We start from the raw sequence: 283267 nt of genomic DNA, 5'->3' as shown, positions 1-283267 counted from the left end.
GAAACAGTCCAGCTACCTGAAGAAATTGCTGTCATACATTGCCCAGGCCATACCAAGGGCACTACAGAAATTAATAAAGGAATGTCATTTTATGCACTCAATAAGAAATCACTTACACTGTGCAGACCATCATGACTGCTTCAGATACGTGGACAGAAAGACATCGGAAATACACAATGGTGCACTTTTGGTAAGATTCTAAGTGTTGGTTTTGAAATGTGAGAATAATGCAAGAAAGGAAATGAAAGGATGAAATTATAATAATTATATATATTATATATAGAGAGAGGACACAGAGAAAAAGAAACTGGATAACTAGAAATAGGATTGTTTGGGAAACGTGAAATGGCTTGAGGTGAGATTTATGGCCAATGAATGACAGGACATCTGGTTGCTCCCAGAAGACAGGCCTGGAATAAGTGTTTATGTGCCTGAAAGGCAGTCTACTTTTCTTTCTAGCAAGATCAATTGATCTAATAAAAGGTACTGCCTTTCCTGCCAGCCAGAACAAAGGCAATTCACCCAGGTGTTCTGTGAAAAGTCGTCTTGTGCTGGCCCTGCAGGGATGGATGTGGGAGTCTCCTTCTGGCTCCCTACTTCCCCCTCCGTTTGCAGACCGAGGAGGGTTTGCCTTGCTGGGCTTTCCAGCATCACGGAAGGCCTCCTCGACAGAAGGCGGTGGCCCCAGGGACGCCAGGGCCTGGGCTGCCGGGCTGCACCCGAGCGGGGCGGCTGGGTGGCGGTGCCTGCCCCGCAGAGGCCGAGGCGGGCACCTCCCCACAAGATGGCGGCAGGCCCGCGCGGACGGGCACAGGTACGGGCTCTGCCTTGTAGCGGGCAATGTGTTCCAGCCCCTTTGCCGTGGCCTGAAATCATAGCCTTTACAGGAATTTCATGCTTAATTGGATTTACTGATTATTGCTTAGAGATGCAGTTTTAGTTTCTTCTGATACTAAAACAATTACGTAGTCCTGAATACAAACCACATCCTTTGTAATCACTTAATGCTAATTAATAAGTGACTTAACTCTGCCTGTTTTGAAATAAGTAGCATAAGTGGGAATTTGTGCATAGTACTTTTCCCATCAATATTTATTATATGTATTTGACTTGCCAGTTTCTTTCTTCAGTTAATAAAATTAAGGTAGAATCAATGAGGTGGAATTCATTAATTTTACCTTAATTCTACTTCAATTCTTCTGTGCCATTTTATATAAGAATGTCACAGAGAGTTTTATTTATGGATGTTATGACGGTGCAATCCTGAGATGTGCTGTACAACCCCAAATTTTACTGAAATATGTGGTAATGAAAGCTATTTGGGGTCTTTGAAAGCACGAACTCTCCGACCTCTCAGGACAGTCCTGCTTGATGATCTATGACTATGATTATTTTCTGCTTTTGTTCAAATCACAGAGTCAGCTTTCAAGTGAGAGGCATTTTATATAGTGTTTGTACTTAAAACTAAGAAAGAATGTACTTGCATTGAGCTAACAAAGCAGTTAGGTGCACTACCTTGCAAGATCAAACCCTGTGTCATTGTATATTACATTCTTTCTGCCTGCCCCATGCAGTGAGAACTGAAGAAAGCCTAGATATGACTCCTGGCTTTTCCTTTTTTTCCCCAGGGAGTATGGGGCAGAAGTGTGGCAGCGCTACTGTCCTTTCCATATAATCAACTTGAATAAGTAATATCTGGCAGGCAGCTGTTAACAGTGTCCCTTTGTTTGGTAACTGGCTGCTACTGTGCTTGACGTAAAGGCATTTGTAACAGAGCACTGCTGTGTCCTTGAATACCTACTGACATCCAAACAAAATGAAGTGTAATGTCACTGGTAGCAGGTAAGTATGAAAGTTCTTATGCAGGCAGATTTCAAATATTAAAAATTTCTAACACTTTTAGCAGCTAATGCATAAGTGTGCTATTTGTTGGGAAAATAATCTCTTCTCTCAGTCCCTCGTTCTTATGAAAACACTTTACAGCTTTACTTCTCTTATCAGTAAGCATGTCCTTTCCTTGGTGTCCTTTACAGCATGGGTCAAAGTCACCACTTTCCATCCATTTGAGCCCAGACCAAAATTACATATGTTCCCAGAAGCATTGAGCTAGACATTTGGGATAGGCGCTGTTAGCTATGTCACTCAGCACAAACATTTGCTTTGATGTCTTGAGATGGAGTCTGCATGCACAAGTGATGCAACTAGACTGGAAAATACATCTTTCATTTAATGATGAAGGGAAGCTTGCCAAGAGATAGAATGGCAAAAATGTTATTTTGTGAACTCCAAGGATTATATGATTTTTACATCACCAGAGTCTGACAGTGTTGTTTGTCCCTTTACAGCTCTGCACTTTTTTTTTTCCAGTATGAGGCAGCTGCATCATGATGTGCTGGATGAATAAGTTGGCAGTGAGGGAGAAGGTAAGATGATAATCATTTACATACAGAAATGGGAGCTGAAAAGGAACAGTGGTAATAAAATCTAGGGGACAGTTTCTGTGTAGGAGCCTGGGAGACCTGAGGGCCCATTGCATTTCTGTTACTGGCATCTTGGGTGATGTTATGGCAAGTCATCCATATAACTGAAGTAATGACAGAGACATACTTTGTGTAGTGTTTTAGCTCTTCCAATGTGAGGTGTTTGATAACAACTAGGTAGTAGTATTCTCCTCCTATCTGTGCCACTGACTTTGGGGATGGCATTTAACATTTAGATCTCAGTTTTCCACTTATGCAAAATATGACTAATGATCTTGTAGTGGCTAGGCTTGTACATAGGACATGCACAGATAGTCTACTGAGGAAAGGCAGGAAAGATCTTAACCTTTGAGGAAGCAGCTTTGAGAGGAAACTGAAGAGTGCATTTCCTGACCCCAAGACTGTGCACTTTGGAGAGGGAGGAAGTGTTCAACTAGTCTAAGCAAGAGGAGAACAGTAACTGTCTCTGTACTGTTTTCTTTGTCGGCGACATGGACAGTGGGATAGAGTGCACCCTCAGCAAGTTCGCCGACGACACCAAGTTGTGTGGTGCCATCGACGCGCTGGAAGGGAGGGATGCCATCCAGAGGGACCTTGACAGGCTGGAGAGGTGGGCCCATGCCAACCTCATGAAGTTCAACCAGGCCAAGTGCAAGGTCCTGCACCTGGGTCATGGCAATCCCAGGCACATATACAGGCTGAGCGGGGAATGGATTGAGAGCAGCCCTGAGGAGAAGGACTTGGGGGTGCTGGTGGATGAGAAGCTTAACATGAGCAGGCAATGCGCCCTTGCGGCCCAGAAGGCCAACCGCATCCTGGGCTGCATCAAGAGAAGCGTGGCCAGCAGGTTGAGGGAGGTGATTCTCCCCCTCTACTCTGCCCTGGTGAGACCCCACCTGGAGTACTGTGTCCAGTTCTGGAGCCCCCAACACAAGAAGGACATGGACCAGTTGGAGAAGGTCCAGAGGAGGGCCACGAAGATGATAAAAGGGCTGGAGCACCTCTCTTATGAGGACAGGCTGAGAGAGTTGGGGCTGTTCAGCCTGGAGAAGAGGAGGCTCCGGGGAGACCTGATAGCAGTCTTCCAGTACCTCAAGGGGGCTTACAAGAAAGATGGGGAAAGGCTGTTTAGTAGGGCCTGTTGCGATAGAACGAGAGGTAATGGTTTTAAAATAGAGGGGGGTAGATTTAGATTGGAAATTAGGAAAAAATTTTTTACAATGCGAGTTATAGAACACTGGAGCAGGTTGCCCAGAAAGGTGGTGGAGGCCCCATCTCTGGAAACGTTCAAGGCCAGGCTGGATGAGGCTCTGAGCAACCTGACCTAGTCAGGGATGTCCCTGCTCCTTGCAGGGGGGTTGGACTAGATGGCCTTTGGGGGTCCCTTCCAACCCTAACCATTCTATGATTCTATGATTCTATGATTCTAATAATAAATGAAATCAGTCTTTAGCTGAGGGGGGTTCATGCTGCTGAGGCCTCAGGTATAGCACCAAAATTGTATTGCATTTGATATCAAACCTGTTCATCATGAAAGCTTGGACTATGCTATAGTATTTGCTTTTGCTAAATGCTGTCCTAATCAATCTTTCTGTAGATTTGAAATATTCCAAGCGCTGACATATAAATTCACCTTCTATAGTCTGTTTGGCAGTTTGTCTTTCTGCATCAGAAAACATGATACAGCACTGGCTGAGTGAACTGCATTGGGCTGGTTGGACTGGTCTGCACAAATAGAGAATTTATTCTGAGCTGCCCAGTACTCCAGCTGAATCACCAGCCTTTACAGCTCTGCTCAACTTGAGTTATTGTGGCAGATAGGGGAGACCACACACACAATTAATTAGTCTGTTCAGGTGAGATTTCCAGCCCCCTTCTGAAAAGTCAAATTTCTGTTTGCAGCTACAACTTCACAGCTAATTTCTTTGACCTAGTGTGATTTGTCATGAAAAGTTCAGAATTTTCAGGGTTGTTTTCAGATGTTCTGGGGATTTTCTGTTCTAATTCTCTCAAAAATTTGGGATTTGTCACTTACTATTCTGAATGACATCCCTTTGGATCTCTTTTTTTTTTTTTTTTGCATTGTAATAAATAACAGGAGCTGATCCATCATTGAAATGTCATCCCAGTAGTTTGTTTCCATAGCTGCCAGCAAGGCTGCCTTCTGCCAGTGGCAGAATTTATGGGAGATATCCTTCACTATGCCCAGTCATCTTCCCTTAGCTAGCTCTGTCTAGAAAACTTTATTTTTCTTTCTCTGCCCTCTGAAGTCTACAGTGGATTCTGTCTCTCTCTGAAAATACTGTAAAACTTCTCTCCCAGATCCCTTAGTTGTTAGGATTTTTTCTTGCAAGATAGGAATAAATTTATTCATTTTTAAATGTGCCAGTATCTTACACTTCATCTATATATGCCTCGGGACACTCTGTAGAGTTCATTTACACAATGGTCAGGTTTAGTAAGTACATCTTATCTTAAAGACAGTGGAAGTCACAATCTTTTGCATTTTTATGTCTTGTCCTAGTGTAGGAAATATGAGAAGCAAATCCCTTCCTCATTTCTGAAAGAAAAGATTTTTGAATAGTTTGAGAAACCTACCCAGAAAAGCACATTGCTTTGACTTCCTAGTAAGAAGTCTCCCAATGGCTTTAAAATATAAGAATATTTAGGTGTTGCAGCCTTTAAGAGTACTTTTCCATTTTCATTCCTGTTATACCTCACTTGATGTTTTTAAAATTAGTAGCAAAAAAGTTAGAGTGATACTTTTCCAATAACTTCTGGCCAAGGGACGTAAGGATGGGTGGTAGTTCCACAGTCTGTCTTTTGTCTTGGGTGATTCTCAGTATTTGGAGCCTGGACACTGCATGTTCTCTCTGTGGTCAATGGTAAGAGAAGTACCTCCAGAAGGCAATTCAGTCATCTGGCTAAAGTCTAATATTTTAGTTCCCCTTTTAAGGCAACTGTCACTCTGAGTATTGATTCTATGGAGAGTCCACAGAGCCTAGATGTCTAATGTAAGCATCTAATTTACCTACTTAATGCAAACCATCTGAACGGAGCTCTAACCTGTGAAAACAGGATTACAGGATGAAACAAAGAACTGAGGGTGGCATCAGCTTGTGATAGTGCTGGCCAACAGTGGGGTAGCTGAATTCTGAGTAGTTGGGAATGAAAGGGAGGCTGGGCTGGCAGCCTGCTTTTTTGTCCTTTTCTGCACTCTAATCACTGTACTCCAGTTCATGAATGCATTCTATCTCATTCTGAGCATGCCTGCCCCTATAGCTTCAAATCTCTCTTGTCTGTATAGCTTAAAAAAAAAAATCTCTATCAAGGATCTAACTTTCGGTGAAGGGCTTCGTTTGTTTCTGTATTTTTTAAATTTTAAAAAATATTTTTAAGAATTGAAGTTATTAGAAACAGAAGAACAGAAGCTGAAGACTAGTTTTGGGGGTAGCACAGCATCTCTTCAGCAAATGGAAGTCTAGCGCATTGGACTTAGAAACATAAGCTCTCAGGGTTAGATGTACATTGCGCCCACTGGAACTGAGTCAAATTTTACCTCAGTCCCTGCACTGAATCCTGTATTGAGTGACGTGGCTTTCAAAGGTACCTAGCCTGCAGGAAACGATAAACTTAGGGACATGGATGAAATATTTGTCATCTGAATATAGCCTACAGGCTCTCTACATCAAAGTAAGTTATGGATAATAAGACCACCTTGCTTTGCAGGAGAATTATGGAGGCAATTATTTTAGCTTGTTAGAAGCTTGGATATTCTGTCCTGGGAGATGTATGAGTACTGTAGACAAACAGAGGGAGTGAAAAAGCGTCTCTGTATTTTTCTGTAAAACATTTCTGAGACTGGCAGTCTGCACCCTTCCAGCAGTGTTTAAATTCAGTGTGTTGAAAAGAAGAGCATCTCGCTCTCTGTGGTACTGTTTGCTGTTCCTCAGTTTGAAATCAACTAGTGGAACCCCAGAGGGTTTCTCAAACAGCTGACCATTAAACACAGTCAGGAACAAAGATCAATTGAAAACACATTTAGATTTAAGCTTCCTGGCCTGCTTTTAATTTCTTCAAATCAGCATTGGGAGTTATTACTGTGATCAGTCTGGCCCTTTATTTGTTCTTTGGCTTATTCACGTCAACAGTCAACGTCAGGGATGCCCAACTGCTTTCTGGAGTTTTTAAATTTCTTTTTTTGTTGTTTAATGTCTTCCAAATATTCTCAAAGTTATCAAAGGATTCTGGTTTTAAATGCAGAAAACATGTTACATAGAAACACGTTATTGGAAACAGAACTATGTTTATAAGTATAAAGGAAGTTTGCAAGAAATTCACTTTGCAAGCAGAATTTGGGTCATGGCACCTTAAAGCTTCAGTAGCTTTCTTGAGTCTGGGATCTGGATTTGTGCAGTCTGGATTATTATTTCTGTTCAGGTGGAGCTATACAGGCATAAAAGGATATATAGCTCCAAAGCATTTGCAGTCTAAATAGAAATCAGGAAGAGCCAGTGGTTTGGCTGAGCTTACTTATGGCTTTAGGGGACAGAAGGGGAATCCTAAATGTAGTTTGTAGAAGCCTCTGGGCACTGAAATGAAGCATGTGCAGTTTTGTCCATGGCTGTTCTGAGCCTTGCACTTTTTCTCTTGCGTAAGGTGCCATGCTACTGTATTGCCACCAGAAGTGTGATGCCAAACACATCATTTTGTTGCACGTCTTGCAATAATTGCTAGTTTTGGCTTTTACGTTTTGTTGTTTCTTTTTTTTTTTTTAAAGACAAGCTACTGTAGTCCGAAAGCAAATGATAATAACAGCTTTTAGAGTTTTGTATTATGTTTTTAATTCTCAATGTTACAAAAGAAAATTACTACTATAGGAATACTTTATCAAGCAAATATTGGTTTTCTGTCACCCACTTCTTCAGATTTTAAAACCTCTTTCACAATTTTGAGGATTGTTACATAGGATATTTGAGTGTTAAGGGAATAGCACTAGTGATAGCTTTGATATACAACAGGGTATTCATTATGAGTAATGTTAGCCTAGAACCAGTTAATTATATTTGCAGGGTGATTTCCCTAAAAAGCAGATGTTGGACAGATGGTAGTCAAATCATCAGTCATGCTACCATCTACAGCAAGTCTGAGGGTTGTAGGGAAACAGGTAGTGTGTGAGATATACTTCTCATTTCTGTGGGAGCCTTGTACTTTTTGACAGGTATACAAAGGCTCACAGAAATATATAAGTTGTTGGTTAAGAACTGCAGAGCTGCTGATGGCTGGCTACAGCAAGTTAGCAGATCTTCATTTTGATGTGCTTATTACCATTGGGTGACTGTGAATCCTATAACAGAACTCTCCAAAGGTGATGAGATTGCATGCTAGCCAGAGCTTTGCAGAAGCCTTTTTAAGTCTGGAAGACTTGTTGCTTCTCTTTGTATTGTTTTTCCTTGAAATCTTTTATTTTTGTGTGCTTTTTTTTTTCAGTCTGTTTTCTCATGGAAGCTCTCTATGCTGTTATGTTTCATGTCAATAGCAATGGAAGAGTATCCCCTTCAGCTGAAAACTGTAGTTCAGTATTCTGTTGCAACTGAAGTACTCAAAGCAAATACAACTGCCTGTGTAGATAGTGATTTGTAGCATAGGCAGGTATTTAACAGGGCTTACATAATGTAGTGTTCAGTCTTTATCATCTTTGTTCAGCATGGGGATTAGAATTGTGTTTCCTGTGTAAGAGCACTAGAATTGTGTTTCCTGTGTAAGAGCAAGCCTTTCCTAAGACGGAATTCTGACCATGGATTCATAACACTTCTGATTTTAGTGTATCTTAATTGCTGCTAAATGCATTTGTTTTGTCACCTGAAGTCAAATTACAGGACACATGCTATGCAAATAGAACATGGTACTTAATTGTTTTAAGTGGTATGTCCAATTTGTGTCATCACAGGATAAGTTCTTCTGGGTTTTGGGTAGAACTTTTGCAAAGGCTCAAGACTGCTCCATTAAAATGAAATCTTCAGTTTCCATTGCCCTTTAATCAAATGCAAACCAGAGCTTCCAGGGATTGTGAAGGATTGTAATAATGTCTCAAGTTGAATTTGGCTCTTTTGCAGCCCATCAAAAGAAGTTGTCCTTGACAAAAACAATATTTTAAATATCTGCTTACAAGCACTGGAGCCAAAAGGTTGCTATTTCATTTGGCAAAATACCTTCCCAAGAACAAGACTGAGACCTGAAGCTCAGCCAAAATAAGCTCTAACAGATGCTTAGCCTAGAAAGAACTAGACTGAATGGCTAAAATTGTTGAAAGAGTATACAGGAAAAGGGAAGGGCAGCTAGCTAGTTCTGCTTCTGACTTGCTGCGTGGGCAAGCTGCATCCCTTCTGTCCTAGCACTCTGCCAACTAGAGGACCTATCTTGTCTGCCACCACACTTCAGCTTTTGGGGCTTAATCCATTTCTTGCTGTGCGTACTTCTGTAGTTAAGAACAGACCTTATTCTGTCCATAATAGTTGGGGAGTCTAACTCCATCCTTTCCTAGTGGACTCTGTTTAGCTTGAATAGCAAAAACTCTTTGGATCAAGAGGCTCTGCTGTGACCTTCCATTCACACTTTCCATACCGCATCTAACACTTGAGCTTGCAAAAAAACCATTTCAGATGCTAGAGACATTTGAGAATTCCAAAAGCCATGCTCCTATGATGACTGAGGTTGATCTAATTTGCCACACAGTCCTCTCCTTCCCATTTGCTGGTCCTGGCCTTTATCGGTTCTTATGTCTTTGATCTCAGATCTGGTGAGAAAGTTAATAACTTTCTTGGTGTCTTTTCAGTTAATGCAAAGAAGGAGTGTGGGACTCTGAGTCATGGCAGAGCATGGCCAGCAGTTGGATTGGTTCAGGTTCTTGTAACAGTACAACCTGATGATGCTGTTCTGTGACAGTTTCTGTGAAAGTGCAGCTTAAGTACTTGGCATTCTCCAGGTCCTGGCAGCGAGAGGAGGTGAGGACAAACAAGCTAAACAGCTTTCCTGGGGTACTGAGGTGCCTGATCCATAACCAGAACTGAAGTCCTGAGTTCTTAAGTCAGACTAATCACAGATATCACCAGGATATAAGCAGCTAATTGCTGGTCTTCTGTAAACAGTCAGTCAGTCCAGATAGCTTTGTTCAAGTTAAGAAATACCAAGCATCGGTGCTCAAGTGAAAAGCTAAATAAATGCTGACTGTGCTTTGTGCTGCAGTAGAGATTGGGACACATTCTTATCTCATCGACTGATGCATGCCTGGAGTAGGCCTTCTGTCTGGTGTTACTGATACCAGGGTGTCTTGTGAAATTAAAATTTTCTGGAGCTTGAGGCAGAGAGGAGAGCAAATAGCAAGGATACCAATTCTGTTCATAAATCTCTAAATTCAAAGGACCAGGTGTTTGTTTTATTTAGATTGTCTTTGTTTATTTAGATTGGCTTTGACACGGAGTTTCTTCCCTAGGCACAGTTCAGAAGGAGCTTTGCCTTAACTGCTGCTGTGAGGCCTGTGCCCATGGAAATAACACAATATGACTGATGCTCCTTTGCTTACACTCCAGCATGGCTAAATGCAAGGAACAGGTAATGTCATTCCATGACTGTAACTCCTACCATCTGAAATCCAGGATCACAGTGGAGAATAGCGGGTGGGAGAAAGACAGATTTTTTTTTTTTTTTTAAAAAGCAAAGAAGAGTCATTTGTACTTAAAAACAGCCTGCATATGCTTTCTCAGAAGCATGCTGTGCTGTGATATATAGCAAATTAACTCAACATTGGTGGCCAAAAAGTACTTGTAATGAACAGGAAATACCCTTTGGAAGGTGTTGCCTCACATTGATTTCAGTAGATATATTGGAGAAAGGGGGTTCCAAAAGCACTGTCTTGGGCTTGTCACAATGCTGGTAAATTATTATCCTGATATTACTCTAATGAGGTGGTATAGGCATGCTGATAGCAGGGAAAGCTCTTGGGAAATTAGGACCTAGGGGAATCCATTGAAAATCTCAACTTGACTAAGAGCATCTGTCTCTCTGCAGAAGTCTGACTTTGTACTAAATATGTGGCAGCACTGTGTTACCAAGAGTGCATCTTGGGAAAGAGCACTACCAGAAGAATCTCTTTCCCAGTATTTCCTAGGAGTCAGTTTGGCCACGTCTTGAATAAGATCGCTGCATTGCAAACTGGTTTGTATGGCTTGTCTAGAGCTGCTTTTGGGGGACATTTGAGCTTACTGGTACAGACTCTGTGAGGTCTGGTAGAAGAGGCTTTCTCCATCCTATATTTAAAGAAGCCTTAGTAGGTTGCTTTAAAGAGCTGAAGTATTGGCTTCAGCTTAATGAAACCATAGCAACATGCTGTGGGATGCAGCAGTTGACAGGCTATATATCAAGAATTGCTTAGTCTCAGTGAAAGTGGGAATAAATCTCCAGTACCTGATTTTAAAGAACTCCTACAAGTTTGGCTAAGACTCTGCATTTAACAGTGAGAGGTCTAGGACATAAATGAGCCATTCAGGTTCCATCTAGCAGAAGCTAGATGTGCTTGCTTTAATGTAACTATAAGGAACGGTATCTTCACAGAGGGACTAAGCATAATCGGAAACCAGCTATCTTTCTGTAAGCAGAGACGAAGTCACAAGAGAGGCATGCTGATCATTGGCTAGAAAATGCCATGAAAAAAAATTGGTGGCTCAGGAAGCAGGCATCTTATTCTCTGTAATGGGAGGAATTTTTTTTTTTTTTTCAATCTAGTATGACCTCAGATTGTATTGTTCGCTCTGTTATCAGAATTGGTGATCTGTAAGCCCTGGACACCATCTTTTAAGTTTTGCCTGTATCTTTTGTCACAGTTTTTCTCTCCAGCTCATCTTTGATATTGTGAAATACTTCAATTCAACAAAACCTAAATTGCTGAGGGTCACTTCTTTGGTGTGTTTGTGGCATTTTTGAGTGCTACCCTTAAGAAGCTGTTTGCAACACCCAAAACGCTTACTGACGCTCTGCAAAACCAAATTACAGGCAATGTTTATTCTTGAGCATGATTAATGTGTCGTATTTCTGGATCATAGGAAATCTTAGCTTGAGTTTATTCCTACTCAAAATAAAAACACTCCTTGCAGTACTCTGCAAATCAGAAATTTTTACATACCCCCTTGGAAATGGCAGTTGCTGATTGAAATCACCTGTTTGCTTATTACACAATGAAGTGTTGAGCAAGGCAGAACAGCTGATGAGAATCTGGAAGCTTTGAGGTTTTGAGCCCAGGGTTTCTGCTTTGGGAGAAGGAGTATTGGAAGCCCAGAAAGTCTGTGCTTTGCCTTGAGTTCTTTAGGTTCTAGGTTACCTTAGAAAAGAAGCCTAAAAGCTTGTACTGGTTAGTGCACTAGATTACTAGACTAGTCAGACTAGAACTCAGAGTAGATAGGGCTTGAATGAATTTGATTTCTTTTTAATTTTTGACCAAATCTACCAGTGAAGTTCTACGTCCTGTGTGGTCTTCTAACAACTGATGAAACAGAAGTATTGTCTGTATGTAGAACTGTAACAGGATGTGTTGTGCTATCCAAAAAGGTAACAAAAATCTGCTGTGGTTGTTTTTTTTTTCTTTTTTTTTTTTTTGCTTTCCTGCCAAATCCAGAAATTTCAGCCATTTGAGGCTCCTTTTTAAAATCAGATCTGTATTTGAGCTCTACTGGTGCTTTCTATGTCCTGTATGTGTTTTTACTTGAAGAGGTGCTTGGGTTTTTCAGTCCTGAGGTTGGGTTGAAATTTAGCACAGACAAGGGCACTGTCAACTTGAGAAGAATTAAATACAGCAATGCCCCTGACTTGGGATGCATGCTGGTATCGGGGACTTGTGATCCTGTTCCACACTCTGTTTTTGGTGTGTGGGTTTGGGGTGAGGACACTGATGCATAAACAAATTTATGAGTTGCTTTGCTATTGCAGCTCATAGCAAGGCAGGGTGTGCTTACAAAGTCCTAGTATGACAAAAATTAGATGAGTTTGTTTCTCAGTTAAAGAGAAGCTAATAACAAGCACTTTTTTTTGTGTGTTTATCTTCATGCAATTTATGGCTGTAAGGGAAAGATATTTACATAAGGTTAGCTATTGCGTTGTGAATAGGACAATGTGTTTTAAGGTAGTGAAGTCCTTAGTGCACTACCAGCTCATCTTGGTCCAACCAATAACAGAGTTTCAACTGCTTTTTGTTGATCTAGGACTTACCCCTTGTAAGAAAACTAGTTGTGCTTGGAAATCTCCAAAACCTTACTCCTGAAGTATCCTATTCCAATATAAGGATTTTTGAAGGCCTCGGCTTACTCATCTGAATCTTATAAAGCATTCGTCAGGCTTTTCAACATGTTCCTTCAGTACTAACTTAGTTAAAAGTGTACAAGTGTTCTTTATGTAAAATTGCAAGTGTGTTTCCATGAAAAGCTATCATACCTCCACATGGCTGTGTGAATACAACATTGGGGTAAGTCAGCTGGTGGCATTGCATTGAATAAAAATGCTGTTTCTTACTTAGGAGGAACTTAAATTGAGATTTTTGTCAGTGTTTGTTTTTTTTTTTTTTTTAAATGGCAGTGTTTGTGTTGCGTGCTCTGTTTTAGCTGACATTTCCTGTTTTCAGTTCTGCTGATGGACTTCAGTAGTATTTCTGTCCTACAGAGGTCAGTTAAGGAATTCAGCTTCCTTTACGTTGTAACTAAATAGCATTATGTGGTGGGACTCTAAGTCACTTTTAGTTGTAGCAGGAAAATAATGAGGGTTTATATATCAGCTCTCTAGCTGTTTGTCCATATCGCTGAATTAGACAAAAGTTGATGACTTTGTATTATAGTTATTTGGGTAAGTGACCTTCTTTGTGGCATTCCTTGCATCTGACAACTGTACGCAGAGCAAGCAAGTGAACAGGAACTACCATGTTTGATTGGTTTAGGTTTATGGGCCAGCACTCTTGTCTCCATGAATACATACTTACAATACCTTCTTGGCCACTGCAAGGGATGGGAAAGATGCTCTGTGCCATGAAGTTGTCTTCCCAAAGGAATAAAAAAAAAAAGTTATGTAAAGCACCAAATCTTATAGGAAGTAACAAGTTCCTCTCTCTGTCATTTGATGCCTTTTCAAGCTGAGGGATGCAGCTTGAGAACTGCCTCCATGAACATCTGAATAACTGACAGATCCACCCTCAATCCAAACATCTCTGGGTGGTTCTCCTTTGCTCAGAGGGAGGGAACCAATTCCAGGAGCACACTCCCCAATCTGTTATGCAACCCAAGCATGCAGGCATTCAAAGCATTTCCCATAGGTGATCTTGATGTTTTCAACTCCCTAAAGAGACCAACCTTTTTGCCTCCACTTTGATGAACTCTGGCTGCCTTCTCTGCATGTCAGGGAGGGCAATGGGAGTGGCTTCTAATATCTTCTGCAAAGCACTGTGGAACACCATAGTGTGTGGCACTGTTGAGGTCCCACAAGAAGGGATTCTTGCAGCAGACAGTGGCAAGGCAGAGCTGGCAGATGTAATAGTGAGCCAGAGGCACTTAGATGTTTCATCTTTAGCATATGAAGAACCTTATAAGTTGTGCTTTATGTGGGTAAGGCTAAGTTGTTTATCCACATTTTGTGGGGCTTGTTTTTAGCTATGGCAGGCACTGTTGGAAATATTTAGACAGATCTTCAAAGCATCATGAGATGTCTGAGACCAACAGTCAGCTCAGTGGGCCTCAGTTTTGTTGGGACAGTATTTGATGCTAATAAAAATCAATATATGAGGGCATTTACAGCAGAGAACACAGCTATGACAGTAGAAAGGCACGGTGTTGCAGTCTGTCAACTTTGTAAGTACAATGCCATTGATTTGAAGATATATACTCTAATTTTGCTTCCTAGTAGGCCATTTATCTTCTTAGGATGAAGAAGGGACAAAAGCGTTTCCTGGAAAGCTGGGGGTTAGGGGCAAGCCAGGAACTGGAGAAAATGTGTCCAGTCTAATGGATAACTGATGTAGTAGTGATGGTGCTAGTGTTAAGATATCAAAATGAAGCATTCTGGACATTTGTCTGTGAAAGGTCTGAATATATCTGATGAGAAAGCTGTCTTTGTTTCAGTGCAGAGCCAGGTGCTGACGAAGAAGCAAAAGAGTAAAAGAGATGAAAGAACTTGTAACCAAGATTGCTTGTGTTGAATTCTGGATGAACAGCAAGATCCAGTTGCCATTGCTGTTGGGAATCTTTTAACAGCAAGAAGATGAATCTGTGAAGAAGGAAACATACAAAGCCACAAGATGGAGGTACGAAAGAATCCTTGACATAGCTAAGAAATGTGAAATTGGTCTTAGTGTATCTATTTGCTAAATCCTCTGTTAGAATTCTTGCTGCTCCTCAGAAAATTCTGCCTCTGTCAAACCATTTCTGTATGCAGGAAAACATTGTGTTTACAGCTCTGTGAAGAATTATCTTGGGTTTCCTGCAGATTTTAAGCCAGCTGTTTATTTGCTTCAGTCTTAATGTTATGCTTGTAAGAGAAAGTGTTTGGAAGCTTGAAGTTATGCTGAATTGTCCTCAAGTTCCTTCCCAGCTGGTTCTGATGCTTATTACTAGTTAACCATGGTATCCTAACTGCTGAGTTTGTCTTGTCTGTATAGATGGGCTGCTCTGTTACCAGGTACTGTTAGACTGAAGAAGGGAAGAGTCTGGCAAAATAATTTCAACAATTATCATAAAATCATAGAATCATTACAGATCTAATGTCATCAAGTCCAACTGTCAACCCAACAGCACCATGCCTACTAAACCATGTCCTGAAGTGCCATGTCTACACTTTTTTTTTAAAACCTCCAGGGATCGTGACTCCACCACTTCCCTGGGCAGCCTGTTTCAGTGCTTGACCACTCTTTCAGTAAAGAAATTTTTCCTAATATCCAATCTAAACCTCCTCTTGTGCAACTTGAGGCCATTTCCTTTTGCCCTATTGCTAGTTACTCAGGAGAAGAGACCAACACCCACCTCGCTACAGTCTCCTTTCAGGTAGTTGTAGAAAGTGATAAAGTCTCGCCTCAGCCTCCTCTTCTCCAGGCTAAACAATCACAGTTCCCTCAGCTGCTCCTCGTAAGACTTGCTCTCCAGACCCTTCACCAGCTTTGTTGCCCTTCTCTGGACGTGCTCCAGCAACTCAATGTCCTTCTTGTACTGAGGGACCCCAAACTGAAGCCAGTATTTGCGGTGTGGCCTCACCAATGCTGAGTACAAGGGCACGATCACTTCCCTACTCCTGCTGGCCACACTGTTCCTGATACAAGTCAGGATGCTGTTGGCCTTCTTGGCCACCTGGGCACACTGCTGGCTCATGTTCAGCCTGCTGTCAACCAGCACGCCCAGGTCCTTTTCTGCCGGGCAGTTTTCCAGCCACTCGTCCCCAAGCCTGTAGCGTTTCATGGGGTGTTTGTGGTCAAAGTGCAGGACCTGGCACTTGGCCTTGTTGAACCTCATACAATTGACCTCGGCCCATCGATTCAGCCTGTCCAGATCTGACATTCCCGCAAACTTACTGAAGGAGCACTCAATCCCCTCATCCAGATCACTGATTGAATTGTGTTGGTTTCAATATTTAGATCTAACACCAACTTCTTGGGATTATGTTGTAACCATGTGGTTTTATTTCCTATCTATAAAATGTGACAAATATTTTCTTCCTCCCATCATATGTAAAATTATAAAGTCTTTAGGTTAGTGACTTTTTGGTTGGTAAGGCTCAGAACACCCCTTGTGACCCTTAAGCACACGAATGCTGTCACCAATAAAATGATCTTAAGTCTTTGGTCACTGGCTTGTTATCCAAGCCAAGCAGCGTGGTCAGAGTTGACACTTGCAGGGGCCATATCCTAAATGAGCTCTTGGTGTAAAGCAAAGCATTATTTCATGCCATTCTTGACATCAGCTAAATATTATTATGTTGTTTTGGGGTTGCTTTTTTTTACAGCCAATATTATTTTGAAAGGTGGAAAGAAGAATCTTTTCTCTATTGTGTCCTTCTTTGTTGAGTACTTTCTTGCATTAGCAAGTTAAAAAAATAGAACCTGTCTGATCTCACTCAAGTGTGCTGTTCTGGAAATGCAATTTCTAGTAGCAAGAATTAACACGCTTCCAAAAAATAACTGAGCATTACATGGAACATATAGTGTTTTGACACTGCATATATCTAGCATTATATATTTATCTAAAAGATAACTCATGGAATTAAAGTAGCTCAATACCATCTCCAGCTGAAAAAACACAGCTTTTATACAGCATAGCCCTTGGGAAGCTTGGATTTGTGTCTTTTCGATCAAATTACTTTTCAAAGTTGGAGACTACTTTGGAATTTTGGATCCTCTTTGAGTTTAACATATAATCAAAAGGGCAAATTTGGCATCTAGGTTTCCTGTGTCTACTACTTCAGAATTTATTGGTAGGAGTTCTTCTAAGAATCAGTTCAGTATAATTTTTGGAAAATAATCTGATGTTAATAGAATATTATATAATGAGAATATACATGGGTGACTCTGTACTAGACTCCTGTACTAGACTCCCCAGAGATGAGTGTCCAGGCAATTGTCTGTGTGCTAAAGGAATTGCCTGGAGAGGAAATTGGGTAAGTATTTTCTGCCATGATACCTGTCTGAAGGAAGTCTGAGTCAGTACTGGTGGGATGTGGAATGTATTCAGCATAAATGCAAAGCTGGTTGGGCATGCTGACAGGAACTGCACAGTTAGATGTGTACTGCTGAGCACAAAATTATTCAGAAAATCAAAGCAACAGCCATAGAATGGAAAAATACTAAATAAGTGCACTGTAAAAGACACAAGGGTATAAACTTAATATCTAGCCCTTCCTCTTATTCCTCATTTAATCTTCCTTCAGGGTGACTACCAGTAAAGTTCAGTTTAAGTCAAAACTACTCGAATATTTGATAAGTAAATATAGGTCCCCTGAAGATAGAGAAGATGGTTTGTGGTGGGCAAGGGAGAGATTATATTGTGTAATACTGTAGTGCAGTTTGTCATATTTGAGGTTGACCTTTCTCTTTTGGCAGTGCAGAATATTTTCCAAAATTGGAGCAAGCCACCAAGTTCCAACTCAAGAGCACTCTGGGCTGTGAATCCATTCCTAGCAAGGGTTCAGATTCAAAGAATCCAGCTTTAAGTTGTCTTGAAATGTAATTCTCTTGTACTGAATTAAAATGACCTGGAAAGGATGCTTTAAAAAATATTTTAAATTTTTAGAGGTCTGAAGTCTATTGTGAAGTTGATAAATTTTTTCTCATTCCTTCCCAATTGCCATCTTGTTCCCACCCCCCAGATGTTCAGGTTTTATTTTCATAGAATCGTTTAGGTGGGAAAAGACCTTTAAGATCATCAAGTCCAACCATTAACCTAGCACCACCAAGGCCACCACTAAACCATGTCCCTAATCTACATGTCTTTTAAATACCTCCAGGGGTGGTAACTCCACCACCTCCCTGGACAGCCTGTTGCAATGCTTGACAACCCTTTTGGTGAAGAAATTTTTCCTAATATCCAATCTAAACCTCCCCTGGTGCAACTTGAGGCCATTTCCTCTTGTCCTGTCACTTGTTACTTAGGAGAAGAGAACAATACCCACCTCACTAAAGCCTCCTTTCAGGTAGTTGTAGAAAGCAATAAGATCTCCCCTCAGCCTCCTTACTAAAGTTTAGGTGGACAACAGCCTTTCCCTCATTCACTAAGCGGGTCACCTTGTCATAGAAGAAGATCAGGTTAGTCAGGCAGGACCTGCCTTTCAGAAACGCATGCTGACTGAGCCTGATCACCCGATTGTCCTGTATGTGCCACGCGATGGCACTCAAGATGATCACCTCCCTAACCTTACCAGGCACCGAGGTCAGACTGATGGGCCTATAGTTCCCCAGATCTCCTTCCAGCCCTTCTTTTAGATGAGCATCACGTTTACTAACCTCCAGTCAACTGGGAGTCAATTTCAATCATAATTTGCCTAGAACCTCTCTAGCTGTGACCCTGGAAATACTAAATATAGCTGATAACTTTACACTGACAAACTCTGTAATTATTCTTTCTCCCTTCCCACTTAAGATTAAAACGTGCAACACAGTGGCGATGGGCAACATCTTGCATGTTTGAGAATTACAGAATGGCGTTTTGCTACACTGGCTTACAGTAGAACCAGAAGTTAACTTTGTTGGAACAACTGACAACCAGTGGGGCCAGAGATCCACTTGGTGGCAGTTTTTCTGTTTCTGATGAAGGTTATAAGGTTTTGCAAGCTGCATTTGCAGAAAAGGTAATGATGTCCTCATATAATCAGTAGTTTGATGCTTCCTACCATGTAGAAGACCTGTGCACAGACTACTTCCATGAGATAACATGCAAGCAGAAGGAAGATGGCTTTCATTTTTTATTCACCTTTTAAAAGCATGCACAGCCTTTTAGCTCAAGGGAGTTGTACATGATGATTTTCAGAAGACAAGGAAAGTTTTGTTGTCAGTAAAAGAAATTGGAGGACAGCCGAAAAGAGAACTCTGCCCTGTTAGCCAAGTTCAGTCTATTTCTGACTGTTCCCTGCACATGTTCAGTCCTTGTCCCTGTCTTTTTTTGCCCCACAGTTGCAGAGAACAGCATGACACAAATACCAATCTAAGTACATAGTTCACATCCTAATATTCTTGTAAATCTGGTGTCGATTAACCACTGCATAATGGGAGTTTTGATCCAGGGCTAGAGACTATGGCTGATTAAAAAAAAAAAAATCCTTCCTCTTGATGGCTGGTAGGTTAGTATTAAGTGATGGCAAGGGTAGTCACCTGCTTGTCAAAAAAAAAAAAATCATCTGTGCTGTGGACTCCTACCAGATGTAAATGCAAATGTCTAGTTTAGCTTGTATGACCTGTGTTTGCTGCATAAACTCTGAAGACTGCTTATTGTTAAAGAATTGAAGGGTACAGCAATTACGCTCAAACAGGCTCTGTTAATTGAACAATGGAGTTTTCTTCCAAAAAGGCACTTAATGAGCAAATAAAAATGAGTAAGTCTGAAGTTACAGGACCTCTTTACCATTTACAGCAAATATTTCTTAGTAGCAGAAGGAAGCTTCTGCAGCAGTATCAAATTTTGTTGCTGGTGTCAGGAATGATGTAAGCAAACTGGTTGTAACAAGCAAAACCTCAGTAGGCAACATGCTCTGTGAGCTTGTGTTTGTGTCAGTATCACTCTGTCGTTCACATTATGCAATGGACAGTGTACAAAACTGCCCAGGGTCGGCAGAACCTCAAAACTTGGGTTCCTCGTCTGGCCCCATCGCTACTATTTGCTTCTCTGTGTTGCTAACTAGTTTGTTCTGGTAGCACAGTGCATTACAAGGCACAAAACAAGACTGTCCTCTGCTGTTTCCTGGAAACCTGATAGCCTATACTATTAACTTTCTAGTGTTTGATTTCTTCTTTTCTACTCAGACTTTTCTAAACCGTTAGTTCGTTTGTATTCTGCCAGAAAAAGACATGTTCCTCCAGGCAGTTGATAGAAAAATCTATAAGTATTCTGGTTTTGGCTAGTGTACCAGGAATGCTGGCTCAGGCCAGGCTGCTCAGATTGGCATTGCTGGGACTGCAGGGCAGTTCCAAGGGCATATTAAGAGCAGTTGTTACAACAAAAGGCAAAGGGCAGTAGCTAGAAATGTCTCCCCTCCCTGGATTTTGGAGGTAGTGCCTATGTAGAGAATAAGAGACTAGTTTTTTGAGCTAGTTTTTGTGTTGGAGGAAGTAGTGTGTGTGAGTGTGTGTGTTGGAGGGAGCTTTCTTTATGGAAATGGTTGGAGAAAGGCTTTTACAGAAGGCTTCAGGATGCATCACAGCAAACCCAGAGCAGCACATCATATTTTTTTAAGGTCTTCCTGGAAGACTATTTCAGTGATCGGCATGTACTGCCTGAAAGGAGCTGGAAACCAGTCTGACAGCAGTACATATCTGCACTGCCCTTCTGCAGGCCCAATATGAAGAAGGTGGTTATCTAGGGTAGTTGATAGTGGCATCAGTTAAAAAAGATCTTGAGTTACCCAAAGTCACAATGTGAGTGAAAGACATACTACAGAAGTAGCTTAAGTGGTAATTTGTTCTCGTTTCTCCTTCTGATTTCTTTTACCTTTAAGCTTCTCCTCGTCAACCTTATCAAGAGGGCAGCTGGAAAGGAATGAGAAGGAAATGTAGAAATAAGAGCTAGGTGTTGAATAGCCTTGCCTTACTGATATCTGTGCTTGTTTAGCATAGTCTGAAATTCAGGAGGGTGCTCTGTTCTTTGTAGTTTGGTTTTGGTTTTTTTTTAGTCACTATTTACATAACATTGTACATAATACATAACATTATTAATGTACTGCAGTTTAAGGAAATTCTGGTAGAGTGATGACTCTGCTTACAAGCTACAGGGATCCTGCAAGTTTGGATTTTTCCTATTTAACACTTTCCAGAAATCTGTTGAATTCTATTAGAAAAACTCATACCACTTGTGGATTTTTCATACACCCCCTGCCCCCCTTCCCCTTTTCAGAGGGGAAAAAGTAGCTGAGACTATCGAGAACACTTACTTCACCTAGATAGTGATACTCAAAATCTCCTCCCATTCTCAGAAATGATACTTCCAAACTTGTCATGCAGCATTCCAACTTGCTGGTAAGCATAATATTGCCTGGTTTCCCTATATCAGAGAAGACCACATCATTAGTGATTTCTACTGCTTCTAGGCTCTCAAGTATTTTTCACAGGTTGAGGTGAGACTACAGAGCCCTAAACTGCCTGTTTACTTTTTCATTCATACTTGTCTTCAACAAGGAAATTGAGGGGAAGAGGAAGGGAATATCTGCTGAAAATATTCATTGTGAATTAAATGTCAAATATTATACTAAGACTAAGTAATCTACTGTCCATTTTAAGTTATCGATGCTGTTATTTTTCTATTGCAATTGAGCAGATGGTGAAGCACTGTCTTGCTAAATTTGCTGCCAACAGTGGAATAATACCACAGTATAAAAGCACAAATTGGTGGTTGGCACAACAAAATTGATCTGCAAATTGTATAGCTGTGTTGAAAAGCTATATGGGGAATCCTCCCTCCCCATCCCCACTAGTTCTACAGAGCATTTTTTCCATTTCTGCAGTGTGATTTAAGTTCTTAGGTTTTGGTATTTAAAGGACTGATGCTTCGTGCAAAAATCTGAGCACAGAAATGTTGCTTTTGGAAGGATATTGTAGTTGAAATTGGAGAGGAGCTGAACGAAAAGGGCTATGGCAGACTAGGAAGGAACAAATGTACTGAACCTTGGATTTGTTAATGTAGTTTCCACTCCATGAAAATAGAGCTGTCCCGGAAACTTAACTACTGTTCTGAACAGACTTCACAATGGATCCCCACAGCTTTAAGCTGGCCTGCATGAAAAGCCCTGTATTTTAAGGGATATCTCTTATTCATATGCTAAATGAACAAGTTAGCTGTTCAGTAGCCTGAACTGTACAGAAAAACACTAGGAAATATAGTTACTGAACTCTCTCTTCTTAGTGTGGATTTCTGCCTGAAAAAGCCTTATGTTTGATCTTAACAAAACTAACTATACTGGGTTCAAGTATTCCTCTTATGTTATTTGAAGACTAAACTTAAAATAGTAGAAATTGCGTGGGGATAATAAATAATGGATATATTTGAGACTTTGCCATTGAAATTACAGGTCAGGGTAATATCATGTTTTGTACTTGTGACCCAGACAAAGGAATGGCATACTGTGTACAAACTTCTGAAAAGGCTCTTTAATGAGTATGTAAACAGCAGGTAAACACTGATATGTCTCAAACCTTTCAGCTGATAGTATGTCCCAGATAGCACTTGTTGGAGGCGTGGTTTTGCAATAACTCATCTGACTGGGCTAGAGTTTCTAGGTAGAGGCCTTCTGGAAATCCTTGTCTGTGTCCAGAAGCTATCACAGAGGAAAACTTCAAGAGGTAATACCAATAAGTATTGGTACGATGCCGATAATAAGTGGCCTGAGGAAAAGGTTCAGGCTTAAGTGACAGAACTGCAAAATGAAATTGCTTCTTCCAAAATTGAGCTGATCTGAGAGTCAGACTTTGAGGACATTCAGAGAAGCAGGCTATATAGAAGTTTTGGGAAGATAGAAGTACTGAATGCTTAATATTCCAAATAACTTCTGAATGATGGAGCCTCTCTAAAGGCACTTGACTGTGATTTCAAATTACACTTCATTTTGCAGGCTTTGAATATCTGAAAATGATGTGTGTGTGTTGTCTTCATCCTCCTGTTTCCCCCACACCCATGGGGATGTCTTAAACTCTGTAGCCGAAGGGATTTTGAGTGTTTTCCGCTAGTTAGAAACATTTTTGTACATTGTATAAGGACTCTCTATTTGCAGCTAAGCTCTTTAAGGATTACTAAAATCATAGGCAAACTATAATTATGCTACAAGTGCTAATTATTGGAAAAATGGGACAAGTTCTAATTTTAAGACTGCTAAATATTCAAAACTGCTAAATATTGTTTTTTCAAGACTGAGCTTCAAATTAACTTCACGTTTAATTTAAGCAGTTTTATGAAATTGATTACAATATTTTGGAATATTATAACTGGTGAGGTTTAGTATTTTAAAATAATTCATAGCTGAAAGCCAGTAAAGACATTTGGATGGGGAGAAATAACCATCATTCCTTAAAAGGAGTACACTTGCTATAGAATATCCCTTAAAATAGATGCGGCACCTTTTATTTTTAAAGAAACATGCTTGTACAGCAGGACAACTGCTAGTGAGTGACCTTGATCTGGAGTCAGGCCTCGGTGAGCTCTGTGTGTCCTTTGCTGTTCCATTCTCTGTCAAGTGCCACTGTAACCTGTGGCATTGCTAGCACTTAGCAGGTTGTTATGGGGTGCAGACAAGTCCTGCCCACTGATGCCTATGCAAGGAGAAATGAGTGGGGAGAAAGTGACAACAGGGACCCTCAAGGCACTCAATATCACAAATACTAAACCTGTTTGCTTCTTTTAAGTTGTACATTAATGCATTACTGAAGTTCTGTTTAAAATATTTGGGGTTTCATCTTTGTAATTAAAAGCAGCAGTTTGTGAAAGTACAAAAAACATGTAATCCCTGCAACCCAGCAAATGGCACTTTATGTCCCCAAACAAGGAATCAATTAGATGTAAATTGATAGCTTATGAGGTTTGTCAAATGTGATCTGTAGCATGAATTGTAATATAAACCACGTGGATTAACAGTTCAGTTGCCATAGAAACTTTTTCTGAAATTGCAGCTGAAACTTGCTGAAGAACACAGCCCATGACATTTTGTTAGCTCTAAGCTTTTATATGTAATATTAGCTGTAACAATAGCTATGTGACATTATTTCTTTTTTTTTTTTTTTTTTTTTTTTCCCCTCCTAACTTCCATTAACACTGGAAATGGGTTATTTATGATTAACTCTGCATTTGCTCTAGTTGTTCTAGCTGCTAGGGATCACTCCATACAAGTGATCACTTCAAGTCCTGATGTTGCTGGTATTATGTAGGGAATAATAGGCTGCAATTATGTATTTAGTATTTGCATCCAAATGGCTTTAGCAGTTACAGGCCAACTTCAAGAATATCCTTGCACCTAGCAGTTATACTCCTATATATACTGTTCACTCTTTACAAGCTATATAAAGCTAAATTCACCAGCTTTCACAACTTGGCTCCTAAACTGGATCTAGAGTGACCCTCTGTGCAGTAACAATTAGCTGATTCAAATGGTGGATGGCAGCATCTGCACTTCTAGGACAGTATTTTAAATCTTGGTGTTTTCTCATTGCTCAGAGAGACATGTTGCTAAAGTCCACATTTATATCAAGTTCACATTTATATCCAGCAGCTGGATCATGGTTAGGGGGATGAAAGGCTGCTCTGCTGCTCTCCTGTGGTGTGTGCGCTGTCTGTAGCCAAGTCTTTTGTCTTCAGAGCTGTTAGTCCAATACTTCTTGTGCTACAGTCACTTGAGCTGCTAGGATATAAAACTAAAATAACTTTGAAGTGACTTACTGAAACAGAGACTGTGAACAGAAACTGTGAAATCTTTGTTCAACTGAAAGTGAAGGGATATAAAACAGGAGTTTTGATCAGTGGGCTTGAAGTCAAGCAACAAACATCCTTAGCCATAACTTTGTTCAAAGTTGCTATTTTCACCAGTCCTGGAGAAATCTGAGACTTGGCAAGAAAAGAGACAGCAAAATCTTTAAATGATGACCAGCCAGCCAGGCTTGGCTAATCCAGATAGCTTTAAAGCCATTATTAGATTAATAGAAAAGCCTACATTGTTGACCTATTGGTTTGTTTATACTTTAAGCCTTTGGATACCTAGACATGTGGATGAGGCATCCAGGGATTAATGAGGTATCTGTGTAGTATTAGCTAACTGAATCCCTCTTTAACCTTTAGCCTGCTGTTTAACACATATTTAAAGGTGCTCAGTGCTTGACCAACATCTAATACATAGCTGAACTTGCTGTTAATCAATGCAGAAGCATATTTGAAACTGTACTGTCTTGTGCACCCTTATTTTTTGGTGAAACTAAGTTGGATTTCTCCATTTTCAGCATTTTTCCAAGTTGTAAGATCTAGCCTCTTGCTGCCATTTTCAATCTGTTGTTCTTTTGGGATTGTAGTTTAGATTTTAACTATTTATAAGAGCCCTGTAATGTGCATGTTGGCTACTCTTACCTCTTATGGAAACTGAGACTGGAGTATTACAAAAACATAACTGGTGCATGGAGTCTTGGGCTGTGTGCCAAAATAAAGGGACTTAGGGGCAGGAGGAGGTAGAAATAAGTGGCATGAAAAAGGTCAAGTTCTCAGAATAAGAGACTGCAGCTTGGCATAAGTTTGGAAATTACATCTCTTTATGCTAGTGATGAATTTGGCATAACGTAGTTGCCATTATCTTCAATCGAGAATTTAGTTATGTAGCGCTTCTGAATACCATGTGGAATTCTCATCTTGACCTCGTGAGTCTTGTTTCCTTTATTTCTCTAAAGTTGATGGATTAATAAGGTTGGCTGGCCAGGTCAGAAGATTTGGAAAATTATTTGTGCATTTATAGGAGCTGAAATCCTAAAGACGCCTAAAGTGAATGCAGTTAGAATCATAGAAGCATAGAATGGTTAGGGTTGGAAGGGACTTTCAAAGGTCATCTAGTCCAACCCCCCTGCAAGGAGCAGGGACATCCCCCACTAGATCAGGTTGCTCAGAGCCTCGTCCAACCTGGCCTTGAACGTTTCCAGGGATGGGGCCCAGTTATAGGAAGAGCCTTTAATAAAGACTTTGTAAAATAATAATAATTTTTAAAAATCATTAAAGTGGTAGTTAATGGATATGGTAGACAGAGATATCAGTCTCTTTTGAGGCCATAGTTCCACCTAAGATGTGAATGTAGAAAAAAAAAAAAAAATGGGCTCTGCTATATAAACAATTGATGCGGTTGAGTCTTTGATTCTTTATGGAGCCTTGCAGAAGGCGTGCATTTTGCAAGAGTGGGACATTGACTTCTGAGTGTATGAAACTGTTGTGGTAAATATCCTTTTAGCATATCACATCTTACTATTTTCATGGCTCTGATAATCTGCATAGCAATAACAGTGAGCACTTACGCTACTGGAGTTAGCAAGTCTGGACTAATTTCTGTTGTTGTGCAATAGTGCTACTGTATGAATGAAAAGGAGGAGATTCTAAAACCTTTCTTTGTCTGCAGTTGACTTCCTCTTTTTTTTTTTTCTTTTTAACCCATTCAATTGACAGCCCAGCTAGTTACCATGCAGTAGAACAGAATATAATTCCTTTAGTGCCTAAAAGCTAGAGAATTGTTTCTAGAGTTTCCAGAGTTTGATTATACTTGAGTCTTTAGCAGAAGTTGAGTCAGGGGTGAGGGAGGGTGTGGGGAATTATATAACTGTAAAAACAAATATAATTGGAGTGACATTTCATAAAATTATGAACTAGACCAATGGAAAAGTACAGATAAATAATGACAGGAAATGTACACAAAACCCGATTCTGTGGGAATCACTTTCCACAGCACTCCCCTTTTGACAGCATGTAAAGGGCCGGCTCCTCAGTTGGTGTTAGTTACCCCTCAGTTGGTGTTAGTTACCCCTCAGTTGAGTTAAAAGAGCTGCAGTGATTACCAGCTTAGGCTCTGACATAGCCCGGCTGACTTCCATTTACACTCGTGCATCTGATAATACTTTCATTGGTGTAGGATATAAACATGTGCATGGCAGAAATAGGAAAATGTCACAACTTTTTTTTCTTCTGCTAGAATAAAGACTGCCAAACACCTGCACATCGCCCCCGCCACAACCAACCAACCAACCCCCCAGACAACCCTTAAATCGTACTTTACTTGTTTTCTATTAGTATTTATCCATGCCAGCTTCTGCTTACAAGAACATCCCTAGAAAGAGAAGACTAAAATACTTGCAAAAAGTGCTTGTGTGAGTACTTGTGCATGATTTTGTGTAGTCGCTGTGATTTGAGTCATGCCGTGAGCCACAAATTGATATCATCTAGGACAGGGGAATGAACGTGGATGGTAAGTGATTGATGTGAAATGGTCTTGAGGTGGCTGGCATAAAACTGTCAATTTACTCATGCTATTGGACGTTCATACAATGAATAAGTAGCATACTTCCAAATTCAAAGTCTGGTCAAATGGTTTTCTACAAAAAATATAGCAAATATTTGTTGAAAATTTCCATTGTCATGAGCAATTATTTACATCAGTTTTCATGCATGTTTTGCAAAACTTATTAGAACTATGACTTTGTAGAAGAGCACACTTAAATACTAATCAAACCAACTTTTCCAAATAGATTTATACTCTATTATTGTTCCCAATGCAATTGACCACTTTTCCAGAACAGTTCCACTTAATTCAACGGGATGACTTATTGAATAATAAAAATATAGTCTAATGCTGAGACTTCAGTAAGAAAATGTCTCAAATGCTATAGTTAAACACAGGTGTGCAACATCAGGTTGAGACAAGTGTTGTAGACATAGGGACTGTGGATCTGCTGTGATCATTGCATCCTCTATACTTAATGTAATTTATTAATTGTTTTTCACATAAAACACCTTGTAACAGTAACATTACAGACTTGCTGCTGCTTTATCATAGGATGTTGCTTCCCAACTTTAAGAATTGACCTTGCATTCTCTAAAGCTGAGTCTGAAAGACGTTTACCTGGTCATAAAATATCTGTGCCCAAGAGTGATGCAAAAGTTCTGGGGAAAAATCTTTCTTACCTGTTTCATTGAGATTCCCTGAATCTCATTTGCTAGCACATTTTGCAGCTATGAATAGGAAGCCTAAAAAGAGGGTCATGTAGTACTTGACTGCAGAGGCAAAAATGATTTCACAAGAGATGACTTGTGAAAAATCAGTCCTCCTTGTACAGGTAGGTGTAAATTTATGAGGATAAAGGATGTGGGAAACTAAAAAGTACATAGGCTTCTGTCGTAGTTTAGCCCCGATTGATGGTCTCAGAAGGTGGGGGGGAGTGAGAGAGAGACTGTGTAGTCTGGTCCCGATCAGGGCTGAACTACAACAGCTTCCTATAGTACTACCAAATGCACACGAACTGGTAGTCACATAACACTTTTACAGTCATGTTACTGCATTGCTTCAGTGTCTTCAAAGTGTCTGCATCCAGCTCTGCCTACAGTTATACAATGTGTTCCTCCTTTGAGTGATCTTGCACGAGTATGGCCAACTGCATAAGATGATATGAATGTTGCCTAGTAACATTGACGCACAAAATAATTATCAGAATAGTCTCTACAGAGATTACGTGCTTAAGGTTTACTAGACTCAGGGAACACTTAAAATGCATATTTAAAAAATGCATGACTGCATTCATATGCTTACTCATTCCTTAGCTTCCAATGTAAGGTAACACTGAGATGCTGATATCATTGAGATTGGCCTCATTATCTACAATATGCCACTCAGACTGGCTCAGGGCTAATAGTCACTATATCTTTTATCTGTGATAAGGGTAAAATGATGGCCATTTTTAATTTTACCTTTTATTTGCATAAGATTTTCAGTCAGTGTTATTGATATGAATGTTCCACTGCTATCTTATAGAATTTGCACAATGCTATAGATAAAAACTTTTTTCCTGTCTTTTCTAATGTTTCAAGTGACAATTCATTTGCCTGTTAAATGTGTTTCCGAGTACTTGAAACATTAAAAAAATGATTCAAGAGTGAAATTCTAAATACAAAACACCTTAGATCATCAGGTTCCTTTTGTCTAGTAAGCCAGGATAGTTGCCATTTACCCCAGGATTATCTCTCAAGAAGAAAACTGACTTAAAGATTTTGCCTTCACTGAGTTATTAAGACCTGGCAAGTCATGTGTAGTTGTGTTAAACTACACTTTGGGTAAAGCTTCTAAGCTGACCATGGTGGCTAGTTTAAGTTTTTAAAAAGTGCAAACCAACTGAAAGCCTCTTACTGGTCTGATGAAGACACAACTGAGGAACCAAAAGCTTAGGGAGAAAGTTTGAAAGCCAAGCAATGACTAGACAAGGTCACTGTATTTAACAAAAAAAAAAAGAAAAAGAAAAAAAAGAAAAACAAAAAGAAAAACAAGCAAGCACAACTATAGCACTACTCTATATGGAGATATGCAGTCAGTATTGTTTTCTAATCTAATGCTGTTATCAGGCACTGAATTTGTCCTGTTTGTAGCCATTCCCTACCTTACAGGGGGAATTATGGAGGTGGAGTCTCCAAAATAAGCCAAACTTGGTTTCTGTCTCACTCATGCACCTGAATTTACAACCGATAAAAAAAAAAAACCAACCAACCCAGTTGCTCTTCAGCTATCTGAAGGGTTCCTAGTAGCTGCTATTTAAAGAAATGTAAGGAACTGGATATGGCTTTCCCAGTAAGGCTCTGAAGTTCTCTGCATTAGGTACAAATCTGATGCAATCTGTGTAATGAAAGATGCTTGGGGTTCGTGGTTTTAGCTGAAGCTGGCAGAGTGAAATATCTCATAAAGGAAAAGCAATATAGGTAGCTCAGACTAAAGCACAGATAGATAGTTGTGGTAAGTGGAAGTCAGTCAATTTAAGCTAGAAATTATAGGTAAATTGTTAATACTGTGGATAAATGAACAATTGCAAACTGTGCCTAGAATGCAATGGACTTTACGTAGTTTGACATCCTTGTATCAAGACTCATTCTTGTTCCAAAGTTTTCAAATAGTTGAGTTATTGTCTTCCTCCTCCTTAACAGGGAGTGCATAGTATTCTTGTGTTGCAGTTACTGAACACTGACTCCCTGGAAAACAGTGTCACTATCAGCATTAAGGGGGTGGGGGAAGGTGAATCCCTGAAAGATTAAATATTGGATCATGGTATACCAAAGCAGTGTTGTGGCTTAGCTCTGGTAATTTTTGTTTGCCTAAGCTGATGCTAGCCATGGGAAACTGTGCAGTAGTCTTCTCATTCAGCTTTGTGGTTTATCCCTAGCTACCTAGCCTGTGGCCTCCATCGCATCCATAGATGTTCTGCAGTTTGAACTACAGGGACTTAGCACACCTTTTGGAGACTGCTTAGTGTTTTTGTGTGACCTATATGCACACCGTGAGTCTTACCTGCCAGCTGGCAATAGTGATTTGTAAGCAAAACACAGGCCAGAGGGGTCAGAGTCCTAAAATCAGGAATGTTGTGGCCTGATGTGAGTCCTCGCACAGGGAGGGAAAGTCTATGCAAGGGAAACTCAGTGCCTACCTCAGGCTGCACTGCAGTTGGGTTTAGATACGTGTTATGGAGAGGATGCGGTATGTGACAGTGATAGGCTTTCTTTTTCTGGCTCCAGCGGGGAGCAGGCTGAACCCTCTGATAAGGATGCTGAGCTGACTTTTAGCCCTCTCAGGCAATGGATTCTGACTCTTACCCTTACTCAGACCCTTTGGACAAGTTCAGCCTGTAAGAACAGATTACGTTTAAGCTACTGGAAATAAGGACTTTGCCTGCTGTCAGTATGTTTTGCCCACAATGAATAGCAGTCCTCCACAGAGCATTTCTGTCTTGCCTTCTCTGAAACAGGATTACATTTATTTTACCCTAGAGTGAAGAATGTGGCCCTTTTTAAATACCTAACGGTAACACAGACTGTTTTCTTTGCCAGTACTTTCAGCATCTTTAGCATTGTGTGCCATTTTCCAGATGCCATGCACATGGATTTATTAATGTACCAAAGATGATAAATTTACTTGGGGAACTATTTTCAGCCTGGATCACAGTGCTGCTTTTATTTGCATCTGGGCCTCTGTATTTCTCTGCCAACATTCCTGCATATTTCTGGTTCTTATTTATTTATTTTTCTGATGCTAGTTTCCTCTCATTAATCACTCTAAACCTATACAAAAGTGATTTTCTCATATTACAAGAAATCTCTTACAGGGCATGGACCTTATGTGACTTCCTGAATATATTCTAATACCTTAATTAAGCTACATATTAAATAGCAAAACACTTGATTAGATCACTTACTATTTCTGTCTATGGCAAACTAGCATCTGCAAGCTTAGTCCTAGAGACTGATTCTGGGTAATGATGTAGCTCATAAATCATGAGTGGCCTCAATGTAAGCAGCTTTGTAATACCTCAGTCACTCAGCCCTGATAGGACTCTTCCCTAGAGGACAATTCAATATCTGGTTATTAAGTATGAAAATACAGAAGTATGTAAGGTAGATAGATTGTCTCCCTCTTACTGAGCCTAAAATGAGCTGACTAGCTCGGATTTTTCAGAACCTGGTCTAGGACTAAAACAAGAATGGGCCTTTTTAGCATTACGTGTCTGATATACATAAAGCAATCCCTGCAGCAGAAATGTGTCAGTTATAATTAAGCATCATCTATAGGTGTGGGAGAGAAGAGGACTGAAATGGGTGATTTAAGAGCAAGTTCCTCCCACGCTGCATCACCTAGTGAGAATGGGGGTGAGCCTTGCTGCACTGCAGTATTTTTTTACATCTCTTCGGTTTCTGAGGACCCAAAAAGTGGTCAGGAAACAAGTGAGCACCTAAAAGGAGGGGGATTACAGGGAAAGAATCTAAGGCGTACTTATCCCACTCAGTAAATCTGTGTCAGTCTGTAAGGTTTGGGACAACTGTGTGTTGGGAGGATGATCACTGGAATTTCAGGAACCAGTCCTTGTTGAAGAAGAAAGTGATTTCTTATGCCAAATTGCATTTTCTGGTTATTACTCATTCATCCTTGTTTGAGGGTCATGCAAGCAATTTTGGAGAGTGAAACTACATTGCTTTAAAAATGCATCTTCTTTAACTGGAAGAGCAGGTGTTTTGGAAGGGGGAAAGAGGAATTTTGAGGGAAGGATCAATCTCATTCCCCGAACAAAGCCTTCAGCACTGCTTTGAGTTGTACCTGCTGAGCTCTGAGCACAGCTATTGCTCAGAAACAGAGAATAAAAACTTCCAGCAAATTTACTCAGGAGGAGCCTGTCTGCCAATTGGAGCCACCTCCCTCCTTGGTTGTGTTTATGAAAACATTGTTTAAATGGGCAAAACAAGAGAAGAGCAAACAGATTCCTCGACCCACTCAGCACTTCTCTCTGCAGCACAGCCACTCCTGCTGTGTGGGATCCATCACATGATGCGGAGATGCATCTGGGAGCTGTTATTTTAAAATATTGGCAGCACATCATCGGGTGGGACTGCTCTATCTCCTATCTTTTTACATTCTCCTAGTAGCTACTTTTCCTGTTTTATACATCTTGCTGTGGCCGTATCAGCTATAACAATGTAATTCTTGTTCGTCCTCTGTGTGACTTTTTTCATATGCTTAGAACGAGGGTTGTTCTGTGGATTATATGCCAAAGACCAGTCACAAAATCTGACATTTGTGAGTCTCTGGAACCCCAGTGAGGAAACAGTTGATAATCTCCAAATGGCATGTATGGCTTTTGACACTGTTTTAATCCACCTGCATGGGCCCGAGTCTGTCTGTGCCCAGATCCATAAAGAGGCAGTGTTATTCCAAACACAGATCATCTGTGCAAGGCATGATAAATGTCATTGTGTGTCCTTGCTCCCTGGTACAGTTGTGTAGCCAGCACTTCAGTGTGACTGCAGGTTCCTGCTGCACATATTACAGCAGCTTGCACGTAACTCTGAGCCTGGTTCCAGGAGGTCCTGCCTTACGATATCCTGTTCCATTCGCTAGTCAGCAACCTCCTTCCCTTTTATTGTTTCGGACAGTGGTTGTGCATAGGGAGAGGGAATGGCAGAAAAGTGATAAAGCATATGTAAGCCCTTGCATTGTGTTTTTTTTCTTCACTGTCTTGCTGTTTTGAATAGTAGCTAATGATATTTGCAAAGCTCCTTGCTGTTACACAGGGTTGTTCCATTCCAGTAAAGGAGACCCTCTGCTTCTTGCTGGGTGTTCGGAAAAAATGGACCAGTCCCAAAATGGTTTTGCTTTAGCAGTTGTTTCTGTTGGCTGGCCTGTTCCTGATAACATCTCCTCCTGCTGTGTACAAAGAGTGCTTGAGCTAAGGGCTTCAATGTCTTGCATGGTCAAGATTTTGTTTTAAAGGGTGTAGTAGTTTATTTTTGGAAGGAACTGAGGAGCGGCCACATAGCATTGAACTCTCCTATCCTGTTTATCACCTCCAAGCCCAGCCCTTCTCCCAAAATGGGTTTTCAAGATGCGGCACTGTTCTTAACTATAAGATAAGATTTGGCAGTCAGTTTTCTGCTTTTGGCAGAGTATTATTTGGCACAGGATTATGAAAATGGAAATTGCTTGGGGATAAACTACTTAGGCTAATTCACACCTAGAATAATATCAGACACTAGTGGAGTTCCTTTACAAGTGAATTTGTTCTCTTTTCCCCATGTATTGTCTTAAAGCTGCTGGAGTGTGACTGCCATAGCCACCATGGAAAGGCTGATTAAGTCAAAGAAGGGCTAATCCACACCCTACCTGAACAACAATTTTTTAAAAAGTCAAATGCTTGAATTTTCTTGTCTTATGTATCTTGTCTTGTCTAGTGTTTTGCTTGTGCTCTTGGCAGAATCCTGCACAGAGCTTTTTCTGCATTGCAGGCAATGTAAGAGAAGAAAGCAGAGGGGAAAATTACTACTTAAGAGAGCTGTCTAAGCTAGATGGATGGATACTAGCAACCCTCATTTGCAGAGTCTGGGAGTTCTGAATAATCTAATTTAACTGTCTGAGAAGTATAATTTTGCGAGCCTTCCAGTTGTGTGCTCCAGAAGCATAACTAGAATGCTGCACCAGGAACTCTGGTGTGCCTAGATGTGTAGTTGAATGCTGATAAGCAAAGCTCAGCAGCCCAGGTGTTTAGATCTGTTGACTGTAATGAGGCTTGAGCACTTGAGAAGGGGCTTTTCTTGAATTGGTGTCTTGACTACTCCAGTACTTTCTAAGCAGTTGGATTGAAGTCAACAAAGCTCAAATTGAGCAGAGCTCTACAACCTGCCTCATTTAAGGGCGAGTGTTGAATATTCATTTTGGAGTGATGGGTAGGAGATAAGGAGTACAGAAGACTGTAGTGTGTTCCCTGTTGCTGTAAATGCATCTTTAAAAACATTACCAAAATCCCCTGCCTATCACTTTGATTAATAGAAATTTTGTTCTGAGTGTCATCCAGCATCATAAGGTAACAGAGCTTCTCTTTGTACAGGCATATCTACAAATACTTATCTACAGGGTTTGAAATGCATCTTCCGATTTTAGAAAAAAAATTCATACGAGTTTTGATCATGTTCTGCTTCCCTTCTGCAGAAGATCTTGGCATATGCATTTGGAATGGTAGTTGAGGACAGAGCACTGTGCCAGCCACTGTAACAGTGAACAGATGTTATCTAGCGAGGTCCTGAATTAATTGGAAACACCAGCTCCCTGAAGGACTGGCATCCTACAGGACTGTTTTCTCAAATGTAATTAAGTGCTGAACGCAGGTGGAAATAGGGTCGGGTACAAGGTTAGGAGTGCAGAGAACACAGTGGTTTCTCAGTTTTGTAGCAAACTGTCCTACACTTGCCACAGCAAAATTTGTTAGTTTATACCTTGCTCTGAAAGATACGACTGGTTGCTGATCCATTATTCCAGAAGCTGGAAGCAGAGGAATTGTTGCTGTCCAGGCCTTTTTGATCTTCCCAGCTGCATTTCCTGTACCAGAAGCTGAGGAAAGAACAGCTGCAATTGTCTTATGCTACAAAAGGATTCCCTCTCACAGGAGAAATCCCCTGCTGAGTGGATTCACAAGGTTTTAAGCCTGCTTAGTGCAGAGTGTCAGACATACGGCAGCTGTAACAGCTACAGAATTGGGTCTTTCAAAGATAGTGCTAGATATAGAACAGCTGATTTCTGAGAAGTGGTGTTGGAATACCTTTTCTGATGTTCCTCTCATGGATTTCAGTGCATAGTTCTTGTCTGTCGTGTTAGGGACTATGTATGTGGCTTGCAGTTCTCTCTAGTTAGCACAGTTAATCCATAACGACGAGGTTTCTAGGCCTTGTAAATAGTACCATCTCTGACAGCAATGGTCTACTGTCCCCCAGAAAGGATTTATCCTCCTGAGTACTGAATACTGTATGAAAATAAACCTCTTCCTGACACTGGTCATCTAACTGTAAATAGTCTCTTTGAATAACTTAATGTATTGCCTTTGCCTTCTCTAGATCCTGTGTGACCATCTTACTCCTAACAGTGACGTATATGAGTAGCTATCCACATGGACTACATAGGTATTTCACCTTAGTCTCTCCTTCTATCAATCCTAGTGATCTCTTCTTTATTAAAAATAAATAATATTTGATTGGGTCTGTTTCACAAAGAATTAGAGAGACTAGTGGCACAAACTAAATGCAGAAGCAGTTGCTGTTTCTTCAAGAGGTTGGTTTGGCTTGTTAGAAGTGAAAGGCCTGTAGCAGTACCCCTACATCCGTGGTCTTTGGGTACAGATCTTTGGGCTTAGAAATATTTAGCAGTGCCTTGATACTAGGGTAACAGCAACTGTAATGAAAATAGAATATTTATGCATATTGGAAAATGTTTTTAACAAGTCTACAGATTCTAGAAGACTGATCAGAGCAACTGAAATGGGTTGTGTTAAGTCTTGCAATTTTATTGTGTGTTTTGAACAACTAACACTGTAATGAGTGTTTAAATAGAGATAATGGGGATAAAAACTGACACCAAATTTCCATTCCTTTTAATAAAATAAAATACTGTGGCATCTCTCCCAGCCAATATTGCAGTAGTTCTTTCTTCTGCTGGAGGTTGTCTTGTTTCTTGAACAATATTTACTTAAGCACATAAAATTCTTTCACATTTCCTGATAATTTGCTTGGAAAGCAGTAGTAAAATCTAAGTGCAAGCCACATAATTATTATGGTAGTAAATTACAATATGATGCCCACACGTTTTCTGGTATTTAATTCCTATAAGCTTTTGTTATGAAACATTTCGTAATCCAGATCAACACGTACTAGATCAGAGGTTTCCAGACAGACTTTTGCTGTGACAGCACACGTAGCTACAGGAAGTGCAAAGGGGATGAAGTCCTGATGACAGCACTAGTAGTTAGTTAAAGCTGTGTTGGCCTTTTGTAATGTTTCTGGTGGCTTCATTTGAGAGATGCTGTGCCAGGCCTGGTCCAACTTGATGGTCTTTAGGGCAGTAATTTTCATGCCATCTTTTGTCCTGTGAACTCTGGAAGAGAAAACGAGCATGGGGCAAAGGGCTTGCAAGCCAGTGACAACTGGGAAATACAATACATGATGGTGTGAGGACTGCAGTGAATCACCTGTCCTGCTAGCTTATCTGTAAGATCCTTCATGACTGGGAGGGAGCAGATGGGATTACTGCAAAAACACTGACTGCCCCATTACCCAAACCAGACATATGAAACAGAATGAGGCAATGTTTGGCTGACACTGCTGCAGAACCACATAGGCAAGCTCCCAGCACGCCCATTTGAAAGAAAGGCAGGTATTGTTGCTGAAGGCTTTATTTGGGCTGTATATGTGCTAGCAAAATAGAAAGCCATGTTTCTCTCTTAAAATAGCCCAGCCAGGACTCCAGGTGTTCTTATCCACTATAGTAGCTAACATTATTTTGGTATCAGTGCTGCTAAAGGCAACACAGGAAAGATTGCCCCTGGCTTGAACTCTTACCATTGTTGAGCAGATGCAGGGTCATCTTTGCTGGGGAAAGCCATTCTCCACAGCCTCCTGGGACGTGCTGCAATAGGAAGTGATTTGATTTCTGGAATTCCTGTAAAAGAGACTTGGCTGACGTATCTTTGTCAATGTTAGCAGTCTCATACAGCAGTGATTTACTACTTAAAGTCTCAGATGATTTCTAAGCTAAGTTTGAATATGCTTATTGGCAAAATTATATGAACTGTAGTGGCAAAGTTCACGCCATCAATACTATGACTTTCATTACTGCTGAAGTTGCTTACGTGTGGACAGATTCCTAGAGGATCTATAAATAGCACAGCTTGCAATGGGATAGAGCTGATTTACACCTCTTAAGGATTTGGTTCTTTTTGTCTGGAAGACACTGGACTACGATGTTTCTGTCAGAGAGGAGGTCTCTGTGGCAGCTGCGCTGGCTGGAGCACTAGAAGGTAAGCAGTCACCTAAGAGGCCCTGAAGTAGCTGCAAGAAGCATACACTAAGAGTAAAACCCTGAATTTGCCAGACCAGTACTGTCCACTTAGATGCACTCTGACCGCCACTGTGCAGGCTCCCCTCCAGAACTGATGCTGCAGCATCAGCATCACACCAGTGATGCATTCACTTGGGAGACAAGTTTCTTTCCTCAGCTGGTTCTGAAACAGATTGCTAGAGTTCATTCAAGTACTGCTGCTCTCATTCAGGTTGTGAAATTCACAGAAACTTGAAACAAATGCAAGTTTGCAAAGTACATTTTTTTTCATTTATTTTTTTTCTTTCCCTCTAACCAGCAGTTGGAGAACAAGTTTTCTTGTTGGGTACTGTACTAGGTGTGGATCTGCACAAAGCACACAGATTGGTACTTGATCTGCTCTTTGTTGCAATTACTTTTAAAGGAAGTTTGTGCTTGTTGTGAGAAGCCATTTGTGAGATATGATAGCTAAAAACAATTACTCTTTTCATCTGTACAGTCCAGTGTTTAGATGGTGTTTGGAATATAATAGCAAATGCATAACAACACCCTGCCCCTGAAACAAGACTTCATTTTAGATTTTTATCTTTCCCACTCTGTTTGAGAGTATTTGAGAGACTTAGAGTCTTTATGTAGCAATTATCTGAGTGAAAACAATGTGTGCATCTGGGAGAATGGGGTCTGTGGTAATAGGTTACTGGACGAATTTGCCTTTGATGTAAACTTTAAAATTAATTTTAAATGTGAGTAGATGAAAATAGGTTAGCGCTGGAGCTTTCTAGTTTCTTCTCAGCACTTGCTGTAAGTCAAGAGATAGTTTTGTGAGACATACACTCTGCTTTGTGATTAAATGGCATTTCTGGGGAAAATTCAATGTTCTCCTTATGCTACAGCTTTGTGTGATGTGACCTGAAGGTTGTGACAAGGACACCCTGCACTGTGGCACCACCAGCCAGGGCTTTTGATGCTGCCTTCAGTAAAAATGCTAACAGAAATCATTTCCTGAAGTACGTTTTAGCAGCCTCCTTGAAACAGAAGAATCTGTGAATGGAATACTGTTGGAGATCTAGCTCTATCCATAGAGGGGTGAAGGGAAGGAAAAAAAAATATGTCTACTCAAGCGCTACAAAGGAGGAATAAGTCTTAACCAGTGCTATGCAGAGGCAGAAGCTAAGTCAGGGAAGGGCCTTTTCCATTGTCACCCAAAAGGCAGTGGCAGATCAGCTTCATTTCCCCATTCCGTGTTAGCTGTGCTGAACCCATCCTTGGTCTATTTAGTTACATAATCAGGGAGACCAAAATGTTGTTGAGCTCCAACTAAGTAGTTCCTCTTCCTCAGAGAAACTAAATAAATAAATGAGATAAAGTGTTGAAGATTACTCCACTGATGTTAGGGTTGAGAGAAAAAAAAACGTCAACATTTGAATCAGTCCTCACCCCTGATATATTTAAATTGAAATCCATATAACTTATAAGCTGTTTTCAAAAATGCTGTGTATTGCAGACACTCAGCACTTGTGAGGAGAAAAGTACAGGCCTAGGAAAATTCAAATTGGGTACTTGTAATCAGTGCAAGTGCAATAAAACAATTTTTATTTTATTTGCTGCTATTCTCCCTAGTCTTAATGCTTTTCCTTACATAGTATAGCTCTGTTCTTAACTTCCATGCTACTGCATTCCTAATGCCATGTAAATAATGCTACAGGACATGTTTCTACCTCACCACATCTTATTTACTTGACAGTTATGTCACTGAGATACTTGATTTGTGCATTCAGAGCATTTGCTTTAAATAAACATGTCTCATTTTAATACTTCGTGGAAAGCTGAGAGTGTTATAAAAAAACCTTGCTCACCAACACTGATTTTTGGAAACTATAGCCATTGAATTATCCTGATGCGCAGTTGTTGAAAAAGAGAGCCCACTATGTGTAATGCTTTTTTGCAAAATAAAACTATAATCACAATTTGTTAAGAGTTTACGCTCTGTCTGCACATACTGACCTGCAGCTCAGACTAACCAGAGCCTGCATGTATTTGATGTTCATGGTCAGAGGTCAGGAGATACTTGTTGCAGCTCTGCTGCTCACTGACTGGCTTTGAACAAGTTTCACCTGTCTCTTTAACAGCTTCCTCATTTGTCAACAACAATGTGATTGTCTGTGTTTACAAGAAAACATTTGAATGTTGACATGCTGTAGAGGCTCTAAGTTTCGAGGTGCAGAACTAAGCAGCCCTGCATTTGTGTGGTATCTACGGTATTAGCAACTTCTGAAAGAGATCTGATAACAGAACATAAAAAGAAGCTTACACGTGATAGATCACTCACTTCTTGTGCGCTTGACTCTGCACTGTGTGAAACTTATTACCCTCTCCCTCTGAAGCAAAAAAACCCTCTCTATTGATGTAAAAAAGAAAAACTTCTTGGCAAGTCCATCCCTCTGTACTGAGTGCTTCACAGATGCCTTGATGCAATTGCAAGAGTACATAGAAATGTTTGTCAGAAATGTGAATGCAACTATATTGCATAGATCTCATTTTTACAGAAATTATAATCACATGGAGCAGAGAGCAAGACTTTTCCATTTAGGAGAGTTTGGAGGTAGATACAAAATTGTTTCTGTCAGAATAAAGGAAGTGCTCTTATGTAGAGAAGCACAATGAAAAAGCCAATCTAAGGAGACCAGGCAGTGGAGGAAAGGAAACATGTCTTTTGGTACAGAAGGAACCAGGAAAAAAGAAAGATGAAAGAAAAGAGTCAGAACATGTCATTTGTATAAAAGCAATTTAGACGCTACTCATTATCTGGAAATTATATGGCTGTTTCTACTGTAGGGAGGAAAAAGCAAGCACTCACCGTTTGAACTTTTCTCTTGGGATTCTTGAGGTCATTATGACTTAGGTTCATGAGAACTATCAGTACTGAGAAACAGGCAAGGAAGATAGGTGGACTTATAGTTTCAGGCCCCAGGGACCTACAGGAGGGAACAAATAGTTTATGCGCCTCCAGGCTCCAAAAATCTTTAGGTTATTCTGATTGCTACGTAAGTGCTGGCTCCACAGGATCCCAACAGAACTTCAATATTTCCTTGTTGCCACCCCAATAAAGTCAATGTTTGCCTTGTAGCAGCAGATCAAGTAGTAAGGAAAAAAAGGTAATGTGACATGGGAAAACAAGACATTCTTCAAATAGAAATGGCAACAGCTTCTCTTAAACAAGTAAACCAAGCTTGCCGCAATCTGATCACTCTGTGGTATAAAAACCAAAGCAAACCCCACAGCATGTGGCAGACAGAGCAGAGGGACATTGAAGACTAGGAAAGAGCTTGCAGAGCTTTGAAGGAAAACCTCTATTCCACCTGGATTCTAGTCTCTTAAAGATTTTCCTTAACAGTGCTGCAGTGCTACACTAGACGTGGTTATTTCTATTCTGGGCTGCTTGTGAAGTTTGGTAGAAGAGGAGGCCGAGGCACATGTTTCAGACTTTGATAAGAAAATGCTGATGCTGGGAGACTGTAGTTATGCCATGACATGTTCACAAACTGCTAAATAGCATAGCATTCAGCTAACAGCACTTTTGGGGACATTAAACTTAATGAGTTGACAAAAAGGAGAATACACACCAGAACTCCAATCAATGTTGTCAAAGTTGACCAAAGTTGACAGTTAAGCATTAACTGTCCCAGCATCTTTGCACACTTCAGCAAGATAATTTTCATGTCTTTACAGAAATACCATAATTCATGGAAAAGAGTAGACTCAATAATTTTGATTTGCTTTCAGGCCACTGATTTATCATTTGAGATACTAATTTGGATGCAGAGAAAGACAAACTTACTTAGACAGAAGGTAGAGTACCTTTAGCATTCAAATGAGCTACAAATTATATTCATAGACAATTATTTTGTTGGTGGACAATTCAATTTATTTACATTTTCATTGAATAATAACTAGTCTATAAATATAGTGATGTACAGAGAATTTGGGTTAAAAATAGGCAGTTTAGGAAATAAAGCAACAATACTTTCAAAATGAATCATAGTTTTCTGATTTACAGATAAGCATTAACAGAACAGGAGAGAGCAGAAATATGAATTATTAGTGTAGTCTAATCAGTTGTTAGAAACATTAAATAGGACGTAAATGATACTGTCATGCTGCATAATGCTCTCCACTAAATGTAGTTCTGCTAGTGACAGCCCCACCTTTTCATGGCCTAGCAGCTTGGGCTGAACACATGCTCATACCTTTTCATGAAGTAACAGAACTGGTGTGCCAAGACTCCTCATGCTGGTTTAGATGGCTTTAGTTTCCTCTCATCTGTCAGGGATAGACCAAGAAAGTGGCATTTGAATTTTGTAGGCTTTCAGCAAGATTTGGATCAGGATTTTGTAGACCTTATGAAATGTGACTTTAGCTGCTTTTTGGTCCCAGTATGAGAAACTTGCCCTCAAATGATTCCTGGACTTTGTAGTCTACAGTTGGAAAAAGGATTAGCTACGTCCAAACTCCTATCTGACACAAACTCAAAATAGCTGAGGGATGGGAAATAGTAGCTAATGTTTAGATTTACTCCATGGATTGACTTGTTCCAGTTGCATATGAACCTTGCACAGCATTTGTGAAGTGCTTAGCATCAGTTTGGACACACCAAATGGAACAAGGGCCTCCTGCATTCCCCTGCCTTCCTACTGTGTCCCTTGAATATGTGAGAGGAGCCTGTGGTTTGGCACCGTGCCTCCAGGGAGCTCCTGCTTCCTCCCACTTGCAACAGACCAGTAAAATGATCTGTAACTCATCTCCCACGTTAAAAGATCTGAAGTTAGAGTTGGTCATTAAGAACACCAGATACCTGCTAGTGGAAGAGTCTGTCTTATCAAATCACTAATGGGTAGGCACTCTTTATCTTCTTTGAATTTGCTGTTTGTGTTGGGGTTTTTTTTTTAGATAACAGTGTACAGGGTATGTATTTCAAGCACAGTGAGCTTGTTTGAAGTTTCTCTTTGAATAGTAACACTCCACTTGGACTCAAAGCAGTCACTTTCTGAAGTCAGATACATGCACAGAACCAGAATCTTTGTCTTGCAAAGAAGGAGCTGGTTCTGTAGATTAGTGTAATACTGACAAGTCAATGAGCCAGTCAGTGGCTCCTAAAACTGCAATGTTTTATGCTTGGGTACTTGGCCTCAATACATGGCACTAAGGATTTTGCCTTCCTAGAAATCTAAGGAAATCAATTAATAGTTTATGTTGGTTCCCCCCCCTCCTTCTTCTTTCTCCACTGATATACAGAGAAATTGAGTAATAGTTTGCTAGATCTTCAATACTAATTGAATGGTCTTTGCAAGTGCTCCCTCCTCTTGATCCCTCCTAGATGCAAATGGAATGAATGGTCTCTGTCAGGACCTAAATAGGCTGGGATTCAGGCTTGCAAATCTGTTCTAGAATGATGCTTATTGGAACATCGTATCTAGGCTCCTCAGGCAGTAGGTCCTTGGGAGCAAACTTTTTCAGTGAACAGATCCTGGTGAGAACGAATTTGATACAGAAGTAAAGTAAGTAGTTGGAACATATCCATGTCTCAGCCAAGACTGTATTACTCTCTATAGTTACGTTACTAGTAAGTTAAATGGCATATTCAAAGGTTTATGTCAGAAGGTCAGAGAAGGTAAATCCACAGGGATGATGGAGTGTTTCTGTGAAAGACTTAGGAAGCAGACATCACCGGAACCTTGTCTGTTTTTTCTCAACTGTATCAGCTAATTTAGGAAGATATATTACCTTTGCCTACAGAACTTGCCCTAAAGGATTTTACTAGTAACATAACTGCTAGCTAGGATTCAGTAAGAACTACCCAAAGATGATATTAGTGAAATATACTATCAGTTCAAGCAGGGATACAAAGTATTAAATACTGTTGTATCAGATTGATTTCCTGTGCACTTTGTTTATTAACAATATACTGACATACTTGGCCTTTCACTGCTCTTCCAGTGAACATTCTTATTATTTTCAGAACATGGGTATTCATTATTTCTCCAAGTGGAAAAAAACCCAACAATCTTGTTAAGGTAGTATAAGCTGGAGACTTCAAACCAAAGCAAAAATCATGTTTCATTATAAAAAATACTAGTTTTTGGTACCTATAACAGAGCCAGAGCAGCAGTTTCTTTTTCATAGCTCAGACTTCATGCACTATTTAATGCAATACCTGATTTCCTGTGCCTCTGCTTTATTCCACCAACATTTATCTCCTTATTTGTCTGCATTTTTCCACTCAAGCACCTTCTCTTGCAAATATGAGGAACTCCTCTGCCAAACTTCAACTAGCCCCTAACTGTCCTCCAAAAGCCTCTTCAAGGCCTCTCTTTGCTGCACTGCCCACAAATCACTGTCACCGCGCAGTCTTGAAGCTGGAGGCCATCTGTGACCATGGTGATTGCTGATTTATGTGAGCACACACATCTTCATTGTTATTCATGCCACCTTCTTTCACACATTTTCCCCTTAGTCACTCAATTTCTTGTCTTGGGAGCATGGAGTCCAAAGAGTTTGGTGTGGGAACTGCCTAAAATAATGAATATAAGGTGCAAAATAGATGTAGAGCTTTGTGAAAAATATGTTGAGAAATAATATGTCTGAGTGCATATTTGTCAAAACAAGATTATATCAAATATAATTACAGAAGAGAACATATCTACAGAAAGACTGATCCAGCCAAAGACTGGAAACACTTTGGTGACTTAAATCACTTACAAACTTCAAGCCTCCATCTAACTCAGGGTAACCTTGAAGCTTTACTGCATTTTCTTGTCTTTCACAGCTCTCAGGGTGCACCAGAGCTTTGACATTTTTGGAACTCTTTGATATGGCTAAACTCCCAGCACTGGTGGTTGAGAATGGGGCATGGTGTGACAAAAATTTTTCTGGTAGATCTGTCCCATATGGGACTCGTCTGTCCCAGAGACTTCTCAAGGGACACATTAGGAAAACCTTATGGCTGGATGTGTCTCTGGAAAGGGATCAGACATTTACCCTGTTATAAAACTCTAGTAGGATAAGATAGGAAAATATGTAAATGGGAAACACAAATCTGTGTAAAGAAAACTTGTTACATAAATCAGAAAACATGCTGTTTTGGAAAACCTCTGTTTAGTAAGCATAAAATTAATTTAGTAGTAGTTCAAACGTTTTAGAGGAACATGCTGTATTCAACAACAGGGGCCCAATCCTGCCATTGCTGAAGCAATAGTGGTGCTGATGTAGTTAGCACAGAATTCCCAAGATGTTATGTGAAGATTATTTCTTTTTCATAGCCATAGATGACACGTAATCTCCACATTGCCCCTATCCTGCCTTTCTACGTTTTCACATGCCATACCAGTAATCTGAGATGACTTTGGAGAAAACTGGCTTATCTATGCACAGAGCTGTGCTGCAGAATCAGCCTAGCCTTTTTGATTTATTTTTCAAAGCTCTTCTGCATGGTTTCTGTCTTGATTTTCTTGTCAACATGATTTAGTGCAAATCTCTGGGGATGCCTTGTGCATTATATGAAACCGGTATTACTGTTGTTGGAGCAGACTCAAGCAAAGAGCTTCTGTTTGTGGAACTGTTTTATGTTACATGCATTAATAACGTCAAACTTCTGAAGGAAAATCTCCTGGAACAATCTAAAGCTGACTTTGCAGAGCAATCTATTCACTCTTCCCTGTAGTCTTAATTTTTCTCCATTCCTTGCTTCCCTTGATGAACTGTTTTTGGTTTGAGACTTGGCTGATTAATAGCTTCATGTCAGTGCTCTAATTTGAGCCTGATTTGCTAGCAGAGTGCTGAGCACATTCAGTGAGTCAGTAGGAGTGGCTGGTATTCAGCACTTTTGCAAACCAGGACGCTTACTTCAATGCCTCAGTATGGGTTCAGAGCCTGATTTAGGCTCCTATTTTTATAAAGCAGAGTAATGATATCCAAATGTATTAACTGATGTGTTCTTTGAATAATTACAGCTAGTATTTTTAAAAAATATGAAGTCACTTTGCCAATTTTTAATGGGATTTGGGTGTCCAGAGCCCTAAGCTTCTCTGAAAATCCTCTCCTGTCTCTTTTGTTCAACATAACTCTGGGCCAGGAGGAATTTAGTTCTTCTATGTATCAGCTTTGCTGAATATGTATTTGGTTCTTCTGCTTGCTTGGAACTGCCATGCCAGTGTAACTGGGACATGGTAAACATCTTAAAACGTGGGGACAGTCAAGATGCATAGATTACTGTAACTCTAATTTCAGTACAAGAGTATACTGAATGTGTTTGGGGCTATAAAGGGCAAACTAGGAGGTAACAAGAGTCTTCATGTTAAGCATTTCTCCAGAAGGTCTTGTGACTCTTTGGTCCTACTGAATCTCTGTTGTTGCATAAATTGACCCAAAGAACATTCCAGATCCTGAAACTTAGCAAGCTTTTGCAGGTGCTGTCTGAAGTGAGCTGCAAAACAAGATAGCCTTTGATAGGTGTATGAATTTGTATAAGTGTATAAGGAATTGCTCACGTAAATCCTTGTGCTGCCACGGTGATTTATTACATGTGCAAACCTCAGAACATCAAAATGGAACTGTAGCTGTGCTGGCTAACAGCTGGACCTGGAACAAATTAATACAATATCATAATTCACCAAAGGAGCTCTGCTCATGTCACAGAACCAGAGAGCAGTGTATGAGTGTTTTATCACCCTAGCAGTGACCTGAGAGTATATAAACAAGCATGTAGTATATACTGCTGTTCTATCCATTGTCCTATGCATTAAGACATTATTTCTGCGGCATCATACTCAGATTTAAGTAATAAATGCAATTCAGGTAGTACTTGGGTAAGAGATATCTAGTAGTACTAATTCATGTTTTAACAGAATAATTCTTTCAAAAATAGTTTATATGAGTTTTTTTTACATTACTCCTCCAGAGCTCTGCACAATGGACAAGTCAGTAAGTAAATACAACTATTTTCACTGCGCTTCAGCTTCTGACAGTGCTTTTTGCCTTGTCACCCAGAGCGTCCCACTTTAATTCTCTGTCACTCAGACCACTCCCTTGTCAAATTAGACCAAACCTGCACTGTGCCCCAGAAGCCAATGTGCACCTGTTCCACTGATAACTGGGGAGACTGATGGGTCTCAGCCTGGGGTGTCTCTTTTCTAAGAATACCCTGTTCCACATTTATATCTAGGCACTGCCCTTCTGAGTCATTTCAGTCAGTGTGAAAGCGATGTTGCCACACAGAGAAGGAGACAGTACTCAAACTAATGAAAATATGACCCCCATGCAGCACTGTTCTCCATTAGTTACAATTTCAGAGTCGTCTTTCACTAGAGTGTATTTTACTAGAGTGATTGCGTCTATGCTGGCTGAGAGGTGATGAGTAATGTCTAACTGGAAAAGGAACAGCTTTTGCCTCTTACCTCAAAAACTGGCAAATGAAATACCATTGCCTACTACAACTGTTTGAATATGCTGGAGGAGCCAAAGAGCTAAAAACATACAGGTAATTACAAATGTTAGTAGAAAAAAGATTAGAAAGTAGATATTACTTCTGCCACTTCCTTTGACTGTGTTTTTTGTTGTTTTTTTTTTTTTTTTATAATGTCCTATCATCTACCCTATCTGATTTGACTCATGCACATGGCCAGATGAATCAAAGCCTCTTTCTTAGCTAAGCATTAGGAAAGCTGCACAAGGTGGATGAAATACATTCAAACTCTGGAACTGAATGCCTGAAACTCTGGGACTGGATAGCCTTATCCTTCTTATCTCAGCCACTAGCAGAGACAGCAAAGTGGGGTGGGCTGTGATGTATTGAGAAGCTTACCCGTAAGACCCATCTGTACGCTGGACAAGAAGAGTGACTGAATGGTGCCTTGTGCCCCATCCCAGAGAAAATAATGGAATTAACAGGAAATTACCCAATGTTTTATACTTGGTCCGATCAGACATAAGAATGGAGAGATTTCAAGAACATTTCCTTCTGTTTTGAGGGAGCCCAGAGACTGGTCAGCAGCACTTAATGCTCTTTGGAGTAAAGGCCGTAGGACCGATATTGCTTTCCAGTTCCCATATTTTTTCTGCAGACTGAGGCGGCTGGCTGGGATGGCAGTGCCATAGGGCTGGGCTGCACTGCACTGCTACTGGCATGGCAAGCAGACTCAGCAGACTTGAAAACTCATATTTTCCCCCATCCATACACACAGATAAACAGAAGACTTGCCAATAAATGGAAAAGGGGCATGGCAGGAGCAAAAAATCCATGCTCAAGACAACTTGGACACTCCTGATTCCCAGCCTTTTGGCCTAGGCTAATGTATTCTTTTGTCATAAGGCTGCCGGCATCTTGAGCAACTTCAGAGCCCTCTAATATAACCCTGGAGAAAGGGCCAGTTCTCAAGTATTAACAGAAAAGTAATCCTGAATCCTACTTATCTTGTCAGCTATGACATTCATATCACAGTGCATATTTCTGTTCACAGCTCTGTGTTCTTGTACATATATATCACATACAATTTGTAGATATTTGTAGGTGAAAGATGCAATCTGCAAAGTAACATCACAGAACTCTATAGGTTAACATAAGGGATACTGTTTTTCTTACTCTCCCCTTATTTCTTTATCAACTGCTGTTTGAAGTTCTCTCTAATAGTCTGGTAGCCCTGCTGCCAGTTTGAGAACTGCCAGGAAACTGATGCTTTTATTATGATCTTTCCAGATATGATATTCTTCATTTTTATTGCCTTATAAATCCTGGTCATGATGCATTTGTCTAATTTGTTTTCTCTTGCTTCTAGGAGTAGGCACTATCTCTTCATTTACTCTTACAGTTAGTTGTGAATGCATTATCAAACTCAAGGGATGCTTTGTTCTCCTCCATTTGTCCCCCTTTCAAAGCTCCCCCCACGACTTGGGCAGTTCATTTACTTCTCAGCCCCCATTAATCATTGCCATGTGTGCCTCACTTTGCAGCCGATACTCTGGGCCACTCATGGCTGTTGAGCAAACGTGGCAGACACACATGAGTTGCTGGTCATACTTCACAGAGTGAACAGACCACACACAGACACAACCTCCAAAGGCTGAGAAGTCAAAGGTGCCCTTTAATTTAATATGGAGTAGCTTTTTACAGTCAGAGGGAGGGAGGGGGAACACTGACTTTTGTTTTTGCACAGAAACTGATTATATGGTGATTTATTTTAAAGGGAGATCAGATCAAACCTCTGTTGATAATATATCCCTAGGAATCTATTTTAATATGTATCCAGCTTGAGGTTAACTTCATCAATTTAATTGGAGTTTCACAAGACAGAGATTTGGTTTATTGTTCTTTAAATAAAATATGCTTCACATAGGTGATATAAATCTATTTGCACATTCCAGGATGTGTATAAATAACATATAATTGCTTTGAGCTATTCACTTGGTTCCAACATCCAAGTTGCTTAATTGTATTGTTCTTCTATGTTTGTAATGTGTCTGTCTGATGCAACAAAGATGGAACAACAGCAAAACACAAATGTGCTGATGCGGCAATAAAAGAAATTTTTTTTTCACATAGTATGTAGTTAAAGAATAGAACTTACAATTGATGAATGTCATCGGGGGTTTAGCAAGATTCAGAGTGACACTGGATTTTTATAGGCCCCTCCTACAATTGCTCTGCCTAAGCATAATAAAGAAAAAACCCAGAACTTATGAGAAGCTCTGGGTTTCATGATGAAGCCTGATGTTTGTGACAGTTTCAGGATGTCGGGTAGAAAAGACATTAAAATCTGAAGTTTCTGCTAGACCTTTCCATGGTGCCAGTGGTGGCTTGCCTAAAATCTGAGTTCTACTGTTTTCCCAGTACTGATTATTTATCCTGCTAATAACATCCCAGCTACTTTTTATTTTTGTATGCTTATATTCCTGTCTAAGGCTTCCTAAAAGATAAATCTTGAATGAATTGTAGTAGATTAAATTTGTGTAAAATACTAGAATTAACATGTGTGGTATGTCACCAATGTAATTTGGCTATATAATGATAAGTTGACTTTTGTTTCTCTTTGCTAATAGTAGTAACCCAGATTGGTGTATGTGTAATAAGATATTGTTGTATTTCAGGAATATACACAGCTTTATAAATATTTAGAAATTCTAGAAACAAATTTATAGCATAAAACAAATAAGGAAACAATAACATCTTTCCCACTCCTCAGTGCATTCTTTGCAGGCCCCATGGGGGTCCCCAAGGAAGTGCAATTCAGTGTTGCCAAACACTTCCTTTTGGGGGGACCTTTCTCAGTGGGCTCTCAATCCATTCATGTTCTAAGGGTGAAGGAAACTCAAGGTGCCAGCATGATGTGCCTAAACCCATCAGGGCCCTGTTCAGCACATAGCTCGCACAATGTGTTGGGCCAGAGCTGTTGCTAGCTTAGTGTTAGAGGTCTGGGAAACCTTTTGACTCACTCTCCTTTCCTGCTTTTAGTCTGAACCTTAAGACTTTTGGCAGCACAAACAGCTCAGCCTACAATCCTGCTGCTGTGGCTCCAAGGTATGACGAAACATTTCAGAGCATAATCATTAAGTATGTTGCTAGCATCAGGTTTCAACACGTTCACAAATATTGCTCCATCAAAAATGCTGGCATCAATAGTAGGAGTTGTACCTTGTGGTTGAAAGTTGAAGAGTAGCCATCATATCACCACTCCTTTTGCCAAGGTGATCCTTCTGCATTGCATCTTCTTCTATGAACCTTTGATGGTTAATCTCATAAAACTCAATGTAGCAGAGTTTGTGTGACTGACAATAGTCCTTTTTAAACTTCTTTCTCTAGACCATTACTATCTAGTCTAGTAGTTTCTGTTTACATGAAATGTTCACTCAAATTAAGTTAACATCTGACATTTTCTGCAAATCATGTAGAATATGATCTCTTTCTGATTCTACTGCAGTAGTCTCTGTTGCACTACTGTTGTCCTCCTGCCAAAGACTGTTTATCTAGTCAGTGAGGGCATGGGATGACTCTGTTGATGTACCCAACGCATGAAGGAATTTGGATCTGTTTCTTTTTTTTGAAGCTAGTGATAGTCTTTCTCTACTATATGCAGTTAATTTTCCATAGCCACTGAGCACCTTTTACAGAATCAAGCTGCAATGAAGTAACAGAGAAATTTTCCGAGACCACATTCATTACAATCTGTTTATTGTAACAGCTAACGTTCAGGCAAATTAAATGCTTAGTGGAAGGCAGAGCAATTTCTTTAATCTGTGTAGCTTCAAGCATCAGCAGATGATGATGTTCACAAAATATAATGGTTTTCACATAATGCGTTGTGGGAGCAAGAATATACATATATACACACATATACATACATACGTACATGAGTTTTTGAACAAGAATGTACCTGGCAGGCTTATATTTGTCCATACCTTGGACTGTGACTGTGTCTGACTATCAAAACTGCTAGTGAATGTGTCCTTATATCAATCACAGTAAAGTTCTTGTTGAGGAAAGAAACAGAGCACACTCCTTGTACACTGTGCGATAGTGGCACATGGCAATGTTCTTAAAATGGTTGCTACAGCCGGTAAAGCAGGAGTGGTCCTGATGCCATATCCAAATAGATTTATTAAGTCAAGCTGTATGACTGATGGTTTTAATGCTTGTTCATTTGCAGATATTCCCTTAGTTAATATGCAGAGAACAAAAATCTGTCACTAAGCTTCTGGGTAATAATGGCAATCAGACTGACTTGGCACAGGAGATTCATCATTGTAGTCCAGCATCTAAGTCAGTACCCCTAGGCTTTGCCCAGTAGTCCCCAATGTTGTTATCCTCTCAGCACTTCTGGAGCGTGTGTGCTAAATGATACTCAGTCTCTTTTCCTTTGTCTGTCCCATGAGGGTCAGTCAAGCAAGGTGCCAGCTAAATAAGGAAGCTTATTTGTTAGGTATGGCCTCAAAACAGTCTGAGCCCAAAGACAATATTCCAAAAACACGACTGAATTACTCTAGTAGTAGCAATCTATGTCACTGTTTAACCCAATGGGGTTTCACATTCATAATTCTTAGGTGGAAGATTTATTTGTGATAGATACGGTTTCTATTGATAAACATTCTCTGACAAAGGCTTTTGTACAGATAGGTTTCCTAAAATACGGTGCAATCCCAAAGGGAAGCACTAGTTTAGCAACTAATGAGAGTGCTGGGATAGCAAAATAAAACTGTAATTGTTTTGATGACTTGGAGAGAATGAAGGGAGTTTGCAGGATAATTTATCATTATGAAAGGACAGATTTCTATTCTAGAATACAAAAGTCTTAATTTGTGTTGAGAGAAGTGATTACATGTTGCAGTCAGTGTCCTGTGATGGAGCATTTGGTGCACAGGACCTCAGATGGAGTCAGAACAGCAGGATTTCTGCCCCAGGTACATGGCTTGGTGTTAGACTGTGTGCCAGTCATTTAATTTTCAGAGTCTCAGAAATAATGAGCTTTGCTTTCCACCTGAAACTGCTTTGAAAGCTACAGAGGGAAGCTGACTCCCAGCTTAGTCATTAAGGGTATCTCAAATTAAATAGCACAAGTATTTCTATATGTTCATAAGGTATATGTCATAAAGATGTGGCTCTTTGATCCTTTGTGCTGGCAATATCACGCACTGACACTCCCAGAGTGGAGCAGTTTATTCAGTAAACAAATAACAGTGAAAGCCCAGTGACTCAGGGTATGTCCTTCAGCAATTCTCTGTAATTTGTATATGTTTATTTCAAACAAATGGCTTGATATTATCTAAACATTTCAGGACATTAGGGATTCCATATACACAGCTTGCTTCTCACTCAGCGCTTTTGAGCCTCAGACTGAGGCGTAGCACAACACAAATGTGAGGACTCAAGAGGTTTGGTCAACTAGTTATGATAACTTGTAAAACAGTACAGCCCTCAGTTTTCCTTTTTGCCCCTTAATTTGAATTAAACATCCTTCAAAGGGGCAGCAGGACAAGTTGTATGCTCTGTCCTAGGACTTTAATACTGGTACCGTTGCTTAAGCCACTTGGTACATCAGCTGCTGGGAAGCAAGTCCATGTCTAAGGTTTGTGAACAGCACTCAATATACCTCAGTGGGATGGTGGCTACTTAGAAGACTAGAAAATCCTGATTTTCAGAGTGTGGATTATGTTGATAGTTTTGGGAACTGAAAGAAATAGGGGATGAGTCAACGAGGCATGACACTTAAATCTGACATGAAGTATACAAAGGCCTAGAACTAAACTGAGTACTGAAAGCAGGCTACCTGTGACAGGCTGGGACTCAGCAGGAGTAGCATTCCCACTTTCAAGCAGATTGGTCAAAGGACAAATACCTGGAGTTACTACTTTACTCTGTCCCTGGCATTATACAGGTTTCATGTTAAATGTCTACTCATTAGGGTAAGAGGCTGCCCTAGCGGGAAGTGGAGTATTGGGAGCTTGGGAATGGAGGACCCTGCTCTAAACAAGTCCCCTAGAGGATGTTTTGAGTTGGGCTTTTGAGTGAAGCTTTCCAGGTTAGCTGAGCTTAAATTTTAAGGCGGAGAGGGGGAGTACTCACACCATATTACTTTATCCTTTGATGAAAAAGAAATTTGAAAAAAAAAAAAATCTGTTTGTGCAGTAACTGGACTGTGAAAATTAGTTCAGTGATGCTCCCAAAATGCCTTTAGAGCGTTTAATGGAAAGCAAGTGACAATGATGACTACTAGTTTTATTTAAAAATCTGTGTTAAGTTTACCACAATTTATTATGATTCTTTATCCAAGATGGATATGAACTTAGATCTAATGTTCTGTATAAGCTTAACTCTCCATCTCTCCATGAAGGAGAGATGAAGGAATCTGATTTTTCTAACACTAATTTTTTTTTTTCCTCAACCTTAGCTTTGTTTCTGGTTTTGTTTCTGTCTCTTTGTTTCTGTTTAATGTTACTGTGTTCAGTTCCTTCTCGCTGCAAATGTTTTAGGCTTGCTGGGGATAGATAAAGATTCCTTCATGGCTGGCAGACATACAGACAGAAAACAAATGCCAGCAGTGAATAAGTGCTTTGTTACTCTCCCACATTGCTTTCAAGAGTTCAGTTTTACAAATGAAAATAATGAGAAATAAATAAACCTGGCTGCCAGCGGTGCTGAGTAGGAATCCACAGGTCAGAGATTTCGTGATGGGCCTTGGTCTAAAGTACTACAAGCTTAAGTTCTCTTACTTTCTTAATTTCCAAAGACGTTTAGATTCAGCACATCTCTTGGGTTGTTTCTTTACCTATCTTTTGGTTAAAAATAGGTATAAAGAAATGCAAAGAAGGCAGAAATCCTAAAACAAATAGCAGAACTTTCCCAGATCTGTTCAGTTCAATTTGCATTTAAAATTAAAGATCAAGCTGCAGAAGCTAGATTGGTATTTCATCCAAAGCAATCAGCGTTAAATAGTTCTGAATAAAGGAGGAAAAAAAAAATCTAGCATCACCTGTACTTTTGCTTTTCCATTTCTTCATGTAAACAGTTAAATCTGTCCCTAAACCTACATTCTTTCAGCAATTTCACTTTTAAAATCTGCTCCTAACAACACAACTTACCTTCTTCTACAGATTTTAAAAGTTTTTTCATTTCTTCATTCTCCTTTCCCAGGTTGGATGAGGCATTAAAGGGCAGAAGAGCCCTCTCAATTATTCCGTGAGTGGACGGTAAGAAATTGTTCTGAGCCACAGGCTATTTCTGCTCTTTTAAGGTAGGAATAATATAAAATATTGGAAGGGAGATCACAGGAAAGGCAGCCAATTTGAGGAAGATATTTTTACAGCTAGTCATGGACACTGTATAGTTTTATTGATTGCTTAGCATTTTCCTCACTATTTACTTTTGAGGTCTGGCACACTTTATGCGTTGCACAGGCTTAAGTTTCCAAATAAAGCTATCTTTCTGCCTGTAGAGACAGATGGGAAGTCTCCCTACTGATGAAGCTTTTTGCTCCCTAGGTCCCTATGAATTCTGATTCAAGATGAGAACAAATCAGTGAAAGAAAAAAAAAAATAGGTTTAGAATTGCTCAAACCAAAACCTGAAATGCATTTGGACTCTGTTCATACTCCTTTAATGTTGTTATTATTATTTTTTGCTCATAAACATTCTAGTTTGTTATCAGTACTATTCTTCACAACAAAAAGTTGAGGTAGCCATTATAATGCATTTCTAGAAAGCATTTTGGGTTCATAAATTATGACTATTTGTATGTAAAACCTTATTCTAAGCATTATCTATATCCTGTCAGGGAATACAACATTACCTGTTAAAATGATGAGCTGTGTTTAACTACCAAGGATGGCTTTACGTTCTCTGTGTGTACATGTGTGTGTATATATTAATAGATATGAATGACCCTGCATAGCCAGCTGAAGAAGAATTGGTTGTTGAAATGGTTTAATGGTTAATTAGGCCAGGCAGAAACATATGCCCACACACGCTGTCACAACTGCACAGCAAGACACTCCCTTTGAGGAAGCATGGATTTCTTGCACATATGGCCTGGCTAGACTCTGACAAATAAAAACTTTGACTTTCTGCATTAGGGACAGGGACACTGGTATGTGTGGCAGCTCCTTCTTGAACTGAAGGGTCTGGAAATACGGGTGATATGTGATATGAAATATGTGATAGAGTGGACGAGTGTTTTGTACAGGGCTGCATGCAGTAGTGGCAAAGGTGGAAACAGAGCCAGGTCTCTGAATGATTACGTCTATACATACTCCTTCATACCACCCTGTCTACCAGACAGAGAGAAGGAATATAGGTTGGGACAGTGAAGACAGAGAAGGAAAAGTCAAAATTTACCTCTGCTCAGAAGAAAACTGTCTTGGTTTGCAGAACCTGCTTGTTCCTCTTACTTAGTTCCCAGCAAGAGAAGTGTTAAACCAGCACTGAGAGCCCTCGTTCCTCCTGGGATTTGGACTATAACAACAGATGCCGAGGTTATCTTTGTCCTATCTCTCCAGTGAGGCTCTAGAGCAAGCACAAACAGAATGCTGCTTTCTTCTCTTTTTACTATCAATACCAACAAGAATCATAGTTCTTTACAGTGACTCCATTTATATAATGAAGAATAAAGGTAGTGGGATTCTCTACAGACTCTAAAACTGTTTAAAAGTAACTCAGAGTCTTTTGAGGACAAATACAGGCTGCTCATTGAAGGAGTGCAAATCTTTTTTTCTAAAGGATTTACAGAAGACAATGCTGTCTTGACCCCTCCCATATCAGCTGGGAGCCTGCAGCACTTACCACAGCCAAGGTTGAAAACTGTGACACAAAAGTGCCTGAACTGTTCAAGATCACCTCGTAGCCCAACCTTTCCACAGTGTAGTTTCTCTGCTTCCCTTGTTTGTCTGTGCAAAGGTGGTATAAATCACCATAATCCTGGTTTAAAAATTTCTAATGATTCTGAGGCAAAAACAAGGCAGTGCTGCCTAGTGGATACATGGTGAAATTAGGATTAAGAAAGTCTAGGATCTCTTGTCTGCTCTGACACTGGTTTGTGGGTCACCACGCCATACTGCCACTCTCTGCCTCAGTTTCTCCATTTGTAAAATGGAGGCAATTAGTTCACTTTGCATTTGCTCACTATGGCTATGAGTGGTGGTCTGTGACGTAAATAAGGTGGATTCTGTTTCTTTTTTTCCTATATTTTTGGCCCTCAACAGCTTTGTACTTCATACCATCATTCCCGCTCTGCACTTTTCATACAAGAGTAAATGGGAGAGGACGTCTTCCTTGATGGTAGCCCATGTGCATTAGCCAAGATAAAACGTTGACAGAAAAAGCAGGGAGGTGAAGATCCAGGCCATTCATCCTGACAGCAGAAAGAAATGTGTCTCACTTTTGCCCTACTGTTTGCTCAAGCAGAAAACAAAACAATAGAGATGGGAAAAGATCTGAAAGAGCTTGTTGGCAGAACAAGTGCACCATGCCAATAATTTGAAGGATTAAGGACCCCAAGCCATACGTACTGACACAATAGCCGGGGCCATCCTGTTCACTGGGTTCATGGATTAGAGGGATGTTTCATATGATTCTGGTTTTCTTTTCAACTCTGGTTGAACAAATATAGCCTGTGTGCTTGCAAATCCCTTGTTAGCAATGCAGAAAGTCAATACAATTTCCCTTTCACTACACTCTATGATTTTGCCTTCGGAAAATGTTGCAGTTGCTCTGTCTGGATGCCTTCACAGAATCAGCGTGACTTTGTGTCTGGTTTAAATAGTGTGATGGTGAATGGTGGGTGCCCAGAAGAGGGGCCTGGGGTCAGTATACCTGCATTGAGGGTGTGACACTGAGAGACTGACCTGAGTTACATCACTTCATTTGCTTGTCTAAGCTGGCTGCTGTAGTAAAATGGGGTAGTTCACCCTTGAAGTGCACTTTTGCTCAGAGTATGGCTATGGAAGCAGCAGGGTTTGGGATCAGTGGTGTTTCAGATTTTATTTTTAAAATGTCTTTATTTTACAAATAAAAAGGTGGTGTTGCTTTAGTGCTGTGGAAAGTTTATCTGTCTTTGAGTCAAGCAGGGATTTTTCTTCCTCTCACATCACTGCCACCATGCTGCTAGCAAGCTCTATCCCATACAGTTCCCTGTGCCACCTCACACAGAGGATTCCCATTCCAGCACTAAATGGCAGCAGTGGATCCGTTTGTGCAAAGACGTAATCTGTGCTTCCTCTAACATCATCTAGAGGCATGGTTTGGCAATTTCTTCATCAATGTGATAAACTCTGGTCATCATGAAAGACAATCACAGAAGTCTGACAAACTTCAGTAAGTTAGGAGTATTTGTTCCTATATATTTATTACATATGAACATTTGTTGTTAAGAATCTACCAAGTTACATGGTTTATAGGAGCACAGAAAAATTTCGAGGGAGGTATCAGAGCTCCTGGAACTGGCATGTGGACTCACTAGCTGTCTAGTGAAGGGTCACTTTTTTTTTTTTTTTTAAACTCACAGTTCAAAATTTCAGTGGAAAGCAAATGTGTGGTGTAGCCAAAGTCTTCCTAATAAGAAGAACTCTGACATACTTTTGAGTGCTTTTTGTCTGTGTTGCCCCGTAATCCATTTATCTCTGTTTTCTCATACCAGTTATTTAGCCATTACATTTATCTTGTTTCAGTGAGGGTATTTAGATTAGCATTAAAATTCCAAAGGACCTGGGAATATCTCAGGGTTGTAAATGTGGTGTGCACAGGACAAACCCTTTAAAAAGAGGGATGCCTGTCAATTTATATTACTGCGAAGGCAATTGTTCTTCTAGGCCTCTACCTGAAGCATCGGCAGTGTTAACTTCCTCCTTGGACTTGCCCTTGAGAGACACCATTCAAGAGAAAAATGGAGTTCAGTCCTTGCTCTCTGGGGCAGTTTGCTGAGGATGCAATTACAGTGGGGAATATTCATTCATTCATTCAGCCTGAGCTGCCTCTGTATTGGATTCAAACCAGTAACTTTGTGATGAAAGATTTGCTCCTTCTGGTAACAGCTCCTCGCAGGAAGGGCTGAGTTCACTTCCTAATGAAACGATTGGCCCTGCTACATACTTGTGTTCATACTCTCACGTTCGTGTGTCATCTCAGACTGACTGTTATGTTACTAGCAGCCAAGTAAGTCTTGCCTTTTTTTTTTTTTTTTTTTTAATATAGCAGGGGCACAAGCAGGAAGGCAGGCTTCCTGCTTTTGAGCGGAGCAGGAAGCTGGGGCATTTCAGGAGGCAAATGTTTGCTATTTACAAAATGCTTAGCAGATGGGCATCTGTAAAGTCATCTGCTGACAGCAGTAAGGTACAAAGCCCCCTCTTGTAACAGAAGAAATGCTGGGTTCTCGCAGATAGCCTGAGTGTGGTTCATGCGTTTTTTATTTGTATAAGCTAAATGGTGCCGGCTTGTTTTCTGAGCATTTTTTGCAAAGTATTTGCTCTTATTTAGGTGAATGTTCAGAAAAGCTTGACAGGTTTTGAAAATTGAGTCATGTATGTAAGTATACTTTCACTTAAAATCATAGTTTCTCCATTGTTTGACTTGCAGTTGCCTGCTGCTGTGAGTGGGACTGGTTTGGTGGCCACATCAATGCTAAGCTTATATCATAACAGACCTGACTCCTCTGTTGCAAGCAGAAAAGACCTCCATTCATGCATTCCTTGTGATCCCATCAACTCATCTGCAGTGCTGCACAGGGTCCATAAGCAACTATATAATCTTTCTAAGGGTAGCAGGAGTGGTACTTTAACAGTGCAGATAAAAAACATGGTTCAGGACTTCTTGCACTGAGAGGCGCTAACATGGTCGAAGGTACGGTGAGCTTTGCTTTGTGCTGCTGGTGGATCTGCCTGCTTGATGAACGTATCCTGCTAAGCATCTGTCTGCCTTCCCCACACAAGAGCCTGGAACAGAATAGCTATTCTAGATTGACATTCCTGGGTCCAGGGATGAACTACCAAGTCTCTAATCTACCTAAATTGGAGGTACTTGAGCTTCTGCTTAGAAGCACTGTTTCAAGAGCAGAGACAGCAAACAACCCTTACAGACCCTGAACAGATCAGGAGAGATCAAGGCTACAATGATTAACTGGCTGTCTACCTACACTGATCCTGGGCTCTGCCTCTTTTGCATGGAGATGTATCTACACACTTGCACACATTTTGCACTTCACTAAGTCTCTAAATTGGAAATGAGCATTTCAGCTATCAGGTCAACCTCAGGCCTTGCTTTCAGTTATTCTCACAGATGGCTATTCTTATGATGCAGGGACTCTTTTTTTTCTTTGGAGGAGTGGGAATATCAGTGAAAAAAATCTCATCTTTTTTTTTCCTTCTTGATGATATTCAGCCTGGGTAATGTGAGGTTTTGAGCCTAAGTGGGTTCAATGGTTTTGATAGGATGCCACAAATTTTATTCTCTCTTATCCAACGGAGCCTTCTCTCTGTTGGATGAGAGAGAAATGGACAGGTGTGGCAAGAGCACTTAGCACACCATTTATTTTCTGCCCAAGCTGGATTTCAGATTTGAGATTTCCTGGCTGTCCATTCTGCTCTGAGATGACGGTCACGTTCTTCGCTCCTGGGGATTGCAAGAAGCGGAGAGCTGCTCAGGAGCATCGCTGCAAACTCCTGGTCCCCATCTGGAAGGCAGCTAGCTTGCCTTTTGTATGTATTCATCTCTGAAATGAAGGAGGTTTTTCCAGCTGCCCTTGAGAGGTTAGTGTGCTCTTAGAGGGAGCAAAGTTTGGTGCTAAATTTCCTTTGTCTTCTGGCAATTGGAACCAAAATATGTTTGATCTTTTATCAAACTAGTTTACAGATTGAGATCTAATTAATTTATTTTGGCAATTGAATTTAATTATTTGGGCATATTTTTGATTTGTGAGAAGTATTCAAGTAAAGACAAATAAACTAGATTCCTATTGCTGTCAGCATATTAAAGACAGTAAGAACTTCAAAGGTGAAAAAGAAAGAAAATAGAATTATAACCTCTGAAGAAATAAAAAGAACATGAGATGTCGTGACAGCCTGGAAAGGATGAAATTCCCTCTGTGTCCACGGTGTTTCCGCCTTACACAGAGGCAGCACAGCCAGGCCTTACGTGGGTTGGTACCTTTGTGTGTTTGGTGCGTGTGCTCTGCAGCATGGACTGGCTTTCCCTCTCTTTTGTGGAGCACCTAAGCTGATCCAGGAATAGTGCCCTAAGCATTAATGAAACCTACATGGTAGCATGAATTGCATGCAATGTGGGGTGAATGAGACAGGGATTGTTAGGGATTTCCCCTCTCCTCTATTTGATCTTTTTTCCAGATGAAGCATCCAGTGATTTACCAGAGTCGTCCTTCCCCGCTTCCTCCATCTCTTGCTCCTTATTTTTCAGTGATTTGTACTACATGCGGTCAACACACTGATGGCTGCATTGAAAATCCCTTCATTTACCGCTCGCTAAGCCTCGTACCTACCCGCCCCGACGAACGCCTCTCCCAGCCCTCAGCCCTCACCAAATGTCACCACCCCGGCACCCAACACCGACGGACCCACGCAACAGGTCGGGCGAGGGGCTGCCGCACCCCCCCGCTCCCGGGCCGCCGCCGCTCCGCTCACGCCCTCCTCAGGGTTGGGTCTGATTTGTTTTTTTTTTTTTCTCCCGGTTTGGGAAGCGCTCGCCCTTCCCCCCCACCCTCCCTCCTGTTCGGTGCCGCGGCGGTGAGAAGCGCTCGCTGCGGGCCGGCGCCGAGCGGGTGGTTCCCGCGCCGCTGCCGGGCGGGCGGGGGGCGGTGCCGGTCGGCGGCCGCCGCCTGGCGGGGGAGCCGCGGCGGCGGGGCGCGGGGCTGTGGGGCTGCCGCGTCCCGGTTCGGCGGGCGCCGGGGTTGCTGCCACCTCTCCAAGGTAAGCTCGAGTGCGGGTTTAAGTTTACCGAGCAGCCGGGGCTTTTCGCAGCGGTGGGCAGCTGGTCAGCCTCCCCCCGCCCCGCTCCGCAATGAAAATCGCCTTGGCTCCATTTTATTCTTGAGATTATTTATACCCATAAGGACTAGGTGTTCTTTAAAGGGCCATTATGCTGTGGGATATTAGCGCCTCTCTTGCTGTATTTTTTTCCTAGTATCTGGAGATGCGGTCTGTGTTACACTACAATTTTTGCACGCTTGTATCCAAGCTTTGTTATTTGCAGGTAAAATAGACTGCAGATGCAGAGAAGTAGATTTGGCAACGAGTTTCTTGTGCTTGTAAATAGAAATGTTTTTCTGTCAGTGGGAAGGGGGAGCAGAATACAACATTGCTTTTGAAATGAGAGGGAACGCACACTGGCGTTTTCTGTGTGCCCTCAGACTCAGCAAACTGAGTGAATCTGGTGCGGGGAGTCTGTATCTCCTTGTCCCAAGAGAGCTAAACCCAGGATGTACGCATTACAGTTGTTCATTCATCAGCGGCTGCAGATAATGCAATTACCAAGTCAGCGGCGCATGGATGCTGCCCCGCGGGTGACATGCTGAGAATACTGTACTTTAGGAAGCCAACACTTGCTGTAGTTTGGATAAAACAAGCTGGGAATGGTAGGGTATGAAACCGTTGTGTTTTTAAGTGGAGAAGAGGCTACTCGTTCATCTTGATCACTCTTATTGTTTCTGAGGACTTGTCTTTTTTTGTGTGCTTCTATACAGAGGTGTCAATACCTTTTGCAGTCTGTTCAGAAGAAATTCTGGAGTGAAAAATTATTGGCAGCAGCTTCAGCTATCACCAGTGCCTGATGAATGGTGGATGGTTTAGATGCCTGAGAATTCACAGTAGTTTTAATTAAATCCTGTCACAGAAAGAGCTTCATTTAGGTCTCAGTTTTTTATTTACCTATCAGATTCTGCGGTCCCGGTATGGCTGTCTCTCTCCTAAGGTGTCTTGGAAAGGAAGGGGAAAAAAAAATCACCAGCATGATTACCATGGACGCAACTATTCCTTATTTATTTATTAGGCTATTACCGTAATGAAGAAAAGCCATGCCTGCCCTGCTGTGCAGATCTCATTTCAGCAAAACGGCCTGTGCTCCTGCTGTTACCCATGTTTGATTTTTAACCAGTAAGTGCCCTGCGCTCGTATCACTGCCATGGTTGCTACAGGCCCACATATAGGTATTCATCATAGCCCCCAAATCAAGGGGATCAGAGTGGAGCCCAGATGCTTGTTAGGGGGATTTGTTCTAAGCAGAAGGTCCTCTTCGCTCTTCTACACAAAGATCAGTATTTGCTTACTTGTAATTACTGCTTCTTTATTCTGCCTGGTGCTATTGTTACTGCTGCTGTTCTGGGGCACTGTTTGGTACATTAGTATTTCATTTTTACAGATTATGCTTCTGAAAGAATGTTCTCTCTTGTATTTGTTGCTACCATGTCATAAAAAGAAGCAGTATCTGTCCCAGACAGCTTCTCTACCTAGTACGTATGGGAAGGCACGGGGAGGTGCAGCTTGCTTAGAACAAGAGTTAGTACCTCTTGACTTCTGAAGGCTGGACCATGTTGGTTTTGATGCACATACACACATACAGAAGATATGTATGTGTCACATTAGCATCCCTAATGACCTTTCTTGTTCAGCAAATATACATAATATCTTTAAATGGGAGTGGTTATTTTTAAAGATAATCCTGTTCTGTAAAGCCAATATTGATTGATAATACCATAAAAAATATAAGTAGTGGTATTTAGGCAGTCAAAACACAGCAAGTGTACCTACTTTGGAATACATCAGATTTTTTGTGAACAGAAACAGAAACACACACATCCCTACACGCTCATGCCTAAAGCTGTCTACAAGAAGAAAGAAGCCGTGCCTAATAAATGTCACATGCCCAGAAGGCTAACCTAAAAAGTCAGGCAGATAAGAATTGTGTGCTCCATGTGAATATTATTTGCAGCTTCTTTTTTCTTCAATACATAAGTGATTCAGAGAGTACAAATGTTAGGATTCCTCCAAAGGAAGGTCATGTGATAAACAGGTCTCTTCTTGTGTTTTCTGTTGGTAGGGGAGGGAAAATATTTGGAGTCGAGGGGGAAAGGAGAGCTCAGAGAAACTTCGAAGCACTCTGCAAATGTTGAATTACGAGTTTACTGTTTTTGCAAAGTTCAATCTGGGGAAGAAACAGGAATATTAAACCTTCATCCAAATTACATGTGCTATTTTTAAGAATGTGCTCTGTGTACGTGTACTTGGGCGCATGCATGTGTGCAGAGACACTCGCATCATTAAGAGATGGCAGCAGATGTTGGTCACAGAATTTATTTATTTATTCTTATGTGTTACTGCATACAATATGCTAATTGATTGATGAAACTACTACAGAATGCTTTGTCGCAATGGTATGCTGAGGCGGAGAGCTACGCTGGTTAATTATCTGTTCCTGTATGTTTCTTTAGTGGTTTTTTTTCAGTTTTTTTTCTGGTCCTTAACATCACTAAATGCCTCTTTGGTCTGTTACAGAACAGGGCAGGTGCGGATACCAAAGCAGTGCTGTCAGTGTTTTTGTTTGGTTTGTTTTGAGCGAAGATTATAGTATAGATCTCCCAAGATGGATGGACAATCAGTGTGTTTTCTCTCTTTGCTGAGCCCTTTGCAATGAGCCAGAGAGGTTCTGTTGGCCTGATCCTGGAGTCTTCAATCCCTTCCATAATACCATTAACTTCTGTGGAGCTATATATGTGAATGAGCATTACGGAATTAGGTTGTACAAGGTGTGGTGTTTGTGGTGCAAGTGTTAAGACAGGGTCAGCACTTTCATTGCTTAGTGTAATTTATATTAGAGCAGAGGCTATCTATAGGATTGTGGAAACAGCTTGCGCCTTTAAAAGTGGACAAGAAGTTTTCAGCAGAGAAACACTTTTTTGGTGAGGTTTTTGCTTTGGATTTATTCAGCATTGGGAAATGCACTGGCAGCAAGGATAATGTTCAGTGTTCTTTGAAAATTGTTTTTAATTCAGGCCTTTGAAGTTCCCAGTCATGGGTAGGTATTTTTATTCTTTGCTCTTAGTGTGTAAAAGAATATGCTAGGGCTTTTACGTACTGCTCAAGATTTCTGAAGTAGGAGCCTAACAAAAGCCTGAGTTTTCAACAGTGCTGGGTACCTAGATTATTCCCTTCGCTTTTTCCTTTCCTTTGCGTGATTGGCACTTAGTCTGTATATCTAAGTAGGGATTTATGAACCTGACCTTCAACTTCAATATGATTTTGGCATCTATTCCTGTGCAGACTATACTATGACCCTTCTAAAAGCCACAATATAAGCAGATTTTGGACTGACTTGGTATTTGGATCATTTAGAGGAGGCGGTTTGGGAAGTGATGATGTCGCATCTTCACACTCAGCTGAGAAAGTGCTTATCCAAGCGTGGCAGTAAAGGCAAATGTGCTACTGGAGGTGGCTTTCAAAGAAGGTGTCATACTGATGCCGTGCGTGCTTGGGTACTTCACCACTCCACAGTTCTTTTCGCATGAAAATTGGTCCCTGCCAAACTGCAGCTCGGATAGTGATGGTCGCCCACCCTGTAATAACTCTGCTGACTAGATATAGTTATGCCTCATTCTCCTTGTTGTGTGTGGTTGCCGAGTGTTGCTAAACAGACACTACATGCCATCCCAGGCAGAAATGCTGTTTAAATAGTGGAAATAATAATAATAATATCTTTATATATGCGTTCTTATCGTCTCACTAAGATGTCATGAAGTGTGATTACGTAATTTTGGATCTCTGCGTCATAGATGCTATTTGTTGAAATGTGTTTAGAAAAACAATTAGTATTAGATGAGATTAATTGGGTAGAAAAACTGGTTTGTAATGTGCTTCTCAGAGCAGACACTTCATATCTGAATTTGGGTGTGTAAATGCCTGTACGTCAGTCAGTGTTTCATACTCTCTTTCTCTTCCTTTACTTTTACATCTGTCTAATGTGTATGATGTAAACCTGAATGTTTGGATTTCCTACCCGTTCACAGTAAGAGGAGATGCTCTGGATTGCTTTTTAGGCAACTTTGTTCCATATCCTGTGTGAAGTCTCTTGAGCAGCAGAATTATAGTGTAACACTAAATCTGTTTCTTATCTACAGATGCCAGCATAGGCAGGCAACTCTGCCATCGTTTTACAACTGAAGGAAATGAGATGTGGGGAGGTGAAGCAATTTCTACAAGAAATTATGTTTTATATCCACAGCCAATCTTGTAACAGTTTATTGATGTTTGCCCTCTTCGTAAACAATAAAAACTTTGAAGTGAGTGGCCTTATCTTAGAAAGCAAACTGTTGCTAGAATTAGTCTTTGTTAAGAAGACTTCTGAAATAATTCCACTTCCTCTTATCCTGAGAACTAAGAGAACATTATTCAATACTGTAACGGCTGGGAGTTTTCAATGCCTCCATCAAAATGGGAAAACAGGAAATGGCAGCATGCATGAAGATGTAGTTTGCCTACAGGTTTGATTTATAGCTATTCTGGTCTTTCAAAGAATCAGTTATTTACATAATATGAATGAAATGCGCCCGAAGACCAGAGGGCTATTCTGGTTTTGAATAAACACTGCAACACTCATTCACATAAGAAGCAGAAGTTATATTTTTCCTGGAGCAGAATGAACACAATTAGGATGAATATGACTGTTTGGAAAGGGAGGTTGATAGCAGAACATGAGTCCATTTTTCTTTGTTTCTATGTCTGTATTGATCCTAGCATGGAAAGGTCAAAAGTAGCGGTTTTTCAGTTATTGTTATGAGTTTTGTGAGCTTCAGCCCACTTTCCAGCCCCTGCAGTGCTGCTGTTACAAGAGACACCAGCGGTGGCCTTGCAGGAAGGCCAAGCTTAATGGTCCTCCCAGTCAAATGCCTTTTGTAATCATAGGCATGGTTCTTCTGAGTCAAGCAGGGCCAGTTAGTCATGGGAGACCCTGAGACAACTATGAGGATACAAGCTCTGTCTCCAGAAACATTAGAGAAGATCTTTGTGTTAATTACAGTGGAGTCACCTCCATCATGTAGTGTGAGAGATGCTGCACGTCGTATTCTGTGTATCGTCTTAGAGTTACCAGTCAAGTCTTGTGTTGCAAAGAAAATGGCAATGAATTACTGCTTAGCACCCCGTGCCAGTATAATGTGTGTCTCAAGAACAAATCTTCTGAGAAACCTGTTGGACACAAGTCCGCAAAACTGGGAAGGAACATATCACATACACAAACATGTTGGGTGGCAGTTAAAAGCTATATATGCCCCAGAGTTACAGCTTCAGGAGAAAAATTATTAGATATTGCAGTTTCTCCTGATGCAGTGTGACATTGAAAGGGTTAGAAATAGCACTCTGATAACACATTTTAATAGGTGTCTAGATACTTAGTTTTGTTTCTTGTTTGAAAGGTCTGGCTGTGCTGTCAGTACAGCTAGACTGAAAGCTCTTAGGTAGATTAATTATGAAAAGATTTTACACCTATTTATTTTTTATATTTTTATATTATTTATTGATAATTTTGTTCTTCTAAGAGTTTACAATAGCAGAGGAAAAACTATATACAGTATATGCTAAGAACTTATATGACTTCTTATAAAAGATTACAAAAGAATAAAGATTGTGTAAATATTTGTTTCCTCACTGTATCTTTGCTCCAGTTTTTTCTTACTTTCTCAGCAGTAGCTCTCTGAATCTTGTTTTGTTGGGTAACCAAGTAATTTTTTTTTTTAAGTACGTTGTACATTTATGTGTCCAGCAAATTGTGCTCCCCTTTTGCAAGATGTTGTATGAATGTAGAATAAATGTAAATCTGTATGGCAGAAAGTTTACTTTCTAGAAGGTGAGATGTACCAAGCAAGGATAGCATAGTACTGCAAGACACACATTCATGAAGAATTCATACCTGTGTCTTACCTGGCTGTATTATTAGGCACCATCTCTTAGCGTATCTCTGAATTAGGAATCCTTACAGCCAGCTATAGAAATGTACAAAAAATCATAGAATCAGATCCCAAACCTGGAAATCGAGTTTCCTCGGGCACTGAAGATATTGGAGATGAACTTAGCACCTTGAGCATGTCAACAAAATATTTGTACAGTCTTTGCTTGTAGTTCTAACATCTAGATGTTTCAAAGGCAAATTGTGTTGTGGTTCTCCTAAAAGTGGTGCTTAGTGGCATGTATGGCAGTGCTGTAGTACAAACATTATCGTAATTGTTAGGTGTTCTTGACCTTTTTTTTTGCAGCAGGTTCTGTTTTATTGCTTGGATTCAAACAGCACTGGCACCAACTAAGATCAAAGTTCTCATAACAATAGGCCTTGTGCAAATATGCCAGGGACAGCATTGACCCAGCACACTGTTGAGCTAAGCGGGAAGGCTGGGAATGGGAAGGCTGGGAGGAGGATGGAGAGGCAATGGAGCATAGCGGTGTTGACACGGACTCTTGCATGGGGAATGAGATGGGGCCTGGTTGGCTGACACGTTTTCCTTTCCTGGCTTTGTAGCTCAGCTTTGGTCTGTGATCTGGCATCACTGGGCAGTTGCATATTTCATAGAATCATAGAATTATAGAATGATTAGGGTTGGAAGGGACCTTCAAAGGTCATCTAGTCCAACCCCCCTGCAAGGAGCAGGGACATCCCTGACTAGATCAGGTTGCTCAGAGCCTCATCCAGCCTGGCCTTGAACGTTTCCAGGGATGGGGCCTCCACCACCTTTCTGGGCAACCTGTTCCAGTGTTCTATAACTCGCATTGTAAAAAATTTTTTCCTAATTTCCAATCTAAATCTACCCCCCTCTATTTTAAAACCATTACCTCTCGTCCTATTGCAACAGGCCCTACTAAACAGCCTTTCCCCATCTTTCTTGTAGGCCCCCTTGAGGTACTGGAAGACTGCTATCAGGTCTCCCCGGAGCCTCCTCTTCTCCAGGCTGAACAGCCCCAACTCTCTCAGCCTGTCCTCATAAGAGAGGTGCTCCAGCCCTTTTATCATCTTCGTGGCCCTCCTCTGGACCTTCTCCAACTGGTCCATGTCCATTTGGTAGTGAATCCTCTCCTGCCTCAGACAGCTATGAGACAAAGCTAGCAGTAGAAGACCCACAGACTTTCTAACCTCTCTTTCATAGTAGTTCACATAGTTTTGTTAGACTTCCTCTGTGAAGACTTTCATAACTAAGACACTGCTCATTTAGTCATGAGATACATTATCCACAGAAAAAATGCCTGAAAGTACTTAAAAAGAAAATAAACTTAACGTCTTTACAGAGAGATGGCTGTCTTACTGACTGTAAGACTGATACTTATGACAGAACAGATCTTCAAGCCTGGGTATATACTTCTTAACAGTAAGTTATAAATAAAAGCGTTCTTAAAATATATTTAATTTATCACTTCAGTTTGCTAGGTGGTCTCTGGAACACTGTTCTAAAAACAGCATCAATATTTTAATCACAAGGCTGTACTTGTTTTCTTAAAAATTATTTGTACTTAGAAAAATGAAACCAAGCCCCCAAAGGCTGTTTCCTATCACAATTCCTGGGTCGCTGTACCCTGTTGTATAACAAATGGATATGAACGGAGCAAATGACTGACCATCAATCTTTGTGCTTATTGATAATGAGTGATTATTAGACTTAAATAATTTTGCTAATGTTTTATTTCTAATTAGCTGAAAAATACGATGCATGTATCTTTAGATGATGATGTTATCTTCTATAAAAATGCTAGTCTGTATCTTGGTGCTAAAACCATACAGTAAGAACTCTCAGTGAGAGAAAGACTTTATCAAGCAAGTAAATTAGCTGGAGATTTTGGGGTTAGAAGCCATAAAGAACAGAAGAGAATCCTGTTATTTAGCTCTGAAGGGTGGAAAGTGGGATAGGCTTAGCTGTCAGACATTCCACATAAAATCATTCTGTTCAGCACAGGAAATGAATGAGGCAGAGGTGTTCCTTCTCCATGCAGCTGGCTTCAACTTGTGACACTCCTGCCAGTAAGTTCTTTTTCCTCAATCTATGTATTTTGTATGGCTGCTTCTCTTTGGTGGAATTTTGAGAAAAAACAACCCAAGTTTCTTGTATTGCAATCAGATTGCTGGGAGGAGTACAAGCACTTCAACATCTACCCTTGTCTCCTCCATCTCCTCCCTTAGAGGGAGGACTATAGCATTAATCTCCTAATGTGTGTTTTCGTAAAGCTGGGAGAAGGCCTCTGGAGAATCACCTGCTATGTTGTAGGGCCTCATTAAAGAGAGGACAAAAACCCTTTGCCATCTCATCTCACAGCCTTCACTTTTGTTTTTTCTTGCTGTCTTGCTTTGTTTTTTACTAGAACAAACAAGCTGGACGCACACTCAGATGTGCGTATTTGTGCCTACTGGAAACCATAGCGTCAGGCATGCGTTCATTGTGTTGACCCGAACAAATGTTCAGCTGCTGATACTGCACTCGCTAGAGGTCAGATACAGTGTGAGCTGTGGTATTTTGTGACTCATGCTTCATCAAACTATAACTGTTAGCTGCCTTCCAGCCCTTGCCAGTGCAAGGCACCCAAGATCTAATCCAAAATTATTGGAGTTGATGGAAACAATCTCATTGGCTTCAGTGAACTAGATTAATCCAGAAAGGTTTTAGGCTGAGTTGTCAGGACAGGATGTTAAATAATTTCTCCCTTTTGGTTTTTAAATTTCAATAAATTGGCCTGGAATTAACAGCGAGTGAGAGAAAATGTGGAAATTCTGCAATGACATTGTAGTTTGTTGTTACTTTTGAGCAATGCTTCAGGCTCAATGGATGGAATAGCCCCTTACTGCCATACCGCAGTTGGCGTGCTTCACAGCAAATGCCAAAAGTTTCTGTTGAACACCACACTGTTTGCCCTCTGATTCTCCCCATTGTTGCAGAGATTCCCTGCTGTGAAGAGATGACACTGGTAACTTCCAGGGGCCAGCCCGCAGGGAAGGACCAGTTGCGAGTGGTTCAGTGTTTCCTGGTGGTCTAGGACGTGTGTAGATTCCTCAAAGAGAGTTGATGGAGGAGCTCTGGAGAGGGCCTGGGATATTAACAGCTCACAGTCCAGTAAGAGAAGACATGGGGGGCATCTCCCTCCCAAAATGGAACTGTTGGAAATTTCCCCCATCTTTAGGTGTTTACATGAACATTTTAATTTACTTTTAGATTGTAACTTTTATATTTTTTTTTTGTTAAATATAATCTAATTTACAGGCCTTGGTATTCATAAAGTCTTGTAGTTCAGCCCTGTGAAATCCTGTCACTAATTCATGATATGCACTTGTTCCCTTATAAAAGCTTATAAGCCCTTGGCCAAGAGATATGATGGATGTTTCTGCATAAATAGTTTCTTTTCTTTTACAGGGCAACTAAAATTTTATGATAAAGCATTTCATGCCTGTCTATCGTAAGTTTCAGCCCTCTAACAGTATTTTGCAGTACTGTAGCAGTAGAAGGCCACCAGGTCTCCCACCTTTGTGATGAAGACGGCAGAAGTCTGTAGAAAGTACAGGCTGATAACAGGCTTTAATTAAAGATCCATGTGCTCCAGTATGTTCCGTGCTATATGAGCTATTCACTATGAGTGAATAGCGGCTCACTGCTCAGCAATTGGATTCCATTCAGGTTACATACTCATGTAAGTCAATTCAGTGTAGTTTTTTCAAGTGAAATCTAGCCGTTGAATTAAAAAAACCCAAACAAACAAATCAACCATAATAATTTTGTATAGACTCATGACCTTCAAAAATATCATGCTGCTTCTGTGGCATATCAGCTAAGACAATAATTCAGTCACCTGGCAACAGAAGTCCTTTGTGAGTCCTGAGTACAAGGACACCCCAGAGCCTCTGTTCACCTCATAGCAATGAGTGACAAGAAATCCTTGTGGGTTGAGCTGCTGGATGTCACAGACCTCCTTATCTTAGGTGACTCCTTGATGCCAAACCAGCCTCTGGTTGACAGCTTCTCAGACAAAGCTCAATCCTGTGAAAAGTCTGCTTTACCTGGCATCTTGCCAAACCATGGTCTATCCTTGTATTAATTCAGAATTAATGAATTAATTAATTCTGTTTCTAATGGCTTGGTGAACTAAGACCAAGTCTGAGAATGCAATTCATTTTGTATTTGGGAAGGCTCCCACTGAAATGAAGACCATTTTACTTGAATAAGGAGCCTTGGGATCACTGCTTTTCATTATTAAGGCTGTATTAGAAGTGAGTCACTGTTATATTACCTCCCCTTATCATCATGTAGGGGCAGACAGAACGATAAAAATTCATCTCCTGCAAGCTGCTGACTGCATACAGGGTAGACGCAGGGGAAAGCATTCACGAGCAAGCATAACTGAGCCTGTCTCAGCACCCGTCCTTGCCTGTGATGTTGTGCCTGTGTTCTGGTTTACACATGCTTTCGAACAGGGCTCTGTGAAGCACCTGTCATGCCTCTTGATGTGGTATCTAATAGGGGAGGTTTCTATTTTCAGCTCTGTTACTGATACAGAGCAGGGTGACGGGTAAATTACACAATGTTCTTTTATGCTCCCACTCTCCCATCTATGATGTGGCTGAAGGATTTTTTCTGGCCTGTCAGGGTTGCCTTCTCCTGTACAGTAAGAATGTGGTCCATGTGTGCTAGTGCTCAAAGTGATTTTGGAGCAGGAGAGGGATATTCTGTCCACATCTAATACTTGAATTTACATGAAAACATAAATGATGCAGGAAGCAATGCTAATGGCTCAGTGCAAGGCAGTCCTGCTAGGTGTGTGCTGGTTGTGATACCATCCACAGCAATAGTCAGTGGACTCATCAGAGAAAATGTGAGCAAGAGGTCTGACCACCAGAGGCCTGGCACTTTGCAAATGTACGGAGACATTAACCCTAGCGATATCCCCTATTTTGGATATGCTGTAGAGGCACAGTTGCAAGTATCTGTTGTAACCTACCCTAGAAGTGTCTGTGTTCCCTGCAGTGGGTACAGGAACTTTCACCCCATGTGGTTTATGGGAGTGACTCTGAGTCATTGTGAGTGGAAAGTACAATAGATGTGTGAGACGCTATCTTTGTGGAGAAAAAAAAATAATTGCTGAAGTTGACTTAATCATATTCACTACCATAAGCTTTTACTCTGAATGTTTGAGCTTTCTACATGTTCGTTTGGTCAGTGTTTTGTGCAAGTCTGCTAGTCACAAGATTTTCAGAAGCAGTATATGTTATCTTTCAATTTTATTTAGCTTTCCCCTCCATGAAATGTTGAGATAAACACTTTTATAGCCACTGAGTGATTGGGAACCATATGTTCCTGTAAAAGCTATAATTTCCCACTGAGGGCTTCTGTTTTCATTAAGCCATTCTGCTACATGCTGTAATACCCACTGACTTGAAGAGCTGCATTGCAACCCCACCTGGCTACAGTGCTGATGCCTGACGCTTGAGACCTGAACCCAAAAGCTTAGCTGAAGTTTTTGGAGGCCAGATCTGAGTCTGAGTGAGAAAAATGTCTTCTTTAGTTGTGTGTGACAGAGAACATGTGCAAGAAGTGTCCTGGCGTGGTCAGTGGTAGAAGACTCTTGTTGATGCTCTCAGAACAATGATAGCACAGGGGCACTCTGAGGAGCAGCTATTCAGTCACTAATGATTCAGTGGTCACACACAATTAAATTAACTGGATACTCTGGACATTAAAGTAAATAAAATAAGAGTGTCACTTTCCCCAAGCCATTTTATACCCCAGACACCTTGCATGTCAGATAAAGTTAACAAATCCTATAGATCTTCCCAAGGTCCCTAATGGTTCCTGTAGAAGAGCTACTGTTTCCTGAATTTTGGACCGGGTGATGCTTGGTTCACTCAGTATGCACACAGCATTCATGTCCTTGGGTGCTTGAGCCCTTTTAAACTGCCCATGTAAGTTTACTCAATTTTTATTAGCATTATTTAGGATGACCACCCTGTGACTTAAAGGATATTTGGATCTATCAGTTTGGATCTGACTTTTTTTTTAAGCGCCAACTCTGAATCAAGCAGGGATGTGAATGTGGCAGAATTAACTGTGGGGTTTTTTTTGTGATAGCTGCTGGCATAGCACGTATCACAGATGCGGGCTTATATTTAGAGAAGGGCTGTACACAACGTTCACTGTGACTATTAAAATAATCTGGGCAGTCTGTCTACTGGGAGCTGGGCTCTCGTGTCTGGGAGCCCCAGGTGTAGACTGGGAGACTCTTGTGCTCTGTGCTGTCCCAACCAAAATAAGAGGACAATCTTAAGAGCAGGCCATGGACAAGGAGCACCAGAATAATAAAATATGTGTGTTTCTTCTTATTTCACTGTAGCCTTCTCCAGTTACTCTGAATGATGAGTTATTCCAACTCCATTTACTATAGAAGGAATCTACACAACAAGTCCTCAGTTAACTTTTGGATTCCCAAATTAGGAAAGCTGGAACCACAAAAGCAGAGGGAGCACAAGGAAACAGAAAACAAATACAGTTAGCTGAAGGAACAGGAGATTCAGCACACGCGCTGCTGTCAGCTGGACTCTTATGCAGCAACTGATTTCCTTTCTTAAACTAAAAAATCCTTTATAGATTTAAAAATGTTTTTTAATCCAAAGAAATTTAGTTTGTTATGCAAATCTTATGGTAATTTCCCTTTCTGTCACTTTAATATTTCATAAGAAAATGTAATTTTGAATCTAAAAATTATGTTTATGATATGATTGCAGAGCAGCTGCCTGCCTGCTAGATGGCTGTCCTTAATTTCTGTAACCCCCTTATATTGAGTGGATTAACTAAATGCATGAAATATTTCATGTCCGTGTGGGGCCTTTCACAAGCTGTCATTAGCTAATCTGTAAAAGATAAAAAATACACTTGTGATCTATTGTGGTGGTTTTTTTCCCCCTGTTCTATATAAGAAAGGCCTAAAAGGTCCCTTAGTTTTTTACCTCTGGTTTTCTTCTATATGAGAAAAGCATGTCTTGTTTCCCTTTTTTTTTTAAAAAATAATAATAATAATTCTTCCAGAGTGTCTAAAAGCTGACTAACTGTCCAGGGAAGTGGTATTTTTATTTAGATGTCTTAAAAGTTTAAAACAAACAAACAAAAACGCCAAGCTTTTGAACACCTGAATAAATATTTGGGGGAAAAAGGTTACTGTTTTCCAGAATGTGACAGGTTGCTCAGATAGATGGCTGAAGGAGCTTCAAGTCTATATCTAAGGAAACCAGAGAAGATGACAAGTGATATTTCAAAAGAAAAGAACAGACACTTCTGTTCCTTATTTTAAACAGTTTTCAGGCCTTTAGGAAAGAGGGCACAGAACTGGAAAGATCATTGTTTATGTCTTTTACCATGGAAGTAAATGTTACATAAGTTAGACTAATAAGCAAGATATTAGTTATGGTAGTAAATATTAACTAAATATGTTAGACAATTATTTTTGTATGAAATTAACCAGGCTGCCACTGTTTGCTGTAAGTGAAAAATCTGAGTTGCAGCTATTTTCCCCTCACCAGACAGCTCCACAATTTCTGTGCCACTGAACGTGGAGAAGTTTAGCAAACACCCTTTTTTTGCTGTTGTTGATGATTAGTAATGACTCTGGCTTCTTTGTGCAGGAGGGTTTTGTTTCTCATTTTATCAGGTCCTCATCACGCCACTGTGACTTGCTTTATAAAAGCTGACTTTGTTAAAGGGCCAGCATTTTTGTGAGTGTGTGTCTGGGGGTAAGGGAGATGCACAGGGCTGAGGTGGAAGGAAGGGCTGGGAAGGCTGTTGAGCAGAATCTGTCTGGCAGTACAGAGCTGGGCTGTTCTCCCTTCCAAGGAAACAAGATAAGTCATAAAGTCACACCCTGCCCTTCAGTTCCAGACAGAAAACAAACTCTAGGCTTCTGCTTCTCTCTTACTTAACTCTGTGTATCTTGTTAATACTATGTATGTATGTCTTCTGGAAAATGTTTTTCAATTGCCTGAATGTAGCTAGTCAATTTAATTTATTTGATTCCCTGAAAAGCTTAAGAGAGGTATAAAAAAAGTAGATCTTTTTTCTTAAACTAATTCATATATCTGAAAATGTTTCTCATTGAATGTCATTTGGGATCATGAAGTATTCTGCTAGTACTTGTGATGGGCTGGTTTTGTGCGTGATTTGTGTGTCTGTATACTCAGTGCTCTGCAGGGTGAATGGTAACTGTTTTAACTGTGTATTGTAAGTCCTCTGCTGCCTTTGGAGTACCTACTGGAGAGTACTGGAAAGCATTATCTCCCTGTGTAGGCATGAGTGCTTTTGGAGCAAGAACATGTGCTTGCTGTCCTCGCTGAGGAACTGCGGACCACACAAGTACTGTGTCATCAGGTGAAGCCACAGGTGACTCAAATGTCATTTCCGTAGTTGAGAAGGTTGCACAGCCTTAGTGCAGTAAGGTGCTGCTTCGTTGCATGAGTCGTTGGTTTATAAATAGCATGGGAAACATCTCTCTCAGTGCTTCTCTATGAGAGAGAGCAACTATGAGAAGACATTGGGAAGAACACAAAATGCAGGAGGAGAATCCTGAGTCTTTACAGCCTCAGCTCTTCCCCACGTTATTGCTGCTGTCTGTGAGGAAATTGATGATGCGGCGATACGTTTTTCTGTACTGGCTTACTTTAAATTCGGGCTCAAGTTCCAAGCAAGATTAGAAATAGAGTTTTCATCTGGATTTGAGCAAACTGCTGTCACCAGAGCTGTGTTTGATTACTCCAGTGCAACCTTTCAGGTCTGTGGTTCTGATGGGCACTGCAAGTAAATTGAGTAAGACAACCTTGCAAAGTTAATGTAAAAGGACAGCAGTACCTTCTCTGTGTGAAATTAATCATACCAGCATGCCGATCTGTGAAGTCTCTATGGCTAAGAGGGAAGAAAAATATTTGAAAAGGAAAGCAGTGTACTGAAGCAAGCCCTGTGGTGTGTACCTTGTTGCTGGGATGCTGTCAAGGCTGGTAACTAGAAAGTCTGTCCTTGCTTATGCTACGCTGTCTTTCTAAGTGCTCCAAGATAGGCAGGAATTCCAGCTCCCTCTTGTCAAAAATCATCGTAACAGCAGAAGCGTAGTGTGGGTTTAGTTCAGTTGGTCCTTCTTGGACTTAAGGGACGTCATCATTGTGAGTTTGAAATGATCAGTAATGTGTGTTTCCCGTAGAGTACAGAGGCTGTACATTTTCTCCAAGGGAAAACGCCTTCATTTATTTTTAGCTCCTGCTTCAAGGAGCCTCAGTATTTGACATAGAAATTAAATTTTGTTCTTTCTTTTCCTGAGCCAACTCAGGGCAACTAAAGCCCTGACCTCATACCTGGACAGAGGTCACATTCTGGTCTTTGTCACTGATTTTCTAGTGTGAGTTCAGGTGAGGCTGCGTGAGGCTCCTGTGAGAGGCCTGCATGGAGTGTGGAGAGGCTCAGTTGCAATAATTTCATCCCAGTAGCGGTGCTGCTGTAATTGTAATTGCAATGTGTAATTAAGGTAATATGGAGCTGTATTACTCACATGTACGATTTTTTTTTCATAAGAAATGTATGATTGTATTTAAATTCTCAGGTGGCATAAACCAATATAGCCACTGACGCCTGCAACTGAGGCAAAAATGTCAATGTAATCATAAAGACCTTTATGCTTGGTTCATTGAACCTGACATCCTTTCACTCTAACTTGTCTTTCAATCTAATCAGTCTGTACTAGAATTAAAATTCAGCATTTTTTTTATATATTGTCACGGTTTCTGTCGGGAACGTTAGACACTGGTCTTTTTATTTCCCCTCCTGAGCAGCATGATGGTAAGCAGTAAAGAACTCAGTGGCAGTAAGAAATTGTTGAATGATTGAGGAGAGCATCTACAAAAATTCTGAGACTTTCATGTGTGGATATCTCCACAGCTGATTCCCCCCTCCCAACAGTATCTGAGCAGTATCTTTTTTCACTAGTAAGGTCTGAATCAGAATCCCCTCTCTTAGCATCCTTTAAGCTTGTATATATGTGGTATTTTAAAACTGAGATAAAATTGGATGGCTTAGTCTCAAATGGTCAGATTTAAATCACTTTATTAGTTATTGATGTTTTTCAGGCATTTAAAATGATTTATTAAGTACTTCAGATTATTTAATACAGTCTTTTTCTCCTTTCCAACCTCCCTCTTAACCTTCTTGGAAAAGGAAAAATGAAGAATTTTTTTTTTAAAGTACTGATGTGTTCTACTGCAGGATTATTATTTCTCTGGAAAGCAACAGAAGACATTTTCAGAAGAAAGCATCAAAATGTGATTTCTAAAAGCTCTGAACCAAAGAAGAAAAAATGAGATATAATAAAGATTCAAAATATATAATTTATGAGGTTATATGAAAAACAAAGCAAAACCTTATGATTAAAACAGAATTATTGAGTTGAGAGAGCCAGCTCTCCCGGTTTCTGAATGTTTAGCTGTAGCCCTGGTTTCAAGGTGATCATCTTCTGAGATTTGACAAATTCTGCAATTTGAAACCCAGAATTGCTCATGCCACAAAAATGTTAATTCAGAGCTCATTGTTGTAACTCTAATGAGCTATAGGGCAAGTCATAACAGTAAGTAGTGCTCTGAATGGCTGTTGTGAAGTGTGAAAATCATCTATTAAGGGTCTCCAATAGTGATAAAATCTATGTCAGACCCAGGCTGGCCAGGACTTATGGTTGCAATTTCTGTCTCCAAATGTGCTGCATGAAATTTGTCCTCTCAACTATTACAGTTGTGTTTTCTTGTCCACAGACTTAACGTCAAAATTCCCAGCTTTTGTAATGCTTTGCTGGTGTGAATATTCTTGTGTGTGTTTGCTGCTATTCTGAAATTTTATCTAAAGTAGTATTTGGCAACAGTTTATTGCTGGTTTTTGCTATTGTCCTGGCTAAACTTAGGCATTCAGTTTTTCCTAAACGCTTCTCTTTCCTGTTTTAGCTCATAAGCATCTGTTTATTCTCTTTTGTCATTCTTGTTCTGATTTCTTTTTCAGACAGGCTTCCCAGTCTTGTAGCCGTTATTCTGATGCATATGAGACATAGGTTATTGAGGAACAGATCCTGCTAACCATTTGTGTGCATGCAAGTACTTGGCTTTGGCATAAAATGTCCCCACACTTCTTGTCAGACGTGTTCTGGTGCACTACGACATGCATTGAACGGTGTCTCTTGTGTTTCATAGGTGGAAATAGAGAAAGGATGTGGTCTAATGTTTAGAGAAAGGAGCTCTGAATCAGCATCTGTTTCTGATACCAGGTCTGTCAGAGTCTGACTGCCATGTTGGGCAAATTCCTTCATTCCTCTGACTCGTGCTTCGTGAGCCAGAAGTGCTGTGACAGGCAGGCAGTGCAGGCAGGGATGGGTAGTCCCAGTGAGGCATTGCATTTGCACGCCATTGTTCTGCCTGAATAGCGTCTCCCCAGCTCGCCCAGGCTGCCTGGCACCCCTCGCTAACCCATGTTCCAGTTGATGTCCACCCACCATGTTACACCTTCATTAATTCAAGTGTGAAATGGGGAGGAATGATATTTATCCCACAAAATCCACCTGCATACATGTAACATGAGTTGAAACATGTTTTGATAAATGGTTGTGGTGTGCTGTGGCGTCTTCAGCTACAAGATGCTGCGCCAGGACACCGTGGGGAGAGGGGTGTGTCTGGGTCCTGGAGAAGGGAGTTGGGTGTAGGTAACAGGCACTACTGAGGGCTGCGTTTCAGGTGGCTTTGCAACACTTTCCATTAGTTAATTTTGGTCCTTCTGTTTCCATCTAAATCCACACAGTTCTTCTAGCAGTTTCATTGGACTTTATTTTCAGACACTCAGAAGAGCTTGTGAAGTAGAACTAAAAGACGAAAGCATTATTTACAGTCTGTGATTATGCTGTGTGCTGCTGATCAAACTTTTTCTCTTGTTTCTTCCCTGTGCTCCAAGATAAAATGAGAATTGCTGTACATAGTGCACCAGGAAGTTGTGAGGGTTAATGACTCATCCCGCGGTGTTCTGAACATTACAGAGTTCTTCAAAGGGTTTTTTATCTCTAAATACAGATTCTGCGTTTCTGATCTAAACTGAAGGATGCAAGGAGGTATTTTGAAAAGCATCCGTTTGCATCTAAGTCATGTACTCTAAGAGCTTTATGTAACCAGTGACCAAGTTTATTGGAAAAGCAGTGGGAGGACTTCTGCCACCAATTAAGTTACTTGAACAGTAGAAAGGGCAAAGCTTGCACTGTTTTCAAATGAATAGGGCCAAAATTTTACCCACTCTACTTGGACCTACTATAGTTTCGTGAAATCGAAAATAGATTATGAAAGTGTTTAGCGAAAGATGAATTTGTAGGAATTGTTGCATTCGATCCTTTTCCTTTTTAAGTAGTAACAATATAAAGAGCTTAATTCAGCACAGAATAAATCTCAGTTTTGTTGCCCTGATTGTGTAAAACTAGGCTGCTCTGCTCTACATTTGCTTTTAAACTGTTTATATTACCTAAAATGTCATTCCAGAGCAGAGCTTGGCTTAGGACTTCAGTGAAAGCCATTTTATTCCATGTATGGACCTGGTCTCCCAAAGCTATTTTAGTGAGTAGCTAGAAAATATTTTTTAGTGAGCCATAATTTCATTTGTGTTTATGTGCATTGGCCAGATTAATAAGGGAGCTATGCTGTTCTGCAATTCCATTCTGCATTGTTTCAGGGAAAAGACAGGAATTTTCAGGTGCATACCAGGGTTATGTTTTTTAAAATGCTTTATTTAAAGCAACATGTTGAAGTCACTGTGTTCAGTGTAGCTACTGAGGAATGAAACCCTTCTGTGCCTAGAAGAGGCTCTGTTAAAAAAATGACATCCCCTGTTGGTGTTAATCAACATTGCCTTTAACAGAACTGAGCCATTTTTAAATGATTGCAGGCATTGGTTCCAGCTTTCACATCTCAGCTTTCAGAAACTCATTAATTTCTCTTGTTAGAACACAGTGATAGGCTGATGAAGAAGATCTGCTGGTTCAGCAGTGGAATCAAAAGTCTTTGTTTAAGCTTTTATCCTTGGGACTACATCATGGCCATTCTGCAGAAGCCCGATGTAAGGATATGGTATAGAACTGTGCTGCTGTGGGAATGGCAGATAGGTATTTGCTCGCAGGACACCTTCCCTTATGGTGGATCCCCAAAGGGTGGTAAGGGAAGTATATTTGTTTGACTGCTTTTTAAATTTGGCTTTATGCCATGCTTTTTATGTTTGAGACACCATTTGGTGCTTGTTCAGAATACTCCCTGGTAATAATTGATATGATCTGATCTTTTTACTTGGAGGAAATGTTATAAAAGTGGTGTATGTATATAATACTGGATGTAATTAGAAATAGTAATCTCTTAGGCCACTGAATATTCCTTTGAAAGTGCAGAACCAGTATCATCATCTGCTGTAAGCAGCGAACAGTCATTCTAATGTGACTGCCCAGTTACCTCCATATGTATTCTAGAAAGTCCTTTATTCCTCTTCCAGGGGATTTATTTTTGGAGTTAAAGGGTAAATTGCACTGACAAGGCGTGTAGCCTTTGTGTTGAGACTACCAACTGCTGGCATCCATTGTTATAATCTTTATACTTCAAGTGACCTGGAGCCAGATTTTCAAAGGTATTTATTTGCTTAAGAGCCATCAGACTCTAAATGGGATTTCAGAATTCCCTAAGTAAATTAGACTCCTAATTCACAGTGTAGATCTGATTAGGAGACTTCATGTATCTCTAGGTGCCTAAATACCTTTGTATAGCTGCCTACTAGGAAGCAGCCTGAAGGTTACAAAACAGTAGTCAGAACACAATAGTTTTGGATAGATTTTTGAGATTAGTAGTATTCAAATTACTGAAGAAGAGGTGAAAGGCTCTGAATTTGTTATTGATCTTTGTCTTCCAAAACATTGTGAGTCACCAGCTTGAGTGAGCCCATATTGTAGGGCTGGGCTGCAGTGGATATGGGGCTGATAGGACACATATGTAGCCTGTGCCACTTCCAGCACCAGCTGGGCTACAGTCTGGAGCCATTTCTTGCTTTTTCTATTAATATGAATAAAGAATTACAACAGACGTTAGCAACTGTCAGAGAAATCCACGGTAGATATCTCATTGGCTTGAACCTTAGTATTTCTTTAGAATATCGCCGTTCCTTGGATTGCTTTCATTCAACTTCGAGTTTTTGCAAAAGTAAGTTTGTCTTTCAGGCACATTTTCAGTAGGCAGTCCTTTAGGAACTTCTGTTTGTTTCCAAAGAAATTTCTTGGAAATGTTTTAAACTTATCCTTCAAACTGAATACTTAGTACTTCTTAGAAGATGAATGCAAAACTATTCCTCAGAAGCAGTGTTGAGAGCTATTTTTATTTATTTACTTTTAAATGTCGATTATTTGGTTTTCCTCTGTAACCCTTGGAAATTATTTAATTGTCAAATACACCTGGAATTTTCTGGGTACTGAACAACACTGTTATTAAAAGGGATAAAGGTAGAGAAGCCAGTGAAACCTTAACTAACATACAATGGTGCCATGCTAGAGTAGCTCTCAGTAATAAAGGGTGGCTCTATAGACTCCAGAGCTGGACCACGTTATAGAGCTTTGTGTATTTGCTGCTTCCTATGAGCTGATGGACAAAGTCTTTTAATCTGAAGCAACAGAGGTTCATACTTCTAAGTTAAAGAGTTCCAGCTTTGGTATCTGCGTGGATGATGTTCCTAGCACATTCTTGTTTTGGGACAAAGGAGGATAATTGGTAACAAAGTACCAGCAAAAAGTTGTTGCTTAGGCACAGTGATGTTGAAACAAGCATCCCATGACGTAAAATTTAAGCCCCAAATCCCAAAGAGCTATTTTATCTCAAAAACTAACTTTGAAAAGTCAAGATAAATTCCCTTGTTTCTTTAACTTGTAGTTTCACAGGTGCTGAAAGGCATGAGATTCTTAATAACAGTTGGGTTCCCAAATACCTGGGCCTTTCTGAATATCCTGAGAAAGAGTCAGTAACACTCTTCTGAGAATGCACTGTACAGAGAGGACATAACACCTGGTTTTGAGCAGCTGTTTGCAAAAGGCTGTAAATACAGCTGGGAAGATATTACTGTATTTATAATTACAATGGCATACTGCTGTCATTTGAAAATGCTGAAACTCTGTCATAAGCTGTTAAATGGAAGCCTGTTAATATACTCTTTAAAGCTTTCCATGGCAGGTTCTTGAATGTGTCTGCCTCTTTTTTTTTGCTACAATAGGCAGTTTTGGTTTGTGCTGGCTTGCATACCGAGTACAGTTAGTTAAAAAATATTTAATTGGTATTATGCAGGGACTCTTGTTACATAGGAAAATGTATTGTAAAAGAAAAGCCTCAAATCCATCCTCACACTTTAAATGGAAGTCTGAATATTTATTTTAAGTCATTTTCACAAAGTTTGCTAGTTTACTCTAGTTTAAGTTATCTTTGAAGTGACTTGGTATGGAAGCTACATTTTTACTGGGTTTTTATTGTGACTGTTACAGGGTGAAGTGGTGCTAGATTATTAAGCATGTTAAATGGGAAAGGATCAAATATAATTAGAAGGATTGTGGTGCCTGATTTCCAGACTGTAATTCTTTGAGGCAGTATGTGTTATGTATTTGCACAGGTGCTATGATAATACGAACAATGTATAACTCGTTCCAGCTTTCTTTGCTGTCTGGAGACATGTGGAAGTAGGGGAGGAACCGAGTGTTAAAGGCTTGGAAATAAATATGAGCAGAAATTAAGATTGTGCAGTATCTGGAGCAGATACAGGTGGATGAAGGGTAAATGAATTCAAACCATTAGAAATGTGGGTGTGCATAAATCCTTAAATGAATGTGTCCTTCAAGGCAGTCTTTCTCTTCTATATACCGCAAAGGGTTGTACTGTGGTCTAATTAATCTGGTTCACTGCTGAACAGGTTCACAGGCATCAGGTCGCCTGTGGGTAGGGATCTTGGATTAGTCCGAAGTCCTCACAGGTAGGACATTCAGTGCTCAGATAAACAAAGTATTCTGGTGGATGACATTGCAGCTTGAGTAACTCCTGTGTGTGTCTGCTGGATGAGGTGATCTGTACAGTGTAACAGTCTGTCCGTTTGATAGGACAGATTGAAGTGTCCTAAATATTATGTTTATTTGATTGGCAGGCATTATGCTTTCCTATTGAGAGCTCAAACAGTTCATTGACAGTAGCAATTCATCTATAATAATCTACCTTGGACAGGTTTTTTTTTTTTTTTTCATTAAATGAAAATGTTTTATTTCACGAACTAAAATGATTTATTGGAGAATCAGAATGAAAAACCATTTAGACTCAAAACAGTTAAAGCACAATTGCTTTTCACACAAGTTCCTTTGTAATGTTTGTCTTTTTGTTGCTTTTTGTAGCACTATTCCCAGAGAGATGGACTCACTAACAAGAGACAGGGGCTGTAAGATAAGAGTCTAAAGCCTGATCAGATACCTCAGTGTGAGCTGTGGGAAAAGTGCGTATCATGGAAAAAGCAGCTTTAAAAAAAAAAAACACCACCACCAACAAAAAAAAGCCCTATTATTGTGAAGATCTGTGAATATTATTCTTTGTGTAGTGCCAAGAACGAGATCCAGACTCAGGAAGCGATATTTAACTTTATTTGTTATCTTGGAGTTTAAAGTCCATGATCTCTTCTCTGTGGAGACAAAGGAAAACAGGATAATTTTCTGAGTAGCTTACAGACTTCCCCAAGACCTGTTTTCCCCAGGTCATTTAATTTAACTGCTCTTTGATTACTAAAAGCAAAATGATAAACTGTCTTTTACTGCAGCCTGGACATCTACAAAGGGTGGTAAGGATGAAATGGTGTTGTATCTTCTGCTTCCATATACCTGCATTTGATGGATGTAGCACCTCATAGTTAAGGAGCAAAACTGAAGCTATGTTTTAACTACTGTACCAAACAAAGATGACGACACATATGCTTCAGTGGTCTGTCTGTCAGCCTTTTTGCTAGGTCTGCCTAATTTATATAGATTTTACGTGGCATGGTGAAAGATTGTAAGGTCAAATTCAGATCTGGTAGAGCTGTTCTTGCAAGTGACCTCCAAGTTCTTGGAACTGGTTCCGTGGATCTGAAGAGGCAGGCAAGTTTAATTAGGCAAAGTATTCTGTCATCCTGTCTCCTTGTAAAGAGCATTACCTAGATGTATTCCAGGTTCCCATTGTTAATTCAAGTCCCAGCTAAAGTTAACACAGCGAGAATTTCTTCTCTATGGGATGTCAGGAACTGTATCTAGTGAACTAGTCAGAGCATCAGTATATGGGTATGTTTCTGCCCCTAGGACTCCATCATATTGCAACTCAGCAGCCTGTAGCGAGGTTGCTTCCATTGTGTGCTGCACTGAATATGTCTATAAGGGGTTCCTTCAACAAATTAAGTGTTAGTAAGCTAAATGAGCACTAATAAAGACGCTAGGCTGGCATCTCAGCTAGAGTAAATCTACCTAGTGTTGTGTTGCTGCAGGTGAGGAAGTTCCTGTGAAAGTCTGGGTTTCTCCTTACATGTAGGTATAGATTCATCAAGCTAGTTCATTCTTGAGTTGGTCATCTTTTATGCATTGTTCTTCCAGTTTCTTGGGAACCACTCATTCAAGTTTTGATCAGTAACTGTCAATGAGTAGTGTGTTACGTTATGACTTTCAGGCAGTGAACAACTTCTAGTTTATAGCCTAAGAGGCTTTAGTGCGTAGGCAGCTGTGACTCAATTGCAACTGAACAGGAGACAGTATTTTATTATTTGTATTACAGTGCAGACAGGACACAGTTAGGACCACAGGGTCTCCATTTCTCAGGGTCTAACCAAAGCAAATTTAGTTCTTGCCCTAAAAAGCTTACAGTTCAACCTGACATAGTGCAAACACATTTTATCTGTAGTCAGCTGGCAGTGTCTGTATTTTTCTGCCTAGCTGAAGAATCATATAATGAAGTGCAAGCTTGAGAAGAAGTGGAAAGCAATTTTCACTTAGCCTAAACCAATACTGTGCAATTCTTCCTTATGACATTGAGTAGTTTGTTGCACTCTTAAACTGTAGTAATGGCTGCAACTGAACGTCAGTTTATCTGATTTTGGCTCAGACCTCTTCCAATTCATTTATTCTCACTTTATTTGACACCTGCATCCTGAATCTAAGTCTATCTACCTGTCAACCATCAACAACGAAGTTGTTCTTAAAATGTTGTGTTGATTCAGCAGCACTAACTCAGCAATGGGAGCTGGATATATTGTGGGTTTGAAAAGGAAAGGAGAAAAAAAAAACCCAATGCAAAAAAAAACCTCAAACAACTTAATTTGGAAATATTTCCTTGTCTTGTTGTCTTGCTTCAGTTTGCAGTATATTTTAAGCATGTTTGTTACAGTGTCTGCAGGGCCACAAGACAGATAAAATTATGGGGTGGAATATGGTTGTGCTACTAGAATCAATTTTGCATGGTATTTTTCAGTGTCTCATTATGGGAAGAACATTTAATTCCAGTCATGCATCAGATCTGTTTGACTTACACATACCATGAAATACACGTAAGTAAAACAAAATTACTTGAGGCATCAGGGCTCTGAGAACTTTCTGAGCAAGTGTAACATTCCGGATACTTGGTGCAACAGTATACACTGAAACAATATTGCCAGGAGGTACACAGGAGAGGTATTTTTTATATATTAAATTCACACAGCAAACAACATCGACTTCAGCAGGTTTCCCGGCAAATCGCCAAACCTCTGTGATAATTTAAATAAAGGGGAAAATATTTTGTCAGAATGGCAGAATTGTAATATCCTAAGGGGTCAGGACAAGCATATAAATGCTGTTTTATTTTGTGTTTTGTTGTACTGTTACAGGAGTTTCTTCATCATCATTAAAATTCTGTTATATCTATCTAGCAAAATGCTAAACACGTTTCCATAGGGAATATGTTGTCCTTCTAACATCAGAGAAGCTTGTTTGGGTTTTTTTTGTGTTGTTTTCTTTTTTTTTTTTTAATTACATAGCTCAGTCAGTTGTGGTTTACATCCTGTGAAAGGGCTGACACCTTTTTATTTGAAGTACTGAGCAGTAAATGCATCTTTTATTCAGATTGTCCCAAAGCAAAACATAGGAAGATTCTATGTCCGAGGAACTCCTGCCAAGCAAGACATAAAACAGCAACTTAAAAAAAAAAAAAACAAAAAACCCAGATTACCCAACATTTACCCCAGTTTGGGTGGACACCAAATATCCCTCATCAAAGTGAACATTCTCAGCCAGTGCATGAAACCAAGAAATATTCTGATTATCAGACCTCTTCATGTTAAACCTATAAATACGATCTGAAACCTAGGTAATGTTGATGCACATTAAAGCACATTACAGTTTGGTTCCAATGACTGCAAGGTGTTGGAAGAATTCCAGTGTAATATTTTTAGCAAGTCACAAATTCCCTGAAATTGAAATATGCTTCAGAGATAGCTCAACTTTGACAAAATGCTGACAGGATCCTAACTGCCAAACACATTTCCTGTCTGGGTGCCTTTCTGGTTCCCTAGTTGTCCATTTACTGGAATGCCTTGTCCCGGACTCACTACCTTGGGAAGATGCTGACTGAACTGCCTCTGGGCTGCAGGATCCAGGCTCCCAGGAGCCACAGCTTGCCCTGGACAAGTGCTCCACATCCTTTTGCAAAGAATGGGTGAAGATTTGATACTCCTTCATTCTATGGAAGAGGAAAAAATAATTCAAGATGGAAAAATTCCCTACACTTAAGAACTGTGGTTTTGTGCACTGTTCTAGAGTGTACATCATGTTGGCAAGCAGATGGACAACCTAAGTTGTTCTGTTGATTTAGATTTAATTGCTGTCACTTTGTGGAGTCAGATATTATATTGCTGCAAGGTAGAAGATTAATGGTAGCCTTAAATTTTAGATGGGAGGTGGCACTAGGAGGTTAAATGACTTGTCCACATTATTCAGGAAGCTTCCTTCCAAGGAAGCTGAACTCAGCTCTTCAGCCTTCACTACGAGGTCACCATACTTTCCTTTGTGAAACAAAACCATTATGATCTTTGGCACTGCAACCTTCCACTGTCTTGCTGCCAGTAGTCTCCGTATGTTTGCTGGTCTCTGTCTCTTTGATTGTGATGGAATTGATCATGTTGCAAAATGGAACCACCTTCTTTACATTTGAAAACTGGATCCAGGTGCCCATGTGGGTGTGATGGTACGGGTTTGGATGAACTGTAACTAAATTAGAAGCTCTGTTCCTGTGTTCTTCAGCTATAAAAATAGGGATCTTGTTATATGCCTTGGTTCAGGCACAGAACAGTCGAGAAGAGCATGTGGGTGCAGCTGGGGAAGACTTTTATTTTCTTAGCTTTTAAACTAAAAAATGGTAAGCTTAAATCACCTTTTTCTTTATTATTGTATTTTTTGTTTAGCTTTAACATAGCATGGCAAAAACAGGAAACATCCACAGAAGTTGCTGGTCTTATCTACAGCAGCGTTTCCCTTCCCTCAGCCGCACTACTGCTCACAGCCATGATAGCTACTGGTATTTTAATTGTTGCCTAGTGTCCTCTCACTGTCAGCATGCCTGGGTTATTTGGTAGTCCCAGCTGGTGGCCGTGGACCACTAGGGTTAACAGGAATACAGCCACAGCTGGTCTGGGTCAAATCCCTGCATGCTTAAGTTTGTGAAAATTTCCGATGGCCTCCAGTATGTGGTAGAAAGGATGTAGCAGTTAAAAGGTATCTTTCATTATCATAGACTAATTAGCGCTGTCCTAACTTCCTGAGGGAATATGTAGTAATACCCAGTAGTTACAGAAGATTGAAACCAGGCAGGAGTTATTAGGCTGCGAAGGAGAAAATGTGCTAGCTCCTTCTTATATTTTAATGAACTGTAACCTGGAGGAAAAACAAAGCTGGAAAAAGAAAATGAGAAAACATTCTCCATTCTTTGCAACCTGTGCACTTAGCTCCCAAAAGAGGCTAGAAGTGTTTTCTTTCTCACTGTGGAAGGGTGGTTGCATGGCAGCCTTGCTTTTTAAAACTTGGAGATAAAAATCTTTTCTCCTTCACTTTTGTTTCATTTCTCACTTGCATCGCTGAGGCTGGTGCTATTTTGCCTCCATCTCTGGAGTGAAAAGAAGCTTTGGTTCATGAGCTTCTAATCGGAAGTGATGACAAGCCCTTGAGCGGAGCACTGTTGCCCTTGTCCTCATGAAATATTTTATCCTTTCTGATATCGTTGGACATGCAACTGTAATAAAGGCCAGTTACTGCCACTGGATATGTGTGGAAGTTGATCCGTGTTATCGTTCTGCAGGAACACCTCACAGTGACATCTGTGGCTGTGCTGAACAAGATTTCCTCCATTTCATGGGAATAAGATGATGCTTGTGCATTATTAAAAGGGCCTAACAAGTTTCCTGGGGAGAGGCTGTGAAGTGCAGTGTATAACAGTATTTATGTAATTAACTCCTTGGGATTTTAATGAAAAATACTGCTGTTTTGCAACTATAATTTTCATTTTCTGGCAGCCTCAGTGTAACAAGGAAACTGTAAATTGCACGGAGTCCCTAAGCTATTGTCTCTGTTAGGAAAGGACGATTTTGCTGTCTTGAAGTGATGATTAGCTGGAATCTAATCCTGGTATTAGAGTATAATTGCAAGTGTTAACTGTAATGTCACCAAAGTGTCATTCCAAGGATGAGGTGTAGTAAGAAACTTACTTTTTTTCCCCCCTGAAGTTTTTATTTGAGAAGAGCTGAAGGAGATTCAGAAAACAAGTGGCAAGAGGTGAAACAAAGTATTTGTGTTGGCTCTGATTTCCCACTACAGCCCTTCCCCTATGGAGTTAGGTCAGGTGCTAGGCACTCCGAATGGACTAACTTCTGGAGCTTTCATTCTGCTTTTTAGCCTGGACCGCCAGCTTTCTCTGAGCTGTCTGCGGTTGTGGCTACACTGCTGTCCATACCTGAGCTAGCAAAGTGAACGGTGTCCTACGCTTGGCAGTTGCAGTAATGATTGAAGGGTCTATGTGCCTATAACTCCCTCTTCTTTGATCTTCAGAAATGTAATCTGCAGAAATGTTGTTTCTCTGTACGGGATGAATGCCCTATCCCATTGTGCAGGACATGATTTGTCCTTTCCATGATAGGGTAGAGCTGAATGTAATGCCCTTGATGTAACTTAGTTTAGCACTGTTGTAAAATAACCGAACAAAGGTCCATCCATCCTCCAAACCCAACCCCCCAAAGCTCAAGTTTCTGAGATGCCCAAGGACTAGCAAAATCATCTTCATTCTGTAGCTTGTCTCTGGTGTGGGACCCCCAGCCCTCTCCTGAGACCTGAACACAGTGTGTCTTCCTACTGTGCTGTTTTCATAATGGCAGGGTTTATGTCTGGGGAAACTTAACACGAGCTGTAATGGTCTACTTGATAGGAGATAACAGTTTGCAGTTGTCTCTTAGGAGAGCCCTGGCATGTGGCTTCAGAAGAGAGTAAGGGTAGATAAGGGGAAGAGCTGGTTGTTGGTGAACCAGGAGGGGAGTCGGGCTCTCTGGAAATGGGATGTGTGAACCACAGGCTGGCAGAGCCAAAGCTGCCAGCTTAGAAGAGTTACTGTCAGGTAGAACCTAAGTTGTGGAGATTTTTTTTCAGTGGAGGATGGTATAAAGTCTTAATCAGGCTTGTCCAGGGAATCTTTACAGGTATTATGTTGTGCCTTGTACGCAGCAATTACTTTCTCTCATACATTTTTCAAATGCTCTGTGCCGTTCAGTCCAGACTGTTTTTCCTTCAGACCAAGTTTTCAGGGAGGGGGCACATGCCATATAGTGACAATGGACCGCCTAGGTCTTTTTGGTCCCAAGAGAATTTCTGTGAGAGTTTCTCAAGCAAATGGTTTACTGTCTCTTGCCCTGTTACTTCTCCAACAGAGCAGAAATATTCTAGTGACCTCAAAGCTAATGCACTCCAGTGTCTCTGGGTGGAGACAGTGACATTTTTGGTAATGTAGTTCTGGAACTTTGTTCTCCCTTTCATTCCCAGCATTTTTGGGGATCCGTCTAGCAGGAATTGTGACCTTAGAAGCATCTGCTGGAAACTAGTCCCTCCAGACCCTGGAGAGATGAATTTTGCTCTTCATACCATGGTACTCCCTGTGAAGTTGAAGCAGTTTCCCGTGCGTAGATAAGTGGAAAGCCATCGTCTGGCTAATTATGAACCTTTATCTGTATTGTCTCAGTCAGACCACTGAAGTTCTTTTATTTATTAGACTGTCTCGTAGTCTTTGGTAGTAAAAAAACTATTTGTCTTATTTCCTTCCATTATTGTAGTCTTTCCTTCCCGTATCTCTTACTCATACAAATACAAGCTTTCTCAGCTGAATAGCCCAGTGTTGCGACTATAAGGACTCTGCATTATCCTGGCATATAATTCATAAGATTTGTTGAAGTGACAAATAATTGACTCTGTACTGAGGTGAACAAAGAAAGATGTCAGTTCTTGGCATCAGTGCATTTCCACTGCGTGAGGTGAAGAGTCAAATCTGCAAATTTAACATCTGTGTCATGTGGGCTGTATAGTACTCCTGTGGTACATTTGTATTGAAGATTGTTTTACCTGAAACGATTAAGGAATTAGACTAGTTACTAGTTAATAATGATATTGCATCTCATTCTTAATTACACTACTGTAAGTTTAGAGTAATACTATATAGGGGGAAGGTGTTGGATCCAGTGTAATGAGGATCAGAAGCTTGTGTAGGATCTATAGCCAAAAGAAACTCAGGCATTTGAGGGTTTGAAATTCTGGTATTAGCAAATAAAAGCAAAAAGAGGAGAAGTAAAATTATGTGCTAGTATTGGTATTATGCTGTTATGCTGTAAACTAGTGTAACACTTCAGAAGGTACTCTTACTGTACTTCTTGAGGATCTAGTATTTTGAGCCTATATATACTCCAATTAATGCTGTTGATATCATAATAAAGTGCCTTAATTACTTCTAGAAATGTTCTCTTCATTTTCCAGATGGTACTCTGGATATGATGGGAACTTGCCCAGTCAATTTTGCCTTTCATGGCATGATAACATTCTGTTTATGAAAGGTTTAAAATCCTTTCTTCCTATATTCGTGTTCTACTTTGCCTTGTTTATTCCCAACTGAAAGCCTCGGATTACTTTAGCTGTCATGTGCTCAGTGTTTGATGCTTTGCATAGTAGAACTGGAATAAACTGGCTGTGCTATAAGATGTTCAGTGTATACTTAAGACAATGACCATTTAGCTGTCTCATTTCCTTAGAAACATTTTAAAGATTAATCATAGAAAGTGGTGTAAGCCAAGAAAAAGATAGTTGAAATAGATCAGAAATTAAGTGTTTTTCTTCATGATGTTTTGCTTGGACTCAGTATTTTGGTAACTTGGTGCAGAATTCCCAGCCACCGCAATGACTTGTTTGTGTGCCTGAAATTTAGATGAGTAGTGATAGAGCAGAGAGCAGTTTTCAAATATGCAAGGCTAAATTTGCTGAGCCCATTTCTTGGTCTTTGATGAGACTGCAGTAAGCAGTCAAATGTTTAGTGCCAGTGGTGGAAGTGGGTATGTTTCCCTTGGGGACTGGAGAGGTGACCACTCATTTGATAAACTCCAGGCAGAGGCCAACGAGTCACTGTAGTATAGACTTCCAAGCAGCTAAAGCAGTGGCCTTCTTCATGCTGGGGAGATTGCTTTTGGGGTCTGCATGTGAGAAAGAGCTCCTGGGTTTTTTTTTTTTTCCAATTTAGCAGCATGGGGAAGAGAGGGAAGGCTTTAAAACATCTATGGGAAGTGTTTTGTTTTCAAGTTCTCTTAAATACAAATGTATTCTTAAAATTCGTTGCTGTTGGAGTTTGGTGTTTAACTGTTTTGATTGTCATATTACCAATTTCAGGAAAATGATTTTGTAGCCTGATTTTTGTATTTCTATTCAAGGAGTGGCCTCAATACCAATACATTATTTCCTATGTAAAAAAAAAAACAAAAAAAAAACCCCAAAAAAACCAAAAACCCACAAACCAAACCAAAACCTCACCAAAACACCAAACACCTGCACTCAAAACAACCTCCCCTGCTACCCTTTTTGCTTATATGAAAATGACATTGTATAGTCTCTCTTTCCTTCTTTCAGAGAAATAGGTATAGACACTGCTGTGGGATGCCTTTTAGTGAGTCATGATTCACTCTTGCAGGTGATTTACTAATTCCATTATAGGCATTAAAGTTGGTTTATCCTTTCTTTCTCTCTGAAATAATAGATTGGTATATTTTCTGGGGGTTTCGCTTTTTTTTTTGCTTTTTTTTTTGTTTTTCTGACAGGCAGTCAGTCTTAACGGAGAAGTTCTAAGTGGATGAATCATAGGATCAACTAAACTTGAGGATGAGGGTTTAGACTCTAGTTTATACAGTTTGCTTAATTGCGTAGTAATATAGCAAGGAAGGACTGGGGAAATTTTGGCCTTACCTGGTGTGAATTTGACTGCATTTTGGGAAGAGACATCATGTCACATGCATGCTGGCTGCTTATAATCTGAACACTATGCATTTAAACCCGAAGTAGAGGAAATGTCTGGGAGGACACTCTGAAGCTCCGTGAGGCCTGGATTGCCCACATGCAGCTTAAGACAAATCCATAGAAAAGGTTACCTAGTCACTGCGTATGGGAACAGACCATTGCCAGGCTGTGTTTCTCAACAGTTATGCCTTGGCTGAGTAAATAGGCCCTTTGAGCAAGTACCAGCTTTGACAATTGAAATAGTATTTTTCATACTTTCAGGCTCAGGCACAGACTTAAGCCCTCCAACTTGCATCTGAGAAGATGTTAGCAATCAGTCTAGTTTCCTAAATGAATGGGTTTTGTGTTCTGTGCTGTTGTAGCTCTTCAAGTATCTTCTATACCCCATTGGTTCTGTACACATTTTTAGTTACTTTCTTGGACCTTTTTCTTATTGCTTGTCCTTTATACATCGGCATGAAGAGAATATTGAATTTTGCCACTCTGATGGGCTGCCATTTTCATCTTTAATTATATAAACTGGAGAGAGTTCAGAGGAGGGCCACAAAGATGATCAGAGGGCTGAAGCACCTCTCCTATGAGGACAGGCTGAGAGTTGGGGCTGTTCAGCCTGGAGAAGAGGAGACTCCGGGGAGACCTTATAGCGGCTTTCCAGTACCTAAAGGGGGCCTACAGGAAAGATGAGGAGAAACCCTTTAGCAGGGCCTGTTGCAATAGGATGAGGGGTAATGGTTTTAACATAGAGGAAGGTAGATTGAGATTAGACAATAGGAAAAAATTTTTTACAATGAGAGTGGTGGAACACTGGAACAGCTTCCAGAGAGAGGTGGTTGATGCTCCATCTCTGGAAACATTCAAGGCCAGGTTGCACAGGGCTCTAAGCAACCTGATCTGGTTGGAGATGTCCCTGCTCCTTGCAGGGGGGTTGGTTGGACTAGATGGCCTTTGAAGATCCCTTCCAACCCTAACCATTCTATGATTCTATGATAGAGTCTAGACTTATCTCAGTTATGAGCTAAGGTTTCCTGCTTCTAGGATTTTCACAAATGCAAACCGAAGAGACTGCATTGCCTGTAAGAAAGACCTTAGACCTACTTTGACCTATCTGTATTTTCGTGTAGAACTAATATGAAATTACTATAAGGTACAGTTCTGTCGGTTTTGAAAGCAGATTATAGTGCTAGCATCTGAGAGTCAGAGGAGACATAAAGTGTGTCTGCTTCACCACTTAGTTATTCAATATTGCAGCTGGAGATGGGGAGGCTATATGCAATGTGCTGTCCCCGGGTGACACAAAAGATCTCATTTGGCTGGGGCTGCCTGAAGCTCTCACAGGTGTTCTTCTTTCATTTACAATAGCTCTCTTAAAATATAAATGACTGCATTTATTACATCAGCTCTTTTTCCTTCTTTGGAATACCCAAGCTAAAGTTACATTACACATAACAAATGTTCTTGCTCCCTTGAGAATTAGTTTAGTTGCTGATGTAGGTGGGTAAAGGATCTATCGTGTCTGAGATGTTAATTTTACCATGCTTTAATTAAGAGGTCAAGTGTGAAAGGCTGCAGAATACCTCCCACTTAAAGATGTTGAATAGAATGGTGAGGGATAGAAGGCACTGATATGATGAGGTTTTTACTGTCTGTAGGAGTATTGATTTTCCTTCTGCATCTCATTACAGTAAGGTTGATATCTGCACATACATACCAGCTTTTATTTGTTCATTGTGTTTTCTAACATTAAAGGCTTTTTCCATCTAGAGTCTTGGAAGCACTAAACCAGCATGCTCTCCTTTCAAAGGCAATGGTCGCTCCTAGGTACTGCTGATTTCCATTACAAATGTCAGGACCATGTCCTCTTGCTCAGTGTGTTTGAAGAATGGGACTGTGACTATCCTATGCCCCTGTGCTCTGGCACAAGGGAGGATGTGAAGTGCGTGTTCACCAGAGGACAACAGGTGCTACCATCTCTGAACACCCAATTGTTTCCTCCTTATGTCTCAGTGTGAGCGTGGGCAGATTCTTTTCAGATTTTAATTTGGAAGTCTTGTTTCTAGCTAACTCAAAAACTGAGGAAATAAACTTGGCAAATATTTGGGAAAAAAATGGAAAGGCAGAAGGAAGGAGTGCCTCATAGCAATATTAGAGAAAACGAGACAGTAAGAACATCTCGCAGTGGAGTGGCTGTGACATCCCTGACTGAGCTTGTTATATTTGCCCTGGAAACTGGAGCAGCAGTGCTGTAGATAAGAGCAGGTGTTTGCTGGCCGCGTTTGAAGGTTTTATTGGGACTGACCTGTTGCACTTTCAGAAAGACTAAGTGACCAAGTGAAGCAGTACTGTTGCTCTCGAAACAGCTGTAAGGAGGGCAGTTGATGATTTTTATTAACATATTTTCATCACTTACTATTTCACTTGTATGTGAATTGCTGAATCATTAAGATGTTCTTATGATGTATGATACAGAAAGTTTTCTCCTTTTTCTTGTATTTTCTGTTGCTGTATTCTCTTTTCTGTAGCGGTCACTTCTCTTGCTTTTAAAGGATAGTAACAGTTCAGCTATGCGACTGGCTTCCTCTGCATCTCTGTAGGAAGACTGGTGTAACACTGGAAAAACACAGTTAAATATTAACATGTACTATTGAATGTTCCCACTGAAAAAATCAGGAACATTTCCAAGCAGTGAAAGCAGACTTTCCTTTCCTGTAGTTAAGTTTTGCTGCTTAACTTTTAAAACCACAGCTTGCTTGGTCATTTTATCATGGTTAAAAGTTAGAAATTGGGAGTCCTCTATTTCTTAAGTGCTCTCATCCAGGCTGCTTCTGCTTTCCAGGTGATAGACTTAGGGGAAGAACCTCATGTGGTGAATTAGTGCTGAAACATTTAGTAAGTTTTTTCAAGGTAAGAGGTTGATTTTTACTTTTTTCCCCTTCCCTCTGTACTTTGGCTTGGAAATAGAAGTTTCATTGCTTGCTCTTTTAGTCAGAAAGACAATGTTGTGATTTGATGTTGATACTACAGCAACTCCTTAAAGCATACTCAGAATTGGGGTTCCTCTTGCATTATGAAGACACATAGCCACCCCCATTTGTATCAGCTGAGGACCTAATCAGCTAAGGCTGATTTTATTTTGCTGACTTAAAATGTCACCAGCAGTCTCTGCTGAGATAAAAAGTTGCACAAAGGAAATGGTTTTGATGAAGGGGAGTGTTTAACTTTTTACAGTTTGCCGTATTCAGAACACATAGTTATTCTGTCTTTCTGGTTGTCTCAGGTGTCGAGACTTCTGCCTCAGTGCCCCAGGAATCCCTGCTCAAGGTGGTAAAGCTCTAATCTTTGCTGAGTAGCTCAGATATCAGCTTTAGTGAAGCAGGACCAGTAAAGCCTATGACCCTGAACTGGAAGGGCTAGATCAGTTACTGTAATGTTTGTGGGGTGGTGTTGCTGAAGCTTCTCTCTATATATGTAAAAACTATGCATGATGATATGTACTTAATCCTTCAGAAACAAAATGATGGGTTTTTTTGTTTTAATTGCAATTACTTGCATTTGCACAATAGCATCCTAAAGCAAGAGAGGTCTTGGCATTTGCATGAGGCACGTGCTTCTGCCCGCAAACAGCCAGTAAGATAAGTCAATAAAAACAAGCCATGCAAGGCATGAATTGCTTAGAGGTGGAAGAGACGTATTAGGCTATCTAGCCCTCCTGCATGCCAGTGAAGAATTGCTTTAACTGGATTTGCTTTAGAGGACAAATGAATAGCTGAATAAAACACAGGATCACATTTTCTATATGATATGGTGGAAGGCCTTCTATGCTTCTGTTTTTACATGTGTGTCTGGCTTTGAACCTCGTAAGAAACAATATCCCAGAGAAATTTTTTCCAGGCTGTTCTAAGTGTAACAACAGCCAGAACAGAAAGTGTTCTGATTGCACAGATGTGTAGTTTTGCTTTGTGGGGTGATTTTTATCTCATTGAAGGAGAACAAGAAGAAAAGGTAAAAATCTGTGAGTATGGCTATCTGTGAGAGTGTGCGTGTGTTTGTGTGTGTTTGACAGAAGAAGAGGTCTGTCCGTGTTCTATCAATTGCGAGAATAAAATGGCTACTCTGCCTGACTGTACGGAGGCAATTTTACAAAGGCAATACATTCAAAGAGAACAAAGACCTCACTGCGTTATGGTTGTGTGCAGCACACTGTTACTGCTAAAGCAAGCTGCCATTTCCTATTAAAGTAGTGTCTCGCATGTTCATGAAACAGAAGCTGTAATGCACAGTGATTTAGCTCACTGGGAGCTGATGCATCTCATTCTGGCACAGACATAGGAGGACTCTGTGGTCAAAAAGACAAAAAAAAACATGTTGATGCTGTGTCTTAAGCAGCTTCATCTGGTGACTGAACAGAGAATTGCAGGCACATTTGTTTCATTGCATTAATTTCTTGGATTATTCCCCTTTTGTCTGTTTTTGTTTCCTTACTAGTATTTCTATTTGAATAGAAAAAGAGCTCAGTGGTAAATTATGTGCGTGTCCAACTTATTTCCAGGCCTGACATGTTTATATATACAAAGAATTATGGAGGAATTAAAGAGAGGACCAAAGAAGCTCAGAAATTCTTTGGAAAAGCTTGTTAGATTTTTAATTAATGGGCATATAGCAGAGGGAGCGAAATCTGTTGCTCCATACCATAATAGGCAGTGCAGTGCTTCTGCCTCTCTCTGTCATCCTTAACAGACGGATTTATTTTTGGTAATGAGACATTTATCTCCTTTGCATCTATTAAAAGCCGGTTCCAGTGTCAAAAATCAGTTGGAAATAACATGAAAAAGTTTAACGGTGAAATGTGTTTCTTTTGGATGCTTGTCACAGCTCCATTAAATCCTGGAGATCCTTTTTCACTTTATTTTGGTGTATTTGCTGCAACTTGAATTTCTGGATGATTTAGGTGTTTTTCTGATAGCACTAAATAATGGTGTGTATATTTAGATTGTGTAAAGAGGCTTAATGAAATTAATTTCACGGCAATAATTAATATACTGTCAGTGTAAATAGTTGGTTTTTAACATTTTTCTGTGTGTAGACCCTTTAGGACTTCTTGTTAGCTGCAGATCCCTGCCTACCTGAGTTAAGCCTATTGAGAGCAGACTTGCGTTTCTTCATGGATGTCCTTGAAGCAGTCTACAGAAAACCATGCCTAAGTGGCAGCCTGGTTGAACTCACCTGGTGCCGTAGAGGAGGAGTCCACATAGAAGTAGCTGTGGTAAAAGAATGCCATTAGTCAAAAAATGCTTGTATTTCTGCTCTTGATGCAATTCAGTTAGGAAAGTGTTTTCCCAATTGTGTACTGAGTAATTAATGTCACACTTAAGCAGGTCAACAAGCAGACCACCTTCCTTAATCTGTCCATAGAGAAGCTTGTGTGGGCTCTAGATGAATGCAGTGGGCTTTTTGTAGGCATTTGTTTGAAATTCTGTGGGATTTTTTAGATGCCTTTTAATAGGTTTTCAAACTGTTCTATAGCGTTCTGTAAATGGGGTGTAATTTTCCTACTGAGATCTGAAGTGCTTGACAACTGGTGAAAAAGCAACTGCCGCCTTTTAGGTTTGTAAATAAGATTTCTTTAAGGAAGCTGTCTGGTGCCTCTGTGCACCTCCGTTTTGTTAGCTATAGAAGAGGGGAAATGGCCAGGATATCAGAAAGGGTTACTGATACGAAGTGACCAAGAAGCTTGTTCCAGGAAGTTTATTTTCAGAAAGTGTTGAGTATTCATACTTTGAGAACCCTTTAAAGCATTTATGATTCGCACTAGACATTCTTTTCAGTCTTGGTTGATGCTCATCTCATGAAGGTGACATAAGACTAAATAGATTGATGCGGGGAATGTTTTGACTTTTTAGCTGATAAAGTGCTAATTATAAAAACTGCAACTCGTCTAGTAACAGAAACACAGATAACAAACATTGAAAGGTTACTATTCCGGAGGAGTTACGTCATCCAGCTCTGTGGATGAAACATCTTTTCCGTGGAAGAAATGGCATCCTACGTGGATGGGATTCTCTTCTGTACTGTACAGATCCTACAATTGTGCTTACCTACCCGTTTGGCTCCTACTGCAGTCTGTTTGTCTGTGTACTGTAAACAATGCCGTCCTTTCTTCCCCCTGTCCTCCTACACATGCTTTTGAACAACTCCGATTGCTAGGATTATGGTCCTCATAAGGCTACAGGGGGAGAGAGGGTGAAGTGTCCCTTCAATCATCAGCTTCCTTTTGTCCTCTTCTATTCTTCTTTGCATTACTTAAGTAATTTTTTCTAAAGGCATGTTTGTTTTAAGACCATTCAATGGTACCGCTGCTGCTGTGCTCCTTGATTCTTTCTGGCTCTTTGTTTAAAAAGGGATGGAAAGTTAGTGACTAGGTTGGGGAAAATGATATCATTTCATTGTATCCTCTGAGATAAACCTTCAGTACCTTGCACAGGGGACACTTTCATTTGTGATGAAGACACAAGCGCCCCAAAATGGCAGAGGCAATGACACTGTTCTGTTCCCTCTGCTTCCTCCTTTCTCCTCTGCACTCAGGTTTTACAGACATGGATGCTGACTCTGTGATGCATCACGTACACTGCAGAACTGGGCATGTTTCTCCTTCACAGGAGATGTGTGGAAAATGACAGCCTTCACGTTATTTCAAGTGGCACAGCAGCCATCCTTTGATGTGCCAGACTAATTTTTGCAGGCGAGAATTGACACCGAGTTAGACTCTAGTGTGTAGAAGGATGGCTATACATGCTCCTCGTTTTATAATAAACATGTGCTTCTGTATAGTGTGAACACTGATACTTATTTACTATTATTATTTTTATTTTTTTAAATGTTGATCCTGTTTGTCAGCATGCTTGAGCTACAGAATTCAGCTCCAGAAAGTTTTACTGCTTATTCCAGGGATCTCACCATAGTCTTTCCCTGGAAGGGTTAAAAAGTGAAGTCATTCCAGAATCATACGAACATAAAACCTTAAGTTTGAAATGCCTTCACGGTGCTCAAAATAGTACAGGAGAGTACCAAGTTCTCTGGAGCCCGCTGGCCCTGTTTCACAAGGCAGGAGCTTGTTTTGGAAGAACCTGTGTTCTGATGGATCTTAAAACTTTGCCTGAGATATTCAGGAGTGAGCTGTTTAATGGTAATACTACAGTTGAGTGATCCCTCTCAATCAAAAGGCCTGGCATGCAGCTGCGGTGAAGAGTGAAGTTTTGAACAGCCTGGCACTGATCTCTGCATCCCACCAGCCTGGCTGATCCCCCCATTGCCTTTGGCACCCTGTGAGAGTGGGCACTGCTGAAGTCCTGCCTCTGGGGAAGGAAAGGACAAGGGAACAGGAAGACACGTCATCCATCTGAAGGTATGATGTCATTAGAGAGGGGCAGACATTCAGCAGTTGACACTTGATGTAGTAAATTCAAACCAATATTCACTCCATCAAAATCAAAGAAGAACAGGGAAACGTTCTTACACTTTCTGTCACAGAATAGCTCATATTAGGGTAGAAGACATCTGTGTTAAAGCTGCCTCCTGGATTTTGCATGCAGGAGTCCAGATACCTTCTGTCTGCTGAGTCTTCTAACTTGTTTCTGCTTAAATGGTCAACAGATGTGGCAGAAGTATCGGCTGGGAGATTGAACAGAGCGCAAGTGAAAAGCAAGATGCTCATAGTGAACAGTAATTAAGAAGTACTGCAAAGAGTGGTTTGGGAGGAGGCAATGAAGTGGAATAGTTATGAATTAGATTTCTGCACGAGATGCAGGGAGGGTTGCCCAGAATATCTCCTTCTATCTCCAGCAACTTCCAGTATCACAGCATCTTTATTGATGGTATCTAGGATATCTACTTTTGCTGCTCCTACGTAGATATCCAAACATTTCACACTTGCAAGTAATTTAGAAAGTATACCTCAGCCCTAAAATAGCGCCTCAGTCAGAACATATGTTCTGCACATTTTGCATACTATTTATTTTAAAAGTTAATAATTCAGATATTGTACTTTCATCTTGCTCAAGCTGTTTGGAATCTGCATAGCTGCATAGCTGCCACCTAACCAAAAGTTAGACCATTGTGCTTGCCAGAAAGGAAATCTCTGCATATTTTGCCCTCACGAGACCATTTTACAGGGAGCAGGCGGCATCCTGGATACTGTTTCTTCAAGCTGTAAACCTGCAGTTTAAAAGCAGAGTTCCGTTTTGCTTTTACTGCCTTTCTAGCTGTTAGGAATGTAGTTGCAATGTGTGTCTGATCCTCAGGGATCTCCGTAGGAAGCATGTGTTAGTGATTGAACTTAATTGGACGCTCAAAGAATTTCTCTTCCATTGCAGACCAATGGAAACAACAGTGCTTTGGCGCTCTGAATTGACATTAGATAAGAATGGTTCATGTCAGAGTTACTTATCTAATGGCAACACATACTATTACTGCTATTCATAATAATGTTTGCTCCAGTATACTTAGGCATTTTGCTGTCTTGTGTTGTATGGAAAGTCTATTGTTTTCCTTCAGCAATGTTGCTGGAATCAGGGCATATATATCTCACTTACTGTTCTCAGCTATTGACTCTGCATTCTAGCCAAAATAATCTAGGACTTTTTTTTTAAAAAAAAAAAAAAAGAGATCTGACTTTTTTTTTGTGTTTTGTTTCTGTTTTCAGAAGCATTTATTTATGCAGTGTGGCTGAGAGTAGGGCACGATTTCAGTCCAAAAGTTTTTGCGCAAGTAAACAATCCAGGTTTGACACATTACAGGCAGTCTGTAGTCAGCATCTGCCTCTCATAAATTAATACGGAAAAAAAAATATTAACCTCTGTTTTCTATAACAACACTTACTTAGAGCATGAGATAGGTGTTGGATAGGGTATTTGGTCTAGAGTAAGTATAGGATAGAAAGGATACAGCTGTGCCATTGCTAGTATGCCTCTCTTTCTTCTATTAGAGTTCCTCTGTAGGGATGTTAGCACATCACAGCACCCAAATTGGGTAAATAGTGTTACTCTTCCTGCTTTACAGAGAGTAAGTGAGAAATTAAGAGCTGAATGACACAGGAAGACAGACAGCTGGGCTAGGCATGCAGGCATGTCTCTGCTGGTGAAAGGGGCCTTAGGGTATCAATGGTACCACATAGTATCTGATTGGTATACCCAGCCGTGTTTTGGCATGGTTATGGGTTCCACTATCCAGTGTGCAACGCTTGATCTGTTGAGTCCTGAGGATAATGAGGCTCAGAACCTGAGGAGATGGGGTGAAGAGGAATGAGATGTTCCTAGAGCCCTAGTCCTTACTTCTGGGTTCCAGTAGCTGGTGAGGCGGGTTGCTTTCTAAGAGGGAGTGAGAGATAGGAAAGTTGATGGGAATTTTACTTACTTCCCAGAGCAACATTGTGAGGAGGGAAAAATTCCTCACTGACTGGAGTACCCACAAGACATATCAACACGTGCATAAATCTCGTGACTCAAAAAGGAACAGTAGGTTAGAAAAGTGGTGGTGTGCTGTGCATCTAGTGTAGAGCAGCTCCCCAGAAGGGCTTCTACTGTACAGGACAAGGGACTGATATTAGATGTGAGGGGTTACCTGCCAGTGTAGGCAGGAGCCCTTCCTGGTGACGGAAGGTGTGTCGGAGAGATGTTGGGTTTTTTTTCCTTTCTGCTTCAGGACTACAGCTCTCCCAATTCACACATAAAACTCCCAGGATGAGAAAGGGAAGTTTAGACATGATATATCAAGCTGAGTGAATACTTTTCATCCTATAGTGCCCTTCCCGCTGAGGGGAAGCCGATGTCTTTTCCGCATGCAGAGGTACCTACGGATCTTCCGTTTGAAAAGCAAACAGAGAAGGACCTTCTTCTGTGTTGAGAACAGATAGATTTTCACTGGGAGCATACAGAAGGTGTAAATGTTCTCTTATCAGGATCCAAATCAACAATAATGCAAAACTGTGAGCTCTACCTGTCCTGAGACTCTGTAGCACTGGGTGAAAGACAGCTTGGAGCATAGGCCCTGCTTGTATCGTTCATGCTGCACTCCAAGAGTACCAGTTGACTTCTGCTGCTTGCTGGTATTTTTAATCATTTGTCCTTGGTGGCAGCAGCAGAGAATTAATTTCCCAGCTGCTATCGCCTGCTCTTGAAAGTGCCTGTTGCAGGTTAGGAGGTTGGCAGGTAAGTTCCCACTGTATGGCCTTAATGAGGTGAGAGAAACCTAGATTTGACCTTGAGCAGAGCTCCTGAAACTAGATCTTCTACAGGGGCTAGATCTCACTGAAATACTTTAAATAGCTTTTGCAAATCTGTCTTTGTGGACTGCTCTGCTCCCAATTGGTTCTTGGGGAGACCTGAAGGAAGAGACAGGCAAAGGCCAACCTCTTCAGGCAGGAGGAGGCACTGCCCTGAGAGCCTGCAAGACAGGGAAACAGCAGCTTAATGTCCACAGGAGGGAGGGAACTGGCTCTGTGGCACACCCGCTGTATCCCTGTGTATAGGTGTGCACCGACTGTGTCCTCGGCAAGTAGGAAGACACCTGACTAAGTAGTGATGGCCAGACTTGTGAAGCAGACTTCTCTGTACATGAGAACTTTTGTCCTACTCCTGACTCACACTTAACTTTGTATTAAACACAACATAGTATAAGAATAGTGTTAGAACATTTGTATATAACAATCAAGCTCTCATTTATGTGACAGGCTAGGAGAATTTAACTAGTTACCAACTTCCATAGTATTTTTAGAATGTTTAGAACACTCTTGAAAAAATTTAAAGATTATGAGTAGAAGTTATGCTGTATGAGTTGCGTACAGTTTTTTCATATTTGGCTCTATTTTAACCTGTTACGGAATCTAGAACTTTCTCATCACTGAGCGAGCCTGTGTCTGATGCGTTAGATCAAAACATATTCCTGTCTACAAATGCTAACAGCAGCACATTCAGTTCTCTGGATTTCAGCAGCTAAAGTGGGTGTTGCTGGCAGCTTGGCACTATTTCTCTTTGCAGAATGATAAACACAAATGATGTTGCCTTTGGTTTCGTATAGACATGGAGGCTCTTGCTAATTCATAGACAAATGGTGACTCTTAGCTTCAAAAGGTAGCAAAGCTGGTTGAAGTAGATGGGCTAGAAATAATTGTCAAATTTTCTAGCAGACCCAAGGATGATGGTTTCTTTTATTTCAGACTGAGATAACACTTTATAGTTCATTTTTCTAGCAGCTGCATTAGATTATTGTATTCTGAAACACTTACTGTTTTTTTTTCTTTTCCAGGAGGAACCTAGAGCATACCTGTAGAGCTGTGGCTTCTCTTTCTCCAAGTTCTGCCAAAGGTATGTACTTTACGCACTGTTATTCTGCCCGGTATTAATCTCAAATGCAGTATGGAAACTTTCAGAAAAGTGAGTTTCAAAGCTTTGGCAGAATACGATTACTTCCTTAATTTTTGAATGCACTACTTTAAACATGATACAAAGGTCTTCCCCAGAAAGTTGCATTGAATCAGAACTAAGCTTGACAATTCAGGTTAATGCATACGACAGTAGCGGTCCTGCTTGTACAGACTGTTGTAAGTGATGTTCAGAACTGAGCTGCCTGGTAATGGATAAACACTTGGTTTCAGAAGCTCCAGAACAAGAACAGAGCTGTTTAACAGTGTTTTACACTGACTTAAAAATCATGGTCAGTGTCTGTTAATTAATAACTCCCCAAGGTTATACCCTAACTCAGTTATCACTCCTGGGCAAATAATGTGACATAATGGAAGCACTGTGTTCCCTTGCCGACTTTGAGTCTTCCTAGCTCTCTGTAAGGAGGTTTTGTTTTCTAATTAAGCACTGAATCGAGATTGTACTGCTCCTCCTCAGCTCAGCAGCTTGGTACCTGAAGAAGTTTTACCAGGAGAATTGCTTGATGTAGAGAAAGTGCTTTCAGCAGATGTAGATTTTGACCTAAAAATAGGATAACATAGTAAATAAGAACCTGATGTGCAAAGGTTCAAAGCTGTCCTTGCTGTCTAGTTTGTTGTATAACTTGGAAGAACTTAAACAGTTTTTGTGGCAATAATTGTTAACATATGATTGCAGAGTTAAGAACAAAGAATATTGTTTTTCTATAAATGTTACTATAAAGCACATAATATAGCATGATATTTCTATAGTTTTTCTGAAGTAAAGCAAAGAACTGTGTAGCCTAGTGATTAATTTCTCTCTATATATAATAATGCAAAATTCCTGAGTAAAATTCTGATTTCTAATGAACTCTACATGTCAGCTTGACAGTGTCTGCCTGGTAGCAGAGAGAGCAATGTATGATGAGGAACAGTGGAACTCTTTTTTTTTTTTATTTTGTTTTGTTTTGGTTTTTGTTCCTGTTGAGCAGAGGGTTGCAAGTAGTTCCTTTGAACTATCACACCACATAAGCTTTGACTACTTCAATTTATACTCCTCTCCGTACCACCATCCCCTTCTAGCTGGAGCTGATGGTGCCCCAGGTTTACAATGAGCCATGAGTGGAGAAGGTGCTGGTTCTCTCAGTGTCCCAAGAGTCATGAACATTTTCTAGTTCTGCATTTGAAAAGCCAGATATTCCCTGACCCTGTGTGAGCTCACCAGTGCTTTTCTCCCTCCATAGACATGTCTTTTCAGTGTGGAAGAAAGAGATGAGAATGATTCAGAATGAATTTATGCAAAGTTTTTCCAAGTAATTCTCAGCCACCCATGGGTTTTCCTGGAAGAGTGGTATACAATAGGCCTTTGTTTCCAAATTGGTTTATTTATTATTTTTTCATCTAAATGCCTAGCTTGACCCCAGTCTTAAAGGGCTTTTTAGTCTCTGAGACTTAGCAGTTCATCTTTGAAGCCTTTCGAAGATGTGACTCTTCTATGAATATACAAGGTATCATAAATCTGTTCAGTACTAGAATGAATGCAAATTATTAGAATTATATCTCAGTCAGAGCTTGTTACAGTTTAAAGAAACTAGAGGCAAAGCAAAACAACTATGAAATAAGTTTTATGGTTTCTACAGAAATATTTCTTTAAAATTTTGTTAACATGAGGATCTGGAGGTAGATAATATAAAGGAGAGAAGGCACAGTGTTTGTAGCTGCATGCAGCCCCATGTCTGTAGTGCTAAGCTCCCAAACTATCCCGATTCAAACATGGGAAGAGTAGACAGGGTCATTTCCAGGGCTACGATGTTTCATTAGACCACTTCAGCTGTTGTGTTCTTCAGCTTTGAAACTGTAGTGTCACCAAATGGCTGCATTTTTTTTTAATTCTAGAAGCTTCTGACAGTCAGCAAGGATTGTGTCCAAACAGTCTCACTGGAACAGCTTGTTCCAGCAAATGCATTATTAGCTATTAAACATTTATACAGCAGCATAAAGTTAGACAAGGATTCACAAACATAAATAAGACCTGTTCTTTGCACTGTAGGGTCTCCAATCTAAATCATACCTAGAAGATGACAAACAGCACAGCTGCTCGTAGGAGGAAGGATGAGAAATGTTTGAAGGAGAAGTGATTTCTGAGAACACAGTGACTGGAGAACGGGATTTGCAGGTCTAGGAACTAAGAAATCAGAAGGTGTAAAAAGAGTGAAAATAGGAACTGAAGCAATGTAACACGTTGAGAAGGTAGTGAAGAATGGAAAATAAGTTGTTAGCTGTGAGATAACGTTGAATATGAAATGGCCAGGAATGGATAGGAGACTTCTCGCTTGCCAGTTTTTACCATTCAAGGAGAGATGGCTTCAGTATCCGGATCTGACTGAAAGCGCCTTGCAGATTTTGAGAATGGAGCACTTTGGGTGGCTTTCTACCAACATTCTCTGTCTTGAAAAGCAGTAAGTATAGTTTATTTGATCTGCCTTGATCAAGATGCAAGTGTTCCTTCATTACCTATTGGTCTTCAGAGCTCTGCACTTCCCCTGCCCACCCCCACCCCCAGCTTCTGTGCTCCACTTGGGAAGCTTCTTTTATTGATTTGGTGTTTCAAGAGCTTAATCTGTTTTCTCTAGGTTAATACTAAATCCTTGAGGCTTCTCGCAGTTTCCCCTTTTCTTTTTTTTTACAGCAGTACCAAGGAATTGAAAAAGAAAGGGGGGTACATGTATTTTTATCTGTTGCCTGGAATGTGTCCTATATGGGAGCTACAGGAACACTGTATAATGAGCTTCCACACAAATGGAATCTCAGTAAATCTGTAAGTCTAGAGTGCTGTACAGGAAGAGAGAAATAGTGATATTCTCTGGGGCTGGCTCTGAACAATGCTGTCGAGGGCACCACATAGCCTGAAAAAAAAAGCAAACAAAAAACCCTCCAAAACCTGAGGTTCTCTCTAGTCTGGAAAACCAAAACTATTGAAGAGAAAGAGTACATGAAACAGCGAGATGGTTGGTGTTGAGAAACAAGTGGCATCAGTTGCTCCTTTTCCTCCTTGCTGTCTACTGGCAGTACTGGGAACAGCAGGGCTCCACAAAATTGACACAGCAAGGTTCATCATTCAGATGCATTCAATCTTGCCCATACTGCTGGGAAGCTTTTTGCTTATTAAAACTAATGAGTGTAGATTCTTAGTAGTTTGTAAAAATAATTTCATAGCAGTGCTACAAAATTATCTGGGTTTCTGCCAGTTCTGTTTTGCCTTGAGGTTTCATCTGAGATCTGGGCACAGTGCAAGTATAGTGAAAGACTCTGGGTATACGACCTTAATATATGTAGCATTAATGTAAACTTTTGCCTGTTTATGAAACACCAGAAGATGAAGTGACTCAGCTCAAGTCCTGGAGAGAGACTCTAGGTAGGGCTGTAAATGAAACAAAGATCTTTGCCTAGGGCATTTCGTACCTACGCACCCATTTTGTCCCTGCAACAAATCTGCATGTGGCATTTGGAAAGCAAAATTTTTCTTTGCCCAGAACTGCACTTAATGTTCTCAGACCATTATACTTTGCTTTGCTTTCCCTCCCCCCAGTCATTTTTAATATACAGATATCAGAGAAGTTCCTAAACATTTGGCTGAATGCAGCAATTTTTCTCGGAGCACTCGTGGAACGTGGGAAATCACACGCTGGAGAGCTACTTGCACAGAGACAGCAAATTCAGGAGTAATGCTGTCAGGAAAGGGATGTCCTGTCACCAGCTTTTGTTCTCTGACACAGTTGCCAGTGAAGTGAGTGAGCTGGTCACGCTGTCTGTCCTGCCTGCCGGCTCTGCCAGCTCAAGTCCATTTGTGAGCGGTTCTGCAGTGTGACAAGTGGGACACAGCTGCTGGGTACTCCCTGCTCTGGACTGAGACCAGAGTCAGAATTTTAAAGAATGAAATACCTGTTGACAGGTACTTTGTGGACTGTCTCTGTGTAAGCCTTCATCCAGAGGGCTTTGACCCTGGTTTGGACAAGATTTGCATGACTTTAGTTGCAGGTTTCTGGGTGCTTGGGTTCTGCTGGTGGTCTGATCGATTGGCAGCTGCTAGCACTTCATAGTCTGATGCTTACCTGCTCTTTGGGGCAGGCTGGTTGACTGGTTGACTGTGGTTATGTGCTCTTTTGCAGACTGATGACAGTGTTCAGGACTTGGCCTAAGGTGAGTAGGCCTGCTCAGAGAAACATAATATTGCACAGGAGGAGATGGAAGCACTGCACCGGTTCCCCTCCCCACAAAACCTGTCCCTACGTATGAGTGAGAGGAAGTTGTAGTACCCTAAAATTGGGGTTACAGTACCAGTCCAGCTGGAGTGTGTTCCTTTTAGGCTTGATTTACAGTTAACATAAGCTTGTGAAACTGGCTTGAATCGGCCTGATATTGAAACCAGTTTTGGAAATATGAAGCAGAGCAAAGGTAATTTGTATAAAAGTCTACTGCCACTGCAGGCACTGATGCCAAGAAAAGACAGCTGCAGAGAGGGAAATGTCACAGAGAAGGGGGATGGGACCTGTGAAGTATCTATAAGCTTAAGATTTGTATCTGTAAATAAGACTTCAGTGGCAGCTAGAAAACAGGGGGATGAGGTAGGTAGAAGGGAAAGTGGCAAATGATGGAGATATTAATCCTGCTTAACAAAGTGTTTCCAAGAAATAAGATTTCGTCCATGGAAGAAAACCAAAAAACTCCAAAGCCAAAGCTGATAGTATGAAGGTGACATGGGAGCCAAAGGCTGTGCCAAGGTTATATCTTTTTTTTTTTTTATTCCTCCCCATGTATTGTTATAGGGGAAAAAGCAGAGACTGCTGGTTTTTGCCTGCCCCAGAACCAAGCTGGCCAGGTTGATTAATGGGATGCTTGCACTATTTTAGGATTTGGTCTGAAAGATCAAGGAGATAAATTGTTACTTGCATTGGAAGAAGTATGGGTGGGGAATGAAATAAAAGGTGAAACACATGGGAAACATCTGCTCTAAGGAGGCATTTTGGAAATAGGCTTCAGCAAGAGGGAAGGAAAGGCAGCTGTGCTGCATGTGGGGGACCACCAGGGCTGCAGTGAGAATCAGGAGAGAAGAGGAGGCAGAGTCAGGGATAAGGCTTCAGCCAAATCCAAGAAAGAGGCAGAGGGAGGACCCAGACTGCAACTCTGTGGCTGACACACCTCTCTAATCTGGACTGAAAGTGAAAATATGGAGTGTCTGTGAGTAGTGTACTGCCTTTAACCTAGACTCAGCTCAGGGAAATGAACAGGGTGCTTTGGACTTGTGAATGGAGGGTAGATGGTAAATACACAGAATGATTTATCAGAAACCATGTATCCTTTGTGGAGGGAGAAATATCACTCTGTAATCAGGAGGGAAATTAGGTGTCTGGAGAGCATTAAGCCAGCCAAGGACGGAAGGTGCTAGGTTAGGGCTTCCAGACTCCGCTTCTTACTGTGCCACTGGTTCTTTAGGTGACCTTGAGCAGAGCACTTAAGAGTGAATTCAGATATTTGATTCTAGGTCTTCAGAAGTGCCAGGTGCATTGCTCTGGAAGTACGGACAATCATACTCTTCCCAAATACCTCGTTTACTTGAACCTGATTTGTTCTCTCGGCTTTTATGTTGTGCACTAAACTGTAGAAGAACTTCAAGTTGTTCTGTGGAGCTGTGGTTTCATGACTGCTGTGAACTGATCCAAGTCCTGGCTGCCACTGAAAGGCTACCCCAGCTTCACCCTTACCTTGTGTTAGCTCTAGTATTGATGGGACATGGTCAGGTAAATTGGGAACAAATCCAGCTAAAAACTTAACCAGCAAAGACAAAAATGGTACCTCTCTGACCTGGGGAGCTGCTTTGTGTCCTCTCAAACAGGAGGGATGACCAGCTGCAGCTTTCCCAGAATTGCTGATAGGTTTCTTATATGTGACCCTGAGGCTTCTGGTACTGATAAAGACTTTTGAATTATGTAAATCAGCTATCTGATCAGCTGTGGCCTCTTCTAGGTTCTTTTTCCCCTGCATTGCTGAAATTATGCTGTCCTTGTTTTTCTAGTTGTCTAACTTAATATCCTTTTCATGTTGCGCATAAGAGACTGATCCAAAGCCCATTGAAAGCAATAACAGAATTAATATTACTGATAGCAGACTTTGGATCAGAAATATGTTCATCTATTATGCCTATACTGTTTATACTCCATAGCTCAGTTTCTATATCCCATGGTATAACATTCAAGGGAAGCTGGAATAAAATTAATCCTATGTATCCAATTGTCTCTGTTACCCTTTGAATTTATGGGAAATCCTTCCTATACTTAGAGACCACAGTTGCCCTAGGATTAATCTAATCCCCGTTTTCATAAAACCTTTTCTTGAGTGAAAGCGTCTCAAAGTGCTTTACGATAACTATGCTCAAACCATTCCAGTATAACACTCTCTGTGGTTGTGCTATGCCACCATTCCCATAATGGGCCACAAGAAACTGTAATTATGGGATTACTTCCTTGCAAGTTGAAAAGAACTATCCGCAGCTGAGCAGATTTACTATACTGGAATTTGTTTGGAACTAATATGTTTTTCCAGCCTAGGTGGGCTGGAGAAAGAAAACCAACAAAACATTCCATGAACCACATTAAAAGGAAGTTTTGCTTCCCTGGTGAGAAAAGATACTCCCAAAGCAGAGTGCTTTCAGGGTGAGTGGGGAAGGTAGCTGGAAGGCAGAGACTTCACAGTCAAAGAAAAGATTAAGACAATCAAGGTTCTGCTCAGCATCTCTGATGCTTGGTCGCTCGGCTTGCCAGATTTCTGAGTTAGGTCAATCTCAGTTTGGTTCCATAAAATGTGTGCATTTTTTAATGGAGAAATTTGAGCCTTCTGTGCTCAGGATGGATATTAAAATATTCCATGGGACTTCAATATAAGCATGGCAGTTTGTGGTGACCTCAGTCAAAATGAACCTTATCTTCCATGGTCATGAAAAATACCGGCCATGGGCAACTTGCTGACCTCTGTTGAGAAAATGGTTGCTTTTTTTAGAAGATAGCACTGCTGAGGAATTTATTAGTACATGTTAGGCACAGAAAGTGAGAATTGAGAGCTTACCCAAAAGTACTGCACTTAAAATCTAGGGTTGTGTCTGATTTCTGAGGCCCACTGATTTTCTTGCAGATGCTAGTTAAGGAGCAGTGGCCATTGATTACCATTTAGGGTTTTGTGATGAGAGACCAGTCAAGATAGATGTTGTCCACTGACAGCTTTGCAGGGATCTTTGTCTCTGTGAAAAAACAAAGCTGTTTTTCAAGGTAGACTGTGGGAATGGCCTGAAAAAGTAAAATGTGGCAGAATTTGGGAAAGGTCCCATGATCCCCCTGCTTATGTCATAGAAACAATGGTCTAAAGCCAAAGTTGATAATCTGGATATTAACAAAATCACTGGGAATTTTCCAAAGATAATAGCATCACTAGTAATACAGTGCATGCCATTCCAGAACCAAAAGCTGAAAGGTTGTTTTGATGCATTTAGCCATCAAGTCCATTTATATTGCAACTCCTCTCTCTCTTTCAATATTTAAATTGAAATAATTATGAATATTTCCAGAAAGAAATAGTTCCTGATGAAAACTGTAAAACAAAATGTGGCAGAAGATGATTTTAAGTTTTAATGGCAGGATTAAATGCATTATGTTTTCAGAACAGGACAAAAAATTTTTCACTTTTCAGCTTTGAAATCCCTTGCTTTCCTTGAAAAATTGTTCTCCCATTCTCTCCCTCCCTAACCTAAACATCTTTACTCTCCTTTCCTTTTCATCACTTTGCTCCATCCAATGGAAAAGGGGCTAGGGAGGAAACGGACTTGGGAGAAACTCACCAATAGCCCAAACAGAATTTCGTACTTTAAAAAAAAAAAAAAAAAAGATTTTTTTAAAAGATACAAGATGAAAACTCTGAGGAATCGCACAGAAAATCTTGTTGGATTGCAGTTGCTGCAATAAATTGTTATGCTGTTACAGCTCATAATGCAGGTGTAACTCTCATTTACTGGATGTGCTAAAGGCTATGTGGTTGTGCCTTCAAACACTATAGTGACTTTCCTGATCTATAAAAACACTTGTGTTTGAACGCTTTGTGCTAAGGCACTTGTTCAGAGGAAAGCACCCTCCTTAACACCTAAAGAGCTTCCTCTCTGGCTATTGAATTGCCAGAAGTCTGCTTATTTTAGGAGATTTTGATGGTGTTACTGTCCAAAGAGGAATGCCTGTGGACACAAAGGCATCCCAGAACATGTCCCAGCAGTGTATTGATCTCTCATTCATCTGCCGAACAGGGTATCTGATTGCTTCTTGGCTCTTTTTTCGATAACCAGCAGCATTCCACCGCATTGCATCTATCTAAGCTACTCCATCAGTCATTTCCTTAATGTCTTCTGACATAAGAGGTGTAGTTGCAACTGAATGAAGATAATTAGATTTCCTCTAAGCCCCTCTTGACTCCTCTTGATTTACCATGCAACTTTTAATTAAAAGAGGGAAAGAAGGGGTGAGAAAGAGAGGTCTCATCAGTTTTAGTCAGGCCTTGAAGAGGGGAAGGTAAGACTGCATCTAGGAAAGGCAAATTGTCACAAAGTTTTTTTCGATTCTGCTGGTTTTCTAGCAGTAGGTACATGGTAAAGTGAAAGAGAGAAAGGATGGACCTGTCAGGAAACAGTGGTGAAGGAGACTTGGGATCAAGATCAGGGGTTCAAAGAGCAGGACCTGAAGATTATTGATTAGGGCCTGTGCAGGAGGAAAGAGAACATCTGTTCCTGTTCTGTCATCCCCTGGCCTCCCAGGGAGGGGTGGGACATACTCTTCAGGTTGGATGAAGCGAGAGAGGGGACAGTAAGAAGCAAAGCATTGTTTACATTTCACCATTTTTCAGCCTGTTAGCACTGAAACACTCAGTACTTTTCCAAAAGGCTATTTCAGTGTAGGTTTGAAGCCTTGCACAGGAAACATGCATTTTCTCAGATAGACCAAAAAGTCTGACATTTGCTAATTTCTGGTGACCACACATCTCGTACAAGCATGAAGTCTTGAATAGCCCAGGATTTAGAAACCAGCTTTCTCTTTGTGAGACTCTTACGCAGCTTAAAGGAACTATCTGGCAAAGATGGCATCAGAACTTTCTTTTTAATAGGAAGAAAAATTCTAACAAAGAGAACAGTACCAGACCTTAACCTGGATTACTTAGACAAGAAGTAACCAAAAATAGTCTACATCTGTATTCTGTGATGTGGATGGAAAGCAGTAAATATTTATCTGTCCTTTTCCTTCCCTTTGAAATAAACACTTAAGACTGCTGCCATTCAGATAATCTCTGTTTCTATACTAACCCGCTTCTTTAAGGGCGACATCTATTTCCTATTACAACCATATAGAGGCCCTGAACTAAAATATTTTGCATGCCTTTGCAGGCCTCCAGGAAACATTAAACACACAAAGGAAGACAAACAGCTATGAAGCCCCTGTTTAAAATTAGGAGCAGAGAAGGGAAGCAGAGTTTGTGGCTGCTTTTCTCAGACTGATCTGAAAAGGATCTCAAGTCAGTTTGCTTATTTTGCATAAAAGTATCTTGTTTCTCAATATTAATTAAGACCAGCTGTTGATCCAGCAGGGCCAATGGGCAGCTATGCCTTTTACCACCCAGTGCATGCTTGGTCACTGCAAGGGTATGTTTAAAGTATGTCTCTTATTGAAAAAAAAAAAACCCCACAACCTTGATTGCACAAACTATTTGCTAGTTCCTGCTATAAGAACAGCCATTACCCAGTGATTGTCTGCTTGCTTTACATTGAAAAATGCTATTTGACAATACATGAAAAGCATATGTGTCTTTAAATTGGCTTTGCTACAATTGGATTTCACTATCAGAATGCATTAGGGTTTGTAACTGAGGGCAGAGGGAGAGAGAGCAGAAAATAGGAGTAATAGGTGCTGGAATCGTTATGGAAAAACTCCTGTTGGTGAATAACTTTCCTCGTGAAAGTAGTTATACTGGAGTGAACAGGGAAGAATCACAAGCGCACGGATTTGAAAGGCAGTCCACCTCAGGTGCTGCCCTTGAGAAGCAGGAAGTCACATAATGCCCTTTCAGGGTGGTACCTCACTGTCAAATTGTGGTTACTAGCCAAAATTTCCGAAGAGCTGTGCTGCTTTGGGCCTTAATGTACATAGTTAATTCCCCATGTGTGAAATGGAGCTAATAATACAGACAATTTCTCATTAAGGATTGTAGTGAAAATTAGGTAAATGAGAGTATAAGGATGGGCATAGTTGTGGCTCAAAGATCATTCTAATGCTGTCTGCTGCTCTGGCAGCGGTCACTGTCACAGGTCTAGGGGAAGGGTTAATGTAGAGGACAAATGCAAATTGCTACTTCACCTGAGATATCCACATCTTCTAGTAACTTGTGATTAGTAACTTCCTAAGCTAAGAGTTTTATTTCAGGATTATTCTTTCAGGTTTTTTTAATTTAATTTTTTGAGCTTGCTCACACAGTGGACCTCCACAAGATCCTGGGGCAATGAGCTCTGCAATCCAATTATGTATGATGTGAAAAAGTACTGCCTTTTGTTTATTTTAAAACTTCTGCCTAAGGATTTTTTTCAGTGCCCCTTAGTTCTTGTGTTACGGGAGGGGATGAGCCTCCATTCCCAGATTAGCGTTTTTGGTGCCTTTCAAGGTTTAATAGAGCTCTCTCATCTCCCATCTGCCAATGCTTTCTCAGACTGAAGAATCCTTGTTTATTCAATGTCTCCATGTCAAGAAACAGTTGAAGAGCTTTCATTGTTCTTACCACCCTCCTCTGCTCCTTATCTACTTTTAACTTTGAGGCGATAATCTGGAAGAGGCAGGCTGTCAATTCTAAATGTTGCTATTCCTGGGCCAGTATTTGTTGTTTGCTTGGGACTTCTTGGTGGGCAGTCACTCGAGATAAATTGAGTATTACATTACATGAAGATTTAAGCGTTATAAAGCACATGTGTACTCGTACTGGTTCTTACAGGGAGGAGAGGGAGAATCTTTTCGGGATCTGTTTTTGCCTAATGAGATGTAATGATTTTGAAAATGGAGAGCTGGCTATGCCCTATGTTATACTTATTTCTGAGCTGAGTTAGAGCCAGTTTCTTTACTAGTAATGGAGAGGAAGAATGAAATTCAGAAGAAAAATTGTTTTTCTTACTGAAATTCCAGAACAAAACCATTTTACACCTAAGAAACTTAATAAAAACTGCCCGGACATCCTCTTCCTTTCTATGGCAGCTGTTTCCACTCTGTATTTTAATGAGTGGGCTGAACTAAAACCTTTGGGGAAGGCTTTCCCCTTCCTCCCCCCTTCTTGGCATCCCTGCGTAAAAGGCTGCACTACAGCGTTACGCACTGTGCTTCTGTTGGATGAGTAAATGCCTATGGCTGGACAGTCCAAAGGAAAGGCTACATCATGTTCTCAGCTATTTAAGATTCTTAATTCAAGCTTTTTAAAGTTTTCCTGGATATTCAACTGATATGATTTTTGGCTGCAAGAAGTAAGTATTTAAAACCTGAGAAGATTTAAGACCTTTCCAATATATTCTAAGTTTTCCACTATAAATAACTTGTGGAGTATCTCTTGGTTTTGGAGGTAGATTCTATTTGAATTTCATCATTTTACATTTCCTGTTAACTGTTTATGTTTCCTCTGAATGATTTATAAATTCCTTAAAGTTGCATGCTGAGATGATGTGTAGTGGTAAGTGTTGATTCCCTTTTACCGTATAACAAAATAAGACTTACTTATCACTACAGATGTTGTTTCCAAACTACTTATTGAGTCCCTTATTTCTTGATTTATCTCTGCTGCTGAGTAATTTATTTTATCCTGGTTGTATAGTTTTATTCAATGTCCAGTCAGTCCCTCTTATGTGTGCTGAGAACATCTGCTTTGCAAGCTTCTGTCCGCTTTCACAGCAATACAATAATTTTTCTATCTTTTGTATGCTTTCTCATATGAAGCAGAACTGAGAAAATGGTGAAAGCAGCGCTACTTCCCGCGCCCCCCGCCCCCCCGCTGTTTTTCCTTCGGCACTAGATTACATTCACTAAACTCAGCAAATACTAGAATTCCCTCTGGAGCACTGGGAAGCAGCGCAAACTCACTACAGTTGCATTTTGCTGGACTATTCTTGTAGCAGGGTTTTCTTTTTTTCCCCTCTCTCTCTCTTTTATGGTCTGCTGAAATTCTTTCTGTTGTAACTGCATTCCTGGTTGATTCCGTTCTCAGATAGGCATCTCTTGCCTGTTAAACTTCCCCAAATCACCAACCTGAAACAAAAGTAAAAGAGATGCCATGTGTCTAACTGCAAATTCAAGTTGAGTATTTTTTTACTAAAACTAGGAGTACAATGGGCTTGATTTCAAGCCTTCCTAATAACTTAATTTGGGGCTGAAATTATTGTCTTCATTTAACAGAAATTAGAAGCTGACATTAAACATTAGAATCTTAAAGTTTGAGTTTGATTCTATATTTCTCTGCTGCAGCTGGAACCATTTAGGGCCAGACTCAGACTTGATGATTTGACTCAATAATTAGTAGTGCAGTTAAAAAATTTTAAATGAGACCAAGGGTTAGGTCTCTCTTGGTTATGCTGGCATAAATATGGGCGAATTCCTTTAATTTTAAAATTTCCAGTCTCTGTGAGCATGCAGATGCTTGAACTTTAAGACAGGCATTGTGGTTGATATCTGGGCCAGATCTTCACTCTTGTTTTCCAGTTTTATTCTGCTCCAGTAATGACCGGCATCTGTCCTTGCAATATTCACCTCACCTGAGGTCTAAGTGGCAGCAAAACAGAGTATAGCTGCTCTGGATGTTCTTATGGCCACAGGAAGCCAGTGTTGTGTAGGGCAGCCCAGTGACTGTGCTCAGATATCAGAGTTGCTCTATAGGCTTTGGTTTGAGAAATTAAAACTGCAGCTAATCTGGGTTTCGTTATGACTTAGTTCCAAGCTATGAGCTTGTCTATTTTGGTTGGGAAAACCAGGCTTAAATTAAGTAAATAGAGTATAGAGTAACTCCAGGATAATTTAAAAAACACTTTTTGCTTTAGGTAGATTTGAGTGATACCTGAAGATAGTAACCCTGTCTCTCTGTCATGATGGACTTCAACTTTAATGTTTCCTTTAGGTATTCATCTTCTTACTTAGTAACTTATGGTTGTTCTGAAAGGCTGGAACTATGTTATATGTTGTTGCAAATAAAGGGCTACCTGCTGCTGCTCCCAAATGAAAGAGGGGTCTCACTGCATGCCCATGAGCACTTCCCAGTTCAATCAGTGAGTGGAGATGTCTATTAATAGCCTGAGCTCAGATGGCTGAACAGAGCTGAACACCATGCCTCAGTTTTCTGGTAAGCTTTTCCAGATGATATCCTTGAAGTTTAAATGACAAAGTTTGTTATTCCGCAGCTTCCTGAGGCACAGTTCAATAGAGGCAGCCATTCAGAGGAAGAGCCAGAACCCAGACTGTGTTTAACAGCTTTTAAAGCACCTGGCAGAGAGCTTCCTGCCTATTCTACAGGAGAGACTTTTCTTGTAAGCCTCCTCTGAGGTGACTGAGGAGGGAGTCCCTTGACTGAGATCTTCCCTTGTACAAAACATCCCTTCTGTGTGGTCATCATATGATAGTTTACTGCCTTGCAATAATAGTCCACGAGCAACAAGAGAGAGAAAAATAATGAGATGCAGGCGTAAGTGGGCACAGCAGCCTTGTCCAGCCTACCCTGGAGCAGATAAAAATGAGCTTTGGCAGTAAGTTGAGGCTCACTGGGAGGAATAAGTTTAATAGCTAACCCTGCAGCACGCAGTCTGTGTGATCTCTAGCACTGATCTGTCTGCATTAAGTTTCCCCGCCTGTGAAGGTAATAGTGCTTCATTTGTCTGTATCAGCTGTGAACTAGTCTGATAAGGTCTGTAGTCTTATACACACCAAGCACATTAACGACAGGATTTGACTGTCCCTTTAGATAAAGCTGTAAAAAAAAATACTGAAATATTAAAACAGATTATCTCAGGTAACTGCGTTATCTGTATTTATCCGGCATATGCTGAATTAAAGATCTGCTGAAAACTTGATTAGGAGAGGGTCACATTTATCACACAGAGCATGTCTGGCTTACTTCATTTTACTCCAATTAATCCACAGAAGTGCGATCTTTGTCTCTTATTTTTGATTGTAAGTTCTGGTAGTATCTGAATGGAGGCAAGCAGAGATTTATGTGTTGATGTCCCCTACTAGGCGAGTTGCAGTAATGTTTAGCATATGAATATGTTTTAATGTAACTTTCTAAATTATTTTTAGATTCCATTAAAATCTGCTGGCTCTGTATGTGGTAGATTCTCCAGGGCCAAGGGTACATAACTCAGGGGTGTCCTGTAGTACAAGAAACCTCATCCAACCCATGACTAGATTAGTTTCTGAATTCCCACAGTTTTATGTTCTGTGCTCCCAAGGCTTCTAAGACTCACTTAGTTTTCACAGATAATAAACTCTAAAGCCTGTTTCTTTTTTGTCTACCTCTCAGCATTTTGCAAGTTTATGAGAAGCTTTTGGAACTCAAATCTGTGCTAACCTGTTTTGCAGCTCATTGTCAAATACCTCTTCAGAGTCTTCATCTTCACTCAGTGTCCTGATATTGTCTGTCTGACACAACAATTTTAAACACTGCTGATTCTGATGTTGGAGTAAAAAAAAAAGTTGAAGAAAGATGGGTAAATGGCAAATTTGGGTCCTCGTTAATGAGTAAGGGAGAGTAGGTAAAATGTGAAATGATTTATAGGGAGTATTGTTTAAATATATGATTTTCTGTGATGTGTGAGTGATTCTTTAAATACTACATATATGAAATGAAAGCATTTTATGAAGAATAGTGTTGTAATTTTCTGTCATTATATATTTTCGTATGGATAGTATACATAGAAAGACTGTTATCCATGAAGTAATTAAAAGGTATAAATGGATTTTTCTTTCAACGTACTCCGTAGTCTCATTCTTCCCATTTTATTCATGTTGTGAATCGGGAAATGGCTGGGGGTAGGAAGGAAGGTATTTGCAAAAGTAAAGGATTTGTAGAAGTAAAGTAATTATTAACTTTGGACCTCTCGTCATTTGTGTTATTCACCCCAAATTTTTTTTGTGATTCGGTGGATGAAGGCACTCTTTCTGGTGGGGATCTCTGTGGCTGTGAGTGCTGGCATAGATAAGATTCCATGATGAGGACCATAACTTGGATTTGCCATGATAGAACTGAGACCTGGGGTAACTGCGTTTGAAATCAGTTCTTCTGAACTGATACAGGAGTAAGTGAAATCTCTGCTCTTGAGAAATGCTACTGTGGTTGAATTGGTGTAAGTGTTAGCTGGAATATTGCAGGACCATACAGCAAATAAATGTAAAAATCTGGTTATTTTGGAGTGGAGAGACTCAGTACTTAACATGGTGATAAAAGTGCAGATCTTTTTGATTATTGATCAGGTTTTTTTAAGTGCTTGAAAAGACTGGTGGTTTTAGTTCTGTTTTCTAATTGAGAAAATGAGACACTGCTCTGTAGTTCAGTGATTGCAGAAGGCTGGGAATAAAGCTCAGATTTCCTGAATCCCAGTTCCTCAAAGAGCTCTTTGAGAATCTGAGTCCTGCTGAATTATCTTCAGAGAGGAAACATACACTGAATTGTGATTACTTAGCAACACTCTGAATGGGAACATCCTAAAAGGTTTGAAAGTTGAGTGTCATCAGAAAATCTGTTTTTCATAAAGGCAAATCTGGTAATGTGTGGATAAATGTCTTCTAAAAATATGGAGGGGAGGAAAAACATATCCATTGATCCTATTTGCATCTTACAGTATTACCAGGAGCTGACTATTGTTCCTGGTAAATCCCACATGCTTAAATATCTTACCATTGTATAAGCTTCTACATAACGTTTCCTATATCCTGGATCTTTCCTCAAAGTCATTTTCTTGGGACTGTGGTTCCCCTCCCCCCTCCATCTCCTCCCTTCTTCTCCCCCCTTTCCTGAAATGTCTGTTTCTTATAGGGAAGAGGAAGACTGCTGTGATGTTCTCCCCAGTAAGTCATGTGCTATAAGAGGAGACTGTAACTTTACATTGTGTTAGAGCTTTTAATGTGATCAGCCACTCCTAAAAATGGCAAAACATCACTGTTTCAGGCACACTGAAAGCTTGTAAATAAGCAACTGTCCAAAAATACCGTAGTTTTTGGCAGAGACAAGAATATTTGGCTGGAAGTTTGTCTGCAGATAACACACAAGGCTACTACTTTAAGTGTTGGTTTCTTCTCTCTCTCTCTCTCTTTTTTTTTTCCCCCCTCAGGAAGATCTAAATATTTCCCACAGTTTTTGACATAATAATTTGTATTTGAACTGATTTTGGGGCACATTGCGTGCAATTAAGTTTATAGACTTGTCCAAAAACTCAAATTGTCAGCTCCTACACATAAATGGCAACTCATCTGTCACATCTTCAGTAGCAAGGGAGAGCAGGCTGTCTCAGAGCCGTTTAAAATGCTTTGCCAAGTTCTTTTATTCTCTGTAGGTTTTCGTGACTCAGACCTCTGAAATCTCTTCCATACATGGTTAAAGTGGAAACACTGGTTGGGGGTGGAGGGGGAGGATGGAGCAAACAACTTACTGAACTGATGGAGTTTTAAACAAACTTGGGTGGTTTTCTTGGAACAGTATTTTGGTCTTAAGTCATACATGTATACTGTCACACCGGGCATCTCTCAGCCTTAATCATGCTGGAAGCTAGTGGAGATAAGTATCCATATACAGTGAATGCAATGTGTTTGCATCCAGTGAAGGTAGCTAACCTCAGTCCTCCATCCAGACTCATCTTCTTAGCCAGGATCCTTTTCTGGGATCTTATTTCTACAAAGTTATCATAGAATCGTACAGTAATTTGGGTTGGAAGGGACCTTTGAAGGTCATGTAGTCCAACCCCCCTGCAAGGAGAAGGGACATCTCCAACCAGATCAGGTTGCTCAGAGCCCCGTCCAACCTGGCCTTGAATGTTTCCAGGGATGGGGAATTAACCACCTCTCTGGGCAGCCTGTTCCAGTGTTTCACCGCCTTCATTGTAAAAAAAATTTCCCTTGTACCCAGTCTGAATCTACCTCCCTCTATTTTAAAACCATCACCCCTTGTCCTGTCACAACAGGCCCTGCTAAAGAGTTTCTCCCCATCTTTCTTATAAGCCCCCTTTAGGTACTAGAAGGCTGCTATAAGGTCTCCCCAGAGCCTTCTCTTCTCCAGGCTGAACAACCCTGACTCTCAGCCTTTCTTCATAAGAGTCCAGTCCTCTGATCATCTTCATGGCCCTCCTCTGGGCTTGCTCCAGCTAGTCCATCTCCTTATGTTGGGGGCTCCAGAGCTGGACGCAGTAGTCCAGGTGGGGTCTCATGAGAATGGAGTAGAGGAGCAGAATCCCCTTCCTTGACCTGTTAGCCATGCTGCTTCTGATGCAGCCCAGGATGCGGTTGGCTTTCAGGGCTGCAAGCACACATTGCCAACTCGTATTGAGCTTCTCATCCACCATCGCTCTCCCAAGTCCTTCTCCTCAGGGCTGCTTTCGATCCATTCTCCACCCAGCCTGTATTTGTGCCTGGGATTACCCCGACCCATGTGCAGGACCTTGCACTTGGCCTTGTTGAACTTAATGAGATTCCCATCGACCGACCACTCCAGCCTGGCAGGGTCCCTCTGGGTGGCATCCGTTCCCTCCAGTGTGTCAACCGCACCACACAGCTTGGTGTTGTCAGCGAACTTGCCAAATGTGCACTCTATCCCACTGTCCATGTTGCTGACAAAGATATTAAAGATTCCTTCAGCCTTTTTGCCTTTGTCCATCTTTCACACACATGTTAATGAAATAACTTGGTTAATATCACCCTCTTTCAACAGTGACTGCCTATTGCAGATCTGTCTTGTTCTCCCCTTAAAGTAGCCTGGCACAGACAGCACTTACTTTTGAGCAGGTTAGTAATGAATGGTCAGCGGAACCATCAGATCAAATGTTTTGCACCTATTTCTATTTTTTAAATATCCTCTAAAATAATTTAAGTTTTCTGTGTGACTAGGCCCTCTTCCAAGCAAGAAACATATTCAGAAGAGGGGCTGGTTTGGTGTAGTGCTCACTAATGTCAGACAAACTGAGTTGTCTTACTGTCTCTGTCACAACCCTGTTGTGTCATATTGGTCAAATCATCTAGCTATTGTGGGTAGGATTTTCAAAAGCACACAGCGTTTATGTAAATCCATTCCCATTCAAGCTAATGGAGACCTAATTCTTATTTCCACTGAGCATTCATCACACCGCCTGGCAAGATCTGGATCTTTAGGCTTTTTGCCCTGCTGGAGGGGGATGAAGGGACCCCATGCAAATGCAAATCTAGCCCTGGCAATTTTCCATGAACTTCAGTGGAAGCAAAATTAAACACAGCAGCTTTTTAAAAATTTCATTTTGTGATTCTTCATTTCTCCATTGTTAAAATAAGCCTAATAATATGTACCTACCTCATACAAATGCAGCAAAGCTCATTTAATGTTTGCACAGCCATTTGAAGATGTCCGGTGCTTATGTGAGTGTCAACTTATGTCATTAACTTGAACTAATTTGTCTGCTGATCAGTGAAAAATTTGTATGGTGTTTTATATCTTTCTGAGGGACATCCCCAAATCCAAGTAATTTAGTTTTATTAAGAAAAATGTATTGATAGTGAATTTAAGAGCCCTGCGTCTGGTGTGGACTTCTGATGTGCAGGGCTACATCGTTGTAGAAGGGTGTTCAGTCCCGTGTTAGCCATGCTGTGAGTCATGAGACTGTTGGTGGGAGCCAGTTTCTTTCTGTTCCAACACTACAACAATCTATCAGTTGCTCGCAGCATTTTGTAACAGATCCTTGCAAAAGTTCACAGGGATATGAGGATCACTGTCTTCTAAATGCCACGTGTATTTTGCAGACTGATAATGGAGTGTTTTGTTACCGCAATGAACTGCTTTTTCTTCTCCTGTTGACATTCTAGAGCTCAAATTAATACCGCACCCTGTAGCTCAGGATAACATCGCTCAATTTGTATTAAAGTGAGTGCTAACAGAAGTAAAAATAAAATGATATTTTAAGGATATTCTTGTTACATGAGCTGAGATGGTTGTTAAATAAATTAATAGACCACAATAGTGTCAGTTTAATGGGAACACAGATTGCCATACAAACAAATATTAACAGTAGCCTGCAAACCCTTACTTGCAAGAGAAATCCCTGCCTATGTGAGCAACTGCCTTACTGTCAGCGGACTTGCTCATGAAAAGACTATTTGTGTATGAAATTGCAATATCAGCTCCTAAATAAAGAATGCAACATGGTTATTTTGTGGAAGTGGGGGATTATCTTGAGGCACAGGCTTTTACTGTCTCTTTAAATAAATGAGTATGGTGTGAAAATGATCATGGTCTAAAATGTTACCTGAGGAAACATCTCATTCCATTTCCATTCCTTAGTGCTGTCTCTGGATTTACATAATCAATAATGTAGATAAATCTTACATGGACTTAATCTATATTTCCTTCTCTTGGTAGTGTATTTTTGTCTCTGTCAACATTGGAATAAACAGGATTTGCCAGAACAGATTATTAAATGCAGCTAATAATATTGACTGTGTCTGGAATGCAACCTGGTTCACAATTAGAAAAGCTAACTGGGGTTCATAAACACAGGAACAGTAAAGCAGGTTGGAAATGAGTAAATTGGCACTTTTCCAATAATTGTCTTAGTAGCTGAGAGGGCTCCTTCCCATCTCCGATGTCTGATGCAGTATATGTTAAGCATCTTGTGTTTAAATGCATTACACTTTATCAGCTACAGTATTTTATAATTGATGCAGTTGTCCAGATCCCCCAGTACTCCAGAGAGGTTGTGTCCAGAGACCATCAGTGATGAATAACCATTCTCAGGATTATGGCTGGAGCCAGGGTGCACATTTCCTCTGAGGAATTGTCCTGGTTTTACTTGGGGGGCAGGGGGTGAGCTACGGCTATTCCCTCGGAGGGTGGGAGGAGTCAGAGACACTGTGTAGTCTGGTCCTGAGCGGGGCTAAATTATAACAGGAATCCAGACTCAAACCCAGCTTTTAAGAAAAGGGCCCTGGCCTCATCTCTGTCAGGGTAGAGAGGGGCACCAGGATTTTAGTCACATTTGAATGCTGAGCCACAGAACCTCTGGGAAGGTGCAAGGGTGACCATGTTATGAAATTGCTGGTTTAGTGTTCCAGACCTCCTGCTTTCATCAAGGAGCTCTCCTATCTGGCATTTAATGAATTATCTTAATGCCATGGGATCCCAAATATTCCAACATAGCCTGGTCTGTATTTTCTGTGCAACCACAATTCCAGTCTGGAGTTGACACCCTCAGCTGTGGTATTTACACCAGTGTGGTTGGGTCCAAACAATGCCTCTGCCAAAACACAAACTACAATTAAAAAACCCACAACTTTAAGTGTATTACAAGATGACACTACTTAACTAGGTATATGCTGTTCTGGTGGGAAAAGATACCTTGCATGGCTGTTGAGTATCAGTGCTCTGTTTCCTTTTGTAAAGGAATAAGCATCTCCATGTAGCAGGGCATGAGCGCAGCCCTGCAAACAGGGGCTACTGCCTGTGCGCTGTGGTCTAGATCTGGCTGGATGCCATGATCTCAGCTCATACCACCCGAGACTGTGACAGAGAGTTTATGGCTGCGTATGCTAGGGGGAGGTAAGTCTCACTCCTCTGTGTAAAAACAAAACCACTCCAAATAACAAAAAAAAACAAAAAACCAACCAAACAAACAAAAAACCCCAAACTCTAGATTTCCAGGTTCTTTTCGTACTGAGGAAGAAAAGCACTACCATATGGGAATTCATTCCAGCTTATGTACCTGTCCTAGTGCAGGATGACTTGTCCTCTCAAAGCCCTTGTCACTCACCATTGACTGCAGAGGTAACTATCTAGATCTGTCTAACACGTGGTTAGCTGTATTCAGGTGAAGTGGATCCCATCATTACTGTTTATCCCTCATGTTTATACATGTGGAAATGTCCATGTTTAGAATCCATAGCATCACTAATTTTATATTGAGTGAGGATTATGTTTTACAAAGTTCATGTATGCAGATGCTGGTGTGCAAACCATGCCTTGGCAATGTTTTTTTCAGGAGATTCTTGCTGCTGGAAAGCACTGGGTAGCTGATCTTGGTGGGAAATAGAAAGTAGAGGATCATAAAAAGATAATTAAAACTGCAGCTCTGAGGAAGATCTAAAATTTGTGAAAAAAAAATAGAAAGGATGAGAGTTTCATGTTACAAATGCTTCCGATGCGTGGAACACTTGGTTATTTGGAGCCAAATGGGATTTCACCTTTTTGCATATGTAAAGTTGCTCATTAGGGGTGGACAGTTCTGCTCTGAACATGTCACATAATTGTTCTGAAAACTTATTGTTAGGAATTTGTGTATATGAGGTCTGTAGTACTCTTTCACTGTATTAATCTGTGTCTCTGAAACTATCCTGTAAATATTCTTAGAATAGATAGGGCCTTCCTATGATGTTAGTATAATTATTTAGTATTTATATTACCACAGCAGTTGAAAGATCTGGTTCTGAGCCTATTTTGTAAGATGCTGTACAAACACTACCTTTGCTTAAAGAAAATATTAAAACAAAAGTTGCTATACCTATTACTTCTTTTACCTGTGTATCTTAACACTGAGTAGGGGAAAACCTCCTAGATTTACCTCCTGTTCTTTGTCATCAATCAGTACTGTTTTGTTTCAAAAGATAAAGCGCAGATCTGTGTGCAAATGAGAATGGATGACATGCAATGTGAACGTAGCTCTGTTCTAGCAAAGAATGTGTGTGTCCAGAGGAAGTTACGTATGGAGTTAAATCTGTGTAGTAAGGTCCAATGGCACTTGTGTAAGTGGTGTGCTGCAATCTGCAATTGCAGCTATTTACATCCTTAAAGTTATGGTAAATTACTAAACAGTAATTCTGTTTAGTGAAAGTGATCATGTGCAAAGGGCTAAATACTTGCAGGAATAAATTCTAGTTTTGCAAGTTTTTTGAAACCTGGACCTGCTGGCATCCAGGCTGTACTGGGAGTCTCTTAACAAACTGTATGTGGGGAGACCCAGTTTATCGTTCTGGCAGGAGGAATGGTGTTCTGTTTGTATTCATTTTGTCAGGGGTGGGAGGAAGGGGTTGTAGTAAGATACTGTCTCTCCTTTTCTTCTCTTTTTGCATTGGTGGGGTAAGAAAAACCTGGTTTGATTGCCAGGCATATTGAATTCCTTGCGTCAGAAGCCCAGTCTGTACCATGAGTAGTAGCAATGTCAGATTCCACTCTGCTGTCTGCTGAGCTGCTTCACTAATGTGACCTGAGCTATGTCCTGGTAGGGTCCATTTGGGTGGAAGGCACTTCCACGCGTGTGTGATGAGATTCTCTTCACAAGGCACTGGGCAGCTAACTTGTTTCACAGTCCCACAAAGTTGTGATGTAGAGGTGACTTCTGTTCACTTCTGGACTGGTTTCAGCATCCTGTTGTTGTGGAGTGGTTATTATATAGAGAGCAGTTCTCTTCTGAGTCATCTGGTTTCTTCATTATGTTGCTTACGTGTTTCTCTAGGCACGTTTGTGGAGTGTGTCCATTGAGGGGTGTCAACAGTTCACTATCTAAGAATATTAATTAACTCTTAATATCTTAATTGTAGACATGAAGCCCCGAATCACTTTGGTTATTTAGAGAAGCAGAGCCTGGAGAGGGCTTGCTGTGTTATTAAGGATGCTCTTTGTTGTTTCAGGAGTCTACTGGCATTTGGCTGCACTGTAAATTCAGTTCATCAGGCCACTTGGGGCTTGCTTTGGGACTTTAGATGAAACATCCTGTCTGTGCTTCAATCTCTCTGTCAACAGAGCAGAGACAACTCTTACATAGTCATAGCAATAAGGACTTCACAGCTTAGAGTTGCTACGAAGTTGTTGAGATAACCTATGTTACAGAAATGTATCATTTTGTTCTGACTGAAATGCAGCATTACTACAATTCTCCTCATAATTCTCTCTAAGAGAGTCCTAGGACTGTAGCACAGATAGCAGTTCGCTTACTGCATCACCAGGCAAGTTCTTGCTATTTGAAGCTGCATAGTTTCCGTTTGTCATGACAGACTATTTCTAAACTTTGCTCATTATTTAGGACTGGATTATATCACTTTATTTGTTTCTGTAGATGCTTTCATCAGAAACCAAGTCCAGATGTAGAGGGTTGGCAGTAGATCAGGTTGAACTACCCAAGGTTTTGCCGAGACTAAATAAGGCTTAAATATTTTTATTCTGTTTCCTCTTCACCTTACTTATCATGCTGGCATTGACAGAAGCAAGGCTGCTTTCCTGAGTGGTAATCACCCTTCTGCATAGTCAGTAAGTGCTGTTAGCAGTGTTTAAAATACGAGTGACTTGTTGATGCAAGAGAGAGACAGGAGTTTGAATAGCTATCCCTCCTTGTTTTGGCAAGGCTATTAAGATGTCAAGTGGCTCCTGTGGTGGACAGGATTCTGAGACCTGCAGTAGCACAGCCCTGACATTTGGGACCGGCAGCCAGCCCTGAAGGTAACCGTGCGTTCAGTCTGTTTTCACAGTGATTGTCCTCACAGGTCTATATCTGGTAATAGGCTGCCGCTGGCAATTTGCATGGCAAGTCAGACTAATTGCCAAGAGCGTTGTCACCTGTCACAAACAATTCATAATCAAATACTGCCTTTCTGCAACTCTGGGCAATTACCATGTGTGTTACAAGATGTGTTATAATGTATGGTGATCAGTAAACAACAGCATTATACTGACTTTTGCCTTCTGCTTTCTGAAGAGTGCTGGTGGAAGCCAACTTGCTGCAAGACATGGTTACCTCTGGCCCACAGAAGACATCCTCTGTTTTCTGTGTGCAGGAGCCAAGAATAAGGCTTGGCTTACACTTGCAGCGGGGTGTGTGACAAAATACTGCTTTAAGGGCACTGGTACCCCTAAAAGGGCCTCATGGTGAGGCCGTTTGACTTTAAGTCATCATCTCAGGATAGAAGACACAATCTCCAACCCCTTAAACTGAGATCTTAGAGCAATGTGGGCTTTATGGAAAGTGCTGTTCTGATTTTTAGCAGTCAAGTCAGTAAAACAGCATGACTTGGCATCTAGTTATAGAAGAGATTGGGGGAGGATATTACTTGCCAAATATGCAAAGCGTTTGTGTGATTTACTTCAGCAAAGATGTGAAATACATCCTACTCAGTCAGTGCTAAGGTGGAACCCTGGGGCTAGGAAAGTGCAGAGCTTTGAGTGGCAAATGGAGATTGGAAAAGCTGTGAACCCCCAAGGAGTTACTTTGTCTCCCACCTACCTGAGGTCAGCTTGTGGTGGTGATAGACCTACCTCTGGATTGAACCCCTAGGACAGTTCTGTGTGTGGCACAGTGGAACAATGAGATTTGATAAAACATGAAAGTGAGTTTAGGCTCCTGTTTCAGAAAAGCTCCTCAAGTGTTCCGTTGAGTGCAGAGTGCTATTGGAACTTCCTGATGTGGTTAGGGCCAGTGCTGCTTTTCTGCTGATGGAGAGGTCTCTGATTTGTGATACAATTTAGTTATGCATGAAGATAAAATGTCATCTCTTCAGGTCTTGTTTGTTTCCTTAAAGCTATCATAGGAAACATCTCAAACCCTGCAAGCTAATTAACTGCAGATGCTGTTCAGTTACCAGTATCAAATCTGTTGTGTCATCTTCTGTATATGGACTTTTGACTTTGGAAAGCTGTAGACTAGAATTTGTCCTTTTACTTATCTTGGATTAGGCTTCCCGAATGTTTTCCTATGAATTATGCAAATGACAAGGAGCATGAAACGGGCCAGTATATGTCCAAATTTGGTTCACAGAAGTTCCTAGAGTAGAATTCATTTGCATTGCAGAATTCTGTCTCCTTCCAGGAAACACATATACCAGTGACCTCAGTGAATCAGTCAGTCTTGTATGGAATATGTCATTCTGTACAATTGAGATTACATATCTGAGAGCAAGTTATCTAAACTGCTTTAAAATATGTTCAGTCACCCATGCCCTCACAGAGCACATGCAGCATTCCTTTTTCCTTGTTAGTTCATGACAATTTTCTGTTAGCAAAGCAAGAGAGGATTAATTTGTACAAGAAGTCAGGTCAAGCCCATGTGAAGAACATATCACTGGTACACTGACAGAAATGCGTGCCGAATTGTGAATGTAAGGTATGGAAAAACTGCACCTTCTGGACAGAGATCACTCTACCTCCTTTATTCTCTAAAAAGAAACAGCAGAATCCCAGTGCATGGATGTAAGTGCACTGACATAACCTTGGTGAAGTCAGTCATGGATCATACTTCATATCAGTACCTCAGCAGATCTGCTTTCCCTTCTTCAGCTCCCTCTTTTTTCAAGGGTCCTGATCTTACTCCTGTTAAACAGAGCTGCTGCTTTATTGCTTTTGACATAGGGCTCAAGAATTCACTTTCATTAAAATCATGTGGTTTTGGGTTGGAAGAGACCTTATAGATCATCTAGTTCCAACCCCTCTGCCCTGGGCAGGGACATCTTCCACTAAACCAGGTTGCTAGAAGTCCTGTCCAACCCGGCCTTGAACACTTTCAGGCATGGGGCATCCACAACTTTTCCGGGCAATCTGTTCCAGTGCCTCACCACCTTCACAGTAAATAATTTCTTACTTATATCTAGTCTAAATCTACGCTCTTTCAGTTTAAAGCCATTGCCCCTTGTGCTGTCACTACCTGCCCTTGTCAAAAGTCCCTCCCTAGATTTCTTGTAGGCGCCCTTTTAGGTACAGGAAGGCTGCTATAAGGTCTCCCCAAAGCCTTCTCTTCTCCAGGCTGAACAGCCCCAACTCTCTCAGCCTGTCTTCATAGGAGAGGTGCTCCAGCCCTCTGATCATCTTCGTGGCCCTCCTCTGGACTCTCTCCAACAGGTCCACGTCCTTCTTATGTTGGGAGCTCCACAGCTGGACACAGTACTCCAGGTGGGGTCTGATGAGCGTGGAGTAGAGGGGCAGAATCACCTACCGTCACCACGCTTCTTTTGATGCAGCCCAGGATGCGGTTGGCTTTCTGGGCTTCAAGTGCGTATTGTAGGCTCGTGTTAGGCTTCTTATCAACTGTGATGAGAATGCCTTGAAAATCAATGAGTGTTTTGCCATAGAATATGCAGGTTCACCTCCTGAACATAAAAGGTTTATCATCACTATATCATCAACAAGATAAAGAGGTGTGCTACTTGCTGGCTCAGAGGGCTGTGGAAAGCTGTGGGCCTGGCTGTGGAATTCTTCCAGTATGGAGGTGACTTTGGGGTGAAGCTAAGGCTCAACAGAGACTGTTCATGTAGTTACCCCCATGGCGTGGGTGTGCCTTGATGGTCTCAGTAGTGCATACTTCTAACTGTTGAAGAGCCTTCCTAGACTATTCTGTTGAGCTCTACTTTAAAAAACACAAGAAGTGTCTGGTTCAATAAAATGTGGGAAATGAGGAAAAAAACCCTAATAATTATTGTGGAAGTTCATTCAGCTTCTCTTGGCATGTAACACAGCTGGGAACTTCTATACCATGTATGAGCTATGGAGATTTTAGAATAAAAAAGTTCTCCATCTGAGGTTTGAACATGTTACAGGAGTAAAATATGTTGGCTATGAGCACGAGTTACAAATGACTGTATAACATTTAAGCAGTCACCTTCACTGCGTACAAGCCTTGCAGATTTTAGCAGTCAAGAAACAAAGAACTGAGTTTGTAATGCTTTGTGCTTCTTGATATTGATCTTTGGAATGGAGATATCTTCCTAACTCATTCCAGTCCTGTCATGCCAGGAGTAGCTCTGTTTGCTCTGATTAGAGGGAAATGTGGTGGAACAATGCTGGCTTACGCTTGCTGAGAACAGGACCACAATGCAATGGAAGTTCTCGGGATCTTGGCAGCTTAGTTAATGGATGTTGCATGTCTTTGTTAGTATTTGAACATCTGTTTAGTCAGTAAACCCCAAGACAAGTACCTTGCTCTTTTTAGGACAAAACTAATAATATTTGAACAACTTGTTGAAAATGTTTTGGCCCAGCCTTATTATAGCTAGCCCAGCTGTGTATAATAAAGCCAAGCCCTTTATTATCTGAATGGATGGATGGGAAAAATGTTTCTTATCATATTATAGCCAAAAATAAAGCAGCTGAGTTCTTGGTCTTCTGAAACATGGGTCACTTTTACTGTGAAGTCACATTCAAAAGGTCTTCCTAGCCTTTACCATCCGGAGGAAGTTATCTGTTTGAGCCAAAGTGTTCTCTGCTTCTGAATGCACAGCTGGGCTCTGCTTAGCAGCCCCCTGGGTAGGGCAAGCAAACTGCTTATATGGGGAGTGTCTACTAAATTCCTCACCTTTGTTAAAAAAAGTGCAGGTGTGATAGATGATGGATGGGTGAAAGGAATGAGGAGAGTTTATTCTCTTTCTATTAGTATGCTTGTTTCTCCATAGCACTGATTTGGTCTAGCCTGTGAAGTTCCATGAAGTTGAAGTTCTTTAGGTATAAATTTTAGTCCTTAGGTCTGAAGGGGAAGAGGCTCTGCACAAGATCTGGTGCAGGGCTAATAGAGAGTTCATCTAATCAAGATGTGGTCTCATAAATGGCAGCACTGTCTCAAGTTGAAAATTTTGACTTTGATTAAATGTATAAACATTTGCAAAGCTATAAGTAAGAGTAGCTAGAATTTTATGTAGCACTGAATAAGAAACAAATTGAGTTTGATCTGAGTGTCTAATACCAGTGAAATTACTCATGTACTTCTCTCAGATTTTAATACTTTTCCTTGTTTTTAAAAATGGAAAAATGGAGCAGTGTCACCTCAGAACAATTTTACAGATCGCAAGAGTACAGGATAATTTTATCTTAGCCTTACAACAGTATCCTTACTCCCTTTTGAAATTCTGCAACCATATTTGACTGTTCTGCATGTACTAGCCTAGACATCTTTGCTGCTCTTGTCAAGCACAAGGCTTAGTTGTCTCTTGGCACGAACTTGTAGTCTGCCATATCTTTTGTCTCTGACTTCTTTTTTAATGATAAGTCTAAAGAGTTTATAGTTTATTTGAGTATTTGTGAGGTGTCCTCATCCCTCAGATATTTGATGACCATATTAGGGAAGCTCTGAAAGCCCAGAGAATCTAGTTTATAGGATTAGTTCTGAAAGTTTAGTATGCTTACAGAATTTGAAAAGCAATTTGACTTCATGGCTTGCATTTTGTGCAAAACTGTCAACAAGAGTCTTCCAGTACGTCAAGGAGGCCTACAAGAAAGATGGGGAGAGGCGGTTCAGTAGGGCCTGTTGTGATAGGACGAGGGGTAATGGTTTTAAAATAGAGGGAGGTAGATTTAGATTAGATATTAGGAAAAAAATTTTACAGTGAGGGTTCTAGAGCACTGGAACAGGTTGCCCAGAGAGGTGGTGGATGCCCCATCCCTGGAAACATTCAAGGCCAGGCTGGATGAGGCTCTGAGCAACCTGATCTAGTGGGGGACGTCCCTGCTTCTTGCAGGGGGGTTGGACTAGATGGCCTTTGAAGGTCCCTTCCAACTCTAACCATTCTGTGATTCTATGATTCTAAGAGGAGCTTGACTGGTTCAGATACGAATAATAATATCTCACAGGAAACACAAGAAAAGTCCACTTATTCAGGTTCATGGATAACATCTATTCTGGCGAGTGACCTCTTAGGGTAGATACAAAGATACATAGGTCATGCTTTTATACTACCCTTTCACCATCCCGAGTGACACCTCTAAAATGTGAAGGCCCTGTGTACCGGTGCAGGAGGAGGAAGCATTGATGATGTTGTTAGTGCTCTTCCTGTAGAAGGAGAAATTCTGAGATGTTCTGCACAACCTGAGGAATTGTGCTCTTTTCTTAACGGGATGACCATTGTATCTCACATCCCATGGGATATTTAGCTGTGAAATATATCTACCTCTGCATTTTGATAGAATCCCAATGAACAGAAGAACTTTCAATGCATTAACAAGGTGGTTGTGGTTAATCTGCTACGAGGCACTCGGATTTTAAATAGTACCAGGATCTTTCTATGCCATTTTGATTTTTGTTTGCATCTGAGCCTTTGATATATTTTTCAAGCTTATTTTCTGTAACCTCAAAGACGACTGAGGCTTTTAAATATTCATGTGGTTCTTTAATTTAAAAAAAAAAAAAACACAACCAAAACTAAAAGGCAAGCAAACAAAAGAAAAAAAGAAATTGCCCTTTAAGGATGGCTACATCTACTCTGCAAGGTGATGGAGCCGTTACAGCTGTTCTGCAGTGGAAGTACAGTGCTCGCTTTTGCAGAAAGTGCAGGTAGTTACGGCCCTGGAGGGTGATGCTGGCAGCGTGGGCCTTCAGAGGGTCTCTAAAGGGAAGTCAGTCTTTAGGAATGTGAGAAGTAAACACTGCATAGGCCTTGTGTCTATTTACAGTAGAAATACCCACATGAACATTTAATTGATCTGATGTGGGGACCTGGAGCAGCCTGCCTCATGCCCGGGAGCACTGCTGACAGCTAAGTAGCAGCTAGTTCAGGGCTTGCTCACACATCTCTGTCTAGCCCTGCGTTGTGCTGAGCAGGCCTTCCCAGAACACTGGGTTTTTGGTTTGGGTTTTTTTTTTGTTTTTTTTTTTTTTTCAGTTGAAACCTAAGATTCCTGGTTACTGCACGAGCTACAGCAGCTCAAACTTTGCAGAAAAACTTAGCTAACATGGGAATTGCAGTCAATGCACAAGAACTGGCGTGGCTGGGTCTTCTGCTTTCAGTCCATGTTTGACTTGCAACTCTTCAGTGTCGCCTGGCTTCAGAGGAGGGGAACCCTCCCGCAAGGCAGTATCAAATTCTATTTCACGCCTGCTGCAGAGTAAACTGTGAAAGGAGCTGGACCCAAGGAGAGCTAGTGCTTTGACTCTTACACTTTCCTTTTGCTGAGCTTGACACCCCATTCTCATATTTTTCAAGTCATGGCTGACCGAAACGTGTCGCACTGCATCAGGGAAAGAGGACAGGACTTCCTGTCAAGTACGTTAATAGAAGACAGATGGGAAAGCAGTGTCCTCTGCGAGATTCAGCTCTTCCCTCTCTTGATTACTGAACACATTAGTCTTCAGTGCTGAGAGACTGAAGAAAACCTCTAATTTTATTCAGGTTTGGCTCTTTCTAGTGACGCCTGACGCGTGGTAGGATGTAGCCGCAGTCCAAGGTGTTTGCTGCTCCAGATCTCTGTGCACAAGCAGAAGTGACTGAGGTCTGCTGGGGGATCCTCAGCTGAGCCCAGCATCATCCTGCCCTCAGCACCCAGAGCCCTTGTGCAGTAATCAAAAGGAGACAGTGGCTCCTGAGAAATGCTGCCAAGCAGAATTATTGTCTAAATACTTGGTGACATTTCAGCTTCTTATTTTATGACTCTCCCCTCCGTTGTCCTTTGATATTGTAGGCCTTTGCATTAGAATAGGGTCTGTGTTTCCCAAGAGAGAGTGCCCAGAGGATGGTGTGAAGTCATGTGTTGTACGTTCATGGTATTGCTGCTTCAAATGTTCTTGAATCAGCATGTGGTTTCATGCCTCCCCCCTAGCCCCCTATTAAGCGATTTCACTTAAAGAATCATAAGAAGCGTTTGTTTGTCACATTAGAATGACTTCCATTTGGCTTCTGGTTCTGATCCTTTCTTGTTCTTCAAGTTTTTCCCTTCACTGTGAGTGTCAGTAACTCCCTGTTTTTATTTTGGAGGTTGGCTTTTCATTTATTTTAGATGAAAGCTGAGATTCACATACAGTCTTCTGTTTCCAACAGGCGAGGCTTTCTGAAAACATCACACATTGCAAGAGCTGACAACACCATGTTAGATGTGCAGTGCCCAAGAGTCTATGAAATGGAGAGGTGGCACTTTGTGCTGTGCCCATTCTTAACTGATGAGGAGATTTTATGTGATTTAGAGTAGCTCCATAAATGATTGTGGGCAATTCTGGATGGGTTCAAGCTTTGAGAATCCCCCAGGAGACTTTTGGTTAAAGACTGAATGTTATTATTTAACTAGAGCTGTGTGAGAAGACTTCAGTATTTTTGGAGCAACACTTTGGAACTATTTCAGTTACTGGAACAGTGGATGTTAAAAATCTGGTATTTTATCATCAGGGCTTTGTTGAAGACAGGGTGGCTTTTAAACCAGCTTCATGAGAAATTAATCTCTGTCAAAGTTTGTGCATTTCATGGTGGTCTGAGTATAAAGACCAAAGATGGAGTTTTTTGGTACTTATCTTCATTCGTAGGAGCAGACTGAGTCACAGCTGGGGCAGACTTTAGAGGGAGAAGGACTCTTGAGCTAAAGTAAGCAACTTAACTGCTGTGCTCATTAGCTTTCCAGCTTGTTAGAGGAGCAGAAATACCAGTTATCGTACCAGGCAAAACTGTAGGCTTGCTCACTGACATTGGCACAACCCAGAACTTCTGAGGAGAACCTGAACCAGCGCTCCCCCATGGGCTTGAGCGCTCGACACACACAAGACCATGTAAGGGCCAAGTAGGAATTTTACAGCCTTTTTAATTCCAACAATGACTTAGAAAGGGCAGACCCTGCCTGAAGGCACAAGTGCAGAGCTGCAAATGGAAGAGAGGGATGCCTTTGGCTGATTATCCTTGTAATTCTTCATGTAGCTATCCCAGCTGTAGGTATTATTTATGTTAACGTAATTGTCTAATCCTTTTTGAAAGCCAGTAAAGCTATTTCCCTACAGTATTCCCTCCTTGCCCTGTGATAATAAATTCCTCAGGCTGATTTTATGCCACCTTTTAAAAATTATTTTTATAAAAGAATATCTGTCACATTTACTGCCTTTTTATACCATGGAGCAAGATAAATCAGCACGTTCCAGTCTTGCTTCATATTTATTCATTCATTGCTTCACTTGCAGCCTGAAATCAATCAGCTTTTCTTCTTTCCTTGTATATTTTCCAGCTAAATATTCCTCTAATCTTTCCTTGTAACCTAAATGTATGTTTGTAATTTTTAGTCTCTTAATCGTTGATTTGATTCAGTTGTCTCATCTTTTAAGGTTCCTCGGTATTATTTAATTAGGCATTGGTTAGCGAGTCAGATTTTCTGGGCGGCTGCTCCAAGAGTCTGCCTGATTCTTCTGTGGCTGTTGCCTAGAGCATTATGAATCCTAGCCTGGGTAACGATGTGGTCGCAGGACTTTGACAGCTTCCATATACCTGGTCCAGGGCTGCTCCTTCCATTATTCCCTTCCTATTGCTTGAGATGAGCAGGATTTATCTTAAATCATGTTTGTGGGGCCCTACTACCGTAGGCAGAGTGCATAGTCCAACAGCAACCATAGCAGCCTTGAAACTGCATCCTGTATTCCCCTCTTCAGCATCCCAGAGGAACGCCCTGCAGCATGTAGTAGCTGTAACTCGGCGTGCTCTGGCCCAAACATTAATCCTCAGAGAGCTGCTGTTTAATCAGTTTTGGACTACGAGAAAGGCTGTCTGAGCAGGAGGTGTTTCTTAGTGAGATGTTTTCATTCATTTTAAGGACGTGATCATACCTGATGTAACTTTGCCAGCTATGTGTCACTTGCACTGTTCAAGCACAAGATACAGAGTTGGCAGGGAATCGCATGAGAATTTTTTTCATTACAATAAATTTTGTTGTCTTCCGTTATGTATAAAGACATCAAAACAACATGAGGTTTAAATAAATATGAAACGTTAATTTGTTCTTTAGAACAGGAAGCATTTTTCTTTTGCTGTAGTCCTAATGGAGAGCCTCAGCATTTGCCCTTCGTTTTGCAAAGAATAGATCATGTTTTTGGGGGTCTGAGTCTAATTTCTGAATTAGAAGAGCAACAAAGAGAAAAATAGCTCAATTTATAAAGTCTCAGTGGAAAAATAAAATAAGCACATATGCAAATGTAGAGGGGTGTGTGTAAGCACGTGAACAGGCAAGGATAGAAGCAAGCAGTGTGACTTGCTTCTGTGAGACACGCTTGCAGTTTCATCACAACGTACAGAGCAAGCAGAGGGGCATTTCATATCAGTCACACAACTCATGGACAATATGTCTGTGTCAGCTTTTCTGTGAGCTTATAGTGACCCCATGCAGTGCACCGTTCCTTTTCTCATTTCCATCTGTTCAGCATTTCACAGTTTCACAAATCACTGGAAGCCTGCTATTGATTTTTAGATGTGTCCTAAGTTTGCCGTAAATTTTACCCAGTGACCTCATACTGCCAGAAAATATATTTCAGGACACCTTCAGCCCAACATCTACCCTTAAATCAATGGAAGATGTTTGCAAATCATTGCAGCCTATTTGTAACCCTCTGGGAATGCCTGAGCTGCAAGAGAATCGCTACCACCTTAGTGGTTATTGATCTCTGCAGAGTAGATCTTTCTCTTCATAGGAGAACTCAGCCACTTTACCCCTTGTTCTCTCTGTTTTGGTGTATGATAGTCTCTCTTTTGGTATATGCATGGCAGCATAACAGTTGTGCCTGTCTTTGTCCAGCATGCTGTGATTTCATTCGCAGGCAATGCAGTCTCTGCGTGTGATGGTTTAGCCCAAATCACCACACAGTTTCTCGCTCACTCTCCCCCTCCCCAGGGGGATGGGGGAGAGAATTGGGAAGGAAGGAGAACTTGTGGGTTGAGATGAAGACAATTTACTAAAATAAAAGGGAAAACTACAATAATAACAGAATATAAGGATATTAAAAATATACAAAGTGAACAATATGTGTTTTCTCACCACCCGATGTCCCAATGACCGATACAGCCCGTCCCGAGCAGCGATCACGGAAACAAAACCGAGCAGCAAGCAAAGGAGCAAAAGGGAGCCAGCAAGGTAGGGGGAACGATGCCAGCAAAAACAAGCAGGAAGGATGGATGCCAGGAAGGCAGATACCCACCCTCGCCTGCCCCCACTTATATACTGAGCATGACGTTTATGGCATGGAATACTCTCTTTGGCCAGTTTGGATCAATTATGCTGTCTGTCTTTCTCCCAGCTTCCTGCATCTGCAAATTAGCGAGACTTGGAAAGCAGGACGGTGTCCTTGGTCTCATTCACAACAACTGGTATCATCAGGGTGTTTATGAACATTCTTCACACACAAAATCCAAAACATACCAGCTACTGAGAGGAAAAATCAACTCCATCCCTGCCAAAACCAGGACACTGTGTTAGATCAGACAGATTCTGCTCTGGCAGCGGTACACTTGCCTGACGTGCCCCATTGCTCCTGCAATCTACAGCCGAACCCTCTTTATGCCATTCCACTGTTCCTTTTCTCATTTCCATCTGTTTGTCGTTCCAGAGTCTCTTGTATAATGGAGATACAGTGATTGCTTTTGAGATATGTCATAAGCTTGTCGTAAGCATTTTCTTTCCCTTAGTAGCCTCCTTTGCCAGGCAGTGCAGTTGGAGGATACAGTAAGGGGAACTGACACCTTATTCCAGCTGTTCTGCTGAAGCAGATGCCAGTGGCTCTTCTGCATGTTTCCCTGCTCACTGTCCACATTGATTTTCTATTATTCTTGGCAGATATACTGAGGCTTGTTATTTCAGCTGCTGAAAATTAAGGGGGCCTCATCCCTTGAAGTGTTAGAACAAAAGAAATTTTACCATTAGGGAGATGAGGAAAATAAGTGCTTGTCCTTTAAAGGATTATTGATACAAAATCTAAGGCAAGAAGCTTGCTCCTGTTCTGAATTTTGCATGCTTCACCCTTTCCGTGTTCATTGAGGTGAAATTCATTACCATAGTTGTTAGCTGTGAAAAATTATATTCACCGTGGAGTTAACTCATGTGGCTGCATTTAAAGTCCCAGCTTTATTTACAGCCACTTAATGTTTGCCTCAAGCTGTGATAAAGATCTTATACCTTAGAGCTTCAAGTGATTTGCAGAGAGGTCAGGTAGAAATAAAATACTATCTTTCCTGGCACAGGGTTCTTGAGACACAAAGGGAGGATGCAAGAGGAAAAGGCACCTGCCCTGCATGGGAGTACTGGGCATGGGCTCTGGCTGTGGTCGGAGTGCAGCAGTGCTGCGACCCAGCAAGAGGGGGGATCCCTGCACCCCCCGGAGCTCTGGCTGCCCCCCACACTGTACACCCCCGGGTGTAGAGTACCGCTCTCCTCCTTACTGTGAGTCTGCGTGCATCTCTGAATCGTGGTGGGTGGAGAGCCATGATTGGACTGCAGTGTTTTCATCCTTGGTACAAAGCCCTTCACGAGTGATATTGGGCAGGGTGGGGAAGTCATTCATTGCCTGCTCTTTCTCTTCTCCATCCCTGCTGCGGTTTCTTTTTTCTAGGCAGCTTTATAGTTTTCAGCCTTTTTGGACCAAGCATGGTAAGCATGACCTTGATGAGATTTTCTTGCATTATTTTCCCCCTCTCCCTGGAATGAGGGCCTATTGTTTCCTCCTAGACAAATGTAATCAATGCAGTGCCCGGAGGCCAAGTCACTGTGTGTTTGACCCTTTGCCTTGGTCGCTGACCCACATTTAATTAAAACACGTTGGTAAATAGTGACACTTCTTATGTCTTTAAGATTTATGTAACAGGCAGGGGAAGATTAGAATTGGAGGTATCTCTTACTATTTTGGGGCCTGGGCTGCCTACCAGTTTTACATCTTGAGAAACAAGTGTTTAGTTTTGTGAATATGAAGAGTGTGACTCATTCTCCTCCTTGACGTGCTTTAATACATGTACTGAGTGGTGATTTACATGAGGATGCAGCGAGACTCTGCTTGAGCTGGCGGCACTCGGTGCACTTTAATCTCACATGTGGAAAGAGGAAATGAGTTAATCTGCGGTTAAATATAGGGGTGATGAAAGAGGTGGGAAGAGGAGGAGCTGACTCTAATCTCACTTAGGTTGGGGTCAGTTGAGAGTAACCTCTGTATCTGGATGGTATTACTCTGGGGTAAGTCATATCTCACCTCTGCAGAGCTGACAATATTAGCTGATGGAAAATGATGACAAAGTGAGAATATGCCCTAAGCTCTGGTGTTGCTGCAGTGTTGTTCTTTCTGTTCACCCTCTACATGTTGGTGACACATTTTTTGGTGTTTTTTTAATATTTTTTTTTCCTTCTTCCCTCCTTTCAGGAGGTAACCAGTGGATTGTAGGGGTAAGCAACTACACATTGCTGAAATTGCATCTTAAGGACCAAATCTGAGAGTGGATCAGTGTTGATCTACAAGCTTGGTTCTCTGTGATTGTCACGAAGATGTACCATGACTTAGTTTCTTGATTTTGCAGTGTATGTTTATTCCTGTCTTCAGCTTTGAGCTGGACATGCAGAAGAACTGAGAAACCAGGATACTTGCTATGTAGATTTCCCCTTCTCTTCTCCTTTTGTGTGCAGGTGTGTTCTTAAACTGTGTTAGACTGAGGGTTGCCAGCAACTATTCTGTCCAGCTTCCTGCATGCCTATGTGGGTTTGTTTGTTTTTTTTTTTTTTTTTGTGAAGGCTGCGTTACTTTATGCCTTACTGGTATATATTAGCTGCTTCTGAGCAGTTTTTCTCCTCAAAGCACTGCTGGTATGCTGCCTGCTGGTATGCCTAACCTGAAAGACAGACGCACCCGAGAAAGGGATGCTTTGCACCGGACGGGCACTGCTGCCAGACAGGGCACACTGGCTATGCTGTGAAGCGTTATGTTGCCTGCACTGTGTTGAAGAGGTGAAATGGATTTTGCTGACTCATTTGGGCAGGTAGAAGCAGACTTTCGGACACGGGCTGAATGAACCTGAGTGAGGAATTTCAGCAGCAGCCAAGAGTTGCTGCTTCTGAGAAGGCAACTTGAGCTAATTTGTTATGTGCTGACAGTGTTTTCTCAACAGAGTTGAACCCAAGTAGTCCATGTAAGGAATTTGCATTTGGAGATCACATACTATATGGGTCATGTTTGTTGAGCAGTGAGTGAGGAAAGCCACTGGTTTACGTAAGCTCGCTAAGATGAAAGCTCTGTCAGTTACAAGAGGTCTTTTTTTATACTGAAGAAAATCTAAAACAGTTTTTAGAGATCAAGATCTATCCTGGAATGTACGTGTGCCTCTTCTGTTGACTTCACTGGGAATCACATGCTTTTGCAGGATTTGGCCAGGAGTGGATTAGTAACAGTACCACTATTGTCCTCACTCTTCCTGTTGGCCCAAAGCAATATACTGTGAGTCATTCCAGTCCATAGACACCGACTGAACGCTGGCCATCAGTCCCTAAGCAGTCTATACAGATTGCATAGGAACAGTTTGTTTAGTAAAATCTAATAAACTATCCAAAAGCCAATAACATTAGAGATGGCTTATCAATAAAAAGCTGATTCTCATTATTGTTATTAATTGTAATTAGCAAAAATATTACCAGAATCTGATCTCTGCTGCAGTAGCTGAGAATGGCATTTTTGTTGTATTTGATATTCACTGGGCTAAAACTCACAAGATGAAGTAGCGTAGATAAGAAGTTTTTTAAAGATCCATTGACAGCTCTTCCTATCTGAACCACAAGTCTTATGACTTCTAGAGTGGAAGATCATAACCATATCTGAGACCAAGGACAAGCATCAACTTATCAGACAGTTGCTCAGGTTGGAGACAGGGACACTTGTCCTCCCTTCTGCACAGCTGCTTGTTGCTGTACTGATACTGATGGTTGTAATTTCACTCATAGCTTTGCCAGCTGAAGAGCGCATGTGAGCACTGTCTGATCAGCATTGAGAAAATAGATCAGCTTAATTCATCTTCACTGGTTGTTCATTTTAACTTGGTGGATTCTGCTTTCTGTGGGTCACAGAGTGCTCACATGGACACTTCTGCTACAAGCACTGCGGGGAGTGATAACCTCCAGCAGGTGGGATGGTGACAAGCAGTTTTCACTGGAAACGGGTGGGTGTAGATGGGTGTAGATTTCCAGCCTTAAAGGCAGTATAGTCCGGTGAAAAGAGCATTGTGCTAGGAAAGCAGGAACCACAGTTTGCTCCTGGTACTGATCCTGGTGTTACACGATCAGTGCACATCACTTCTCATCCATGTGTTTGTTTCCTCTTTATCTGTCTTGTCCATTTAAACCCCTTGGAAAAGGGGCTGCCTTTTCTTATGTGGACAATGGCAAAATAATAATGTTTTTATCCTGCTCATCTTACAGAGCTGCTTGAAATTGTTGTTTTCTAAGTGACCTTTAGATCTGAGTATTGTTTCTAGGTTTTTTTTTCTTCTTTACAACCCTTTGCTTTTCCATTGCAAAGCTGGCCCCATGCTAATGTATTTGGTTATGTTTTCATTGCCATTGTTCTTGCTTTGATTTTGCAGCTCAGTGCCCAAAGCACAGGGCGCTCTACAAACAACATGATGAAGTCAAGCAGAGTCAGCCCCTTTCTCTTTTTACCTTGAAAACAATGAGAAACTCCTATGTTTCTTTTGCTCAGCACCTCCAGTTCTTGAGCTGGAGGCTGTGTGTGTGTCTGCCGCCCTCCCGTTGTGTTCAGGTGTGAGATCACTTGGACAGTGTTTTCCATTGCTGCCCATGGGGTACTGGAAGCTGTGCTGTGTGCTTGGTTTTGTGTGAGATCAAGCTGTGAAGTGTGGAAATTAATGCAAGAATAGCAGCGTGCTGAGCTGATATCCATGTCTACACTGGGTTAGTTGTGACTAGGTGCTGTTGCTAGCACTCACAAGTGTACGTGTAGATTTGTCTTGCTGGATTGTGCTTGGCCAATGTCTGCAACAAGGAATGTTCTCCCTTTTCTCATCTCTTCTTTGCTTGTGGCAGGATTGCTTCTCCATGGGGATGCAATTTGAGTGAGCGTGGCCTGTGTCCATCCCTTTTAAAAAGTGTCAGTTTACTGGCTGTTGATCTGAGAAGAGGGAAAGGAACTGGATAGCTTGATTCTGCGCTACAGTAGTATTGACAGCCACAGTATCAGCCCTCATCATGAAGAGTGGCCTCCAAAAACACTCATAAAAATGTGGGCCGTAGTACTTTTTGTACTTCAGGCTTATCCCTGTCTTGTTCATGCTATTCCCTTCCCATATCACCCTGAAGAGCCCTTTAACATCAGCTTTGGGTGCCAGGAGAGACTGAAGCTGTAGCTTGATACATCAAAACTATGCAAGCTGCAGTTTGCTTAAGCTACAGTAATTTATTTGACTGAGGATCTGAATACTTTGAAGGTGAGGAGTGTTTAGACCTGGGAAAATCCCTGTTAAAAAAAACAAACAAACAAACAAACAAAAAAAAAACCCCAAACCATAACCAAACAAAAAACCCTCCAAAACCATAAAAATAAAACAAAATCTCACAGGAAACCTCTTTACCAGCAGCGTGGTGGGGTTTTTTTGGTTTGTTTTGTTTTGTGGTGTTTATTTTGTTTTCTCCTCAGTTTGCTTGATTGCAGCACTCGCATATTACATTCTGCATCAAAGTTGCCAGATGGGAGCCCTGGTCCGGTTGTATGCTGCTTTCCGTAGCTGGCTGAGCGGTTCAGCCACCGTTGGGGGCCTGGTGTGCTGGCTGCTTGTGCTGGAAGAGTCCAAGTACCTTTTGCATTGTTCAGTGGAAACTCTTTCAGCAGAATTTTCTGTTACAGGGGAAATGAAACTCCTAACAGCAGATAAAATGAGAATACAGTGGAAGACTAACAAAATGAAAATTTAAAAATGCTGAAAACTTTTTGGCGATTTCCTTTGTTTCTGACGCTACCAGCTGCCCTAATTTTGCTGCCATGGACAGGAAGAGAAGTTTTGTTACTAACAACAGAGGGTGTAAAGTTTGTCCAAAGTGATAAACAACAAAGCGTCAGACAACTTCTGTGAATCCTGCATGGATTTTTCACCAAGAATAGCTTCTTGTGCCCTGCATTAGCTCCTGGAAGGACCATATTTCAAGGGGAAAGCTCAGATGTTGAGCTGTCTCTTCTAGACTGGGACACAGACCGGCCATGACCTGCATCCGTATTGCAATGTCTTGCTGTGCTCCGTGGCTACGTGCCAGGTTAGAGCCTTTGCTGTAACAACTCTCGGCACCAGAGGAGTTTCTATCAGTTGCTTTTTGTGTCATTTACTCTCTCCTCCCCCTCTCAACCTAACTCTTAGTCCTTGTGATGAGTAACAAGTTTTCTGCTTTGGGCAGCTTTTGGTAGCTGGGACTCTGGCCAGCTTCAGCCTTTTGCCAACTCACAAGGACAGGGCAGGTTGGGAAAGTAAGCAAACTGTAGTTAGTGCCAGCAGGGCATTCTTGAGTTGCAGCAAAACCAGGGCTTGACCTTGCTACTGGTATATTAACTCTCTCATGGTGTGTGCTGTGGACAATTTCATAAGAAACTGTCTACCCAGTACTAGCAGTAAGCCTTTCAAACTTGTGTCCTTTCATTGATCCCTTTCTACTTGTTAGAGATGAAGAAGCTACTAGACTATCCTGAACAGAAAACTCTAACTTGTTTCAACATATGTTTTCCTAGGACTATTCTATTTTTATTGAAAAACTAGCCTGGTTCTTCCAGGCTCATTGCTTAGGATAGTAGTGGGTCTTGAAAGAGGTCTTGAGGCTTGTAAAAACATTGTATTATTGGACATCTGTGAGCATGTTCTGAGATGGCTCCCAGACAAGGTCCCTGATACTTCCTGAGAGTTGTCACCTCTGAGCATCACCTTCTGTTTTCTCTGTGTCATGTTTACGCACCACCTGCACTGTCAAGCAGTGAGCCTTGTTGGCTGACAGGCTGATTGTACCAGGCCCTTAGAGGTTCTGGTCTTACATTACTTGTTGAAAGAAATGTGACTCCACTCCCCTTGGAGGTTGAAGAAAACACGCATGAGGATTTGTTCAGTCATCCAGCATAGGCATGTAACTTCACTAGTTGATCTCCTCAAGTTCTTTCTAAAGCTGGTGAATACAGAATGAAGTATGAAGAAGGCAATATAGAGAGCAGCTGGATTGCCCTCTGGAGGAACCCATCTCTCCACTCAATATGGAAAGAAGCTTAGGGTGACTGGCTGACTAGTTCAGCCTGATAAATGACATGATTAAAGTTGAGTGGTGTCAATACTTACCTTATAAATAAAACTGTAAAGACGTCTCACTAAAGCTAGGCTGCTGTTAGTGCTATTGAGTGAAACAATAAAGCTGCCAGCCATCTATCAAATCAATGTCAAATCTGACCATTTAGATTTAATATTGGACTGAAGTTAAATAGTTACATTTAGTAACTGTCAGTGCATGCAAAAAAAAATACATTTCCTTCTGCAAATTCTGCCTTTGTGGCTGTCGGTTTAGCTCTATACTTTAATCAAGGAATTTGTCCAAAGACAGTCTGATGTGTGTTCCTTAGTGTGTGTCTGCTACCTGCACTTTCTTCTGAGGGTTTTTATTCCTGGTGGCAGAGAGGACGTCTCGTGGCTGTTGTTACCCCTAGCTCCCAGCCTCGGCTCTGTATCAGATAAGCCTATTTATGCATCAGGGGTAGCGGTGTAAGATGTGTATTTACTTCTCTTTTTCTGCATTTTCCAAACCAGTATATTACATTAGGCTGAAATCAGCAGTGGTTTACATTAGTAAACACACTGTAGGTTGTAGAGAGGCGTGAGTATTTGTGCTGTTCAGTTGTCTGCTGCTTGCAGGGGGATCTCTAGCAGAAAGGCAGGAAAACGGATGTGGTTTCAGCCTTCCCTGGAGAGAGCCTGAAATACCGGTTCTCACATATGTGATGCTGGATGTGGATCTGGTCAGCCTGCTGTTTATGCTAACTATGCTTCATGGATAGTAAGCAGAGGGAATTGCTTCATCTGAAATTAATATAGTTTCTGTGAATGGCTGATTACTCTTTGTAATTATCTCTCTTGTTAATTGTGTGGGACAGCAGGACTGGTGGCACTAATAGTATTTTCTTCCCCTTTGATTTTTGTAGGTATGTGCTGTTACATAGCAGTTACATGTGAAGAGAAGCCAGAGTGGAAGTCACTGTCAGAGGATCTTGTCCTTCTCAGCTGGGCTTGAAGAGTTTAGCCGGCTGACTGGTGTGAGTACTCTGAAGGAGAGAGGAAGGAGCATGTCACTGGGAGGCCTCATCCTAACTTGGGGCACCAAAGTTGCACCAAGCTCTATCATATGTAGTGAAGGAAGTTTTATTTTCCCCTACTTGGGTTGTGCAGCAGAAAACTATATGTTGACAAGAGCACCACTGTTTTTTTCATAGGTGAGCCAGTCAAAAGCTCCAGGTCTTGAAAGAGGATCAAGCTCCTAGTGCTATTTCGTGGTGAATCATGGATGCATTAGATAAAACATAGTAGTCCCAGTAAGGATTAAATTCACCTTTTCCACAATCAGATGTGTTCCTTGTTTATTATCTGCATTTGTGACATTCTTTTCTGTTTATTTCGATGCTGGTGCCAGTAAATATTTTGTGCCTCAGTCTAGATCAGGTACATATGGAGGTAGTGGGATTTTGGAATTGGAGTGAGGGTTAGGATTTAGGGTAAGGACCAAAGCTTAGCAATTAGCCTTAAATTAGCTACAAATCAAAGTTTAGCACTGGTGCTTGTCTGCAAGCGTTAGATTTGTTCTGGGGCTACCAGGCATTGAATTAGAGAATAGGTTTGGGTTACAGCAGTAGTGAGCTGGATTCATTGCCTCATCTGTAAGAGACCTATTGAGTTAGGTTTGAGTGGGTGTCAGGATGTGTGACTTGACTTGATGTAGGTTTAGCGTAGATGGGAGCTGTTCAGCTGGGATTAGGGTTTGAGGGGAATTAGGGAGATGAGGACGTAAGATAAGGTCAGATCCCCAAGGGGCTGCTGGGCTAGATTTAGAGGAGATGATGCGGGGTCTTTGGTACTGTTTGGTCTAAGATTAAGTCCTGGGTTGAAAGAGACTTGACAGTTCTGAGATAAAGCTTAATATTATTATATGCCTGAGACAAAAGTGCCTCAGTCTTTCAGAGCTCTCCATTGAAACATAACTCTTGGAGATGATCAAGGCTGAGGGTCACATGTCAAGCTCTTGAGACCATTTTTCACCTTAGAATGACTCTGATATGGAGCCTGTTTGTGATCAGGAAGGCAAAGGTCAAAGCAGCAATTACAGAAGACTGCATCACTGGTATCCCAGAAATAGCAAATACAACTCTTTTGGGCTACTTCTTTCTTTGTTTCTAAAAAGACTGAAAGCATCAGGGGAGTAGTCTCTCCTGTCTCTTCACTTTCCTTTCCTTTACATGAGTGCTTAAATTTCAGCTCTATGTGATCATCTCGACTCCTTTCCTGTATAACACTGGACCTGATTTTTGCCTCCATCTGTCACATCTGTACTGACACTGTGATTCTTGAGGATTGCTTATATCTCTCTCTTTCGGTAATACGGAGCCCTTCCAGTACGACTGCATCAGTCTCTTGCCTGCTGAACATGCAGAGGCTCTTGTCAGCCTGACTGCGCTGTGTCTTTCATGAACTAGTCCTCTGAGGAATGAAAGTCCAGGCTGTTGGAGAGGAAGCTGGAGAAGCTTTTGGGATGTATCAAGCCAAGTTTGTCACTCTCCTCCTGCTGTCTTATAAGTAAAATCACACAGACCCTGTTGTTGAACGGGCACAATGACGTGATCTCTTTTAGAGCTGGACCATTTTACACCAGACTTGAATGTGATCCAGTGCTTTCGCTGCAAAAGGGAGGGAAGCTCCCTGCCATCAGTTTGGCTACTTTAGAGGGAAGGGAACCCGGTACTTGATTTTTTTTCCATTCAGAAAGATGCAGTGTGCTGACAGGCATTGATCTGGAAAAAGAGCATCTCTGAGAAGCCTTGATTCTCAGAGACATGCCTGGGACTCGCAGTCCTTCATGCTTGCACTGTGGTTGACCTATGTCATCAACTAAGCGATGACATCTCCTTTCTGTCTTTCTTTCTGTCTTTCTTTCTGTCTTTCTTTCTGTCTTTCTTTCTGTCTTTCTTTCTGTCTTTCTTTCTGTCTTTCTTTCTGTCTTTCTTTCTGTCTGTCTGTCTTTCTTTCTGTCTGTCTGTCTTTCTTTCTGTCTTTCTTTCTGTCTGTCTGTCTTTCTGTCTTTCTTTCTCCTCGATGCCTGCTCAGTCCTGCTGGCTGTCAGGTGACATCAAGGTGTGCCACATCTGTGCTTCAAGGAGTGCATAGCATTGAGTACCAAGGCCTGGATAGCCCATATAGGAGTCTGGAGGAAATGGCTTACTCTTTAGCCCTCATTCCAGGTTTGGTGGAGTTCTAAATGGCTCTTTTTATGTTACTTTTTCATGTGAGAGAAAATACTTGCTTTTCTGTAGTCTGACTCTTTTCCTTTGGATGGAGGCTCATGGGAATGCAGGGACATGCTTGTATATCACATAGATGAGTGGCTGTTCTCACTGATAGCCAGATTACTTCCTATGGGGACAGAGCAGGATGTCTCCTAGAGGAAGATGTTGCCCAGAATGTAATTTTGGCTCCGGTCAGCTGGTCATACCAGGTTCACACTGGCTCTGCCCATTTAAGACTGTAAAAGAGGTTTAAATGGTGGAGCATGGTGCCAGAAACTAGAGCATTAACAGCGAGAGTGAGTTTATGGAAAGCAGGAAGATGGAGTTTTCATTTTTTCCGTTGAACTTCTGGGAACAGATGGAGAGTCGATGAGGCAGAGATGCTGGAAGGGACAGTGTGTTTCAAATGCTTTCCTTAATGTCTTCCCAATCTGCTTTCAGATTCATAACTCCTGCCTGTTCAGTACAGGCCAGTTAATATAGGGTGTAAAAACTTCAACACCCCCGGACCTCCAGAGGTGGATGCTCCCCAGGGCCTGTTGAGCTGTGTTTTTTGGGCTAAGGAACTTTTGACACAAAGGGTCGTGGGAGCAGCTCATGGCCTGATGGGTAACGTCTTTATTTACTTCATTCCAGGTCACCACCGTGAAGTGTCTGGACTTTCTGGATAGAGACAATGACTGAGCCCTGTATTGACGCTAATAGGCCAGTCCTGTCTCTCTAAATGGCCAATGTTTTTTTTTATTTTAAATCTGGTTAGAAGCCAAGAAGAATCTAATCAGAGCCCAGCAGTGCACTGAGCAGCAGTCATTATCATTACTTAGTCATCCAGTTGCTGTTTCTTTGCTCTGAAAAGAAATGTTGGTGTGGTGGGAGGGAAGGGGAAGATCAGCTTTTGTCTTTATCTCATTGAAGAGATTCAAGCACAGTTCCTCTCAAAACATGTATACCCAAGTGTTGCTGTTAGAGGACGGATATAAAGTCAGTGAGGCCTTCAAAATTCCATGGCAGCCACAGTTTGAGGGAGAGGAAGCAACAAGAAGGGGAAACTTAAACCCTCATTCGCTCCGAAAGACAATGACTCTGCTGTGAACTGTGAGATATGATTACTCTCTCATTAGCTTTCATAGTTAAAAATGTAACTGGTTAATGATCCCAGCCAGCTGGCCAAATTAGAGGCAAATCCAAATTTCTTCTCAGCCTGGTGTTTTAGGCTGGATCTCTACTTATTAACGACATACACAGCAAGTACATTGGGCAGAACTGCTGAGACTTAATTTCCATGAATGCTCAGGCTTGTATACTGGAAGACGTGTTGCTTCTTTTGGCTCTGTAGTTCTGTTCCTGGAGAACAGAGGATCAGCTGTGGGTAGCATGATTTCATATTCACTTGTCTTTTTAGGGTGCAGGGAAAAGCATTGCAGGAAAATACTGAGATGGAGAGAGAGCACAGTCTCAATTTTTTTTGCTGTTTCTGCTAGTTCGCTTTTTTACTGCACTTGGACAGTGCAGTACCCTTTTTACCCTTTTTTTACCCTTTTTTTTTACCCTTGGCAACCTACCAAACCACTTTCATTCGAAGAGGCATTAAGCTTGGGTGTTGGCCCAGAGATTATGCTAAATATCTAAGTATTTTGAGTCTAAGAAAAATGAGATAATTTTACAAAAATCAACTTCCTTGCATGTCATGTAGGAGACTATTTTGTCCTAACTGTACCTTAAGGTTAATTTAAACTCTACAGCACAAAGGTTAAGAGCACTAGTAAACAGCTAGTGCCATTACAAAAGCTTTTAGGATTGATTGGGCTGTATTCTGTTATCTTCACAGCCAACAGTGCCCTTCATTGAATGAGATGCTGGTTGGATCAGTAAGCATGGCTCTGGCCTAAATTAAACTTGTTATACGAAGTGTCATTGATGTTTTTCTATAGTACAGGAACTGAGCCTGAGTTCTCCTGCCATACACAATCCAATGATCACTGAGCGTATTCCTTGTGTGTCACACCCCAGTTTGGCTCTTATGCCTCAAATCACAGCATGCAAGTTTTGCTTCCGTTTTGCCTGAGTGTAAGTGGCAGTACAAGGTGCAAAGGGCTGGAGATGCTTATGTGTGAGTAAGGATGCATGTTTTGTTGATTGCATGCTGTACCTACCATTAATTTCCTTAGGACTTGGGTAAGCATAGCTAAGCTGTAAGTTTCTCCCCTGCAGTGTTGTATTTAGCAGATTCTGAATTCCGCAAAATAGCTTGGACTAGGGTCAGCAGCTCTTCGAGGTAGATGGGCAAGGTTATACTTCCTTTTATGCATGAGAGTTTAAACAGGGTGGCAGATCAGTGGGAGCTGGGAGAAACTGCTACTCAGGTAACTGCTGAACAGCTGATCGCTCTCAGCTTCTGTTGGTGTGAGGCAGTGCTTTCCAGCTCCTGTTGAGTTCGCCTGTCGGTAGAAGGCAGCAGCGGGAGCCATGCCTCTCACAGAAATCTCCCTTGAGGTGCTGTAGATCCCAAATCCTGGTAAACAGAAATCATACTAGCTAATATTTTTTTTCCTGTTTTAAATGAGGGGTTGCCAGCCTACTGAATATCCCTCTATCTCCACCAGCCAGAATGGACACTAGGGGCAGTTCTTCAGCCTTCAGCAAGGAAGCCAAATTATGCATTTGCTTTTCTCAGCCATCTGAGAATTTTTTTTAGGAGTTTGTCTTGTAGCCTGTGCTGTTCTCTCTGTATGCTTAGCAGGTTATGTGCTTTCACTGGATTAATACATTATTGTTACAAGAGCCTCTTGCTAGCCCTTAATTACTTCTGCCCTCTTTAGGCCTTGCAAACTTGCTTCTTCTGGCAGATTAAGTTCCTATATGGAGCTCTTAAAAGGCTTATATACATCTTTAGAAGGAGATTTGCTCTGTCTCTGATGACAATCTGAACCCCTTCATGCCATGCAGATTCAGCCGTAAGTGCTACCTGAGTCCTTGCGCAGCTGCACTAAGCTACCTGGCTGCAGTAGGGGCTGGAGTAGGGAGCTGCTGGCTGCAGTATTTTATTGTCTGGTGGCACTGGTTCCCATAGCTTTCAGCTGGGGAGGACTCAGCTGCCAAGTTCAGGCTGAGGTCTGAGGCATTTAAGGGGATTCAGGTGTTGGGAGCTTTGGGGCAAGCTAGAGCTCTTCTCTGATAGCAGGGAGGGTGCTGTAAAACTATCCTAACCGGAACCTGGGCTCCACCCCAGCAGGGCGAGGATGTTGGGTGAATGAGTTTGTGCTTGTTCACAGTACTGGGTGGAACTCTAGCAATAGCATGTTATTTTGGCTGAGTTTTGTTTTGCAGTTCAAACCCCATAACTCAGAGGGAATTGAAGTAAAAGCATGAGCATGATGTAAGTTTGCTTCTCTTCCTCCTCCATCTGCAGAACGAAGTAAGCTCAGTCACTTTTTACTTAGCATCTACCAAAACTACCTTTTTTTCTAAACTGCATGTCACGGCACCTCTTTGACCTCCTCTGACAGCTGGAGGGCACAGCCCCATGGCATATTGGGGTGGCATAAAAGAACAAGTATGGCTCTGTGGCATTTAGCAAAACGCAAAAACTATATGGATTGTGCAATAAACTTTCCAGGTTAGCTTATAACCAGAACAACCCATTCCCTGCAGAGAGAGGATTTATGTATGACTTTGGGAGCAAAACAGACGTGAGGAGGGCAGGCTTGTGCAGTGGCTAGAGCAGCACTCCAGAACATCCTAGAACTGGCATCTGCCCCTGTTATGCCAAAGACTTCCTTTGTTGTGCGAATTGGTTTGTCCCTTTTGCTCCTTCCTTCAGCTGTTATGGTGATGTTGCCTTTTGCAAAGATATGGTTATTATAGGGGGGAAATACAGCAGTGACTGTGCAGCAGTAAGTGCCAGGAAAATTGCAATGGGTTGTATGCTATTCCTGTGGGTTCATGGTAAAGCAGCAGCCCTTCATAAAGCTTTATATCTTGCATTTAAGGTTCGGTTTGGAAACAACAAAGCTATGTGACTGTGCAGCCGTGCAAAGCTTGCTGTTCTCCCTTCACCCAAGTGGAACAGAAAATTCAGTGAAAATTCCATTTTCCATCCAAGAGCTTGTCTGTAGCAGAAATTCCTTCCTCCTTAACAAGCTGTTTGAAGGTTGTCTAAGCTGGTTCCTGCAAAGACCAGAAGTGTTTCAGACCCAGACCTTGACCTGAACTTTCCTGTCTAAGTTTGAACCTGGGCCAGCCCGTGGATGGTTCCCTACTTTGCCTGTCCCTAGGTTCTATTCTTTCGTTCGCTAGCTGTTATTTTTACAGTATAATCTCTCAACATTTTAATCACGGTCATTTTTATTACCTGAAGACAAACTACCAGGGGCTTGTTTATAAACTCCTGCTGCACAGCAAGCAGAGCTTCCAACTGACACGCTTGCATGTGGTCGGAACAGACTTGAGAAAGAGATCAAGGAGGCTATCTTCTGGTGGTCAGGAAGGTCTCCTGTTGCGTACTGTCATCTAAACAAGTGTGTTTCAAGTAATTGGAGCTAGTGATGACTGCACAGCTTACTTTGGACAATGTTGTGGGGTTTTTTGTTGGCTCTCCTGGTTTGCTTTTGAGAACAATGTGGGTTTTTTTGGTTTGTGGGTTGTTTTTTTTGGTTTTTTTTTTTTTTTTTCCAGAGAGGACAGTAGGGTCTGCCCATTCAAAACATACTGTTTTCCATCATACTGTATTCTGATTGTTGATATATCTGAAATAACCCACTTCCTCCTCCACCCAGACCAAATTCACCTGACTTCTAAAGGGCCTGGAGTCTAAACCTCGACCCAGACCTGAGTTTTGTGAATAGCCTGTGATATCTGCTGAATTAAATGAAACCAAAACCCCAGATATAAGCTGTCCCCAGCATTAGCCTTTTGGGACGTGGTAGTAAATGTGGGCTTGGGGGCCCTTTGTTTAGTCTAATTAGAACTACCAGTGGTATGTTCCCACTGAGATATGAGGTTGGTCTTAAATGAAGTAAGAGCAGCATTTTCCAACTTCTTCGGGCCCCTTGGCCAATATGCCAAGTCAAAATTGTGCCTAGATTAGCTAACAATTAAATACTTCATTTGAGGAGAGGTAAGTATTGAGAAGCTAAAAGGTTTATTTGGGAGTAAAAAGGAGAGCTTGTGTTGCTGACAGAACCTCAGTCTGCATTTCAGGGTGCATCAGTATGGGTTTATGAGTGTACATATTTGGAGACCTTTGTTCTATGTCCTTCACTAGCATTTTACTGAAATAATCTGAAGTTAGAGTTAAGCGTTGATCCACTCAATAACCTTTGCTCTACGCCTTCTGCTATCTGTGTTGTTTTCTAGGTCATGTTTGAGTGCTGAGATGCTCCCTTTGCAATAATTTACAGTACATTTTTTAAATCTGTGAGTTTGGCAGCAGATCAATGCCTGTACATGCATATTTGAGGAATCAAAATCCAGAGACAGGCTGCAGACAGAGGCACTCTGGTGTGTCTGTCATGAAAGCCAGCCGTGCTTGGTGCACAGGTTGCTGTGTTCTAGTGACAAAGGACAGTACCAAGAAACTTGAGGGTTTCCTTCAAATTATTTCCACTATTAAGCTACCACTTGGTCTTGCATGAACCAACCTCCAAGATCTGATGTCAGGAAGTCTTGGTCACAGGCGTTTGTTCCATAGACATTCACTGCAGAAGGAAGGGTGATCCTGTGCTGCTCCTCACCTTCCTTACCAACAGGCTGCCTAGACCTGGGGATGTGTGGCTATGCCCTCACCCTCCTAAAAGCTGGCACCACCTCTACTCCAGTGCGAGTCTTAGACTGCCTGAAGGGATGCCAGGCTGCACTGTGGTGGGGACACTCCATTCTAGGGACACCCTGGTGCAGCTTGTGGCTTAAAAGCTCCTTTGATGCCTATTGTGATGTCTGTGAGCATATAATATGTAATGCTATATATTATAATACGTAATAGCCATGCAAGCAGTTTGTTTCCCTTTGTGTCATGTCAGTATTTATGCTACAAATTTCAGCTGCCAAGTGCAGAAACTTTAGCTGCCCCTTCAACTCCTACCCATTGAAATAGGATCTGCCATGTCTATTGCTAATGAAAAGATGCCTTCCTTGACAAGCAGATTACTGTCTGGTTCAAAAAAACAAATACGAAACAACAACAACAACCAAAAAAACCACCAAAAAGAGTGCTTTTTCAAGTACTTTCTCTGTACTTTTATTAATATTTATTCAAGGTCTGCCTGTCACTTCCCTCCTGAAGCGCATCCCATACCTGTGCTACCATGGAGTGTCACCTCCAAACTTTCTTTCCTTTCCCCAGCTCCAGAGCTGCGGGAAGAGTCAGTGTCTTTCATGATGACAGTGGCAGGGGAGTGACAGGCAGGCTGGGTGGGGGTGGCTGATGGTGAGCAAGCCTAGTGACAGAATGGGGTGACTAAGAACCAACTGGCTAATTAAAGCACAGCAGTAGGAGGAGCAAAGTATTTAAGGATGCCAGAGAGAGAGAGGGAGATGCCTCTACAAATTTCTTGTTACACCTCAGCAGCCAAGTGACTGGGTAACATAGTGAAAGGTTTCCTTAACTCTTTCGTGCCTCTTATGGAGTGAAATCAAGGGACTAAGAAAATGGCACCATTAACTGAAAAGCCTGAATCAAGGTAAGGACACTACTATGTTTTTTTTTTTAGTCACAGTTAGTCAAAGCTAGCTCTTCTAGAGCTGCTGTCAGCTGAACTCCCAGGACTTTACATGCCACTGATGTATGCTGATGTGCACTGAGTGGGTAGGTCTGTTGGGGCAGTACACACTGATTTTCAGTTTGCTTCTTTTATTTGGATAGGCATTTCCAGTTGCTGCTTGAAAGGAGAGGAGATATCAAGGTAGTTATTACATGGGTTTGTGTTCTCGTTAAGGGAAATGGGCAGGTCCTTGCCTCCTTACTCCAATGACTGTATCTTTCTCCTGACTATTTTTATGGGAAGGAGCAATTGAAAGCAATTCCTGAATGCTGATTCTGAGGCTGTTGCTAAAATGAAAGTGATGAGAACGAATATGGAGTTCTCATTGGTCACCTGAGGCTAGAAGAGTCAGAGGGAAGTGAAGATGAGGATTGGCTCCTGGAATGTGACTTTCTGCTATTTCTGGAGATACTTTAAATATCAGACTGTTGCTTAACCCAGCAGATAAGTTTTCACAGAGCATTTTCAGTACTGAGTAGAGGAGCAATCACTGTGTTCTTCATTCCAGCATGCAGGTAACTTCAGAGGCGGCACAATCCAACAAGGCTAGCAAGTCAGCGCTCCAGCCTGAATTCTCTGGCAGGCATGGGTTTGCTTGACATTGACCAGCCTTCTGGGTTTGGCAGGGACCTTTTGTGCTTGATATTCAGGTACATGAATCAGTTCCCTGGCAATCTGTCCAGTGTAGCAATGCCTCCAGGTTGGCAAAGGCTAAGGAGAATGACCCCATCTAATTTCAATGTGCACCCCGAGGCTTGTCAAAGGTGTATTGGCATATTGTATGCCTGGCTCCTGCGTTGGCTAGACTGAGCTTTATGTGGTTCACCGGAGATCATTGCAGTTGTATGTAAACGAGACCAACTCACAAACTGGTTTTGCTTATTCTGAATCTATAAAAAGCAACCTGTAAGACTGATATGTGCACCTTGTTATACCGTGCCAGCTCAGCTGATTTCGAATGTTGCATAGAATAGAGGCCTGAATCTTCCATTTTTACATAAAATAGGAGTATCACCTATATACCTTGAAAAGTGTTAGCTGTTGCTTAGTGAGAATTTGTGCAGAGCTTCAAAACAGCTAGTGCTAGTAGAGGTCATAATTAAAAATTAATATTTGGTGTGGTTGCCACAGTGAGCACTCATTAATGCCTGTGCAATTTCTCTGCCTTACACAACTGGGAATCTTGGGCTGTGTCTGGGATGATATAAGGGATTCTGAACATTCAAGTATGTGGTTTATATGTCAGGTGCATCAGAATCTTCTCTCTACCCTCATTTTTCTGCAGTGTTTGTAATCTGGATTTGAACTCTGTGACACTACTCAACCTCTAATTAGTGTTACTACTTAATGCAACTTCCTCTTGTTTACTACTTCACTGTTTGAGAGTGTGTGAGAGGTGAAGACAGCCTTTTTAGTCTTTATTATACAAAATCATGCAAGAGAAGCTGCTGGATGTTGTTTAGACTATCTAATTGATCGTATTTATAGAATGCCATTCACTGTAGTAAATGCAGTGTAGTGTTTGTCTCCCTCAATCCTGTGGTCAGCTGAATGGATCCATTGTGACACATAATCAGAGCTTCTGGAATTTGGGTCTGTTTATTTACAGCAATTACTCTGCAAAGGCACAAGTGGCCCCATGTGAGAGGTGTACAGAGAGTTAAAATATCAGAGGTGTACAGAGAGTTAAGTGCAGTACACAGAGCACCCCAGCTGCACAGATCTTGTGAGTATTCTCACAACATCTTGAACTCAATGAATCTTCTGTTTCTTCCAGCTGAAGTACAAAACCAGCATCCTTTTGGCTGGATGCGGTCACCGCAGATTATGTGAAAGATTTCTCTTATGCAAATCTGGTGGCATTGAATTAATTACCCTTTAACTGTAAATAAATCCAAATTTCAGTAGTTACATGCTCCCTGACCCAGTTCCTGTATGAGACTCAGTTAAGTATCCTGAACGGTCCCAGGTTGTGGTATACTGTTAAATCATTTCCAGCTTTCCCTCTGGAGCTGGTGGCCCGAGAGCTGTGCCCAGTGAGCTCTGTTGTGTAGGATGTACATCAGCTTGTTTGTAAAGTGCTTCCATCTACGAGGTGTTGGCACACATATCTCAGATAAATCTAAGCAAACATCTGAACTTCTGCTGCTCTCAAATGCTGTGCTGTGTGTCTTCTGCTAAGATGAATATAAAATTTTATTTTAAATAATCTTGGAAATTTTTATTTTTCTTTCTGAAGTTGTAAAATGCTCGTGTGAACTGTTTGGACGTATAGACGTGGCCTAAAGGCTTTTGTTTCTTTAGCAGACCCAAGTGATACATGGGCTACAGCTCATGTATCTGTCACTGTGATCTCAGCCGTCAAATACAAAAAACAGAGGGCAGTCATGACAGACTTGGGAGGAAGTCAGAGCCCAGTTACAGCATACTTAAAATCTGTTGTCATGAGAAGAAATGTTTTTGACTGTAAGACTACTGATAAGAGCAGTTAAGTTAAGCAGTTAAGGAACCGGTGATGCACTGGATGTCAAGTTACTCTTCTGTCTGCTCTGTGCCAAACAACTCTCTGGACGGCTGCTTTCCAAGCCCTCTGTCTGTAGAAGAGCAGGAGATAGATGGCTCAAGCAGGAGCCGCCTTTCATCCCCACAGCCCTGCAGGTATAAGTCATTGTCACCTAAGGAAGGTTCAGTGGTTGATGTGAAATTATTTCAGCCTATTTCTTTGCAGGGAGGTCCCTGGAGACATCAAATCACTACCTGAACTAGCACTGACCATAGAACTGTTTTTAGTAGGCAGGTCAGAATTAGAATAGACCCAAAAAGCTGATTTACATTTTAAACTTTGCTTTTCAGCTGTTCAGCATGTCAGCTGTAGGCTTTGCTCTCTGGTTCTGTGACATTAAGCAGAGTTTAGACTTTGGACTGCCAACCTTTTAAAATCTTCTGCTGTTTGACAGATTTTAATGAGATGGGTGACAACATGCAGACCAATTGCTTTGGAAATGCTTGTTTACAAGCTTGTGAAATGAAGACACAGAGGTGCAATTGCTTTCTAAAAATGTGTAGATGGGAGTAAGCGCAAGCAGGAAGAGCTGCTTAAACAGAAAAATTGTGTTGGTGCAAAACTATTTAGCTGTAGCTGTTCATGAATTAAATTTAGGTTGCAAATCAGAAACAGCATTCAAGCCGTAAGAGGAATGAGTTCTGGAGCAGGCTTCTGGGAGTAGCAGTGAAGGCAGGAAAGCTTACCAGGTTTGTGCTGGAACGTGAAATGTTCTTGCACAGGATTGTATGACACAGTTGCCTGCAATAGCATGGCAGTAGGCCTGATGACCCACAAGATCCTTTTCAGCCCCTTGCTCCAAAAGTGGTGACCTTGAACTGAGTTAACTCAGGTTGCAGCTAAACTCTGTTTACTCTGAAGTTGATGACTGTAAGATGACTTCATTCAAAAGCATCTCTGAGTTCTTAAAGCTGCATCTCCTAGTTTACATTTCCTATTTGACTTTCATTATTAAAAGTGGCACATTCCTCTTAAATTGCACAAAAACTGGCACATATGCCCCAGATAACTTAATTTTGCCCATTAGGAAGGAAACAAGCATGCATCATATTTTAAAAAATAAAAAAAGCAGCAATACTGCATATGAAGTGTGCTATGTTTATGTATTCTAACAGCTGTAAGTTCAATTATTTATAAGAACACCTTATCTAAGTTCATGCTCTATGCTGCCACTTGTTTTGTTTGGTGAGCTTTCACTGCTCCCTCTCTGCTGTCTTAGCCTCCCCATGCTCTTCCATGAGTGTTATTTTCTTGTACAAAATTCGTATGTTTCTTTTGTGTGCTTCACTTGCTTACTCATAGTCTTTTCATGACGTTTATTCTTAGGAGCATAATGTCTTCTGAAGGAGTGACGGGATGTTCTTTAACTCTTAAAATAAAAATGATAGGCAACATATTTCTCTCAGTATTTCAGGATAAGACAATAATGATAGAGAGAGAGCTGATTGCCTGGGTTAACCTGGAGCTGCCTCCTGTATTCTAGTTATTTTTTTCTTGCCACATTTTATGTGATACAAAGTAAGAAGTACAGAGGAGATGTGCTTTCCAGCAAGTTCCTTTAAGCAGAGGAACCTCCTGCTAGGAGGTACTGGCTGCAGCCCTTTGCCCACTTTCCAGATCTGGGGCTTCACGTTGCTGGCACGGCTGGTTGAGCAGAGCATCTGGGTCAGGGACGCTGGTGGCAATGTGAGAAAGGGTCTGAGCGAGGAGCTAAACAAAGGAGTGCGGTCAGTGATGTGTGAGACCTAACCAAGTGAAAAGTAAGTTTTGTGATTGCTGATCGTCTGCAAGCTTACAATTTTGCTAAAAGCCTCAACTCCTAGATTATACTAATATAAATAAGAATTTAATTTTTCATTAAGTGCAGCCACAAAACACTTAAATTCTTGTATAAAAAAAACTTTGAAAATGTGAAAAACTAAGAACTGAGAAGGTAAAGCAGGAATCCAAATCTCAGGAATATAAGGGAACTGCCCATAAGTTTTGAATGCTCATCTTGTGTTTAGCAATTGGTTTAAAATCCTATGCAAGTCATCAGAGCTGTTGATAATAACAAGAGAAGAAATTAAAGGAAATTACTTTTCCCCACATGCATATTTGACCACCGAAAATAACCACCGCCTGCAACTCTTAGCTGAGATACCAATGACTTAAGAGTCTGTGTCCTTGCTCAGAGCTATTAATGAGCTGTTTGTTACCCCCTGCTGTTGTAAGGGGGAGTACGCAAATGTTTCAAGCATATGAGATAGTCCAGAGAGTGCTGTGCAGAAGTAGTTGCCACTTATCTGCATTCCTCCTAAATAGGCTTCTAAAAACACTGCTCTCTTTTCCACACCAAGTAGGGAAGGAGCTGCAGCCTTGGAAGAAATGTGCTGGGGGTGAAAGGGAGGAAGGAAGCGCTAAACATCCATCTGTCTAGAGGTATGACCAAACTGGCAAGGAGTTGGTGGATGTTACGAATGGCCATTGGCATGTTCCGGGTTACAGCTGCTGGCTTATGCCCTGAGGAATTCATTACCTTTCATTGTGTTTTGAATGTCTGCAGCTTTGAAGCCTTTGTTGCTATGTCTGTCACATTTCAGGAAAGGCCTAATTCCAGTCTGGCAAGAAGACACTGGTTAGCTGATTAGAGCAGGGAGCTGGAAGGAGACACTTCGGGGTTTTGGAGGAAGAAGATGAAGAATAGCATTTGTTTTGTTTTGCCTGATCTGGCAGTACCAGTTTCTCTGGTTTTAACTTTGACACGAGGGATCTCGTGCGTGCTTGCATGTGTAGCTACAGGAACGGCTTGACCATGTCTATAGGAAGTTCTCAAGGGGAACTGACAGCAGCAAATGTTTCCAGATCCACCTGCTCCCACAGCCTATGGACATCCTGTCTGGCCAATCTGACAGGCACTGCTCCGTCTAAGAACATACCATGGAAACACTCACGGCATACTGACTTAGAGCAGGTACCTTCCTAAGTGTTACAGAGGGCAACACTTTGCTATACTGGCCGGGGCTGTGGAGCCAGATGTGCTATCTGGATGGACCGTGTGTTTGATCCCAGGAGAAGCTTTAGATCTAAGATAGGCCTAATAAGACTTCAGTGTATGGTCTGGGTTAAGCCTATAGGAGACACGTACAATAACTCTTTAGCCCTGATGCAAAAAGGCGCTGAAGCATGTTCTCAACTCCAAATGTGCACCATAATTTCCTCAATCTAAACAGCAGTTATTTCTACCTGCGTGCAGCAAATCTGTACACAGATCCTCAACTGGTCACAATAAATTTTTAGATGGAGTTTCTGGAGTTACACCAGCCCAGGCGCTCAGGATTGATTACGCTCACCCCGAGTACGTTGAATCCGTTCTGTATATGGGAACCTGCATTAAGTATGTGCTCATTTGGGGGCTTGAATAATGCTGATTAGTTTCATAGTAAGGGAACACTAAATGCTTGTTATTTTAATTGAATTCCATAATTGCTAGTAAGTGTGGGGATATGTGGAAAAGTAATTTTTCTAGATCTAGCTCTAATGAGTTCGTACACCTCCTCCATTTAATTTTAGCAAACTTACTTCTTTAATTATCACTTTATTTTTAACCTCAAGTAACTTCTTGTGAAAAGCAATTTATTCTTTCAAGGCAAAATAATTGTGCTTTTTTAGTGTGAATTCTTTCCTTAATGCGATGAAGGCCAGTGCTTCACACTATAAGCAATGTCAAGACTCTTGAATCAAAAAGACATCACTGAAATCAGAGTTTTATGGCAGTTGTGATGTCACTGCTTCTAAACAGAGATGAGACAGTTTAAAGAGTGTAAAGCATAGGATCACAAGTTTAATTGCTCAGATACTGCTGTTGTGGAAGGGGACCTGTGTTGCTCTGTGCTTGCAGCAGCAGCGGACCCTGCCTTTGCCCAGGCATGTGAGCTCTTTCCTCTCCTGAGAAGGTAATACACTTCCCTGCCCACCCCCCATCTTTTTTATCTTGTATACCAGAGAAAAGCATGCAGCCTTTGGGGATTCTTGGAGTAGAAGAAACTTTCTGTTGACTTGCATGAAGCCTATGGAGAGGACTGAGTCAAAGCTTCTGGGTACCAGCAACCTCCTCAGCTTCAGAATGGCTTTAATCCTAAAGCTGAGTTGGCGCTGCAGTACTGCCCCTTCTTGTAGTTTTCTCCCTGCCCTATGGAGGGACTTGTATCCAGTGAGTTTAGCTCATAACCATTTTCCATATGTAGAAGAGCATAATATTGCTACCAACCTCCTCAGCCTGCATAGCCTACCGTTTTAGCCTGTTTCTTTCTGCTTTGCTTTAACTAAGGCACCTTTCTGTAACTGAAACGTACAGAGATCAGAAAGACCATTATTATTAAGTACATTTGTATAAATTTTCAGGCTGTGTCAACAGTTACTATTTTAGGGTACTTACTGCTAATATGAAAGGGTGGAAACAGGCAGTGGATACTGTATGGGCAGGCAAAGTCAGGCAGCAGATCTTTAAGTTGGGTTTGGCTTTTGTTGTTGATTGGTTTTAGACTGCGCCCTCCACTTTGCGCTGTGTTTTACTGCAAACAGCCTGCAGTTAGGCTGCATTATGCTGAACCTTCACCAACACACAATGTATATCTTATGTGGATATTTTAATAAGAAAATATTTAAATAATTACATGTTGGCAACTGTTGCTTGGGTGGCAAACTGGAGAGCCCAGATATTGGCTGGTTTTACTGTTACTATGTTTGCTTGTTGAAGTTTTTTTTCTTTCCTTTTCAGTATCTGTTGAACATGCTCATTATATTCTGGCTGGTATGAAACAAGTGATAGTTAAGAAGTGGGGATGCTTGAGGCAAGAGAGCGAATTCATTTCCCTGAAGGCAATTTCCACCTCTTACAATGTCCCACTGCTGTCTCCAGTTCATGTAACAGGAAAACCAGTATCTCCAACTCTCTTGTTTAGTTTCTTATTTCTTTGAGCAATTTTTCCCTGTACTGCACAGATTAGGGTCTTTCTTTATACATTATTTGGAAGCTTCAGATAACTATTTCTACTTGTGTCATGGAAGCCATTAATTGGCTGGAGTTACACTTGAACTTACTCTCTTTAGCGCTAACTTTTGAGGGGAGAAAAGATTGGAACACAGTTAAAGGACTTGTAATTCAACCTAGGACTTTTAGAGAGTTGAGACATCTTGGCAAACACAGACTTGTTTTGTAGAAATGCCACTTTTTGACTATTCAAACCAACATCTGTGGTGTGTCATTGAAACCCTTTTTTCTGCAGGTATCAGGTCCCCCCAACAGGAGTGAGCACTGGGTATGAACAGGCCCACAGTTGTCCACCGTAGACTGTCATGACCATGAAAATTGACTTTTTTTCCTCCTCTGGTCTATGTCTGGTATTTTTTCTCTTGGGTTGGTAATTTTACTACCTTTGGTCCCAGGAGGATTAAAGCTTCTAATTTTAAAGTTTCGCTTACTGGAGTCTGATCCTGAAAATACCAGTGGCACTGCAGGGGTGGAAATGGTTGGTGCAGAAGTGAATATGCATTTTGACAAATACTTCTCTTCTATATTGTAACGTCTTTTAAAGGACTTTGATCTGAGCAACAGATTGCCTTGAAGTCTAGTAGTGGTCTCAGTTGAGAGTTTTAGCATAAAGCTTTTAGTCTCAGTGAGATTTTATTTTTTCTTAAAGGTGATGTACATTTTATATATTAGAAGCTAGCCAGATGTGCACTTTGCCATATATAAACTCTTAGGCTTTAATCAGTACATCATGATTTAATACTGAGGCTTATTCTTAAAGTCTGAAAGTAGTATCTGTATTGTGTGGAAATACTCTTTAATTTCTGATAATTATCAGCAAAAAATGTGACTAGTGGTTAAATCCATTTGGGTTTTGAAAATACAATTTTTTTTTTTTAACAAACTGTGACTATTACCTTGACTTTTATTGATGAATTTCCAGCATCATGTCCAGCGTATTGTAACCATTCACCCTTTCACTTTAAACAGAGGTAAACAAAATCCAGAAGTGAAACGGGCAAGTCACTCTGCCACAATGAGCTCTGGTAAGTCTGTGTTGTTTTCCACTTGCCCTCATTGGCATTTGTTTTTATTGCTAGAAATATTCCTGTCTGTTTCTGGTGCAATTATTTTTTTTTTCCTTTTGACTCTTCTGCCTCTGAGAAAAGAGTCACAACCCTTGAAAGCTCGGGGAATCTGACTATTAAGGCACCAGCAGAATGGTTTTGTAGTAAAAAGTGCCCTGGCATCATGTTTGTTGTTTCAATTTGGCCCATAATGTTTAAAAAATTATAAGAAACATCTTGACCTGGAGTAAGTCCCTTTAGCTTCTTTCCCTTTAGAATACAAGAATTTGAAATTCTTGGTTATCTGAAAAAAATCTAAAAGAATATAATATGTTTTAGTAAGGGTGAATGCAAAATTTGACATCTGGATAGGAAAAATCAGTTGCTCAAAGGAAAATGAGGGACCAGGAAATGGGAGCTGGATAGGAAGAGGAAAACTTCTGGGCTTGTCTGGGTAACTGGCTAAATCAGAGTGAGAAACAAAGCAGACACCGTACTGAAGTGCCGTATGTAGGAGCTGTGGAATAATATTCCTGTTTGATTTTAGCGCCTTATCAAGTCTCAGCTGGACTATCAGGTCCAGTTTTTAGCACCACATTTCGAGAAAAATGTGAACCATTTGGAGAGAGTCCAGAGGAAAGCTAGGAGACTAATGGGGTCTAAAAAACATAAGCTGGGAATTTGACTTAAGCATTGATAAGCTTCCTGGTTGTAAAACACTGGAGCAGGTTGCTTTAGGGTGATGATGGAAGTTTGTAAGACTGTGTTAGGCAAACATTTGTCAGCAGTGACAGAGGTAGGTTTGTTTCTGCCATGGGTCAGGAATATGGCTTTAGATGACCCTTGGAGGTCCTTTCTAGCACTATTTTCTGTGTTTCTCTGAGTTTACAAGAACTAGTTTTATTCAGGTAAGCTGAGGACATTGCAGACTTGAAAATTCTCTCTTGAAAACGTAATCACTGAGTCAGATGCCATATGCACATACAGAGACAGTCCCTGTTTCAAAGAGGCTGCAATCCAGGTAGGCAAAGGGAAAGGAGAAACGGAGATGTCATTCAAGGGAAATTTGTCTCCAAGCAACATCTCCTGAGATAGTAGGAATATTTCCTAGTTCGTGAGTCAAACAGTGCTGACCCATGCCATCCCCTCATAGTCAGAGGTTAAATTCAGTTGCAGAGGTTTTAACCCAGACGTAATCTGCTTCTTCATTTGTCTTACAGAACACGAAGAAGTTGATGTTGCAAAAGCTGTTGTCAATGGGCTGAGCAGCAATGGACAAGAAAAAGGTGGGTTAAGAGCATCAGAGATGTCTCTGCAGCTCCCCCTGCACGTGAACTGTGTGATGTGGTTGATTTCTCCGGACATTCACTACAGCAGGCGTTTCCAGATTTAGTCTACTTGGCAACTGATACAAGAAAAGCCTTGTGTTGCACCATGCCAGCAGCAGCAGCAGCATTTCTGAGCTGAACAAGTGTTCTTTGTCTCTTAAAGGTGGCAGGCTGGATTTTCCTCTTTATATATTTTTAGTGCTGTTTTGAGGAAAGCTGTGCACTACTTGTGGTACTTGTAAGCACCTGTGAATCAATATCTTAGTGTGTTTAGACAGCATGCGTTTGTGGGTGCCTGTGTGTGAATCCTGTTAACTTTGGTGGGAGCTGAATGTTTGAGCCCAGGATTAAAGGGCAGGAACTAATCATTTAAGTAATTTAAAAAATCTGTCATTAGCAACAATAATTTAAAACCCAAACTTATCTAAACAAACCAGTCTTCATGCTAATATCAACAGCTTTGCAGTGCACTTGATAGCATTCAATATTGTGTAGTGATGGTGTGTGTTTTGGCAGGGTGAAAGTGTGTGGTTGTATGGGTTGGTTTTCTGCTGGTTTCATTTCCTTTCTTTTCCTTTGACGGCTTCTTACAGTGGTTAGCATTCTGACTGCATTATGGATGGATGAATTCAGTCAAGTTACAGAGCAGAACAGAATCAGAGTTGTTTCCTAAACCACAGGCTGTCTGGATTTGGGATCTATTCTATTTGCAGGGTCTCCAGTGCTCAGGGAGAAACATGGAGCACAGGATTTGATTTATGTTCCTCTTTTGTAAAAGAGGAATTTAAAACAATCCCATCAAATGAAAAACTAATGGTTTTATGAGATTTGAAAAAATTCTAGCAAGCTCTTCCCCTATCCTTTTGCTTAAGAACCCATTTCTAGGTTGGTGAAGCCTGTGCTTTCCAGTTTTACTAGGGACCAGAAAGATCTGCCACAAGAGGGGGTGTCCACACCACCCTGATGTCAGTGCCTCTCTCGGGCTGGCCCAGTGCTCAGTCTGGGTGTGTAAAGTATTAGAAGTGTGATTCTCTTACTCCTGATTTTGCAGGCCTGAGAGAGATGGCGTGGAATGTGAGGAGGCATCTAGCAATTTCCAGTTAATTTGTGCAGAAAACGAATAGGTTTTAAAGGAGAAAATCCTGGCTCTGCAGAAATTAAGAGCACAACTCAACTTGTGGTGGAGCCATGATTTACAAGATGTTTATGTTGGCAGGTCCTGTTGAGCTTCACCTCTGAGTAGTTTTGCCTTTGCCTTTTTTTACCACCGACCTCCTCTCCCTCATTTATTTGTTTGTTTGTTTTAAAAAATAAACTAGAGTTCCACATTAGCTGCAATACAGAGTTGGAGAGAGGAAGTACTAGATGTTTTGGACAGTTTTGTAACAATTGCTAGAATTTTGCACAGTGCAATGTATGGTTTTCCCCTGTGTTACTACATGTAGTGTTGTTATTGTGCTACCTGATGGAGTCCAGTAGAAGTCCCTTCAATTTACTGTTTAAATTGATGAATTTTTTTCTGAAATGGGTATTTCAATGCTACCCTTTGACATGGGACTATTTTGAAGATTATTTCACGTTTCACTTCCTTCTGCTGCTGAACTTGTAAAATATGTGCCATAAAATTCAGAATTTGTGTAATGTGGCTGGTTTAATGTTCCTCTCTCAACCTTTCAATCCCTGTTTTTTCACTTCGTTTTGTTTTAACTGAGCCATATTCGTGTTAACTTAGCATTTTTATTTTTGCATGTAGTGTATCTCAGCTAAATGATTGCACTAAAATTTTTTAATGACTTCTAAAAACTAATGCTTCCAGATTCTTTTTGCCTGCAGCATAGTCGCAGTCAGCAGTTAGTCAATTCAGTAAGCAGTTTTGTATGCGGCATAAACCAGACACGTCCTGAATTAGGGTGAACGAAGGGATATTTTTAACGGCTGCATCACTGCTCTCTGGACTGCTTTTGTATTTGAAATTTCCTGCTATTGTGTCTCCAAGTACATTAGAAAATTTTGTGGCATGCTTCCCAAACTCTGTTCTTCCCTTTTTGGATGTGCCATTTACACTTTTGTGTTTGCAGCTGTTGACGTCCCTTTATGTACACGCTCTATTTCTGCCGTTAAAATAATCCCTGTGAAGAAAGTGAAAAGTTCTCCTCACCTAGTGCTGCCTACAGGTATCTTCTTCCTTCCTCCCCCCGCCATGCATTAGTTGGCCATCCTTCTCTTCCCTTCTCTCTCTTCTCTTTCTCTGTTTCTGCTTCACCCATACACTTTGGCTAATTTTCAGCTTCATCCTCTTCTCACTGTTTCCAGAGCTGTAGATTTCATCAGTAGGTAATAAAGTTAGCTCTTAATGGCACAATACACTGTTCTCAACTATCCTGCTCCTCTGCAGTCATGATTGTGTCTACTTGAATATGGGATTATTGTAAGCTTTTCTACTAATGCTTGGCTATGAATAATATTGTTATTACAGTCTCATTTTGAACCAAACTCCTGATGAACCAAAGAATGTTTCCTGCATATCTTTAGTCTTTATGAAAGTATATAGATGTCAGAGATGATATTTTACAGGTTCAGATGTAGTTCAACATTGGTGGGATGGTTTTGGTTTTGTGTATGCACACTGACTTTACAGAATCTTTATATGGATAAATAAGGCTGTTAGGCTGTCTCACCTCCTCCCCAAGAACATATTTTCCCACTAAAAGTACGAGATTATTTTTGTGCTTTGCTGGATTTGAACAGTCAGACTAGTCTAGCTGATATTACTTGTCTCTCCTAATCTGTCACACATGTGCTCTGTTGGAGAACTAGTATAGTGCTAATGTCGTGTTTATTACCGTCTGCTGGATTTCTATACTGAGAGATTCAGATTTGTTTTCCATCATTCAACCTAAAATGTGAGGGAATTCAACATCTATTTGTCTTCCTCTCCCAAATTGAAATAGTTTGACAATATTTTCTTTTCAAACCTTTTCAAAATATTTTTTTTTTATTTTTGAACTTTTTTTTTTGGCTGCTTAGTGTTTCCGTTTCCCTCCTGTGCCTGTGAAAGTAGTCTAGGTGTAGGAGCATAGGAGAACAGCTACCCTGCACTCTCTGTGGGTGTCTAAATCAGACCTTGTGACTCCCAACAGCATGTCTGTGCCTCAGGGTTACAGCACTCTTGAAACTGGAGTCCTAGATTTTAAACCTTTGTCCTCTGGTTCGAAAGTGAGCCTGTAGAGTCCTTGGGCTGCGTGCTGTGCGGTTTGGATGGGCACGATAGCTGGAGCTGGACTTCTGGGCAAAAGGAATCCTAACCCTATCTGGATCATGCAAGAATCAGTCAGGGAAAGTCAGCTTCTACTTCACCAGGCATGTGGGTGACCTTAAAGCATGATCAGTTGTGTGGTGTGGGTGCAAATGTGATATATTTAAGGATGGAGCAGCATTTGATATGTCTGTGTGGATAGTCTTTCTCCTCACAGAGCCTGCCTCAATGCTGCCTAAATTAACTAAAGGCTGAACTGTAGGAAAGTATCATCTGATTCCTTACTTATTCCATCCTTTTTCCAGTCCTAAGTATGGAGTTGAAGCTATGCTTTTTGTGAAACCTCTAAAGCATTGGAAGCCCATGTAAAAGCTTGAACTGCGGTGATTCCAGCGTAGAAGGCTTTCAATGTGAGCCAAGTGTTTGACATTTGTTGAGTCTTTCCCCTTACTGCTGTTGTCTGTCTGGCACTATGAATGTTTCCCTATATTGTGGCCACCTTGGCTGTGGTTTGTGTGTTTTGCAACCTTAGCTGAGGCATTGTCATTGTCTATTGGCACTGTACTGGTGTGGATTTAATGGGACTTTATCTTACTGAAATCAGCCAGGGAGTATTGATCTGCACAAACACGGGCTGTTGGCTGGGCAATATGCAGCGGCCTTTGCCCCTCTGTCCAGTCTGAGGGCATAACTTTCATTATAATAACAGTTCCTAGAGAGGAGCTGCATCCCTCCCCATGCAGCGATAGTGTGATCCTCACTGCATAAAAATAAAAATCATCATGTTGTCATTTGTGTAACACAGCACATGCTCAGGGCCTCCTCAGGCTCGCTCTGTGGTGTTGTGGTAGGACTAGCACTTCTGTTTAGGTAGGTCCAAGTGAAGTCTAGTGGCAGTAATAATAGCGCATGTGAAAGGGGAGGTGTTTTCCTGTGGAAGCAGCTTGGATAAGTGAGACACTCTTTAGGCTTATTGTTTGTATTGGTATCTTAGAGGAAACAACTCTCCAGAAGGATCTTAAGTAAGGGCAGGAAGATAGCCTTGAAGTACTGGTTTGTTATTACTTAATAGGATGACAGGAGGAAAAAACCCCAAATCCGTGGACTGAAGTGCACAAAGGTAAGCCTGCACAGAAGCTGTGCTGAATCGGGCCTCAGCAAGGATGCTGGCATGATCTGGTGTCTGACTCACAAGGTGATCTAAACAGCTATATGTAAAATCTCCCTTCTGGTTTTTGGGATTTGGGTTGCTATGTCAGAAGGTGAAACACTGCCGTGAAACGAGGGGAGGTGGCAAAGAGGTGACTTTCAGTGCCCTGCCTTTAGATCATATTCAGGATAGTTACAAGATTTTATCCACCAGTGGTCATAAGACTTTTTTTTTCTCTTTCAGTCGTGTACAAAAGGCATTTTTAAGGCTTCAGCACACAAATCATATTGCTTTATACCCCTGGGACATCTCTATAGAAAAGCCATAGGTGTAATGGTAGAATATCCTTGCTAGTACAGTATCTCCACACAAAGCAGACCAAATAAAGCAAATGGACCATGAAATTTGGTTCAAACATTCATCCTTTCTTCCTCCTTTCTTAGCTCTGTTACACTGACTCAGAACTTAGTTCTGTGTTCATCAGTTACATGAATATGAAACTGCTTTGATTTCTCAATGCTTTAAATCCAGAGCTAATCATCATCTGCATAAACATTACTAGATTGATTCACCCAGAAGCAGCCATGCTAAAATTACTCCTTAGAGCTCTGATGGCTCCTAATAGCTTTGTATTATCTGTTCCAATGTGTCTCCTCTGTGCATGTGCATTTCCTGTAGAAACGGATCCCACTAAAGTCTGCAGTGGAAAAGGAGCTGTGACTCTCCGGGTATCTCCAGCCTATGAAGAGAACCAGAATATCGCTTCACCATGTCCGCAGGATGTTGAGCAACCTGAAAGTAAGTGGGTGGAAGGTTAACTGGAATATGTTACTCACAGTAGCCTAAATTGAGGTCAGTCCGGGGTCTTGGGGTGACTTTTTGGCTACAATTTAAAGCCCCAAATCCTATAGCATAGTCATAAATCTCTTGCAAAAACCAGACCAGTGGAGGGAGACCAACTCCTGTTCTCTCCTAGTACAAGTTTCATGACTGCTCACTCATTGGCTTAAGTTTGTTTACAGCTCCCTTTTGCTGTCAGGAGCACCAGAAATTCTTTTTATTTTTTCTTTCTTTTTTTTTCCCAACTGGCAGGCCCATGTCACCTTCTTTTATCCCAGGCGCGAGGTGGAACAGAGAGAGGCCAAGTGGTGCTACTGCCACTGTAGCATTCACTTGAGTTGTCAAGGGAGTGGGAATAGCGTCCCAGACAAACAGTGTTGCCACAGAACTCTGCCATCTTTCAATATCAGACTTATAATTACTTAATTGTAGGAGACAGGCAAAGCATAACAAACCTGGCCAGTGTCATGGGTCTGGCAGAGAGGATGAACTACCAAAGTCCGTTTGCCGTTAAGAGGGTAGGGGTGAAACTTGCTCTTGAAAGCAAAGCATACATCGATTCTGACTGTATTGTTGGATGAAGGGCAAATCCATTAATTCCAGCCCCTATGTGCTACTTTCTGCTCTGTCTTCTCCTCCCATTCTGCTCCGCCCGTGACCTACCCTCTTTTCATGCTTGCCATTCTCTGTTTCTTCACTCCTACCCCCCACCATTCCTCTCTTCTTTCTGTTGATGGCTTCATAAATTTCCAGCAGCCTGAATGGCAATGAGCCCATTCCTATGGAAATCAGCTCATTAATACTTCCTTTGCTTACTCTCTCAATCGCTTTATGAAATGCACTTTAGAGCTGTTTGCATATAACTTAAACAGCAAAAGAAACGGGTAGAGGGGTGGGGAGGAGCCCAGTGGGAGGTGGGTAAATAGGTGATGAGAGCAATGCATCTAGCTGCAGGGACTGGATTGTAAAGTGGCATTGTATTTTATAACTCAGTTCATGCACATGCACTTAGCCTGCAAAACTTGATCTATTTGTTGGCTTTCCTTTATCTCAGTTAATCATACATAGTGATGCTGATAAGGATAGATACGTCTTCATAGCCTGTATCATGGCTGAATACAAAGTCCCTACATTTCCAGTAATTTGTGGTGTCTGGACGTCAAGCTGCAGCTTTAGAATGTAGCTAGCTGGGCTGCCTTTTTGCCTCTGAAATAAGAATGTCAATGAACAATTGTTTCTTCATTGCTCTGAATGAATTGCCTTGTGTTTACAAAGGTCAGAAACAAGGAGGGCATCATGTTTAGGGCTGGTCTCTGTGGTAATTAGGCAGCACTGTCAGAAAACATTTTATGTGTGAGATGAGGTAGCTGAACTCTTAACTTCAGTTGGTACATGCTTTCTGTAAATGTAATGGTTTATTTTTTTCCCTTTCTTTTCCTCCTATCCCTTGCCTATCCTCCACCCCCACATCTTCTGTCCCTTCTTTCTCTGAAATGCTTAGGTCTGGAGCCAGAAAACTCAGAAACAGGTACAAACATTGGCTGCTTACATTGTTGCTTCTGTTGCTTTCTTAGAAGTATTTCTTGTTGCCTGGAAAAAAAAAAAAACGGGGAAAGATTTAAAAAAAGGAAGAAAAGAGTCCCCTCCTTTTGCTTTTCCTGTGGCTGGAGGGAATCCTCTGTGATCTGAATTTTCCTTCCCCTCGTAGATGATTGGAGGTCGTCATCTAACACTGATACCAATGGGGATGCCCAACCGTCTTCTCTGGCTGCCAAGGGTTACAGGAGCGTGCGTCCGAACCTTTCCTCAGACAGCAAGCCACAGGTAAGCCTTTCTTCTGTGACCCTGCGGGTGATCTGAGTTTAAGCACTGGATTCGTGGTCCGAAGTCCTGGGTTGAACTCCAGACTTTGCTGCAGACTTGGGTAAGTTGCTGTGCCTCAGATTTTCCTATCTTTAAAATGGGGGCAACACTGATATCAGTAGAATGCTGTGAAGCTTGTGTGTTCAGGCATGCCACAGTGTTTCCTTGGTGGATGAAGGAGGAGGACAACACTATCTGTTTGCAAGAAAAAAGGTGAAGTAGTCATCTATTACTGTTTTATCTTTTATGTTGGTCTGTTTCCTAGAGGCTACTGGAGGCTGAAAGCAGAGTCACACCCCACATTAAAACCAAAATATTAGGGAAATGCCTTTCAGTTTTAACACTGTAACTGATAAAAGCCAACAAGGGAAAGGTTATTTGTACCTGAAGGTAAACTGTTGAAGTCAATCTGTTAAGAGAAGTGTAACTTTGTCATTTTTCTTTCGGGTGGTTAGTCTGCACAGAAGCAGTCTGAAAGCTAATAAGGAAACCCTTTGTTAGAAACTGCTTTCCTGTGTGAAACAGAGTCCCTTTAAAGCTTTGTCAGCTGTCAGGGTGACTGCTCCTATCATCAGGAACCTCTAGCAATGCCAAAGAACAGACACTGTTCCTGAAATTCTAAGTGAAAGAAGACACAACTCGGATGAAGGAATGGGAAGGAGCAGCACCCTAAAGGAGAGATCCATTTACTGCCTGATGCTTACAGTGGTCCTGTAGTCCCTTAATGATCCTGTTGATAAACAGAGAGAGCACTGATGCAGAGTACTTCTTATAGAAGTCTCAAGGACCTGTCCATATTAAGCTGAAATGGAAGAAAATGGAAAGCAGCAATTGCAGGTGGTAAATTAGTATTTCCTGATAATACTATGTAGTGGTAAAGTGAAGCTTCACCTGATCTAGGGAGATATTGTGACACTCTGAAGTCTCCAGACTGAAACTACTGTCCTTAAGGAATCAAAAGGAATGAGCTCGTTCAAGAAGCAGAAACCCTTTGGAAGGACCACTTGCCAAACCACTTCTCCTCTCCCTTACTCATCAGGGAAGTTGGGGAAAGAGGAGCAGCATTAGGACAGTAGATTTCGGGACAGCAGGTTTAATTTTATGAAGCTATTCTAGGTCTATATCCTTTTCTACATGTGTAACAAGAACAGGAGCTGGCCACAACCTGTCGTGTGTGGATGAATTTTAAAGGAGGTAGTTTTTTTTCAGACTTGAATGTTGCAGGCTGTCAAGGCATCTTTATTCTCTGGTTTTGGCCATTTTAGCAGTGGTTTAGCCAGCCTTTGCCTATAAAGATATGACAATAGGGTCTGTATGAAACCTACTTTCATAGTCTCCAGAGGGTTAATTCTCAAGAATACAGGGAGCTGCTGTTCACTAGGTGGGTGTTTTAGTTCTCTTCCTTTCAGTAGTTCATAGTTTTCAGCTACAGGCAACAAAACAATAAATAAAACAAAACCTCTCTACTGCTAAGTTATTTTACTTCAAAACAATTTGGCTTTCAGAAGAAATTCACTGTAATTGAGGTTGGAGTTGCAGTCGGCAAGCAGTTGGGGAGTTAGCAACCTGTATATTACAAAGTACCAAAACCAATAAAGCATTTTTATTATTTACTAGAAGCAGGATTTCTCTGTTGGTGATCTTGATTCTGGAGGCAAATTCTTATGAACTCAGTTCCTCAAGAAACTTTAATTGTTCTGGTCTTCCTGAAAGCATTTTCAGGACTGAAAAATCCTGAAGAGAATGCAAAAGCTAGCTTTTAGAAGGAAGAAATACTGACTTTTTACTTAGCCAACTGTGGCAGGCTATAATATTCACATGATGTCTCCTTTTATTAGCACTGGTGAAACTTTGCAATGTTTGTTTTTGGCTAGTGCACTTAACATGCAGCAGAGATGGCCCAGAGCTCTGAATTCGGCTTTGCAATTCAAATGTCCCCAGTGCTGGGAAGTATTTAGTTACAGAGGCATGAGCCTGAATTTAGTTAGCCAGGATGTTAAATCTTGATTCAGGCTTTCCCGGAGGCATGGTGGGTGTTGCTGTGCAGGCCTCTCAAAACAATGCAGCGCTGAGATTCTTTTAGTCCAGAGAGAAAAACGTGTAGGCAGAGACTTGAGAGCTGGGTAAAGTTTGCATGCTGCAGTGGGCAGTGCTAAGAGAGAGGATGTGTGAGATGATGTATGTGAAGTGTGTTCTGCACTGGCCTTCCAGGGACTGTATTTGCTTTTTGTTCTTGCTGTATTAAAACCTGCTTAACCCAAGTCTAATGACCAATTTCATTCTTCAAATTTATTTTTTCCTTCATTTTCCCTTTCATTTGGTGCTGCTTCCTCTCCCCCTCTCTTCCTTCCTGACTCTGCCTGGGCAGGCTCTTGCTCCTCCCCGTCCTCCTCTTCCCAAAGAGGAAAGCTTTGCATGGCGTCCTCGCACTGACACTAAAGCGACCAACCTCTTACCAGTACCGATCATGGACTGCATGTACCTGAATGCACCCAAGCCTTATACGCAGCGTGCATCACCAAATGCCAGTGCACGGTGTTATTTCTCATCACCTACTCCCTATGGGGCTGTCCCCAGTGGGAAGCAAGGCGTGCCAGCAGGGCATTCTCCCTCTTCAGGCCCCAAAGATGAGGTGCATGCTGGGCAGCCACTCTTGGAAAGTCGCTCCTCATCGGATGCATCATCCAAACAACGCAACCCTGACAAGGCAGATCCCAGTAGTAAGGCTGGAATGAATTCCAGTCATGAGATGAAGGCGGATAAAAAGGTCACCAAACTATATGTAGCTTGTTTATCTAACAGCACTTGCTCAGCCGCATCTGAAAATTCCACTGGCACCACACATGACCCAGCAGCCAGCACCAGTTTGGGCGCTGAGCTCACTCAGGCACCAGCCACCAACATTGTTTCCTCTGTAACAGATACTGGAAAGTCTCTTCCTGCTGCTCCTCCTCCTCCTATTCCTCCCAGGCCGTACTTTTACATTGTCCTCAGTAAAGATGCAGTTAGTTATGGTGCGGGCCAGCCCTCCTGGACTCAGTCGTCACCTCCGCAAGCTGTGAGGGACAGAGTGCCAGAGCCCCAGAGCACAACTGCCACAAAGGACAGGATGAGAAAAGAGCCTTACCTTACTCAGCAGCGACAGCCGCCATACAAGGCAATGGGACACAGCATGGTACATGTTTTCTCCATAACCTTGTTTTCTTTCAGCCGTGTGAATGATTCTTTAATTCATTACAATGTTTCCTTAATGCCTTATTCCCCTACTACCTTATTTCTGAGCACTCATTGTGCCACCTGAATCTTGTGGTCTTCTACTCAGTAATACTTAACACCCCATGCGCGTTCCCCACTGCCGCCTCCCCCCCCCCAACAGATCTGTGTGTTTGTGTGTGTGTGGTGTTTGTAGGGGGTTGGGTTGGGCTGGTGAGGATCTTTCTATTTTAGGGAGGTGTAAAAGAAGCAAATTCTGTAATGTGATGGTTAGTGCTTCTCAAGTGATGGTGAGTGTAGATCTGTTCTGTGGTTTCGTATAGCCTCACTGCATAGAACTGGAGAAGAGAGGGGGTGAGGGGAAGGAAGATTTTTTTTTTTTTATAAAACGATGCGTGTTCATAGAGGCCAGGGCTGCAAGACTGAAGAACTATGTCTCCCTAAGGAAAGAAAATCTGTTGGGGTTTCATATAATTTTGAGTGCATCCTTGCATGACACTATGGCTGCATTAGACTAAAATACCAATCTCCCCATTGCATAACAACACCTTGTTTCCTACAGGATGCCACTGCCACCACCACAGCTCAGCCTGGAGTTATAGTAGTCCCCCTCCTCCAGGTTAATCCAGACAGACAGCAAGAAGGCAGCTCCAGCACTCCACCACCGCCTCTGGTTCCTTTCGGGCAAGGCTCCGTAATCCCTGAGACTGTTTCTCCTGGCTCACCCTTGACTTTTCCGACTCTAGACGATTTCATTCCCCCACATCTCCAGAGGGGTTCCCACCATAACCAAGCACCCTCTGCATCTGGCACATTACCCTCTGTTTACCCGAAACTGTCATTCTTCTCATCACCACCTTCACTTGTCCCTCCAGTCACGAGGGCTTTGCACAGGGGCTTGAAGCCTGAAATCACTGGAGTCGTCTCACATACAGTAAGCTTGCCAAATACCCTCCTCGCCCTTTTCCTAAATTTGTATTCCCAGATTAAAATTACTTTCTCCTTGCAATACTAAACTTGAGAGAGAAGTGGTGACTTACTCCCTGCCAGCAGCATGACAACTGAAACCTTGTTTACGTCCTGTGCTAGTGCATGCATGTTGCCTGCCTTGTGCAGCTTTGAACTTTCTGTTGACTTCTTGCAACAACATTTCACTGTCTCCCTTTGTGCCCATTCTGCTAGGTGATGCACAGCACACCTTAAGATTCTTCCCAGAATTTGCTCAGAATAATGAATTCTGTATAAACAGAATAGCTGCAACTAACTGATCTCTTCAGACTCTTTTAATAGCATCCTTAATTGCGTTTGAATAACATTTAAAGCAGCAACAACAGACCGGTTAAAGGTTAGGGCTGGCTTTCTGTTCCACTTGGAGCCACAAGACCGTTCGGTCTCTACCCAGATCCCTGCTGAAATCCGTGTAAGATTGCTGCCAGTATCCAATGATCTACAAGCAATAATATTACTTACTGAGCTAAGAGTCTTCCAAGCATGGAGGTGCTATGGGATGCGTTAGAGGAAGAGTGTCTCTTCAGTTTGGAATTGCTTATCTTTGAAAAATTTGCTAGAATTCAATCCACAATGGTTTCAACTTGAAATTTGCTGTGGTGTTCTTGGATCAGGTTTTGTTTCTCTTCAAACTCATCACCTGTTTTAAAAAGTCCTCAGGGATAAGGAGGAAAAATAGCTCTCAGTTAAAGTTACAGAGGAGGAAAAGTACTTGAACCCTCGTTGTACTTGTAATTCTTACAATCACCTTTTTTTTTTAATACGGTTGTTTGTAAGGGCAAGCAAGAAGTTTGGCAGAAACTCCCTTCCCTCATGATGGTGCTTTCTCTGCCCTCTGACTCTGTAGTGATCTAGCAAACAGACATGAGGGGGGAGGAAAAGAAAAAAACAACCAAGGATGATATTTTCAAAAGTTCTAGGCATTGACCTTTCTGGTTTTGTTGAAATTGATGGCTTTTTACGTCAGAGAATAATAACAGTTTTGAGAGTTTATTTGGTTTGGGGTTTTTATTTAATGGAGCCTGTCTGCAGGCTCCAGAAAAATTCAGTAAGCATCCACATCATAGACGAGTAGTGGAAATTTTGTTGTACTTGATTTTCATGAGAGAAGAGGTTTGAAACATTTTTGGGCATGCTCACTTCAGGTATGTGGTCACAGAGCTGTTTGCCACAATTATTTAAATGGCCCTTTATCATTCACTTTGGTGACTTAGCTGAGGCTGTTGAGCCTGTCCTGATCTGACATCCGTCTTCTTTGAGGAATTCTTTATATTTTAATTATTAAAGTGAAGCTCAAACCCAACTCACTCATACTTCTTCCTGACTCCCATTCCTTTTCGCAAATTGCATTGTTTGGAATATTATTACAGCCAGCAAAATGGGGCTGAGTTTCTCTTAGGGACATCTGTTTCTGAAGACCATTGATTCTTTTCTGTCCTCATGAAATGTCTATGGCCTGATCAGATGCTGCTTGGAGCAAGATCACCTCCATCCAGCAGAACAGGATCGTTCTTCCCTATTTCCTCTCTAGGTTGGAGAGACTGTCGATGCTTGTTCTGATTATGACCAGTTCTCGCTGTGATTTATCTCTGAGCTCTGGTGCCAGCCCTCACTCTGGCCCCTGTTCAGCCCTCTGCCTGATCCTATAAACCCTTTCCCCTGATGCTGGTGAATATGAAGGGCACTGAGTTTATTTGACTAGAAAAAACAGGAGTAGGAATTCTTCTGGAGCAATATTCTGTATGTATTCAGATTTTTTTTAATAACTATGAAAATGCCACTCAATGCTCAGCTCCATTTTACAGATCAGTGGCCTGCAGCATTTCAGTCTGACAGTGGAGTAGCAGGAGTGCAGAAATCTGGTATGCTGTTCCATACTCTCTCTGTTTGGATGCTTGTTCCCCATTAACGGTAGTTGTGTGTCCAAATTCCTTAAGTAGCTTTGAAAAAAATCTCAGCCTAAACTGGCACACACAGTCTTAGTCATTACTCCTTTATCTTATCCCCTTACTACCTACAAAAGCCCAGTATCCCTAAACTAAGACGTTTCAAAGATGAACTAATTTTTAAAGTCTCCCTAGTGACACAGCCTGTATTTCTACAGAACCAGAGCTGTGGTGATATCAGAGGTGGGTTTGAAATAAGCCAGTAATGGTGCTGGATGCTTTAAGAGTGCAAGAGCAGCTTGCTATCCATGCTCCAGCAGCAAAGCCATGTTGAGTATCTTCCTTCTAGAGTCCTACTTTTTACCCTCTGTCTGGTTTTGGGGTTGGCATTTAAAAAAAAAATTATTATTTTAACCAAATAGATGTCACACTGTCTCCTGAGTGATGATGCTAACCTTATTCCTTGGACCTTCCTTACCAAACCAGCTGCAGTAATAATATTTCATTCCAGAATTGCATGAGTTTTGCATGTCTGACTTCTTGCTATGAAGGGAATACTTTTAAAACAAATGTTTGTGTGTATACGTATGGGGGGGGAGATGTCTGCTTCTTCCCCCTGAAACAGATTTGCTAATTTCTGGCACCCTATGTTTGCTCCAGAGAGTCTACCAGATGAATTTAGTCCCTCCTTTTGGGGTTGGAGTTGTGAAACCCAACACCGAATAATTATAGTACTGCCTTAGCAAACTAATTGCATTAACAACAAGCAGGGTACGTACAAGAAGCCGGGTAACACTCATGCTTATTCCTTTCTTTACTAAAATTTGCTGTGATTATGCTTCTCATTCAACTTAAAAATATTTTTTCCTAGGTTTTCCCAGTGTAGCAGCCTTTTGCATGCTGCTAATTATGTGTTGCTCTCCTTTTCAGGACCCAGGCTCTGTGCTAAATGAAGTGCCCCAGCCTGGCTCTGGCACTGACTATCCAACCTCCTTCACTTCAATCAACAAGTCTTCCTCTGCCTATCCCTCTACCACAATCGTCAATCCCACTATTGTCCTCTTGCAGCACAATCGAGGTAAGGAGACCTGCAGATAGATATTTGTGGCTTAAACTGAGCTATCTGTTATGCTACAAGGAACTGGAGAGTGTGTATGCCATGGACAATTAAGTCCAAACTACTAAGAGCTAACAAAGCTGCCTCCAGGAAACTGTAGTGACTGGGGCATACAACAGGCAAGTGAGACATTAGAGGCATGGGACAATGCCTACTTTTTCTAATTAGAACCTGTGGATTAGAAGTCACTCTTGAGGTTGGGGAAGAGGCTTGTAACTGAGCTATGGACAAATAAATAAGTTATTGCAGGGTAACAGCTTATCCCCGTTGGGTGTCCTATCATGGTGGAAAAGGGTATGTGCTCTCATCTATCTGTCAGTAGAAGCAAGGTAGCTTGAGGTAGGTTCTCCCTCACTGGGAAAGGGAATATGTTGCTTCTCACCTACTGCAGGGTTAAAGCAGTTATATTTTCAGTTACTGTGGGAGAGATTTGACCTCTGAAATCTTAGCAGAATTTACCCCGTAGTAAATAATCTATTTGCCCATAAGTTTGAACTTGGTAATTTGTTTCTCTCTCCATAACTGGATCAACTCAGACTCATACTGCACTAGGCCTTGAGCTCTGGGTTTGCATATGAACAAAAAAACCCTTGTTTTGAGCACTCCTGTGTTTGCTGATTTAAGCCTTTCCCTGCCTCACAGCTGCTCGCTCTGAATGGATAGTTGCATCTCTTTACCTCTGGCATTAGAGGGAGACTTTGCTTTTTAGTTCTGATGGCTGGCATTACCCCAGCCTCCCAGTTCATTGTGCATCACTGAAGACTGTAGCTTATAAAGGGCTGCAGAGATGCAGTCCAATTTGCTCTGGTTTTCAGTGGACTTAGAAAACTCCAGGACAGGCAGATTCCAATAAACAATGCTACAACTTACCTTTCGCAAAGAAAAAAAAATAAAATCAGAATATAGGGGCAAGACCTGTGCTCATCATACTGTAGTGACTCTAATTACAGGTGTGCATTGATGTGCTCCTTTGCAGCCCCCATGTATTTTTTTTTCCAGTGCCTTTCTAAAACAGTCTTCAGTCTTTGATCCTGAAGTTAGTGTCCTCACTGTAGCCCAGCTGATTATAGGGGTAATGAGTGGGTTATCTCTTCCTTTTTGCCAGCATTTGAAGCAGCTTCGCTTATGTGCTTCTGAATGAGGATCTCTGGATTCCTCAGCTGCTTTTTTTATCTCAAAGCTTTTTGTAGACTTTCTTGAGGTGGGATGCTCTTTTAATTGGTTTTTGCATTAAATCTGGAGCATTTCAGTGTGTACCGTACAAGGATATTTTTTCTGTGTACATTTTAAGAGCACAAGAGACAAATCTGTGTAATACAATGATCCACGGACACTGGCTCTGGGACAACTGATGTCAGATTGTTCTGTTTAATAATTAACCTTCACAGTTAGTAATTTGTCCTGTCTGAATATGTCTTGCGTTTGACCATTAGCACTCATGAAATTGTATCCTGATAGATTGAAGAGCCTTCTCTCGTGACGTTTTTTTGACTGTGATATAGATCATGGCCTGATAAGCAACTTGATTGAGTCTGTGAAGTATCTAATTCTAAAACATGTTTTTCAGCCTTTTAGTTAAACATGTAATTTGCAAGAATCATATTTAACTGATTTGACAAGGCATCTTAGTCATAAATCTGTATTGATTAACATTGCCTGTGTCATACTATGTATTTATTAGTAAAATCCCATATAAGTAATGATTTTTTTTTTCCTCACATTATTGTTGACTTGACAGACAGATGTCCCAGCCATCATACTAATGCTTTTTGAAGGGTGTTACATTTTAATTCCTTGTCCTGTGGAGTTTCCTTTGTATTCCAAGACATACTGAGGAAGAATGTTAATGGTCCAGTGAGCTGCTCTCTCCATAGCTGCTCTCTTTAGAGCAGAAAACTTCTCTAAAACTCTTCAATACAGTTTATATGAATGTCCTAATTTTCAAGCATCTGACCTTAGGTGTTGTCGTTCAGCATAGGCCTTAGTTACTGTTGAAGTGGAAAGTATTTCTCCATTGGTCAGTAGGACGTCAGACTTTTTTTTTTTATCTTTTTTTTTTTTTTTTCAAATGCAGGATGGAAATAGTAATCAGATGTGTCATCTTTTCTGCTCTCTTATTAACAGTTCCACTGTGTCTATTTGGTAAAAGAACAAGATCATTGCTAGGTTTCTGTTTATTCTTCGTGTACCTCAAAACCTATTTTGACTTTCTGAGACATTCTGTAAATTCTTTTACTTCCATTGTAATTTTCTTTCACTTTCCAGCCTATGGTATCTACCTATAGGTGAACTTTTTCTTACTTTTCCATCTTTTTTTTTTTATTGAGGGTTTCTTACAGTTGCTTATGCTTCCATTCCTATCTAGGCTTTATCCCAGTATAGCTTTAAGATTTCTTTTTGCTAACTTAGTGTTTTTAAATGGTTCGCAGGTCATAGTTATCTGTTACATTTCTGTCCTGGCTGACATGATTCATACTTGGTTTCATCTTTATGGACCTTATCTATTCAAAACTGGTTTGGTCTCATGGCATATGACAAATTGCTACTAGGTTATGATCTACCTTCTGTTGAATGGTTAATTGTATTTTGTGCTGAAATCAATTCCTTCATGTCAAGATGAAGTTTAATATTAATTCCTCTTATGTGCTATGGAATACCCTCTGAATTAGAAATTTCAAGGTCATTTTAATGCTGGCAGTCTGAGATCTCCAGTAGTTTTGTTATTCTTCCAGATGGATAATGTGGCTTTCTTTCTCCTCAGTGGGTTATTGATTTCTTTTTAAGGAGCTGGTTATCGGATTGATTCTCTGGAGCGATGGTTGTAGCAGACATCACCTACTGTCCTATTTTATGTTTTATCTGCTAGCTCATTAATCTGTAAGCATGTAAGACCCTTTGATTTCAACCCATCAGAGACTTAGAAACAGTTAATGGCATTTGAAGCATGGAAACTACACTATATCCTTTTTTTGTCTGCTTGATTTTTGCTTATTAGCTTGCGATGAGAGATCTCAGAATTTTTTCTACTGCATTTCAGTAATACCAACTGAATAAGATTAATGCTTATAAACAAGTCATTTCAGATCCTCCTGTTCATTCCTGGCATCAGGATAAGAATTTCTTCCCTTCATATCTGGTGGTGTCTTGATTAATTTTCTTTTTGACACCTTTATTTTACTCAAATACTTGTTTCCTCTTTCCATTTTGTTACTGATTTCAAGTGTTAGTCTTCTCCAGTGCTCCCTCCCCTGAGAACTCTGAAGGCATCTGCAATCATTGTTTCACCGTTACCAGCAGTTATATTCCTCTGCTCAACCCTTCCTCTGAGAAGCCTGTGAGGCTCTGGCCTTTGCTTACAGTCCCAGAGCGCAAGATCAAGGGTGGAAGCCTCAGTTAGCTGGTGTGTGCCTGAGGCTACAAGCTGTCTCTGCTCAGGCAGGAGAGTGAAATAGCAGACACCACCTGCTCCTTCGGCTTCTATCCATCAGCAGCTCTCTTTCCTAGTCAGAGGTACGAGTGAAAAGGAAACCTCCTCTTCACATAAAAAAGTATTTTTTTTTAAATGAAAAGTCTATTCATCCATTATATTCTATCCTTTGTGGAAGAAGAGATAGGAAAGAGCTCTCAAGCATTGACTCTTTAAACCACAAGTTTTTGTTAGGAGACCTTAGTAACTGAATGCAATTGTACGTAGTGAAGGTGATGGCTGAAGCTGAGACCATCCTCATTCGCATCTTTTCTCCTTTCTCATAATACACCAGCCTGCTCCTGGTGGCCTGCTTAGAAGAGTGAACCTTGCAGCAGGTGGTTCCCGTCTACTTTTAGGTTCAGATTGCTAACCCTTCCTTTCCCCATTGCATGTAGCGGTTTCTTTCAAATGTTGGCAGCTATCGTGTGAGCGTAATGCACATGAGCAGCTTGCCATTGGTCATTAGCAGAGCAGAAGTGCTGAGGTGAAAGAACAAACTGCATAGATATTGGTGAGGGAGCCACACTTAGTGAGAAGAAATATCAGTCTCCCTTGCTGAAGTTGATCTATTTTGTACAAATATCTAGTGAAGGTGGGTTCTGCTAGCAAACATTGTACAACTGGAGGATTGTTATCTACTGGAGACTTGCTTGGCAAGTGTCCCATGCCACCCCAAAGCACAGTTATTCCCTGGGCAGTCATTGCATGGCATGATTTATTATGAATATATAACAGGTGTGATTAATATTTTAAAGTTTTGAAATCATTGTATTAACAATATGACCTTTCAAGAATGTTTGTATTTTGTATGTCAGTAAAATAGTTTATTCTTTTCAAATGGCTTTCATGCTTTAAATGAAAGGATTAATTGCTAGGGACTAGAAAAAGCAGAGAACAGAGAGCTAAGAATTCCTGGTTTATTCCCTGCCATGACTTGGGCAAGTCATTTGGGCATGCCTTTAGAAAGCAGCTCTGAGCATCAACTTTAGAGTGATCAAACATGCTGGAAGATACCACAAATGTCCCAGTCCGGTAACTCAGTAATTAAAGGCGCTAAACCAAGGGGACCATTCTGAAAATCAAAGCCTTAACCAAGCTGTGTCTGTGCGCAAATCACTGAATCTGTGGCTTGGTAGTATGTGATGAGACTCAGCAAGCACCAGCAATGGCTTGATCCTTTCCTATGTCCTTTCAAAATTCTACAGCATTATTGTTTCAAAATGTACTTCATGCTAATGGTAACAGAGTTAATTGTAAAGTTGTTTGACTCTATGAGTCCTTACTGCTTTTCAAATTGTCTCCTGTCCAACTTTTTTCATTCTCTGATGTTAAGGAAAAAAAAAAAAAATAAAACCCCTGCTCTTTGCAAATGTATCTGTCACTGCATCATGAGATTTGTAGTATTCCACAAAGCTGCAGTGTGGAGAAGGAACTGTGGGCGGTCACTTTGGCAGGGTATTTGAAAACAGTTTCTCTCCGGCAGCTGCTGCTGTTCTGTCTACAGCATATTTCTTGCTTGTCAGAAATGCAGCACTGGAGCACTTGCTGTATATGTCTCACCCATTTGTTCTGTATTTCTTTTTATTTTGTTTCTTCCTTTACCACAGAGCAGCAAAAAAGGCTTAGTAGCCTGGCAGGTATGATGTGAAGGGTCTGCTACCCCCCAACTGCTGCCTTGGCTGGAGCAAAGCTGCTGCTTTATTACCTTGTGGAGTACCTTTAGCAAACACACTTCCCAGGAACTGCAAAAGAATGAGTATAAATATTTGTCCTGGCTTAATCTGGGTCACTGAGTGTTTGATTTCAGTCTTTTCTCTAAATGCTACCTGTGTGGCCACATGCTAATATACTGAAACCCTAAATTACTCACCTGTTCCTCCTAAGTCATAAGATTTACATACAGTGTGATTGTTCTAGTTGACTTTTGGGGCTGTCTTTTCAATCTTTACGTTTACTCCCTTGGGGCTTATTCTCAAGTTTCTCTACACAGCCATTAGAGTTAGTCTTGCTTGTGGTGAGAGGGGAGGAAGAGAAATAAAAATCAGTATTTAAATGATTCCAAGAGTAAAAGTATTTATATCAGGTGTCAAGAAATAGCTGATAAAATTGTAGTGTGCAAAGTGTGCTGCTTCCCTTCTCTCCCCGGCAGCTCTCTGCTTTTGCAACAGGTGTGATAGTCTCTCCTTGAAAGAGCAAGCTGTTTTCCTGGTCGTCTTTCCCTCTCCGCATCCCAAATAGAAATAGCTCAGTCCGCAGTGGGTGTTGTAGGAACAGCGTGTTATGTATCACTTACCCATACTATTATTCTTTGGCTATGGCCATAATTGCGGGGCAAATTGAGAGGTGAGAGAGAAGATAGACATAGAGAGTGCCTAAGCACTTTAAATATCACAAACAAACACAGAGAGGCCAATACTGCACGCTCTTGCTCTGCTGCATGGGCCCTGGACCAGGGGAGCGTGTCCCATGAGGCAGCTACTGACCTGGTCAGACTTCATCCACCAGGTTCCTTCAGCTGCAACACCAGCCCATCCCTCTTCTGCTGCCACCCTGCTGAGGTGACAGGCTGCATAACAACTTACAGCAGTTTCTCTCAGCTGCTCCCTTTAGTGTAGGTGGTTTCTCATCATACACCACTAAGCTGCCATTTTAGCACTTGCCTGCAAGTCCAGACAGAGGTTTCCTGTGGGTTTTCCCTTTCGCAAGGTGTCCCTTCATTATCACAAACTCCTTTGTTTTCTGAACTAGAGACAGCCGCAGAGCAGTTTGTTACAGCCCAAATGATTGTCAGTCTGGAAGAGGGAAGTACGTTGTAGCACAGCTGGGCCTGCACCTGCTCTCAACCAAAACAACCACACAAAGCTTCTGGCTGCCACCTCTCCCCCAGGTTTTATGTCCCCTTTGTCACAGCAGTGAAACTCTTTTGCTCTGCAACCCGATGTATTCCTCCTGCTCTTGCAAAAGGATGGCTCGGGTTCAATGGAGTGTGCTGACTGGTGCAATTGGGTTATTTTGGTGATTAGGCACCAGATTTGGGGTCTAATAAATACATCAAAGCATGGTACATACCTCTGTGAACTCTTTTGAAATTGTTGGAGCCTCATGGCAAATATGTCAGTGTGAAGTTTAGCTATTATTCTCCAAGTTGTAGAGTATGCTACTAAATCTGTGGTGAAGGATGTCTGCTTTAATTCCTCCCTCTGCAAAGACACCTGTGCAGCAAGTGTCTTGTGTTTGCAGCATCAGTTGAGCAGCCAGACTGGACGAGGCTAAAGTGGTCCTCTCGGCTGAGTCATGTTTCCTTTTCATCTTCAAGGTCGTGGAAGAATGGTCTAGTTTCAGTTGCTCTTTCCGTGCTCTGTTTTTAGAGGCTTAGTAAGAAGTTTAGTGATGGAAATGGACCAAATACTTCCCACAAAATGGAGAATCCTGTACACCAAAAGACAGTGCAAACACATTCACAGGGAGGAGAAGTAGGATGAAAGTACTAAACAAGGATTGAATAGATGCTTTGCCCCATTTGAACATTTATAAACATTATTTCATTTTTCTTAAAGAGGAGGAAGACTTAAAAAGTTTCGTAATTTCAAACCAACCACTCAAACACAAATCCTTCACATATTGAATGTTGCAGGGCAGAGTTGTGTTTGCTGAAGGTACCAACAGACCAATGCTTTGTTATGCATGAGCCTTTCCTATGCTAACTGCCCCTTTCAGATTTCTGCACATTTAATGGCTTTGAGCAGTATGGTGATGTGCATGTGGATAAACATTCTTGTCTCGCTCTCTTTTCAGTGCATGCAGTGATGTAAAAAGGATAGGACATGGTGAGGTCTTGATGAGGCAGACTGTAAAATCACTGATAGTTCCTCCAGAAAATCCACATAGAAAATGTCCTTGGCAGAGCCTAAGGGTTGCTGTGCTGCAGCTCTCCAGAGCATAGCAGAGCTTCAGAGCAGCCAGAGCTCCCTTGATTCCTTGGCCGGTGGTGGTGCTTGCTGCTGTGTGGGTGTCAGTCAGGCAATGTCAAGGAATTCCAGGTGGAAGCAAGGTGATCCGGAGCAATTAGTTGTTTCCCCTATCTTTAGGCAGACTCATGTGCAAGAGGAATCATATACACTAAAGAAGAGTGTAATTTGTTGTTTACAAACTCTGGGTAGGGCACAGAGATGAATTGGGGGCATCATATACTGGCTGTAACAAATGGTACTGTCAGGAAAATGAGTGCAAGCTGTTAAATAGTGCACACTACTATGCAGGATGCTCCTTTGACTGAAATCACCAGCAGAAGAAGATTTTTAGGAGGCTGTATCACTGATACTTTTTGATGACGAATGAGATTGTAGAGTCACTAATTAGTCAAAAGGCTTTTTTTTCCCTTTTGACTTAGTGACTCTACAATCTCTCTCAACCCCAAACCAAAATTTTCCATTGTCTTACATACATGACAGCTGAGACTGTCATGAGATGTGTGAAGGTGGCTACCTGAGAGATGCTAGGCTACTTCTGCTGCCATAAAACATTTTCTTGTTAGATTTCCTTCACCACAGTGAGCAGTGACACAGTCTGTCTCATCAACTGCTTGCTAGGATTCTTGCCTTAAAAGAGTGGAATATGGTAATGCAGTGAAATGCTGGGATGAGATAAGAGTCCCCCATTTTCATTTCCAGATTCAGCACCAGATAGAGTAGTTTCTGATAAAGTTGATTCAGCACTCATACGGGATAAGCCGGTTCAGGAGACAGTGCCAATTGAGAAGAGGACAATGGAGGAAAAGAGAAGCATTGTCAAGAGCCCTCAGCATGTGACCGATACCTCCGTCGATGATATTGGCATTCCACTGAGGGTAAGACAACACATAACCTGGGCCAGATTCTGCCTACCTTGGGACTCAGGGAATTGACTAAACCTCCAGAGACTGCAGAGATGTAAGGGAAGGTAGAATTCTGCTTTCAAGGTATTTTATTATGAACGCTTCCCTTTGCTATCAGTGACCTGTTTCAGCTGCCTCAGAGAAAGAAAAAAAAACAAAACAAAAAAACCAAACTCTTTTAATCATATTTGAGAATACTGTTTTCTGTTTTTCTGTTTCATTCATACCTAGTAGCTAAAGGAGAGTTTTGTCTCATTTTAGACATCTTAAAGGCAGATACCTCATTTATACAGCATATTTAAGTTCATTCAGCATTGAGGGGAAATTACCGTGAGAATAGTTATTAACCTATTCTTACAGCTAGCGTCTGGAGTGACTTGAATGCTAGATGTTACTAACTATCTACTGAATACTTAGGAAATCGACATGTGTGACTAAAATAAGCAAGGTGTCTACTTTTGTTTCAAATTAATATGCAAAACCTTACACACAATCTACAGTTCTACACAGGTTACAATGTACCCTTGCAAAGCTTGTACACTGTTAGTAACTTGAGTGACGCTTCATTACATATGAGATTATATATCTGAGTGAAATCACTCGTATTTCAAAGTATGAATGGTTGCCCAGAGAGGTGGTGGATGCCCCATCCCTGGAATCGTTCAAGGCCAGGCTGGATGAGGCTCTGAGCAACCTGATCTAGTCAGGCATGTCCCTGCTTCTTGCAGGGGGGTTGGACTAGATGACTGTTGAAGGTCCCTTCCAACTCTAACTATTCTATGATTCTATGATTCTATGATATAGCCTTGATTTTTAGGTAGCCGTTGATAATAAATGAAATAGTAAGCAGAGTGTAAACCTTTTTAATTGCTGGAAGATTTATAAGAACTTTAAAAGACTGGTAAAATTCATGGGTTTGCTTATTTATGTGTATATTTATTTTTCCAATAGAACACAGACAGATCGAAGGACTGGTACAAGACGATGTTCAAGCAGATCCACAAGCTAAACAGAGGTACTGTAACACGGATGTTTTTTGTTTAATTTAAAAGACCACCTGGATAACATTTTGTTTAATTTATGTGAAGAATTGTACTGGATGTTAAATAAAAGCATTTTATGTTAACTAGCGTTTGCTCTGCACCACAGAAGTCAACCAATATATTTGAAATCTCTGAAGTCAAAGGTGAGAGAATAGTGAAGTCCAAAGAAAAGTCTGAGTTATTCTGAACGTGAACTGCAGTGCCCTCATGAAATCAAGAGTACTGTTTGAGATCAGACAGCTGCTAATAATTCCATACTTAGAGAAAATAGATCCCTGAACTCCAGTTATAGCAGCTAACCCCACCCACCTCTACTTTTAAAGGGTGATAGGTTTTCACTGAAACTTCTCTGTGGATAAGAGAAAACTTTTTACACTGTAAAGCTTTAGGACCTGCATAATAAAGCTTGATTTGAAGCTCACTGAAACCAATTGAAAGGTTTGCATTGATTTTTGGTGAGTTCAGAATCTGAAATCTGCTTTTTTAATACTTCAAATTTTCTCCTTTCAAGACCTAAAATTATGGCAAGCACTTGCAAACTTTATAGTGATGCACTCTCAGGGATTCCCCTTCTTTAGGGCACTTCTGTGCCTGACTGCTGATACGTTCTCATTTGTTCTTCTGTGTGAGAAATGGCTGCAGTAGCATTTGCAAACTGAACCATCTGAACAGCCTGGTGTGCAGGCAAACCCAATTCAGAACTGTGCTTGTATAATAAAACGTAGAGCATGCAAAACTGGAGCTGTATTTGCTGCTGCAGGTGCTATCATGATGAGCTTTATGCATATATAGATGCTGTGCTGTATTGAATGGAATGAGAAAGAGTTGAACTGTTTCCTAATCCCAGTGCTCCTAACAGAGATTCTTCAGCTCAACCAGAGACCATGCTTCAGAAGGAGGAGAATGAGTTCAGTCCCCTTGCTTTCCAGGATCTCTTGCAGGGCCCAGATATACAAAGCAGCAATGAGTAAAGAGGCATCTAGGTTGTGTCATGCTAGAACATCAGCACAAGGACTGTCCTGCAGCTTGTATGGATTCTTGTCTTGCCCTTCTTCCCCTTTAAATCTGTCCTCTCTGTTCTTTTTTGCAAATCATGTTCCTCTCCTTAGACACTCCTGAAGAAAACCCTTATTGCCCTACCTACATATTTCCTGAACTTCCTGAAATCCAGCAAAAAACTGAAGGTACCAGAAGTTTAGTCAGAGTATCTGTTGTCTTGTGCTTTGAGTTAACTGTACTATAGCACCCTAATAGTAACTAGATTCAGGTTCTAGATTTCCGTTGCACTGGCTGGAAATTCAGTTATGCCCAGTATACCTTATTGTCTGATGCATAAAATAACTAAATCTTTGCTAATCCATTAATCTTTTAAAAAAGTATGATACTATTTACTCTAGTATTATTAAAGTAGGCAGTAAAATCATATGGTGATAGGAAATTGGGGGATGAAGCAGAACCTCCACTTCACTGTGGATAGTCTCAAAATCCACTGCTTTTCTCTGCTGCAGAAGACAATCCTTATTCTCCTACATACCAGTTTCCTGCGTCTACTCCTAGTCCTATCTCTGAAGGTAATGATAAAGGACCATATATATTTTTCTGCACAAATGCTGCCTTATCAATTTTTTTTCTTCCTGAAGTTTTTTCTAGTTGCTGAGCATTATGCTGCCTCATAATGATTTGCTGCACTCTAAGCATTGCCTTGACTGTATGATGCTTTTTTGGCTTTGCAGTGCTCCTCTGGCTTTGTAACTAGTATTTGACTAATGCTGCAGACTTGGAATTTGCTTGATTTTATGTGCTTGTCAGTTGTATTTAGCCATGTGTGTGCAGTGATTATTTAACATGTCTAGAAAGCTGACTTACATGTAAAGATGTGGTTTACATGAGATTTATCCCACCCCTCTTTTGGACCAATATGTTTCTTTAGTTATTTACCTCTTGTCTTGAATATTAACACAGTGTTAGGGCCAGGCCCAAATGCCACTGAAGTCTATTGGCAAACAGGCTGCTTGCTTCAGTGGGTTTTGGGTCAGTCCCTCAATGTAGTCTTTTAAAATAAACGTAACTTGGTAACATAGGTTCAGGGCTGGCCTTAGGTGCACTTGGCATATCTAGGCAAGGACAGTTTGACAGTCTCATCAGCACATCTTGCAACTTGAAATAACACTGTCTTTACCTTATCCTCTTCATGTCCTCAGCAGATTCCTCTAAACTTCACATATAAACCAGAATCCTTTGCAGTCATGTTTCTGGGATGGTAAAATATTATCTGTTGCAGTGAGAATCCTGTAACTGTGCATATGCATGAAAACACTTATGTATGAGAAACACTCGAATCTGCTGCACACATTGGACATACAGACATTTCCTGATTGGGAAACTGTTGTTGGTGACAGCCTTGTTGGCTTGCTGCTTTGGGTATCACTTGAAATCATGCAGTTTAGGAACTTGCCTACTTAGCCTGTGCCTCAAGCCAACCCTGGTGAGATTATTAATTAACCATTTCATTAAATGTTTAAATTAAACATTTGGTGGGTACTGTGTAAGAAGAAAGTGTGGGTTCTAGCTGAGATGCTCAAAGACGACTAGGTGCAAGGTGCATTTCACTGTTAAAATGAATGTGGACTGGTCTCATACAGATATCTAAGGTACTTGCTTATTTCTTGGTGAAGCTTGTAGGTGAAGAGTCCTGTCTTGCAAATCATAATGCAGTGTAAATTATTTTCTGTTGACTGAATACTATGTGGGTATGGATGAGATGGAAACAAAGATCCTGAATAACTAGTTGATAAAAGCATTGTACAGAAACTCGATTTTCTTGTTTGTAATAACGTTTGAAAATCCATTTTGCTGTGGTCTGAACTAATGTAACTTGCAAAACCAATTATGATAGTATATTAAGAGTCTGATTTCCCATAAGTGTCCCCTGTGCACTTACAAACATGCATATGAAAATAATTTACTGGTTTAGATAGTTGAAATTTTGTTGCACCAAACACTTCCTCTTTTTTTCTCAATACATTGGGAAATGTTTCTCTAATATCTGCTTGGATTCTTTCCTTGTTAAGGAATCTGGACTATCTGATTATGTAGATGGGTTGGAGTGCATGTTTCATGTTTAGAAAACATTTCAAAGTTACGTACTCAACCGCAAAGTGTTTATGCAGAGATGGATTGAAGTCTCAATTTTTTACAATCAGCATCAGAGGTTTTTTTGCTTTGAATTAATGTGTAAGATCTCCTAGAAACATGAAGATTTGGGCTCCTCTCTAAAATAAGCTTAGAGGCTAAGGGTATTGAAATGTAGGGATTTTGGCCAACCCTTAAAAAAAAAAAAAATCTTGTAATTCTCTAGGAACTACAGGAGAACAGCCTCTTCTTGCTAAAGGAATCAGATTTGAAACTACAAGTTGGTGATACTCTGCTCCGTTAAGGAGAGTCCCACAGATAAAATGCAGCTCTGACAGCCAGGAGATACTGTTTTAATGCTTATCTCTGATTTACTCTTTAATCTTTATCAAGTCGTTACAGATTTCTGTGTTCCAGTATTCCCTGCTGTAAAAAGGGAAGAAATATAGACACTCTTCTTCATAAGATACTCGAAGAGACAAAACTTACCTCTTCTTATTACTGTAGATAATAGAATATTAGAAATTGGAAAATAGCACTTATCTGCAGTGGAAATTTTTTTCCTGTATGGTTTTCCTATCTGAATGATGAGGTATAATGAATATTGACATTTCTCTTCAAGTAAGTAAATCAATTTTTTCATTGTTCGCCTGCACTAAATAATACTATGAGAGGTGAATTACTGTGAAGATAGTTTTAGACATTTATTTGTCTGTATTTGTAGGGGCAGAGAGTTTTGTGATCTACTAAGTCTTTTGCTATCTGAAGAAACCCATCTTTTATATAGGAATACTAGTCAAGTTTGTCAACAATTCAGCGTAATAATATTAAATAAGTAAATATTTGTTTTCTGTTGTTCAGGTTTAAAATACAGGAATTGGCCTGAAAATTGACCTTTTCTATTTTTTTAACGTGAAGTCTATGTTAAGTACACCAGAGTCAATAATCATCTGTGTGGAACTTAAGCCTTCTAATTAATTCACTAAGAGAACTCAGCAGAGGGGCTGTAAGTTAAGACTGCTTCGAGCCTTTCTGAAAGGCTTGATTAAGCCTTGAGTGCAATTTCAGGTCAGCTGTGTTAGCCAGATTGGTTTTTCCGGCAGATAACATTGGCTGTAGCAGCTGATTGATGTCCTACTTGAGAGAAGAGTTGGAAATTGTTTCAATCTGTTGATCGACATCACTAAATTCATGTAGCACTTTTTTTGTTGTGTATTCTTTTCCTATCTAGCTTATTCTAGCCTCATCTCTTTTGGTTTTCTGTCTTTTTATCTCTGTCACTTTTAGTTGTTTCTTCACAGAGGTATTAGTAATACCTTTGCTCACAGTTCTCTTTGCAGTCATTGGATTGCACTTTACTGTGTTTTGCCTTGGAAGTCCTGTAGAACCCTGCAAGGGGTGGGCTTGTGGGTCTAGTTTCCAGGCCTGATCCCAACTCCCCCTGCTACTACCTGCAGTTCATGGAGGATCCATTCCAAAGCCTGTTGAAGGTGGTGGGAAGATACCAGTAGGTTTTTAATCAAGTCAAAGTCTCTTTGTCAAAGTCATGACCTGTAGAGTTGGGGGTGGTAATGCTGCCATCCTCCTGCCTTCTTTTTGGGCACATCTGCCTTGCGTATCACATTATCTTTGAAGAGGGCAATATGTCATTCTATGGCCCAAGGCGGCAGTTGTGTCCTGGGAGCGACATTGCTGTATTGGTGCGGTGCAACACTTTCACTATCAAAGAGAGAAAGTTGTTCCACTTGCGGGCCAGACCACTCCACTCAGTTACACTGATGTCATTGCTAGCTCTTTTAGAGCTGCTTGAATATCTCTATTGCATTCTATAGCCATGTCTTTCCTATTTAAAAAGTAAGCTCTTCAGAACAAGGACAATCTCTTCATGCAAGTATACATATGTGTCTCATGTCAGGAGTGCTCTCCGCACTTAAAAGATAACCTGAGTCAGTGAACATAGCAACTTGGTGTGCGAGTTAATGCAAGGAAGATATCCTAGTGATTATCGTGTGCGATTGGGAGCAGGACTCCTCAGCTTTATTACTGTTTCTAGCACCTAATGAGTTATTGTAGGCATATACTGCAGCTATTAGATCCTCAATTTATCTTTCAGTTTTTGATAAAGTGGATCTAATAACCGTTACTGTAAAGGAGTTTTGTAATAAAAAGTGATTTGTTTTCTAAAGTGCTTTGAGAGCTTGCAGAAAGATATTAGTGCAAGTAGTACATTAATATTTATATCTAATCTAAGAATTATTTTTAAATGCAATTTAAACCTCATTAGGATTTTCTTTTTTTAGGATCCTCTCCCTGTGGTAAGTATTGGGCATATCACTGAAATTATGGCAAATGTATTAGTGGAAGAAATAAAAAGGGTCTTTGGTGCTGCTTCTTTGCAGCTTTTTCAGCTCACTTTCAAAATACTTTTGTCTTTCAGATGAAGACTCTGATTCATACTCACCTCGTTATTCCTATTCTGAGGACAGTAAGTAATTCACGTTTCTTGTGTAATCGGTCAAATAGAAAGGGCATGTAAAGCATGTATTTATTTGCCTCCTATCCAGTTCACCAATATTCCTATATTTGACTTATCCTGCAGGCAGAGCCCAGCTTTCAGTTCCCCGCTCCAAGAGTGAGACGGACAGTATTGATTCAGAGAAGGTTGTTAAGAGGTCTGCCACTTTGCCGCTGCCAAACCGTACTTCATCACTGAAGTCAAGCCCAGAAAGGTGACCTGAACTAAGATATATTTGAGTCCGTACTGGAAGAATCTCTGAAAGCTGTGAATGGGAAGGGAACAAAGGTGGAAGCTTTAAGTCCACAACTCCAGTTAAAGTTTTTTGGGGAACTGTAGTTTTGACTCTGATTCTACTAGGCAGCAGTGAACTCCTTCATTGTTATAGCCCAGTCCCCCATTCTCTCTTTTTTTTTTTTTAGCAGGCATCACACAGTCTGTTGCATAGTTTCCTCCCTGGCTGTCATGCCTATACAGTGAATACCAGAGAGGCCCAGTGGAAGCTGTTGGCTCAGTGTCACGCTGTAAAGGCACCTCAGAATGCAAGCAAATAACAATAATTGTGGAAAAGCAAAATTTGGATTTGTGTTGGGCCTTGGTAAAAGTTTTGTTACATTTTCCATCTCTGAGGAGTCCCACCCATGTGAACTTTATTGAAAGTAGGTTCTAGTTAGCGATGTCACTTCTGATCTTTCAAGATTACTTCCCTCCTGGTTTTTCGCTTTGTTTATTACCAGGTATTTTAAACCTCTTTGTAACAGTAATGAATGCATTCACCAAATAAAGGGAAAGGAGAATGAGCAATTAATAGTTTATGTCCTGCTGAATTCTCCCAGCTCTTGAACTGCTCCTCCCTCACTCACCAACTTCCACATGCTCTTAATGTTTTTCACTTGCTGTCTCAAATGAGTAATGCCATAATTTGAGATTGCTAATTCACTGAGCGTCTCAGGCCACTGGATCAGAAGACAAAGTTTCCTTATGGAACATGTCTTCCTTACGCAGGAATTGAAGCCATCGTACATTGGCCCTCTGAGAAAACTCTTGTAAGTGAAACGATTACAATAATTAGTGCTTCCTATTGTCCAGTGACAAAACAGTGTTTCACCAGGGAGAAGTTTCTCTGGACTTGGAATCTTAAGCAATCAAGTTTATTCTAGACAGCAAATATCAACCTTGTTGAAATTTTTACACTGTTTGTAGGCCAGTTATTTTGGCTGTCATCTTGCCTTACTTTAAAATAAATAAATAAACAAATTGTCTCTGTCTCTCCTAAGCCAGTGGAGACAGTTTGGGCAACTCAGTCGGTTGTTCCTATCCTAAACCCAGGTCAGTAGGTAAGTGGGAGGAAACTTTGCCTGCTATAGATAAACAAATATATGCCCGGAGCCCTGTCTGAACTGTTCCTCTTGCAGCAGGCTCCTTTCCTAGATTAAAAAAAGTACCCTGATTAAACCAGGATTAACAAGGAAAGGTGCCTGTCAAAAGGAAGTGCTTGTCTTCATGTAAACCGCAGTGGTTTGGGTTAATTGACCTTTCTTTCCTCAGGACTGACTGGGAGCCTCCAGACAAGAAGGTGGACACCAGAAAATACCGTGCAGAGCCCAGGAGCATTTATGACTATCAGCCAGGAAAGTCCTCAGTTCTGAACAATGAAAAGATGGTAATGTTTGTTTTATCCCATTGTTTTATCCTATTTTGTGGCTTTATCCTGTGATTGTAAGCTACTCCCCAAGTGCTCGTCCAGTTCATTCCAATAGGATTCCTTATGCTTACATTGCAGTGCTCGTATGATGTATTTCTTGTATATTTTGTTTTGAAAACTGTTTTGCATAACTTCCTAACATTTTTGTTCTCTATAAAGCAAGACCCAGGGGAATTGAGAGGCTTTTTTCTTTTTGGACATGTTGTTTTCTGTGTTAAGTATGGATCACTAACCCTAGTTTTTAATCCATGTTTGACACTGTGACCTCTTCAGCAGCTGTTTTACCAGCTGTACTTTTTCTAGGGCACAGCATTAGTTGATGCAGGAGGATTGAAAGCATTATGCAACAAAGCAGGCTGGTTCAGTTTCTATGTTCCTCTGGTGCTTTAAATGCCAAATGACTAATTTTTAGAGTGCCTGTAATGTGTCTTGGGGGGGATGCCTCTGAGGTGCATTAGGACATGGCCGTCTCCCCTGGGCTGCTTTCTTCCTCAGCTGGGTCTCACCACTTCTGTGGCAGGGGTGACAGAACTGAATGTGAGCTGGCTCCCCAGCTACACTGGTGTGTTAACCTGGAGTATTAAGTGAACTGTTACCAATTTCAGTTTGAGTTAGTAAGTAATGCTGTGAATTGTGACAGCTAGGGGACATACAGAAGTCTCATTCTGCAGGCTTGGCTGAGAACACTTGGCAAGGGGCAGTGCAGGGAGGTGGTGCTAACCTCGTCAGCCAGTCCTGCATAAATCACCACAGCTCACTTAAGGTGTCCTTCATTGGTACAGATGTGACACTGTAAGTGCTTGAAAATACTGAATGAGGTTACTAGTGAATAGCCATTTTGGTACATAAAGATATAATTGTTCTATGTAGGCATTAATTTGAAGGATTCAATTAGAAGCGCTAACTGCAAGATTCCAAATGTAAACTGGACTTTGTGGCTTAACAGCTCAGGCGTTGGTCCATGCATGGAGTAGGTAAAGGAATGCTCCTGAAAAACCTGCTGAGGATTTTACACAACAGTGAACAACAATTTAAATCAACAGAAATATAAGAATCAAGTCTGATCTGGGACCTGATGTTTCTCTTTGGTATTTTGGTGGGTTTTCTTTTTTTCCTTCCAAGTGCAATCAAGGTCCATCGTTTTTTGAAGATCCTGCAACCAAGTTCTTTTCACACCCATGTCCCTTCATTGACTTCAACAAAGTTTTTCCTGATAGGAGCATGATCCTAGTGCCTATTGAAATGGGCAATGGATGACTCTCTCTTGATCCTACTGGGCATTGACTCAGGCCATTAGAGAAATGCCAATGAGGAGTGGTTTGAACATGGTATGACAACTCCATTCCTGCACTCCATCCTGGAGCAAGATTTTGGCTGACTTAAGTGGCAATTTTATCTCATGGTACACAGCCAAAGTTAAGCCTTGTGGCAAAAGACCTGCTTCATCTGTGTACTTAAGCCATTGTGAAAGGTCTGTCATCACCAGTGGCACTGTTTACTTGTTCAGACTTCATCAGGAACTTAATTGAACTGTTGAATTGGAGTCTGAAAGCCACAAGCAGGACCAACATCAGCATAATTGAGAAAAATTGTACAGAGCTCATCAAAGACGAGAAGAATGTGATAGCTGTGTTACTTCTGATGTTATTTTTTGAGTTTTAATTTCAAGCCATAGATCACAGAAGAAATAAGATCTTGAAATAGCGGCTTCATGGTCTCCATCAGTCTCATTACCTGCAACAGTCATGTGTATGGACAGTGGTTATCAACTAGATCTTTCAAGGAGGCTGCAGGAGATTTGTGGATATGTCTTGGTAATCACACCCGGAGCTGTGATTGTCAGAATCCAAATCCAAACCAATTTCAGAGCAATGAAGAGCCTCCCATTGACATCGGTGGGCTTTTTTTTTTTTAATGTAAAGAGAGTTATATAACAATATGAGTTCTTTTCGTTGGAGTGCAGTAAAGTAAAGAAATAGACGGATCTTCCTCTAAGCCATCGAAGATCGAACATGATAATAACAATTTATCTTTCAGATGGAAGCATTGCTCCTCTTTCAGCATCAGTCCTGAGCTTTTGTCATAGAGCTTTTTTTCTGATGCTTAATGGCTATGGTAGAGTCTGGGACATCTAGCAAAGCCCAGCACTGTTGGGAACTCCCGCCTGACTCAGTAACCCCATCACAGGATGATTTGCATCAGGACTCTGTGTCGGCCCTCTGTGCATGTGTGTGGCTCATTGCTGAATCACTTGGATCACCGGAGCACTTGGATCGCACTGGCATATCAGACATAATGTATTTATATTTCTAATGCACTGAGATCCATTATATCTAAGACTAGTGACACTGAAATGCAAGAGTTAGCTAGACGTCTTTTGGGGAGTGGCACCTCCTAACCCACAGCCATGGACTTTATTCCCTTATCTCACTAGTAGTGTTTTTAAACAGCTACAACTGTTTCAACTTTTTTTTTGTTGTTTCATTAAAACAGACTGTATGAACAAAAGGGGATTTCCTATTCAGCTGTACTGTTTTCTGTCCTGTCTAATTTCCCTTTGCTGTAGTTTTGTCTCATTCTCTAACAAGTAATACTGTCTTTCTGTCCATCCCTTCAGAGATCTTTCAGGGATGCACCATCTCTGACTTGTGTCTCCTTTGGTTTAGAAAACCACCTTTCACTCTGTTTGCAGTGTGTAGAACAGGGTTTCTCACATATTCATGTGCTGTTAAAGATGCAGTATTTGATTCGGGTCTCACTGAATATCTCTTTTTTTTTAACCAAAAGGAAAAAAAAGCTTTAAAAAAAATTTTAACATACATGCAGCTTTGGACTCAATGGAATGTCTGACAGTAGGACTGAAGGGACTGGTTGACTCCCAGCTCTTCCATTGAGTCTCCCTGTGACTCTGGGCGAGCTGCATAATGTCTTTCTGTGTGGGTCTCCTGATCTGTAAAATGCAGTTTGTTTATATTCATATTGCTCACAATGATGCCATTAGGCTTAACTATGTTTGCAAAGCTGTTCATGGCCTTTGTGAGAGAGAGATGCTATAGAAATTCCAAATTATAAAGCTAAGTATCTACATTTTAGAATGGAAACCATAGGATCTGCATCTCTAACAATCCCTTTCCGTGTATTCTTTGCATAATGTTATCCTTCTCTTTCTTCCATTTCCCTATCACCAACTCCTTTAGACTCGGGATATAAGCCCAGAAGAGATAGATTTAAAGAATGAACCTTGGTATAAATTCTTTTCGGAATTGGAGTTTGGGAAACCGGTAAGTTTGATAGTTGCGATGACCAATGAAGTCAACCTGCCTTTTTTTTTTTTTTTTTTGATTGTCATAATGATCTCTTTGCTAGGCCCTAAACCTGGAACAGCTGCTTTACTCATTTAAAAATGTGATTGTTCATAACATCATCCCGGTACCAATGTGAAGTAGCTGTTCCATGACCACTTTAAGTATTTTGAAGCCATTTACAAACATTCCCACCTTCCCGCCCTATGTATCAACAAGGCAATATTTTTTCATGCACCATAGTTCAAACTGCATTTTTTTTTTGTTAATGTAAGGAGTAATATTCTGTTCTCATTCTTGAAAGTCCTTACTCAAAGCCCTTGCCTAACAAGGTCTAGGATGGCTGATAGGTATCTTTAAGTCAAAGGGAATCGCTCATTTATTCCTGACCTTGGATTGTAAACTGTAGGTCAGTAATTTCCATCTGTCCGTAGACAGATTGTGACCCTGGTTCCTGCTCATTTCCTTGTGCATGTAGCTGCCCATTGCCTAAAAGGGGTGCATCAGTCTGTTGAGTAGCCCTTGCCATTCTCTGAAACCGAAGGAGTCTGAGAACAGCGTGTTTTCTTTTCAAATGGACCTGTGTTGCTATGTGGAGGCGGGGGGAGGGGGGGAGTGTGGGGAGAAGGGCCTTGACTTCCTGCTCTGGGAAAAGATGAAGCAAAGCTTAATTATTCAGTAGGACAAAGGACATTCTGGTGGAGGGAACACATCAGTGGTCATTGCTACTGGAAAAAATGTGACTTTAAAGCATTTTATGGTCTAGTTCTTACTGATTAAACACTATTAACTTCATTATTAAATACTGTTTAATAAGCTACTCTTGCTGCACCAGCGGGTCAGTATCAGCCTCTCACATCTGTTCAGTGGTTGTTTCTCCTTGAGGTCAGTTGTCCAATGCCCATGCACACCATTTTTGAGTGCTGCTGAGATTTCCCTGCATGTACAACAAAATGGCAGTACGTTTTAATGTTCAATACTGGCTTCAAAGGTACCTGCACCTGGACACCAGACAGCAGATTTTCTTTAAATCTAGTCTTTGTTCTCACAGAAGTGACAATTCCTCTGCATAGAATGTAGCTGCCTGAGGTTGGGTACCCAGTCTGATCACATCATAGAAACAGTGTAACTTTTCTGAAAAACAAACACGTACAATGGCTAGATAGTCCATTTGGTCATAGAAGATTATGTTTTATAGCTGTGGACCTTCCATCCTAATCTAAAGAAGGAGCTTCAATAGTGTTTGAGATGAGACTCCCTAACCTAGAAGTCAGGTAAATCCCACCTCCCTGAGGCTTTTAAGTGATGTTAGTATAAGGATTTAACCCTTCACAAGTTGCCATGGTTTAAGATTTCCACAAAGTGAGAAGAAACCTGCTTCTCTTTACTGCCATATAATTAATAGCCATATGCTCTTGCACTGAATGAAGGTTTGTCGTCTCTGTGATCCTTTGAATTAGTTTAAGTTAATGGAAAAGGGTGTCAGAGAAAGGACAACACTTATGCCCTTGGGCCTTCCTAGAAGTAAAGGTCTATCTGTTCCTTAGAAGTGTGCATTTGTGCTTCTAGTCATGCAGCCTTGGCTTTACGTCAGAAGAGGGCATCTTGGCTACACCAGCAATCCATCTCTTGTTCAGCAGAGTGTCTGTTCTGGTGATAAGCTCTCCGCCTAGCTCAAGGCGCTGTTGTTAAGGGCTGCTTTCTTACAGCTTGCCTTGAAATGCTGTCCTGTGTCAACCTGCTCTAGCTCCAGAGCCATGCAACCATGCTCCCTGATGAACTGTGCCAGCTCTTGAATGTGGTACTCTGTATGTGGTGCTTCAGTATCAGCTACTTGAATCAAGGATGCCATCTCAGACTTCTATAGCTAGCAAAGCTCCCTCTGAGCTTCATTACCACAGCCAAAAGAGTATGCTTTTTGTAGCTTTGCTCGCTGCGGTCATGAGAGGACCAGATTTTTATACCAGCTAGTGGCAAAGCCTCATGCCTAACCAAACAGTTTCAGCTGACGTTTGCTGAGATTTTCAAAGATTCTCTGTTTGTCCCAGCTTTTTTTCCAGTGCTGGACATAATATGTACTTCTACAGGTATGATTACTCTGGCTTTCTGACTCTCGTGATGTGGGCAGGAAACACCCTTGGTAAAAGGAAGTGCAGGATTCTTGTGAACCTGTGGGTGTTACACTCCAAAGACATCAGAATGACCAGGATGGGGCTTTCCACTTTGAGAAAGCACAGGCGCTTCCTAGGGCAGCTGAAGCAACGCTTTGCTGGACCAGCATCCAGGATGCATTTCTGGGCAGCTCCATGGACAGGCGCATGCCCTGCAGACAGGTAGATCAGTTTTGGCAGCATGGATGCTTTTTCAGTGTGCTGCTGAGACTGAATCGCCACATGTTCCTTCCTTCCTTCCTCCTGACCCATGGATCCCCGCTCCATGGAGCCCATCCACAAAACTTAACATTCAGTCAGTCTAGAGCTTGATTGTCTTCTGCTGTGATTGCAGGATCAGACACATGGCCACTTTCTCCCAGCCCTTCCTGAAACAGCACTGAGTAAGGTATTTGCTATAAATGAAGAAGCAAGGGACTGAAAAAAAGGGATGCATATCCTGCCTTCTCACCTCCTTGCCTCCAGTTCCTCCCTCCAAGTCTCAAACCTCAGTCTTTGCAATACCATCTGCCCCCCTGCAGCTACTGATCTGATGGATAAGAAATTGGTATTTAGTGTTTGCATCCACACAGTGGCTGTCTGAATGTAAAGTGGGACAGATTCAGACTACAGATCCAGGCAGTCTAGAACAGAATTTGGACCAAGACGCAGGTGGTGTAGCTCAGTCTTATCTTTGATAGACTGACACTCAGAGATGCCCTGTTAGTTACTCAGAGACACTTTAATAATCTAGTTACACACAGGTTGTTATGGACATGTATGATGATGCTAAGCTTGCCAGCCAACAGAGGTTATTTTTATTTGGAAACAGAGCAAATGTGCTCTGATTTCACGAAGTAAGAACAAAGTCTCTTTGAGCATCTCAGAGAGAGGTGCATATCTGGTGAAATGAGGATATTAGCATGGCATTATTTGGATAGGAGTGTCAGGACAAAGGTCTTTCACTTTGAATAATCCTCCCTGATACTTATATGTGCATCCAAACAGGAAAACCATATTTTGAAATCTACATCTTCACCTGTAGGATGAATTTTAAATAACTAGTTCCCAAACTGCCATGTATCCCATTCTGTCCACAAAAATCCACCACAAACAAACCCCGAAACCACTGAAATAAAAAATAACAACTCTGCATTCTCATTGCCCCACAATGCCACCACTGGAAATTCAGCCATTTGTTCACATGGTATGTATTCATAGTCTGGGGAGGTGGGAAAGATTCTCCATTTTCTTTATTAAAGGCCCTTGTTTTACCCTTTCCTTTTGAAAAGAAGAATGAGCAAAACAAATGCTTTTTATGACTGTGTGTTTTTTCCCCATTTTGTTTTGTTTTGGTTTTGTGTTAAGAATGCTTTAACCACCAGCTGTGGGCTCCCTCTTGAGAGTCCAAAACCCCTTAGAGCATCTTGCAAAAATAAAATTTTCCTCAAACAGCACTGAAAACTGCCCCTCCCAGACTGCATGTATGCTCCCTCTTGCCTCCCATGATCTCTTGATATTTGTGCTGTAGCGGATTTATCCCTCTTTCTATCTCTCTTCCTCTGTTGTGATTTTTTTTTTTTTTAATTTCTTTTCAGTGTTGATGTAAATCCCCTGTTGTACTCCCCCTCTGTTCTAATCCAGTTTCCATATTCTCTGTGATGTCTCTCCTTATCTTCATTTCCTCATTTCCTTCCTCTGCTTTCCATCAGCCTCCAAAAAAGATTTGGGATTATACTCCTGGAGATTGCTCTATCCTTACTAGAGAGGATAGAAAGGTAATTGTGTCTCACGTACGTCATACTACAGCATCTAGCGCGTATGTATGTGTGTATGTGATTTTGTTTTTCTTTTGTAGCATTGCTTGGGTTTTGTGTGCTTCTGAGTGATTTTTTTAAATTGGGCTTGAGCTCATTAGCCTAACAATTAAGTAGCTAGTAAACTGATTTAATAAACAATTCTTAAAGCATAATCAGCCATAATGTAGAGTGGTGGTTTTGCTATCTTGACTTGCAATGATAATTATACTAACAGCATATTGCATATTGTTACAGTATCTTTTTTTTTTTACAGGTGAGCTTTATAACTTTATGGTTTGTAGAATTAGATTCTAGCAGGCCTGTGCATCTCTTAATTTTGAATGTTAAATGCCGTAAACTATTTCCTCTGTAATGACTGAAACATGATTAATTACTAGTGAATTTCTGTGTATTGTCCATACCATCTTTGTCTTTTTTTGATTAAAAAAGCTCACTTTTTTTTTTTTCAAAATTAACATTCCTTTGGTTTCCCCTAACCCTAAGTGTTATTTTCCCATTCTTCTTCTCCTTCTTTAACCAGACTGATCTAGAAAAAGATCTCTACCTCTACCAGACTGAGTTAGAGGCAGATTTAGAAAAAATGGAGAAGCTTTATAAAGCGCCACATAAAAAGCCACAGAAGGTATTTCCTATTCTTTTCATGCCGCCAATCCCTGTTTCCAAACTCGCTGCTCTAATCTATTCACTGCTGGATGATTATTAAATGAGATTGGGATAAATAATGGTTCTGACCGTTCTGACTGCATGGCTTGCTGTGTCGCTGTCAGAAATAATAGAACGTGATGCTGAGAATCCGGCTTGAAATCCATTTCAGATACAGTGATTTCCTTTCTCCCCAGTTCCTTTCAGCTGGCCCAAACCCCCACTCCTGTCCTCCTTTAGAGATTTTAGTTCAGTGTCTGCAAAAAACCCGTCTTTATTTTTCACATGAATAGGCAGCAGCAATCAGCTTAAAATTCTTGGTTGGCGTCACGTCATCATCTCGTGCCTTTCAAGCGTGTTGCCATCTACCCTCCCTTCATACAAGCCCTGCTCTCTGCTAGAAGCTCACGCCTACCCAAGATTTGGATATTCCCAAGAGATTTTACTCAATTTTCTTTACGCTGCACCTTGCTGTGGCCTTCTAGGGCAGGTCAGCTGCTGCTGCTGCTGTTTCAAGGGTCTGCAGGACTCGAACCATGAAATGATAGATTAATTTGGTAACACGCCATTTTTTCTATTTTTTTTTTCTGTTGTTGATTTTTTTTTTTTTTTGAAGCTGCGGCACTTCACCAGGACTTGAAAAAGCTGCTTTTTCAAACCCAGGATTTACTTTTTCTTCCTATGTAGCAATCCTCAGATAGATGAGGGGATACCAAATAGAGCATTTCTTCTAAAATTACCTTCAATTTTTTAAATAATGTGCCTAGGAAGTGTTAGATGGATTTAAAGCAAGCGGATAAGAGCTGGCTTTTGCTATTGAACCTGCGCAGCTGGCACTGCTTCTCTTAAGTAAGGAAACTGAACCGAAACATTGCTTTTCTTGTTAGTGCTTTGATTTTTTTTTTTTTTTTTTTTTTTTTTGAACGCTGAGGAATGTATTGTGCTGCTGAAATGTAATATACCTTTAAAGCAAAGACAGGCAGTGACCGGTTGGGGAAAAAGCTTGGGGAAATAATTATGAGCATGTGTCTCCTGGTCATGGCCCAGCTGGTTATCTCTTCTTGCTTTTGGCTTTATTCAGAATGACTCATTTGCAGAAAAAAAAAAACATATTAGATGCTGCAAAAAGGCATGGGCTGTGCTAAAAACCTGTCACTGCCCTGAAGGAACTCAGGAAAGTTGTTGCTTTTCTGCAGAGACATTGACAGCTTAAATTGCATTTAGACTCAAACCTCAATGTCTCGGAAAGGCTAATATTCAAGCAATAGATAAAAAATTACTTAAGCAAGCTTTTTTTTTTTTTTTTTTTTTCTCCTCACGTGTAAGTGTGTATCAATGACTCCTTTGTTTGGACTTTTGCAGAGTACAGCAGGTGTTACTCCTCTGGAAACTTCCACAGACCACTCTTCCTAGTAAGTTTTCCAATTGCTTTTTGAGGTCTCTTTTACAATCTGAGGGCATGTAGGACAGGGTTTTGGGTGTTGGAAATTGGTTGGCTTTATTTTTTGGTGATGGATATAGACAAATGCATGTACCATGAGAATTATATGCATGCTTTTGATGAGTCCAGGTACAATATCTGCTCTTTGATTTTGGATGAATGTTGAAGTGATTACATTGTCTAGATAAGAATTGCTGATTGTGCTAGGCAGTGACTTAAAAAAAAAATTAAAAAAAAACCAAACAGACCTTTAACTCCATCTCTGTGAAGTTTGCAAATTGACTGTAACTTCATGCAGGTAACTTTATTGCATTGAATAAACAAAGTTTGTTTCTGTTCCACATGTATGTTAGATTGGCTCCTGTTAGATATTCCCAGTTATGTGTACCAGACCAAAAGGATGCTGTTGATGGAAAGCAGTAATTTTCCAGTTTCTGGGAAGGGAACAGTGGTAGCAGTAATGATATTTCTCAAAGATCTAATATGGCACTGCTTTTTTGAAGGAATATGTAGTAAACCGTAAACTCTGTCTAAATGAGTTGTACATGGAGCTGGTTTGTTTTAAAAGGGGAACACACACACACACACACACACACACAAAAAAAAAAAAAAAAAAAAAGCAGAGTAAGATGCTGACCTGTGCTGAGTTACTTGACCCGTATTGAGTTGCTTCAGACGTGGAGCCAGCTCCTACTGCAAACCTGCTACTCTTTGTATTGGGACTGAGTGCTTAATGTTGTAGGCACAGGGATCCCCTCTATGTGGCTGGTTTGTTAGGAAAGGCGTGTTCTTATCCAGACACCCATTAATATCATATGTGTTCACTGCCCCTCTGGGGGCACAGTCCTATGTCATAGTCATAGTGCCTGTGACTGTTTAGTTTTGTTATGGTAGGGAGAGAGCAATAAAATAAATGGAAATCTCAGAGATTAGCATAAATACCTTATACTTGCCAAAGACTGGTAAGGTTTCTGCCCATGGCAGCACTGTCTGTGCCCTTTCTGACATTACCATGCATGCAGGAGTGCCAGCCAGTGGAGGAGAAGCATCCTGGGTAGGCTGGGAACAGGGCACAACAGTGAGGCCCAGTGCAGTCGCACATTCTTCCCTGCCCTGCCTTTACAGAGTAGTGAGAAAAGATACCTGGAGTTCATTGTCTTATTTGCAGTGTTGCTCTTTCCTCCATTCACCTGGTTCTGATCCTGCAGACTGCTTTGGCCCTAATGCAGTACTGCTTGCTGGCCCCAGTAAGGGAGCAACTGGTAAAGGCGCTCTGCCAAATGCCTCCTCTCTCTCTCTCCCAGGTGTATTCCCAAAGGAGGATCATTTTAGCCCTTTGGTTCTTAACAACTACACTAAAATGCTTTTACCTCCCAGGTACAAACCTCAGGGCACTCGTCATCCACTGCAGCAACTGACAGGTCTTCCTTGGGAACCTAAGAGAGAGAGGCACTGGGATAACCCGCATAAAACACAACGGCTCTGTAGCTTTGGGTCTGTTTGAGCATTGCCTAGTTGAAAAGTGACAGTATTCCCTTTCTCTTTCACGGTGATTTTTGCAAGCTTTTACTACTCCAGAAAGTAATTTATGGGACTGCATATGACCTGGTTTTCCTTGACTGGAAATCAAAATCATCTTTGTGATCCAGATATTATGTAATTCCACCTCCATAGCCAGTCTTCTGCTATGTTTGAAAGCTTTCTTTTTACCCCATAAGTATAGCATCTATCCAAAATAAACAGATACATGTACAAATTTATCCACAACAAGCAGGCGTAACCACGAGCATTTCCACACTCACATAAATTTGAATCACTCCTGGACATCAGGATGTAAACCAGCTTTCAAAATGTTTCTATGAATTGGCAAATGTCCTTTTTTATTATTATTATTTTTTCAAACTTTCCAGCAGTCATGCTTTGGCCCCAGAATAGGTTTGTGTAAGGCTCCATCTTATTCTGAAGAGCCTGTCTGAGCACAAAAACTGGTATCAGATGAGCTTAGCCTTTAGGAAAACATTGTTGGCCTGCTCGCTTAGTAAGTAATTTGTACCTGGAAAGGCCATTTATACCATGGCATTGTCGGTTATTTTTTGAGACAAAATAGTGAAATTTAGAAATCAGATGTGAGGGCATACTTGTGCTTAGATTCATGACTGAGGAAAGTGATTTGTAATAAATATCCAGTCTCTAAAAGCCTAAGAAATTAAGATTGTACTCATTTTAACAGCATTTTGTCATATATCTGCATGGTAGACCGAGAGTCCAGGATTTTTCATTCCCTGTAGTGGAAGCTTGAGGCAAAACCGAGCAGAACTGTGCCCATCTGGGAATTTATTTGGCATTTAAAACAGTAGTGTCTATAGCTCCATATTATTGCTTCTCTGCATGGTCCCTCATTGATGGGTTTGAGAAATTGTTCTGGGAGTCTTGAACTGGTTGAGATGAACTCCTGAGCAGCTGTGCTTTGTAGGCAGGGGACAGGCATGGCTAGTGTTTAAAGAGAGAACACTGGGAGCTGGAAGATATTTGTGCTCCTTCCAGATAGCCAATGAATTTATTTGTGTCTGCAAAGAAATTATGCATCTGCTGACTCTGTTGTCTCATCTGTAAAATAAAGGAGGAGTGCTTTCGCGCCACTTGTTTTCTGGGAGACTGAACTGAGAGAGTTCCCTCAGGTGGGGAATGCCCTAGTAATGTCAAAATTTAGAACATTATCGCGGTCTGTTTGTAACCTCTTCATTCAGCACCAGTTCTTCATACACAGTCTGTTCTGGGTTCACAAGTGTGGTTTTCTCTTACTTTTTATGGTGTTCTCAGCAAACAGAAGTGACCCACTGGTGTCCTTCCCCCTTTTTTGTGTTTTCTAGCTCCACATTTTCACCCAACTACCATGCAGTGAAGAAGGAGTCAGAACCGGCACTAGGGGACCCTGCTGGCTTGGAGAATGAAAGGCAGATTTACAAGAGTGTGCTGGAAGGTGGAGATATCCCATTCCAAGGGCTGAGTGGTCTCAAGCGACCTTCTAGCTCTGCTTCCACAAAAGGTAGGTGGTCAGGCAATTAACATCTTCACCGTTCTGCACAGAGTGTCAAAAGCCACAGAGTGTCAAAAGCCAGGTGATATGAGGCAAACTGCTGCAGGTTTTAGAGTCCTGTTTAAGCTAGTTGAGGTTTCCTCTGTCCTTCCTCTTTGTCATCCCCACTTTTCCCTCCTTTTTTGTCTCAGCCCACCCTGGCCAATATTTTTTGTGATCCCTATATCTGATCCAGGTTCCTCTTCCCAAGAGGGACCAGCTCCCTCCATCCAGCACCTCAACCACACCCCACACCCTCATGTTCTTCCTCGAGGCTGCTCAGGTCAGCCGTGCTGTCCATCTGTTCCCACTGCCTTGCCATGCTAGAGCCCTTCTTTGCCTTTTCTGCTCTTCCTGCTGCAGTACGTCAGAAGGCCACACCATCTCTGCTGGCCTGGCTGCCCTGGTGTAGCCATGTGCTCCACAGCCTCCTGCCTGTGAGGGGTGTGCAGGGAATGCATGGGATACTGTGAACCAGCAATGCCCTGCAGGCTCTGAGACAGTGAGGCAGCAGAGACCGATGCATCCCCTCCCCTCTTCTCCCCTCATCATGGACTCTCTAGAAGATTCGAACAAGGAAGAGCCTGACTCCCATCAGGGAGTTGTATTGGGGAATGTATCTCTGAGCCAACGTCAAGCTAAAAATGGCTTGAGATGGGGAGAGAACTGGGGAAGGAATGTGTTGAGTTTCTGAACTGCTCTCCCTAAAAATAGTACATTGCACCAAAAAGGTCTGTCTGTCTTCATCTTCCAGCTGGTTTTCAGCATTATGTCAGGCCTGTAGGGCAGGGAGTCAGACTGGATCTGAACAAAAAAATCTGTTCAAACAGTTATTATTCCCCAAACTGCAATTGAACCTGAATGGTTATTTTGACATTTGAGTTTGAACTCAAATAGGAAACAGACCTAAAAAAACTGCAGTCTAAGCTGAACTCAGACTGGATCTGACTGTAAAAAAAAAATAATGTCCTGATCTGACTCCTTAATTTTTAAAGCAAACATGACCAACCACGTTGCCTGAAGCACACTCAGCTTATTCCTAGTATGGGGAATCTCCAAGCAGGCAGCTCTTGGGCAAGGCCAACTGATGTGGCCTGCTTGTGCTAGCACAGTCAGCTACCAACCATCTTCTCCCTCCTAGGAATAAACTGTTTGACAAGCACTGTGCTGAGGCCGTAGTTGGTGTGATTACAGGCTTAGTATTAAGCCATTTTTGCAATGTTAGTGCCTCTGCATTCTTACTGACACCCTGATGCTGCCCAGAGTTCAGCTGCCCTTTTCCATAGTGCTGCAGCTTCCCTGGAAGCTGATAATACTCAGCACTTTTAATACTTTCAAAGTGCTCCAGATGAGCTTCTGTCATTTTAGAAATGTTAGCAGCACTTCACCTACTCCTGTAAGCGCAGCTTGTTGTGCAGTTCCTTTCTGCTTTTCTTTGTTTTGGAACTTTGTTGCTTTAAAGTGCATTTTATGAAATCCAAGCATGTTCTTTCTCCTTTCTCGATAGCTTTCTAGCACTTAAGCTAACAGGTTGTATTTATTTTATTCTGCATGCTTACCAGTGGATCGTAAAGGTGGGAATGCTCATATGACTGCACCCTCTTCAGTTAATAGCCGAACCTTTAACACTAGTCATACCGGTATGTTAGGTCACGCATGTAAACATAAGAAGCCCTTATCAGCTGCAAAAGCCTGCATTACTGAAATCCTCCCTTCTAAATTCAAACCCAAACTAGCAGCTCAGGCTGCTCTTGTGCAGGACAAGAAGGGTATCTTGCTATCTCATGAGAAAGCTCAAAGCTGTGAAAACCTTCGTAGTTCCATTGCCTTGTTCGATAATAAAAAAGCTTTCATGGTAGATATAGGGGAAAGCATAGAAAACATGTTGATGAAGTCAAAGCAGGAGTATGCCATCAAATCCGGCAGTACCATGAGCCTGCAGGAGTATGGCACCAACTCTGGGAAAGGCTACCTGTTCTCTGCCTCCAGGAAGAGTGGGATGGAGTTTACAATGCTGTATAAAGACATGCACCAGATCAACCGGTCCAGGATCCATCTGGGCACAGTCTCCTCCTGCAGCGTGAGGGATATTGCATCTCAGTTTGAGAATGAAGCAAAGGACAGGATGGAGCACAGCCTTAGTCGAGAGGATTCAGAGCAGATCCCCAAACACACAGTTTCCTCCCGTATCAGTGCCTTTGAGCAGCTGATCCAGAGATCTCGATCAATGCCCTCGCTTGACTTTTCCACTGGACAAAATAAATTCACCACTTCTCTCCAGTCTAAAACTTGTCTGAGTTCTGCCTACTCTGCAGAGTTTCTTCTGGATTTGCCAAAAGCACACCAAGAAGAGAAGGATGTTGCCAGCTTGGCAGATAAATCCTCCCGCTCCTGCAGCAACATGGAGGACACGGCTTCAGATGTCAGTGATACCATCCTTATGGACACACTTTCAGCTTGCATAGATGAGATAGATTTCCTTTCAAATGCATCCAATGACAGCGGCAGCAGCAGCAGCAACCTCAATGGGCCTCAGAAGCATAAAATCAACAGATGCAAAGGCGCATGCCCAGCTTCCTACACCAGGTTCACTACCATCCGAAGGCATGAGCAGCAGCAGGCCTCCAGGAACCCTGATTCCAAAGGAGATGTCTATGGGGACAGACACATGCTCCCCAGAAATGTCTACCTAATGAGCCCACTCCCCTTCCGATTGAAAAAGCCCTTCCAACAAAAGTCCTGCAGGACTCCACCCCCAGACTGCCTGGGAAGCCCGGCAGTGCCGAGCCCTGAGAACCCAGATGACCCCATACAGCTGCAGGGGAGCATAGGAGACAAGAGTCGCCACTCCCAGCACCCACTGTGCTCCAGAAGCAGACCTCTAGCCCCCAGGCGCCTCTCTTCCTTTGAGATTGTGGAGAGGCTTAGCTACTTCCCCACCATGGGATCTAGCCGAAATAGCTTCATGGGCCGGGCTGACACTCCTGACTCCTTAAACAATGGGAACCCTGTTCCATATGCCCTCTGTCACAGCCTGGACACAAACAACAATCCGCAAAGTGAACTTGGAACGTACCTAGGAGGTGGCTTTTTGTGTTCTTTACCAATGTCCCTTCATCTGCCTTCTTCCGTTCTCCTCCCCTTTTCTTCCACAACTCTTGCATTTTTACTCCCCACCTTTGCATCCCCTGACTCTCTGTTTTTTTCCTGTAGTGTGTCTAATGTCCTTTGCGTGTCTTGCTGAGCGTTTTTGTTCAGGACTTGTTAACAGCTGCACTTCTGAGAAACGTTTTCTGCTGCCTTTCTAATCACTTTGGGTTCAGTTTGTGTCTCAAGCAACTCAAGGGATGCAAGAATCTCAACATGAGATATTCCTAGTCCTATATCATTTGCACACATGGGAATATAAAATAAACCCAGATTATTTGCTTTAAGGAGCAGTTTCTCAAGGTCTAGTTGTGTGTGTGTGTGTGTGTGTATTAAACTTCTCTCAACAGTAAAATGCCAAATCATACTTCGATGGCAGCAGATCTTTTCTTCACAAAGTCCTTTTATGTCTTTACTCTTTCCCATACCGTTATTTTTTTCCTGTTTTTGGATCTTTGTTCACAAGTACAGCCCAAAAGGGAAAAAAATGAAAATGGATAAATTATTGACATCTGATTGGCAATTTGGTCAATGGCAATTGAAAATCATTACTGTTGTAATGGAAACAAATTGTTTAAAAAAATCAATTTTTTTCCTTTCTGGTTATGCTAGATACATGAATATGTATTTTAACTTCCTTATGTTGTTTCGAAGTAGATTCAGAATCACCAAGGCATTTTGCACCAGTTGATTACATGGAAACTCCAGAAGAAATTATCCGCAGACGGCATGATGATAAAGAGGTAATGCCCTCCTTTATGGCCTGGTAACAGTTGTAACTCCACGTACAAGAAATGCAGCATTCAGCCTTATATAAGGACAGCTTGTGTCTCCATGGCTATGTATATTGGAAGTCAGAGCAACATGGAACTAGTGTGTTTTAAATACTACCTCTGCCACTGATTTAATGTATAATATGTAGTTCAGTTTAACTTTTGTTTAAAGTGAACCTGATAGTTCTTATCAATTACACAAAATGATACATATAATATATATACATTACAGAATGTAAAAAGGACTGGAGATGTATGTGAGACGTGGTACAACACCCCAGTACTTGCAGATAAAGATGAAATGGTTATTCTATAAGTGAGTTAAGGTTTTATTTTTCTCCAAGCAAGCCACTTGAGTCAGTATTAATCAAACTGGTGAGAACAGTGTTTTTCTTGTGGGGGTCCTCAGCTTTCGAAGAGCAAATATAAGATATTTTAAGCTATCAGAAAAGTTTCCCCCCAGTGCAAACTAGAATTCTTTAAGGTGTCTCAAGTTGTTGATGACAGACTGTAGCAGTCCTTTTCAAAATGGCTGGGCAACACTGAGACAAAGCGAAATAATGGGAAAGACACATAGACTTTTCAGCACTGACTTTGTTCAAACTGAGTTAAAGAAGTTATAAAGTAATTGCTTTCCAGGAAGATGTTAGTTTTCACTGCCTGGGGAAGGGAAAAAAGTTACAATTTTTATATTAACTTCCTGAGCTCAAATAATGTTTGTATGTGCTCTGACATATGGTACAACCTGCTCTTAATTCCTGTGTGAAAAATACATTTTTCCTGTCTTCTCCCGTGAAACAGGTAGTAATCCTGCAACTTCCAAAATCCAGCATGAAAACTTGTGTAAGAGCAAAACTCTGACACTAAGACCTGCTGGCTTCAAATGAGCTAGCACAGAGCTGAACTCTTCGGCCTACAGTCAGCCCCAAAAGGTGGAAGAACCCTTCTGCCAAGTTGCCCAAGAATGCACATTTCCATTAGTGTGCCAGAGGCTTCAGAAGTCCAAAATAATTATTTGGGGTTTATTTACTTTATTTTATGAAGTGTATTATGTGAGCCCAAAGGAAATGTGGGAGAACCTGATGCCTGAATGTGGTTAGGCACTCTCCCAAGCTTCTTACAAAGCTCAGGAGAGTTTGGTGTCTCAGAACTTACCTGTGGGATTGATTCAGGTCTCTTGGAAGTCAGTGAGAGAAACTTCTTGTTGGTTGAAAGGGGTTTGGATCAGCCCTCTGCATTATCAGAGATCTACTTAGAAGCTCCCAGGACCTGGCCAAAACTTAGAAAAACTCCTCATTGACTTCCATCAGCTTTGGATCAGATCCTCTTCATGAGCTGGATTTCAATTATGCCATAATGGTGATGTACTTTCTGTGCTTGCAAAACTAAAGGATATTGTGTAGTTGGTAGAACCAGTATTTATGTTGAGCTGTAAAATCCCAGCCATTTGATGGGACCTCAGAAATTTTATTTAAGTCACATTTATGGCAGCTTTTGAATGCCTTTAACTAGATGATTTACTGCCCATTTTATGCAATTTTATGGCAGAAACTTTTAGAGGACCAGAGACGGCTTAAACGTGAGCAAGAAGAAGCTGATATTGCAGCTAGAAGGCACACAGGGGTTATTCCAACGCACCATCAGTTTATCACTAATGAGCGATTTGGGGACCTCCTAAATGTAGACGATACAGCAAAGAGGAAATCTGGGTCAGAGGTCTGTTTTAGTTACCTCAGTCTGCTGCTTGACCCAAAGCCATATTTGCCTCTCACAATGTTGTGCTTTAGGCCGACATTAGCTCTTCAGAGAATGTCGTTTGTTCTTTTGTTTTTCCACCTTCCCCTTTCCCGTTCTGGCTTCATTTAAATCTGCTTTGACTCTTGTGCCTGGTAAATTAATTGACATTTCTATACCAAGCTGCATATGTTAAAGCATGCCTGCTGAGAATTGCTGGTGCACTCCTGTGATGCATGCCTTTAAATATCAGCTACTTTTAGTGAATCAAAGGCATTCTACATCTTTTGCATCGTACTGCTACATTGTCTTCTTGTCTGTGTCTTATGCTTAGAAACTTCATGTCTTGTTGATCCTGGTGATGTGACTGTCTCATAGCATTTTTTTAGAAATAGATTGTTTCTTCTCCTCTTGAAAGATGCTTAATGTCCTTTAGAAACAATTGGAAAAAGTCTCAGCATGTTTCACTGTGTACAACTTGGCCAGTCTTACTGAAAGAGACAAAGGAAGTGGTAGACGGTTTTCCCATGATCCCAAGGCACTTTTCCTGAGGGCTGGATGTTAGTCCAGGTGTCCTGGCCAAATGGCTTTTCCTGCCATAGGGATTGCTGCTGGGGCTCTGGACAGTGGCTCTGTTTCCCCAGAGGTGCTGCGTTGTGGTGGTGGGTGAGGTGATCACCACGTGGATGGAGTACACTTGTCTGCCCACTGTTTATGTAGTTTCAAATGCTCTGATGCCACCTCAGTGTGGCTAGTTCTTATTTTATGCTCTGTTACTGAAATGACTGTAAAATTGTCTGAATATTTTGTGGCCACTAGAAAATCAGCCAAGTAAATCAAGCTTTAAAACCTAGGCCTGCTGTCAATGTCCTTTTTGGCTTTCTAGCCACTGAAGAAGTTTTTTTAGCCACATGCTAAATTTATTCAAATTTCCTCCTCTTTCCTTTGTCTCTTTCCTACAATTTATACTGAGTACATGGGTCACATTGCAGGATTCATCAGGGCCAGGTAATAATCGATAAGAGCCACATCAAATAAAATCCTACTGTTGTTTTCCCGAGCTAGTAAATTTTGCTTTTCTAATCACATGTCAAGAGAAATTTGGTCCCGGAGCCCCAGTAACTGTAGTTACTGGACCAGCTTTCATTCCGTAGGGTTTGTCACATTTAAAAGTTTACTGCTGTTAAATCTATTTCCTGTAGAGGTCTTAATTACTGTTACGCCAGAAGTTGGCACTTTTTGCCCTGGTGGAAGAGACCCATCCAGCATGTTTGGACTGTAGTACCAGTTGCACACAAGCTTGTAGCAGAATACCTGCATTCAGTTTCTTCCCCCGACTAATGTTAGCTATAGAAGAGTTTGGATGCTTTTCCTCAGAAAAGGGTTGAAAACCTAATTATTATTTTAATGTGTTGATTTTTTTGATCTCTAGATGAGACCTGCTAGAGCCAAGTTTGACTTTAAAGCACAGACACTAAAGTAAGTACAGCTTGTTACTACTGCCTTGAGTGTTCCTCCTCTGCTTTTTCCCCTAGGATGCAGCATTTACGAAGTATCATGCAATTGGATTCATGCTTTGGGAGTTTCTTTCCAGCAGCTCAAAGCAAAGGTGTCCATAGTAAGGCAGGGAAAAGTAATATGAATCTTGCAGGTCATGGCCTCTAAAGGACCTTTAGGAGAATGTCGTCTTTCTCAGTGCATCTGTATCCCATGTGATTTTAGGGGCAAACCCATATTCTTTACTGGAACAAATGCGCGCTCTGCTCTCAGGGTGAGTGGAGTCATGGGAGAGTACTCTGGCTGATGGTCGTCCTCACACCTTGTAAGCAGGACAGCTTTTGGCAGCAGCTCTGTCACTGCCCTTGTGCTGGAGACAGGAAGGATTCCCCTGCGTGACATCCCTGGTTGTGCTCCAGTTTAGGATCCAGCAGAACCATGCTAGTCAGTAGCTCACTGTGTAAATCTGTCAGAAGAACATAGATATGCAGAACAGCAGCATCCTTTTCACTATGCTAAGCGTAGCCCAAAGTCAGCAAGGGACTTGAGCAGATGCCTAGCTTTAAGCGCATAGGTGGGCCCTTGACTTGGGGTTTTTCTGATTCAAGATCTACAGGGGTACAGGCTGGTGACCGCTCCCCTGGCATCTGTGGATACACTAGCAGATGTTTCTGGTGGCATTGTTGTACCTCTGAGCCCTGTTGTTGTCCCTTGGGTGAATCACACAGCACTAATTGTTCTTTTTGGGGAGCACTGCTGTGAAGAGAAGGCCTAGAAGGCCTTGCCCTCTTCATGAGCCTGGAGAAGCTCTCATTTTAATGTTGCTAGGGAGGGAAGAAAGAACAACAGAATTCAGTTAAGGACCTGGTCTTTTTCTTCTCAGGTGCTAATGTCCCGAGAATATTTTGTTATATGTTCTATAGGTGATGATTTGTAATGATTTACACAGCATCTCCCTAGTACCTGTAATAAAACTGAGGCAGATGTAAGGTGTAACTTTTGTGTCCCTTGAGCAGAACATACCAGAGGGCCAGACAAAAGTAAAGGAGAGCTTGTGAAAATTGTGTTAGGAAAGGCTGGGTTGGTTGTTTTCCTATGGGGACCCAAGTGGTAGGTTTATGAGCCTGGTACAAGCACAGTGGGAGTTCCTCAAGCTGCAGATATTCCTAGCTTTAGCACTGAAGACTGTAGATTGAAATCCCAATTGTTAGCCCAGGTGAGGTCGGTGGTTGCACGACCACAGGCTGACCAGAAGTGTAATCTTGCAGGATCGACATTGGCGTATGAGGGGGTTCATCTAAGCAGCAAAATTATGTGTCTCTTTGGAAGGCGCTTGTAACATGACCTGTTTCAAAACAGGAATTGAGCACTGCTCACTATATGCAACATGGAAAGCAGCCAGTGGCATCTTTTGCTTGAGCTTGACCCCGCTGGAGGGTGTGAGGTTAGTAGGGGCCTCATAGGGCAACTTTTCTGACAGGATGCCCAAAGAGAAGAGAGTTACCTCCCCGTCATGATACGGACAGGGTAGTTCTTAACATGTGGCTTTCACTTTGGGTGGAGCGTGATTTGTATCAACAGGGCTGATGCAGACCTTGGCACCTAGGGATTGCTGAACAGCAAGAGAGCACATCTGTTCTCCAGTGAAGTTCTGATGGAGTGCTTGTGTTGTTAACAGGGAACTTCCTCTGCAAAAAGGAGATATTGTTTACATTTACAAGCAGATTGACCAGAACTGGTATGAAGGCGAACACCATGGCAGAGTTGGCATCTTCCCACGATCATACATAGAGGTAGCTGCTTTCCTTGCAGGTGTTCTTATTGCCCACTCCCTTTCTGACAGTGCCTGGTTTATGGGCATTTGGTATGAGACGTACTTGTTTCTGTTTGTTCATTCTAGCTCCTCCCACCAGCTGAGAAAGCTCAGCCCAAAAAGCCATCACCATTGCAAGTATTGGAATACGGAGATGCTATTGCTAAGTTTAACTTCAATGGAGATACCCAAGTAGAAATGTCCTTCAGAAAGGTAGGACTTTTGTTGTGCTGGTGAATTGAATCCAGAAAAATGCTGAAGCTTTTTAACACTAATAACTTGGAATTTCCAAATGAAAGCTCCAGTAAGGTGAACTCCTTACCTGTGCTTTTACTCGGTAGTCATTATGTAGCACATTGCAGTCAGAGTGTTGCAGGTAGGCTGAATCAAGGAGTGCCAGTTGCTTCCTTAGGGCTAGCTGAGAAGATGCTTTGAGCACAGGTACTGGAATCCTGGCTCTGCAAGGCGAATTTAGATACTTGATTACATGTCTCCAGTCTGATCCTCTCCAGTGGAGATGCACACAGGCAGATGAGAATGGCGATTTAGAAAAGAAGGAAACTGAGTTCCCCTTCCTTTGTGCCACAGGCCAAATCACTTAGCACAGGCAAGCGAGGTTCTGCTTTATTGAAGTGACTGGCTAGACCTGACTGCAGAGTGAAGGGATAGGAATGAGTTGTGTAATGACTGTTCAGAGCAAAGTCGGCCATATTTAGATTAAGTAGCAGCATTTCTTCATCTCAGCTAGCTTTCTGTTTTGATGCTCAGATTAGATCTTGTCTGTCTTCTCTCTTAATTATACACGAAGGTGGGGCTTGCAGTTTATATTAAGGATCTGTAAGTCTTTTCACTTGTCAGCAAAACAGGAGAGCATAGATAGACCTAGTTTAAACTGCAGAGCTGTGGATACTCCCTGTACACCTTATACCGTTCAGAGTCTTCTGGTCAGCCTGAAACTGCTGGTTTCCAAATCTTTAACCGACTTTAGCAAGTAGAGTCTTGACAATGTGAAGTGAGCGTAACTGAGTCTGCAGATAGCCCAAGTCAGCACCAGAAGACTTACTCTTTCTCTGAACTGAAAAGTATCATTCCCATCCAGAAGTTAGGGTTAGGACCACAAACTGGGGAACAGGGGAGGCTGAGCACCACGGATTGTTTTAAGTGAGTGGCAGCAAGATTAAAAATGTAATCTTCTTCGGAATGATGAAGTATGTTAAAGTCATGATTACATTACTCTTCCTTCCCGTAGGGTGAAAGGATCACATTGATTCGACGAGTGGATGAGAATTGGTATGAAGGAAAAATCTCTGGTACCAATCGCCAAGGAATCTTCCCTGTCACTTACGTGGAAGTGCTCAAACGGCCAGTGGTCAAGAATGCCATCGACTATCCTGACCCACCAATGTCCCTCTCCCCTAACCGCAGCATGACAGCTTCACCACAGGTATTTGGGCTACATGCAGCCAGTTACTGCACCTTGCGGGACAGAGGGATGTTGCCATTGCTGTGCAAGAAGTAGTAGCTGAAAAAAGCTCTAGCTAAGACTAGTATTTTGTGCAGTAAAGCCCATGTGCTCCCTACAGTATGCTGCAACTGCAGGAAAAGGTGACGTTTCATTTACCAGAAAGGTTAATGAATGGGTCATCTGGGGATTTGGAGACTCAGCTTTTCATCTCTGATTGGTAGCTTGAATTCAGGCCAAGTTGAAAGGGCTACATTTCACAGCCATCTCAGTAAATTTCACCGTCAGAGATGGAATGAATTGCTGATCCAGCTCCTTCTGAGTGCGTGTTTACAGAGCTCCACTGTGATGAGTGGATTTTTTATTATGACTGTTAAAAAGCTGTCACAGGCTGTTATAGTCCATAGGAGTCATTACGTCAATCCCAGTAAGCTTGAATCAAGCTGTATACTTACTCCTAAATGTTCCAGCTGATGACTAAGGCTTGGGGAGACAGGAGAGCAGCCTGTATGATTTGAAACTGGTGCTAAATGAACTCAGGTTTTGAGAGCAGGACAGTCTGAGATCTTCCATAAATATTGGATTCACTATAAACCATAGTGCAGTTCAAACCAGAAATCAAAACAGCAGAAGGCAATTGTATGGGGATCCCAAAATGTTTTCCATGGAAAATGTTTCAGGGAGGCAGTGAGTCCCTAAATCCCTTTGATTTGCTCTCGTCCTGCAAACACTTATACTTGAAGGTCAGCGTATGTGTCTGGGTAACAGCCGTGAGGTTCTGGTGCATCTCCTCTCACCTACGGGCCAAAGCAAGGTCATTCTGAGGTCAAGACTGCAAGGAACAAAAGTAGAGAACTGGGATCGGGAGGAAGGGACTTACGGTACAGGAAGGATGGGAAAAGCTGCCATGGCTAATGCCTGATATCTGTCTGGTCCTTTCCTAAAATGAGTGTTTTTAATCTTAACCACTGTGTGAAGAGGAAAGACTTGTTGCTTATTTGAGGTTCCCTGTCAAAGTGGACCTCAGCTCAGCTTTTCTGTTTGAGCTTGATAGTCTCTCCATAGCTCTGGCCTGTCTGCCACCAGCTCTCTCCGAGCTTCTCCCGTTGATGGAAGGGATTGTATCCACAATTTTTTTTTGTTTCCTTTGCTGTTCTTTTGATTCCTTCTCTAGTAAATCAGTTATCTCCCTTACTTTTTTTACTAACTTGGCAGAGGATTGAGAAACATTCTTGTAAGAGCTGAAGTAGTTGATCTCACTGATGTTGCTGGTGGTAACAGCTAAGGGCACAACTTGGTCATGTGTTCTGCCTTTATAAACAGAGGACCTACTTTAATCACCTAAAGACCAAATAGCCACAGCTGGCTTTTTGATCCCTTTCTCCTCCATAGCTTCACCAATGCAAATTTCTTGAGGAGCAGCCATTGCTCATGCTGGAGTTGGATAAAGTTGAAATTCACTGCAGCAATGAATTCTGACTGGGTCCACAGCGTGAGTTGCTGGGGCCCCAGCTGTTACTGCCAGGCCATTCAAATGCTGCATGCTGCTGTCATGGATGGTGGCTTCAACTGCTCCCTGAGGGATTAGGGAATATAGTATGAAGTTTAAGGTCTTCCACAAGACATTCCGTATCTGGGATCCTGGCAAAGCCTGGGGAAGGGTATTAGCAACACAGGTGTAGACTGGACTCTGTTGTTGGAGTAGCTGTGGACAGCGTGTTCTTCAATGTGGTGCGCCTGTCTGTGGAAAACTTAAGCACCGTGCTTGGTCACAGATCTGCTCCTCTCCACACTTGCTCTTTCTCCTTTTACTTTTGCTTGGTTGATTGTATTTTCCTTTATTATTTTTTTTATTCATTTTCTTTTTCTCTCCTGCTTTTGTCTCCTTCAAGTCTCCCAGCTCTGAGCTACTCCATATGCCAACTCCTCCGCCTTTGCCTTTCGCACGCCGCGCCTTGTCTCCAGAGGTGCAGGCAGTCACATCCGAGTGGATTGCTCTGACTGTGGGAGTGTCTCCTAGCACCACTCCTGCCATAACTCCTCCATTGCCTCTTCTGCCTGAAGCTTCCCTCTCCCACACTGACTATCTCTCACCTTCTGCTGCAGCCAGCCCTTCCCCCTCAGTCAGCCTCCACCATTCTCATCTCTCTGGCTCCTCGACTCCCAGGTCCATTAAATCCCCGTTGCCCTCTTACTCATGCAGACCTCAGTCTTCCACTCATAGTTTCTATCAGGCCACTCCACAAAGCGAAGAAAAGTTTGTTGGCTCCCCTTCTCCCAGCATGAGCTACTCTAACTCCCCTCGCTGGGCAGTGGAGAGCCCCGAAAGCGTCCTCGCAGAGCAGCGTGACATCACGGGCAGCCAAGCCTGGCTCCAAAAGACTAGAGAGGGCAGCAGCAACCCCAGGCAGGGTGCCCACGCTGTTTCCAAGATCTCTGTCGAGCGCTGCCTGAAACCATCCCAACTAGACATACGTGCAAGCCCAGAAAAGAGACCTGTGGGTTCCTCTGAGGACAACCAGTTGTGTCAGGAACTAATGGCTATTGTGCAGGGAGGTAAAACAGAGAAAAGAGGCGTGAGGAAAGGTGATCTGGGAAAGTTTCAAAGCGGGGAAAAGAAGGTACTTCTGCATGTGTGTGTGCTGCTCTGAATCACTGATTTTAACTGGTGTGTTGAGGTTTGTGCTGCTCTGCTGGCCAGGCAGAGCCAGTGGCTGCTACATGTCATTTTGGTGATCCTAAGACCTTCTTCCAGGGGTCATCAGTGGCATTCACTGCATAGCAGATCAGAAAGTTTTAGAAGAGTGCTCAGGAGCAGTGTAGTGAAAATTATTTTCAAATAAATAATAACAGAGTACTGACTCAATTGGTCACGTTTAATGGGGTAATTGTCCCAGATAGTGGCTATTACCAGTTTTGTCAGATGAAAGCATCACACAGGGCTCATGCCTGTATACCTCACTGTCTAGAATACAGGCAATTCCTTGCTATTCAGAGATTTTCCAGTGTGCAATGGATCATCTTTGTTTGTTCCTCCTAAAGGCAAGGACTGAAAAGCCTTGTAAATGTCAGCCTGGCTCCTAGAATCACAGAAGTTGTCTCCTGTTGATCCTGGAGCCTGTGGTTTAGTGAACCTTAGTCTGGGATGTGCATGACTTAAGTCAGGGAGGCTTCATTGTTGTCTATGCATTGAGTGGAATTTATTAGCTTTGCATTTCCAAAATGATGTGAAAGGGTCTAGCCACAAATGAGAATTAGACCTAGTGATATTTTTCTCCCAAGGTTTTTTAGTTATATGTAGCTATATGTTACAATGAGAAAGAACATAGGGGAACCCTCCAGTAGCTTCTACAATGTATTTTCTGGCCACAGTCTTGGTATAGGAGATCTGCCTTACTTTGCAGCTCTCAGTTGACTTGGCGTCCATTGTGGGCTACAGCCAGACCAAATACATTACAGCACCCCTATGCTGTAATGTACCCACTCGTATAAGAGTGGAAGTTTGGAGAGCTCAAAGTCATGGCATTATAAATACTGGCTTGGATGCGCTGCGATAGCCTCCATGACGTACCTGATCTAGCCAATGTTAAATGATGAGGAACTAGGGTTTCTAAGCTGACACATTTCTCACTGGGAAATCTTACGGCAAATTGATTGATTTCTGCTTGAATCATAACCAGAAGTGTATTGAAAGCTCTATAAAGACTGTGCTGTTTACCATCTGGATATATTTTTAGTAACATTTTTTACAGGCATAACGTGCATGTTTAAAACAGAATGAGGCAGTCAGCTCAGATGAACTAACTGGAAACTGCACTTGCCCTTGCATGGCGTTATGTTTGCTGTGTGTGCATCAAATTTATGGGATAGTAGATATTCTTGTCACTAGCAGTGATTGTGATGAGCGAGTGCGCCAAGCTGACCAACTTTTCTTTTCTTTGAAAGACTGCAGACTCAAAAGCATTCTCTTCATCTGCTCCTCTCTCTTCCTCTGCCCTCTCTTCCGCTACTGTCACAACACAGCCACCTCCCAGACTTACATGCAGAGTCAATAAGCCACAGGTAATCATCTTTGCTGATTACTCTTCCATTACTTAGAATTATTTCCATGCCATGCCATTGTTTTGTCATATGCTTGATTCCACAGGTGAGATATTTCTCCTCTCATTTAATTAAAAAAAGAAAAAAATCATTTTAAATTACTTCCAGGCTGTGCAGAAGGGCAGGTATGGGCAAAATCTTCAGCTGGTGCAAATCCACATAGCTCAAGTCTGGGTTTCTGCCAGTTCATACCAGCTGAAAGTCTGATTTTTTTGTTCCTCCAAAGGATTAACCCAGGGCTTATTTAGTTCTGAATTTGAGTTCCTACAGCTTGATTGCATTTTAAGGCAGTATTGGTGGCCTTGTTAATAGGAATGAAGTAGCATAGCTACTTCGGTTCAGGTTTTTTTTAACCACTTGAGAACAGATTCAGGGTTTAAGTGTCTCAGTGCTGGGGGTAAGGGATACACAGCTTGGTATCTACAATATTAGGAACCTGTTCCAGCTTTCTCAGGTAGGATTCAGAGGTTCTCAGCTCCATTACTAAGAACTACAAACATCTCTGAAGAGGGATGCAGTAGGGTCTGTGCAGCATAACCATCTCAGCCTCAGCACTGTGGCCGGGATGTCCAGGCACAGGGAAGGAGCAGTGCTCGCAGCTGCTGGTGTCTCGTCAGTCCTTCTAGGCAACTTCCACAAGATGGCAATATTTGAAACAGAAAGCTCACAATTGGCAAAAACTGGACTGAGTTTGTTGTGATGGGTATTGGGGAAGCAATCTTTGGCTTGATCAGTGAACCAGGCAGGCTGCTCATACAGAATAAGTGTGGGGAGCAGTTGCCAATGTTACTCATTTTCTTAATCAGTTTATGAGGGCAAGATACACCTTTAACCCTGAAATTTTCCTATTCCTTTTACTCACCTCATTTCCCTCCGATCATAAGCTTGCACAACTTTTTACTGAACAACCACCTCCTGCATCCCTTTCAGTTTCAACATCTGAGTCCAATAGGACACGGTCTGCTTTATGTTAGAAATCCACGGAAGTTTTCTGCATTGGCCTTTTTCCTGACCCTTGATCTGCTTGGTCCTGCTGGTGCTTGCACTGCATGTACATGATTCAAAAGAGCAGAAGCAAAGAGCCATTCTTAAGGAAAGATGTTTCTCCTGAGTGCTGACTAGCACACAGTTCCTATTTTGGGTGTTGCACCTGGTTGTAATACAACCCTGTGGCCTTTCTTTGGAGTCAAAGTCAAGCCAAAACTTATATTTCATATGCCTTGACACTCAGAGCATTGTCAGTGTCAAGCTAAAACTGTGTGTGACGTTTCCAGTAGTCTTGACCTCCTTTCCAGCTCCGGGTCTACAGTTGTTTAGGGAGCAGGAGTGGTATTTATATGTGCAAATGACTTCTCATTATCTGCGTGACCCATCCAGAGGCTGATGGCTTCAGCAGAACTGCAGGTAATACCCTGGAGGCCTTTTCAAAAATCTAACCTCTTTTCATCGATTTTAGTCAAATGAGAAAAGCACTTAGTAGACATGGAAATGAGACATTACATTTGGGGTTTGTTTCCATTACTGTCCATCCCTAGTGTTTGAGATATTTTACTGTTTTGAATTTTAGGGTTTTTTTCTTATTATAGAGAATCTCCCCAGTTATGAAATTCTGACCCAGGTTTTTTGCAAATTTAAGACCCCTTTGGTACAAAGCTGATGTAAGGACTGTGTTCTTGCCTGTTCCCTTAAGTAATATTAGAAGTGCAATTTTAGGTATTCTGAAGTTATTCCCTTTTGTTTTGTTTCACAGTCTAAACTAAAAAGAAAAAAACGACCCCACAGCATGTGAAAGATATTTCAGGTGTAACTTAGAGATAGTTTCTTTCAGTATTCCAGTAAAACATGATATTAAGCAGTAATGTGATCTATTAAATTAATTTATTTCAGAAAACCCTCAGAAATTTTCTAATTTAGTTTCTGCTTTACTCTGGGGTCCTGTTAGCACAGTGTGACAGTCAGCAGTGGTGTTAGCGAGTATGTGAGCAGCGCAGCAGCTTCAGCCTGGGACCAGACTGCGGCCACGGGGTGGGGAAAGCAGGAGTGGCGGGACGAGGGTCCCTGCATTGCCCAGCAGTGTGAGGGGTGTCAATGGGGGCTGTCTGCTCCTTTGCACTTGTACAAAACTGCTCAGGCCAAGTGGTGAGTGATTTCACCTGCTTTTTGCTGGTGGTGAGGAGAGCATATGAGGAGGGTGCTAAGACCCCGTGTTCCCCAGCACAGACCAGCTACGCTTACTTAGCGTGGTCATTACTTAGCACCGTCTCCCAGGTAAGATGTTATCCCCCACCAGTGGTTTGCTGCTGCTCCACAGGTCCAGCACAGCAGTGTTTCTGCCCAGCTCATTTATTGTCCGTGCCAGAGCTGCACAGCCTGCGGCAGGTGTTGGTACCTGCTCCCCATGGGAGATGCATTTTTCTGCTGTAGACTCAGCCTTCAGCTTCTGATCCAGGGGCTGAGGAGTGTTTCCATTGACTATGACAGCCTTTAGGTCAGGCTGCTCCACACTGCGGCCTTTTCAGTGTCCTTTGTGAGAGCTTTTTGGCCAGCTTTCCCCTTGCTTCCACCAGAGCTGGAGCTTGCTGTGTGTGGAGATTTTACTTTTTTTCTGTTGGCTAGGCTGGGGAGTCCTCCCTGCTTGTGGCTCTCCATTCACGTGTGGGAGCATCGCTGCTGATGTGTCCCCTTTTCTGAGGGGTTACCAATTTGTTTGTCCATCTGTCTTGTCTGTTAGCCTGTTCTGCTTAGCTTTCTCTTTGCGTGTGTAGTACTTTAACTCCCACCAGAAAGGGGTGGAAGAAGACATGTAAACAAGAGCTGTAATGGATAGACATTCACTGATGACACTTGATTTCGCAGGGAGAGCACTGTTGAGTAGCCCCAGTATTTCTTCGTAACAGTTAAAACCTGCTTCAGGGCTTTTCTAGGCTCTTAGTGTAGAACCTTTTTCTGGTATTCTTACAAACCTGTGGTGCTCTTTAGATCCATCCTCAAACTCTGTATGAGGTAGAAACAGTGGCCAGCTGTGCTTCGGAACTGATTGTGCTGTGTATTTCTATAATCCGTAGACATGGAGACATAGACACTTAAGCACCTGCTTAATTTTATTCACTTAGTCTTACCAAAGCATGCAATGTGATTGAAGGGCTAGGAGTTGAGTTGTCCTCATGGTTGTGAATACTTGGTCACTTTTAGGGCCTTCAGTTTACCTCCAGCAGCAGCAGGGCTGGCTCAGTGTTTCTGGTGAACCTCTGTGTTTTATACTTCGGAGCTGTGTCCCACACTCGCTGATTCCTTGGCCACCTCTGGCACATGGAGCCACCAGTGTAGGTAGTACATGGGCTTTCTGAACTCACGTTTGAAGAGCATTTGAACCTACAACACCTTTTTTTTTTTTTTCTCCTTTATTCTCTTCTCTCCCTGCAAGAATGTTTTTTTTAGTTTTTTAAAAAAAACATATAGGCCATGCTATCAAGATTACTTGTTTGAAGCTGTACATTTACAGCCTAAAATTATAGGATCTGTTCTGATAGGTTTTTCATCCTGTTTGGCTAATGCTGCATAGTTGCTGACTTTGGGGTGTTCCACCACTTCATTGTAGGGCTCTGATGTAGTCCTGAGAATTAGTGCAGACACCCCGGGCTTTGGTAGGAGCTGTCTGGGTCTCTGGAGCAGAGGCCAGAGGAGATCACTTAGTTGGGTGTCTTGTCAGGACTGGGGGCTGTTAGTGGGGTAGAGGACTGCTTGGCCTCTGCCCCTGCCCAGCTTCCTCATGGAAGTCCCTGTGAAAATCCTGCCAGGAAAGGGAACGTGGCCAAGTTTCTAATGCTGGTAGGCTGCACCTCCTGGTGTTACACATACGAGCCTGCACCATGGAGCTTTCAGAGGTAGTGTCAATCTCTTAGCTTTCAGGTAACTAATTTAATTCATAGTTATTAATCCTTTTTGGAGGAAAAGCTGGTCAGGGACATCACAAGTAATCAGTGAGAAATGGACTACATGGTCTTAAGAGCTCATGGAGCAATTCCAGCAGTCAATTTATTATTTATGGAGCAGAGAAGCACTTTCTTGAATTTAATAAATAAATAAATAAATAAATCATTTTTACCACTGCCTCTCACCTCAGCTTGGAAACTAGTTTCCCAGCTACTTGACCACATCAGTTAGCTCTGATCTCATCAGATTTGATGCACTATATCCAGTTGGTCTGCACAGTATTAATTTTAAATTTATAATTATTCCATTTTCCTTTCAGGACTGATGATAGGCAGGAATGACTTCCAGAAATCCTGTGACAATCTCAGGCTCCACAGTAAATGCTTTGAGTGTGAATTTGGCTGCAATTAGCCCATCCAACTTACATTTCATTTTCTCTTTGTAGGAATACACATGGTAACAGAGCACTGTTTCTTAGGGCAGTGATCTCAGATTCCAGCCCCAAACAGTACAGCTGATTACAAAAGAGTTGCAGTGGGGTTGAGTTGGCCTAGAGTGGGTCGCAGTCCTAGAGAAAATAGGTGGTTTGCTTTTAATACAGTGATGGGCACAGCTCCAGAAGTCCAAAATGTAGTTCACAGTAGCTTTGAGAACAGGAATTAGACAGACATGAGCTCATCACCCTGCACTTTTCCAAACTCTTTGAGCATGCTTGAGCTGAAGGTGTCACAAAACTTGTTATCCTCTGCTTCCGCTCTGTCTCGGGATGCCATGAGAAAGCAAGTATTTTATTGAAGGGCATTGTTGAAGTGAATAAAGAGGAGGAGGAAATGCATAAAAATTGAGGCCTTTGGAATTTAGGCTGAAAATTGTGTTGAATGATCACAGAGGATGGCAATGCTCTGTATCTTATCCAGTCCACTTTGCCAAGCAGTCCTGCAGGTTGTACAGATAACCCTACATCAGTTCTGACATCCCGTATGCTCACAGCATGCCCCGTGCTTTCTGTAGGTGTTTGAATATGCAAAAAAGTGTGCAAAACCAGGCTCTGGATAGCTGTGTGAGTTTCTTGGTGACCTTCCCCTTCTCCATAAAGCTTCCAGCCCCAAACACCCTGCTTTTCCTAGCTGTGCCCTGGGACATGTGAGTCCCTGTGAAGAGTTGTGACTGGAGAGAGAGGCAGGGCAGAGTCCAGAAGCTTCACAGGTGGTGGTGTTCGGAGCTGGATTTTCCAGTCAGGGCCTCCTCTGACCTGAGCTCTGCCTTGTGGGAATTAACAGAGTGGCTCAGACCCTTGCTTGGTACAAGCTCGAGTTATTTTGATGGGGCTACACTGCATTGTGCCTTCTGAGAACCTGAGTTGGTCTTTTTTAAGAAGCAAGTGAGTCACTGTTCTCTCCTGTGTCAAAGTCATTGGAGACTTTTCTAAAAACAGCAGCAGATTCCTCTCAGCATGTTTTTGGCCTTTCAGGTTTGATGCTGTCAAGTATGTGCTTCTGTCCTTGTTTTTCCACCCCTACAGGAATGCAGTGTGACACTGCATGCTGTTTCTGGATGTAGCGGTGTCCATCACCTTCCACTCTGGTTCCCTGCTCTGAGCTTCTGTTTTGCTGTCACCTTTCTCTTCGCAGCGTTCTGTGTGCTGCAGTGCAGTTGCGTTACTGTAGCCTTAATGTTTTTTTGTGTGTGTTAATGAAAGACCTTGTTGTCCAAAAGGCGTGATGTTGGGGTTGGGAGGGGAAGAGTTGTTCATTTTCTTTTGTTTTCTGCACTCCATTTTTTTTTTTTTTTTTTTAATTCTGACCGATATAACATCTGCTAAAATGTCTTCCTTATCATTTGCTTGGTGATCACACAGCCTTCCCACCATTCATTGAGAGCTGGACCAGATCTAACAGAGTCTGAAAAGAGCTATGTGGTAAGGCCACTGTTTAAATCAGATGTGTAGTCGTAGATACTTTTCACCCAGACAGTAACACCTCAGTAGAGATAAAATGCCAGCATTCTTTTTAGCTGCAAAGTAGGTACATATTTATCTATTTGCATATATTGTTTTGTTTGCAACAGAAAAGGGCAATTTAGCAATTAGAAAAACTGTCCTAGCCAATGAGAAGTTGGGTTAATTGTGCTGCCAGTCCCTGGCTATAAGTTAAATGAAGCAAAATGCATGAATGGAGTGGCCCGCCTTGCATTCTTGAACTGACTTCATAGCATTTGTAATGGTACCACTGCGTAACTAATTGCAACCTCTTATGCTGCTTCTTTTAAAAATGTATGTATATGTATTTGTTACAAATCTTCAAACTAAATGCCAAATTCTTCTGTATCTTGCCTGTTTTTTCCATGCTTACACCTGGATCCCTTCTGCACTCCACTACCTGGATATTTACCTGGATCTACAACTCTTTTTTTTTTTTTTTTTTTTATTTTTTTTTTACTGGACTTATGTGCTGCATCTGGAATGTCCCATCTCTTCTTGTCTATATTTTCCCCTCCCTCCCCCCTGCTGACTGTTCTTTGGGTGTTCTTGGATGTCAATGCTGCCTACCACGCAGGAAGCTGTTTGCAATGAGATCATAAACATTGCAGAAAAGTCTGTTCATTACTGCAGTACTATTTCTCAGCCTCTTGAGTCTCGCCACAAGGTGACCTCTAATGACCATAAACCATCTCTCATCATTTCTCAGCAACCTCAAGCACAGCAGCAAGGAGCCAGCCCTGACAGAGGTCAAACACCACGAGACATGTAAGTCCTTTTGGTTCCCATCTCTTCCAGGGGCCTTATCTGTGACTGATGGTGAAGATGGGGAGCTGTGAAAGCTTCAGCCTCTCAGGAGTTAAATGAGAATTATGGGAGAGTGTCAGCCATTCTTTAAAGAACAAAAATAGCCACATCATCATAGTGAGAAGTTTAAAACTGAGACCTTTGTGTCTATATAGCACCTGAAACAATGACCTCATGGTCTAGGACTGGGTCTCCTTTGGGCACTTGAATCATGCTGGTAATGGAGACTATCTCAATCTCTTGTATCTTGAAGCTGAAGACAAACTAGCATCCACTAGCTACACCTGGCTCATATGGCATGGGTCAATGTGTTCACCCCTGTTCTTGGCTTCTCACAGTACAGTGAGCAGTCCCAATACCAATGCCACTTGGTATATTGTTGGCTAGTTCCATAGATGACTTGGTGGCCAAATGATCCGAGAGACCAAGACTGAGATTTTTCAAATCTGTCTGATGGGTTTAGACCTGGAGCTGCCATTAAGCTTGGTGAGGCCTTTCGCTGATGCTTTTGAGAATAGTAGCCTGCACTGTATGCTGGGAACTGAAGTTCCTTGGCAGGTAGCTCCTGAAAGGAGCCTTTGCTTTCCCCTGCCCCTTCATGCAGAGTGGAAAGTCTCACATCAGCTCTATTTTTACTCCCCACAGGCAGGAGACCCAAGCCTTCTCAAATTTGCCCAGAGATTGTTTCCATTGCATAAGGTTCTTTTCCAATAAATATGGAGTGCCCCTGATGCAAGTGGTATCTCAGGGCAGGATTCAACCCGTGATTTTGTTTGCACCGTACCTCCTGAGCCATGATTTATCCAGCAACCTTAGAGCAGCAGAGTAGGCAGTATCTTTTTCTGAAGTCTTTCATTCTGCCGTTTGGTCATTCATGGCCCTGCCTATGTGCCTGGGCAAGGGAACAGATGTCTCATTTGACCCAGGAATGAGTGTGTCCAGGTTTTGGCTTGCATTCAGTAGAGTGTCTGTACTCACACACTTCCTAGGTGCTACATGTTAGGAAGACTCTGGTTGTTACAATCTGTGGAGCCAACTGCATGGCAAAAATGAAACAGAAGCTCTCCATGTATCCCACACAAGGCAAGCAGGACACTTTTTACTGCCATGGCCTTGTGACATCAGCCAGTTTAATCCAATTGACTTTGACCTCTCAAATGGAAAACACAGGTCCAGACTGCACTGAACAAAACGTAATAGGAATTAGCAAGGCGGGGGGAGACGTCTCCTCCTGAAGGGATGTTAGGAAAATCCAATGGCTAACGTGTGGTGTCTTTCTGATTTTAGAGTTAGCTACCAAGCCCTCTACAGCTACACTCCTCAGAATGATGATGAGCTGGAACTGAGGGACGGTGACATTGTGGATGTCATGGAGAAATGTGATGACGGCTGGTTTGTGGGTGAGTGTGACACTTGCCTGTCAGCAGAGCAGATGAGCGTGATGATGATGAGATGAGCAGATGCAGATGAGCAACTTTGCAAAGCGTCTGGAAGTTGCTTTCATTTGCGGGGTCAAAATGGTGGAAAAAAAAAAGAAACTCAACTTTTTTTACAATTTCTCATCTTTTCCCACCAAGAACATTAAACTTAGGGTGCCAGGTGGTGGAGCTTTGTTTTCCTTGCTAGGTTTGTAGTTTTTTACTTTTTTGTCTTCTTCATTTCCCCATTTCCCTCTTCCTCCTGATCCTTCTTGCTCACACAGATGTCAGAGCAACAGAGGGAACCAAAGAAAACTGGACTTCTGTAACTTATCCAAAGCTGAGGGAGCTAGGGCAAATTACAGAAGGTGGCAAGTAGGGGACGAAGGGAACACACGGATGGGAGTTGCACTCCCTGAAAATCCAGCCTCATCTGTAGCTGTATGGTTAGCAAAATCTAGCCCTTTACCTTCTAAGAATGCAAGTCTGGACAGTGTTCTCCATCTCAACACTGCAAATCTAGGCTTGTTACCTCTTCTTAAGGGAGATTAGCTCATTTACACTGATAGGAGTTTGGCTCCTAGCCTATAGACCCAGGAGCTTTCGCCAGCACCTTATTAATTGTTAAAAGGGAAGACCAAAGATGATTGGTAACAGAACTAGTTCTCATCTATACCAGAAGGGTCTTTGACTAGGACTCCTGTTTAATTTTAGAAAGGAATGCCTGCAAGCAGAAGAGGCTGCCACCTCAACCTTTTTAAGCCCCTAAGCCTTCCTTGCATGGCTCCATCTTACTGTGGCTTCCTTGTGTTTTATTTTGTGACAGGTACGTCCAGGAGAACGAGGCAATTTGGCACCTTTCCAGGCAACTACGTGAAGCTTCTGTACCTGTAAAATAACAGTGATCCCACTGCAACGGTGAAGAAGTTGAGATGGTGTTTTTAAACAGTGAAGAAACAGACAATTTATGAATGTAATAGACAAGAGATGAGACGTGTTAGGAGGATGTGGTTAAGTGGTACAGTATTGAGTTGAATGTGTAGCCCTGCTTCCACGGATTCAGGGTGTGAGATGTTTGCTGAAGATGACAGTTTCTAGTTTACAGTGCTGCCTTTGTGTATTCCTCTTCCCTCCCAGCAAGAGTTCTGGTGATAATCTTAATTTGTATGGAGTACTTATCTCTGAGAAGGCTTCAGGGAAGCACATGGTATAGGTTTTGTTTGTGTGTTGAGAAATGATAGTGCTTTGGGGCAGTACACAGCCTTGCAGCTGCTCCCTTTCACTGGCAAGGGTCAAGGAGGCCAGGCTTTCTGCCTGGTTTTTGCCTCGCTGAAGACTCACTTTGCCCTGCCTTCCACTTCCATAGAAAACCCTTCCTTTATGTCATGCACCTTAAGACCCAGCACAGGCAGAGGGCAGCTGATACTGTTAAACTGCAGAGCTCTGTGCGGAAAAGGAGTTTGGGGCTGGTGGTTTAATCCAGAGAGGTCAGCCAAAACATAAAGCAAGCGCGCAAAAATCCCTAATCCTTTCATAACATATTACCTTTCTCTGCAGGGTTGTTTTCTTTTGTGCAGGGAGATGTGTGTGTGTGTGTGTGTGTGAGTGTATTGTGTGCATCAACACGAACTGAGTCCTGTTTTTTAAAGAGAAATCAGCCTGGCTTTGACATTTATCTGCACAAAGAATAGAACCAATAAACAGAACATCCATGAGAACAAATCCTATTTGTGAGTCCTACGGCCATTCACTTTCTCTGCTCCTCCTGCCCTGTTGCTGGCTGTAAAGGATCGCAGACTTTTTGAAGCATACTCTTTGGCGTGAAGACTTTGCTTCATTCCTGGCATTAAATCCTAGAGGTTCTGATAAATCTGAGCAATGTATCACTGAGGGTGCCTTTATTTTTTTTTCTTTTTGGTGACAGTGTTGATGGTAGGTCTTAATAAATACATGCATTTTGGCTGCCTCTTAGTCATACAAAAAAAGTCTAATCAATTTGGAAAGCTGTTCCCAGCAGTTATTACCAGTTATATAGATTCGTATTTCCTTGAGAAAAAAAAAAAACGTGGCTTGCCTGTCTGCTTGCCTGTAAATTCAGGATGAATACTCTTTTGATAGACATTTTGTTATTAAGAAAAAGCATAAACAAAACCGGTTCTGTCAGACTGCTTCCTACAGTTACCATACAAATAGCAAAGGGTTAGATTGCTATTTTGTCATAAGCCGTATTTAATAATATTAAATGCCTATTTTTATGCTGATGCTTTTATACAGATTTATTAAGAGTAACTACAACTAACTGTTAGCACGACTTGCAATGTTTTGATAAAGTAGCCATGCTCCTGGGTTTGAAATTAAGTAGGCTTGTCTTCTGCCTAGGTCAGCGGAAGAGAAGACTCGGTGTCTCAGAAGTTTGACTGTAAATATGTATATTTAACTTTGTACAGACAATGTACTTACCTTGTATAGAAAAATAATTTAAACACACTGAGTGAAGGGAGGGGAAAAAAAGGCAGTTTTGAAAGGCTGGGATTTATTTCCACTTTTATTTAAATGATGGAATTCCATGTATGTTCACATAAAGAGTTTTAGCACAAAATATCCATTATGAAAGGGTTTCAGGTATGACACAAAGCACCACTGTTTCTTTTCTGCAGGAGATGCCTTTAATCCTGCGTCTTATTTATGGGTTTGTTTTTCTGCTTTGGGTTTGCCCTCCAGTTACTTGCAGCAATATTTAGGCCTGTTGCTATGATTGGATAACACCAAATTAATCTATCCAGCAAAGTAACATACTGACTGTATATAACCTACTCATTTAAAGGTTTCTTTTTTGTTCTTGCTCTTGCCATTTTAAGTTACACACACACATACACACACACACACACACAAACCACAACTTATTTTTGTGTTGGTTTTTTTGTTATTGCAGTGGATTACTATTTGGCAATTAATAAATGGAACTATTGAATTACTATTGTGTTCCTTGTACAAATTATTAAATAAAGTCTATTCCCACTCTTCTGTAGCAATGCACTGTTGTAGTAGTGCCCCTCTGTGGCTCTGTCAATAGTCAGCCGTCCGTCTCTGCCTCGGGCTTCCCAAGCATCCTGCACCTGAGCGTTCTGCTGTGACTTGGCCTCAGCTCACTGGTTCTTCCTCCTGTGCCGTGACTTTTTCTCAAAGAAAACAAAGTATGAAGCAGAGAGAAAGCTGGTTTACGCCTAGATCTCACTGTACCATGGGGTCAGGGTGCAGCTGCTGTGGCATGCACGCGTGCTGACCTGGGAGCTCTGGAGCACACCAGAGTCCACTGGTTTACAAAGGGTCTTTGACTGTCTCTCAGATGAGAAGACCACACAGGTTAAGTAGGACAAGGAACCCCAAATGCCATCCTCTTTGGGAAGAGATGCCAGCTGATGTTTGGTCTACATGTGCATTTTTAACCCTGACTCGGGTCAAAAGCTATAAGACACTGACTTTTGTAGCTGCGCTCTGACCAGGCGCGTATGGCTGCAGCACTACTTCAGGGGGTTGGGCTGGCTCCTGCACGCTGCCTGCGCACAATCCAAAGGCTGGTCTTTTCTGAGGAGTTTTAAGTTCCTTGAGACCTCCACCCCAGACTGCGCCAAAACTGGGCAACAGATTTAAACTCTGTGGCGATGCAACCAGGTGGCCAGGCGCTGTTGAACAGTTGCTTTATTTCCTAAATAAGCAGCAGCACTTGTGTTCAGTAAATGAACTGTTGCTGAAAACAGCTTCTCCCACCTGCAGAAGAGATCGGTGGGGGCTTAACATACAACTGGAACGACTGTTTTTCCTGAATCATGGCTAAGGATGTTGGAAGATAAAGCTGCGCGGAGAAATTCCTTCTTTTGTTGGTGGTACCACCCCCTAAGGGGCTAGAGATAAACAAAACTGCCTAAAGCAGTGATGAACCTGGGCTAAATTAGGGGAAAGGTAATTAGGGCTCCGCCCTCGCTTGTCAGCTCCCAGCTGGGAAGCAGCAGACAACGCCGCTTACTTCCATCGCCTCCATTAGGTTTCAGAGTGAACGTCGCACCGGGCTGGAGCAGGACGGGGCAGATTTGCCCGCCAGATGCCGCGGCGGGGTTGGCCCCGCAGCCGCGCTGTCCGGCGGCGGTCAGCCCCGCCGGGAGCGGGTGGGACGGGGCGGGAGGCGCTCGGGGTTTCCCGAGGCCGAAATTCTCGCCCTTCGGCAGCGCCTCGGCCCTGCCAGTCTCCCGGGGAGCGCCGGCTTCCCACGCGAGAAGGCGGCATCCGCTGTCCGGGGAGCTCTGCCCCGGGGCGGGCCAGCCGGCGGGGCGGGCCGGGGCAGGGGGCGGGGCGGGCCGAGCCGGGCCGGTGCAGGCGGCGGGGTTGCCGGGCGTCCCGCGAGGTGCAGGCGCGCACATGGGGACGCACCGCATCGTGCTCTCGGGCCCCGGGCCCTGGGGCTTCCGGCTGGTGGGCGGCCGGGACTTCGAGCAGCCCCTCACCATCTCCCGGGTAGGGCGCGGCGGCGGCTCGGGGGGACCGGGGCGGGCAGGGCCGGGCGGGCTCGGGGTGGCGGCGGCCCCGGGGGAGGCTGGGGCTGGCAGGTGGTGCAGGGACGGGGTCGGTGGCACAGCCGTGGCTGGGTCTTCTCCCCTTCCTTTTATATTTTTTCTCTATGAAGAAATCCGTGGTGGGCCACGCAGCCCCTTAATGTGGCTTTGACTGGGGTCTTTGCTTCTCACCTGCCCGCCCTGCTCGGTGTGTCCGTAGCCGCAGGCTGAGGGAATCCCCTCTGCTCTCGTAATTCGGGTTTTGCAGCCCATCCTACGGGGGGGTGGTTGCACTGAAAGGGTGTTGAACGCTCCCGTACTTTTGCTGCCATGTATAGTTAAGAGAAAAGCCTTTGTTTACCCAGGCCGTACTAACCTATGTTAAATGCCTCTGCCTGTTTTTGTTAAAAGTCTTTCTTACCCCCGCTTAACGAAAAATTAGTCAGGAAATGGCAATTAAAGTTTCACATCCAGACAGTTTTAGAGGTCTGGAAGCTCCAGCGTCGCCCTCCACTGCTCCAGCATTTGCCTGTAAAACGTCAGGGTTGGGTTGGGAGCACCTCGCTTTTCTGCCCATGTACCCACCTGCACCCAGGTGCTGCCGGCCGCCCCTCGCAGGGAGCTGAGCCCGGCCCCGAGCCGCTCGCTGCGGTTGGTCAAAAAGCAAGCACGGGCGCGCCGGTCTCTTCCTGCGTGGAGGCAATAAACCCCCAACCCCCTGTCCCTTCGTGGCTTTGCGTGGGGTGTGCCGCTCGGCATCTGGTCGGGGCTGGCTGCTGGCCTGCCCCCAGGGGAGAAGGAATTGCTCCAGTTCCCAGCGATCCCTCTGCAACCCGGAGGCATCCGATGAGCGGCTGTCAGCCCCGGCGTCTGGCCTCCGCCGCCACCTTCGCGTGGCTGCGAAGTCCCCTGGGCCCCAGGTGAGGAAGTGCCGCTGGAATCGGGACAGAGAAGAACTTGGTCTTCTGTGAGCTGCCCTTGAAGAAGAGGATGGTGAAACTTGCGATTTTTCTAAATACCACCCGCCCTGGGGCTACTGGGGAGGCTGCCGGCTCTGGGAGCGGCAGAGCTGGCGAGCGCTGTCAGACCCACAGAGGGGGGGAACGTTACAAATTTTCTGTGTGATCTCTGCCAATTTCAGTAATAATGCCTCATTCTTCTAAAGCATTTTTTGGACATGAAAGCAGCTTTAGTGTAGGGGAAGTGATATTTACTTCATTGTTATGGTAATTGTCGCCATTTCCTTCCAGCGAAAGGCTCTCAGGCAGAAGTTATGTCTGAAGTCCTACCTCGCTGCTCTCACCTCCTCTCCTTGGTTGCTTTTGTCACTGCTTATGGGCACATACCAAGGGACATAGATCAGCACAGCAGCAAAAATAACCACCTCATGAGAAATTGTGACCCTGGAGACTAAAATGTAATAAAATAGTCTCTGGTGGTGGTGACGTAAATGCTGACAACTGGCAGCTCTTATCACAGCTTTCTCTTGTGGCCCCTCTGACATTTTTAATTTCCCCTCCAAGGCTTCAAGCCATTAATCTTTCCTGTGGTTTGCTCCTAAGGCTCCTGGGTTTGTTCCCTTGGCTCAGGAACAAAGCTCTCAGCAAGTTCCCCCCTTCACCATGTAAAAAAGATCTGGTTCCACTTTGCCCTGTTTTAAAGAGTCTGATCCTCCTTGTGTGATGACTTTACGGGGCTATAACGTCATTTTTCTTCTTGCTTAGTGCACTTGCTACCTGTGCTCTGACCAGAGAGCTTTTTGGGCATGGGGCCTCCTCCCCTTACAGGATGGGGGAAGCTCTGCCAGCGAGCTCTGGCTGTAGGACCAGCGTCTGGCAAGGGTTATGAGGGCCTCAGTCCCACCAAGGTGTGACATGAGGGGGGCCACTTGAGGGGAATGAGAGAGTGGGGACACTGTAGCCTGTGATGAGAGCATTGCCCTGGGAGCAAGGGAGGAGGTAGCCATCCCTCTCCAGCATTGCTCTGTGCTGCAGCAGGTAGGTTGTAGGTCTGTGGCACGGATGTGCTCATGGGGAGCACTGCTGCCAGCTGGGAGCGTGGTGATTGGGGTGTACCTGTGCAGTGGGAGACTTCCCTCCCCTGTGGCCAGCAGAGCCTGGCCCTGCCTTGACCAGGGCTGCCCATCCCACTGCTGCGCTGATGGGGTCACCCTCTGGCTTTCAGGCACCTGCTGGTGTGGCAGTGCTGAGGGTGTGGGAGGATGCCTGGAGACACTCATCCATCCAGTCATGGGCCTGAGCTGAGTGTCTTGCAGTTCTCTTTGAACCAAGGGACCTAAATCCAGCTTGTGTTGCCTGCCAGGAGCTCAGATTTGGCTTCTGATTGTGTTGTCCTCATGATGAGCTCTTGAGCTTGTCTTGGTATTTATGGCCCTCATCACCATCATACCTCAGTGACTTCCCTACTGCCTTTTGTCTTCACTAGCTCCCATCTGCTGTAGGGAGGGTTTATCCTGGGCATGCTGGTAGCACTGTTTGAGTTGCCAAGGTGGCTCGTTGTGCAATGGGAGTTCTTGGAGTCCTGGGGCCGAGAAGGATGAGGAGCACCAGTGCTGTGAGACTGGAGCCAGCAGAGCCAGGCCAAGAGCTACTGGCTGGCAGCAGTCGTATGGCACTAATGGTCAGTTGTGTTTTATGACAGTGACAGACAAAAAATTATGGTATTTCCACAGCACTTCTTATCTTGTCTTTCGTCACCGCCCTACCCCCCTTTCTGCTTGAACTACGTGTTCAAAACTGCTTTGAGCTCAAATACATCACGAGCATCTTCTCATACAAATGCTTCTGGTTTCTTGGTCATGTTGGACCAGTCTTCCCAGTGAGAGCAGAGCGTGGGGATTTCATAGGCGCTCCACATGAGAGACTTTTGTGGAGTCTCCCATCTCTTCTGGAGGGATGCTTCACCAATGTTTCTGGTTTACCTTTCTTCTTTAAACTGTAGGGTTATGGTGGACACTTTATTACCTTTTTTGTTCAGAAAAAACATAGTGTTCCTCAGTGGGATGAACCGTAGACCAAAGCCTACTGGGTTGTCTTACAGGAGTAGGAAAGACCTTTGTCTTTATTACCTTCTGGGTGGTACCATGCAGTGAGTCAATGGGGTAGAGCTTTTCCCAAGTCTTTTCTGAGCTGTGGCTGGACACACTGCAGGATAATAGTGTCTGTGGAGCTGTGCTGTGCACGAGGTAGTTCCCAGTTAAATCCCAGTGGGACTGATGGAGGAAGCAAGCAATGTGTTGCATGAGGAAAGATGCTGATGAGGTGGAGCTGGCTGAAAAGCAGTGCAGTCGATAGACCTCATCCCTTCCATCCCCCAGGTAACATGAGATATTTGCATGTTTGGTTGTGTTTGATTTTCATAAACATTGAGGATTTCTCTTTCCAGTTGAATATATACAAGGAACTGTTTGATAAACCTTGTTCTTGAGATTAGTTTTGTGGTTTGTGCTAGTGGTGTGTTGATCTTGAACCTCTGACCCAAAATGCAGGCAGCGGGGAGTTTCACTCTACATTTTTGTCATGTCCAAAAACCCCAGCCCCATTAGGGCGGGGTGTCTGTCAGAGTCTGTGAAACTGGCCAAAGCTGGAGCACCACTGTAGCTGCATTTTGTTATGAAACTGAGCATTTTCCCAATGAAAAAGCGCTTTAAAGACAGCCCAGTTCTGCAAATACACTAAGAAGATGAAATCTCAGCATTATGCCTGGTGCTGCTTTCAACCACAGTGACAGGAATTCATCCCTGTTTGTCTGATGTTTTACCTATTGATGGTAAGACATCGGGTTTGACTTTGTTACTGGCTGATGTCCTTATCCCCACTCTCAGCTGGTCGCCCCGTTAGGAAGCAGCCAGGTGAAGGTGCCCTGGAGCCACCACTGAGGGAAAGCCCCAGTGGTGTAGGACACTGTGCTAACAGGCATCTCTTGTGGGGGTTGAGGGGCTCAGCAAGATGAGCGTGGCAGCAGCCGCCTGGAGACCATCCTTCCTCTGGAGCATGCCAGGGCTCAGCCGTGTGGCACAAAGTGCCTGCCTTGGGAGCCAGGCTACCGCATCTTCCTGGGAAGGAAGGAAGGAAAGAAAGAAGGAAAAACCTGTGGCCATGGTCTGAGACGCAGGGGACAGAGGGGCCTTCGCGCCTGGAGGGGAGCTGGAATGCCTCTCTCTCAGCCAAAGGAAACATGGGGTGTGCTGGATGTGATATGGTTGGGCTGGCTTTCCTCCTCGGCCCGGGGAGCCTTGGCTGGTCCCGCTGTGCACACCTATTGCTGCAGTTCCTCTGCTGCCCAGCCCGGGTTTCACGCCCATAACTGCAAATATGCCAGCGTTGCACTTGGCTCTTGTTCTGACGAGGGCTTGGCGGAGGGAACCAGCTAGGGAACGCTGCTGGGGTTTATAGGAAGGTGAGTGTGGCTTTATGTTTCCTGCACTGATGTTTTCTCTTGCGCTGCTGCTCCTGGCTGCCGGCCGGGGTGGGGGCTGCGGGAGCACCAGGCGTGCTGTGCCGCCCGGAGCGTGTGGTGGAGCTGCTCTGTAACTGGACAGCCGGTCAGCACCGGTGGGACACTGGTCATTAGGGTCACCTGCCAAGAGCTTCTGGCCCTTCAGGTTGGTGTTTAGAGGATTACATGATGCCTTGTGCATTTTGTGCTGGAGGGAGTCATGTCTGAGTGTGTGGGGTATGGAGAGGGGAGGTTCACATTCCTAGGAATTGCCCTGCAGAGTTGGAAGTCAGCGTGAACCCTGTCAGCTTCTTGGGGAGCTGCTGGGGCTGGATGAGCCTGTGCTTCAAAGATACAAATGGCTGCTGAGGAGAGGAAAGGACTTTGCTGATCTCCCTGACTGCTGGGGTTTGGATGAGAAGAAACCGTCCTTAACTGTAGCAAGTGGAATTTTCTTGAGCTAAATACAGAGCAGTTTGGGGCACAGGATAGGTTTGATATTTTCCAGCTTTGTTTCCTGACTCTGGGGGGCAGTTTTATCTTCAGAAAACATTTAAGAGAATTAGGATGCTAATCAAACACCTTCTGCCAGAGTTATGTCCAGACGTGATACCCTTGCCTCTCCTAGAAGCCAGTTGTACTTTCTGCAGTTCACCTTTTCAGACCAGTTTGCCACGGGTTATGCAGCAGCTTGATGTCACCAAACTTTGGAGTACCCTTTTCTCTGTCCCTCTTCTTTGAGTCCAGCATCATCTGGTCATCTACGTCTGGCCCGCCTTGTTCTTGATGAGTTCTCCAAAGAACCGAGAGACCTCTCAGCATCAGGAGGGGATGTGCCAGCCCTAGTCTTATGTGAGAGCTTTAAGCCTCAGGACTTAAATTGACAAAGGGAAATGCTGGGCTTCCTGGGAGAGAGAGAGAGAGTCCTTTTTGATCCCTGATCTGCTTGTTACCAGATGTAGTTACCTGTGGTTGCAAGCTTCCTGGTGCCTTTAACCCTCAAAAATTTTTTTGCAAAATACTTTAGGTTTGAAGGATGCAACAGCAAAATAACTGCAGTAAATTGATTTTTTTTTTTTTTTCGGTATAAACAGGGAAATTACGAAAGGCCTTAACTGCATAAACAATTGATGTTTTTCTGGACAGTGACACGGTATCTTAGATGGTTGCTGATTACTGGACATGTTTTATTTAGAGGATGAAATAAACCATCAGGAAGGCTCAGCTGATGAGCATCTTTCTTTATGTAATGTTTCTGAGGTCTTGTAAGAAGTCTTTATACTTTTTTTTTTTTTTTTTTTTTGATGTGGGGCATGTTGTGAAATAAGCTGGGGTGGGCCGAGTGACTCCTTGAGCGCCGATTGTGCATCTGAGCAAATCGTCTTGCCTATGCCTTTTTACTCTGCCTTCCTGAGGTCAGCCCCTTCCCTTTTCCGTGTTAATAATCCTCACCTGGCTGTCAGAGCTAGGCAGGAGCCAAAGGCAGGCTGGAGGCTGGGGGTGAGCTGGGCTGCCAGAGGGGCTGGTGCAGTGGGTGCCCTGACCCCGCTGGGGTGGGCTGATGCTCAGGGGTTTCCCCGGCCAGAAGCGTGTCCCCCCTTCCACTCTCCTGGTGATGGTGTGACCTGCGCCTGTGAGCTTTGGGCTGTGGGAGAGTCAGACAGTAACAGTGCAGAAAGCAGGAGCAGCTTGGGAGGAAATTCTCCCAGAGCCAGTTGTAAGGAACTGGCCTGTTGTTCCCCCTCCCCTAAAGAGAAGGGGTGGGGAACGTGCTTGCCTGAGGTTTCTCATAGCCCCTGATCTCTGCTGACCCAGCTGCATGCTTTTCCTGGGAGAAACTGTGGCTGCTCAACATAATATTCCAGTGCTGAGGACATTACTTATGGTAAAACAGCAGCGTGGGTGGGTGGGGAGGATTAGACTGGATGTCAGAGATGTCTCGTTGTTACTGGTGGCCTTAGAAGTATGTTCCTGCATGTCTGTTTCATCCAGCAAAGGTGCAGCTGAGTTTTCCTCTCAAGCTCAGGTAGATGCTGTTTATCCAGATCTTTTTCTTGGCTGATGTTAATTTTCTTGTTTCTTATCTCTTCATCACCCCTTGCGATGTGTGTCTAGGTGCGGAGCCATGGGTGGTGCCAGTGGCTGCGGAGTCTGTGAGAAATGGTGGAGGGCTGATGGAGTGAGCAAGGGGTGTGCCTGAATGGATGGAGGGAGAAGGCCAGGAAGAACTGAATTAAATTTAGACCCACCCATCTATCTTGACTCTTCATGGAGCTGTGTTATGTTGCTCTTCATAGAAATGCTTCCCACCCTTCCTCCCTCTCTTTTGCTCTGGGCAGCAGCTTCCTTCCCTTCATATACCCACTGCTGCCTCTCAGATCCTCACCTGCGGAGGGTAAAAAGGCACCGTGTACCCCTGCCCAGGGATCGCGCAGCTTGGTAGGTAGCGTGTATGGAGGCAGTTGCATCAAGTGCAAAGTGTGGTTGTGTTTGGCTGGCTCTGGGACAGACAAGTTCTGCAAAGACTGCCTGGGAGCTGGGTAAGCAGCCAAATACATCTCATTCCGTCTGCTAAATGGAAGTGTTTTATTTTCTAGTGTAAATGCTCTTGCCCAAAGACTAGCTGAAGACTCAGTAAGTCACAGCCAAATCTTTCGTTTGGTGCCTTGCTGCCAGTGCAAGGGGATGATAGCATGCAAACCACCTGGGAGGCAGAAATCTGAAGTTAGGAAAATCCCAGTGGCATTGGCAAGGTGGAGCCCCAGGTGTGTTTATGTGGGGGAGAGGGAGGCAGATGATAATTTTTTTCTGCCCTTTTCATGGTTGCAGAGCTTTATATATGTGTGTGCACACACATATATGTCCACAAAGCTTCACTTTGTAATATAAGAAAATAATGTAGGTTTTTCTTCAATCCATAGCAACTCTGAGTCTGTGGGACCCCTTTAAAAAGAGGAGTCCAAGCCTGTAACTGGTCAAAACCATTAACTACTACACTGAGCTTTGCGTGAGTAAAGATTATGCAGTCCAGCCCACGGATTATGGGGATTATTTTTTTTCTTCCATATGCTGGCAAATGTGTCTGAGCTGGTATTGGGGACCTAGTCTGATGTGTCTGGTTGTAAGTGTCTAGATTATTTCTGTAGTAGCCCAGATTTTTTACACAGAGTTGCCAGCCAAACAGAGCATCACCATAGGCACACGCTGGTGGGCTCTGGGACCAATTTTGGATACAGTGTGAAGCAGCGCTGCTCAGTCTGTCTCAGCATTGTCTGCTCAGCAGTGAAATGACCTAATGGCAAACGGTTACGCAGTTGCCTGTGAGCCATCCCCACAGCATAAGGCATGGCTACTGTCCAAAGGAAACCCTCGGGCATGATGTTACGTGGTGTGCAGAGCTTTGTTCACTCAATAATAGTGTCCCTGGAGCTGGGGGGCTTCTGGGGGCCTGTGATGCTGCCCATGACCCCTCTGCCAGCGGCTGCTTGACCCCAGTGTGGGGAGCCCAAGCCAGCTGGGGAGCTCCTTTTGAAGGAGGCAGGAGGCTATGCCTTCGCACATGACATAATGTGTGTAAAGTTATATTTGCAGATTTTGTTCCTCACCCTCCTGTGCAGAAGTGCATCTGTATCCTGTCATTATCGGGTCACCCACCTGTGCAGGGTGGCTGCCAGCTGCTGCCTGCTGTCCCCTCGATGTCTGCATGTTCGGTCAAGAGGGGAGGGAAGGGAGAGAGGCTGGTGCAAAGCTTTAAGTGGCTGGAGAGGAGAGCAGGAGCAAGGCAGTTACAGATGGTGCAGCATTGACTGGGTGCCTGTGAGCCTGAAAGCTTTTGTTCATTTTTGGAGCTGTTTTGGTTGGGTTGTGTAAGCTGGCTGGTATCTGTCAGGGCTCTGAGTGCTCCCCATGGACCAGAGAGGGATGTGACAAAAATAAATGCAGGAAAAGGTCTTCCCAGTGGCAGCTCTCTGCACCTCACTTAACAGAAACGTGTTTTGCTTTCCTGACTTAACTGGTAGGTGAGCAAATCTCTAAAAACAGCGTTGACGGCACTGAGATAAGCCCAGACCTTACGGCGAGGGGGGAAGGGAATGTTATTAGTAGCTATTAATCATCCTAAAAGGATGGGGGATGGGTTCCCCATAGTACCATGCTCTTGTGCAGACATGTTTGCTATTAGCAGTTCTGGCAGGAATCAGAGCTGGGTGTTGCAAGGGAGCAGTTTGTGGAAGGTTGCATTTCAGGGCAAGGTGTTTCCAGAACTGAAGAAACTGAATTTTAAAACGTATTTCCTTTTGGCAAATTAATTTCTTTTCATTGCTGTGTATCCTCCTGGTTTCCTGGTTTCCCCTTAGGGGAGGGAGATGTTTGTAGGGTACCACTCTTGTGCTACCAGTGGCTGTTATCTGATGGAGAAGAGCACTCAAATTTCAAATTCCTCTGAAGTGGACACAGAAGGGGAACATGACACTGCAAGTGCTGGCAAAGTGCCGAGACGTTCCTGCGAATGCTGCTGTTTCGTCCCGTGGTTCTTGGGTTTTCTTCAGGATGCTTCAGTATTTCAGTGTCCCTGGCTGCTCTGGCTCAGCTGCTCCCTGTGGTTTGGGGTCACTTCTAGCAGCCTGCCAGATGCTGTGTAGATTATCAGTCTTTAAATGCAAAGCTGTACGGCTGAGCCTCCAGCAGTGTTCCAGCATCAGCGCTAATCCACCGTTATTCTTGACCCCTTGATGATCTTGTCTGATCGAAAATGAATCATGGGAATAGTGTGCTGAGCTCAGCGCTTCTCACAGGGGTGAGGAACATGCCCCTCTCCCTCCTTTGGTAGCAGAGGAAATAAGCACAATGAGAATCCAAGTGACTTGGTTAAGGCCCAGCAACCAGGAGAGGACCCATGACGTGTCTCCTGTGGGCTCCCTCTGATGTAATGATGTCTTCAGGGATCCATCTTGTGGTTCTTGAAGCAGCAGCTCCCAAATCCGCTGGGACTCTGGGCCACTCCCAGTGCTCAAGGTTTCTTCATGGCTGTTAGCTGTCCCTGTCACAAGGTTTACAGGAAGGTACTCTCAAGGTAGTGGATCCAGGGGAGTGGCAGCAGGCTGCACTTGGTAATCTTTGTAGGCCACCAATTAGCTGCACACTGCAGCTTGAGACGTGATGATCTTCACATTTAAAGCAGATTTTCTATATCCATCTAGTGGCTTGTCTGGTCTTTTCGTTAGCAGTTTCTCTGTTGGTTTGTGGTCCACTTACAGCATCAAAGTGGTGAGCAGGTAGACAGGCACTATTTGGTTGACTCATCTGAAGGTCTTTGGGTTAATGTTGAGTACCTTGGCCATCTATGATACACATCTGTGTCTTTCCGTTTTCCATTAAATACTGTCCTAGTAGAGAGGTGAAAAAAAGAGAAGCATCTTGTGACCTTCCTTCTGGTTAGGCAAAATATCCCACTATTTTGTGGGATATTTTTTGAAGGGGATGTGCTGAACAGCCTTGGTTTTGGCCCAGAGAAGGCAGTAATTGCAGCTAATGTGTGACACCTCTTGGAGGTGAGTGTTTGCCTAGGGGGAATGATTTGCCATCTAATCCCACATTAGGAGGGCTCTCTATAATCTTGTGAACAATGTTTATTTATGTCTGACAGCTCTGGTGTGTTTGCTCAGCTGCTTTCCAGCATGCTGAAACCTGGCATGAATGCATAGAATGAATACCAGTTGCAACAGACTCACAGATGAGGTGTGTCCCAGCTGCAAGGCATGTTTTAATCTGTACTCCTGTCTGGGAGCAATCCACCCTTCTCATTTCCTCTGCCTATTAAATAATTGATGAAAGTCCGCAGTAATCATTATGCTCCTTCCACGAAGTCATTTAAAACTGCACAAAATCTGTAGTGTTTACAAAGCCACGAGCAAATGTGACGTTCTTCACCCTCCGCCCAGGCAATCATTCTGGCCCAAGAGGTTTCTGTTGTTAAGAGGACACCTCTTCAGCAGAAGCAGGGAAAGAATGAATGGGCTGTTTAGTTGATTAGCTTAAAAATGCCAAGTTTTAGCTAGGACCTTCTTTTTTTTTTCACAAGGGTTATCATACTGGTGGCATTGCTGCATAGTGTCTTCTGTCTGGGATCTCAGTGAGATTACCCTGAGCTCTTTCCCACCAGTCATTTCTCAGGCAGAGCACAGCACCTCTTTAGCAGTGCAATGGTGTATCTGGGAAGCAAAGCACCACACAAGGAAAGGGAAGGGAGACGTATATGGCAGAATGTATCGAGGTGAGCTGTGGTCAAGCTGGCAGGCTGGGGATGATGCTTCCATGTTTTCAGGAAGTGTGTTCAGGTTGTGAGTTAAGGATGAAGTTTCTGATGCCTTTCTCCCTCCCAGTCTGCTTGTTAGATCAAGCACTGCTTCGGCATTGATCTCACTGAAGTCAGTGGGAGTCTGCTGCCAGCTGTTCCTTGGGCTAAAACAGATTAAAGCAGCAATCAAAAATCTTGAGCCCAAACCTTTCTTCCAAGGAAGGAAGCAAATGAGATCGTGATGCAGACAAAGGTGTTTGATTAGCGTTGACTGTATTGCTATGATTCTGATACTCTTTTCTGTCACCTCTTGTTTTTAGAGGCTCAGGCTTCTTGGCTGACCGCAGCACCTTCTCTTTTGGAGAGCACTTATCCATCCAGCAAGGAACAGTTGCTTTCTGCGTGTTCTTGCTCTCTAGCATGAAGCCAATTTTTTTGAGTGAAAATACAACTTCTGTTATTTACCTGTTGTCTCCCCCAAGTTTCTGTCTGTGGCTGCCAAAACAGAACTCTGCCCTTAACTTCAATACTGAGAAAGAAGCCCAGATCTAGATAGCTTTCTGCTGAGAATTTATTTTCATTAGTTTTCACCTCCTTGCTTCCAGGTGCTGGCAAGAGAAGTCCTGAGTGCTCCAGCTGTTTTTCAAATGTTGCTATGGAAAGCTGCTCCCTGGAAAGTCCACTCATTCTTTTTGTTTTCTCTTAGGTGACTCCAGGTAGCAAAGCTGCAATAGCCAACTTGTGTATAGGAGACCAGATCATAGCCATTGATGGAGTCAACACAGATAACATGACACATCTTGAGGCGCAGAACAAAATCAAGGGTTGCGCAGATGAACTAACTCTGACGGTCAGCAGGTACGTTGCTGAGCGAGACTGGGGATGGGGAGAGGGAGGGATGCGGGGTGGGCAGTAGCTATGTTTTGGTTTGACAGCAGACCTCTCTGGTTTGTTTAGTATGACCTCTTAGTGCTTTGTCTGGCCAGACACCAGATTGCAAGAGGGAACTACATTTCAGCCTTTAATCCTACTTGCATTTGCTGCACTTTAACCTAATAAAAACAACTTGCCCAGTGAGAAAGTGGCTGATAATTTGTGGCAAAGGCTGTCAGCCTCTTCTGTGGCTCCTGACAGCAAGAAATCAAAGACAAGTCTCATGAAAACTTCACTCATTGCAGAGGAGGTATGACCAGAGATGACCTTCCTTCCTGTTGTACTAACTTAGCAGTTAAAATACAGGGTTCTGTGCTGTCCAGGCAATTAATTGCCTCATTTTGCCATACACAGGCTCAGAAAGGTTGTACATTTTGGAGCTTCTTGATCAAACAGCACTGACAGTGATGCCCCACGGTGCAGCAAAGTGCCTGTCCGGCATCAGTCTCTTGTGAGTCCTGAAAAAGTAAAGGAAGGCTACAGCTGAGCCGTAGGCTCTGTCATCAGCATAGAGCACGGGCTGGCTTCAGCCTCCCCACCCTCTCGAGCTGCAGTGCGATGGACAGCTTCAGTCCTTTCCCTGTGTGTGCTATGTCCTTGGGCCATCTTTATACAGAAGAAATGGAGCCTGGAAGGCAGGGGTCTGCTTTGCATTGACGCGTTGCTTGAAGTACTGGAGCCTGGGGGTTTAACTTTCCTCTTAGTTTCAGTTGCAGCCATGGGTTCCAGCCCTTCTTGAAGTCAGATGGTAGGCATGTAGTGGCATTTCTAGTTGGTCTGGAGTGAGTTTTTCCTGCAGCTGTCCTCGCCCAGAGCGATCGTACATCAGCTTCATGGCAGATGCAGGGGAAGTACTTTCAGAAGGAGTGCAAAAGCATGCCTTAAATGACACAGTCATTCAGTTGTTCAGGGCTTTTCTGTGATAAACAGAAATCTGTTACTGTAGCCTGGATAACACTAGGAGTTCAACAGGCATTTCCCAGTTCAGGAAGAAGTGATGGTTCTTGGCCAAAAAAAAGCCTGACATCTCATTGAGGGAATTCACAGAGGGGAAGAACAGAGCACAGTGCAGGCAGTGTGAATGGGTGGTGAGCATTGCAGCAGCGTGTTAGCCCCAGAGGTTTCTCATATTGGCCTCTTATTTGTCAGCCTTTAATCCTCCTGCAAAGCATTGCTCCTTTTCCTCTCTGAAGTATCCGGCTGCTTGACTGAGCAAACCGGTGCCGTGTGGCTCTGGCAGGGAGAGGAGGGGAGGCAAGGGCTCTTTCAGCCTGCGGGCAAGCTCACTCTTACAGATCATTGAGTCTGTAAAATGTGTTTGCTAATATTAATTACAAAGTCATTAACTTTATAGCTACCCTATGCATTTTTCATTGGTCTTGGGTATGGAAGCTGCCCAGGGAGAGATTTCTAGCTGGATGTGCAGCTGTGCAAAACCATGCAGGGGCTTTTGGTTAGCACAGCCCAACTCTTTTCCAAGACCCCTTTTCAAGGAGGTAGCACGAGCGGATGTTGGATGCTTCTGCTGCTGTACTGATCAATGAGTGCTGCTGACAAAATGGCCAAGAGTGTCAAGACTGCCAGTGAAAAGCAGTCATCTAACTACTTATCCACCTTAGGGTTTGATATTACTACCCATTGCTCTGGGTAATATCCATTTTAGATTATTCTAGGGGACTTTAAGTCTTTGATCCTCCTCCTGTGGGAGTAAAGTTCTGCTTAGGGAAGAATTGCTGACTTGTTTGGAGATTTGATAGCTGCTAGAGATGTGTTTGTATCAGGGAATATGGTAACTGCAGAGTGCTTTCTCAGAGGAGAAGGCTTTCTTTTAATGCCAAAAGACAGTCGTGTGCATCATGTGGTCTTTACTGGTTATATTTTGAGAATATTTTATGCCTAGCACTCAGCTGTCTCCTCTGAAGCCCCCGTAACTCTGTTGTCTCAAATGCAGCTGGACTCAGTGGTCAGAAATGCAGCATAGTCTTTGTTGCTGAGGCTGGAGCCCTCCTAAGGCCAAGACCTTAAGATGGTAGACCTTGAGACAAAGCCTTGAGGGGTGACATAGAAGGCGTTTTGTATAGTTGGAGCCCATGCTTCATCTTCCTGTTCAACTTAGGGTAGAGGAAGGCAGACTGTGGGTCGGTGGTCAACCCTGCTCCATGAAGAAGGGAAGAGCATTGCTACTGAGGTGGAGAGAGTGGAAGGCATTTGGGAAAATGAGTGCTGCCTAGACTTCCTGAACTTTGGTGGGCCAAACTCTGTTAGCAAGGCTTGACCTCATAGTCAGTCAGTTAGTCAGGAAGGCTGACAATACTGTCAGGTCAGAGCTAGAAGTTCTTTCTCTGAAGTGGCTCTGTAAGTAGTTGACTGAGTATAAAAAGGCAAGAATATCACTTGCACTTCAACATCACCAACTCTTGGGCACTGCTCTGCAGTCGTAGCTCGTTAGCTGGATCTGTTGTACCAAGTAGCTGTGCTGGCAGGAACCACTGGTCTGACAGGGCAGCATGTCCACAGGCTGGAGCATCTCACACAACTGATGCTGAGGATGTGCCTGGCCACAGCAGGCTTTCTGAAGCGGGAAGTCTTCCAGTCTTTTTTTTTTTTTCTGCTCACCATCACAGAGATGTCTTGTGAAAGCATAAATCCTTAGTTATTTTTTAAATTTCATATCTGATGAATTTTAAATGATTACTCATTTAAATGATTTTTTTTGTGGAAAATGCTCTCCCACCTGCATTCGAGTTGGCAGCAGGATTGTACCAGGAGGGATTTTAGACATGGGTCAAAGCTCACATCAGGTGTTTCAGTTCCACCAAAGGGTTAACACTGTTGTGACTGTGAGGACTTCATTTTTTGACTGAACTGTGAATGCTGAAAGTGCATGTGGGTTCAAGAAGGAGACTGGGTGAATTAACAGAAGACAAATCTATAAAGGATATTATATACCATGGCAGTATCTCTGCTGCAGAAAGCCCTTAAGCCACGCATAGCTGGAGGATGGAAGCGTGTTTTAGGGAAGTACAGCACTATGCTTCTCCTGGTGCTCTTCCCTGGACCAAACCAAACTTTATACATGTGTGTTCTGCATCTGTGCAACCCTCCTCTCTGCTCAACTAATGGCAGCTGAGCAGTTAAAATGTCCTCATGTTTGGCTGTACTAATGATTATTTAAGGGAAGTGCAAATGTAGAGGATTGAAAGGACTTAAACACTTCTGGTAAAGGAAGTGCTGTTTGCACTGTGTACTTGATTGTGAATATCAACAGCATTCCAATGTTTCCTGTTTCGGTATTTTCCTTAATGATGGTAACAGTCCAAAAATATTTCAGATCAGATTGTAGGCAGGAAATTTAGTCCAACACATGTCACCGTTAAAAATGGATCGAATGACTAGCTGAAGAAAACATGGGCTGCTTTTTCACCCAAAGGTGCAGATCTGTTAGTTACCTAGGATTTAAAACCTAACCACAAATTGCTTTCTCTGAATATACTTTTCTAAGCGGCAGTGGCAGGTGTTTGCTTTTTGATGTGTGAGCGGAGTTGGAAAGGTCTGTTTTCTGCCTCAAAAGTGGGTGTTCAACAATGTTGGCGCATGCATCGAATTCCTGCTGAACTTAGCGTGTCTAGCAGCTCCACGCTCTTTTCTGAGCCTGTGTTTCTTCATTCTTTTACTTTTTGTTTCAGGCTAGAGAGTGCTTTTAGAAATGTAGTTCCCAAGAAACCAAAGTAAAGACTCTGTCTTAAGTGCTGTAAAATCATGCCCAGCACCACTTTTGTATGGTACACACAGAAAAGACTGACATGCAGCAGACTGTGTGCTTCGGTCAACTCAAAACCGCCTGGTTGCTAAACTGAGATATTTCACAGGCAATTTTGAGCTTTTCCCATTAATAGGAAAAAAGAAATCTTGGATCTTGAGTCTTTGAGAAAAGCTTCTCTTTGTTTGTTTGTTTGTCTCCCCCCTCCGCTTCCACCCCATTTATTTATTTATTTATTTCAGTTAGGGTATGTACATCATTGCACTCATATTTTTAGGGTAGACCAAAATCTCTTGCCAGGCTGCACCCCTTCCAAGCACACATCTGATTTTCCTTTAATGGAGATAAGCAGCAAGATGTGTCCAGCAGACTGGAGAAAGCTGTCAACTTCCTTTGGAAACTTAGTGTATTTTGGGAAAGATGCTTGCTCTGGCAAAGAGCACTCAAAGGAGGGAAGGCTCAGGAGGAACAAATTCTTCTGTCACAAAATTCACCTGACAGCCAAAAGATCCAGGCATCAGCAGTGGTAATGCTCGTGATGAATTTGACACGCAGCTCTGTAGCTGCAGATGTACAAAAGCAGACAAAGTTCATTGGAATACAGGTGAAAATTTATTTCTCAACAAATGGCTCTTTGCCTGTGGCTTTAGTTACCAACTGGGTGGTAGAACTCTGCTTATATGCAGCTCCAAGCAACTCAAAGGTAAAATGTGTATTTATATGTTTTTTTCAACAAAAAGGACATATTCCTACAGTGAGTCTGCCCTTCCCTTTATGTCTGGAGGCAGATTGGGGGTAGTAATAAGAGAAGAATATTTCTGAAAAGGGATTGCAAATCTCTTGTACTGCTCCTACTGTCCTCTTCTTCAAATTTCAAGCTGCTTTTCTGCAGCTCCACTACCAGCATATAATATATTAATGCACTTTTTTGTTTGCAAAACAGTCTGTTACTTTGCTAAAAGTGATGCCAAGGAATGAAGCTATGTATTTGTTCTTTGAAAAGTGCTGGGATCAGGGAATTGAGATCTGCTACCAGCACATGTTAAATGCATTGTCAGAAACGATCATGTGTAAATGCTTATGAAGAAGAGAGCATGTATGCCATGTCATTTGCATTTTATTCAGTAGGTTCTGTCGCACGCCTGCTTGCTTCGCATGTTCGCAGGTCTCAGCCATTGGGAGTAGTTGCACAAAGCCACAATGGGCTCGAATTTGTGTTCTAGGAAGTTGGTGGAATCCATTGACTCATTTAGGTTTGCTTTTTGCTTCCCTGCCAAGAAGAGTTTTCCAGCTCTGTCATCTTGCTAATAATTCTTTTGGCCCTGGGAAAAGCCTGATGCTCTGTGTGCATCTATATAAGGGCACGCGCATTGCCTGGCCCTCCGCGGCGGCTCACAGCCTCTCCGCGGCTGGTGTGGTGCTCCCAGCACTCCTGGGAGCATGCCAGCAGCTTTTACTAATGATTGGCACGGTCAAAGTCATTTTGGCAAGCTAGGTTTGGCATTGGTTGTGTTTTTACAGGCTCTTTGGAGAGGCAAAATAGTTAACTCTGTATCTGGCTGGTGGAAGAACAGTGTGAGTCTGAGCAGTCAGGTGCGTTTTATCCTCCGTAACTTTGAAATGAAGCTGCTTGTGGTAAACTTCTGTTGCTTTTGTATTTTATGGCTGCGTGAAGACACACCTGAAATGCAAGGAGCTGTGTGTGGAGAAATGAATCTGGGGCCTCCTGTCTCCAGGGAGTGGTCGCTGGCATGGCTGTTTGAATTGGCAATAGGCTGCGTGCAGCCCAAGTACAGTTTCGTTTGCCAAACTGAGTATGTCCATCAACGGGTGGTTGCTAAAAGTGATTGCTCGCGTAGTACTTTACAGCTGTTGTAGCTAAAAGGCTGGTTAAAAGGTAGCTTCCTAATAGCCTGAAAGCTCTTGTAGTTAGTCTCTGAAGATTGTAAAGTGCCTAAAATGTCTAAAAATCTGGGAAGATCTGAAAGAGGAATTCTTCAGATCTTTTTTCAGCTAGCAAACTTTGTGTTGCGCAAGGAACTTTTCAGTCCTTATGGGTTTAGTTGCTACTTTGGTATCTTAGTTGATTCCATCCCAGTGATTGAAATGGGAATGGAGTTGTGACTCTCGCCTTTACACAATTTATTTACGCAGCTCCTAGAGCACAGAATTAGACCCTCATTTTCCGGCTCTGGGAATTCTCCCTCGAAGCTATGGCCCAGCTCTGCATGCGAAGCATTGATAGCAAAATCTAGGCTCTTGTCATGTTTATATTATACCATGTTCAAGCCAAGCTTCTTGGAAAATGTATTTTGTAAATACCTCTCCAGATTCCTGCCTTGACTTGCATGCAGTTTCCTTCCTCCCCTTCCTACCAGTTCCTCCCCATCCAAACTAGCACTAGAGAAATTTTTCTAATCTTGAGTCTTGGTTCCTGCCTGGATGGAACAACAAATGCATGGCTCATTCCCTGGCCCTGTCTTGTTTGCTCTCTCTCCTGTAGTAAGGAAACAGCATGGAAATGTAAACTGCAAAGGTGACAAAGTTTGTATATCCACGTGCCTGCAATTAATGTGCCTGGCACTTGTTCCCAGACTTGTTTGAGTGTCATGGCTTTGTCTTCTCTTTCTGCACTGTTTGAATGTTGCTCTCTGCTAGAGTCTCATTTAGAAGAATATGCATTAGAAATTATATTCTAAAATAACTATTTATCAATTTAAGCAGGAGTTTGTGAGATCCTATGGGGTGTTTTTCTGCTCTCACACCTGTTCCCTGGTTCATATGAATAAGGTGAACACATAGATAAGATACAAACACAATGAGTCTAACAAATCCACTCTGTCGTCTGTACCTTGTGCCTGCACTTCCCAGCCTTTCAGAAAGTAAGTCCTGGGCCAGTAGTGGGACATAAGGTGAACTTTGAGGTGCTATTTTTCTTTCTCCTGCAACACTTCAGTAAAAATGCAGTGGCACCAGGAGCAGAGCCAGGAAACCCTTGCTGAGAGCGGGGGCTATAGCAGTCCCACCAGTGACCTGCAGACCCTGGGCTCCACAGGTGGTGTGGTGCGATGGGGACGTGTGCCTTGAAAGCCCCGCTAGGCAAAGCCAGGGAGAGCAAAGCTGTCTCCTCTTTGGAGCTTTGCTGGGGCCATAAATGGGCTGTTGAGAGTGGCTGAAGGGCTCTGCTGCAGCTGTTGTGAAGACAAAGGGAAGCTTTATCCTCCCAGCCTTAGAGGGACAACCATGCAGGCTATTTAACCTTTCTGTTTGGATAACTTTTAAACTGGATTGAAAGTAAAGCCTGGAGTGATCTTGCTGCTTCCATTTATATCCAGTGATAGATCAGAATGGCAGCAGGCTGGAAAACAAACTTATTCTTTTTGCCTTGCAAATAAATAAGGGAGAAAAATCTGGTCCAAAAGCGCCATTGGCTGCAGTAGTTGGCCACAGCTGCCTCCCCTGCACCGGAGACCGAGATGCTGTGGCACCTCAGATGCATTGAGTGAGGGGCAGTAGGACAAAAGCAAGTGCCTGGGGTTCGGGGGGGGGGGGGGGTGTGTGTGTTCTGTATTTGTATATTTGCCTGCTCTAAGCTTAAATTTTCAGCCTGAATAAGGCCTTTTGGTGCTTCTGAAATATGACTAATATTAAACTGCTGCAAAAGAAAATGCTACATCAAAAGTACTTAGATTCCTGCCAGTGAGAACTGGCACAGGGATACCTTGTGCTAGAAATCAGCTGAAGTGTTCAATGCTCTCTGAACTGCTCTTTCATCTCCAGCCAGTGTCCACTGGCTTATGGCCTGACTGTCAGGATATTTGATTTCAATATGCTTTGCTATGTCCCCTGTTGTTCCAGAACAGATGAAACTTGATCACACGTGATCTCCAAACACTTTCAAGGAGTAAGGCTTTGCAATGGTCAACAGGCTGCTCCCCTCTGCAAACACAGTCTTCAAGTGCAAAATATGGCCATCATAGAGATGGCTGTGACTTTGTCAGACTTGATAGCAAGAATCTGAGTAAAATCACTGGTTCCTCAGGCACCTTAAAGCACAGGTTGCCAGAAGCAAAGCGGGAATGGCTATTTTATACTCACCTGGGGTGTGGTATGTATCCAGTAACAGCAACTGTTGAGACAAGATAATGATCAGATTGACATAGATCTGATCCCACGCAGCTGTTACACAGACTAACAAATATGAACGTGTGCCCCAGTTTGCCATATGCCAGGATTTGGGTGAGGTAGGTTGTTGGGTATCAGCACTGCAGCTGAGCCTGCGGGGTGCAATAGCCTGGAGTCAAAGGTTTGCTGTACCTGAATGCTTGTAAAGGATGATATCTGGTGTGACCTGTGTCTTTGTACTTTCCTGTGAAAGGAGATATAACACAGCAGACTTCATTCAGGTTTCTTCTGTGTAAAGTCCAGAGTGCAATAGATGCAATAGCAGGTCAATAAAATTCCTCCTCTTCCATGAGTGAGAATGCTGCCTCCCACTGAGCTACCCTCTGGGTGTAAGTCTTAAAGTACTATTTATGCAGCAAATGTCTGGGATATACGTGTGCATCACATTCAAGTTTGGACTGTTTAAAAAAAAAAAATGTCCTGACATTGGAGGGCTTACAGAGGAATGGTGTGGACCAGATTGAATTTATCGTGGGTAGCTCTACGCCCTGTTTCTCCATGCTTGTCAGTTTTATAAGCCTTTTCTGTTTAAAGTATCTTTCCAGTTATCCAGTTAGTTCTCAGTGGAAGCGTTCCAGTTTTGCTAACTAAGTACTTAAATTGTAGCTGGCCCTGGACCCACAAATATCTGGGAAGTACATCTATCTGCAGTTGCAGATTCTCCAAAGGGCTCATGTCAAAACAGGACATGGTTTTCAAAACTCATCCTAAGAGTTTATCAGCCATCTGGTTGCTGCATTATGCAATGTTTAGCATTGAACAATTTTTTTCATTCAGTAATACTGCAGCCACTCGTTCCCTACTATTAAAAAGTTTGGGAAAAGTGGCATTGTTTAGTCCATCTGAGATGCTAACTACTGTCTGTGCTTCTGAGAAATGTAGGTAGCATGTTTCCCACAAAGTATCTCGAGCAAATCTGAGCACTCTGCTCCTTCCTCACCATTTGTTTATCTGTTGTTTTTTGGGACATAGCAAAACTCCAGAATGATACTGGTAAAAGCGGTTGGTTTTGGTCACAGATCTTGACTGGTGTTTCATGCTGCTGTGAGTAATTGGGTCAAACCACAGACCAGCAAAGGTTATGCAGACTTTCTCTTGGACACATTATGTCATTTCAGTTCTTAGTCCCATTGCAGACTTGGACCCATTTTTTTCATAATTCCCAAAAGCCTCTGTTTGTTCAGCATGGATACCGCTGTATAAATAAGAAAATTCCGGAGACCCAAACCAAAAAAATATTTTCTAGCTTATCCAAGGCAGCACAACTTCAAGAACAAAATGTTCTCTGTATCATCTATACAGGCAAGAATCGTTCCTCTTCCTGGCTACCCAAAGCTGGAACACAGTAATCTGAATTGTCCCACTTAATTAAAGGATCTGTAGCTAAGGGGTATCTCCAGCTTCTGCTGTTTGAGTGACCCCCCATTCTACTGTCTGGGCTGGAGCCCATGCTTCTTGTGTTACCAGTGGAGTTCCAAAGGGTAAGCCAGGACAGTCACTGCTGAGATCCTGTCTTTCTCCAAGGACCTCATACAAGATAACTAAGTTATCCAAAATGATGCTGTCTAGGTTCCTCCTGATATGGATAGTGCTATATACAGAAGACTGGGGAAGTGTTTTCAGCTGATGAATTTCAAGTCTTTTAATAACAGTAATGATGCTCAGTGATGAAAGTAGATTAACTATTAAAAATCTGTATGTTTCAGGACAGAGTCAAAAGTCTGGTCCCCGCTTGTAAATGAGGAGGGAAAGACGCATCCTTATAAGATGAATCTGGCCTCTCAGCCGCAGGTAAGTAAGTAATGGAGTATCTGCATGCTCTTGTTCCCACTTACTCCTGTCCAACTTCGGAGTGGTTTCTGGCCTGATCCTCCAAGGAGCTGAGCGTCTGTCGCTCCGTTGGTCGCACTGGGGATAGCACGTGCCCCATACCTCCTAGAAATGACGTGGCCCTTGGAAGCCTTCAGAGACAGACTCCCTCCCTTGTGGTCAGAAGCCTGCTGCTGTGGAGAGCTAATTGGATACCTTGCTGAGGGTAAGCTGCTTGGATCAGAGGCATTGTCTTCTGACATCTGCATGCTCACACCTACCACAGGGCATAGAAGGCACTGACTGTAGAGACGTGGCTCAATAGATCATTGCTACCGTTGCTAAGCCTGTTGATTTTCATAGATAAGAAAGATCTTGAGAGGGGAGGAAAATTATTTATTCTTAGTGTTTTTTTTCTGTTGGGTGTTGTTTTGTTTTGTGTTCTTACTAGCAGTCTAGCTATGAAGAAAGTGGAAGAGAAACACACCAACCTTTTATATTTTTATCTGTGGGGCAGATCATGCAGCCTCTATCTAGGAGGTTGGTTTTGTAACCTTTTGGCAGCCTTGCTTCATCAATCTGCTGGCTCTGTCAAGTAAATGTAGTAATAACAGTGACCTGTACGAGGGCATTGCCTGAGCTAGGTTTAGAGGATTATACTGTACAAACCTACAATAACTGTACTAAAATCAATGGCATTTCTCCAGATTTTCGCCGGGGTAGTGACATAGTTTCTGGCCCTAGCACACATCCCATGTGCGTCTTTCTAGCAAAATAAGTAGAGGTAAAACCAGTCTGACTCTGCAATTAATGAAGTGCTAATGTGTCTGTTTGGGTTGGAAAGGACATGAACCTCAAGTAGCACATGTGCAGCAACACCCTGCCCAGACCTTGGCCTGGGATCTGTCCGTGCTCCCTCTCACGCCAGGCTGCTGTGTGATGCTTGGCTCGAGAGCATGGTGCGGCAGCCTCCAGGTATTTCATAACTCAGCCAAGGCACAGCCTGAGACTGAGCCATTTGGAATTAGGTTGGGCTGGTGCCATGTGGTGACACCTGTTTGTGACACTGAGCTGACGTCTGGTCTGTGTCTTTTGCTGCCCAGGCTCTGCAGATGTGCTGCGGCAAACCTTGAGACTTGAGGGCTGGCTCTTGCCAAAGGCGTGGGGCAGAGTCTGCTCTGAGGCTTTGCTGCAAAGGGCTGTTTAATTCAGCAGGAGACATGATCCTGGAGTCCAAGTCCTTAGCCCAGCCATTAACCAGAACTTAAATAAATGCCCCAGAATTAAACATAGGGCACTAAAAATGCCAGGCAGGAGTTTGACATGGCTCACTAAGCTTAGTTAACTGCAGCAAGAAACCTGCAGCTGCAGCCCCCACGTCTCTAGCTGTACCACCACCACGCTTTCTCCCTCAGTCTGGCCTGGGTGACTGGATAGATACCCACTGCTGGCCAAGTACTAAACACAGGCTATTTCAATTAGCTGGTGCCACCTCTTAAACTGATTTGCTCTGGCAGTTTTAACCCTAATCAGTGGCTCTCCTTTAATCAGCTGCCCTCCGGGTGCACTGTCTGGATTAAGTCAGCCCTGGCCTGTTTCAGGGAGCCTCCTGCAGCTCTGTAAGAAGCGTAGGTGAGAGGGACTGACCTTAACTATAGTCTTTGATACCCAAGTTGTGCTGCTTTCTAAAATCCAAGTAAAGGGCATCACAAAGTTCAGATTGTGCAGGATTCAGCAATAATTCTGGCAGTGGAACACATCCCCTCCGAAACCCTAACCTTACTCCAAATCCTGGTTCTAGCTCTGGCCATTATGCAGATACCCTGATGCTGCCAGTTTGTAAGTGTGGCACAACTGAATTTGTTGATGGCAACCTGTAACTGAGTTCAGCAGGAGAATTTGGTGAGAAACTGGCTGTGGAGAGATTCCTGTTACAAACCTTATCTCTGAGCAGTGATCCTTGTCTTAGTCTTGCACTAGGAACTAACTATTGCCTGAAAATTAGGCTTTGACCCCTTATGATGGCTGATACTAGATGAGGTTTTTTTCCTGGTGTAAAAGGAACATTCAGGCTCTCACAGAAGTCTTGCCTTTCTTCTTTCCTTCCTTAAAGTGAAGCCAATTAAGTCATTTGCAGTGGCTTACATGAGTGGTGTTTGCTGTTTTTCAGAGCGTGGGGCTTTCCTCTAAAAGGCTTTGCCTGCTGCATATTCAAGCAGAGGAATTTCACAGTGTGAGGGAAGATGTCTCATGTCTCCAAACCAAAAGCTCCCATTTCCCCTTCCTGCTTAACAGTGCCTGAACATCCTAGTCCAGTGTTCCAAGGAAAAATGTCCTATCAAGTTTTAAGGGGGTGTTTCTTTTTTTTTCTTTTTTTTTTTTTTTTTTTTTTTTTAAATACACGCTCATTTCCTTTTTCAGTAGCTGACTGCAGCAAGTGAGGTTTGGGGTAAGGTTTGTCTGCTTGGAGCATGATGTCAGTGGAGCACGCTGAGTCCTGCCAGAGCCATGGCAAGCATCGGCCAAGTCACTCTGGGGCTCTGTCTTTGCAGCATCACCAGCTATTTCAGCCAGACCTGCTGCAAATAGGCAGCAGCAGAGTGCAGAAGATGCTGTGCATATATATGCTAGCATGGCAAACTGCTGTGAATTTTACCACAAAGATGCTGATCTCATTATTTCCAACAGGATTGGTAAAAGTTGTGAGTAAAGCCCAGTCTTCGAAGGCAGTGCTGTCTGAGCTGTTCAGGTTTTTTTTTAACTCACTCGCCAGTAAAAACAATATATTTGCTTTCCTTGGCAACAGTCTTGCACAGAATGCTTATTAATTCACTTACTAAAGAAAACAGGACATACTGAGTCCAAGTGGTTCGTTTAAGTCCTGATCCAGAGTCCTCTGAAGATGTTTCTCAGTGGTTTTTCACACAGCCCTTTGAATGCAGAATTATAATCATACATGTGAGCAGACTTACTTCAGTCTTAAAAAGAAAAAAAAAGCTTTAAAACCTGTGAGGTAGAAATTGGACTGCAATTATTCAAATAATTTTCCACCTTTCTTAAAATTAGGTAGTTTGATGTTGCCTCTTCTACTTTCAATATCTTAATTGAAATTTCTCACAATACTTGTCCACCTTCTTTTCCTCTTCCATTTTATTGGTGCAGTTAAATAACTACATCTTTGCAAAAGATCTTGTGAGAGAAATTAATTTTCAGTTGGTCTCAAGAACTATATGACTAGCTACATATTTTTAAGATCACGGCTTACACATTTTTTTACCTCATTTGAAATAGACTTTTTTTTTTTTTACTTCTGGAATCCTTTTGGAAGCTGTTACTTGGTGAAATGCTGCATTGTCCTATGGAAGTATTTTCCCTTACTTGGAATGCAAGTTCAAGATACTTTATGTGCCTTTGGAAAATAAAAAGGCATTCCACAACCTCCCATGCATTCCCCAAAGTCCTGAATCTCAAGATTGACTGAATTGTCTAAGCTGACCTTTGCCTATCAAAGAGCTACAGCCTCATTATTATTATTTCATTACCTTTATCTTTGTCCTTATAAATTAATTTAAACTGAGGTCAGTGATGACAAATGCACATTTCATCAAAAGGTGTAGCGGCTTGTTGGTGGTGATGGCTCAGCTGCTGAGCCAGCTTTGTTTTGAGTGTGACCATGGCAACATTAGGGGAAGGAAATGATGGCATCATCTTAGTATATTTACTCAATTATTTCACTTGCACTTCTCACCCAGATCCTAAGGGCAATCACTCTGTCATTTTCCCATCGAGAGCTTTTCCTCACCGCAGTGGGAAAGACTAAAATAACGTGTCTGCCTCTCCCTTCTGCTTGACTTTTCTTGAGAAAAGAGACCGCAGCAAGAGAGAACAAGTTACTTGGTGACTAAGGTAGTTTTAATGCTTATGACAGTGACCAGAGACCACCATAACTTTCAGATTCACCCATGCTCTCTGGTAACCCTGAACCAGGAATTAGGCCCTGGATCAGGAATTAAGCTTTGGACCCATGTGCTGGTGTTTATAGCTGTATTGCCCATCAGTAAAATAAAACTCTTGATCCCTCAGACTATGCCATGTCTTGTCAGGCTTGGGCTCTGTGGGAGATGATTTGTCTTTTTATTTTTTTATTTATTCCCCCCATGTTTGTAGCACTGACTGAGGTCAGTGAGGCCTAGATCTCTGAGCTGAGTGAGCTCATGTAGGGAGTGGGCTGAAAGAGACAAGTTTTGAGGGCAGTCAACACCAGGACTGTCTCCAAAAAAGCTTGTCCAGCTCCCTGAAGGCCACATACCCCATTTTTGGCGAGGCACCAGTATTAACGTCACCCCTCAAGAATGTCCGTGAAAAACTCATGATTTGAGATGGATAGATCAGCTCTTCTTTACCACAGAAGACATGGGCTTTCAAACATGAGGATGTTTTGGGTTTTTTAAAATGAGAAATAACCTCCAGACATGTAGCCGCAGGAGGTGAGTCATGGTATTTGTGGGATGACAATGACAGACAACCACTTCTGTATTCCCAAGGTTTCCTGAGAGTGCCTGCCCTGTCCTCCTCGTCCTCACAGAGTGATGTCATTGTTTCCATCTTGTGTATTTTATCTCCTTGGATACGGAGAAGGCAAGGGCTATAGAAACTGGGCGTGTGGCTGGCTTAGCCTTTGATAAGGCCGTGTGTGTGGGCAATGCATGAAGCAATAGGTATATAAAGTAACAACATTGTGTTTCAGACGAGGGAACAGCGCTGGTGTATCGCGACCTGCTGTTTTTGGTTAAAAGGCGTTACTGCATGGACGTGGAATGTGTCGGGGACGCAGAGAGAGAGGATGTGGGAAGCCAGCCTTGTTGGTTTACCCCCCCTACAATAACAAAACCCCAAACCCTTCCTCATTTCTAATTGGATTTCAAAGCATTGCAAAAGATCTTTCCATAGCTGAAAAACCCCAAACAATAACAGAGGGAGAGGTGAAAGTGAAGGCACTTCTTAATACTTGTGATCGCAGCTGGTGAAACATAGCATGGGGTAGAATTTGCCATGAGGACCTCCTCTTCTGAACCGTTGCTGTGTGTTTGGCATGAGCAGCCTCCCACCCCACGCCGGCTGGGCACAAGTGCAGCCTGGACTCCTCGGGCGGCTTCGCAAGGGCAAGGATGAGGCCAGGATTTTGGCTGCCAGTCTCCACTCGCCTTCTCTGCCCGCAGGACCGCAGTGCTCTTGTTCACTGAGGTTTGGTCAGGGGCCCATTTTCTTAGAGCTGAGTAAACATTTATACTGAGAAAAGTTTAATCTTGTTTCCTCATGGCGTGGCTCTTGAGGTGTGCAATCCAAGATCGCCCACCCCAAGCCTCCAGGCTCTGACTTGGGATGCAAAAACATCCCACGTTTCTGGGGCCCAGTGGGGCAGCGGGTTTTGCCAGCTCACTCGGCTGTTTCAGTGGCCTGCGGGGCTGTGGGGGCTTTCGCTTCTTACTGTAACTGCAGAGCCTGGGTGCTTCTTTTTTTTTTAATATTTAACATAAGGTCAGAGTGAATCCCCTGACTCTGAGAGCTGGAGCTTCAGGAAGTAACTAGGCTGGCCTGTCTCTAAATGACAGTTCAACACCTGAAAAGAAGTTTCAGTGGCTTCAAGTAGCCCCTCATTCCTGCCTTTCCTCCGGGGGCTGTGGGGAGGTTGCCTGGGAAGGGGCAGGGGCGGGCAGGGGGTGCTGCAGGAGGGCAGCCCCCGGGCTGCAGAGGCAGCGGAGCAGTAGCCAGCACCTCTGAGACCCCAGCCCTGCCCGGCTGCCTTCAGATTGTGCTGTCAGGGAGAGGAAAACCCTGCTTTGGGGAAAGGAGTGCCCAATACCTTATGGCTTGGTTTAGTTTATTTTGCGAGTACAAAAAGCCTCCAGGTTTTTCCTGTTTCTGGTGGTGGTGAGGTCAGTGCAGGCGGGATGGCCTTGGCCACGTCACTATGCAATGGAAGGGACCCGTGAGTCCCCCTCACCCCAGACCACTTCCAACCTGCCTGAGGGCATCTGAGGCCACGGGGGCATCCGGGTGGCTTTATGCTCCTAGTACCTGAGCTGTGCCTCAGCTCAGCCCACAGAGGTGACTCATCCTGGCCTGTCCATCTGTCTGCCTCGCTGACACCTGGGAATTTGCCTAGACTTCTGTGCCCCGATTCCCAGGATGGGAATGGTGGTAGCCCTGTCCATCTCTGGTGCATGGTGAGGAGGAAGCAGCTGCCCACACTGTGAGCTGCTGGCTGGCCCCAGGCATAGCAGTAACGGCTGTGGGGATTTCACAGGCTGGGCTTCAGCGCTGCTGAGCGTGGCCTGGCACGAGGGGAACATGGGAGAGGAAGGGACCATTGTTTTCCCAGATAGTTCCCCATGACGCAGCCTGCAGCTAATATAGTAGGAAATGCTGGTCCATTTCCTGTCCTGGTGCAGGGACATTTTTCCCCATCCCTGCAGCCTGACACTGTGGCTGCTGGCTCCCAGACGGGAGGGCTGGGGAAGCCCCTCGACACCAAGCTGGAAGGGCCATGGTGCAGCATCTGCAGCACACAGTGATGTGCCAGCCTGCCCTGGAGAGGGAGCTGCCACCAACAGCCGGCACCAGGAAAACCGTCTGGCAGGAGACCTGTGTGTTTGACCTGAAACTGGAATCCTGCAAACCTTGTTTGTCTTTGGGATTGGGAAGTAGGCTCTTTCTATGGGATGGGGAGATTTGCACCATGGGGATGGTGCCTGAAGGACTTGGGAACACGTAGGATCATGTTCCAAAGCCGTGTGGAGCTTGTTTGTATGGAGAAGATAGCTTCAGGTAGGGAAGAGGCTGTTGGAGGAATGGCTTCTCTGGCAGTGGCTCCCTGAGTGGCCCTGCTTGTGCTGGGAGTCAGCTTCTGCCCAATGGAGGACTCTCAGAAGACTCATGTATTCAACCGTGTAAATTTGAGGTGGATTAGTGGAACTACAGCAGTCCTCTTTTTGCTGAGCCATTGTCTTCTGATTTCCAGCCTCGTCATGTTATGTGGCTTATTTTCTCCTTGAAAGTCCAACTCATTTTGGAAGTGAAGCAAGATGAGCCCGCTCTGAGTCCAGAAGCATACCCTAGCAGAAACATTTGTGCGGTTGTTAATCCATTTTAGCTTGGGCTAGCCACTCTGCCAGTCTCTCTGGAGATAAACCTCAGCAAAGGAAGGAGGCTGGCGTCTGTGCAGCCAAAGCAGTTTAACTATCACGATATCAGTTTATATTGCTAAAATATTGCTCTTAAATATCCTACCTGGAGACTTGGGAGTTTCCATACCCCAGCTTCAGAGTGAAATAACCACTGCTGGTACCCCAGCGCACTGCAGCCCACTGCAGACGGCCGGCATCGGGGGACTGAGGCAGCGCCATGGCTTGCAGGAAGGGTGAGGCAAGGGCTTCCGGATCTGCCTGTGGATGCCAACTGAAGATGTCTCCAAAAGATTTAATATTAGTCATGCTCTTCCATAGTACTTATAAAGAGTGAGTCAGGCTCTGACTGGATAAGAGCATGTCCTTGTGTCTGACTGCCAGCTCTTCCTTTGCAAACAGACCATTGCTTACTGCACTCCTGCAGATCGCACCCCAGCCAGGGTTGTTGTGTTTGTTGCTGCTCACCCGCTTTTCCTTGCATTCGTCCTGGGAATGTCACGGCCTCAGAGATGCTGCAAACCCCAGGCATTTCAACGGCATAAACCAGATGCTGCCCCCACACATGTGCACAGTGTAGCAGTGGTTTTGTACTAACACTTTTCACTTGCCTGCTGGTGGACAGTTTTTTGGGAGTGTCACATTTCTGATTTTTTTTTTTCCTGGTGTTAAGTCAGAGACTCTTACATAAACACATGATTCCAGGAACTGTGGCTTTAACAAAACTGCTGCACAGCACAGGGCCTGGATTGGCAGTTCTGGCAAATCCCTAGGTAAATACATTTGACAGTGAGAATGCAGTCTTTTGATCTTGGGTCACTACGTGAAAGCACTTGTTCTTTGCAAATTCCTTCAACAGCTCAAGCAGAAAAAGCAGCACGGTGTGACAGGAAGAGCTGGAGAGTTTGGATTATCCAAATGCCCTCTATAATGTTGCTGCTCTTGTAATACTTGTCTAGAGACTCTCAGCTTACGCACCTTCTACACTGTTCTCTAGATGAGATTATTTTTTTTTTCTAATGTAATCTTCAGACACCACGTGCACTGCTCATTCTATTTAACCTGTTATAAACTCCCTTCTAGTCAGTGGACTTTATCCACATGAGAGCTACTACAGATGTCCTGACACTTTTGAAAGCTTAATTTATGGTCTTGGATGTTATTACACAGCAGAACACCCACCTGGTAGCCAAAGGTGGGCCAGAATCTCCTATGTGGATTCTGTGCCTGAGTGTGTGTTGCGGTTCTCGGAGTCAAGGCACTAATGTGATTTCAGTCTCGTTCTTCCAGCTGGCTGTCTGTTTTCCCAATGCTTGTAGGAGCTTAAACATCCTTCAGGCCTCCGTCACTGTCAAACTGATTTGGGCTTGGCTGACAGATTCAAGAGTCCTTGGTAGGGATAGGAATGTGCCCACATGCATGCAGAGTATGTAATTGAGATGCCTTGTTTCCTTAGAAAACTAGATTAAAAAAAAATAAAAGACCATAAATTACTTCTCTTTCTCTATTTCTTGGTTAATACTTAAATGTTTCCACAATACAAGTTATGACATTATTTAAACTTTGAGCCTGTTTGACCTAAGAGTATAACCCCTTTAGCCTAAAACTTCTGCCTCTGTCTTTCATTAAACCAACTACTTATGTGCACTTTTGAAACCCTCTTCTACTTGTGGCCTCCAAATGGTGGGCTGGCATGTGTATTGAATGCTGATCACTGATACTTTTCCCAATGGTGTGATATACAGGCTGAAGTAATTTTCTTTTTTTGCTAAAATCCACAGTTTCTGCCATGGGAAAGACTATTTTTATGAGTGCTATTATGTGCTTTGAATTAGATGATTGTAACAAAGGGAGATTAGCTAATTACTCCAGGGTCTTTCTTCCTTTGGTATGTGGGAAAGCTTCATGGCTGACGTCCATATGCATCGGCCAGAAAGCCGTGGGAGAGCAGTCCCACCACCCCACACCTGAATGTTCTGAGCTACCCCATTGATTTCAAATGGCCTGTAACTCATGAGTGTGTTTGGATCCACACTGCTCTTTTGTGAGGGCGCCTATGCTGTGCTTGATGCCATAAATAGCATTTGAGTGCCATGAAGCGAGATGACTCACATCTGTCAGTCTGGGAATGCTAGGTGGCTGCCTAAGGAAATCTGGGGGCATAAAAGTGATTTAAAGAAAAAACTGTAGAGGAATTTAGTCATCCTTGTTTCCAGTGAGTGTTTATCCTGTAACTATAGCTCTATCAAACAATGTCGTGAGATGTTCAAAGGGCAGTGAAGGCTCACTTTGTCACTGTAGAAGTCAGTGCCTGTATGGAGTGGGAGGGGGAACCGGTTGTGTTAATTAGAGCTGGGAACCTTGGGACCAGCATTTTAAGGAAGGCCCTGTTTCATATTGTGGCATTGGGCGTTAGCCCAGTAGTGAAGCCATTCCCAGTCTCCACAGCTGGCTGAAACACTTCAAAATGATCATTTTGGTGCTTTTTCTTAGCACTGGATGTTTCAGCCACCTCTGAGAATGTTACGCCTTCCTTCTGCGTCCTCTAGTGAGGCCCTGCTGTGCTTACTCCTTGCTTTGGTCAAGCATCTTCTCTGGGGAGAAATAAGCCCTGGATATTGTTATCTCTGCCCCAAGGCTGCTAGTCCCCAGCCTCATGATGGGGCTTAGAAATTTCCTTATTTTTATTAGCGCTGCCTGTGATTCAGAGGAGCCTTGCCTCATGTCTTACTTAACTTGGATTTGTCCTCTTTCTTATTAAATTGTAACCAGTGTCTGTAAATATCCACTAATACCTCTGGAAGCCTCCAGTTTGCAGCAAACCCAGAACATCTGGGTGGTATCTTGTACTTCTGGCATTTAGCTGTTGCTGTCTGTGGACAGTCTTTTATGTTAACAAGGATCATCTTCCCACCTTTAGTGTTGGGTATTTCTTGTCCAGAAAGTCCGAAGTTGTTCATCAAAGACAGCTGTGAATGCCAGTCTTAGCTAAAGATGAACTTGTAGCAATGACAAATCCCTTCTTTTGGGGTTGCCCTTATCTAAGGAAAGCCAGACTTTCAGATATCATTGAAGAGTGATCCTCTTTCTGCCCCTTATCTTCATTTTTCCACAGAAACGAGCACTGCTTTCAGAAATTGCAAGGAATGCTTAAAATCTATAGTCTTGCATGAGAAAGTAGGTACCGTGGCTTAATGTAGGCTTGGAGGAGCTTCCATGTGTGGCAGCTTGAGCTCTGGCAGTGTTTCTGAGCTCTTATGTTCTCAGCACATCAACTCCAAAAGGTCCTGAAGGTCAGCCTAAAGCCATTCAGGACAGGGCCAGGGGCCCACATGACATGTGGAGAACGCTCACTGCCTTTGGTGGTCGTGGTCGTGTGCTCCTCAGCTGACACCACACACAAAGGCAACCATTGCAGCAGCTGCTTGCTCCGGGCTGCCCTGTCGCATCCCACCTGCACGCCTGAGCACCTCTGATTTTTGCCTTTGCTCCTTTGCATGCAGGAAATAAGGCACATAGGAAGCGCACACAACCGGAGCGCGGTGCCCTTTGCTGCCACGGCTTCTGCCCCCAGAGTGATCACTGCTCAGTACAACAACCCAGCAGGCCTGTACTCCTCAGAGAACATCCAGACCTTCAACAGTGCAGTGGAGTCAAAGACATCATCTGGGGCCCCAGAGCTTGCCAAGCCGTAAGTATCTTCCTCGCCTCTCCCTCCCTGCCTGGGTCCCCTAGGGAAGGCTCCAGGAGAGGTCAATTTGCTGCGAGAGTACCAATTTGTTAACTCAGAAAAGCTCTCTTTCAGGACAAGGGAAGGAGCAGAGGCACGAGCGTGGCTGTGGTTCCCAGGGGCAGGGCTCGGAGGAGCGTGGAATGTTCTGTGAGATGCAGAAATGAAATTAACGCTGTTGTGTTTTTGTTTAGCAGAGACCGACGCAGTTTCCACGTGCGTTCAGCATGACATACCAGCCCGCTGGTCTGAACAGGTGCCTGATAGCTTGTTACGAGCACTTTGTAAAGTTAGCGTTTTGTGCTGGCTTTGCGGGCAATGCCGGGCAGGAAGGGTACCAGCCAGTGCAGGAAGCACATGTGTCCCCGTTCCCAGCTGGCCTGGGAGTCACTGACAGGCTCTGCCTAAGTTTGGATCTTCCTATTGTTTATTATTGAACTTTTGTTTTTCACAGGAGTTTAAAAAAGTAGCTGACACATTCATACCTGTGTGAGTGATTTTATATATGGGTTTGGAAAGGATCCCGACCTTAAAAGGGCCTGTTGATTTTTGTGGTTGCCTCTGAGCGTCACCAAAGACATTACTCTATCTCAGAAGTCCAAGGTTCCTCTTTTAATTGGAAGCAATAAACCAGGCACTTTCTGAAATCTTTTTGGCTCTGTTGTTCAAGTTGCTTAACTGCCTTAAGTCTCCGTCCAGCAGTACCAAACTGCCTGGAAGACTTTGGCCACTTTTACAACAGAAGCTGCGAGACCAATGCTTTAGGTGATACTTGACTAAATTTCTGACTTGTGAATGTGGAGACAAAAGTGACTTCAGCCTCTGCTTTTGCAGGGCACAAAGACCTGAGATGGTGGTTTAACAAAAGCCTGAAAACTTGCCCCTGACTGAAACCAGTTTCTTGCACTGGCAGCCCCATCTGCAGCATGGGCCCTTCTAGGCAGAGTTACGGTGCTGCAGCTGGGGTGATGGAATTCTTTTCCTTATTTGCTTCAGCAGCCTCATTCAGGGGCTGAGCAAAGGCGGAGCAAGGACAAGGGAAATTTGACTTTGTGTTAACCTGATGGGACCCTTTGGCAGTCAAATACCACCTCTGGGCTAGTCTGGAGTCCCCTCCAGGTGAGAGCACTCCCTGGAAGCCAGTTATATGTGGCTGGAAACTTGTGGGTGAGCCCTTTTTCTTACAGGGCTCAGCAAAGGGATGGGTTTCTTCTAGAGCTGTGGCTCACTGTGCTCCTCCTAGCAGGAAGGTCCATTGCCAGCCCTGCCACATGTGGGGTACATGGCATCTCTTTCATCTTTCCCTTGCTGAAACACAGCACCTTGCAAAGTAATGCTGGCTGTGGATGAGACCTTCAGCGCTAATACACTTTTGTTTAGAGAGTCATCAAAAGTAAATTAATTGTTGCTGGGTTTCAGTGACAGCCAGGGGCTTCACCCTGCTGTCAGAAACCCACTGTGGTGTCCCCAGTGCACATGCACAGGATGTGTAGGTTCTCCCTTCACACAGCCTTCTAGGTGCCTTTAAATTCCAGCCTGTCTGTTTTGATGAGTTATTTGTACATGGTAAACCTCGCTCTGGGTTTACCTGGCATTTTTCTGCATCCCCATCCTGCACTCAGCAGACGCACAGCCTGTCTGAACCCAGCAGCCTGATCCTGCCACTACACAAGGTGACATGACAAGGAGACCTGGCCCACAGTCCATCCTTACAGGATGTGTGATGTAAATGCAGGGCTGTGGTACAGACAAACATTAGCAACCTTCTCTGCTGGGTTTGGTGTTGCAAAGCAAGCAGGGAGAAACCTTACTGCTGAGCTCATCTGTTTTGGGATCAGAGGTGCAGTTGCCCCTCGGTAGGGTGCCCAGGCTAGCTTTGGGAAAGGAAGCAGTGAAGGTGGCATACCTCGACTGGACAGTGGGACCATGGGTGCATTATCAGGTAGCTAGTTCATAGTGAAAACCCTGCTACCATGTCTTCATTGCTTTTATAACCCCTGCACTCACTCATCAATAGAGCATTTTTCTGTGTGTGTGGACACACCTGGAGTATCAGACCAGAGCCACAGTATTAGCCAGAAGCCTTTAATGTCTTGTATTCAGTGGTGTGTCCCTCCAGCACAGGGAACAGACAGTATTCTGCAACTGCTTGTAGCTCTTGGAGTATTTGGTTTAGCCCTTCATTAATTTCTTCCTTCTTTCCTTTCTTCCTCCTCTGCATTATCCCTCAATTCCACAATGTAAAACCCAAATGAACCCCCAAACACAACCCAAACTGCCCGTGTGAACACGTGGGCCCGTAGCTGCCCATCACCAATGAGTGCGATGCAGGCTCCCTTCGCCTCCGTCTATAACCCTCTGCAGGCGCAGACCTCCGAGCAACCGCAGCGGAGGCACAGCACCTCCTCCGTCCCCAGCCAAGTCCGAGTGGGGCCTGAGCAGCTGAAGCACGCGGCCCAGATGTGCCCCAACAGCCCCATGGAAGTGGAGGTGCCAGGACTCAAAGTGCTGCACGTGCAGTTCAATTCTCCCCTGCAGCTCTATTCGCAGAGCAACATCATGGATTCCCTGCAGGGGCAGATCTCTTCCATTAGCCCTGATTTCCCCAGGTAACCTGCCCGCTGTCTCTGCAGCCGGCTCAGCTCATCTGTTCATCCGCATCTCGGTGTCCACGAGTGCTTCATCCCTGTCTGTGGCTCATGGCGTTGGCCGGTCACAAGGAAACGGCATTTACATTTCACCTTTCCAACATCAGTGCATGACTCTTCACGGGAGCTTTCTCTGCATTGTGTCTGTGTCCAACGCCGTGGGAAGCACCAGAACATCATTTCAGCCTGTCTGTGTGTCCATTGCCCCGCACGGCAGACCCTTGACAGCAGCTGGTGGCTTCCTGAAGCAGCAGTTGGATGTGCTGGGGGCAGGAGAGTGCTTTATCCTGAAAGCTGGTGTTTCTCCTGCACTGAAGTGACTGTTTTTGTTTGCAACTGGAAGATCCTTGTGCTTTTGTTTTGCTGGCTGCGGGCTGGGCCATGGGTGTGACTGGGCATGTTTCATTTTGGGGTGAAGCAAGTCCCTGTGGGTCTCCATCTTTGGATGATAACACTTGTGAGTTTGGAGCAGCCTGGGCGGGCACCGGGCACACAGAGGACTTGGGCTGTGTTCCCACTCCTGCCTTTGTGTCTGCACAGGTTGCTGCTCTTGGGGTTGCCTTTCTGCCCGTAGGAGCAAAGGATGCTCAGCATGCTCTGAGGTCTGCAGGACCTGCAGGGAGCCTCAGCATCACAAGGCCTAGGTGCTCTCTGGTATTGGCTCTTTGTGGCAGTTGGGAACCAGCTGGCCCACAGGGATTTACAGGGAGGACTTCAGTATTGAGTATTCGAGTGAGTCCAGAGGAGGGCCACAAAGATGATCAGAGGGCTGGAGCACCTCTCCTATGAGGACAGGCTGAGAGTTGGGGTTGTTCAGCCTGGAGAAGAGAAGGCTCCGGGGAGACCTTATAGGGGCCTTCCAGTACCTAAAGGGGGTCTATAATAAAGATGGGGAGAAACTCTTAAGCAGGGCCTGTTGCAATAGGATAAGGGGTAATGGTTTTAAAATAGAAGGAGGCAGATTCAGACTTGATATAAGGAAAAAAAAATTTACACTGAGGTTGGTGGAACACTGGCACAGATTGCCCAGAGAGATGGTGGATGCCCCACCCCTGGAAACATTCAAGGCCAGGCTGGACGGGGCTCTGAGCAACTTGGTCTGGTTGGAGATGTCCCTGCTCCTTGCAGGAGGGTTGGACTAGATGACCTTTAAAGGTCTCTTCCAACCCTAACTATTCTATGATTCTATTGAGATGAGTGAAGCACAAAGCACATTTAGCCATCTCACAGGAGAGCTCCGACCCAGGCTGAATTGTTTCAGAAGATGTGAAGTTTCAGCAGACGTACCTTGCTATGTGACCAAGCAGCTTGCAGCTGTGTGACCTGTGGTCCAGGGAGGTGGTCAGTCCCCAGGCCTCTTTGGGACAGAGCTGAAGGGCACAGCCAGATCTCATAGCCCCTCTGCTGCTTACAGTCCCCTCCTGGGCTGAGCACTACGTGCTTTGAAGCAGAAAAGGTGGCATCCTTGCCCATGGACCCACACAGCCAAGCTTTGCTGTATGCCAGCAGACAAGAGCTAATGGGAGGCTGTGGATTTATTCCTGCCTTGTTACTCAGTCCAATTTCTTGCTTGCAGTCACTGCCCTTGCTTGTCTCGATGCCCTGCTCTCCAGGAGCGGTCACAGTGTGCTGGCTGTGCTGGTCCAGGCAGCTGATAGCACTCGCAAAGGAGCCCGAGGCGTCAGCGATTGTTTCATTCCAAAACCGAGTGCTCCAAGTACTGGGCCTTCCTGTGGCCCAGCTTTGAGATACTTGTAAACTTTACAAACTGTGCTAGCATAAAATAGTAAAATGACATTAGTAAAGAATAAGCTGTGCTTTCCTGAAGATGCTGTGCAAGGTTGTTTCTTTATGGTTTTTACTGCCATCTCCTTGCCAATTTTCAAAGCTCAGTGACCCAGTGTTTATTCAGTTAGCATTGCAAGTTGCCTGTGGTAGAAGCAGTGAAGTCCGGTTATCTGAGTCTGAAATCAAACAAAGGATGTTGGAGTTGTCCCCTACAAAGCGTCTGTGTTGGGGAGCTCCTGCACATGGAAAAGGACACCAGTTGCTGGTGATCGCTGCAGATAAAGTACCTGTGTGACAGGAGGTGCCATAAATCAGCTGACATATGGAGACTCATCCTGCAGGCACAATTCCTGTGCCTATGGCCTTGCCCATTCAAAAGATGCATGTGCTTTTTGGTGGAGTTTTTGTTTTGTTTTGGTTTTTTTTTTTTTTTTTTTGTTGTTGTTGTTTTCCTTTAAGCAGCATAGCCTCCTGCCCTGACAAGTTGAGATATTTCACTCTGCTGGTACAAATCTTTTTTAATAGGCTTTCAGAAGTCTTCTGTATCCACCCTTGATATAAAGCTGTGGAGAGCTGATCTGTATGTTTTGCACACTGTCACAATGCATGTTTGAAATGTGATGGCTTTGTTTGACTCTAGTGCTCTTAAGATGATTTAGCCTTTGCTTTTTGAATGCATGTTTGTGAAACATTCTTAGTATGCAATCTGCAATGACAGGCTTCTTGCCTAATGTTTTTATGCGTGGATAGAGTGGTGGGAGTACATGAATTTACATAAGACGAATGTAATGTGGCGTATGTTCTCATTTGGGATAACCTAGAACATTTTCTGTGTAATAGAAGGCACGTTACTATTTTATTTTGGATGAGAGGCTTCAGTAAATGAGATTCAGGCTTCAAGGGTTCAGCTGCTTGCAAGTCTAATTGGCTTCCCACTCCACTGAAAATTACTAAAGATGGAAACATTTTATGAAATTCTTTTTATGGAAATTTCATTTTATAACATATGCGATGATTTTACCTCTGATCCTTGAAGAGTTTGTTATGCAGCGTGATTCCCAGATGACTCAATTGCACATTGGCATGAAAAGTACGCAGTTGCCTCCTCAGGAAAAAGATTTCCCTTTGCAATTTAGTCTGAACTTCAGGATGTTTATTTACTTTTCAGGCAGTCACAGAGTGCAGGGTTGGTGAAACCTAATAGACCATTTACAGTTATAAAGCTGCATTATGTAATTGAGCTGTCAGAGGAGACTTGTCGGTTGTCTCATTTTACTCCAGCCACAGAACATAAGGCAGGCGGGAATCCCCCTTGTCCTTTAGTCCATCCCTAGCCCAGCACTTGGTCAATTTAAACCATTTATTTAAATCATTCTCAGTGGATATTTGTCCAGATGCTTTTAAAATCCTTTAGTATGGAGGTTGCTCACCTGTCTACAGCAATCTCCTCTGGTATTTTGGTGTCTATCTGTTGGAAAGCTTTTCCCAAGGGATATTCTGAATATCCTGCAGTTTTAAGCCTGCAGTTTATCCTGTACTCACTAGATATGGAGAACATCCTAGGTACTGCCTCCAGCCTCTTTTTTTTTTTCCCCTAAAGACCCTTCTGGTGGCACAATGACAACCCTTTCAGCCACACTGCAAAAGCTGCCACTGAAGCACCTCAGGCTCTAGGCTGAGGGTGCAAGTTGCTCATGACATCAGTAGCAGCAGCAGCACCTCAGGAGGCAGCTTGAACCGGGGGCTTATGTCTTCACAGGGAGAAATCCATCTCTGCCCCTGCCCTGGTCGTTAACCTTAGTTAAATGCTGTAAATGGGTAGTGGCTCAAGATCTCCACCTATAAAATGGAAATAACAACAATCACTTGAAAACCAAATTAAACTGTTGCCAAGCAGAGGATCTTTTAGTGCTCGATCCTACAGCTGTTACTGTGTGAAGGTGACCTTTAGGACCAATTCATAGCATACTTGCAAAGATATTTTTTTTTTAATGGAATAAAGTGTACTTTATTTGAGATTCACAATGGTGTAAGGTAGCAGTCTAAGGTAGTTTATGGATGCAAGGAACATGCATTGATGGCACAGCTGCCAATATGGGACTCCCATCTATTTTTCTACTAACAAACAGAGCTGTTATTTCCTGGACGGAAAGTTTTCATTTCTGGAGTATATAGTAATTGCAAGGCAGGGAGAACACTTGGGGACTGGCCAGTGCGGTCGGCGAGAACCTGTTGACAGTGGGATATGCGGATAGCCCAGCGTGCTGATCCCACCTGGGCTGCAGCTGTTTTGTGCGAGCACATCCAGCACCTCTGTGTTTTATGGCATCCTGTTGTGCGTTTGTTTTGCACATTCATTCTTCAGGCATATGATGCACTGTGGTAATTTTGCTAGAGGGACTAGCTTCAGTTTTCAGCCATTTAACAAGCATGTTCTCTATTCCTTCCTCAGTTTGGACCAGCATAACCAGCCCCCAGGTGGCATCGTCATAGACAGAGAATCTGAAGTTTACAAGATGCTCCAGGAGAATCAAGAGTCAAATGAGCCACCCAGACAATCTGCTTCTTTCCTCGTGTTGCAAGAGATTTTGGAGTCAGAAGAGAAAGGTAAGCACTTACAGCACACCTAATCTGAGTGTGCTCGTCTCTTTTGCCATTCCCTGGGATTTGTACAATGTTCAAGAGTAACATCTAAAACTTTTTTTTCCTTTCTTAGCTGGTGATTGTTCAAGGTAGCATGTGTAGATGATCTCCACAGGAACAGACTCTTCCACTAACTTTACTATTAAATTTCCTCTCCTTGATTAGTTTCAGTGTTTATGGGCCCATATCATTGCTGATTCATTGAATGAGTGCTCGAGAAATAAACCCCTACAATATTTACTTGTCAAGAAGGAATTTTAAAAGTTGCGAAAGCTCTTCTATACTTTCTAAAGTTTTACCCCTTTAAGATAATATTGACTGATTAAAGAGCATCTTACATTCAAGACTTGGAATGGTACCATAGGAACGGGCTCTTCAGAAAGTCCTAAAGCTTCTGATCTCCATCCTACTGCACAAGAGAAAGGATGCACTTCTGCAGCTGAATGTAAAAATATGGAAGCTACATTACAGTGAGCATTTAATAGCTTTTACCTCTGAAACTTTGCTCTGCTTAGAATTCTTGATCTGACATCTGGACTCAGGCAGTTCAGGACTATAGACTTTGTGATAAAAAAACAATTAACTTAGATGGAGGCCAAATCATACTCTCTTCTCCCCTTAAATAAAATAAAATAAACAAATAAATAGGAAAAGAATTCCAAGAATGACTTTTTTTCCCTTAGGCCAGTTGAGACTTTGTCTTTTGTATTATTAGCTTGGCAGCGGAACGTTCAATGTCATCCAACAAAAGCCTGGTGCTGAGATACTCACCACAAAAGGAAACAGATCAGCCGAGTGCTGGTAGGTTTGAGGGATCTGTAAGGAAACAGCAAAATGAAGGAAATAAAGAAACAATAGGAAGAAAGAAACCAGGATCTTGGAGTCTTTAATAGGCAGTTAAAATACCTACCTGAAAGCATCTTTTAAATATTGAGTGTTTGCAACTTGCCCCTCAGGGTTCAGCTCCTACATGGAAGAGACTGGAGTAGCCAGGACTTCTCACACCTCCGAGGTCCTCCCCTGTGCTTAGCAATGCTGAAGAAGATAAGAAGCAAAAACTTCTCTATTTTATCTTTCTTTGAAGACTTTCAGCATTATTGGGATTCTCTGGCACAAGGTTTGCCTGCCCGATCACAGGCCAGGATAGGCTTTGGCATTGCTCCACCATGAGCTGGATAATCACCCGTGTGGAGCAGGGCCAGGAGGTTACGCAGCCCCAAAGGAATGTCCGTCCCCGAGGAGACAGTGCCCCTGTATGCCACACCATTCGGCCAGGCTCAAACGCTGCTGAGTCAGATCATGTCTGCGGCAATAAATGGCACGTTTGGTGGCTGCTTCTCGGAGCCAGGACACGGCTTGTGAGTGCCAGCAAGGAGCCATCTCCCCAGCTGGGACAGGTCCCCTGGGGCATCGTTGACTGTGTGGGCTGTGCTGAGAGCTTGGCCCCGGACACACGGTCTGTGTGTGGGCGCTGGTGTGTGGAAGCATCATGGCTGGTCTCTGTTTAGGCTTGATGCTTTGCTCTTAGGTGGAGGGTGTTTGGCAAGGTGGAACAGGTTACATTTCCTGTGGGTATTTGATTAAGCTGATTCCTTTAGAGAGATGTAAAAACATGCTGTCAGTGTTGATGTGAGTGAAGTGCTGTTTGAAGCAGAGGGAGTGAGCAGAGGTTATAGGGAAGAGCCTGAAAATGTGGTTGCTGCTGCTTCCTTCCCAGCCAGGGTCACTTGCAGTAAACTCTTGGAGGCCAGGTGCTTCCTGCTGTGTTTGGAGGGTGCATGGGCTGTTGCCCCCATTAGGGAACTTGCACCTCTGGACCAACATCTCTGCACAGAGCTTGATGCAAACCTCTGAGCTGAAGGCTGTCCCAGTGGCAAAGGAGTGGCCCTGCGGGTGACGGGGAGGCGGTGAGCCATTCCCTGACCTTTTCCCCTCAGCCCTTCTGTCAGTGGTGCTGCCTTGGGCTGTGATATATCCTTGACCTTGCTGGTCACCAGGATGTGCCTTTGGAGAGTTTGTCTTCCCCTTACACCAGGAACAACTGGTGCAGTTTTCTCTTGGCTTGACACTAATCAGAAGAGTTTTATCAGCAGCCCTCCCGATCTGTGGTGGCATGGGTCTGCCCGGCAACTCCCTCTTCCTGGTGAAATGTCATGGGAGTCTCTGCAGTTGTCCTTCCCTTGTTGCCTGGTGTTGAGCCTCTTGCAAAAGTCACATCAATGGTGTCATTTTGTTAGAGGCCCCTTTCTCACTGCAGATATTTCAAGGCTTGCCCTGTATCCTGTATTGAGGATGCACTGCCATTGTAGTCATCCAGGTCAGCAGACGTCTCCTGCGAAGGATCTGCAGGACATCCCTGCCCTACAGAGGCTTCATGAGGGCGATACTGTCCCTGGAGCATGCTACGCAGCAGCAGGAGAGTGCAAGGGTGTACCCAGTGCCCCACGGCCCTGCAACAAGGAGTTTGTTAACCAAATCTTCCAGGAGACTGGAAGCCAGCACCACCATACACCACACAGCAGACTGGAAAAGGACTTTGACACTCTTCCCTAGTCTGCCAGGAGAGCCACCTCCTCTTTGTGAGCCTGGCTCTGGCAATCAGCTCGACCCTGAGTGCGTGATCAGGACACGGCAGGCACGCTCCGGTGCTGCCAAGGCTGGGGCTCGGGCTGAGGCTTCACTTTGCTTTGCTTCATCTGTGCATGGGAGACACGTCAGCTAAAGTCTGATGGGCTTTTAAGATCAGAAGAGCCTGTATGTCATCTGACTGCCCACAAGTCTCAGGTCCTCAAGTTTCCGGGGCCAGGTTCAGCTATGTCCCTTCTCTCCCTCCTCCCCACACCCTGCTAAATCCCTGTCCCCTTTCCATGCATGAATCCCTGCCTCGGAGCGGAGGTTAAAGAATGTCACCCCTCCCTAGCAGACCATCTGCTTGGGAGGCAGAGCCTAGAGCCACGCATTTCACATGCTCTGAAGCACTCTCCTTCCACCCTCAGGAGACCCTACCAAACCATCTGGATTTAGGAGCGTCAAAGCCCCCACCACAAAGGTGGCCTCATCGATTGGGAATGCCCAGAAGCTGCCCATGTGTGACAAGTGTGGATCTGGCATTGTGTAAGTAAGCCTGTCCCTGTGGTTGCAGACCACACATCCCATGCCTGTGCGAGGGCCTGAGGCATTGCACCCAAAACACTTCACCTACCCACATCCACGAGCCAGCTCAGGGCATGTTTATTCACACCAGCACTAACTTTGCAGTTTTCTGCAGGGACGCAGGAGTTTGGGGGGGGGACGGACGGGACGGGACGACCAAACCAAAGCATGTCCTTGTGAAACAAACCTTGAGACAGTTGTTGCTGCAGTGTTTTGCCTCCTACCTGAAATCTGTTTACATCACTCAGAAACAAAATGACCTTTCCATTCAGGGTCTGTATATTTAACGCTTTTCATGTCTTGGCACCCCCAGCCATGGAGTGCTGACTTGCCCTCGTGGGCAGAGGCAGTGTGGACTGGGAGAGCTGCATTCTGCTCCCCACTCTGTTGTAGACCACACACCTCCACCTTGTCTAGGCAGACATAATTTTTTGTTGTCCTTATGCCTGTATGTCTGACTGCCAGCACAGCAGGGGCGTGGGGTTGATACAGAGCTGCTGTGCCGTAAGTGTGACAGCACAAAGGACCCAACCCATGTCTTTGATTAACTATTTGGTTTCTCAACCACAAACTCTTCCCTACAAGCCTCTTACCTTAACGCTGACTTCAGCAGTCAAGCGCTGGTAGCCCACCTGCATCATCATCGAAGAATTCAGCTTTCTCCCATGCTGCCCACCTCAAGCTATCAGATTGTTGCTGAGACCCAGTACGCTGTGACTGCATGGTCCTGGCATGCCTGGAGCGCCAAGGACCAGCAGAGTCATTACAGAGGCAATCCATAGCCTGTAAAAATATGAATCAGAGACAAACCCTACAACTATTCTACGAGCTAGGTAGATCTGGAGAGAAAGCACAAGGCTATGAATAGTACTAAAAACTAATGAATTGCAGAAAATATAGATGGATGCTGGAACAAAATTATACTTCTGGCAAATTGTGTTGCTGCTGTTGGTAGTTAACAAGTTGCTGTGTAGTTTTCCTCATCATCTACTGGGTTAACCAGTGAAGTTTTGAAGAGCCGGCCCACGTTTGTCTGGAGCCATTCACTGCAGCTCCTGAGCAGCAGTGTCTGAGGTCAGAGCTGGGATGTGGTCTCTGTGCTTCTCCTATACATACCTGTCATGTCCATCACTAGCAAAAGTACCCCTTGGTTGGTGGAGGCAGTAATTTCTGGATTTGTTCTGCAATCCAGTTGGTTTGGACCGGGATTTTGCTGCCCAGGTGGTCAAGCCGATGCCTGTTATTTGATCCTGAGCATTTCAAGGCTGTTGTGCTGTCTCCAGCCATCAGCTAAAGATGCCATTGCAGTGATTCTTACCACCACAGGTGATAGGACTGTCCCTGCGAAACTTAAGGCAAGCCAGAGCTAGGAAGTGCTTTCCAGAGGAGAGCTCCCATGCCAGTACTTGTTGGGCTCTAAAAGTGCTGTTAGCACCTGCCTGACCAGAGGCAAGGCCTATGCTTTCATTTGTCAGGAGCAGGAGAAAAATTGTCCCCCTTCGGCGCTCATGTGGGTCTGGGCTGGGTGGGAGGTGGTGGGGCTGGTGGGAGGCAGTGGTGGGTGCCTGGTGCTGAGAGGTGCTGGTTCCTTCCTCAGAGGGGTGTTTGTGAAGATCCGGGACAAGCAGCGTCACCCTGAGTGCTATGTGTGCAGCGACTGTGGCACCAACCTCAAGCAGAAAGGACACTTCTTTGTGGAAGACCAAATCTACTGCGAGAAGCATGCACGGGAGCGGGTGATTCCCCCAGAGGGCTACGAGGTGGTCACCGTCTTCCCGAAGTAAACTGCGCTGCTGACAACATCATTGTGGATGGTTTCTCCTCTATTGCTTTTCCTTGGAAAGCATTGTTCCTACCCACACCCCGCCCCCCTCCCCCCCCCCCCCAGCCCCGCCCCGCCAAATCTTGTTTGCAGTAAGAAATACTAGGCACGGCTTTGACTTTCCTTGCCATTATTAAGCCTTCATCTGTTCACATGAGATGGCACTAATTGTTCAACATTCTTTTTGTCTCCTCTTTCACTGTTTGGGTTTGTTTGTTGTTGTTGTTTTTTTTTTTTTTATACACAGATTTATTTTTTTTTTCCCTCCCTCCTTTGTGATGTCAGTCGCACAGGAAAATCAGAAGCCAAAGTCAGATTACAACTCTCATGTCCCAGATATTTGCCTTCTGTTTGCAGTCAATAAACAGGGTGAATCCACAAGGCAGATGTGTCTGCTTTCTCCTGGTGTCCCTCTGCACTGGACCAGGGTTTCCCAGGGCAGCAGAAGAGGCGCCCAGTGCATGGCTGTGTTTACCCTGGAGAATACAGCAGAAGGGAATTAGAAAATTGAGTCAAACTGGTCTCGCATGCTGCCCAGCTGCTGTTAGCAGCTGCCTGCTGGCACCCAGCAAGGGCCAGGTGGGCACAGCCAAGCCACAGACCATAGCTGGCACTGGTGGCCTGTCCACAGTACAAGGCAGCAGAGAGCTGCCTCCACTACTGCTTCATGGTGATGGGACCAGGCACGTCAACGCTTCCAGTTACTTCATCACCCAGCTGCCCCTCTGTTCCCCATGGTCACAAACTGAGCTCTATGAGAAAATGGCCACTTTATGCTCACTGGAAACCAGGGAGTCCTGGAGCAAGGAGGGGAGGGTTTGAGTGGCCAGTCCCTGTTCTGTCTTTCCCTGTCCATTCCAAGGAGGCAGCACCACAGGCTTGGAGCTGGGTGCAGGCTGGTGAATGGGTCTCACCACCACACATCGCCTTGTCCAACCCAGGGCAGACCCCAGGGCAATGGTTGTTTTGGTCTGCAGACATTTGGGATGGGCCTGTGTGGCTGCCAGAGGCAGGCTCCCTGTGCTGCCAGACATGTATGGCTGCTGGAGGGTGCCTTTGGGGTTGCTGTGGGGTGGGGACACTTGCCCCATGTGCACTGGATGAGAGGCTGAGGGTGCCCGAGGAGTAGCACCTCCACCCACATGCACCAAAGAGGTGGTCTGTGGTGAAGTTACTTCTCTGCTCACACCTCTGAATGAGATGCTGTTATTTTGCGTAAAAATCTATGGTTTCTAAGATGTAGTGTCATCTTTGCTTTAAAACAAAGTGCCAGAGGTCAAAAGCAGAAGGGTTTATAGCTTCATACAGGCCCTCTGGCAGGCACAGGCCACCTCCACCCCTGGCATTAGTGGGTGCATCTCCAACAGCTGCAGACAGGGTCATGTGCCTGTCGTGGTCATCTTCAGCAACACTTTACTGCTGCACCCCGTTTCCTCGCCTTCATGATGAATCACACCACAGCACAGATGCCTTGCAAAAAACCAAACCAAACCAAAACAAACCACAACAACCAAAAAAACAAACCAAAAATCACCACCAAACCAACCAAAAAGCCACCACAGCAACAAAATCAAACCACAACCCAAAACCCAATCCTCATTTGAAGTAAAGCTGACCTGTCACCAAGATTATAAGCTTCCCACTGTCCAGATCAACTGCACAGCTCTTTTTGGCAGGGGAGAGTGCTAATTCACCAACTCAGCTAAATTTAGCTCATCCCCTCAGGCTCCTTGTATAGGCAGTGAAAAGCAAGTAAGGATGGCATAGCTCAACCAGCAAACTCCTAATCCGGCTCATCCCTGAAAAAAAAAAAAAAAAAAAATCTGGCTTCTCCACACTGCCAGCACATGCATGCACAAACTCCAGATACTAATAAAAGCAGCTTTATTTTTCAAGGTGAGATTGGGGGGCTTTTTTTGACCTGTTGGGGTGACATCTCCCCTCACTGCTACTAATGGGGGTTAATTCTCTGCCCTTGGCAGTGCATTTCCCCAGGTGACAGTTCTCCATGCTGCAGCACTGGCTGGTGCAGGCCAGTTGGGCTGGACAAAAACCCAGTGCAGCAGCAGAGATAGACCTGCAGGGCTGAAGGAGTAATCCTGTAGGAACAGCTTGCTCCGGCTGCATCTCGGATCAGTGCTCGGGCCCTGCCGTGTCGTTGGACCGTGACTGCTCCCAGCACTGCACATTCCTTGCTGCCCGGCAGCCATGGCTGGCTGGTTGCCTTGCAGGAAGAAAATGGTGGCCACTGGGGCCATCTGCTGTGCTGCACCCCAGCACCACTGCATGGACTCAGCCTTCCAGCACGTGCACAGTCACTAAATGTTTTCATACTGTACAAACATCTGTCAGCAAATCATGGTTCATTCCAGATAACCTCATGAGTTTGGTGTTGCATCGGGGGTCAGGACGGAAAAGCCTGAACCGCACCTGGCATTTCCCCTGCCCTCCCCACCCCAGCTCCACGCTGCAAACAGACAACAAGCCCTGCTTTGTCCAAGGCCGCATGCTTTATCACCCCAGCCGAGCTCCTGCAACGAAGGCTGGCAGCATTGCTGGGAAAACACTGATTGTGTGGGGCTTGACGCAGGAGTCGGGAACTACAAAAGGTTTGAGGGTAGCTCTGAAGTTGTAGGTTTCTAATGCAGATACCAGTGTTGATCCCGTTTATTAGTATGGGAACAGGCTAGCCAGGCAATTCACATAAATTACTCAGGAGGACTTTGATCGCTGGCTGAAAAAAGGAATACATTCTTTTTTTTTTTCTGATGGAGGACAAAAAATACTTGGCAACTGCAGCATTCACTGTAGTCTGACTTTCCAAATTCCTCTCGAGTTTAACAATTTGCATCTGGCGTTTGTCAACAATAACAAAATAGGTTAAGTCAGGTCACGCCTGCATCCACACTGAGCCGTCTGCTCCAGCGGTGAACAGTAATCTAAGAGATGATACATGAAAGGTTCCTATTTGAAGTGTTGGGCAGTTTGTCAGTGAGGCAGCAACCTGCCAAAGGAGGACTCTCTCAGACAGGCATGCAGCACAGCACAAAGCACAATCTGTCATTTTTAACACA

General features: G+C 42.6%; 2 protein-coding genes across 49 annotated transcripts; both read left to right on the top strand.

Moving 5' to 3' along the window:
- Window positions 1-60682: 60682 nt before the first annotated feature.
- SORBS1 (sorbin and SH3 domain containing 1) lies at window positions 60683-234274 on the top strand. 46 transcript variants are annotated; one of them, XM_086752672.1, is made up of 35 exons: window positions 60683-60736; window positions 103733-103791; window positions 145999-146109; window positions 163670-163725; window positions 164967-165032; window positions 167153-167248; window positions 170159-170278; window positions 172029-172144; window positions 174552-175358; window positions 175959-176330; window positions 179221-179368; window positions 184484-184513; window positions 187547-187722; window positions 188701-188764; window positions 189902-189976; window positions 190301-190363; window positions 194362-194409; window positions 194524-194653; window positions 195988-196102; window positions 199342-199425; window positions 203309-203374; window positions 203937-204038; window positions 205421-205470; window positions 208370-208545; window positions 212377-212465; window positions 214044-214211; window positions 215662-215708; window positions 217405-217519; window positions 217627-217752; window positions 218789-218983; window positions 220894-221622; window positions 222947-223063; window positions 229723-229781; window positions 231108-231220; window positions 232065-234274. In XM_086752672.1, the coding sequence occupies exons 4-35, from the start codon at window positions 163716-163718 to the stop codon at window positions 232130-232132; spliced, it is 4740 nt and encodes a 1579-aa protein (XP_086608798.1). In that variant the 5' UTR covers window positions 60683-60736; window positions 103733-103791; window positions 145999-146109; window positions 163670-163715; the 3' UTR covers window positions 232133-234274. The 46 variants fall into 46 exon arrangements, with proteins under 46 accessions (XP_086608798.1, XP_086608799.1, XP_086608800.1 ...); XM_086752673.1 differs by lacking the exon at window positions 60683-60736 and adding an exon at window positions 68795-68813; XM_086752695.1 differs by lacking the exons at window positions 60683-60736; window positions 103733-103791; window positions 145999-146109 and adding exons at window positions 154898-155024; window positions 210138-211658 and having other exon boundaries at window positions 212380-212465.
- A 1322-nt stretch (window positions 234275-235596) lies between these two features.
- On the top strand, window positions 235597-280392 carry PDLIM1 (PDZ and LIM domain 1). 3 transcript variants are annotated; one of them, XM_086752435.1, is made up of 8 exons: window positions 235597-235747; window positions 247245-247396; window positions 257123-257207; window positions 268334-268395; window positions 270443-270748; window positions 275028-275182; window positions 278215-278332; window positions 279969-280392. In XM_086752435.1, exons 1-8 carry the CDS (start codon window positions 235652-235654, stop codon window positions 280153-280155), a joined length of 1161 nt encoding a protein of 386 aa, XP_086608561.1. In that variant the 5' UTR covers window positions 235597-235651; the 3' UTR covers window positions 280156-280392. The 3 variants fall into 3 exon arrangements, with proteins under 3 accessions (XP_086608561.1, XP_086608560.1, XP_086608559.1); XM_086752434.1 differs by lacking the exon at window positions 268334-268395 and adding an exon at window positions 267913-268100; XM_086752433.1 differs by lacking the exons at window positions 268334-268395; window positions 270443-270748 and adding an exon at window positions 267913-268100.
- The last annotated feature ends 2875 nt before the right edge of the window (window positions 280393-283267 follow it).

Source organism: Chlamydotis macqueenii, chromosome 7, assembly GCF_036417535.1.
Source record: "Chlamydotis macqueenii isolate bChlMac1 chromosome 7, bChlMac1.mat, whole genome shotgun sequence".
NCBI lineage: Eukaryota > Metazoa > Chordata > Aves > Otidiformes > Otididae > Chlamydotis > Chlamydotis macqueenii.
This window is presented reverse-complemented; position numbering and strand designations above follow the sequence as displayed.

Excerpts from the sequence above, each read along its gene's own strand:
- SORBS1 (XM_086752695.1), top strand. The coding sequence starts at position 154,993 with ATGGCACCATTAACTGAAAAGCCTGAATCAAG. Across the intron at positions 165,033-167,152 it reads CAGCAATGGACAAGAAAAAG|CTGTTGACGTCCCTTTATGT; the intron begins GTGGGTTAAGAG and ends TTGTGTTTGCAG. Across the intron at positions 208,546-210,137 it reads TAGCTCTGCTTCCACAAAAG|TGGATCGTAAAGGTGGGAAT; the intron begins GTAGGTGGTCAG and ends CATGCTTACCAG.
- PDLIM1 (XM_086752434.1), top strand. The coding sequence starts at position 235,652 with ATGGGGACGCACCGCATCGTGCTCTCGGGCCCCGGGCCCTGGGGCTTC. Across the intron at positions 235,748-247,244 it reads AGCCCCTCACCATCTCCCGG|GTGACTCCAGGTAGCAAAGC; the intron begins GTAGGGCGCGGC and ends GTTTTCTCTTAG. Across the intron at positions 257,208-267,912 it reads ATCTGGCCTCTCAGCCGCAG|GAAATAAGGCACATAGGAAG; the intron begins GTAAGTAAGTAA and ends CTTTGCATGCAG.